Source organism: Hyla sarda, chromosome 1, assembly GCF_029499605.1.
Source record: "Hyla sarda isolate aHylSar1 chromosome 1, aHylSar1.hap1, whole genome shotgun sequence".
NCBI lineage: Eukaryota > Metazoa > Chordata > Amphibia > Anura > Hylidae > Hyla > Hyla sarda.
The window spans coordinates 38,434,502-38,722,859 of NC_079189.1; the positions used below are offsets into that span (position 1 = coordinate 38,434,502).

The window sequence follows — 288,358 nt, forward strand, 5'->3', positions numbered from 1 at the left end:
CAATAGACTTTCCCAGAGAACAATGGGCCGTGATTTATCCTGACAATGGCTGCTCCTAGTCCATCACTCAGAGGCGTCCAGGAGACGTTCACGGGGCGCTCAGATACAGCAGGGCTGGGACATTGTGGTCATTCTGACACCAGGCCTTCTTTGGTTATTGCTCCATAACATGATATGAAGTTTTTTTTTTTCTATGATATCCATAAATTAATTTTTTCTCTCATTCAGGCTCATTTAGGCTGCCTCTGTTCAATTCTGGCCAAAGTAAGATGTGATAAATCTATGGTTCAGTGTAAGGGCAGACTAGAGTCCTGTGTGGCAAATTTTGGCCCTGGGGTCCCGAAACAGCTAGAAAATATAAAGCAAAAAAAAAAAAAAAACATATATACAATTTTGCTGTGTACCAATATTATCAATAATACCAATATGGGAAAAAGAATTAAATAGCACAGTCGCATCATGACTAAATATTACTACTGCATAGTCACATAATATCATACTGTTACCAAATTATAATCCAACGCCATGACCGCTACAATTACCCCCACGTACTGACATACAGTGCAGTTACATCCAACGACTCACAGGGGAGTTTTCTCTCATTGGAGTTATTTACTTTTCTTTTTCCCTCTCTCTCTCTGTGCCCCCATAATAGTAGTTATGCCCCTCTGTGCCCCCATAATAGTAGTTATGCCCCTCTGTGCCCCCATAATAGTAGTTATGCCCCTCTGTGCCCCCATATAGTAGTTACATGCCTCCATGCCCCCATATAGCAGTTAGGCCTCCTTTTGTCACCCTATATAGTATTAGCTCCCCTCTGTGCCCTATATAGTAGTTCGGCCCTTCTGTGCCCCCATATAGTAATTAGGCCACTTTGTGAGCGACACAGTATTTAAGCCCTCTCTGTCCCCCTCGCGTAGCCATTGCCAGTTAGCTCAGGGAGTTGATCAGTCCCGATAATCTGAAAGGACTGGCAGAAGGTCCCTACCACCCCCTTCCTGTCTGATCATCACTCCAATAGCAGCCTGCACTAATGGAGCACCGATAACACTGATCAATGCTATGGGTCAGCATTGCTCTTTGTTTGCAATCGTAAGATTACATATAATAGTCCCCTATGCAAACTAAAAAATTGTGAATAAAATGTAAAAAATAAAAAAGTTTATAAATGTGAATTAGCCCCTTCCCTAATAAATGTTTGAATCACCCCCCTTTTCCAATTTTTTTAATAAAATAATGTAAACAAAAATAAACATATATGGTATTGCCGCATGCGTAAATGTCCGAACTATTGAAATATAATGTTAACTACACTGCATGGTCCACATATGGAAAAATAAGAGTTATAGGGGTCAGAGCAGGACAATTTTAACCCCTTAAGGACCAAGCATTTTTCTGTTTTTGCACTTTCGTTTTTTCCTTCTTACCTTTTAAAAATCATAACCCTTTCAATTTTGCCCCTATAAAACCTTATGAGGGCTTTTTTTTTTTGCGCTGCCAATTCTACTTTCTAATGACATCAGTCATTTTACCCAAAAATCTACGGCGAAATGGGAAAAAAAATCTGTTTGACAAAATTGAAGAAAAAACGGCATTTTGTAAATTTTGGGGGCTTTTGTTTCTACGCAGTATATTTTTTGGTACAAATGACAATTTATCTTTATTCTGTAGGTCCAGACAATTAAATTAATGCCCTACTTATATAGGTTTGATTTTGTCGCACTTCTGGAAAAAAATCATAACTACATGCAGGAAAATGTATACAATTAAAATTGTCATCTTCTGACCCCTATAACTTTCTTTTTATTTTTTCGCGTAGAGGGCGGTATGAGGGCTCATATTTTGTGCCGTGATCTGTAGTTTTTATCGGTACCATTTTTGTTTTGATTGGACTTTTTGATCGCTTTTTATTCATTTTTTTATGGTGTAAAAAGTGACCAAAAATACACTATTTTGGACTTTGGAATTTTTGGGCGCATACGCCAGTGACCGTGTGGTTTAATTAACAATATACTTTTATAGTTCTGACTTTTGTGCATGCAAAGATACCACATATGTTTATTTTTATTATGTTTATATATTTTTTATATGGAATTTGGGAAAAGGGGGGTGATTTAAACTTTTAATAAGGAAGGGGTTAATGTGTGCGTTTTTAACCCCTTCACAACGAGTGACGTACATGTACGGCGCCGCGAAGTGTCACTTGGCGCGTGGCGACGTACATGTACGTCACAGGGTACCGAGAGCGCCGCGTCACCGGTAGCGGTGATCGGGCCAGGATGACTGCTGTTATCTAACAGCAGGCATCCCGGCACATCGCCGAGGGGGTCCCGAGACCCCCCCATGACCGCGATGGGCGCAAATCGCAGGTCAATTCAGACCTGCGATCTGCTCGATTCCGTGTCATACGGGTCTCTGGTGACCCGGTGACCCAAAAATAAGAGGGATCGGGGGTGTCCGAGACACCCTCGATCCCCCTGAAGGGATAGGAGTTTGGTGGCAGGGTTGCCACCCCTCCTATCCCTGCTATTGGTCGGCCGAGCGACCGACCGATAGCAGACCGGGGGAGGGGGGGGTTAAAGTTCGGTTCCCCCGCTTTGCCCACCTATCGGTGTCCGGGCAAAACGGGGGAACTGTCCGGGGAAGGTCGGCGCCGAAGGTCCCTTACCTGGATCCCGGATCCCCGAGCGCGATCCTCCCCCACATGCGACGGCGGCAGCAATACTTCCGGGTCCTGTTAGGTGAGTTGTTGCCACAGTTTACAGTGGTCTCTAAACCGTGGCCCTCCAGATGTTGCAAAACTACAAATCCCAGCATGCCCAGACAGCTGTTTGCTGTGTGGGCATGCTGGGACTTGTAGTTTTGCAATATTTAGAGGGGTTCAGGTTGTAGATCACTAAGTGGTCTCAAACTGTAGCCCTCCAGATGTTGCAAAACTACAACTCTCAGCAGTTTGCTGTCTGGGCATGCTGCGAGTTGTAGTTTTGCAACATCTGGAGGGCCACAGTTTTGGGACCACTGGACAGTGATTTACAACCTGAACCCCTCTAAATCTTGCAAAACTACAACTCCCAGCATTCAGGAACAGCATAAGGCTGTCTTGGCATGCTGGGAGTTGTACTTGCGTGCCTCCAGCCGTTGCATAACTACATCTTCCAGCATGCCCTTCCGCAATCAGTACATGCTGGGTGTTGTAGTTTTGCAACAGCTCGAGGCACACTGGTTGGAAAATACTGAGTTAGTTCATAGAACCTAACGCAAGGTTTTCCAACCAGTGTGCCTCCAGCTGTTGCAAAACTACAACTCCCAGCATGCATGGTCTGTCAGTGCATACTGGGAGTTGTAGTTTTGACCCCCCTCCCATGTGAATGTACAGGCTACATTCACACTGGCGGCAGATTACAGTGAGTTCCCCGCTTCAAATTTGAGCTGCGACAAATTTTCCGCCGCAACTCAAACTCCTAGCGGGAGACTCAGTGTAATCTGCCTCCAGTGTGAATGTAACCTAAAAACACTACACTACACTAACACAAAATAAAGAGTAAAGCACTACATATACACGCATACACTGCCCCCCCTACCACCCCCCTTCCCCAATAAAAATGAAAAACGTATTGTACAGCAGTGTTTCTAAGATGGAGCCTCCAGCTGTTGCAAAACAAAAACTCCCAGCATTTCTGGACAGCAATTGACTGTCCAAGCATGCTGGGAGTTTTACAACAGCTGGAGGCACCCTCTTTGGGAATCACTGGCATAGAATACCCCTATGTCCACCCCTATGCAAGTCCCTAATTCAGGCCTCAAATGCGCATGGCGCTCTCACTTTGGAGCCCTGTCGTATTTCAAGGCAATAGAATAGGGTCACATATGGGGTATCGCCGTACTCGGGAGAAATTGCCTAACAAATTTTGGGGGGCTTTTTCTCCTTTTACCCCTTATGAAAAGGAACAGTTGGGGTCTACACCAGCATGTTAGTGTAAAAAAGTAAACATTTTTACACTAACATGCTGGTGTTGCCCTATACTTTTCATTTTCACAAGAGGTAAAAGGGAAAAACGCCCCGCAAAATTTGTAACGCAATTTCTCCCGAGTACGGAGATACCCCTTATGTGGGCGCAAAGTGCTCTGGGGGCGCACAACAAGGCCCAGAAGGGAGAGTGCGCCATGTACATTTAAGGTGATTTGCACTGGGGTGGCTGATTGTTACAGCGGTTCTGACAAACACACAAAAAAAAAACACACCCACATTTTGGAAACTACACCCTTCATGGAATGTAATAAGGGGTGCAGTGAGAATTTACAACCCACAGGTGTCTGACGGATCTTTGGAAGAGTGGTCCGTGAAAATGAAAAATTTTGCACAGCCCACTGTTCCAAAGATCTGTCAGACACCAGTGGGGGGTAAATGCTCACTGTACCTCTCATTACATTCTGTGAGGGGGCTAGTATCCAAAATGGTATGCCATGTGTTTTTTTTTTTTTTTTTGCTGTCCTGGCACCATAGGGGCTTCCTAAATGCGACAAGCCCCCGAGCAAAATTTGCTCTCAAAAAGCCAAATATGACGCCTTCTCTTCTGAGCATTGTAGTTCGCCCGCAGTGCACTTCAGGTCCACTTATGGGGTACCTCCATACTCAGAAGAGATGGGTTTACAAATTTTGGGGGGTATTTTCTGCTATTAACCCTTGCCAAAATGTGAAATTTGGGGGGAAACCCACATTTTAGTGAAATAAATGTTTTTTTTCACATATGCAAAAGTCGTGAAACACCTGTGGGGTATTAAGGCTCACTTTATTCCTTGTTATGTTCCTCAAGGGGTCTGGTTTCCAAAATGGTATGCCATGTGTTTTTTTTTTTTGCTGTCCTGGCACCATAGGGGCTTCCTAAATGCGACATGCCCCCCGAGCAAAATTTGCTCTCAAAAAGCCAAATATGACTTCTTCTCTCCTGAGCATTGTAGTTCGTTCGCAGTGCACTACAGGTCCACTTATGGGGTACCTCCATACTCAGAAGAGATGGGGTTACAAATTTTGGCGGGGTCTTTTCTGCTATTAACCCTTTAAAAATGTGAAATTTGGGGGAAAACCAACATTTTAGTGAAAATTATTATTATTTTTTTTACATGTGCAAAAGTCGTGAAACACCTGTGGGGTATTAAGGCTCACTTTATTCCTTGTTATGTTCCTCAAGGGGTCTAGTTTCCAAAATGGTATGCCATGTGTTTTTTGTTTGCTGTTCTGGCACTATAGGGGCTTCCTAAATGCGACATGCCCCCCAAAAACCATTTCAGAAAAACGTACTCTCCAAAATCCCCTTGTCGCTCCTTCGCTTCTGAGCCCTCTACTGCGCCCGCCGAACACTTTACATAGACATATGAGGTATGTCCTTACTTGAGAGAAATTGGGTTACACATACAAGTATACATTTTCTCCTTTTACCCCTTGTAAAAATTCAAAAATTGGGTCTACAAGAACATGCGAGTGTAAAAAATGAAGATTTAGAATTTTCTCCTTCACTTTGCTGCTTTTCCTGTGAAACACCTAAAGGGTTAAAACATTTACTGAATGTCATTTTGAATACTTTGGGGGGGGGGGGGGGGGTGCAGTTTTTATAATGGGGTCATTTATGGGTATTTCTAATATGAAGACCCTTCAAATCCACTTCAAACCTGAACTGGTCCCTGAAAAATTGTGAGTTTGAAAATTTTGTGAAAAATTGGAAAATTGCTGCTGAACTTTGAAGCCCTCTGGTGTCTTCCAAAAGTAAAAACTCGTCAATTTTATGATGCAATCATAAAGTAGACATATTGTATATGTGAATCCAAAAAAAAATTATTTGGAATATCCATTTTCCTTACAAGCAGAGAGCTTCAAAGTTAGAAAAATGCAAAATTTTAAATTTTTTCATTAAATTTTGGGATTTTTCACCAAGAAAGGATGCAAGTTACCACAAAAATTTACCACTATGTTAAATTACATTATGTCACAAAAAACACTCTCGGAATCAGAATGATAAGTAAAAGCAGGAGCCGAAGTGGATTGGAACCCCCCCCCCCCCCCCGCAATTGCGCTGCAGGGGGCGATCCACCCCACTGGACCACCAGGGATGGGATAAAGGCACCTTTAGGTGCCGCTGTCAGCTTTGACAGTGGTGATCTATAGGGTTAATAGCCGCCTGCAGCAACCGCTATTAACGCCAGCCCCCAGCTACAGGAATCAGCTGGGGGCCGGTATGACGCGGGCTCGAGTCAGGAGCCCGCGCCATACCCACGTTAACAGCACATGGACGAGTATAGATGTCCATGGTCGTTAACAATTTAAGCATACTCATTTTCATAGAAAAAGTTTTATTTTTTAAAAGTATTTTTTCCGCAAAGTGTACTGCGTAGAAATGGAAGCACCCAAAAGTTTAAAACATTTTGTTTGTTTTTTTTCTTTCAATTTTGCCTGGCAAATAATTTTCGGTGTTACACCGTAGACTTTGTGGTAAAATGAGTGATGTCATTACAATGTACAATCGGTGGCGCAAAAAACATGTCCTCATATCGGTCTGTAGGTGAAAAATTTAAAGTGTTATGGCTTTTGGAAGGGGAGGAGGAAAATACAAAAGTGCAAAAAAAAATTAATAAAATAAAACCTGATGTCCTTAAGGGGTTAATGTTATGTCTGTTAATTTTTTTCTGTGTATCAACAGATCAATATGTATCTATATGTATGTATTTCTATCTGAATTTGTATGTGTAGGGCTATGTCTATGTATGTGCCTGTACGTCGAAACCTCTTTGAGAAGACCACCCAAAACTGCGATGAAAAGTGGTCTTCTTTTTAAAAATGTTTATAGATTTTATTAGATATTTCAAAAAAAAAAAAAAAGCTAGCATTGCCTAAGAAAGATGAACAATAATAAGCAGTAGATACAAAGTAAGAAAATATTACAAACAAATGGATATACAGTGACCCCTCCGACCTACGATGGCCCCGACATACGATAATTTCATCATGTGATGGCCTCTGAGAGGTCGAAGGTTGAAGGCAGCATCAACATATGATACTTTTGCATGTCGGGCCATCGCATAAACGGCTATCCGGCAGCGCTGACTGCTTCTGCTGTGCCGGATAGCCGTTTACGGTGCCCCGTGTGCTCCAGTGATGGTCTCCTACCTGTCCTTGGGGATTCGGAGCATCCTCTTCGGGATCCCCTCCATCGCCGGTGCTCTCCATCGTCGTCATCACGTCGCCGCGCACGCCGCCGTCATCCAATAGGAGCGGCGTGCGTAGTGACGTGATGACGGTGACGTGAGAGCGACATACCCAGGCAGCAGGGACGTTACGGAGAGGCGGGGACACCATGGGGACGCGGCAACAGCGGTGGACCAGGGCAGCGCTGACAGGTCTGGAGCGGTGGGGACAGGTGAGTACAACTTCCTATACTTTACATTGCACGGATCCCTCAACATACGATGGTTTCAACAAACGATGGTTCATTTGGAACGGATTACCATCGTATGTTGAGGGACCACTGTATAAGGGACACCCGAGTATCCACGGGTTATCTAAATAGGATGCAACGTGTAAGAAGAAGGGGAGGCGGTTTATTGATGTAGAATTATTTGGAGCACTATTGTTTTAAATATTTAAGGAGAAATAAAATTTGTTGCTAGCTATAGAAAATCTGGATTTACACTGAGATATCTTATTCAACTGTTTGATGAGAGCAGTGGTCTCTAAAAGGTGGCCCTCCAGACGTTGCAAAACAACAACTCCCAGCATGCCCGGACAGCCAACGGCTGTCCGGGCATGCTGGGAGTTGTAGTTTTGCAACATCTGGGGAGCCGCCATTTTTGTAAGAATTACAATTTTTAGCTATTTGAATAATTGTGATAAGCAATTGAGGGTATTTGACCGATTCAATGTTTAACATGATGAAAGGTGAAAAATATTCCGAAAATTATATAGTTTGGTAAAAAAAAAAAAAAGAATTCCTACTTTTTTTTTTTTACAAAACGCTAGAATTAGACACTCCTACCAGATATGGATGACCATACCAAAAGCATCTCACACTTGTTTGATGGTTGGGTAAAGTTAGAAAGCACTGCAGGCACCAAATACTACTGATATAGCATTTTTTAAGATATCTCCATATGATTAGCGCAATTGGTGGTCTTCTATGAAGGGGTGGTATTTTAGTATGTAGGGTGGACTGAAAATCTGTAACACAAAATCTGCTCTGAATAAGGAGCTGGGTGATCTTTTGGAGTGGTAGCTGTAATGTCCATTTATTTATTTTTGTATTTTTCTGTTTAGGTGCATATTCATACACAAGTTTGTTCTGAGCAGTTTGCTATTCTCCCTGGATAGGGAATAGTTAATGCTCTGAACAAATGAGAACTCGGGTGGGGTTATTTAACCAGCGTTCTCCTGCATTCTGGGGCTGGTTATTTTGTGCAATAATGCTACTATGATGTCTGTTTGTGCAATATACTTCTAAGTCTGCTGGAGCATGCACTTTGTATTTATCTTTTGATATTTTATCTGAGTTTTAGCCATGGTTAAATAGTCTTGTTTATTGAAGATTTTAGTCTGTGTTATTTGTCGGTTTTTAGGATGTATGTTTGTTCTGCTTAGTCAGTGTTCACACTGTTAGAATCCTGTCCTGTTCCTCCACATAGTGAAGTTTGGGTTTGAATTTATCCTGTCTTGTATCTTGAAAAATATCCTGTTTTGAATCTTGAGAAATATCTTGTCTAGTATCCTGACCAGTGTTCCTCTATGTTGTTTGATTTTCTTGTTTCACGTTTTTATGAAGTTCCAGTTTGTTTGTTCTGTGTCCCAGTGTGAACAGTGTCCTATGTTCCTGATCAGTTTAGTGTCTAGCTCTCCGTTCTTCCATTCATCCCCTGCATTTCTTGGATTCTGCTGTATACCTGTTTCATACCTAGTCTTGTTCATTTTATCATGTCTGCCATTCATTTGATATCTCGTTTGTGAACTGTTTGATTATACATTATATTCTGCCCTGTTAGTATTTGTATCCTGTCTGGTATATCTGGTTGTCTGGTAGTCTTCTGTTTCTGTTTCTGGCCTGTTACCGACTATGTATATTATATGTTTTTATGCCACTGCACTGTAGTGCAAGGAGGGACCAGCTCCAAGTTGTCGATTCATCACTTAAGGTGTATGGGCAAGTAGGCAGGGAGAGTGTTTTTAGGGTCAGTTTAGGGTTCACTTTCCCTGTCCCCCCAGTCGGTCATGATAGTTACACTGTATATAGTTCTAGATGTAATTGTATATGTATATAGAGGAGTACCTAGTGCCCCGTTTATGCCCTGCACAGTAAAAGGGGGTAAGTTTATAGATCCCCCATTAACTAGGTATATCCCCTTAACAGTGGGCAGGTAGATCCCTCTTTAGGTAGGTATTTCCAACAGTAGTTAAATAGTTCCCTTATAAGGGAAATATAGACCCCCATAGGCAGGTATACCCTCAGGTAGGTTGCCTTCCAATACATACTTTGATAGATAGATTGTTTCCTCCCACAGTAGGCAAATACATTGATAAGTGGGTAGCTATGTAGGTAAGTAGGTAGCCAGCTAAATAAGTAAGTTGATGGGAAGCTATGTAGGTAGGTAGCCAGGTAGGTAGGTAAGTAGGTAGCTCTGTAGGTAGGTAGCTAAGTAGGTAGCTAGAAAGGTGGGTAGCTAGTTAGGTAGGTAGCTAGTTAGCTTAATAGGTAAGTAGGTAGCAAAGTAGGTAGCTAATTAAGTAGGCATGTTAGCAGCTAGTAAGCTGTGTAGGTAGCTTAGTAGGTATATAAATAGAAGGAGAGCAGCACCCTAGGCAAACAAGGATCGGTGCACGCAGAGTCCAGACCCGGGTCAGGGATCCATATGTAAGCAAAAATTGGAAATATCCGCAGCACACTGAGTAGTAAAATCCAAAAAAGTTTTTATTCCATCACAGTGAGGGTGTCCAGAACAACGTTTCAACCAGCTCCCTGGTCTTGAGTTTGAAAAAGACCGAGCTTGAAAAACCAGCTCCGAGCTTGAAAAAGACCAGGGAGCTGGTTGAAACGTTGTTCTGGACACCCTCACTGGGATGGGATAAAAACTCTTTTGGATTTTACTACTCAGTGTGCTGCGGATATTTCCAATTTTAGCTTAGTAGGTAGGCATGTAGAAAAGAAGATAGCTAGGTATGTAGGTAGCTAGCTGGCTAGGTACATAGGTTAGAAGGCAGGTAGCCAGGTTTGTAGGTAAGTAGGTAGGAAGCCAGATAGGTAAGTAGGTAACTAGGTAGGTAGGAATGTAGCTATGTAGGTAGCCAGGTAGCCAAGTAGGTAGCTGAGAAGCTAACTAGGTAGGTAGTTAAGATGCTAAGATAAAATAAGGTACAAAAACAACCAAATTTATACTCACCTCATGTCCCATACAACAATCTCCCCCCTTCCCAGGTTTGCCAAAGTGTAGGTCCACCACTGTATGCAAATAGTTGTATGTGAGTTAACAGAAAGTAAATATGCAGTATTATCTATTAGGAAACCTGTTTCATCTTTGCTCCTATATTCAGCTGGATGAGAGCTCAGGACTGAAGAGCTGACACAAGAACCGTGATCTCCTCTATTATCAGCTTCTCACCTACTGAAGGGTAAGAACCAGAAGCTTTTTAGGACTGATGCTTAATGGGAAGATACAAGCCTACAGGTAATGGACCAGCTTACAAAGAAATAACTGATCTGTCAAAAGTCCCATAGACCTTACACTGCCGTCGTATAGAAGAACTGTATAAAGTGATGGGCAATGTGTCATGTAACGTGTCCTAATAAATGGTAATGAGCCCTGAGGTGTGAACAGTCTGTCCTTCTCATACACAGGAGTGTGATCTACCAGAGGTGTTATATGAAGGGGAACTTGGTGGGGAAAAAAAAAGAAAGTTTGATTATCTCACTTTTATGGTTTTCAATAAAGGTAAGATAAATAATACTCTCTACTTTTTCCACTGTTGTACAATACCTAATCCCCAGAGTAAACCATTCTACCTATCAATCACAGCTAAACTACCTGTGTCTGTCATTCACTAGCACTGAACCTTCAGAAACATATACAGAGGGGTTTGGATAGGCATGGACAGGAATAGAGTTGTTGGCATAATGCTGTGACTTCCTGCTGGGAGAGGGGAAGAGAGAGCTGCATTATGCATAGTATGGACACAGAGCTGATCAAATGATGATTGATGAAATCATACAATATAAAATATGTGGGAAATTGGACTAGTAACTCATTGAGCTACAACAATTGTTGCCTAGGCTCAATGCATCACACTGCCGGTCAGCCTATCACCGGCCGAGGCGGGAAATTTGCTGACTGGCAGCGTGACTAGGCACTGATCAGGGCTGGTCCAGGAAGAAGACAATGGCAGAGGAACGGAGCAAGATATCGGACACCAGGGGACCGGCGGCAGTTGAGTCCGGTTTATTGTTTCATTTTCTTGCAGCCTGAGAAGACCCATGTAGGAAAATGAATCCCCTATCCAAAGGATAGGGGATAAGTGTCTGATGACATGGTTGTTGCCATTGGCACTCTTCCCTTGCGATGTCCTGTATGGAGCTCCAGCTCTCTTCACGAACAGAGTGGGGGTCCGCACACGCCCTCCATTTATCTTAATGGGAGAGCCGGAGTGCTGTACTCATGTATCTCTGGCTCTCCCATAGAGATGAATGGAGGGCACATGCTTACCCCTGCTCCGGCCGTGAGAAGAGCTGGAGTACGGTACAGGAGATGACATCGGACCCCCCATGATCAGACACTTATACATTTTCCTACTTCTTTAAAGTACAATATTCCATAGCTATAGTTAATACAAAGTATCATTGTATCTTTCTGTTACATTTATGGAGTGTATAAGAAATGTATATTATTTAATGTCATACTTTGTATGGAGAAGAAAGGCTTGAGGCTTAGAACACCCACCTTCTCTGTAGAAGCTCGGCTCCATACATCAGCCTTATTAAGTGCTCGGCTGGAAGCGGAAGACACACGAATTGGAAGAAAAAAGCAAAAAAGCCCTATAATTATACTGGGATCGGCAGCGGAAAATTCATTGTTGGTATAAGGGAGAAAAGCCGCGTGCTCTGTAATCTGGGGCCCCGCCAGCACTCAGTTTCCTGTTTTTATTTTTTTTTTATTATAATCAATGAATTATAACCTGATACAATTGCGCACACAAAATCCTGGCAATGGTACAAAGGGACAATTAATGGCAAATAATTGTTCACGGAAAATAGCTCCGGGATGAAAGGAGGTTTTCAGTACACTGAGCAGGAATGTATTATTTTATTTTACTTGTATAATTATTGGACAGACTTCCTGCCTAGGTTACTGCAAAAGTAGCTGAAGAGAACTGCACTGATCGCAATGCAACAAGAAGACATTTGCACATTACTGTGTAGCTGTGTACATTAACCCCTACCCTAGACCAGTGTATCATATCTATCAATTTGTCTTATATCTATCTATCATATATCTATCTCATATCTGTATATCTATCTACCAAAGAAAATGCAGCAGCACTCCGGTTCAGATGAAATTGGTGTTAGGCTTTATTCATCAAGTGAAAAAAACACAACGTTTCGACCGTCTCACACGGTCTTTGACAAAGAACATGTGAGACGGTCGAAATGTTGTGTTTTTTTCACTTGATGAATAAAGCCTAACACCAATTTCATCTGAACCGGAGTGCTGCTGCATTTTCTTTGATAATTTTGGGAGCCCTACCTGGGCCAGACCAGCCTGCACCCGGATACTCTACAAGGGAGTGCGTTTCTCCTTCAAGAATCTATCTATCTCATATCTATCTCATATCTATCTATCTACAAGAAACAAATAGATGCAGCACACCACAGCTTGAAAATCACGGTGTAAGGTTTATTCCATCTAGATATCTATCTATCTATCTATCTATCTATCTATCTGTCTGTCTGTCTCTGTCTATCTATCTGTCTGTCTATCTATCTATCTCATATCTATCTATCTCATATCTATCTAATATCTATCTATCTATCTATCTATCTATCTATCTATCTATCTGTCTGTCTTGTTCTCCTGTATATCTATACTTCTATTGTATTTTAAGTCCTTTCCTGTTGTATACCGTATTTTTCGCCCTATAGGACGCACCGGCATATAAGACGCACCCAATTTTAAAGGTGCAAAATCTAGAAAAAAAAGATTCTGAAGCCAACAGTGATCTTCAACCTGCGGACCACCAGATGTTGCAAAACTACAACTCCCTCCGGGAATGCTGGGATTTGTAGTTTTGCTACATCTGGAGGTCCGCAGGTTGAAGACCACTGGTATAGGAGGTAATACTCACGTGTCCCCGCCGCTCTGGACCCGTCACCGCTGCCCTGGATGTCGCTCCATTGCTGCCGCCACGTCCCCGTGCTGTCCCCGCCGCTCCGGACGTCTTCTTCCCCGGGATCCACGCTCTCCGTCGCCGTCATCACGTCGCTACGCACGCCGCTCCTATTGGATGACGTCAAAGGAGAGCGCCGGCCATGCAATGGATCTCGGCATGGAGCAGACCCTGAGGAGGCAGGTAAGGTCCCTCCCGGTGTCCTGTAAGCTGTTCAGGTCACCGCGATTTCACCGCGGCGGTCCCGAACAGCCCGACTGAGTAGCCGGGTTAGTGTCACTTTCGCTTCAGACGCGGCAGTCAGCTTTGATCGCTGCGTCTGAAGGGTTAATACAGGGCATCACTGCGATCGGTGATGTCCTGTATTAGCCGCGGGTCCCGGCCGTTGATGGCCGCAGAGACCGCCACGATAGGTGTGTATTCGCCATATAAGAAGCACCAATTCCCCCCCCCCCTTTGGGGAAGAAAAAGTGCGTCTTATACGGCGAAAAATACGGTAAATCAAGCTCTGTAGGTAAATTACCAAAGCCATGTTCTGACTGCCGGTCACCACGATAACCTCTTGTGCCCAACTATACCCAGCTTTGTGCTTTCTGCTTCTACTACAATCTTCTAATACATCCCATAGATCAGATGGAATCCATCACAGAGGCTTTGTATGGTCCCAGAACCTTGTCTTATTTCTATTAATACCAAGTACTATTGAAGAACGACCTTTCAGCTATATCCCACTGCTATATCCCTGCCCACTCTGATGCCTGTGCTCTGGTATATCACACTATATTGGATTTTCTATTAGCACCATGTTAGCTTTATGTCCGTCCACTACATTTTTCCTTGGATGTGTAATTTACCAGAATCACTGACATGAAGGTGTTTCATAACTGTGGGATTGGTGATATGTGAAGCCGCATTCATCCATACATACTATATGTGTTATCTATATGTGGGATTCTCCGGCATGTCCTGACAGACCAGTGTTTATTCACATTGTGACCCAGGTTTTGTAGAAATGCACGGCCCCGGCTCTCTTCTCCCCTCTGTGTGTGTCTCCACCTAATAAAGGAAATGTATCACCTATATAAAAAAAAAAAAATTATAAGAATTATATATAAAAAACAAAACTTCAACATATTTGTATTATTATAATTTTTTTGTTCTTGCATATTGTCCATCATTTTTGCCATTTACATGATGATGGGGGCATCCCCCTTGCCATAGCTCTAAACTGCAGCTATAGAGCAGCCCAGAAGCATAGCCAGCAGGGGGCAGAGGGGGCAGTGACCAGGGAAGTTCTGCTATGAGGCGAGATGAATAACTTACCTCAGGGGGCCCCACTTAGCATCAATTAGGGGGCAATGCCAGAGCTGACATAAAAACAAAACAGCTCAGAATTTGCAGGCTTGGCATCACATTCCAGACCCCCCCCCCCCCCCAGAAATGGAGTGTGAACTCTGCCCTGTCACAGGCATTACTCATCATTGGCTACTGCACCAGATCAGAGGAGGAAGCAGGAGCCCCGCCGCATTTTTTTACTTTTTTTTTTTAAACTTTAGCACAAATGGGAGACTAATTGCCTACTGTGGGGGGATGCATACCTGTATGGTAATATATGGTCACAGCGTGGTGCATATAGATTTTTTAATCTCCCCCATTATAGAGGAGTGATTGAAATCAGTCACATATTATGTAAATTTCTCTGGAGGTTATATCAGTACTCGAGCATTATAAAAGGAGCGGCTGATATCAGTCACATATGATGTAATGACTCTGGTAATATGTATGGTGATAATATTCCTTCTTGTGTACTAGTATTATTAATTATATTGGTCTCAGTATACTGGATTTGGTCAGTTACAGTATGATGGTAATATGTTTGGTGATCATTTTCTTCCTTGTATACTGGTATTGGTAATATTGGTGTCAGTATACAGGTACAGCCACCTTTTGCTTTGATTACTGCTTTGCACACTCTTTCTCTTGATGAGCTTCAAGAGGTAGTCACCTGAAATGGTCTTCCAACAGTCTTGAAGGAGTTCCCAGAGATGCTTAGCACTTGTTGGCCCTTTTGCCTTCATTGGGTTCAGGTCTGGTGACTGTGGAGGCCAGGTCATCTGGCGCAGCACCCCATCACTCTCCTTCTTGGTCAAATAGCCCTTACACAGCCTGGAGGTGTGTTTGGGGTCATTGTCCTGTTGAAAAATAAATGATGGTCCAACTAAACGCAAACTGGATGGAATAGCATGCCGCTGCAAGATGCTGGTTCAGTATGCCTTCAATTTTGAATAAATCCGCAACAGTGTCACCAGAAAAGCACCCCCACACCATCACACCTCCTCCTCCATGCTTCACAGTGGGAACCAGGCATGTAGAGTCCATCCGTTCACCTTTTCTGCGTCGCACAAAGACACGGTGGTTGGAACCAAAGATCTCAAATTTGGACTCATCAGACCAAAGCACAGATTTGTTGTTGGAGAGTTGATCCAGAGGAAGGCAAAAAACCCTCATACTAGAGGTAAAAACTCCTTCCCGACTCAAAATATGGCATCAGAATAAATCCCTGGATCAACGTTCTGTCCCTATAAATCTAGAATCCATAACCTGTAATGTTATTATTCTCCCAAAAAAATGCATCCAGACCCCTTTTAAAATCTTTTACCAAGTTCTCCACGACCACCTCCTCTGATAGAGAATTCCACAGTCTCACTGCTCTTACAGTAAAGAATCCCCATCTGTGCTGGTGTAGAAACCTTCTTTCCTCTAGACGTAGAGGATGCCCCCTTGTTATAGATACAGTCCTGGGTATAACTAAATCATGGGAGAGATCTCTGTACATCCCCCTGATATATTTATATATAGTTATTAGGTGTCCCCTAAGCCTTCTTTTTCCTAAACTAAATAACCCTAATTCTGATAATCTTTCTGGGTACTGTAGTCCTCCCATTCCCTGTATTACCCTGGTTGCCCATCTTTGAACCCTCTCCAGCTCCACTATATCTTTCTTGTACACTAGTGCCCAGTACTGTACACAGTATTATATGTGTGGTCTGACTAGTGATTTGTACAGCGGTAGAATTATTTCCTTGTCATGGGCATCTATGCCCCTATTGATGCACCCCATTATTTTATTTGCCTTGGCAGCAGCTGCCCGACACTGGTCACTACAGCTAAATTTACTATTAACTAAGACTCCTAAGTCCTTTTCCACGTCAGTTGTCCCAAGTGTGCTCCCATTTAATACATAACCCCAGCCCAGATTTTTCCTCTCCATGTGCATTACCTTACATTTATCAGTGTTGAACCTCATGTACCACTTCCCAGCCCAAACCTCCAACCTATCCAGATCCATTTGTAACAGTGCACTGTCCTCTATAGTGTTTACCGCTTTACAGAGTTTAATATCATCTCCAAAGGTTGCTACTTTACTGTTCAACCCCTCTACAAGGTCATTAATAAATATATTAAATAGAACAGGACCCAAGACTGACCCCTGTGGTACCCCACTAGTAACAGTCACCCAATCAGAATAAGTACCATTAATAACCACCCTATGTTTCCTATCACTGAGCCAGTTACTTACCCACTTACACACATTTTCCCCCAGTCTAATCCTTCTCATTTTATGCACCAACCTTTTATGTGGCACCGTATCAAATGCTTTGTAAAAATCCAGATATATGACATCCAGCGATTCCCCCTGGTCCAGTCTGGAGCTCACCTCCTCATAAAAGCTGATCAGGTTAGTTTGACAGGACCGACCTCTCATAAAGCCTTGCTGATATGGAGTCATACATATATTTTTATCAAGATACTTCAAAATAGCAACCCTTTACATACAACGGAGGATAAACTAACAGGCCTATAATTTCCGGGGTCACCTTTTGACCCCTTTTTAAATATTGGCACCACATTTGCCATGCACCAGTCCTGGGGAACAGTCCCTATTACTATAGAGTCCCTGAATATTAAAAATAGGGGTCTATCTATTACATTACTTAATTCCTTTAGAACATGGGGGTGAAAGCCATCTGAGTTTCCAAACAGTAGGTGTAGGCAACAAAAGTCCCCCTCATTAGGTTTAGGAAACAGAGTTCCCCCACATTAGGCATAGGCAGCAGAAGTCCCCCCCCCAATAGGTGTAGGCAGCAGATTTCCCCCACAATAGGTGTAGGTAGCAGAAGCCCCCCACATTAGCTCTAGGTAGTAGTGTTCCCCCACATTACGTGTAGGCAGCAGAAGTCCCCCACATTAGGTGTAGGCAGCAGAGTTCCCCCACATTAGGTGTAGGCAGCAGAGTTCCCCCACAGTAGGTGAAGGCAGCAGAAGTCCCCCACAGTAGGTGTAGGCAGCAGAAGTTCCCCATATTAGGTGTAGGCAGCAGAGTTCCCCCACAGTAGGTGTAGGCACTAGACGTGCCCCACATTAGGTGTAGGTAGCAGAGTTCCCCCACAGTAGGTGTAGGCAGCAGAGTTTCCCCACAGTAGGTGTAGGCAGCAGAGTTCCCCCACAGTAGGTGTAGGCAGCAGAAGTGCCCCACATTAGGTGTAGGCAGCAGAAGTCCCCCACATTAGGTGTCGGCAGCAGAGTTCCCCCACAGTAGGTGTAGGCAGCAGAAGTCCCCCACATTAGGTGTAGGCAGCAGAAGTCCCCCACATTAGGTGTAGGCAGCAGAGTTCCCCCACAGTAGGTGTAGGCAGCAGACGTGCCCCACATTAGGTGTAGGTAGCAGAGTTCTCCCACAGTAGGTGTAGGCAGCAGAGTTTCCCCACAGTAGGTGTAGGCAGCAGTTTCCCAACAGTAGGTGTAGGCAGCAGAGTTTCCCCACAGTAGGTGTAGGCAGCAGAGTTTCCCCACAGTTGGTGTAGGCAGCAGAGTTCCCCCACAGTAGGTGTAGGCAGCAGAGTTCCTCCATAGTAGGTGTAGGCAGTAGAATTCTGACACAGTGGGTGTAGGCAGCAGAGTTCCCCCACAGTAGGTGTAGGCAGTAGAATTACGACACAGTGGGTGTAGGCAGCAGAGTTCTCCCACAGTAGGTGTAGGCAGCAGAGTTTCCCCACAGTTGGTGTAGGCAGCAGAGTTCCCCCACAGTAGGTGTAGGCAGCAGAGTTCCTCCATAGTAGGTGTAGGCAGTAGAATTCTGACACAATGGGTGTAGGCGGCAGAGTTCCCCCACAGTAGGTGTAGGCAGTAGAATTACGACACAGTGGGTGTAGGCAGCAGAGTTCTCCCACAATAGGTGTAGGCAGCAGAGTTTCCCCACAGTTGGTGTAGGCAGCAGAGTTCCCCCACAGTAGGTGTAGGCAGCAGAGTTCCCCCACAGTAGGTGTAGGCAGTAGAATTCTGACACAGTGGGTGTAGGCAGCAGAGTTCCTCCACAGTAGGTGTAGGCAGTAGAATTCCGACACAGTGGGTGTAGGCAGCAGAGTTCCCCCACAGTAGGTGTAGGCAGCAGAACTACCCCCTTCAGCCCCAACACCCCCCCACACCCCCTAATTCCCTTCCCTCCCCAACGGACCAGCCGGTAAGTCCACCCCTGCCCCGCTGCATACAAGGTCCTGATACCAGTGTCAGGTCCTTGTATGCTGAAGTGAGGCAGGCAGCGGTCGGCCCGTGCTATCTTCCGCATTATGCAGCGAAGCACGAGCCATCTGCTGCCGGCTCACAGGGCGGGCGGACTACCCGGAATATTTCCGGTATCCTGGTAGGCCAGTCTGGCCCTGCATATGGTTCTTAGATTTGCTCCTAAAAATGGCGCTAATGTGTTTTGAGCATGTAACTGCTTCTACTCACAGCACGATTTAAAGAGGTTACCCACTCAAAATGCATTCACATAGGTTTTGTTAGGAGGGGGAACAATCCTTCATAAGGGCTAATTACATGGGGAGCAGCAGATGGGCTAGATTCACCTCTGCCAGTTACCCCAGACCCATTTACATAGTGAGAGAGATAGGAAAAGCAGAGGAAACGTCTCAATCTGCCACTGAGCACAAGAAAGACGATTCAGCTGGATGTGTACTTGAGAATGATCTGCTGTGTAATTTCATCCCATCAGAGTCCCTTTAATCTGGAGTGTGCGGTGGAGCTCACCTTCTAGTGTCTTCTCGCCTTCTAGCATCTTCTCGCCCTGTCACAGTGGTGGGGAAATAATTTTCTGTATCTAATGGAGCTGAGAAATTGCCGTCTGTAAGACACATTGTTTTTAGATCCTACCCGGCAGAAATCCTATTAGAGAGTTGAAGAGATTGATTTTTTTTTTACCAGTTTTTTTTTTTTTCTTTATCCCAAGTCCCTAATCTGTCACAAGCTGCCTGTGTATGATATCTGGACAACCTTCTATAGTCAGGATTCTGCTGAGGTTGCACAACTCATAGCAGCCATCCAGGGGGTTTGGCATCTGTCCTACTGTTATGCATTGACTTGTAGATGTCATGTTTATGTTTAACCTCAATGACCCTCAAATCCCATAATGCAGTGCACTAACATGAAATAAGTACTTTTTAGGCTACCAAGGGACCCACTGTAGCTCTATTGTCTTCCAGCCCCACATACACAGGGCCTATTCCAGATGCACATGGGTCTTTGCATGGCCCTGCCTAGACCATGCTTAGCTTAGACCGCGAGGGCCCTAAAGCTTGTGGGTGAAGGCATCTCTCTACATTTTTCTGGTACGGATGCAAGCCCTGTGTTTAGCGCTTTGAGGCAGAATACAGAACCCCATTATGCATTGCACCAAAGTAAGATGCGTTCATTTAACTCAACATAAAAGCAAACTGTGCCGAAGATTTCAAGTGCTGGTTGAACCTTGAATGCAATTTTTTTAAAGAGTTTTCTTTTCTTTTTACATGTTTAAAAGTTGCATTCACAAGTAAAATCCACATCTAGCGTACATATGTAAACATGTGAGCTTTAGAAGCATATTTTTTGTACACATTTTGTCATGATTTTTTGGTGTGGATCTTCAAAGTCCAATTGACTTCAATAGGAAAAACACTTTATGCTGTTTTTAAAAAGGTATTACAACTTATAGTACTTATCCCCTATCCAAGTTTGGGATATAAGTGTCTGATCATGAAGGTCTGAAAGCTCCCCCCCTCCCACATCTTGACAACAGGCACCTGAATCTTACCTTGGAATGGACCGTGCACAATGCCGCCACCCCAGTCATTGTCTATGGAGCTGTCGGAGATGGCCCATTGCAGCACATACAAGACTCGCCGCTACAGTCTGAGGCATGCTCCTGTGGATAGGGCATAAGTAATATAAATTGTTACCATGACTATTGTTGCTTAAAGGGGTACTCCGCCCCGAAACATCTTATCCCATATCCAAAGGGCTGGGGCACCCCAGACATCCAGATGACTGGCAATGCTCAGCTGGGGCACCCCAGACATCCAGATGACTGGCGATTCAGGGCGGCGGCTCGTGATGTCACGTTCATGCCCCATTCATGACGTCATGGCCATGCCCCCTCAATGCAAGTCTATAGACTTGCATTGAGGGGCGCGGCTGTGATGTCATGAGCGGGGCGCATCCGTGACATTTTGGGCCTCCCACACTGCACCTGATGCTCTAAACAAACGCCGGCTGCAGCAGGGAGATCGTGGGGGTTCCCAGCGGTGGGACACCCGCAACCAGACATCTTATCCGTTATCCTTTGGATAGGGGGATAAGATGTCTAGGGGCGGAGTACGCCTTTAACATGGGCTCATTTGGGCAGTGTCAGAAAATACCAGGAATGCTTTAATGTACAGATTTGGTATAAATGTATATTCTTATTCATATTGATATATATTTCATATAGTAAACTTTCACATACAGGCCTCTAAATGAACACCAGCACCACATTGCTTTGATAATACATGCTGTAAAAGTACAAATAGTAGTAAAAAGTTCCATTACAAATTGTAGAAAAAGCTATTTAACATTGTCTATCCCATCAATACATGATCAGATAACATATGGCAACGCTGTAGAACAATCTTACAAAACAAATGAGAGAGAAATAAAAAAAACAATAACTTAAAATGAAATTTTTTAAAATGTTTAAGACAACATGTAGAAGAGGGAACATAATCCAAGTGCTTTAACGTTCAATTGGAAGAACATAAGATGACAGGTACAGCCTGAAGAACAAACTTGAAGTCTCTGTCATTTATTTAAGAAAATTCGTTTTTTTCTTTTTTAATCTTTTTTTATAAAAATGTTTTCCTTTAGAAATGAATGTAGCTATGCCTGGTCAAGATCAGTTAAAGGGGTACTCCCATGCCCAAGCCTTCTGAACATCCGATTCAGAAGGCTTGGAGCGGAAGCAGTTGTGACATCACGTCCCCGCCCCCTTGTGATATTATGCCACGCCTCCTCCATTGATGTCTATGGGAGGGGGCATGACGGTCGTCACGCCCCCTCCCATAGACATCAATGGAGGGGGCGTGGCGTGATGTCACGAGGGGGCGGGGGCGTGACATCACGACTGCCGCCGCTGCTCCAAGCCTTCTGAATCGGCTGTTCAGAAGGTTCAGGCACAGGAGTACCCCTTTAAATTACCAATTTAGATCAATAATGGTCAATAATGGTTGTCCGGCATAGGCTGTAAAATATAAATTCCATGAGGTCTTCAGGTCACATCTTAGAATTGTTGACGTCAGAAGAAGAGAAGACCAGCCCTGTGGCCTAGACATGTAAATTCCATATTAGTAGTGCACTGTAGGTGGACATTTCATACCTTGCTTGCTCTTTAACACACAGTTAGACATTGGCAACTTAATGTTGTATTCTGGATCTTGAGCAGTCTTGGAGAAGGTGACGATGGAGACCATGTCATCGCCAATGTCTACCTGTGACCTCCAACGTCTACAGATAAGAAGTTTTTTGAGTGCTCTCTGAAAGTCCCGGTTCAGAAAAGCATATAACATAGGATTAATGGTTGAATTACAATATCCCAACCAAGTAATATATTTGAAAGTATTGACAAGAACCTTGCTGGTGGAACTTGTCCCCTTTGCTGCTATCAAAACATTCAGGACAAAGTATGGTAGCCAGCACATGACGAACACCGAGATGATGATACTCATGGTCCTGGTGGCTTTATGTTCCAGTTGCAAGTTGTTTTGGCGCTTGCTGTTTGGATGGTAATGGAGATCCAGAGTCTGGGAGACAATCCGAGTGGCCTTAAGGCGTGAAGCTCTGTAGATGAAGAAGTACATACTGCACATGATCATAAATGGGATGTAGAAGGCCAGAGAAGATGCAACGATTGCAAAGGTCCAGTTGGTCACGAAGATGCATTCCTTCCCATTGTCAAAGTCTATGCCTGGTATTTCATTCCAGCCTTGCATGACTGGTAGGAAGGAGATTAAGGAGGAGTAGACCCATATTGTCACAGTCATAAGGATACATCTACAGGGAAATAAGAGATGAACTCAATACATTTGACGGAAAAACACTTAATAAAATATCCTAGAACAATCAAGTCAGCTGAAGAAATGTCTTAAAAAATCCTTGTACATGACGAACCCCTTTATAGGCTTTAGAAGGGTCACCAACAAAACACCAAACTGAGTAGGACTTCTATAGGTGTTATGGTCAATATTGCTTATATATAAGCCATTGGTAGCCTTAAAGGGTACTCAGCCAAGGGGTCCGGCCGCTGGGACCCCCACGATCTCCAGTGCAGCACCTCAGTAATCAGCTGCATGGAGCCAACTCAGCTCCGTTCTGGATTACGGGTGACCACATCTGTCACGCCCCCTCCATTCATGTCTGTCACACCCCCCTCCCACAGACATGAATGGAGGAGGAAATATCATGACAAAATGTTTAGAGCGCCGAATGACCAAACCCCCCACGATCAGGCATCTTATTCCCTATCCTTTGGATAAGGGATAAGATGACTAGGGGCAGAGTACCCCTTTAAAGGGATAGTCCACTTTGGATAACTACTATAAACTGAATACAGGATGCCCTGTCGGAGTGTTCAGTTTTAATCTGTTGAGGAACCTTGTAGCATTACACAATTATAAATTGAAATAGTTTGACTATGTAACAAGCAGGTATGATGCGTCCTCCAGAGATAAAGGCCCAGATTTAGCATTGTACCTGAGACAAAAGAGAAGGGGTTAAAACTATTCTTATTTGCATAATATACTGGAAAATCTGCAATTCTATATGATTTGGTGCACTTATGTCAGTCACGATTTTATTGCATTTGTTTGTAGACTTGCTGCAGAAACTTTCTAAATCAACTCTGAGCAGTGTGACCCTATCTATAGAGTCACCTACTTATAGTGACAATTAAGCTTCATTTATGGCTGGTCACAGCAGCAGTGTCACCTGAGTCATCCAGGTAGAGGGATCTCACCTTACACAGGGGATGCCGACATGTATGTGACAGAAATAACCGGATATTCTGTGCATGGTAATAACTGCATCAATACAAGCGGAACATGGAAACTCAAATGTATGGATGAGAAATTCACCTTTTATGTCTGGGTGAAAAATTCCATTAAAATAATAATCCCAGGAGCAAACACTTTACATATAGTGGATCCCATTCTAAAAGTAATCATATTCTTAAAGGGTACCTCTCATCAAATAAACTTTTGATATATTTTAGATTAATGAATGTTGAATAACTTTCCAATAGCATGTTAATGAAAAATATGCTTCTTTCTATTGTATTTTTCCCGATCAGTCCTGTCAGCAAGCATTTCTGACTCATGCTGGAGTCCTAAACACTCAGAGCTTCCAGCCTGCTTTGTTCACAGCCAAACAGGCTGTGAACAAAGCAGGCTGGCAGCTCTGAGTGTTCTCCTTTGTGAACAAAGCAGACTGGCAGCTCGTAGTGTTTAGGACTCCTGCATGAGTCTGAAATGCTTGCTGCCAGGACTGGTAGGGAGACCCCTAGTGGTCATTTCTTCAAAGTGGAAAATTAAATAGAAAGAAGCATATTTTTTTAATAACATGCAATTGTAAAGTTATTCGGCATACATTAATCTATAATATATGAAAAGTTTTTTTGATGAGAGGTACCCTTTAATAATAATGGAACTCAAGTGATGCCTGCTTTAACATGACTTGTAATGGAAGGTTCTTCTGAAATGCCATCTACATATTCTGAATTATAGGATATGCACATTAAAGGGGTTATCCAGGAATAAAAAAAACTGAGCTAAATTCTTTCAAAACCTGCTCCCTGTCTGTCTCCAGGTTGAGTGTGGTTCTGCAGCTCAGGTCCATTGAAGTGAATAAAGCCAAGTTGTAATACCACACACAACCTGGAGACAGACAGGGAGCGTATTTTTTTTTTTTTTTGCTATGTTTTTCAATTCCTGGATAACCCCTTTAAGATATCTACAGAGCTGTTCACACATATAGTGCAACTAATCTGACCTGTTTCTCTTTAGTTTAAAAACTCTAAATATAGCTTTGATCCCCTCTTTGCAGTCATAACAGCTTCCACTCTTTTACATTATTTTGGGATGCATCTGTGGGAATTTTTGTCCGTTCATCCTGAAGAGCATTTTTGAGGTCAGATGATGTCGGAGGAGAGGGCCTGGCTCACACTCTACATTCTAGTTAATCCCAAAGGTGTTGGATGGGGTTAAGGTCAGAGCTCTGCCTATGCCAACCCCTTAAAAACAACCCCATAGCATTATCCCTCTTCCACAAAACTCTACAGTCAGACAGGTAACATTCTCCAGGCATTCACTAAATGCAGACTGGTTTATCAGATGCCAGATAAAGTTTGATCCACCTCTCTACGGAACACGTTTCTACTACAATGGAGTCCAATGGAGGCATGGCATTGTGCTCAGTGATTTTGAGGCTTGCATGCAGCTGCTCAGCCATTGAAACTCATGGTTTGATGCCCTGGTGGACACAGTTTTTGAGTGTAGACGCCGTGGTCATTGCTAGTTTGCAGCACTTCTCCAACAGGGAAACTATTCGAATGCTATTGGGTACAAAGCACTGTTGTCATCCAGCATTGGAGAGGGCTGTTCCCATATGTGTTGGAAGATTTGTGCACTGGTGTAATAACATAGTGAGCAATGAGCAACCATGGCTGCAGATAAAGATAGAGTGCAATCATTAACCCCTTAAGGATGAAGCCCATTTTGACCTTAAATGGGCACTGTCACCAACTTTATTTTTTGATATGTTGTAGTACTTATGTACTACAACATATCTCTAATTACTTTTATTTTATTTATTTTTTTCCATTAAAATGCTTTAATTTACATTTAAAAACCGACCACTACGGGTCACCCTCCTAGTGGCCGGCTGAAGCCTGGCATGACGTCACGCCTGAAAAAGGACTGATTTTGGCCTGACAATCAGTCCTTTTTCATTTAGGCTGCTCTCGCTCCCTGCCTGTCAATGAGACAGGCGGGAGCGAGCGCATTAGCTCCCCGGCCACTGGCTGGGAGGCCACTCCTCCCGCACATGTCGTTGCGCCGCTGTCCCTGCACGCCAGCTGCCGGACTCTGCAGTAACTGTAAGTGTAATGAGGGAAAGGGGTTTGCGGGAGGGGGGTTTGTGATGGAGGGAACGGGGTATGCGGGGGGGGGGTTGTGATGGAGGGAATGGGGTATGGCGGGGGGGGGGGGGGTTTGACGGAGGGAACGGGCTAGCGCCGTAGCGCCGCAGCGCCACAGCGCCACAGCGCCGCATGGAACTGACTTATAGCTTATCTACACAGGGTGCCTCCAGCTGTTTCACTACTACAACTCCCAGCATGCCCTGACAGCCAATAGATGTCAGGGCAAGCTGGGAGTTGTAGTGTTGAAACAGCTGGAGGCACCCTGTGTAGATAAACTAAGGGCGGAAGTCCCCCCCCAGCAGGCATCAGTGACGTGGTGCCTGCTGGGGAAGTCTGCCTGGTAGTGAGCACACTACCAGGCAGACAAAAAGTTATTTTTAAAATAGTAAAAAGAAAAATTAAAAGCAGGGAGGGGGTTAGGGATAGATTGGCAATAGGCAGGGACAGAAAAAAAAATAGGATGGTGGGAGCTACCCTTTAAAGAGTACCTGTTGTGATCCTACCAGTTCACTGCCCCCATCATGATAAACCACCCCCTGCCTTTATTTTTATTATTTGTTAGTTTTCTACCTTGATATTGCTCTGTATTCTCCGCTCAGTCTCAGTCAGATTCACAGACTGGAAAGGGACGTTCCCCAGCAGGCGTGACATCATCTGAAGCCATACAGGGGAGAACTTCCTCCCTCACTCTACTACACACAGCCCAGAGCAGTTCAGTATGTGAGATGAGCTATGATTGACTAAGACTGCACACACCCCCCTCAGCACTCCAGACTGCATTTCCTGAATTTGGACTTCTGCCGGGCCAGAAGGCCATGTTCTCTCTTTGGGGGAGATTTATCAAAACCTGTGTGTAGGAAAAGTCCCATAGCAACCAATCAGATTGCTTCTTTCATTTTCAAAAGAGCCTCTAAAATATGAAAGAGGCAATCTGATTGGTTGCTATGGGCCACTGGTCAATTTTTCTTCTACACAGGTTTTGATAAATCTCTCCTCTATAAATAAATATATATATATATATATATATATATATATATATATATATCTGCAGAATAGTATCAGGAAAAAGAAAGCTATCATGGTAGTATGTTTTTTTTTCTTTAACCCCCTTAAAGACGCAGGACGTAAATGTATGTCCTGGTGAGGTGGTACTTAGTGCACCAGGACGTACATTTACGTTCTAAGCATAACCGCGAGCATCGGAGCGATGCCCGGATCATGCACGGCAGGTCTTACATGCTTTTTTATAACATTTTGTTCCCAACATTTTTTATAAAAAATGGTTTAAAAGTTCTATATAATCAAATATGGTATCAATAAAAAGTACAGATCACGGCGCAAAAAATGAGCCCTCATACCGCCGCTTATATGGAAAAATGAAAAAGTTATAGGTCTTCAAAATAGGGTGATTTTAAATGTACTCATTTTGTTAAAAAGTTTGCGATTTTTTTTTAAGCTCAACAGTAATATAAAAGTATGTTATCATGGTATCATTTTAATCATATTGACCCAAAGAATAAAGAACACATGTCATTTTTTACCATAAATTGTACGGCGGGAAAACAAAACCTTCCAAAATTGGCAAAATTGGCAAAATTGCGGTTTTCTTTTTAATTTCACCACACAAATAGTATTTTTTTGGTTGCGTCATACATTTTATGGTAAAGTGAGTGATGGCATTACAACGGACAACTAGTCGCGCAAAAAACAAGCCCTCATACTAGTCTGTGGATGAAAATATAAAAGAGTTATGATTTTTTGAAGGCGAGGAGGAAAAAATGAAAACGTAAAAATTATATACCCCCCCCCCCCCCCCATCTCTGGCCCGGCGCTCCAGCATTGCTGTCACAGAAGCCTGGGTCTTCCGTGATTGAGACGTCACGCCATGCCCCCTCCATTCATATCTATTGGAGGGGCTGTCACGCCTCTTCCCATAGACATGTAGGGGGGTGACAGCTGTGATCGCCAGTCATTCGCCATGGAGTGGAGTTCGCTCCGTGCACTGGATGACTGGGGTGCTGCGGCAGAGATCGCATGGGTCCCTAGGGGCCAGACCCCCGCCATCGGACATGTTATCCCCTATCCTTTGGATACGGGAGAACATGTCTAGCGGAGGAGTACCCCTCTAATATGAAATGGAATAGTATACAAAAAGTTAGAAAAATAGCGGACCCTGGAACATCTCCAGAGGATCAGAAGTTGGGACTTCTCAAGAAGGTCTGTGGGTCAGGCCCGGAGACAATGTTCTGATACCGCAATTCTGTTGACTGCCAAAAGACTTCAGGATCTTTTTTTTTTTGCTTTAGATTATCCTACTTTTTGTTGCCCCTTAGCAGTTTTTTTTTAATTATGTTTTTTTGCACTGATTTTAGTCTTTTATTTATTTTATTTTTTTGGAGTCTTGTTTGCTCAAAGGAATTGGAAGAACTTTTGGCTTTTCAATGAAAGTAGGAAGCCAAAATGAAATTTTATGAACAGCAGTGGCCTCATTTTTAGATACTTAAAAAATAAAAAATAAATAATGATCTGGCTGGAAGCTTTTTCTTTTAAATTAATCATTGGCCGCGAGTTCCATCTTTATCATCCACTTGGCAAGTTTTTCGAGTGTTAACCTGTTGTTTGCTGTATTAGAGGATGATGAGTGTCTATTACAGTGGTTTCCAAACTATGGACCTCCAGCTTTTGCAAAACTGCAAATCCCAGCATGCCCGGACAGCCAACGGCTGTCCGGGCATGCTGGGAGTTGTAGTTTTGCAACAGCTAGAAGTCCACAGTTTGGAGACCAAGGGCCTATTATATGTAACATGATGCTGGAGTTTTGGCAAGACATATGACATGTATGCCATCCTTTGCATGTACACTGTAATAAGAACCTGTAATAAAGCTCACAAACCATTGCATGTTATTTTAAGTGGTATGGTCCATGTATTGCAGATATACCAACCATTTACGCCCCCTAGAGTGTCCTAATTCTGCCAGTTTTTGTCATCATTACCATGATCTTATGGGTACATAATGGTCTATCCCTGCCCACTTTCTCACGTTTATCCTGTCATTTACTGTCTAATACTTACTACTATAAAGGTGGACAGGTTACTGCCTCCCTCAAGTGAAACACACTCCTCTCCTGCTGCTCTCTTCCATCTTTCCATCTTATTATCTACAGTATGTCCCGATCCCGTCACATGGAGTCCTGCCTGACCTATTCCAAACCACATAAATGTAAAGGTCACTGCCTCCATCATCAACATCATCACCTTCTTCTTCTGCTGTTATTATCCCTATAATCTGGTTGGCTATAGTTTGTCCGGTTTCCACCTCCTTCATGATACTGTCTCCATCACATGCCATCCGGCTGTCTTTACTGAAATCTTTACATGAGAGTACAGGTCACTGTCTCCCTCAAGATCATCACACTCCTGTCCTGCTGCTGTATTGTCTACGTGATACCCTATTTCTGTTCACATAATGATACAGCCCATGTGATATACAGTCCTGTTATCTTTATTACACGTGGGTGTACAGGTCACTGCCATTCCACAAGATCAGCACACTCCTCTCCTGCTGCTGTATTGTCTACATGATACCCTATTTCTGTTCACATAATGATACAGCCCCTGTGATATACAGTCCTGTTATCTTTATTACATGAGAGTACAGGTCACTGTCTCCCTCAAGATCATCACACTCCTGTCCTGCTGCTGTATTGTCTACGTGATACCCTTTTTCTGTTCACATAATGATACAGCCCCTGTGATATACAGTCCTGTTATGTTTATTACACGTGGGTGTACAGGTCACTGCCATCCACAAGATCAGCACACTCCTCTCCTGCTGCTGTATTGTCTACATGATACCCTATTTCTGTTCACATAATGATACAGCCCCTGTGATATACAGTCCTGTTATCTTTATTACATGTGGGTGTACAGGTCACTGCCATCCACAAGATCAGCACACTCCTCTCCTGCTGCAGTGATCTTTACTATCATCTCTTGGCTACAGTGTACGGCAGTGCCAACTCATTCATGACACTGCCCATGTAGAATACAGTTATTTACTCACTCCAATAATAACAATGTTCAGGTCACTGCCTCCAGCAAAATCAGCACACTCCTATGATGTGATCACCAATCACTAAACTTGATAAGGAATCCTGGGTTTTCTTTGCATATTCACTTACCCTTCACATGCAGATCTTTCATAACCTTTCTAATATAGTCAGAGGTCACTGCCTCCTACAAAATTAGCTCACCCCCCTTCTGCTGCCAGCACACTCCTCATAGTTTTGGTTCATGCTGTATTTGTGTATATTCCATATCATTACACCATCTAATGCAGTCCTGCATTCACTGGTATCATGGTAGATAGGTCATTGCCTCCGGCAAGTTGTACACACTCTTCTTCTGCTGCTGCTCTTATAATAATCGTGTTCTGTTGTCAGGGTTGGATCTTCAATCTTTAATGATGTTTTCTATGTTTTATTTGTGTTAACAAAAAGCTGCCACTAAGTTTCTCCCTACTTGTCCAGGGCATATTTTCCCCCATCTCTTGCACAGACTTTGGATTCCTGCTGGCCTGGTGCAGCCTTAGCCAATCATAGCTCATCTCACACTGAACTGATCTGGTCTATATGTAGCAGAGTGAGGGGGGAAATTCTCCCCTGTATGGCTTCAGATGATGTCACGCCTGCTGGGGAACACCCCTTCCCAGTCTGTGAGACTGAGCAGAAAACACAGAGCAATATCAAGGTAGAAAACTAAACAATAAAAATAAAGGCAGGGGGTGGTTTATCATGATGGGGCAGTGAACTGGGAGGATTATAAAATGTAACAAGATCATGACAGGTACTCTTTAAGAGTGCCCAGTAGCTTACTATAAAACTGCTCGTGTCTAATTCATGTAAGTGAATGTAACTAGTACCCACCTGCGACGTGACATCCTCTTTGAATAGTGATATGGAGTGACCACAGAACAGTATCTGTCCAGACTGATAAAGCACAGGGTGACGATGGACGCCGTGCAGAACATGACATCAAATGAGATCCACACCTTGCAGAACTGTCTCCCAAAGAGCCACATCCCCGTGACTTCATAGATGATGCTAAAAAAGAAAACATGAGCTCCTTTATCCAATGAAATTATAGATGCACATTGTACTTTTCAAAGTAAATCAAAGAAGGCTACACTTGTCCTATGAGATACATATTGTTATGTTTTTACTTTTATGTTTTATAGGATCTCAAGGGTCGATATACAATGCATTCGGAAAGTCTTCAGACCCTTTCACGGTTTTCCCATTTCGTTATGATGCGGCCTTCTGCTACAATAAAAAAATATAACTTTTTCCCCATCAATCTTCACTTAACACCCCTAACGAGAAAGATAATAGAATTTTAGAAATGTTTGCAAAGTAATTAAAAATGAAAAGCCAAAATTTTTCATGGACATATTCTTTGGTCTGATGAAACCAAGATTTAACTTCCTGGCCTCAATTTCTTTCCAGAGGGAAAGTTGCTGAGTTGCCCATAGCAACCAATTTTTTTAAAAAAGGCCTCTGAAAATGAATGAAGTGATCTGATTGGTTGCTATGGGCAACTCATCAACTATTCCTCTGGACAGGATTTGATAAATCTCCCCCTATGTCTAGAGGAAACCAGGTCTTGCATGCCATCACCTGCCCAATACCATCCCTACAGTGAAGCATAGTTGGGGCAGCATCGGGGGCAGCTATGGAGGTGTTTTTCAGTGGCTGGAACATGGAGACTCGTCAGGGTTGAGGGAAAGCTGAATGTAGCAGAGCACAGAGATATTCCTAATGAAAACATGATTGGGAGTGCTCTGGAGTTTACCATCTAACAAGACAATGACCCTTAAGCACAGATCCTATACAACACAGGAGCGGCTAAGGGACAACTCTGTGAATGTCCCTGAGGGGCCCAACCAGAGCCCTGACTTGAACACAATAGAACATCTATGGAGAGACCTGAAAACATAACACAATGTGAAAGAAGTTAAAGGGTCTAAAACATTTCTAAATATATTGTATACCCTGGGAGTATGTATTGGCTCCCAATGCTGTACATTACAGTAGATATCATCTGCTTTGAGTAATCCCTTTATGTTAGAATAGTTCCCCAAACTGTAATCTGTGAAGACATTTTTCAAGGAGTAGTGCAGTGAAAAATAACTAGAGATCGCGGGGGGGGGGGGTCCAACCATAGAAACCCCCCGCGATCTCCTGAACGGGGCCCTGGCAGTCTGCTGGAAGCGGCCATTCCGACCCTCGCAGGAAGCTGCGGCTGTCACTCCCCCTCCATGTATCTCTATGGGATAAATCGAGGGAGCAGGTCGCCGCTCTATGCGGGGGTCAGCAGCAGACTGCCGGGGCCCCGTTCAGGAGATCGTGGGGGTCCCAGCCGTCGGACCCCCAGTGATCTATAACTTATCCCCATCCTTTGGATAGGGGATAAGTCATCTTTCACAACAGAACTCCTTTACATTATTCTACTGCATCACTACTGGAGAAATTAAGTATTACACGGTGTAACAAGGTCCTTCTGTGTAATGTCTGAACATAGCAGGTTCCCCATGGTGACATCTTGATCTGTCTGTCTCATTCTGTCAGTAATGCTTTAACGTCATACCTGGCAGTTCTAGGTAAAGCATGAAAGTTCTTCTTATGACCCTCAAATGGATGTAAACATAATTAAATGGAGGGATCATATAGGTAGAATAACAAGTTTGCTATGATTCGACTCTCATGTTCTGGAAGGCGACAGTGGTCTCCATTCTCCAACATGCGGCTCTCCAATAGTTGTGAAACCAAGAAGCTTTCCCATGACAAACATTTATGTTTTTTTTTTTTTTTTTTTTGATTCATGGCCACTTTCTGTTACCGTCTGGGCAAGATGCAGAAACAGATGAGCATACACACACTTAAAGGGGAACTCCGGTGGAAACAAGTGAAAAACAAATGTTTTCAAATTAACAGGTGCCAGAAAGTTATACAGATTTGTAAATCACTTCTATTAAAAAAATCTTAACCCTTCCAATACTTTTCAGCTGCTGTATACTACAGAGAAAATTGTGCAGTTCTTTCCAGTCTCACCACAGTGCTCTCTGCTGACACCTCTGTCCATATCAGGAACTGTCTAGATTGGAATAATATCCCCATGGAAAACCTCTCCTGCTCTGGACAGTTCCTGACATGAATATTAAGTGATATTTGGATTAGGATCCTAAACTCTTTCGGCACATAAATATATAGCAAAATTATAAGCAGAAAAACATGCTCAGGAAGAGCCTAAGATATAACTTTTAATGTATTCATTAAAATCAGGGGGCAAAACGTGCCAATAATAGTGATGCAGCTAAAGAAATGTACAATCTAATGATTAGGAACAGATATCAGTATTGTATGAGCACACACTGGGACTGGTCAATGTCCGTCAGCCCAGTGGTGCTAATAATAAGCAAAATACCACCAATGCCTTTCTACCATCAAGTCAGTGACGGCGTCATCAGGGAGGTATATTTAATTGATAACCAGACCAATGAAATATATACAAAGTATTTACAATGTCAATTTACATGAATATATCACAGGTGTGAATTGGCGGCCAGGGGTTCCTGCAAATAAGAGAGATTTCCCTATAGCATCTATTATATGATGCATTCCATATTTGGTAATTCAGATGATCCTGAAAAGAAAAAGACTCTCCCTAAAATCAATGGCACACCAAACACAGTTCACTTAGGCAGCCATTGGTTTCCACCTAAAGGGAATAGGTATATAGACGTGTGCGCTGCCTTCAGAATCCACCTGTAACAAAAGACACAAAGGATGCCCAATCAGTACTTGGATCTGTCCAAGTACTGTAAATACTTTGTTTAGATTTTATTGGTCTGGTTATCATTTAAAGGAAATCTGTCACCAATGTCACCTGCACTAACCTGTCGGTACCGAGAGGTAGTGCAGGTGACACTGATGACATTGGTACTCACCTTGTCCAGGTCCGTGGCGGGGATCTCCAAAAATCTTCTCTGGTATCTTCGCTCCGGGCACCAGCTTGGGGCATGGGTGGAGCTTAATGACATAACCACTGCTGTTGTCAGTACCCGGGACCCAGCAGAGAGGAGCAGCAGTGATGTCACTAAGCTCCGCCTACGCCCCAAGCTGCCGCTGCTTTCTGCAAGGTCCCGGGCAGCAGTGGTTACGTCATTAAGCTCCGCCCGTGCCCCAAACCGGTGCCCGGAACAAAGATACCAGAGAAGATTACAGGAGATCCCCGCCATAGACCGGGATAAGGTGAGTACCGTTGCCATCAGTGCCACCTGCACTACCTGTCGGTACGACAGGTTAGTGCAGGTGACACTGGTGACGGATTTCCTTTAAATATACCTCTCTGATGACGCCATCACTGACTTGATGGTAGAAAGGCATTGGTGGTATTTTGCTTATTATTAGCACCACTGGGCTGACGGACATTGACCAGTCCCAGTGTGTGCTCATACAATACTGATATCTGTTCCTGACCATTAGTTTGTACATTTCTTTAACTGTATCACATTATTGGCACGCTTTGCCCCCTGATTTTAATGAATACATTAAAAAAGTTATATTTTAGGCACTTCCTGAGCATGTTTTTCTGCTTATAATTTTGCAATTCCTGACACGGACAGAGGTCATTGTTATATTTGAGAGCATTGGGGGAGATTTACCAAAACCTGTGCAAAGGAAAAGGTGATGGGTTTCCCATAGCAACCAATCAGATCGCTTCTTTCATTTTGCAGAGGCCTTGTTAAAAATGAAAGCAGCGATCTGATTGGTTGCTATGGGAAACTCAGCATCTTTTCCTCTGGGCAGGTTTTGAAAAATGTCCCCCATTATGTATGCTGCATCTGTATATTCAGGGACTCATGAACTTCATTCCTTTTGTAACTCTGGACAAAAACAAGTAAATTTAGTTTAACACTCGTGGCGGGTTAGGATAACATTCTTCTCATTTTATGGGGCCCACAAAAACTTATAGGGTGAATACAGTGATGACAATTCCCCAATCTAAAAGGAAAAAGGTAAGGTAGAAAGAAGGGAAAAGAGAGATACTTGGATGGTTTCAAAAGAATACAATTTATTAAAGTTATATAAAAAAGGGAAAACGTGCTGGGCCCTAACACTTATACTTTCCAATATTCACAATAAACACAATATAAAATACTAAGCATATACTAAGTGAATAGTCAGCAAAGTCAATATAAAATATTCAGCAGAGTCAAATAGACTAAAGCACTAATCCAAATCAGAAAAAGACAGTCTGTAATTCATAGGTGTTATCGGTACTGCGACCGTATCATAATTCTCCACAGTTCAAGCGACGATGACACAATTATCCACTGTATAGAACTAGCAGTGCTGCGACCGCGGAGTCAGAGTATCAGTTCACCACAGTTTTAGGTCCGGTTGTAAAAGCACATACGGCGCAAAAATGAGCCGACCGGACCGAACGTTTCACTCCGGTCGGCTCATTGAAATGAATGACATACGGGAGCGCATACGGTCACATACGGGAGCGCGAGCTTTTAGCTCCCCCCTGCCGTATGCGCTCCCGTATGGGACAAAACGTAGTGTGAACCCAGCCTATCTCTCTTTTCCCTTCTTTCTACCTTACCTTCTTCCTTTTAGATTGGGGAATTGTCATCACTGTATTCACCCTATAAGTTTTTGTGGGCCCCATAAAATGAGAAGAATGTTGTCCTAACCCGCCACGAGTGTTCAACTAAATTTACTTGTTTTTGTCCAGAGTTACAAAAGGAATGAAGTTCATGAGTCCCTGAATATACAGATGCAGCATACATAATGGGGCAGATTTATTAAAACCTGCCCAGAGGAAAAGATGCTGAGTTTCCCACAGCAACCAATCAGATCGCTGCTTTCATTTTTAACAAGGCCTCTGCAAAATGAAAGAAGCGATCTGATTGGTTGCTATGGGAAACCCATCACCGTTTCCTTTGCACAGGCTTTGATAAATCTCCCCCAATGCTCTCAAATATAACAATGACTTCAGCCATGCTCCACCAGCAACCCTACATCTGTAACCAGGACTGGAAAAGACTTCAGAATTTGACAAGTCCTATAATCTTGTAAACTCAGATCTTCTCCCTTTTCAGGAGTCATTTACACTGGATTATTATATTCTCCCCAGCCTCATAAATCTTAGATTTGGGCCTGACACATTAACCTTCTCTATGAGTCTCATATAAGGAGCCATCACATATGCACAATGATAAGAAGTCTTCCCGCTGTGAGATTCTCTATCTTCACATAAATGCTACACGAAATCATTACAGAAACCAGCGACTGCACAATAAGTCAAAGTACTGTCAGATACAATGAAATAGTCAGTGCTCTCGAAGAGGAGAAGATGATTTGTTAGACTCCTCTCCATTGCTTCCCATCACGGGGTGCAAGTTATACTTGTCAGGTCGTGACGCCAGGGCATTGTTAGCCTCTACACTGTCCGAGGTGGAGACAGCTTCTCCTGGGCCAGGCACAGGGGAATAAACACACCGACGCCAGGTTATGGATAACTGTCTTTTACTGAGGCCCAATTTCTGACACCGCCAGTGTATGACTTACCAACTCCTGTGCGGGAAACACTTGCAGAATGGTGGGGCTGACTTGACGAGAGATTTTCTCTAGGCTTCCCTTGGAATCATCTCACACTTCTTCCAACTCCTTTCCACACTGCAGCTCGCATGGAGCTTTGCACACAGCAGTGACTCAGCACTGAACTAGAACTGGACTCGGCAGCTCCTTGCCCCTACACTATATACAGGGCAATTTGGGGGTTCCCATTGGATAACAAGGTCACCTGATTACTCTGCATCTCCTTTCTTAAGGGTACAGTACACAGATAGTAACATACAGTCAATACAGAAAGTGCATAAACACAGTAAACAATAGAACAGTGGGCCCATCACAGGAGCAGCAGGCATGCCCAAGGAGATCCGCAGCCCACCGGATAGTCTTTGGTGCTGGGACAACACATGAGTAACACAGGGAAAAATGGGCCAGACTCCCAGACTCCCAGAAGAGAAGGCGAATCTTTTGTGTGTAGTTTTTCCTCCTTAAAATATACAGACCTCACCCTATTCCTGTAGTTCTCTTCACTCCTGGGTGTCAGAACATTTGGGGGGCATTTATCATTGTAGGTGGAAGTGAAGCATTTTTCTACACCTTTTTTTGTGTGCTGGTAATGTGTAGGAGCACAAGGTTTATTAAATGGTCACAGAGCATTTGATATATTTTGTGCAGGTCACAATTTCTGAAATTTCACTTTTCACATACACCAAAAAGCCAAGCTAAGTTCGGGCTGGGGTATTTTTGCAACTTTTTGGTGGGTTTTGCGCCATAATTTGCGACTTTGTAAATAAGTCGCAGTTGATAAATTCATAACCACTGCATAAGACTATCCTACACAGCTGGTCTGTACAGTTTTTTATTTTTATTTTTTAAAGTGTAAACTAAAAAGTTGCAAAAAATTGCCTGAGATGCAGTGCTGCGCTAAGTGTGGGACAAATATACACACAAAAACAGCTCTAAAGACAATGATAAATGCCCCCATTGTCTATGGCAGCACTTCTGGGTAAAGACAATTACAGAATCAGGGAGAGGTGAGTATCTGCACATGTGATTTGGGGTCTTTATTATTGGGGGTCTGGTCTGAGGGGGGTATGAAATATGGTCTAGTTTTGTTTTTCTTTACAGGGTCAAAGGTCTGTATTTAAAAGGTCTTGTCTAGGGTCTGTCATTAAGAAGTCTATACTTACTTATAGGCTTGATGGTGTTTTTAAGTAGTGCTTCTATTTATATATAGGATGAGGTCTCTAATGTGTATTAGTTTAGGGGGTCTGATATGTTGTCAGTTTTAAAAATAGTATTCACAGATGACTCTTCACATAGAACTACCCAATGATCATGAGGTACCTACCTTTGAGGCAGGAAATGTGCTATAGGCTCATGGTGGGAAGGGGACCTGGCAGGTCACCGCTTCTACTGCTCGTCATGGCACCCTGCTACTATTAGTAGCTCATTGCAAACGCATTTATACAGTACCCACTGAGTTTAGTACCAGCTGTATATGCCCATATGTGGTAAGAACAACCTAGTGCTGGCTGTATGCAGCTAGAACTGAATTGTCTATATTCAGAATACACATATCTACATAACCAACATAAACAACTAGAGTGACCAGACCCAGCAACACCTAGTCCTAGCAACTCCAGATTGTAAAGTAGTGGTCACAGACTCCACACTTTATTGATGGATAAATAAACAATAACAAGATACAGGCTCCACCCCCTACTTCAACACTAGGACCAGATGGAAATAGTACCTTCAAAGTAGCGTATGGGGAGTGTAGCTGTGCGGTGACTAAAGGGTACTTGTTAACCCTTGCTATTTGTGACGCCAGGGTGAGGGCTCCTCAGTAATGCTTGTCCTACCGCCACCCTTCCCAAGAGCGATAGGGAGGTAGATAATAATAGATTGTCCACAACCGGAGAGTTTTCTGAAACAGGTATAACTTTTAGTGAAGATTTTCTGCAAGCTTCATAAACTGAACAGTCTCTATGCATACAACTGCTTTCTCTGGAGATTGACAAAGGTTGGGACTTTAGCAATTTAGAGTCTTTAGGTATTAGGCGCTGTTCCACTGGATTTAGGGGATTTAGTTAAGGTCCAGTAGTCACGCTATCATTAGCGGGGATAATTTAGAACTCACGGTTTTAGTTCTGCTGAGGCCGGTGGGTTTTGAGGTTTTGAAAGTAGCGCAGATCCGTCCTGCTAGTCCGGCATCCACGAGAGCAGCAACCCAAGAGAGCGATTATTGGCTACAGCTCCCTTATATGGGCAGGGGCTAGACTAGTGCTAATTGGTCCGTACTGATGTCAATCACCATTACAAAGATTTGTGGGTAACATGTGACCTCCTAAGGTCCTCCATGTTACCCATAGAGGTTAGTAACATGGTCACATGACCGAAGGTCCTGTGATGCTAAACAAGGTGAGTACTATACATTATATTAGATATACACTATTTATTAAATATATACATGTATTAGCATTAAAGAATTAGACTTAAGGAGAGGCAACAAGGGGCTGTCCCACCTGAGGGACCCTACCTGAGCATAGTTACTCTGACTTTAGGGACCTCTATACTAGGTACGGTATGAAATACGCTATCGGGCCACCGCATATTTATGTGTTAATTTTGAAAAGATTAACAAGTGGGCCTATCAAAAGGGGAAAATACCTACTGGGGAAACTAACTACTGGGGGCAAATACCAACTTGGGCACCTACTGTATGTACCCGAGAAACTTCCTAATCAGGAGACCTTTCTACTACCTTTTGGGAAGATCTACCTACCCCTTCCTCCAAACCACTTATTGCACAGAACACCTAGGGGGTAATATACAATTTTGGAGCACTACATGAGCCCTTTCCTCTGCTGTTAATGTCACTCCCTATACATCCATGAGCATTTCCCTCTCTACTACTAATGCCTCTCCCTATACACCCATTGAGCACTTCCCTATACTTCTAATACCTCTCCCAATACACCTATAAGCATTTCCCTCTTTTTACTGCTAATACCTCTCCCCTATACACCCATGAGCACTTCCCTCTACTTCTAATACCTCTCCCTATACATCCATGAGCATCCTTCTCTACTGCTAATACCTCTCCCTATACACTCATTAGCACTTCCCTCTTCCTACTGCTAATACCTCTCCCTATACACCCATGAGCACTTCCCTCTCTACTACTAATACCTCTATCTATACAGCCAATCATTCTGCTAGCATTTCCTGATGCTCTATTACATTGTCTGCCTACCTTTAAAGGGGTACTCCGCCCCTAGACATCTTAGCCCCTATCCAAGGATAGGGGATAAGATGTCTGACCGCGGGGATCCCGATCCCGCTGCTGGGGACCCCTGCGATCTCTCCAGCAGCCCCCGAGTCATCAGCTGGATGGAGCTAAGTTTGCTCCAAGGCTGAAGACTCATTATACAGGGGCTGGAATATCATGATGTCACGCCCCGCACCTCATGACACCACGCCCCATCCCCTTAATGTAAGTCTATGGGAGAGGGCGTGATGGCGGTCCCCTCATGCCCCCTCCCATAGACCCGTAGACTTGTGTAGTCTCCTTCTCCATGTAACTAATTGTTTTCTCCCTCCATTAGATTAGTGTCACGCCCCCTCCCATAGGCTGCATTGAGAGGGTGGAGTGTGATGTCACACTACTCCAGCCTCGTGATTGGCAGTCATCAGACTGGTGCCGACCGGAGTCAAACGGTGACTCCGGTCGGCTCAGTTTTGACCCGTATCCGGTTTTGGACCGGACCTAAAACCGTAGTATACTACGGTTTAAGGTCCGGTCAGGAAACTGCATACGGGTCAAAACTGAGCCGACCGGAGTCACTGTTTGACTCTGGTCGGTTCATTAAAGTAAATGGAGTCATGGGCTGATCCGGCTGGGGTACGGGAGCGCCTGGTTTTCCCCTTCCCCAGCCGTATCCGTCACCCGTATGTACAAAACGAGGTGTAAATGCAGCCTTAGCGCCGGAGTACATGCTACATGTTTTTTTTGCACGAATATACTATATAATATATTAAATGTTAGAAACTTTGAATGCACTAATTTTTGTAATAGAGTTTGCTTGCTGTGGGGGAATGTTCTGTTCATTCCCACATGAATGGATCACACCTGTGATACTGTAACAGATTCCTCCCCCATAAAAGCAATCCAAAAAAGAGACTCTGTGTCAGTACGATTAAGATCGCTGAGACGATCGAAATGCGTCACTGCTGTCCCGGTCCATGTGTGTTGCTGTTCTGAAATAAATATACCTGCATTTAAGCTACTGCACTGGATAAACTTCTTTCTTTAATATCTATCTGTCTGTCCTTCCATCTATCTATCTATCTCATATATATCTATCTATCTCATATCTATCTATCTATCTATCTATCTACTATCTATCTCATATATATCTATCTATCTCATATTTATCTATCTCATATCTATCTATCTATCTCTCTATCTAATATATATCTATTTCATATCCATCTATCTATCTATCTATTTATCTCATATATATCTCATATCTATCTATCTCATATCTATCTATCTATCTATCTATCTATCTCATATCTATCTATCTATTATCTATCTCATATCTATCTATCTCATATCTATCTATCTATCTAATATATATCTATTTCATATCCATCTATCTATTTATCTATCTCATATATATCTCATATCTATCTATCTATCTATCTATCTCATATCTATCTATCTCATATCTATCTCATATCTATCTATCTATTTATCTATCTCATATATATCTCATATCTATCTATCTCATATCTATCTATCTCATATCTATCTATCTATCTATCTCATATCTATCTATCTATCTATCTATCTATCTCATATCTATCTATCTCATATCTATCTATCTAATATCTATCTCATATCTATCTATCTCATATCTATCTATCTAATATATATCTATTTCATATCCATCTATCTATCTATTTATCTATCTCATATATATCTCATATCTATCTCATATCTATCTATCTATTTATCTATCTCATATATATCTCATATCTATCTATCTATCTATCTATCTATCTCATATCTATCTATCTCATATCTATCTATCTCATATATATCTCATATCTATCTATCTATCTATCTATCTATCTATCTATCTCATATCTATCTATCTATCTATCTATCTCATATCTATCTCATATCTATCTATCTATTTATCTATCTCATATATATCTCATATCTATCTATCTCATATATATCTATCTCATATCTATCTATCTATCTCATATCTATCTATCTATCTATCTCATATCTATCTATCTCATATCTATCTATCTAATATCTATCTCATATCTATCTATCTCATATCTATCTATCTAATATATATCTATTTCATATCCATCTATCTATCTATTTATCTATCTCATATATATCTCATATCTATCTCATATCTATCTATCTATTTATCTATCTCATATATATCTCATATCTATCTATCTATCTATCTATCTATCTCATATCTATCTATCTCATATCTATCTATCTCATATATATCTCATATCTATCTATCTATCTATCTATCTATCTATCTCATATCTATCTATCTATCTATCTATCTATCTCATATCTATCTCATATCTATCTATCTATTTATCTATCTCATATATATCTCATATCTATCTATCTCATATATATCTATCTCATATCTATCTATCTATCTCATATCTATCTATCTCATATCTATCCATCTATCTCATATCTATCTATCTATCTCCTATCTATCTATTATCTATCTATCTATCGCTCATCTATCTACTTATATTTTCTCTTTCTTTCAACTATCCATCCGTGTATCTTCCATCCATGTAGTCTATATTGTAGTTACTCCATTACGTGAGCGCACCATTAATGTGGCATGATATGAATATTTTAATCTACACAAAGGGCCTCTTCCTCAGCTCGGCAGATGGCATCTTATTGGGTTGTATTTCTGCAGATATAATTGGATGTATAATATCTAACACAACCCCCAGGATTTCTGTAGATGAGTCTCCGGTACCTCGCAGGTCCTGTATGGTAGTGAGCGGCGCTGTCCATGGTGCTGCGCACATAGCTGCATTTCCCACAACAAACTTCACTATGCAAATGATCTTTTCTCTGGAAGGCGGAATACTGGCTCTCTAGTGCCATCTACTGGAAGCAGTTACCCTGTAGTTAGTCCAGGTATATGTCATCTTCTTTCCCTGTGAGCAATGATGAAATTTAGGTGGCAATTCTATGCATCATTGGTGGTGAAGTGGTTTGGATCGCAGGAAGCTTATCCATTGTCACAGCAGCCCAAGGCTTTTGTCAGACACTACCAATAGAGCACAGATCTAATGAATCTGCATTGATCTGCATGAGCAATTGAATAATTGCTCATACAAGTCCTCTAGTCTAAAAAAAATTATAATTAAAAATGTTTTGAACAATATGTATAAATTCCTCATATCATATAAACTCTAAATCATCCTCCTTTTCTTATTTCCCCCCCCCCCCCCCCAAAAAAAAAAAAAATTTTTTTTTTTTTTACTAAAAAATGATTATTGATTCTGTGCAGAGAATGGCATAGACAAAAATAAATAAATAAATAAAATGCCAATTTTTGGGTGACACCATATACCCCTAAAAATGGAATAAGGAGCCATCAGAGTCCATATAAACCTCTAAATGATATCAATAAAAACTACAGATCATGGCACAAAAAATGAGCCCTGACAGAAATTTGCTATTTGCATTTTCTTTTCAATTTCACAATTTTTGGTAAAATGAGAGACGTCATTACAAAGTACAATTGATTCCGCAAAAAGCAAATCATCATATGGAGGATGGGAAAATAAAAGAGAGAGGAGGAAAAAATGAAAATGATAACATTTTTATTTCCTGGGTTGTTAAGGGATTAAGGGGAACTCCAGTGGGGAAAAAAAAATCAAATCAGTTGGTGCCAGAAAGTTAAACAGATTTGTAAATTAATTCAATTAAAAAATACTAATCCTTCTAGTACTTATCAACTGCTGTATGTTCCACAGGAAGTTGTGTTGATTTCCAGTCTGACCACAGTGCTCTCTGCTGACACCTCTGTCCATGTCAGGAACTGTCCAGAGCAGGAGATGTTTGCTATGGGGATGTGCTCCTACTCTGAACAGTTCCTGACATGGACAGAGATGTCAGCAGAGAGCACTGTGGTCAGACAGAAATAACATCTCAACTTCCTCCGTAGTATACCCTCTTAAGGACGCAGCGTTTTTCCATTTTTGAATTTTCGTTTTTTCCTCATCACCTTCTAAAAATCATAACACTTAAAATTTTGCACATAAAATTTGATATGCTGGCTTATTTTTTGTACCACCAATTCTACTTTGCAGTGACATTAGTCATTTTACCAAAAAATCCACGCCGAAACGGGAAAAAAAATTATTGTGCGACAAAATTGAAGAAAAAATGCAATTTTGTAACTTTTGGGGGCTTCTGTTTCTATGCAGTACATATTTTGGTAAAAATTACACCTTATCATTATTCTGTAGGTCCATACGGTTAAAATGATACCCTACTTATATAGGTTTGATTTTGTCGCACTTCTGGAAAAAATCATAACTACATGCAGGAAAATGTATACGTTTAAAATTGTCATCTTCTGACCCCTATAACTTTTTTATTTTTCCACGTACGGGACAGTATGAGGACTAATTTTTTTGCGCCGTGATCTGAAGTTTTTATCGGTACCATTTTGTTATGATCAGACTTTTTGATCGCTTTTTATTAATTTTTTCATGGTATAAAATGTGACCAAAAATACGCTATTTTGGACTTTGGAATTTTTTTGCGCGCACGCCATTGACCGTGCAGTTTAATTAATGATATATTTTTATAATTCGGACATTTCTGCAGGCGGCGATACCACATATGTTTATTTTTATTTACACTTTAAAAAGGTGTTCAAATATTCAACATTTATGACATACCATAAATAACTAAGAGGATTCAGTTGCTTGTCTATTATGGGGTCTTCTGACCACTTTCTACTGATCCTCCCAGATCACCATCCCCCACAGAAATAAATGGGGAGTTGACCCACCTGTATGCAGCCCTCTATATTAAAATGTTTCCAGAAATAACCAATGAATAGCCTCCCTAATTTATTAAAAGCGGCCAATTTGGAGACTGTGGAGAAAAGTGCTGTTGTGTGTGTGTGTCCCATTGTATAACACTGAACTGTTGAGAATCCAGTTGTATTGTTGTTTTCATACCACCAGGGGGAGCACTGGTGCAACCGAGTGATAACGAATTGATGCCAAGGAAGAAATGGGCTCTAAAAAGCATCTAAAGTGAGTGGAAAAGCTCTTCACTGTGTGGGTTGAATCATGTTGTAATATAAATGGGCTTGGATTTTGCTTTACTGCATTACTGCAACATATATGACCAGCCATTGCTGTAAGAATTGAAAAAAACATGGATGGATGGGTACTGTGAATACTAAACACAATGGAAACATCATAACAACATATACTGCTATGGTGGCACAGTAGAACAGTAATATACTAATATACAGCAATATACCCATAGACTATAATGTGTGGTTGTATAATTTTTCGCTATTTGTGAGTAAGTTATGTAGAATCGTTCAAAAAGTCATTATATGTCAGATTTCTTATGTAACCTATATATTAGCCCAGTATTATTATAATCTTTTCTGCTATAATTTATTTTGACAGCATGCTGAAAAGCAATGTGCATTAGCTCAAGCATAGGTCGTACTGGCATCTAGTGGCCAGTGTAAAAACTACAATCATGATAATTTTTTTGGGGGTGAAAATCCTGCACTGGCATGCACCAAGCTAGATTCGACAGCATAAAGAGTTATTTTTTTAGACTTTTTATTTAAAATTTGTAAAACCCAAAGTATACGGGCACGGTAACAACTGAACAAATAACCTTATCAACCATGAATACCTATAATTAACACTGTAATAAAACCAACGACCTACAAACCAGTGGACAATAGGGCGCTGAGGGACCAGGAGAAGGATAGAACAATCAGTTTATTCCCAACATGCAACGCGTTTTGCGCATAAGCGCTTCATCAGGCATATAATTAACACTGGACAGTGGACACAATTGATGAATCACATATAAATCTTTATTAGAATATTAAATAAAAAGCATTTAAAATGGACAGCACGAGTCAGACTAACCTGACAACTATGAGGTATATAGGAAAAACAAGATAAAGTGCATAGACCCGATCAGACTCTATGGGGTCACCACTATACTAAATATATATATATATACAGGGTAGGCCATTTATATGGATACACCTTAATAAAATGGGAATGGTTGGTGACATTAACTTCCTGTTTGTGGCACATTAGTATATGTGAGGGGGGAAACTTTTCAAGATGGGTGGTGACCATGGTGGCCATTTTGAAGTCGGACATTTTGAATCCAACTTTTGTTTTTTCAATAGGAATAGGGTCATGTGACACAGCAAACTTATTGGGAATTGCACAAGAAAAACAATGATGTGCTTGGTTTTAACGTAACTTTATTCTTTCATGAGTTATTTAAAGTTTCTGACCACTTATAAAATGTGTTTTTCTTGTGAAATTCCCAATAAGTTTGATGTGTCACCTGACCCTGTTCCTATTGAAAAAACTAAAGTTGGATTCAAAATGGCCGACTTCAAAATGGCCGCCATGGTCACCACCCATCTTGAAAAGTTTCCCCATGTGCCACAAACAGGAAGTTAATATCACCAACCATTCCCATTTTATTAAGGTATATCCATATAAATGGCCCACCCTGTATATATATATATATATATATACATATATATATATATATATATATATATATTGTCAGGATCCGGACTGGTATGCAGCGAGGACACTGGTGGTGTCAAAAACATACATGTGGTTATTTTAAGGTTGAGCCTGCTATCTCCTTGTGTGAGAAAGAAAAGAACAACTCAACTTCAGCAGCTGATAACTACTGGAAGGGTTAAGATTTTGGAATAGAATGAATTTACAAATCTGTTTAACTTTCCGGAGCCAGTTGATATATAAAAGAAACGTTTTTCCCTGGAATACCCCTTTAAAGAGGTACTCTGCCCCTAGACATCTTATCCCCTATCCAAAGGATAGGGGATAAGATGTCAGATCGCGGGGGTCCCGCCACTGGGGACCCCCGGGATCTCGGCTGCAGCACCTGTTGCGGCTTCCGGAAACGCTGGAGGCTTCGGCTCCCGACCACAGTGACGTGAGATCGTGACGTCATAACTCCGCCCCTGTGTGACGTCACACCCCGCCCCTCAATGCAAGTCTATGGGAGGGGGCGTGACAGCCGTCATGCCCCCTCCCATAGAATTGCATTGAGGGGCGGGGCGTGGTGTCACACGGGGGCGGAGTCGTGATGTCCCGATCTCCCGTCACCGTGGTCGTGAGGCGTTAGGATGAGAGCCTCCAGCGCTGCCGGAAGCCGCAACAAGTGGGTGCTGCAGCTGAGATCCCGAGGGTCCGGAGCGGTGGGACCCCCACAATCTGACATCTTATCCCCTATCCTTTCGATAGGGGATAAGATGTCTAGGGGTGCGGAGTACCCCTTTAATCATTTGTGTTTAATGAACAATTACCTGGTGGGCAGCAGGTCATGGCACGCGTGACTGCGAATAGTATTTTAATGCGTGTCCTAGTTTTACCAGGTATTCTATGAGTAACGCGTCAGATATTATTATGTCCTGGATGTATTTTTAATGTGAAGAAATAATAGGGATCTGCTTCTAACTGCGCGCCTGTAGCTTAGTATGTAGGTCACATGTCCACATCTCCATCACACACATTACAGATAATAACTCATACAAACGCCTCATTTATCACTAATTTGTGTTTTTTCTTCTTTCCAATACCAAATCTATAGTATGTTGTTTTTTTCTCATATTTTAAAATGCAAATTTAAAATAGCAATTGTCACATTGGACAAGACCGAACGAGGAGGTTTTCACTCATTTAAAGGGGTATTCCAGGCAAAACCTTTTTTTATATATATCAACTGGCTCCGGAAAGTTAAACAGATTTGTAAATTACTTCTATTAAAAAATCTTAATCCTTCCAAAAGTTATTAGCTTCTGAAGTTTTCTGTCTAACTGCTCAATGATGATGTCACGTCCCGGGAGCTGTGCATGATGGGAGAATATCCCCATAGGAACTGCACAGCTCCCGGGGCGTGAGTCATCAGAGAGCAGTTAGACAGAAAACAACAACTCAACTTCAGAAGCTAATAACTATTGGAAGGATTAAGATTTTTTAATAGAAGTAATTTACAAATCTGTTTAACTTTCCGGAGCCAGTTGATATATAAAAAAAAGTTTTGGCCTGGAATACCCCTCTAACCTCTCATTTAGACATAATGGATGAGAGGGAAAAAATACACAAAAAACAGGGCAGAGGATTTAATAAATACCTTGTATTGTGAAAGCCACACCCACATGTTGAATAAATACAGAAAAATAACTAGTTTCTAGGGGAAAAAAAGGAAATTTTGGCGCACGTTCAGCACACAATGTTAATAAATAAGAATAAAATGCATTTCCCTCATACTTCTTTTTTTTGTCACATTTTATAGGGAAATCTAATAGTAAATGAGGACCATTGTGTTATGGTAAATCATTGGTAATCAGATGCCTTGAAAAGTAGCATTTGAGAATAGATAAAAAAAACAAGTCTGATTTTATAGGAAACAGCGCCACTCATAGGCTGTGTATGGTATCACAGCACCACTCTTATCTGTAGGCTGTGTATGGTATTGCAGCACCACTCTTATCTGTAGGCTGTGTATGGTATTACAGCACCACTCTTATCTGTAGGCTGTGTATGGTATTACAGCACCACTCTTATCTGTAGGCTGTGTATGGTATTACAGCACCACTCTTATCTGTAGGCTGTGTATGGTATTGCAGCATCACTCTTATCTGTAGGCTGTGTATGGTATTACAGCACCACTCTTATCTGTAGGCTGTGTATGGTATTGCAGCACCACTCTTATCTGTAGGCTGTGTATGGTATTGCAGCACCACTCTTATCTGTAGGCTGTGTATGGTATTGCAGCATCACTCTTATCTGTAGGCTGTGTATGGTATTACAGCACCACTCTTATCTGTAGGCTGTGTATGGTATTACAGCGCCACTCTTATCTGTAGGCTGTGTATGGTATTACAGCGCCACTCTTATCTGTAGGCTGTGTATGGTATTACAGCGCCACTCTTATCTGTAGGCTGTGTATGGTATTACAGCGCCACTCTTATCTGTAGGCTGTGTATGGTATTACAGCGCCACTCTTATCTGGAGGCTGTGTATGGTATTACAGCACCACTCTTATCTGTAGGCTGTGTATGGTATTACAGCGCCCCTCGCAGGCTGTGTATGGTATTACAGCACCACTCTTATCTGTAGGCTGTGTATGATATTACAGCACCACTCTTATCTTTAGGCTGTGTATGGTATTACAGCACCACTCTTATCTGTAGGCTGTGTATGGTATTACAGCGCCCCTCGCAGGATGTGTATGGTATTACAGTGCCACTCTTATCTGTAGGCTGTGTATGGTATTACAGCGCCCCTCGCAGGCTGTGTATGGTATTACAGTGCCACTCTTATCTGTAGGCTGTGTATGGTATTACAGTGCCACTCTTATCTGTAGGCTGTGTATGGTATTACAGCACCACTCTTATCTTTAGGCTGTGTATGGTATTACAGCACCACTCTTATCTGTAGGCTGTGTATGGTATTACAGCATCACTCTTATCTTTAGGCTGTGTATGGTATTACAGCACCACTCTTATCTGTAGGCTGTGTATGGTATTACAGCGCCACTCGCAGGCTGTGTATGGTATTACAGCACCACTCTTATCTGTAGGCTGTGTATGGTATTACAGCACCACTCTTATCTGTAGGCTGTGTATGATATTACAGCGCCACTCGCAGGCTGTGTATGATATTACAGCACCACTCTTATCTGTAGGCTGTGTATGGTATTACAGCACCACTCTTATCTGTAGGCTGTGTATGGTATTACAGCACCACTCTTATCTGTAGGCTGTGTATGGTATTACAGCACCACTCTTATCTGTAGGCTGTGTATGGTATTACAGCACCACTCTTATCTGTAGGCTGTGTATGGTATTACAGCATCACTCTTATCTTTAGGCTGTGTATGGTATTACAACACCACTCTTATCTGTAGGCTGTGTATGGTATTACAGCACCACTCTTATCTGTAGGCTGTGTATGGTATTACAGCACCACTCGCAGGCTGTGTATGGTATTACAGCATCACTCTTATCTTTAGGCTGTGTATGGTATTACAGCACCACTCTTATCTGTAGGCTGTGTATGGTATTACAGCGCCACTCGCAGGCTGTGTATGGTATTACAGCGCTTATCTATGCACTTGACAGGAGTAATGCTGTTTCTGGAAAAAAAAAATACAAAAATGAATGTTTTCTATCTCATCTCATACAAACTCTTTTAAGATATATTAACCCCACATAATATTTTATATTTATAGGGCAAAGTGATTTTTTAGTTTGTTAATGGCACCTTTTTTTTGAGAGGGTTATGGATAAAAACAGCAATACCTCAATTCTTTTTTATGGCATTCACTGTGTAGTTTATATGACATGTTAAAGGGGATGTCCACCAGGAGCGGTGATGAAATTCTGGGTCCTGACATCACTCCAGGGACCAAAGCAGGACACAGGAGGCACTACGGGAGAGCTGGGAGTAAGCACGGGATTGTTTCTTTATATAATGTACAATTGACAAAGTTCTAAAAACCATCCCTCCTGACGGATATTCCCTTCAACTATTCTTCAGGTAGTGTTGAGTGCGAATATTCAAAATGCTATTTTTTACTGCAAGTATTGGCACTTCACGATTATTTAAGATATAGCGCTATATATTCATAATGACGAATATTCGTTTTTTCCCTTCACAGTATACATGACAACAATGATGTGTACTGTGTTAAAAAAAAAGTGATCATCCCTCCCTGCTTCCAGCTTGTGGTCCAAAGAAGGCTCCGATATTATTTGCTGTGTGAATCGGTGTGGAGCGCGAATATTTACTATATGCTAATATGCAAATATTCGCGAGTATCGGCACTTCCAGAGGACATTGATCTCTCCCTTCTTTTAGCTTTAGATAGGGTAGGTTAGTTTAGCAGGGTAGTGTAGGGTATAGTGTTAGTTAGCTGAGAGATATAATCGCGCATGCGCACTATATGAATTTCATTCCGATTTTCGCATGGAAAAAAAAAAGTGAACCAACATAGCGAATATGCGAATTTCGCGAACATAAGACGAATATTCGGCCATATATTCACTAAATATTGCGAATTAGAATATGGCCCCTGCCGCTCATCACTAGTTGTTACAATTAAAGTGATACGAAATTTACTGTACATAACTTTTTATGGTTTACTACTTTTGTGTAGGAAAGCCATATATAGATATATACATATTTATATTTTTATTTTTTGGCTGCCTATAAAACAGTTAATTTTTTGGATGGACAAGTTGTAGGTGTTACTCCTACTATTTTGGGTGTACTTAGGACTTTTGATTACTAGTGATGAGCGGCAGGGGCCATATTCGAATTCGCAATATTTAGTCAATATATGGACGAATATTCGCCCTATGTTCGCGAAATTCGCATATTCTCTCTGTTCATTCTCTTTTTTTCTATGCGAAAATTCATAATGAAATTTGCATAGTGCGCATGCGCAATTATATCTTTCACCTAAAAGAAGGGGGGGATAAGTGTCCAGTCTGGAAGTGCTGATATCCACATAAATTCACATAAATTCGCATTAAAAAAATTGCATAAAAAAAAGAATATTCGCCATTACGAATATATATGACTATATTCTAAATATTCGCGAAATCGCGAAGTGCCGATATTCGCGGTAAAAATTAGCATTTTGAATATTCATGCTCAACACTATTGATTACCAATTACAAGCTCAGGCTTGTGCAGTTCTATGCGGATTATAGCATAAACTACACGTATTTGTACCCATTGTTTCTTAAATTTCATTTCTGGTTCTTCAGTTCGATCTTAGTTCTCCTTTGTATAGTCTTCTTTTTTGTATTTATTGCTGTTTTACTTAGTTTATCTTGTTGCAAGTTTCATGTGTGTGGTGTCTGGTGTTAAATTTATTACAGTTTGCGGAAAAGGTCTAGGAAAAGATAAAGGGATAGCTATCTTAGGTTAATCCTTTGTAATTGTTCCTCCGCCATCATCTTCTGACTACTATCATCATCCTTTGTTTGTATAATCATCCATTCCATCATCTCTGGTTCCAGTCATCTATTGGTGAGTTGCTCTTTTTGTTCTTGTTACCTATTGCATTGTTATGTGCTTTGTATGTTTGTTTGTTTGCAACTATCATACTATTCAGCTCTACTGTAAGTCCTCAGGGTATCTGAGTACTAGGAGTCAATGTCAAAACTGCAGCTGCTATAGATAAGTTCAAGTTCTGTTTTCAAGTGACTCTCCAGCATTATTACACATATGAATGGAAGTCTGGCTTTATGGAGGATTTATGAAAACATAGCAACTCTCTACTAGTAAACCTTTTACCAACTCTTATTCTATTAAAAGGGTTTTTCCACCAACAACCAAACAATGCCATTCCATTTAACTCTGTGGGCCTAACAAAGTTAACCAAACACTGCTCTCCTGCCTAAGAAGCCTCTCTTCTGTGATACAGTTGTTGTATACGAGGCCTAAAGACCACAGAATGGAATCGCAAGATTTAAGATTTACAGAGAATCCGAGATTTGTGGTTCGGAGAACCAACAGAGAAGAGAGAGAATTATCCCTCATGTTTATTAATACATTTCTCCGGCACCATTAATATTAATATTTATGACATAATAAGAGCCCTATAATCTGTCAGGAGAACACATAATGCATATTGTGACATGGTTTAACACAAAGTATCATTTAGAAGTGATCTATTATGCTTGTGACAGATGAAGAGCTGAATAATTGAAGAGAAATGCTTGTATTTTACATATGAAAGGGAAATCTTGTGGAGATAAAGAATTATGTAAATCAATAAGATATATATATATATATATATATATATATATATATATATATATCCAGGAGAGGGAAAGGACTGTGCAGATAACCTCCTACTACATGCAGACTCTATATGGACCCCTCTGTATATATCAGAAAAGACCTGTCCTGGTAAGAAAATCACTGATGTTATTAGTGCCACTAAAATACAGTACAGGATATAGTAATGCGATCCCAGAATTGTACCAATACAATAGAACCACTTATCTTTCATTGTATTGATATCATGAGGGACATTGCAGTAGCCAGAAGTCACAGGACAAACAAAGCCTTTCTGCATCCTGATTAGTGCATATGTGAGAGCCAACAGCTTCTAGGTAAATCACGGGCATCATGGCCACCAGACTAAAGTTCTTAGTTTTTACTGAGGGTATATTGACTGAGCCACCGTGTTGTTTGTCCACTTGGAATGGTCAGGGTGTGGTAGCCCTTCTAAGTGTCCCTCCTGGTGTCTAGGGGACTTATGTGTGGCCAGTAGGTTCCTCACCTTCCAGCAAAGCCTGGGTCCCTGCTTCAGCAGAGATTCAAACCAGTTTTGGCTATCTAGCTGACACTTGGGAAAGCCCAGGTTGATACTGGGAGCAAGTTGGTTTCCCCTAAGCTTTGACCAAGAGAAGCTATTAATCTAGGATCCTTGCAGGCACTGTCTGGTCCACAGGGAAAGACAATGGTTAGTGTGGGTCTCTCTCCTTTCGGAGAAGGGCTTGAGATAGACTGCTTAGTGATTATTCCATCTTGGACAGTCTAGACATCAAGGAAGAGGAGGATTAACCTTTTTCTTCTTTTCCCTCTTCACTTGTGTGTCTAGTCTTTCAATAAAGTTTTGACTTGTGATTTTCCCTCCCTACCTTCTTCTTTCCCAACTCTTATCCCTTAAAACTGTCTGTAATGCTTAGATGATTAATTCTGGATTATAGTATGTGCGGGAATGTTAGTGTAGCATGTGGTATCATGTATAGCGAGGGAAGATCTGTACCATATGTTGTACTGTCGTGCTATGTATGGTGAATATATTAATTTATTGTGTGCTACTTCTTAGCCTGTGCTGCCTAAAAGTACGCTGCTCAAATATAATAAAGGGAACACTAAGATATGTCACGATTCGGCTTACTGGTTGTGGATCCACTGTGTCAGCGAGGGATTGGCGTGGACCGTGCTGGTGGACCGGTTCTAAGAGGCTACTGGTTTTCACCAGAGCCCGCCGCAAAGCGGGATGGTCTTGCTGCGGCAGTAGCAACCAGGTCGTATCCACTAGCAACGGCTCAACCTCGCTGACTGCTGAGAAGGCGTGGGACAGAAGGACTAGGCAGAGGCAAGGTCAGACGTAGCAGAAGGTCGGGGGCAGGCGGCAAGGTTCGTAGTCAGGATGGATAGCAGAAGTTCAGGTACACAGGCTTTGAACACACTAAACGCTTTCACTGGCACAAGGCAACAAGATCCGGCAAGGGAGTGCAAGGGAGGAGATCAGATATAGCCAGGGAGCAGGTGGAAGCCAATTAAGCTAATTGGGCCAGGCACCAATCATTGGTGCACTGGCCCTTTAAGTCTCAGAGAGCTGGCGCGCGCGCGCCCTAGAGAGCGGAGCCGCGCGCGCCAGCACATGACAGCAGGGGACCGGGACGGGTAAGTGACCTGGGATGCGATTCGCGAGCGGGCGCGTCCCGCTGTGCGAATCGCATCCCCGACGGCCATGACAGTGCAGCGCTCCCGGTCAGCGGGACTGACCGGGGCGCTGCAGGGAGAATGACGCCGTGAGCGCTCCGGGGAGGAGCGGGGACCCGGAGCGCTAGGCGTAACAGTACCCCCCCCCTTAGGTCTCCCCTTTTTTTTGTCCGGAAACTGCCTCCCCTGGGATGAGGACACCGGGAAAGAATGGAGGGTTTCCTCAACGGCAGGCAGTACAGCAGGAGTTGGAATGGGGAGGGAGGGCAGAGGGTGAAGATTGGCACGGGGCAGGGTGACACAAGGACGGGAGCCATGAGGAGGCACAGAGGCTTGCCTGACGGGACTGGGAGGGGGGGAGAGGCACTTCCTATGGCAGGCAGAGTCCCAGTTCTTGATCTCCCCGGTGGTCCAATCAAGGGTGGGAGAATGAAGCCGGAGCCATGGCAGACCGAGGAGGACCTCAGAGGTACAGTTGGGGAGAACGAAGAGCTCAATCCTTTCGTGGTGGGGTCCAATACACATCAGGAGGGGTTCTGTGCGGTAACGCACGGTGCAATCCAGTCTGACTCCATTGACCGCGGAAATGTAGAGCGGCTTGACGAGACGGGTCACCGGGATGCTGAATTTATTCACAAACGACTCCAAAATAAAATTACCAGAGGCACCAGAGTCCAAGCAGGCCACGGCTGAGAGGGAGGAGTTGGCTGAAGGAGAAATCCGCACGGGCACCGTGAGACGTGGAGAAGCAGACTTGGAACCAAGAGACGCCACACCCACGTGAGCTGGGTGCGTGCGTGCGTTTCCCAGACGTGGAGGACGGATAGGGCAATCCACCAAGAAATGCTCGGTACTGGCACAGTAAAGACAGAGATTTTCTTCCCTACGGCGATTCCTCTCTTCCTGGGTCAGGCGAGACCTATCCACTTGCATGGCCTCCTCGGCGGGAGGCCCAGGCGTAGATTGCAACGGATACTGTGGGAGAGGTGCCCAGAGATCTAAGTCTTTTTCCTGGCGGAGCTCTTGGTGTCGCTCAGAAAAACGCATGTCGATGCGGGTAGCCAAATGGATGAGTTCTTGCAGGTTGGCAGGAATCTCTCGTGCGGCCAGCACATCCTTGATGCGACTGGATAGGCCTTTTTTAAAGGTCGCGCAGAGAGCCTCGTTATTCCATGATAACTCGGAAGCAAGAGTACGAAATTGGATGGCGTACTCGCCCACTGAAGAATTACCCTGGACCAGGTTCAACAGGGCAGTCTCGGCAGAAGAAGCTCGGGCTGGCTCCTCGAAGACACTCCGGACTTCAGCGAAGAAGGACTGGACTGTGGCTGTGGCAGGATCATTGCGGTCCCAGAGCGGTGTGGCCCAAGACAAGGCCTTTCCTGAAAGAAGGCTTACTACGAACGCCACCTTAGACCGTTCTGTAGGAAACAAGTCCGACAACATCTCCATATGCAGGGAACACTGAGACAAAAATCCACGGCAGAGTTTAGAGTCCCCATCAAATTTGTCCGGCATGGACAAGCGGAGGCTAGGAGCGGCCACTCGCTGCGGAGGAGGTGCAGGAGCTGGCGGAGGAGATGGTTGCTGCTGTAGCAGAGGCAGAAGTTGCTGTAACGTGGCGGTCAACTGCGACAGCTGCTGTCCTTGTTGGGCAATTTGCTGCGATTGCTGAGCGACCACCGTGGTAAGGTCAGCGAGACTTGGCAGCGGCACCTCAGCGGGATCCATGGCCGGATCTACTGTCACTATTCGGCTTACTGGTTGTGGATCCGCTGTGTCAGCGAGGGATTGGCGTGGACCGTGCTGGTGGACCGGTTCTAAGAGGCTACTGGTTTTCACCAGAGCCCGCCGCAAAGCGGGATGGTCTTGCTGCGGCAGTAGCAACCAGGTCGTATCCACTAGCAACGGCTCAACCTCGCTGACTGCTGAGAAGGCGTGGGACAGAAGGACTAGGCAGAGGCAAGGTCAGACGTAGCAGAAGGTCGGGGGCAGGCGGCAAGGTTCGTAGTCAGGATGGATAGCAGAAGTTCAGGTACACAGGCTTTGGACACACTAAACGCTTTCACTGGCACAAGGCAACAAGATCCGGCAAGGGAGTGCAAGGGAGGAGATCAGATATAGCCAGGGAGCAGGTGGAAGCCAATTAAGCTAATTGGGCCAGGCACCAATCATTGGTGCACTGGCCCTTTAAGTCTCAGAGAGCTGGCGCGCGCGCGCCCTAGAGAGCGGAGCCGCGCGCGCCAGCACATGACAGCAGGGGACCGGGACGGGTAAGTGACCTGGGATGCGATTCACGAGCGGGCGCGTCCCGCTGTGCGAATCGCATCCCCGACGGCCATGACAGTGCAGCGCTCCCGGTCAGCGGGACTGACCGGGGCGCTGCAGGGAGAATGACGCCGTGAGCGCTCCGGGGAGGAGCGGGGACCCGGAGCGCTAGGCGTAACAATAGCATATCCTAAATCTGAATGAATGAACTAGTCATATGAAATACTTTCGTCTTCACATAGTTGAATGTGCTGACAACAAAATCACACAAAAATGATCAATGGAAATCAAATTTATCCACCCATGGAGGTCTGGATATGGAGTCACACTCAAAATCAAAGTGGAAAACCACACTACAGGCTGATCCAACTTTATGAAATGTCCTTAAAACAAGTCAAAATGAGGCTCAGTAGTGTGTGTGGCCTCCACGTGCCCAAATGACCTCCCTACAACGCCTGTGCATGCTCCTGATGAGGTGGCGGATGGTCTCCTGAGGGATGTCCTCCCAGACCTGGACTAAAGCATCCGCCAACTCCTGGACAGTCTGTGGTGGATGGAGAGAGACATGATGTCCCAGATGATCGGATTCAGGTCTGGGGAACGGGTGGGCCAGTTCATAGCATCGAAGCCTTCCTCTTGCAGGAACTGCTGACACACTCCAGCCACATGAGGTCTAGCATTTTCTTGCATTAATAGGAACCCAGGGCCAACCACACCAGCATTTGGTTTCACAAGGGGTCTGAGGATCTCATCTCGGTACCTAATGGAAGTTAGGCTACCTCCGGCAAGCAAATGGAGGGCTGTGAGGCACCCCAAAGAAATGCCACCCCACACCATTACTGACCCACCGGTCATGTTGGAGGATGTTAGAGGCAGCTGAACGTTCTTCATGGCGTCTCCAGACTCTGTCACATGTTCTCAGTTTGAACCTGCTTTCATCTGTGAAGAGCACAGGGCGCCAGTGGCGAATTTACCAATCTTGGTGTTCTCTGGTAAATGCCAAACGTCCTGCACGGTGTTGGGCTGTAAGCACAACCCCCACCTGTGGACGTTGGGCCATCATACCACCCTCATGGAGTCTGCTTCTGACCATTTGAGTGGACACATGCACATTTGTGGCCTGCTGGAGGTCATTTTGCAGGGCTCTAGCAGTGCTCTTCCTGTTCCTCCTTGCACAAAGGTGGAGGTAGCGGTCCTGCTGCTGGGTTGTTGCCCTCCAACGGCCTCCTCCATGTCTCCTGATGTACTGGCCTGTCTCCTGGTAGCGCCTCCATGCTCTGGACATTACGCTGACAGACACAGCAAATCTTCTTGCCACAGCTCGCATTGATGTGCCATCCTGGATGAGCTGCACTACCTGAGCCACTTGTTTGGGTTGCAGTCTCATGCTACCACTAGAGTGAAAGCACTGCCAAAACATCAGCCAGGAAGCATAGGAACTGAGAAGTGGTCTGTGGTCACCACCTGCAGAACCACTCCTTTATTGGGGGTGTCTTGCTAATTGCCTATAATCCCCACTTGTTGTCTGTTCCATTTGCACAACAGCATGTGAAATTGATTGTCAATCAGTGTTCTTCCTGAGTGGACAGTGGGATTTCACAGAAGTGTCATTGACTTTGAGTTACATTGTGTTGTTTAAGTGTTCCCTTTATTTTGAGCAGTATATATTATTTATATGTTTAATGACTGATTGTGAATACAATTATTTTTAATAAAATAAATAAAAAATAATGATTGTAATAACTTTTCTATGAACGTACTGAGTTTTCTGGAATGAAATTTAAATAATGGTCTTATACTTAGAACACACAGCAAGATAATAAATCTGAACAATAAGTGAATGCTCACATGGGTATTAACTTTGTGTTTTTTGACAAGGAAATTATCATGTTTTACGTGAGAAAAATCATCCAGTTTCATCTTTTTTCTTTAAAAGCTCCCTTTGACTTCAATGTGAGATTCAACTTTTTTCCTGCAGTTTCTCTCTGAAGCTCTCATTGAGATCAATAGGAGCTTTGGAGAAGGCCCACCACACTGACCATAGCTGATAAAAACCAACAACACAACTCTGGACACAGGTGAGGTTTATTCCCATGTGCACGTCTTTATGATTAGAATCATACCATGATGCCCCCAGAGATGTACAACTTAAAGAGGTACTCCGTCCGTAGACATCTTATCCCCTATGCAAAGAATAGAGGATAAGATGTCTGATCGCGGGATCTCCCTGCTGCACCTGGCATTCGTTTAGTGTCCGGTGCAGCACTGGAGGCTCGTGATATCATGGCCGCGCCCCCTCCCTTAGACTTGCATTGAGGGGTCATGGCCGTGATGTTACGAATGGGGCGTGACTGTGACATCACAAGCCTCCACCCATCATCACCAGTCATCCGGCACGGAGTGAAGTTCACTCTGTGCACCGGATGTATGGGGTGACGCACCCAAGATCGCAGGGGGTCCTCAGCGGTGGGACCCCCATGATCAGACACCTTATCCCCTTTCCTCCTGCCCAGTTCTTGCCTCCCTGTAGGAATGGACATGAGATTAAAGAGTGATAAGGCTTCTCTCTCCAGCTGCGTGGTTGGCCTCTTTGGTATGCACGCTCTTGATTGTTAACTGTGCACAGTTTATGGAGCTGGTTTATTCAAGGATTTCATAACGTCTCATTTAATTTCCTATTCCGAATGCAGACGCTCCTCGGCATATGCCGCTCTTCATGGGGTGCCAAGACACTATCCTCATCTTTCCTTGATTAATATTTTATGTCTTATAGATCGACTTGCTCAAAGAATTTTCATTGCAAGGATACTTGTTATTTTTTGAAGAAAAAGCAGCACATCCCCATATGATGAAAGCCTTGTTCCCCCCCTCGTAGAGTCGAGCCCATCCGTTGAGTGAGAGCAGTTTGGGCCAAGCAATTTGATGAGGGTCAGGAGGCATCTCAGTGAAGATCAGAGGACCAGGAGGAGCCATTGTGAGGGTGTAAATTACTCCCTTTGATTCTCGTGTATTTTCTTTTGAAGATGTTGACCTTGCAATGTGTTCGAGCTCAGGCTGAATGTTCCAGGTCCTTAAAGTACATCTGGAATGCGACCGGCTTTAATAGGTGGCATATAGCAGGTTGCTATGTAACGGCAAGGATAATGTGTTAGGTGTTTATAATTCTACATTTACTTTATTCATGTCTTGGTAAAGGAAAAGTAAAAGAAATGATTGGGATATTGAAGCAATCATGTCTCCCTTTGCTTCATAGTTGTACTAAAACATTTAAAATGTAAAGAGATTGTTTCAAATGGGACTTTTAAAGCAGATCTGATGGACAGAATGGGAGTTTATGAAGTGACCACCCATGTATGACCTCTGTATATGATAGTCCTAACAATTCATCTTACTTGTAAGCTTTGCGTTTTGTGTCTCCGAGGCATTGATATTACAGCAGAATCTCATAATTGCCTGCCGACATATTTGTGCTTGGGTCGGCATTGGTCCCATTCAGTTCAATGACCTGATATAGCGACCTAGGGGAGGATTCATCAAGACCTGTGTAGAGGAAAAGTTGACCAGTTGCCCAGATGGCTTCTTTCATTTTTGAAAAGGCCTCTGAGTAATGAAAGAAGCGATCTGATTGGTTGCTATGGGCAACTAACTGGTCAACTTTTCCTCAGCACAGGTCACTTTAGGTCACTTTCTGAGTACATATGAGTTTTGGCTCGGACTAAAAAGTACAACAAACTGCACTTTTCAGTCTATGTCAAAGCTCAGATGCCCCTAACGTAGTCACTAGGTGACTACATTCAGGTCCTTGAATTGAACAGGACCATAGCACAGATACATTGGCAGGCGATTTTGAGGTTCTGTTAACATGAGAGTGCATAAGAGGCACATATTGGGGTATGAACACAGCTTTATATGCAGGAAACTCTTCAGGTATTGTATGGCTGTCTTGGTGGGAGACATGAAATGCAGAAATGTTGGATGACTCCTTTAAAACTAAGCTGTCATATCTCATGTACATCATAAGCTCAGGAGCTAAGCCCGCTCCATGCACAACAGTATTGTATCATAGTTGGCACATCATCATAATTGGCTGTAAATCACTGTCCATGTAGAGGACAGGAGCTTCTTCAGGGTCTTGTACAGTACACGCAATGTCCTAAAAAAATATGATGAGCCGCCCTTACCTGGTGTCCAAAGGAGTAGCTATCCCTGGAAGAGGTAAAGAGAAGTACAGAACATGTAGTACCTCCCTGTACTGTAGGGGGCGCTACCAGACAGCCAGTAAGTGCATGCACTTCAGTAATTCAGGGATGTTTACCAGCGAGATGCCCATTCTGATTGGTCAGTTCTTCCAGCCATAGACACGTTTCACATATCTAGACTGCTTCCAGTTACCAGGTTTCTATAGAGTTATTATCTCAACATACAATGGATTCACTATACAATAGTCATCCTGGAACCATATATTATTGTATCTCGAGGGACCACTGTATACTGCAAAGTAAATGCTGTAAAAAGTGAAGTACAGGGGGGATCTTCACTGGCCATATATGAATGACACTCAAAAAGTTTTTGCAAATTTATATTTTCCTTGAAAACGGAGAAAGTGGGAGGAGTAGTAATTGGTTGTGTCTGAGGATGTCATGTGACCTGCATTGCAAAGAAAGACAACTATATAGAAAACCGAGGTCATTTGTTTGTAATATAATTTGTTTCAAAATAAGCAGAGTTCCCCCCTAGAAGACACAGGACATACCTCTATGCCCTGGCTGCCTGGTACTTGGCACAGCAGTGAGCTTCATGATCAGTACTGATCATGGCATCTGAAGCATTAGGGAGGCTTACGTCCACTGATCGGACCACTTGTAGTGCAATTACAGGGGGCCAATAAGTCAAGATGGTGGCCGGAGCTCTGCCTACCAGCTCTATAGCTCCTGCAGAATGTGATTGTATGGTCTTGCAATGCATGGCACTGAACAGTAATAGCAATCGATAGATTGCTATAAATAGTCCCCCTATGGAGACTTTAAAAAAGTTAAGAAAAATGTTTTAATAAATGAGAATAATGCTAGAGTCACAATTTCGCTATGCTCCAGGTCGGAGCACAACGGGCACCAAGAGGTCCCAACGGATCCCATTGACTTTGCATGGGGTCCGTGAGTTATCAGGAGAAAAATACTGGACATGTGTAAGTGTGAAAAAAGACCAAAGTCAAAAATTGCTTATATTTGGTCACATCACATCCCAGAAATACAAGGAATAAAGATTCACATACCGTATATACTCGAGTATAAGCCGACCCGAGTATAAGCCGAGACCCCTAATTTCAACCCAAAATCCCAGTTATTGACTCGAGTATAAGCCTAGGGTGGGAAATACATCATCCCCCCCTGTCATCATCCAGACCCGTCATTAACATCTTCATCATCATCACCGCCTGTCATCATCCAGACCCTCATCATCATCACCTGTCATCATCCCCTTGTCATCATCCCACATATCCCCCCTTCATCATCCCCTTGTCATCATCCCACACATCCCCTTGTCATCATCCCACACATCCCCTTGTCATCATCCCACACATCCCCCTTCATCATCCCCTTGTCATCATCCCCACCCTCCTTCATCATCCCCTTGTCATCATCCCACACACCCCCCTTCATCATCCCACACCCCCCCTTCATCATCCCACCCCCCCCTTCATCAACTTCTTGTCATCATCCCACACCCCCCCCTTCATCATCCTCTTATCATCCGCCCTCAGTGGTCCTCAACCTGCGGACCTCCAGAGGTTTCAAAACTACAACTCCCAGCAATGGCCGATGGCTGCCCGGGCTTGCTGGGAGTTGTAGTTTTGAAACCTCCGGAGGTCCGCAGGTTGAAGACCACTGCGCCCTTCGACATCATCCAGCCCCCTCTCACCCCCTTTAGTTCTGAGTACTCACCTCCGCTCGGCGCTGGTCCGGTCCTGCAGGGCTGTCCGGAGAGGAGGTGGTCCGGTGGGATAGTGGTTCCGGGCTGCTATCTTCACCGGGGGCGCCTCTTCTCCACGCTTCCGGCCCGGAATAGAGGCGTTGCCTTGACAATGACGCAGAAGTACGTTGGCAATGAACGCACCTCTGCGTCGTTGTCAAGGCAACGTGACTATTCTGAGGCCGGGCCCGAAGCGCTTAGAAGAGGCCTCCCCAGTGAAGATAGCAGCCCGGAACCACTATCCCACCGGACCACCTCCTCTCCGGACAGTCCTGCAGCACCGGACCAGCGCCGAGCGGAGGTGAGTACTGTACAGAACTAAAGGGGGGTGAGAGGGGGCTGGATGATGTCGAAGGGCGCAGTGGTCTTCAACCTGCGGACCTCCGGAGGTTTCAAAACTACAACTCTACTACTGGATGATGTCGAAGGCCACAGTGGTCTTCAACCTGCGGACCTCCGGAGGTTTCAAAACTACAACTCCCAGCAAGCCCGGACAGCCGATGGCTGCCCGGGCTTGCTGGGAGTTGTAGTTTTGAAACCTCTGGAGGTCCGCAGGTTGAAGACCACTGCGGGTGGAGAGTTCACTCGAGTATAAGCCGAGGGGGGTGTTTTCAGCACGAAAAATCGTGCTGAAAAACTCGGCTTATACTCGAGTATATACGGTATACATGAATGTGGTACCATAAAACTACGGCTATAAAGACTACGGATCAGGGCGCAAAAAATAAGCCGTCATGCAGCCCCATGTATGGAAAAAGGAAGTTATAGGGATCAGAAAAGGACCATTTAAAGCATACTTATTTTATTAAAAAGTTAGATTTTTTTTTAACGCAGTAAAATAATAGACAAGCATGTAAACATGGGTATCGCCAAAAATAATATATCTTTTTTTGGTTTTGCCATACATTTTATGGTAAAATGAAAGGTGTCATTACAAAGTAAAATTGGCTGCGCAAAAAAAACAAACTCTTGTATGGGTCTGTGAAAGGAAAAATAAAAAAGTTGTGTCTATTAGAAGGCGAGGAGGAAAAAGCGAAAATGCAAAAATAATGAATATTGGCTGTGACCTCAAGGCCAAATGGCTGTGTCCCTAAAGGGATACTCCGCTGGAAACATTTTATCCTTTAGATAGGGGATAAAATGTTAGATCGCGGGTGGTGGTGGGACCCCTGTGATCTCTGCAGCTGCACCACTGTCATTTGGTGCACGGAGCAAACTCCGCTCCGTGCCCGATGACTAGCGATGCAAGCCGCCACACCCCCCCATTCATATCTATGGGAGGAGGCGTGACAGCTATGTACTAGCCGTTATGCCCCCTCCCATAGACATGAATGGAGGGGGCGTGGCATGAGAGGGGGCATGGGAGTCTCCAGTGGCGAGACCCCCGCGATCTAACATCTTATCCCCTATCCTTTGGATAGGGGATAAGATGTTTCCAAAGGCGTACCCCTTTAAGGGGTTAAAGAAAAAGTGTGGAAACTTCCTATTTCTCCTGTATAAACACATGGACTGACCAAGTCTAAATGGGGAGGGTGGGGGGTGGAGACACTCTATAAATGCCATATACCATAGGGCATATGGACAGGTTGTGGCTTGACCAGTTAACCCCTTAAGCCAGGGCTTCACTTTATTCACATATGTTTACAGACAGAAAGAGACTAGAATTAGCCGTTCAAACTACAAGACTCATTGTGACCTGTCAGCGAGATCTGATAAGAAAATGACAGAATTACCTAAACCTAGTTATTCTAGATGCCGCTCCTGGGAGATGAATTCTACCGAGCCGGCTGTAAGTTAATAGAATGCAGAATAATAACTATGATCACTGTGGGGAAGCAAAGAAGTACCAGCGGGGTATAAAGTACTACACGGGGACAGCTGACAGAACATGCTGCCCCATCCGTCTCTCAGCACGGCTCTTTTAGTCACAGCATCGGAAGAGAGGGTCAAGCGGCAGTACGCCCCCAGCCCCCGAGGCTGCTAACACTGCCGAGGAGCCAGACAGCTGACCGTCAGCCAACTTTCCAGCCCCAGCACTGCGGGGCCCTCCGCCCCCCACCACCGAATTGGCAGTCCCCCCAACCTCCGCAACCGATGTACTCAGCGGCCCCACCGCAGGCCCACTCCCTTTAGCTCCTCCAGCCCCAGACAACCCCGTCGACCCGCTGCCTGCACCCCACATTGCTGCTGGGGACCCCCCAGATCCCCGGCATGTACTAAAGCCTGCAGGCCCGTAAGCAGCAATTGCAAACCTGCCAGCCCCCCCCCAAATCAAAGGAGAAAATGGAACACTCACCGGACCCCACTGGCATAGGATCAGCGGCCGTGACTCCCGTTCCAATGGGCATCCTGCCAGCATCGGTGGATCCCCTCAGGTCACTCGCAGAACTGGCAGTCCACCCAACCTCCGCAACCGATGTACTCAGCGGCCCCACCGCAGGCCCACTCCCTATAGCTCCACCAGCCCCAGACAACCCCGATGAACCGCTGCCTGCACCCCACATCGCTGCCAGGGACCCCCCAGACCCCCACCATGTACTGAAGCCTGCAGGCCCATAAGCAGCAATTGCAAACCTGCCAGCCCCCCCCCCCCCCCCAAAATCATAGGAGAAGGTGGAACACTCACCGGACCCCACTGGCATAGGACCAGCGGCCGTGACTCCCGTTCCAATGGGCATCCTGCCAGCACCGGTAGATCCCCTCAGGTCACTCGCAGAAGCAGAGGCCATCAAGTCCACAGAAGTCACCACAGAAGCCGCAGGAACCCCAGCCGGAGTTGTACTTAGAGTTCTGGATACCTGAGAGGGAGGGCGCAGAAGTCACCACAAAAGCCGCAGGAACCCCAGCCGGAGTTGTACTTAGAGTTCTGGATACCTGAGAGGGAGGGCGCACCTGCTCACCCCTCCACCCTTCCGGCACCGATGGAACACCTGCAGTAGCTGAAGCTGGAGAATCCACCCCTTGATCCAGCAGAATTTCATCCTTGCTGATGTCACTAGGAGCAGGGTCAGCATGCCCCTCCCCGCCCAGGGAACGATCATCCTCAGGTAGAAAGGCAGCCTGCCCTTCACCATCTCCACTAGACCCAGCAGGGTCCGTCACAGGGGGGAGCCTGTGTAGACACCAGGCCAGCAGGAGCCTGCCTCCCCTCCTGAGGAGCGGGTACAGCCACAGCACAGCGTGCAGCTCTCCGATGGCCCTGCCGTCCTACAGCAGCAGGGGACTGAGAGCGGGCCGCAGCATGCTCCTCCAGGGGCAAGAGAGCCGTTGCATCCCCAGACTGGCCACCCCATTCCACCGCACCCGATCGGCCTCCACTGGAACGGGAGGTAGAGGGACCTGAACGGAGACTTACCCTGCGGTGCCGGGCATGTGGAGAAGCAACAGGTGAAAGCCACGCTGGAGGGCGGGAGCGCCGACCGCTGGACCGGAACCCGGACCCCCCAGCCGGCTGCAGCACCTCCCGGGACAGCACCATGAACTGGTCCTCCAGCCACTGAGGACCCCTCCGCATCGTCTCCTCTAGCAACTGCCGCAGCACCTCATCCACAGGAGAAGCCATCACCAGGTGGGAGCGCTGTGATCCTCTTCCAATCTTCTTCACCTCGCTGTGCATACTGGCTCCGCCTCTTCCTCCCTGGCCTAAAATACCCCCTTCCTACTCCTCCTACTTCCCCTTCCTCCTTCTCTTCAGCCTGACTTTTAACCCCCCATTAACCCTTCCCCACCTGGCCATCATCCCCCTCCGCTATGATTTTCTCCCCTCCAGGGCTTACTATTTCCATGCTCAAATTTTAATTTCTTCTTTGGGTTGTTATGATTAGTGATGAGCGGCATTGTCCATATTCGAATTTGCGATATTTCGTGAATATATAGACGAATATTTGTCCTACGTTCGCGAATTTGGTGTATTCGTTATATTCACATATTCCAGGAAGAAAACAGTGAGGGGGTGGGCAACTTTACTATTGGTTGCTAGGGATGTTGTTGATAACTTTTGACAAGTGTATTTGCATCATTCATGTGAAAAGAAGGAATATGCGAATATTCACATATGCGGGAAAAACAAATATTCGCAATTTCGAATATATAGTGAATATATTCGCAATATTCGTGAATTTGCGATATTTGCGATAAAAATTCGAAATGCGAATATTCGCGCCCAACACTAGTTATGATAACTTGCATATGTAAGGTAGTGTTGAAGGGTGTGATCAAATAAAGCTAATTTTAACACAGAGTGATACTATATGTGGGCTGGTGAGGTTTGTGTGCCAGAGCCACTTTTTAGTATAGTCATTCAGGGCTCCTGGCAGGGGATTTAAAAATTAAAGTAAAGACACTACATACATCATAGAGGCGCGAAGAATGCCACCCGCTCCCCTGGTTAATAGCTTATGATCGCATCGGGTCTCAGAAGTGAGACCCGATGTGATCAATCCTTCAGCCCCTGTACTACTACCCCCAACATGGAACATACTCTGTTCTATGATGGGGGTAGTAGTACAAGTACTACAGTAGTCTCCTCAGCCGAGTTTTGTATTATTTGAAAAACGTAATAAAAATTATTTAAAAAGGAAGTGTATACAGCGATATAGGCATTGTATATAGTGTTATAGGTAGTGTATATAGTCATATAGGCAGAGTATATAGTGTTATAGGGGGACATTTATGAAAGCATTTACCCGTTTTTTCTTTCATATAATTGTCGCAAAAAAGTCGCAACTGCGCCTACGCAATTTCCTGTGCGCCGATCATCCCTAAGAGCGAGAAAAGCAAGAAAATAGATTTTTGCTTATGTAAGTAAGTTTTAGGAATTAACTTGCACTAGTAAGAGATTAATCAAATACGACTGTCGCTAAAAAGTCACTATAGTGGAAAACTTTGCGGAAATTTACTCCTGCACATTCCCATTACTAAAATGCCTTACATCCTCTAAAATGAATTGTCCTCTTTTATTAATGGTATTCTTTTTTTTTTTTTTTTTTTTTTTTTTTTTTGTAAAGTGTGTTATAACTACATGATTATTTTTTATTGCTTACTTTTGGGCATTGTCTGTAATTTTTTATTTATTTTTTGTCTTTTGTCTTTTCACACTGATTGCCATAATCAACCTCTTCTACTCCAGCTAATTCCAATGTTGGCTTGTCAAAACATCATTTAAACTTCAAATTTAAATCTAAAAAGAATAATGGAAAAAAAAAAACACCTATGAGAACATTTTTTATTTACCGTATTTTTCGCCGTATAAGACGCACTTTTTCTTCCCCAAAACTGGGGGGAAAAAGTCGGTGCGTCTTATACGGCGAATACACCCCCATCGCGGCGGTCCCTGCGGCTATCAACGGCCGGGACCCGCGGCTAATACAGGACATCACCGATCGCCGTGATGCCCTGTATTAACCCTTCAGACGCGGCGATCAAAGCTGACCGCCGCGTCTGAAGGGAAAGTGACACTAACCTGACTGTTCAGTCGGGCTGTTCGGGACCGCCGCGATTTCACCGCGGTGGTCCCGAACAGCCCGACTGAATAGCCGGGTTAGTGCTTACAGGACACCGGGAGGGACCTTACCTGCCTCCTCGGTGTCTTCTCCGTTCAGGGATCTCCTGTATGGCCGGCGCTCTCCTTCCTCGTCATCACGTCGTCGCGTACGTGCGTCGGCGTGCGTAACGACGTGATGGCGGCGACGGAGAGCGAGGATACCCGGCCGGCAGCAGAGACGTTCCGGAGCAACGGGGACAGCGATGGAGCGACATCCAGGGCAGCGGTGACGGGTCCGGAGCGGCGGGGACACGTGAGTATTAAATCCTATGCAGTGGTCTTCAATCTGCGGACCTCCAGATGTTGCAAAACTACAACTCCCAGCATGCCCGGACAGCCAACGGCTGTCCGGGCATGCTGGGAGTTGTAGTTTTGCAACATCTGGAGGTCCGCAGGTTGAAGACCACTATTGGGTTCAAAATCTTAATTTTTTTAGATTTTGCCCCTAAAAATTGGGTGCGTCTTATACGCCGGCGCATCCTATAGGGCGAAAAATACGGTACTTAAAACGCAAAAAAGAGCTTTGCCAATTTTCACGGAAAGCAAACAACACATATGTAATTATGAATTGTTTCATTGAAATGCCATTGATAAACAAAACAAACATCTAGACACTCTGCTTATTTATTTATACTTTAACAGGAATTGTACTATGCTTCTGTTGTTATTAACAATGTAATGGGACTTAGGCCATTAATAGATAATTATAATAAATAATTAAATAATAATTAATAGATAAACAAGTGAGGACAGCAAAGAACCCCCTCTGCAGCTAACGAGGGGACAGCAGAGCTATCTCCGGCGCTTACCTCACAGCTTTTGCTTACATGGGGGGGATTTTCCCGCTTTTGCTTATGTGCGACAAATTTATTAAGGTCGTGCGACAGAATAATAAATGTGTCGCAAGTAAGCAAAACAGTAGTTGAAAAAAAATTACTTAAAAATAGACTACTAAAGTAAAGTTTCATAAATGTCCCCCATAGGGAGTATATATAGTCATAATGTATAGGCAGTGTATATAGTGATATAGGGAGTGTATAAAGTCATAAAGGCAGTGTATATAGTGTTATAGGGTATATATTGTTATAAGGTGTGTATATAATGTTATAGGAAGTGTGTATATATATATAGGGAGTGTGTGTATATATATATAGTGGTATAGGGAGGATATATATAGTGTTATAGGAAGTGTATATATAGTGATATAGAAGGGCCTATATAGTGATATTAGGGGTGTATATATAGGGAGTGTGTGTGTGTGTGTGTGTATATATATATATATGTATATATATAGTGGTATAGGGAATATATATTTAGTGTTATAGGAAGTGTATATATAGTGATATAGAAGGGCCTATATAGTGATATTAGGGGTGTATATATAGGGAGTGTGTGTGTGTGTGTATATATATATATATATATATATATATGTATATATATAGTGGTATAGGGAGGATATATATAGTGTTATAGGAAGTGTATATATAGTGATATAGAAGGGCCTATATAGTGATATTAGGGGTGTATATATAGGGAGTGTGTGTGTGTGTATATATATATATATATATAGTGGTATAGGGAGGATATATATAGTGTTATAGGAAGTGTATATATAGTGATATAGAAGGGCCTATATAGTGATATTAGGGGTGTATATATAGGGAGTGTGTGTGTGTATGTATATATATATATATATATATATATGTATATATATAGTGGTATAGGGAGGATATATATAGTGTTATAGGAAGTGTATATATAGTGATATAGAAGGGCCTATATAGTGATATTAGGGGTGTATATATAGGGAGTGTGTGTGTGTATATATATATATATATATATATATATATGTATATATATAGTGGTATAGGGAGGATATATATAGTGTTATAGGAAGTGTATATATAGTGATATAGAAGGGCCTATATAGTGATATTAGGGGTGTATATATAGGGAGTGTGTGTGTGTGTATATATATATATATATATATATATATATATATATAGTGGTATAGGGAGGATATATATAGTGTTATAGGAAGTGTATATATAGTGATATAGAAGGGCCTATATAGTGATATTAGGGGTGTATATATAGGGAGTGTGTGTGTGTGTATATATATATATATATATATATATATGTATATATATAGTGGTATAGGGAGGATATATATAGTGTTATAGGAAGTGTATATATAGTGATATAGAAGGGCCTATATAGTGATATTAGGGGTGTATATATAGGGAGTGTGTGTGTATGTATATATATATATATATATATATATATATATATATATGTATATATATAGTGGTATAGGGAGGATATATATAGTGTTATAGGAAGTGTATATATAGTGATATAGAAGGGCCTATATAGTGATATTAGGGGTGTATATATAGGGAGTGTGTGTGTGTATGTATATATATATATATATATATATATATATATATGTATATATATAGTGGTATAGGGAGGATATATATAGTGTTATAGGAAGTGTATATATAGTGATATAGAAGGCCCTATATAGTGATATTAGGGGTGTATATATAGGGAGTGTGTGTGTATATATATATATATATATATATATATATAGTGGTATAGGGAGGATATATATAGTGTTATAGGAAGTGTATATATAGTGATATAGAAGGACATATATAGTGATATTAGGGGTGTATATATAGGGAGTGTGTGTGTGTATGTATATATATATATATATATATATATATATATATATATATATGTATATATATAGTGGTATAGGGAGGATATATATAGTGTTATAGGAAGTGTATATATAGTGATATAGAAGGGCCTATATAGTGATATTAGGGGTGTATATATAGGGAGTGTGTGTGTGTGTATATATATATATATGTATATATATAGTGGTATAGGGAGGATATATATAGTGTTATAGGAAGTGTATATATAGTGATATAGAAGGGCCTATATAGTGATATTAGGGGTGTATATATAGGGAGTGTGTGTGTGTGTATATATATATATATATATATATAGTGGTATAGGGAGGATATATATAGTGTTATAGGAAGTGTACATATAGTGATATAGAAGGGCCTATATAGTGATATTAGGGGTGTATATATAGGGAGTGTGTGTGTATGTATATATATAGTGGTATAGGGAGGATATATATAGTGTTATAGGAAGTGTATATATAGTGATATAGAAGGACATATATAGTGATATTAGGGGTGTATATAGTCAGAGACAGCTCTTCTATAAGGCCTCGCACTGGCCCTGAACCCTGTCCCAAATGCAAGATTGTGCTTCAGATCAGCCTGAGGCGGTGGCCCAATGGAAGAGCCGCCTCTGAGCCCCTCTGCTACTTTCAGGCTAGGTTTCCACACAGGTTTTCTCTGGCGTTTTTTGGAAAATTAGCCACAGCAGTTTTTGAGCCAAAGCCAGAGGTGTATTTAAAAGGAACGGAAAATATAAAGGAAGGACTTCTCCTTTCTGATGGATCTACTTCTGACTTTGGCTAGGTTTCCACACAGGTTTTCTCCAGCCAAAGCCAGAGGTGTATTTAAAAGGAACGGAAAATATAAAGGAAGGACTTCTCCTTTCTGATCTACTTCTGACTTTGGCTAGGTTTCCACTCAGGTTTTTTGGGGGGTGTTTTTTGGAAAACTGCCACTGCAGTTTTTGAGCCAAAGAGAAGTGGATTCTATGTTTCTGCCCTGCTAGAGTGCAGGGGAGAGAGGAGCAGCACCCTCAGCCTCATCACCCTGTCCATGGCTGCCGTCTGTCTGTTTCAGGTGTGTCCAGTGTTCAGCATTGTAGCTTGTGTTCCAGCGCCTGTGCCCTTACCACTATGCTCAGCTGTACATATCAATCCTGTACTGTGATGTCACTGTGCATATTAACCCTCTATTGTGATGTCACTGTGCATATCAATCCTGTACTGTGATGTCACTGTATGTATAAACCCTGTATTGTGATGTCACTGTGCATATCAATCCTGTACTGTGATGTCACTGTATGTATAAACCCTGTATTGTGATGTCACTGTGCATATCAATCCTGTACTGTGATGTCACTGTATGTATAAACCCTGTATTGTGATGTCACTGTGCATATCAATCCTGTATTGTGATGTCACTGTGCATATTAACCCTGTATTGTGATGTCACTGTATGTATAAACCCTGTATTGTGATGTCACTGTATGTATAAACCCTGTATTGTGAGTCACAGTACACGGTTAAAACACAGAGTTACATCACAGTACAGGGTTAATATGGACAGTGACATCACAATACAGGGTTAATATGCACAGTGACATCACAATACAGGGTTAATATGCACAGTGGTATAATGAAGAGGTGTGCCTGGCACTAACATCACTTAATATCTAGCCTTCACAATACTGGAGACAGTCTGGACTGACCTTTGGCAAACTGGTAGCGGTGGCGCTCAGCCTTGAGGAGTAGCATCATCAGGTATGGCGATGTGAGGCGGGGGGGGGGGGGGGGGGATACTCACAACACCACCATACACGCCTGCGCCTGTGATGCTTGTACATGGTCAATAAAGCACTTTCCTGGATGGTGAGTGCCGTCTTTCATGTCTTCTTTGTACGCCATTAATATGCAGAGTGATTTCACTATCCATGATTAAAGGGGTTATCTGGTGAGAGGGTTTACTTTTTCAGAACTATGCCCATACCTAATATATAAAATAATACACCTGTTCTCACCTTCAGCGCTCCCGCGGTGTCTCCACTGTCCTACTCTGGTCCCCAGTTGTGGTTCTCTACCTGAGTTGTCGCCTGGAATGATGTTGGGGCCAAGTGCGTCACACTCAGCCGATCACTGGCCATGGTGGAATATTACTCCAGAATCGCAGCTGGGGACTGGAGCAGGACATGGGAGACATTGCGGGAGCTGTTGGAGGTGACAACAGGTTTATTATTTTATATACTAGGTATGGGCATACTTATGAAAAGAAAACCCTCCTGTAGAATAACCTCTTTAATATATACAGTGATTTCACAGTACAGGGATAATACAGACAGTGATGTCACAGTACATGGGGCAATACACATGGGGAATTTGTAAAGAGGTGGGGATGGTGCTATAGAGAGGAACCTAAAATGTTTGTCTGGCAGATTCTGCAAAGACAAGTCATCATGCTGACTGATCTGAACAAGGAGAAGTGAACGATTCCGTTCAGAGAAAACATCACCTGTTGGTGTTATTGGTCTCAGTATACAGAATTTGGTCAGTTACAGCATGATGGTAATATGTATGGTGATAATATTCCTCCCTGTATACTGGTATTATTGGTAATATTGGTCAGTGTACATGATTGATTCAGTAACAGTATGTAACATAGTAACATAGTTCATAAGGTTGAAAAAAGACCAGAGTCCATCAAGTTCAACCCATAACCCTAATGAGTCCCTACTGAGTTGATCCAGAGGAAGGCAAAAAACCCTCATACTAGAGGTAAAAATTCCTTCCCGACTCCAAATATGGCATCAGAATAAATCCCTGGATCAACGTTCTGTACCTATAAATCTAGTATACATAACCGGTGATGTTATTATTCTCCAAAAATGCATCAGGCCCCTTTTGAATTCTTTTACAGAGTTTCCCATGACCACCTCCTCAGGCAGAGAATTCCACAGTCTCACTGCTCTTACAGTAAAGAATCACGGTCTGTGCTGGTGTAGAAACCTTCTTTCCTCTAGACGTAGAGGATGCCCCCTTGTTATAGATACAGTCCTGGGTATAAATAGATCATGGAGAGATCTCTGTACTGTCCTGATATATTATATATATTATTAGGTCACCCCCCTTGTTATAGATACAGTCCTGGGTATAAATAGATCATGGAGAGATCTCTGTACTGTCCCCTGATATATTTATACATAGTTATTAGGTCGCCTCTAAGTCTTCTTTTTTATAAACTAAATAACCCTAATCCTGATAATCTTTCTGGGTACTGTAGTCCTCCCATTCCCCGTATTACTCTGGTTTCCCGTCTTTGAACCCTCTCCAGCTCCACTGTATCTTTCTTGCACACTGGTGCCCAGTACTGTACACAGTATTCTATGTGTGGTCTGACTAGTGATTTGTACAGCGGTAGAATTATCTCCTTGTCGTGGGCATCTATGCCCCTATTGATGCACCCCATGATTTTATTTGCCTTGGCAGCAGCTGCCCGACACTGGTCACTACAGCTAAGTTTACTATTAACTAAGACTACCAAGTCCATTTCCATGTCAGTCGTCCCAAGTGTTCTCCCATTTAATACATAACCCCAGCCCTGATTTTTCCTCCCCATGTGCCTTACCTTACATTTATCAGTGTTGAACCTCATCTGCCACTTCCCAGCCCAAACCTCCAACCTATCCAGATCCATTTGTAACAGTGCACTGTCCTCTATAGTGTTTACTGCTTTACAGAGTTTAGTATCATCTGCAAAGATTGTTACTTTACTATTCAACCCCTCTACAAGGTCATTAATGAATATATTAAATAGGACAGGACCCAACACTGACCCCTGTGGTACCCCACTAGTAACAGTCACCCAATCAGAATAAGAACCATTAATAACCACCCTCTGTTTCCTATCACTGAGCCAGTTACTTACCCACTTACACACATTCTCCCCTAGCCCAATCCTTCTCATTTTATACACCAATTTTTTTTAAAAGGGACCGTTTCAAATGCTTTGGAAAAATCCAGATATACAACAGTCAGCGATTTAATAAAAGAGGATCAGGTTAGTTTGGGCCGATCCCTCATAAAGCCATGCTGATACGGGGTCATACATTTATTTTTATCAAGATACTCCAAAATAGCATCTCTTAGAAAACCCTCAAACAATTTACATACAACAGAGGTTAAAGGGGTACTCCGCCCCTAGACATCTTATCCCCTATCCAAAGGATAGGGGATAAGATGTCAGATCGCCGCAGTCCCGCTGCTGGATTGCCGCTTTCATCGGCGCTATCATCGCCAGGCGCTATCATTACTGCACTGACGGGCGATACAGGGGACGGAGCAGCGTGACGTCATGGCTCCACCCCTCATGACATCACTGCCCGTCCCCTTAATGCAAGTCTATGGCAGGGGGCGTGACGACCGCCACGCACCCTCACATAGACTTGTATTGAGGGGGGCAGGCCGCGACGTCACGAGGGACGGAGCCGTGACGTAATGATGCTCCGGCCCCTGTATTGCCCGTCATTACATGCAGAGCAAACTCGCTCTGTGCAGTAATGATAGCGCGGTGCCGCAGCGGTGATCCCGGGGCTCCCCAGCAGCGGGAGACATCTTATCCCCTATCCTTTGGATAGGGGATAAGATGTCTAGGGGTGGAGTACCCCTTTAAACTAACAGGCGCCAGTCCTGGGGAACAGTCCCTGAATATTACAAATAGGGGTCTGTCTATTACATTACTTAATTCCTTTAGAACACTGGGGTGAATGCCATCTGGACCTGGTGATTTGTCTAGTTAGATTTTTTGTAGGCTGCACTGTACTTCTTCCTGACAGTTGCCCTGTACTGGGGATTAGACAGGTGACCTGTACTGGGGAGTTTATCTTATCTCGCTGTATTTCACCTGGGATTTCATTTTCCTCAGTGAATACAGTGGAGAAGAATTTGTAAGTATATTTGATTTTTCCTGATCCCCTTTATAATTTCTTCCTCATCATTTTTTAAAGGGCCACTTTTATTTTTGACTTTTTTGCTATATATATAGTTAAAGAACATTTTGGGTTAGTTTTACTCTCTTGGGCAATGAGTCTTTCGGTCTCTATTTTTGCGTCTTTCATCTGTTTTTTACATATTTTACTTTTTTCTCTATAGCTTTTTAATGCTTCTTCACTGCCGTCCTGTTTAACCCCTTAAGGACGCAGGGTTTTTCCGTTTTTGCATTTTCATTTTTTCCTCATCACCTTCTAAAAATCATATCGCTTTCAATTTTGCACTTAAAATTCCATATGATGGCTTATTTTTTGCGCCACCAATTCTACTTTGCAGTGACATTAGTCATTTTACCCAAAAATCCACAGTGAAATGGAAAAAAAATTAATTGTGCAACAAAATTGAAGAAAAAATGTCATTTTGTAAATTTTGGGGGCTTCCGTTTCTACGCAGTGCATTTTTCGGTAAAAAATAACACCTTATCTTTATTCTTTAGGTCCATACGGTTAAAGTGATACATTACTTATATAGGTGGGATATTGTCGTACTTCGAAAAAAAATCATAACTACATGCAGGAAAATTTATATGTTAAAAATTCTCATCTTCTAACCCCTAAAACTTTTTTATTTTTCTGCGTATGGGCCGGTATGAGGGCTAATTTTTTTGTGCCGTGATCTGAAGTTTTTATCGGTACCATTTTTGCCATGATCGGACTTTTTGATCGCTTTTTATTCATTTTTTCATGATATAAAAAGTGACCAAAAATACACAATTTTGGACTTTGGAATTTTTTTGCGCGTACGCCATTGACCGTGCGATTTAATTAACGATATATTTTTATAGTTCGGACATTTTCGCACGCGGCGATACTACATATATTTATTTTTATTTACACAGTTTTTTTAATGGGAAAAGGTGGGTGATTCAAACTTTTATTAGGGAAGGGGTTAAATGACCTTTGTTAATTTTTTTTTTTCACTTTTTTTTTTTTTGCAGTGTTATAGCTCCCATAGGGACCTATAACACTGCACACACTGATCTCCTATGCTGATCCCTGCAGAGCCATAGCTTTGCACGGATCAGTCAGATAGGGGCTCAATTGCTCAAGCCTGTAGCTCAGGCTTGGAGCAATCAATCGACGATCGGACGCCGCAAAGTCAGGTAAGGAGACCTCCGCCTGCGTCCCAGCTGATCGGAACATCGCGATTTTATCGTGATGTCCCGATCAGCCCGACTGAGCTTCCGGGAAGCGTTTACTTTCGTTTTCAGACGCGGTGGTCAACATTGATCGCCATGTCTGAAGGGTTAACAGCGCGCGGCACAACGATCGATGCCGCGCGCTGTAGCCCAGGGTCCCGGCTATGATTAGCAGCCGCGACCGACCAGGTGTGATGCGGGGTCACGGTGTTTTAAACACCGGGACCAGGTGAATGGTGTACAGGTACGCCCTACGTCCTTAAGGAGTTAAGTCGTTTAAATGCTTTATTTTTGTGATTTATTGCCCCTTAACATTTTTGTTCATCCATATTGGTTTTCTTTTACTTCTGACCCTTTTATTCCCATAAGGTATTTCCATCTTACAGTGAGAGACTCAGAGTTTAAGATATTTTTAAAAGTCTCTCATTTAGTGTCAGACTGTCAGTATTCCTGTTTTTGAGGACATTATCCTATTTGATATTGTTAAGGGCTTCTCTGAGTTGGTCGAACTTTGCCTTCCTAAAGTTCATTGATCGTATTAATATGATGGTATTATGAATAGTGATAATATTCCTCCTTGTATACTGGTATTATTGGTTATATCGGTCTCAGTATACAGGATTTGTCAGTAACAGTATGGTGGTATTATGTATGGTGATAATATTCCTCCTCGTATACTGGTATTATTGGTTATATTGGTCTCAGTATACAGGATTTGGTCAGTAACAGTAGGATGGTAATATGTATGGTGATAATATTCCTCCTTATATGCTGGTATTATCAGTGATTGTGGTCTCGATGTACAGGCCAGAATTTGCAATGCGACCAAGGGACATTAGTGTCCCCCCCTGATCTTAAATCTGCCCCACTGCCACTTAATATTGGTGCTGCAGCAACAGCGCAACCATCTCCCAGCTGATCAGATCACTATATGAAGTCTGCAGAAAATGATGAAGGCCTCATGTTTGAGTTTCGCCTAAGGCTTCACAAAGTCTACAGCAGCCTCTATACATATATATATAGTAAGATAAGAATAGTGATTTAAGGAGGATATTTAGTTATATAGGGAGTGTATATACAGTGATATAGGGAGCATGATTTTTTTTTCGGTGGGGGGGGGGGGGGGGGGTCGGGTGCTGATGCAGAACCTCGCCAGGGGTGCCTGGGGCACTAGGTAGGCCTCTGGATCCCATTATAGTGCTCCTTACAATTCATAGTAGGGATGTTCTAATATCGGTATCGGTGCTGTTACTGGACATTTGCATGGATACTTGTACACGTGCAAATGTCCCTGATACCTATTTCAATACCTGCCAGGGGAACGGAGGAAGAAGGCACGCCGAGCTGCATGGTGAGCAGTGGTGTTGCTGAGTTAGTGTGAAGGGCGGTGGCAGGGAGAGGGCACAGCTTCCATACTCAGTAGAGGGAGTAGAGGGAGTCCATCACTTCTGGGGTTTCAGGAGACTGGGAAAGCTCGGTGATAGTACACAGTGCAGGGCTCACATTACTTTCCTAGCTTTATGTACTGCTTGTCACCCAGCTTTCCTAGCTTCCTGAAGAGTATATTTGTCTGGTGAAGCAGCTATATTGGAGACATTAAGTACCAGATGTCACACTAGTATTCTGCTATTCATGAGTCTTATAAAGCTTGGGAAGTACTGAAAGTCCTGCACTAAGACTCCTTTAAAGGGGTACTCCACTGGCCAACGTTTGAAACATTTAGTGGTTGGCTATGCCCCCTGTGAGGTCACGCCCCCTCAATGCAAGTCTATGGGAGGGGGCGTGGTGGCCGTCACACCCTCCCCATAGACTTGCATGTGTGGCCAACCCCCGCAGCACATGCACAGCATTCGGAACTAAATGTTCCAAACCCTGGCCAGTGGAATACCCCTTTAAAGGAGTCTTAGTGCCGGACTTACAGTACTTCCCCGGCTTTATAAGACTCCTGAAAAAGCAGAACACTGGTGTATATAATGGTGTGACTGGTGTATAGTACTAGTGTGACATCTGTTACTTCACTCCATGTCTCCTCTCCAATATGGCTGCTTCACCAGACAGATATTCCCTTCAGGAGTGTGGGAAAGCTGGCTGACAGGCAGTACATAAAGCTGGGGAAGTAGTGGGTGCCCTATACTGTGTACTGCCTGTCACACAGCTTTCCCAGTCTCCTGAAGAGAGCCCCCATATACCCAGTGCCCCACATAAATCCATACATAGACAAACATTGCACAGATACAAACACATGCACATTACATATACATTCATAATGCTAACAGATATACACACAAGATTAGGCTCAACGGACGACATTTATCATTGTCTTTAGACTGTTTTTTGTGTCTAGAAAATGCGCAAAAAAGGCGCAAGCAGGGTTTATTTGTGCCTTTTGGTGAACACATTTCTGCAGATTTTGGCAATACTCATGATATGGATGGGTTTTATCAACTGCACCTTTTTGTGAAAAGGCGCAAAGCCACTGAAAAGTCTCTAAGACTTAGCTTAGCTTTTTGGTGCATGTGAAGAGAGAAATTTCAGAAGATGTGACCTGCACAAAATTGCTCTGCGACCATTTAATATATTTGGCGTTCCTACACATTACCAGCACACAAAAAAAAAGTATATACACACCTACTTTTTAGGTAGGATTGAGCAGCTCCGGGGGGGGGGGGGGGTCCATATCTTGTGTGACTTCCAGTTTCAGTTTCACTTCAGACTGTGCACCTTGCAGCCCTCCCCTCCTCCTATTCCCCGACTGCCGAGCTGTATACAGCAGGAGGCCTGGGTGGGGGAGGGGCGTAGGAGAAAGGTGAGGGGCTCAGGTACATCTTCCTGCCTGTATGTGTAAGTGTAAGAGTTGATCCCCAGAACTTCTAAGCAGGTAGGCTCTGCAGAGTCTAGGCATGGCAGGGGGGAGAGGATGGGCCTCGTGATTTTAGCTCAGTAAAAAGAACAAGCCCTGCTGCTTTGCAAGGAGCTTATTCTCTTTACTGACATGCTCCGTGGAGTGTGGGAGGAGGGGGGTGAAAGAGTCGGCAGCAGCGGGCCCCTATTCTGGTCCGGGCCCCTAACGGCAGCACTGCCTGTACTGCCCTGATGGCGGCCCTGCCGAGTCTCTGCTGAGCTACAGTGAGGTCAAGTCTGGAGAGAGTGTCTGGTGTCCTAAAGAGGCCTAAAGTCTATCACGCAGCCACAAGTGCACTACCCCCCCCCCCCCCCCCCCCCCGGGTCCAAGTCAAAACCTGGTAAGCTACAAACGAGGTAAAGTCTGTCATAGTCAATCTCAGTCAATCAGCCTCAAGTCAGCGTGGCCCTGTATCAAATTGTCCAAGTCCACCATAAGTCCCAGCAAGTCCTGTGGTCTCTAAAGTCACTGGTCACCTCCTTGGGCCTAGCCAAGCTGTATAGACTGTTATATCTGTCTGACTCAGTAAAGTTGCCGTTGTTCCGTAACTTGGCGTTGGAATCATTTTTTGCCCCCGTGCCTAGCCCAGGATCCAGCGTTATACCTTCAGGTGGTGTAGAGGATAAACCACGCGAACACAAGGGGTTAATGCCATCTTCCCCTAGGGTATTTCCATCTGCCCTCATCACACCCTCACCAAAGTAGCCTGCGGAGAAGCTCCCAATCCATCCCCAACATCAAGCCGGGCGAGCTGACCGTACAACACCATCTCCTCAATAACAGCTCAGACCAAGGACATTGCATATTGTCTAAAATGACTCTGTCTTCTGCATAGAATGCAGTTTTTTATGCTGATAACTGATCAAGCAGACAGTCTGCATTGCATAAAGAACACACAGAGCCATGGAAAACAAGTGAAAAGCCAGTGTAATACATACATTTTTGTGCGGCTATAGTTATAGGCAGTGTGGGAAGTAAGGGGAGGAAGTACAACATAGAACAGTGCTGACGGAGAGGGTCACACCCACTGGAAAACAGAGTAGGTAAGAAGAGAAGGGGCATTGTACTGAGAGTAACACCTGGGAGAATTGCAACATAATAGGGCAAATCTATGGATTTAGGGACACAGGGAACAATAAGCATGTAAGGACAGAACATTTAAAAAAAAATTTGTTGAAAACCCAGGTTCACTTTCAGCTGCTCTCCAGTTTGCAGACTCCAACAAGTAATAGAATATACATTATTTCAGTTTCCTGTAGACTAAGATATAATGATGAGCGGAGCATCATTGTTTCAAGGTTTTTGTGCTGTTTTTGTGCCCTTCTCAATGGGCTTGCCTTCACTTATCAACCCTTTAAATTGTTACTATGGTTTCAAACAACTTCCTTCCATTTGATATCCTAGATGAATGGTCTCAAACTGTGGCCCTCCAGATGTTACAAAACTTCAACTCCTAGCATGCCCAGACAGCCGTTGGCTGTCTTGGCATTCTGGGAGTTGAAGTTTTGCAACATCGGGAGGGCCACAGTTTGAGAACACTGCCCTAGATGATTCCTAACAGCTCAATTCTGTCCTGTATTTACAAAATGACCTGCAGCTCAGTGTGAGATCAAATTACTAGCTGCCAATTCAAGTCTATAGGAAAGGGAGGGGTGAAGAGAGATGAGAGGGGGAGTGGAAAGATAGCATAGAATGTCTATATATAGAGAGACTACATAGTGGGTAAAATATCTAATTCCACGGTTTGATTCACAGAACAGACTGTTCACTAGTGCTCTATAATGCTTTCCATGCTGCTGCAGGCTTCTTAGGGCGTGTATGCAATATAGGATAAGCAGGACCTCCTATTTGTGTGTTTACATTGCATTTGCCCACAAGTTTAGAGAAGGATGCCTCCCATCCTCCCCTATTATATCTAAATTCCCTTATAGGGCATAAACCAGAGCATACTTCTCCTTCCCCTTTAATTACTTCTATTAAAAAATCTTAATCCTTCCAGTACTTATCAGCTGCTGTATGCTCCAGAGGAAGTTCTTTTCTTTTTGAATTTCTTTTCTGTGTGACCACAGTGCTATCTCCTGACACCTCTGTCCATGTCAGGAACTGCCCGGAGCAGGAGAAAATCCCCATAGCAAACCTACCCTGCTCTGGACATTTCCTGAAATGGACAGAGGTAACAGCAGAGAGCACTGTGGACAGACAGAAAGGAAAATCAAAAAGAAAAGAACTTCCTGTGTAGCATACAGCAGCTGATAAGTACTAGAAGGATTAAGATTTTTTTTTATAGAAGTTATTTAAAAATCTGTTTAACTTTCTGGCATCAGTTGATTTAAAAAAAAATTTTTGCACCGGGAATCTCAAAGCATTCGTGAATCCTGATCTCCTCGAAGCAAAAGCTTGAAAGTAAAGAAGTCAATACTATGATACAGAATAGAAGAAAATTCTTACCTAAAAGGCATAACTAGACAAGCCACCAGGAGGTCCGCCATAGCCAGGGACATGATGAACATGTAGGTCACGGTCCTTAATTTTTTTTCCACTGCAGGGCAAATGAAAACCACTGTATTCCCCAAGAAGGTGACCAGATCGATAACAGTCAATAACATCCCGACCACCACCTGCTGAGGAGCAATCTCAGATGTCTTATTGCCGTCTCTTCTCATCACCGAGGTGCCAAAAGAGAAGTTGGTGGTCAATGACACATTTTTGTCCATCGGCATTTTCAGCTTTTATGTCCTAGAATACAAAAGAGGCAGAAAATTGATCTTTCAGGAATGAATTTGTTCTGTGCTGTGATATCCGATGCTCTTTTATAGCAGCTCAGTAAAGACTCGAGAGACTGGTTTATGTCCAATCGGAAGATAGAAAAGATGAAGTTATTACCAAGCAGCATATGTGTCCTAGTTACATAACCCGAAGAACAGAAGCTTCTGAAAGTGACAGCACCTCACACATTGACTAGCACCCGTCTATGGTAACACCATCATAAACAGATGGCCACCGGTCTGTATGTGAACTCTGGCCAAATCAACTGTGTCCTCAGGACAATGATACAGCTGGGACCCGTGGCAGAGCAGAGAGCCATACGTTCCCTTCCATGCCCAGTCTTGGAGCAACAAGCAGCCTTGAGCCTGTTGCCTACAAGGTGCCAGGATCCCAGCTAAGGCGGCACAATGACAACATAATGACATTAATGCACAATGGCACCACCTGTGCCAGGCTGCGGACCTTACAAGCCAAAACACATCTCTGTTCTAGGTAAGTAAAGTATTTATAAAAGTAATTTTTTTCTGGTGAACAAAGCTAGCACAATTGTCAAAGGAAAAAAAGAAGTAGGAATTTTTACTGTTTTGGCGAATACAGGCTGATGAAGAGGGGGTCCCTGCCCCTCGAAACGCGTTGCTGTATTGCATGCTGAAGGAATAAACCTTCTTTTTATTTTCCAAAATACATCCGTGTCCAAGCGGTTTTATTTTACCAAGTTCTCGGAAACTTCCACATACCTGTGACGGACTACATCTGTGACGGAGGTGAGCGCCCACAGAAGCACTTCTCTTTTTTCTCGGGACCACGGGACCGATATTCTTCCTGTTACGCCGAGCGCTCCGGGTCCCCGCTCCTCCCCGGAGCGCTCGCAGCATCCTCGCAATTGCAGCGCCCCGGTCAGACCTGCTGACCGGGTGCGCTGCAATATCTCTCTCAGCCGGGATGCGATTCGCGATGCGGGAGGCGCCCGCTCGCGATGCGCATCCCGGCTCCCGTACCTGACTCGTTCCCCGTCTGTCTTGTCCCGGCGCGCGCGGCCCCGCTCCTTAGGGCGCGCGCGCGCCGGGTCTCTGCAATTTAAAGGGCCACTGCGCCACTGATTGGCGCAGCAGGCTTAATCAGTGTGTTCACCTGTGCACTCCCTACTTATACCTCACTTCCCCTGCACTCCCTCGCCGGATCTTGTTGCCATTGTGCCAGTGAAAGCGTTTCCTTGTGTGTTCCTAGCCTGTGTTCCAGACCTCCTGCCGTTGCCCCTGACTACGACCCTTGCTGCCTGCCCTGACCTTCTGCTACGTCCGACCTTGCTCTTGTCTACTCCCTTGTACCGCGCCTATCTTCAGCAGTCAGAGAGGTTGAGCCGTTGCTGGTGGATACGACCTGGTTGCTACCGCCGCTGCAAGACCATCCCGCTTTGCGGCGGGCTCTGGTGAATATCAGTAGCAACTAAGAACCGGTCCACCAACACGGTCCACGCCAATCCCTCTCTGGCACAGAGGATCCACCTCCAGCCAGCCGAATCGTGACAGTAGATCCGGCCATGGATCCCGCTGAAGTCCCGCTGCCAGTTGTCACCGACCTCACCACGGTGGTCGCCCAGCAGTCGCAACAGATAGCGCAACAAGGCCACCAGCTGTCTCAACTGACCGTGATGCTACAGCAGTTATTACCACAGCTCCAGCAACAATCTCCTCCGCCAGCTCCTGCACCTCCTCCACAGCGAGTGGCCGCTTCCGGCCTAAGATTATCCTTGCCGGATAAATTTGATGGGGACTCTAAGTTTTGCCGTGGCTTTCTTTCGCAATGTTCCCTGCACTTGGAGATGATGTCGGACCAGTTTCCTACTGAAAGGTCTAAGGTGGCTTTCGTAGTCAGCCTTCTGTCTGGGAAAGCTCTGTCATGGGCCACACCGCTCTGGGACCGCAATGACCCTGTCACTGCCTCTGTACACTCCTTCTTCACGGAGATTCGAAGTGTCTTTGAGGAACCTGCCCGAGCCTCTTCTGCTGAGACTGCCCTGCTGAACCTGGTCCAGGGTAATTCTTCTGTTGGCGAGTACGCCATCCAATTCCGTACTCTTGCCTCCGAATTATCCTGGAATAATGAGGCCCTCTGCGCGACCTTTAAAAAAGGCCTATCCAGCAACATTAAAGATGTGCTGGCCGCACGAGAAATTCCTGCTAACCTGCATGAACTTATTCATCTTGCCACCCGCATTGACATGCGTTTTTCCGAAAGGCGTCAGGAGCTCCGCCAGGATATGGACTTTGTTCGCACGAGGCGGTTTCTCTCCCCGGCTCCTCTCTCCTCTGGTCCTCTGCAATCCGTTCCTGTGCCTCCCGCCGTGGAGGCTATGCAAGTTGACCGGTCTCGCTTGACACCTCAAGAGAGGACACGACGCCGCATGGAGAATCTGTGCCTGTACTGTGGCGGTACCGAACACTTCTTGAAGGATTGTCCTATCCGTCCTCCCCGCCTTGAAAGACGTACGCAGACTCCACACAAAGGTGAGACAGTTCTTGATGTCAACTCTGCTTCTCCACGCCTTACTGTGCCTGTGCGGATATCTTCCTCTACCTTCTCCTTCTCTGCTATGGCCTTCTTGGATTCCGGATCTGCAGGATATTTTGGCCTCTCTCATCAACAGGTTCAACATCCCGGTGACCAGTCTCGCCAGACCCCTCTACATCAATTCTGTTAACAATGAAAATTGGACTGTACCGTGCGTTACCGCACGGAACCTCTCCTAATGTGCATCGGACCTCATCACGAAAAAATTTAATTTTTGGTCCTCTCCAACTGCACTTCTGAAATTCTTCTTGGATTACCGTGGCTTCAACGCCATTCCCCAACCCTTGATTGGTCCACAGGAGAAATCAAGAACTGGGGTACTTCTTGTCACAAGGACTGTCTTAAACCGGTTCCCTGTACACCCTGCCGTGACCCTGTGGTTCCCCCTGTATCCGGTCTTCCTAAGGCTTATATGGACTATGCTGACATTTTTTGCAAAAAGCAAGCTGAGACTTTACCTCCTCACAGGCCTTATGACTGTCCTATTGACCTCCTCCCGGGTACTACTCCACCCCGGGGCAGAATCTATCCTCTGTCTGCTCCAGAGACTCTTGCCATGTCAGAGTACATCCAGGAAAATTTTAAAAAGGGGTTTATCCGCAAGTCCTCCTCTCCTGCCAGAGCTGGATTTTTTTTTGTGTCCAAAAAAGATGGCTCCCTACGTCCTTGCATTGATTACCGCGGACTTAATAAAATCACGGTAAAAAACCGCTACCCCTTACCTCTTATCTCGGAACTCTTTGATCGCCTACAAGGTGCCCACATCTTTACCAAACTGGACTTAAGAGGGGCTTATAATCTCATCCGCATCAGGGAGGGGGATGAATGGAAGACCGCATTTAACACCAGAGATGGACACTTTGAGTATCTGGTCATGCCCTTTGGCCTGTGCAACGCCCCTGCCGTCTTCCAAGACTTTGTTAATGACATTTTTCGTGATCTCCTATATTCCTGTGTTGTGGTTTATCTGGACGATATTCTGATTTTTTCTGCCAACTTAGAAGAACACCGCCAGCATGTCCGCATGGTTCTTCAGAGACTTCGGGACAATCAACTTTATGCCAAAATGGAGAAATGTCTCTTTGAATGTCAATCTCTTCCTTTCCTAGGATACTTGGTCTCTGGCCAGGGACTACAAATGGACCCAGATAAACTCTCTGCCGTCTTAGATTGGCCACGCCCCTCCGGACTCCGTGCTATCCAACGTTTTTTGGGGTTCGCCAATTATTACAGACAATTTATTCCACACTTTTCCACTATTGTGGCTCCTATCGTGGCTTTAACCAAGAAAAATGCCAATCCCAAGTCCTGGTCTCCCCAAGCGGAAGACGCATTTAAACATCTCAAGTCTGCCTTTTCTTCTGCTCCCGTGCTCTCCAGACCTGACCCATCTAAACCCTTCCTATTGGAGGTAGATGCCTCCTCAGTGGGAGCTGGAGCTGTCCTTCTACAAAAAAATTCTTCCGGGCATGCTGTTACTTGCGTTTTTTTTTCTAGGACCTTCTCTCCGGCTGAGAGAAACTACTCCATCGGGGATCGAGAACTACTGGCCATTAAATTGGCGCTTGAGGAATGGAGGCACCTGCTGGAGGGATCAAAATTTCCAGTTATCATATACACTGATCACAAGAATCTCTTCTATCTCCAGTCTGCCCAACGACTGAACCCTCGCCAGGCCAGGTGGTCATTGTTCTTTGCCCGTTTTAACTTTGAAATTCATTTTCGCCCTGCTGACAAGAACATTAGGGCCGATGCCCTCTCTCGTTCTTCTGATGCCTCTGAAGTAGAGGTCTCTCCGCAACACATCATTCCTCCTGACTGTCTGATCTCCACTTCTCCAGCCTCCATCAGGCAAACTCCTCCAGGGAAGACCTTCGTTTCTCCACGCCAGCGTCTCGGGATTCTCAAATGGGGACACTCCTCCCACCTCGCAGGCCATGCGGGCATCAAAAAATCCTTGCAACTCATCTCTCGTTTTTATTGGTGGCCGACTCTGGAGACGGATGTTGTTGATTTTGTACGGGCCTGTACTGTCTGTGCCCGGGATAAGACTCCTCGCCAGAAGCCTGCTGGCCTCCTTCATCCTCTGCCTGTCCCCGAACAGCCTTGGTCACAGATTGGTATGGACTTTATTACAGACTTGCCCTCATCCCGTGGCAACACAGTTGTTTGGGTGGTCGTTGATCGATTTTCCAAGATGGCACATTTTATTCCTCTTCCTGGTCTTCCTTCAGCGCCTCAGTTGGCAAAGCAATTTTTTGTACACATTTTTCGCCTTCACGGTTTGCCCACGCATATCGTCTCGGATAGAGGCGTCCAATTCGTGTCTAAATTCTGGAGGGCCCTCTGTAAACAGCTCAAGATCAAATTAAACTTCTCTTCTTCTTATCATCCCCAATCCCATGGGCAAGTAGAAAGAATTAATCAGGTCCTGGGTGACTATTTACGGCATTTTGTTTCCTCCCGCCAGGATGACTGGGCAGATCTTCTACCATGGGCCGAATTCTCTTACAACTTCAGAGTCTGCGAATCTTCTGCTAAGTCCCCATTTTTCATGGTGTACGGCCGTCACCCTCTTCCCCCCCTCCCTACTCCCTTGCCCTCTGGTTTGCCCGCTGTGGATGAAGTGACTCGTGATCTTTCCACCATATGGAAAGAGACCCAAAATTCTCTTTTACAGGCTTCATCCCGGATGAAAAGATTTGCCGATAAGAAAAGAAGAACTCCCCCCATTTTTGCTCCCGGAGACAAGGTATGGCTCTCCGCTAAATATGTCCGCTTTCGTGTCCCCAGTTACAAACTGGGACCACGCTATCTTGGTCCTTTCAAAGTCTTGTGCCAGATTAACCCTGTCTCTTACAAACTCCTTCTTCCTCCTTCTCTTCGTATTCCCAATGCCTTCCATGTCTCTCTCCTTAAACCACTCACCATTAACCGCTTCTCTCCCAAACTTGTTTCTCCCACTTCTGTTTCCGGTTCTTCTGACGTCTTCTCCGTGAAGGAGATTCTGGCCTCCAAGACGGTCAGAGGAAAAAAAATTTTTTGGGTGGATTGGGAAGGCTGTGGCCCAGAAGAGAGATCCTGGGAACCTGAGGACAACATCCTAGACAAAAGTCTTGTCCTCAGGTTCTCAGGCTCCAAGAAGAGGGGGAGACCCAAGGGGGGGGGGGGTTCTGTTACGCCGAGCGCTCCGGGTCCCCGCTCCTCCCCGGAGCGCTCGCAGCATCCTCGCAATTGCAGCGCCCCGGTCAGACCTGCTGACCGGGTGCGCTGCAATATCTCTCTCAGCCGGGATGCGATTCGCGATGCGGGAGGCGCCCGCTCGCGATGCGCATCCCGGCTCCCGTACCTGACTCGTTCCCCGTCTGTCTTGTCCCGGCGCGCGCGGCCCCGCTCCTTAGGGCGCGCGCGCGCCGGGTCTCTGCAATTCAAAGGGCCACTGCGCCACTGATTGGCGCAGCAGGCTTAATCAGTGTGTTCACCTGTGCACTCCCTACTTATACCTCACTTCCCCTGCACTCCCTCGCCGGATCTTGTTGCCATTGTGCCAGTGAAAGCGTTTCCTTGTGTGTTCCTAGCCTGTGTTCCAGACCTCCTGCCGTTGCCCCTGACTACGACCCTTGCTGCCTGCCCTGACCTTCTGCTACGTCCGACCTTGCTCTTGTCTACTCCCTTGTACCGCGCCTATCTTCAGCAGTCAGAGAGGTTGAGCCATTGCTGGTGGATACGACCTGGTTGCTACCGCCGCTGCAAGACCATCCCGCTTTGCGGCGGGCTCTGGTGAATACCAGTAGCAACTTAGAACCGGTCCACCAACACGGTCCACGCCAATCCCTCTCTGGCACAGAGGATCCACCTCCAGCCAGCCGAATCGTGACACTTCCACTATGTTGCCAATAGCAGGGACACTTACTGTCCTCGTGAATGTATTATGTAATGTGGTGAGCAGCAATGCATACACTGTATGCATAGCCGCTTACTGTTACGTTATGCGTTCCGGCCGCACACGCTGGCCGTGAGCGCATGGTCCCATTACCTGCGGCTTGGACTTGTATGGCGGGATGCGCCCGCATAAGAGCCCCAGTCCGTCACCCACCTGGTGCTTCTCCTGCCCCAGCCTCTGCCTCACTGCTCCGAAGCTTTAAGATTTAAAGGGACAGTGCGCTCATTAGTGTGATTCACCTGTGGCTCATTTATATATTCCTCCACCCTCCTCACTCCCCTGCCGGATCTTTTTTGCCTTGAGCCTGGGAGAAAGCATTCCTGATTCTGCCTTGCCGTGTATCTGATCCTTTGCTTTGTGACCCGACCTTGCTTCTCTGCCACCTGCCTATTGACCTCCTGATACGTCCTGACTACATAACCGTGCCACCTGCCCTAACCTTCTGCTATCAAGACTACAAGCTGCTTTACCCCTCCTGTGCCTCGCATCTCCACAGCTGCCTGTGTGGTCGAGCCATGCCAGGGGTAGCGACCTGGGTGCCACCTGCCGCAGCAAGTCCATCCCGCTTTGTGGCGGGCTCTGGTGAAAATCATTGGCACCTTAGACTCCGCCCCCTGGTACGGTTGAAGTCAGCTGCCACACAGGTCCAGCGGATCCACATCCACTGGGGTTCCTGTCTTCTGAAAGGTGAGTGTCACACTTACTTTGCATTCGCTAGGGCAAATTGAACAGTGCAATGTAATAGGGCCCTAAGCATACTGTCCCATAAGACAAAGAATATAGTAGTTCTATTCTTGTCAATAGGAGCAGTATTATAGTAGTATATTCTTGTACATAGGATGCAGTATTATAATAGTTAAATTCTTGTACATAGGATGCAGCATTATAGTAGTTATATTCTTGTACATAGGAGGCAGTATTATAGTAGTTATAGAAACAGAGTCCAAGCAGTCGGCAAGGTCTTATGAACCAGAAGTACCATTGCGGGCAGGAAGGGAATGGGGAAATTAGATTCTCAGCCCTTTTCTTGTATAGAACGCCAGATTCTACATGTTTTCTAAGGAGAGACTGAATAATTAGATTAGATTTTTAAGGTGGGGTTACTCTGCAGCCTCTTGTAGGTTTGTGCATCGCTGAGTTGACGCAATGCCTCACCTAAGTAATACTCGGTGGGCATCACGACAACATTGCCACCTTTGTCGGATTTCTTAATCACGACATCTTTTCTACTCTTAAGGTGGTTCAAGGCCGATCTTTCCCCACCACTGAGGTTGCAGAGAAACTTTACATAAATTAGTGACTTAACCTCCTGTAACACCTTATTATGAAAGAGATCAAGGTTACTGCCTGGAGTAATTTGGGGAAAAAAGAAGATTTAACGCCCCCCCTTGAATTAATCAAATAATACATAATCAGTAGTATCCTGGTGTACGCTATCTCCTGACTCCTGTAGATCTATCAGATTATCTAAACATTCCAACTCTGCATGAGTGGCATTTTTAAGAATGCTAAATCCCAAAGGGCCTATTACTGCCAGAATTTCTCCCTCTAGCTGGTTTTGAGGACATTCTTTATTCGAAAATATCTTTTTTAGATTTAATTTCCTAATTGACGTGAACAAGTCCACTTCAAAATCCACAATATCAAATTCTTCTGTTTCACAGAAGTTAAGTCCCCTAAACAGGAGTGAAATGGTATCAGGATCTAATGCTTCATTTGAGAGGTTGATGGCGGCACAAGTGTCCAAGTTACTTTTTCCTTTCTCTGTGGATTCCTTTTTGGCCTTGCAGGTTCCACATTGTTTCTTTCTTCTCGATCCCCTTCTGGATTTCCTCCTAAAGAGACAGTAGAGGAGCTTTCACCAGAATTTTTGTTGTTGCTTATAGCCGCCATATCTAAATTAGAGGGAAAAGTCCCACTTTCTTTTTTCTTTTGATGTCCCTCATTGCCGCTTGAGTCGGACTCAATCATCCAATAATCTGATATTTTCCATCTATTATTATTGCCCCGAGCACGTCTGGGTCGCTAACGTCTTGCTCCCCCTGGAGGGAATGCCCTGTCTGCATCGTAATCCAGTTTATGCCGGATACACATATCTTTCTATTGATCCTCGTGCTCTGAGCTCTGTCTTTGCTCTCATTAATTCTTCAGCTATTTTTGTGTACTCTTGCAAAGAGTACTCTACATGTATCCTTTTCCATTCCTGCACAAAATCGGGATGGTCAGCGAATTGCGAAAGGTTCCTTAAAATTTATCAGTTCTCTTGGGACTCTTTCGCACTCGTTATACGATCTTAAGGAACTGACAGTCCAAAAATAGTGAGTTTCTTTCTCAGCCAATGACAACACTTTAAATTCAAGGTTCTTAACGCTCATAACTTGGAGCATGTCATTGGTGTTACATTGATTTAAAAAGTTGCTGACGTCCCTTCGTCCGGCACTTCAGGTAGGCTGCTGGAAGAATCATCCGATTCCATTATAATCCGTAAGTATATGGTGTGAACGCGAAACGGGGTGTGCTCTGACCAGTTAAAGAATTCACAATAGAAACAAACAGAGTCCAAGCAGTCGGCATGCCTCCCCTAATGTCCCACTCAAGATCAGATTCTGCACAGCAGTAAACATGCACGCATATGCGGTGTGGATGAATGGCAGTCCTGATAAGCTGGTAGATACTATAAAACATTGTGAATTAGAAATCTGACAAAGGTGGCAATGCTGTCGTGATGCCTACCGAGTATTACTTAGGTGAGGCATTGCGACGTCTCAGCGATCCACAAACCTACCAGAGGCTGCAGAGTAATCCCACCTTAAAAATCAAATATAATCTTCAGTCTCTCCTTAGAAAAAATGTAGAATCTGGCGTTCTATCCAAGAAAAGGGCTGAGAAACTCATTCCCCTATTCCCTTCCTGCCCGCGATGGTACATCTTTCCAAAGGTTCATAAGACCCTTGCAGCCCCCCCTCCCCCGGAGAACCATAGTCTCCTGGAGGGGCTCAGTCACAGAACCTCTTTCCAAATATTTGGAATGGTTACTGTGACTCCTTTTGCAAGAAGTGCCATTGCTGGTTAAGGATACTAATCAATTTATAACATGTTTACAGGATTCACCATGGTTTGAGGATATGGTTTTGGCTTCTATAGATATAGAAAGCCTTTATACTAGTATACCACAAGAATTAGGGGTTGAGTGTGTACGTGAAATATTGTCCCACTCTAACAAAACCAATAGGACCATACAATTTATATGCGAGGCTCTCTCCTTTGTGCTTAGTATGAAATTCATTTCAGTTTGATGATACCTGGTATACCCAAATCGGGGGTGTGGGTATGGGCACTTTTGCAAACTTATATTTTGCATCTTTTGAGAGCAGGTTCATTTTCACTGAAAGGAATTTTTTCCTCAGGCCTGTCAAGTGCTATCTTAGGTTTGTGGACGATGTGTTCATAGCCTGGGATGGCACTCTGACGGACTTAGAGGACTTTGTTAAATATTTAAACAGAAGCAATGACATGACCTTGAGGTTCACACACAAGACAGATGCAAAACAAATGGAATTTCTCGATGTTTTAGTGGAGGTCAAGGAAGGCAGTCTGTCCACTTCAAGCTTTAGAAAACCCACTGCCTCAAACTCCCCTTTTCAGTTCTCCAGCTATCATCCGGAACATAAAAAGACTTCTCTGCCATATGGGCAGTTTTTACGCCTACAGCGCATAAATAGTTCGGATGAGTCGTTTTTGTTTCAGGCTGGAGAGTTGAAGAAGAGACTCGAGGCACGTGGGTATCCAGACGACATCTTAGACAAGGCTCTGGATAGAGCTTTTACTCAGGACAGGAGAAATCTCCTGTACAAGAAGAGGAGGAAGAATAATGATTCTACTACAGGCCCTCCTCGCTTTTCCTTTTCATAAAAAGTTGGTCCTCTGGAAAAGACGATTAGATCTGTTATAAATAAGAATTGGTTCTTGATTTTTTTAAAAATGACGTAGAACTGGGTAAACTGGTGCATGATAAGCCCCTTATTGCCTTTCGGTGCTGTAAAAATCTCAGAGATGTCGTTACAGTAGCAATTTTTCCTCTAGGTCTAAGAATTTTGACTGGCTGTCTAAAACTGGTCCGATAGGAAACCACAAATGTGGTGCGCGCAGTTGGTGCCAGAATCTAAGACCAGGGACAATTGCTTATATTGAAGGTGAAGAAATTCATGTACGTAGCCTTATTACCTGTAGGACCCAATGGGTGGTTTACACTATGACGGCCGCTCCTGTGGCCATTTTTATATCGGCAGCACTATACGCTCTCTCAATACTAGATTTAGAGAGCATGTCTAGTCTGTTCGTTATAAAAAAAAGTTCTCCTTGCTTTATTGAGCATATGAATATTGTCCACGGAGGGAACTGCAGTACTTTACTTTTTCAAGGCATTGAACAAGTTGCCAGCAAAGAAAATATTGATAAAAGAAAACTATTACTTCAAACTGATGCCAAATGGATTATTAAATTGAAAGCTGCTAGCAACTTGTGACTTAATGAAAGAGTGGATTATAGCGTGTTCCTCTAAGTTGATTACATTATGTCAGTTGAGGTTTTATTTATTGTGTCTGTTATGTAAACGTTTTGTACTTTTAGCCATGCCTTTTGACTGTACAACTGTTTTGTACACGTCACCGGGAGGAGCCTCTTTATACGGTGAGGGTGGAACGGAACAGGTAGGGTCGGATAAAGCTTGCTGACGCACGCGCAACAGCTGTTACCTGGCTCATTGCTGACTAGCTGCGTCCCTGTACGATCCGTCCGTGTATACCCTGTCTTCATGCACCGTGGAAATAAAGTTTCCGTGACACGGCATCCCAGTGAATGACGCCCTTTATTCTTTCTCCATTTTGCATTATAGTAGTTATATTCTTGTGCATAGGATGCAGTATTATAGTAGTTATATTCTTGTACATAGGAGGCAATTTTTATTGTGAAAACAAACATAAAAATACAAAAAAGAATATATTCTTACAATACAAAACAAAAATAACAAGCATTGTACACACAATGACTACTCAACTAGAGTGTATATATAGAGTCATAATAAACTTAAAAAGTCCACATTTGCTGGGAAAAAAAACAAAAAAAAACAAAAAAAAATAAAACAACAACAACATCACATCATCTGTGTTAAACCAAAGAGACATTCCTCCATAATTTCCCATTATTTTGGTTCCTCCGTATCTCTAATGACTTTACCCACTGGAGCTTGGACTTGATCTGTCTTACTGCTGTGATGTGGTGGAATGGCTCATTGTGTATGGACACTCTAGTTCTCATGTGCCAATGGTAATATTTAGTGATAGTAATTATTATGTACATAGTCCCCCTGTCTACAGTCCTGTTACTGGATGGTACAGCATAGATGATGTCAGGATACGTCAGGTTCTGCAGTAATGGGATGTTCAGCTTACTGGACACTTCTTCCCATATCCTCCTCCCGGCCCTGCAGTCAGATATGAAATGCTCCATCGTCTCCTCCTGCTGACTAGTGTTGCTCGCGAATATTCGCAATTCGAATATTATTCGCGAATATCGCATATTCGCGAATTCGCGAATTTCGCGAATATAGCGCTATATATTCGTAATTACGAATATTCGTTTTTTTTTTGTTTTTTTCTTCACAGTACACATCACAGTGATCACCCATCTCTGCTTCCAGCTTGTGTGGTGTAAAGAAGGCTGTAATACTACTGTGTGAGACTGGCGTGCGAAAATTCGCATATGCTATTTTTCGCATATGCGAATTTTCGCGTATGTTAATTTTGTATGTGCTAATTTTCACATGTGTTAATGTTCGCATACGCGAATTTTCGTAAATGCGAAAATAAAACGAGAATATAACGAATATGCGAATATCCGCGAATATATGACGAATATTTGTCCATATATTCGCGAATATTCGCGAATTCGAATATGGCCTATGCCGCTCAACACTACTGCTGACAACCCAGAGGACAGTTCCTATCTGAGACACTTAGATATTTTAGATTACCCCTGACAAAGAGCCTCCCATGGAGTGACAGCCAAGCAATGTCAAATAACTTTGCGGGAAGTCGTTTCCCATTGAGGAACCTAAGACTTTCTTGTAAAGTGCTGGTCACACAATCCCTCAAGGCAAGCGGAGAACAGAAGAAAGCCCTACAGATCCTCACATATAGGTCCTTCCTTGGCTTACTCTCTATATAAGACTTCTCAATGCGCCATCTCTTCAGACATCTAAGCCCGTATTCCAGGTACGGGGGGAGGTAGTCACGCGTCCATCTCCCCCTCTTGAGACTGCCGCCTCGCACCCAAGACTCTGCAAAAGGCAATATCCAGTCCCTGATACTATTTGCCCACAGGGAGCTGTTGTTTGAGTCCAGGCAACCAAAATTTACTTTTAGAAACATGGAGTCAAAGAACACCCTTGGATTCAGCATATCCAACCCACCCTCTCTCCTCTGTAGGTAGGTGACCCCTCTTTTTATCAGGTTCAACCTGTTCCCCCAGAACATTTGGAAGAACAGGCTAAAGAGCCGAGCGGAGAAACATTCTGGCAAAGGAAACACAACAGAGACATACAAGAAGACGGGGACCAGGTAAGTCTTCAACATTTTAACCCTTTCTCTATAGGTCAGCCTCCAGTTCTTCCATCGCTGAACCTTTGCATTTCCGGCTTCCAACTTCTCTTCCCAATTTAGTTTGGCGTTATCGTCCCTCCCGAATTTGACCCCTAGGATTTTAATATAGGAGGAGGCTCTCACAAATTGGGTCAGATCAAAGTCTGGATCAGAATCAGATATCCAGAGAGCTTGACTCTTCTCAAGGTTGACCAGAGACCCTGAGGCCTCCGAGTAACTTTTGATGGCCGCAGACAACATCTCCACCTCACGAGGCTCAGATATCGCTATGGTCACATCATCCGCATAGGCAACAACACTCAGGGGCAGGCAGTGGGGGACCGGCACCCCCTGAAAACCACACTCCTGCAGTGACCTCAGAAACGGGTCTAAGGCGAATACATACAGCAGCGGACTCAGTGGGCAACCTTGTCTCACCCCCGCCTTAACCCTGAAGGTGTCACCCTGCCAACCATTGATCAGAGGAAAGCTCTCAGCCTCACAATACAAAGTCTTCAGCCAATCAATGAATTGTCCCGGAATACCGTACTTTGACAAAGTGGCCCATAGATACTCGTGATCTACTCTGTCAAAGGCTTTAGCCTGGTCAAGACTCACAACATATCTCCCACACCTCAGGGCTTTACATCTCTCAAACATCTCCCTTAAGGAGATCACTGCCCCAGAGATGTTCCGCCCTTTTACTGTGCCATACTGACAGCCTGCCAACAGTGTCGGGGACAGACAAACTAACCTAGAAAACAGGATTTTTGCCAGAATCTTCCTGTCGACATTCAAGAGGGCAATTGGCCTCCAGTTCTTGATGTCACTCGGCTCTTTACCTTTAGACAGCAGAATCAGCGAGGACACTCTCATGGATGGAGGCATCAGGTGACTTTCTAGACAATTTGTGTAAACATCCACGAGGATTGGAGCCAAGAGGTCTCTGAATGTCTTATAGAATTCTGCTGTTATCCCATCTGGACCTGGTGCCTTCTTCAGATGTAACTTATCAATGGCCTCTTTGACCTCTGCCACCGTCAATTCTGCTGTCAAAGGAGAAAAGTCCAAATCATTAGTATCAGGGAGCGGAGTTGTCTCCAAGAATTGGGTCATCTTGTCTCTATCCAAAACCTTCCTCTGAAACAAGTCAGCATAGTACGATCTCACCACCCCCAGGATACCCTCCCGAGATTCCTGCAAAACACCCTGGGAGTCAGTGAGACCGGTGACAGATTTATTTGCCACCCGCTCCCGGCAATTCTCAAAGGGATCAGGAGACCCTAAGGACCCATAATCCCTTTCAAGAACCAGGGAGGTATACCTGCTGTACTGATACTGCCTTATCTCAGATTTCAGCCGGTCTATCCTTTGTTGGTCCCCACCCGCCGAATACAGTGACTCCAATTCTTTCCGCAGCTTGAGATACTGGCCATACTTACTCTTCCCCTTTATAACTGACAGTCTCTTTAAGAGGGTTCTGATCTCATCCTTGACATCCTCCCACCAGGCGGCCATATCATCATAGAAGTCCACCCGCTCTAGCTGACCCTGTATAAGAGAGTGAACCTGTCTCTGCACAGAAGGATCCTCTAATAGGCTGGAATTCAGTCTCCACAACCCTCTACCTGTCTCAGGACACTGTGTGACACCCAAACAGAAATATAAGGCCAGATGGTCAGAATAAGGGACGACTTTCTCATCCTTCTCACCAATGGTCTCTGTAGGACTAACCAGAGCTAAATCTATACGACTACTTCTTCCACCACAAAAATAGGTAAACTTTGCCTTCCGACCACCCTGCACAAACACATCTGACAACCCAGCCTGTAGAATGATGCTGTTTAAGACCTTGGAGTCTCGGGTTAGAGGTCTATTAGATGTTCTGTCACTAGATGTTCTGGAGGCATTAAAATCTCCAGCCAAGATGACAGGGACAGATGTAAAGAGATATGGCTTCACTTCATTATAAAGGTTAACCCTTTCAGTCACTGTCTGTGAACCATAGATATTAATAAGTCGGAGCCTTCTACCCCGTATAGTAACTTCCAGCATTAGGCACCTTCCCATCAATACCTCTGTCAGCCTATGTATAGTTACATCATTGGTGGTAAACAGGATAGAGACCCCGGCACTTGGTTCCACAGCCAGTGACCAAAAGGATGGACCAGACCGCCATTCACGCTCTGCTTCACGTAACAGTCCTTGAGTATTTAAACGTGTCTCCTGTAAGAAGAAGATGTCAGCATCAATAGACTTTAGATGGTCATATACGACGTGTCTGGTCCTCCTCACTCTGACACTGTTCACATTACTGGAGAACACTTTAAGGGTAAAGTCGGCCATCATAACAAAGGAAAGCAGAAGAAGCAGAGATGTCACCCCCATCATCACAGATCTGAGTCTGAGCCCTCCTGCTGACCACCTGTTTCCATGTCCGATTCGGACAGACGTTTATCTCGTGGGGGTCTCTTTTTTGTGGGGGGATCACCCTCTTGGTCTTCATTAAATTCCTCTATCACTCTCTTTAGCTCCCTCTCCATCTCTTCCTCAACGTCTGACTCTGATAGGACACTGTACCTATTTGTGATGGACATGACACCTGACTCGGGGTCTACTTTCTTTTTGGAGGGTTTTTGGACAGTGGTCCATCCCTCCTCAGGCTTACGACTGGTTTTATCTTTTTTCCGTCTCTTCTGCGGATTTATTGATGCTGGGGCAGAAGAAGACATGGCCACAACCCTCTCAGTGACCTCCCTGTTCCCCTCAGTGGCTCCTGGCTGGGACTGGTCGGGCACTGTGTCACCAATATTGTCACCCATATTGTCACCGCTAGTGTCACCAATATTGTCACCCATATCGTCACCCCTAGTGTCACCCATGTTATGCTGAGGCTCGGGCTGTGTCACTGCTGACCCTGACACCAACGTCTCCCCCTCCAGGTCCTCTGCCCCCTCCAGCAGGTCCTCATCAGGGAAGTCCTTACAGATGTTATGCCAGGCGTCAGGACAGTCCCTGTGGGAGTGACCGGTCTGACCACAGAGGTTGCAGCGGATATTCTGGCAGGTGGCGCTGACATGGCCGATCTCCCCACATAAATTACACTTCACCAGGGTGCAGACACTCGCGATATGACCGGTCTTCCCACACTTGAAGCATTTTCTGGGCTGACCTGCATAGAAGCAAACCCCTTTCTCCCGACCAATGAAAAATGAATTGGGCAGATGTTGGGTAATGTTATTAATCTGCCGTAACTTTACCAGGACCTTCCACCCGCCCGTCCATATGCCGTCCTCATCCCTGGTCTTAGTCAGGTCTGACATTAGGTCACAGTGTCTTTTTAACCACACAACAATATCCTGGGGGGGGACAGACTCGTTCCAGAATATAATGGTGACATTCGCTGTGTCCGGTCTGGAGATGGGGACAAAGCTGAACTTATTCCAGCCATCAGCATCTCTCACCCGGGTGACATGGGCCCAGAAGCGATCCAGGTCAGACATGAGTTTGAAGCTGACGTCATAGCCCTGCCTGTCAGGAAGGTTTATCACTGCCAGGATGTTAGATGGCAGGAAGCCCATTTGGTGGCACAGAAGTTCACGGACCACAAACCTACTGTCAGGCAGCTCCTCCTTGGCCCCTCTATGTCTGAACCTGACCACGTTCCTCCTCTTGAAAGCCTGACCCGTGTAGTTTACATTGGACACGAATGGTGATCCACGACTCCAGGCATTACCAGAGGAGGCGCCACTACTTCTACCCTCCTGCTGTACTTGGGGGCGCTGTGGTGGCTGCTGACCAGCCGTACTAGGGGGTTCTGATACTTGTGTGACTAAAGGGGGGAAGTGTTGTGCATCAGACTGTACAGCCCCCTCCCCACCATCAACCTCTATACTCTGGGGGTCACAAGCCTCTGAAGGCTGAACTAATGGTGGACCTGACCCCAGAGATGACCCCAGATCCCACACAGACTGTGAAGCACCCCCCTCTGCAGACACATTATCAGTAATATCGCATACAGTCATATCAGTGCAGTCACTGGCAGTATGATCCTGCACTACAGAGCCCAGCAAGCCCTGCAGAGCCATGTCCTGTGAACTCTCTGCTGCACTGCTGCCTTCAGGTAAGAGTCCACAGTCCTGTTGCTCTCTACTGCCCCCAGGGGCTTGTGGTGACTGCACTACTGTTACAGAGTTACCTTCAGGTATGTGTCCATAGTCCTGCTTCACCGTGCTGACTGCTGGGACTTGTGGTACCTCTGGAGGAGTCTCTGCAGGTCTCTGATGTTGCTGGACACTTTCTCCCGCTTGCCTGTACAAATTTCCTTTCTCAAAAGGGAAGCTGGCTGGTCTGAGGAGTGGTTTTGTACAGGACTGCTGGATGTCCTCTTGTCTTGCACAGGACTGCTGGGTGTCCCCTGGTGAAGCTGAAGACTTGGGTGCAGCAGTAGATGTAGATGACTTTGGCGCTGGTCTTTCCTTATATCCCTCAAATCGCTGCTGATTTCTGAAGGTCTCAGCGACTGGTCCCATCCGCTCCAATACGTCCTCCATGTCCTGCACAGTGTCAGCGAGCTGCACAGCGAGGGAGCTCAGCTTCTTGTCATGGACGGCATGGTTATTGGGGTTTGCTGCCTTTAGCTTGTATATACAGTCTATCTGTTTCTGCAGCTGTAACTTTGTCTTTTTTAAAGTCTCAAGTCTCTTTACCAGAGCTGGGATCTGCTCGGCCAAACACAGTTCAGGCGCCCGCTGAGTATTGGGGGGCCGTGCTGGTGGGGTACTCACAGGACTCTGCTTCTGAGGTGGGATCTGTCTCGGTGCTGTGGTCACTGCTGCAGGGTCACAATCGCCAGACTGGGGACTGGGCCCCTGTTTTTTTCCAGTGACCGCACTTGTGGCCCCCTGAAGCCTTCCTGGTGTACTCCCTCTGGTCTCATCTGGCGTGCTTGTAACTTTTGCGCTGCTCCCGCTCCCGTATCGTGTGCGGTCAGACCGTATCAGGACAGGCTGCTGCAGATTCTCCTGCATGGTCTGCTTCTCCAGGGATGTTCTCCTCTGTCTGACTGCAGGAGGGGTGGATTGTACCTGCAGCCATTACCTTACTTGATGAAGTGTCTTTCTTCACTTCCACAACTTTCTTCTCATCTGTGCTTCTTGCTGCACTGAGACTGCTGACATTCTGGACATTTCCATCTTCCAAATCAACTTTTGGATGTTCATTCAGGGTTTGAGGTGTCTGGGGATTAATTCCCAGAATAGGCCTTGAAGCCTGGGCCTTGCTTGGGGAGCTTCCCCGCCCAGGGTGGCCCCTCCCTGGGCTTTCTCCAGACATCAGGAGAGCTACACAGACACAACCTCTCAGCTAGGAGGCAGTATTATAGTAGTTATATTCTTGTACATAGGAGCAGTATTATAGTAGTTATATTCTTGTACATAGGATGCAGTATTATAGTAGTTATATTCTTGTACATAAGAGGCAGTATTATAGTAGTTATTTTCTTGTACATAGAAGACAGAATGATAGTAGTTATATTCTTGTACATAGGATGTAGTATTATAGTAGTTATATTCTCATACATAGGGGCAGTATTATAGTAGTTATATTCTTGTACATAGAAGACAAAATTATAGTAGTTATATTCTTGTGCATAGGATGCAGTATTATAGTAGTTAAATTCTTGTACATAGGAGGCAGTATTATAGTGATCATATTCTTGTACATAGGATGTAGTATTATAGTAGTTATATTCTTCTACATAGGAGGCAGTATTATAGTGATTATATTCTTGTACATAGGAAGCAGTATTATAGAAGCTATATTCCTATACATAGAAGCAGTATTATAGTAGTTATATTCTTGTATATAGGAGCAGTATTATGGTAGCTATATTCCTATACATAGGAGGCAGTATTATAGTAGTTATATTACTGGTTATAGGGGGCAGTATTATAGAAGTTTTATTATTGTGCATAGGATGCATTAATATAGTAGCTATATTCTTGTATATAGGAGGCAGTATTATAGTAGTTTTATTATTGTATTTAGTGGGCAGTATTATAGTAGCTATATTCCTGTACATAGGAGGCAGTATTATAGTAGTTTTATTATTGTATTTAGTGGGCAGTATTATAGTAGTTTTATTACTGTATTTAGTGGGCAGTATTGTAGTAGGTATGTTATTGTATATAGGGGGCAGTATTATAGCAGTTATACTCTTGCACATAGGGCTATAATGCCTGTGGTGGGATCTGCTTCCCTTCCATGTTATAATACTGTCATATCACCTCTATCCAGCTGGTACCAAGGGAAGCTCACTGAATACAGATTTATACAGCTACCATTGAGATAAATATATGACACGGATATCATGAGAATAGACTGGAACTGGCTCCCTGTGGTTGACTATAGGATATTGATATAATACCCTGTAATTGCCACTTGTCTCTTTTGTTTTTCCACTTTGATATTTATATTTATTCATGTTTTAGTACAGGTGGTGTTTGCTCTCAGCTTGATAAAAGTCAATGTAATATCATTCAAGTCTGAAGATTTCCAGGGCTGAGACTATTCAAACCTCCCCTCCTCCGCCATTGTTTTCACACTGCGCTATTTTAGTGTGTACATCTCTTGTATGATGGGATGCTCTATTAACTATTCTAACATAGAAGCCCAGCTGAGCCGGTATAGATGATGTATACACATCTATTACACACAGTCTCCGCTGGAAGTCTTTAACTCTAAACACTGTTATGTCTTGCTGCTTTACTGGATTGTTTGCGTAAGTCAAAATAACATGTGAACTCCGGGAGAGAGGATCCACAACGATGGCTTCTGATGGGAACCATGACTGCGAGTATATCGCCGCAAGTTATGTCTCTATCACTCGCACTGGTTACAAACACAAGTTGTTGAGCAAGAAATATAATATTAACGTTGAAATAACATTTAAGATGGATTATAATAATAGCTAGAAAAAATAAATAAAGCATATATTAAAAATAATTACAGGCCCTACTGTATGTTCTGTGACCGCCTGGTCCTGCAACAACCTTATTACCACCCACGTAAGTAAATTTTTTATTTATAAATTACTTCAATTAAAAAATCTTAATCCTTTCAGTACTTATGAGCTGCTGAAGTTGAGTTGTTCTTTTCTGTCTGACAACAGTGCTCTCTGCTGACACCTCTGTCTGTCTCAGGAACTGAACAGAGTAGGAGAGGTTTGCTATGGAGATTTGCTTGTACTCTAGACAGTTCCCAAGACAAGAGTCATCAGAGAGCACTTAGAAAAGAACAACTCAATTTCAGCAGCTCATAAGTACTGAAAGAATTAAGATTTTTTTTAATCAAAGTAATTTCTGGAGCCAGTTGAGATAAAGTTTTTTTCCTGGATAACCCCTTTAAGGCTATATAAAGGTATATTGGGGATATATGAGGGTATATGAAGGTATACTGGTTACATGTAGATGTGTGGGGTTATATGAAGGTTTATTTTTAATTTTTTATCATGTGTGAGGTTATATAAAGGTTTACTGTTTGTATATGGTAAGTGAGGTTATAGTTTTATACTGATTATTTGTGAGGTTATATAAAGGAAAACTGGTTATATGTTGCTGTGTACGGTTATATAGAGCTATTCTGGTGAAGTACAGTATGAGGGTATGTAGAAGTATGCTAACTATATGGTACTGTGTAAGGTAATGTGGAGTTATAGTTCTGATGTACTGTGTGAGGTTTTATAGAGGTAAAATAGCGATATGGTGCTATGTACTGTACTGGTGATGTACAGTATAGGGTTGGCTGACTGTATTGGGGTCTGTGAGAGTATATAGAAGAAAAATGACTATAGGCCGGCTTTGCCCAGTTTTTCCTACCTAATCCACGTGGGGGGAGGAAAAGCAAATTAGGAGGAAGCTTTTGTCCTCATATCCCGTCCTCATATCCCGTCCTCATATCCCGACCTCATGTCCTGACCTCATGTCCCGTCCGCATGTCCCGTCCACATGTCCCGTCCTCATGTCCTGTCCTCATGTCCCGTCCTCATGTCCCGACCTCATATCCCTACCTCATATCCCGTCCTCATGTCCCGTCCTCATGTCCTGTCTTCATGTCCTGTCCTCATGTCCCGTCCTCATGTCCCGTCCTCATGTCCCGACCTCATGTCCCGTCCTCATGTCCCGTCCTCATGTCCCGTCCTCATGTCCCGTCCTCATGTCCCGTCCTCATGTCCCGTCTTCATGTCCCGTCCTCATGTCCCGTCCTCATATCCCGACCTCATGTCCCGTCCTCATGTCCCGTCCTCATGTACCGACCTCATGTCCCGACCTCATATCCCGACCTCATATCCCATCCTCCTATCCCATCCTCCTATCCCGTCCTCCTATCTTGTCCTCATATCCTGTCCTCAGGTGGGGTCCAGTTGTGATGATTTTAGGCCAAAAATAGAAGGAGGAGGGGTTTTGTGGAAGTGAGCATGACTTGCAAGCTGGACCAATGCACAATAAGGGTAGAAAATAAAATGTGGCTTAAATGGTGGGTGTGGCCTTTTGAGATGGGGTGTGGAATGCGGGAGGGGTGTGGCCGGACTGATGCACTCACCACTAGATGCAGAGCAGAGCTTGGAGTAAGGTACTGGAAGTCCTATATACTTGCATGGGACTTAAAGGGGTACTCTGCCCCTAGACATCTTATACCCTATCCAAAGGATAGAGGATAAAATGTCTGATCACAGGGTCCCGCCGCTGGGGACCCCCGGGATCTTGGCTGCTGCACCTCTCTGTCATTACTGCACAGAGCAAACTCGCTCTGTGCGTAATGACGGGCGACACAGGGGCCAGAGCATTGTGACGTCACGGCCCGCCCCCTTAATGCAAGTCTATGGGAGGGGATGTGGCGGCCGCCACGCGCCCTTCCATAGACTTGTATTGAGGTGGGCGGGGCGTGACATCACAAGGGGGCGGAGCCATGACATCACAATGCTCCGGCCCCTGTATTGCCCATCATTACGCACAGAGCGAGTTTGCTCTGTGCAGTAATGACAGGAGGTGCAACAGCCGAGGCCCCGGGGGTCTCCAGCAGCGGGACCCCGCGATCAGACATTTTATCCACTATCCTTTGGATAGGGGCGGAGTTCACCTTTAAGACAAAAACCCCATCCTTCACGTAAGGGGGAAGATTGGGGTTAATTTAACTATCATATATTTTTTATTTGACATAAAAGTTTGTACTAAGTTTCATCAAAATATCTCCAGCCATTTGGAAGTTATGCTAGAACATACATTTTCCATAGACTTGCATGGGACCTTAAACAAAAACCCCAACCCTCGCAAATGGGGGTGGGCAAGGGTTAATTTATCTATCCTATGTTTGCAGTTGACATATAAGTAACATGTGACCAAGTATTATCAAAATATCTTCAGCCATTTGGACATGATGCTGGAACATACACATACACATTGGGGGAGATTTATCAAAGGATTTAGACAGTTTTTTCCCGTCTAAATATGTGCGACTTTTCTGTGACTTTTGCTTTAGAGGATTTTTAGAACATGATGCATTCTAGGCTATTTTAGATGGAAGAATGCATTGGTGCTGAATTTATCAAAAGCGACTTTTCAGCGACAAGTTGTATCGGCTGAAAGTACGCCGAAATGTCAGACCGTGCTGGAGCAGGTTTAAATATAATCTAAAGCATAGATCCCGAAGTCCCTGTGCAGAATTTATCAAGAGCCGTGCGACTTTTGATAAATTAGGCGCAGAATAGACCGGGCTAACCCTCAACAAAGGAGGAAGCTTTTGACTTCATATCCTGTCCTCATATATTGTTGTCATATCCAAATCCCTCATATTCCAACCTCATATGCTGTCCTCATATGCTGTCCTTATATCCTGTCCTCATATCCCGTCCTCATATCCCGTCCTCATGTCCTGACCTCATATGCCGACCTCATATCCCATCCACACATCCTGTCCTCACGTCCCGTCCTCATATCCTGTCCTCATATCCCGTCCTCACATCCCGTCCTCATATCCTGTCCTCATATCCCGTCCTCATATCCCGTCCTCACATCCCGTCCTCATATCCTGTCCTCATATCCCGTCCTCATATCCCGTCCTCATATCCTGTCCTCATATCCCGTCCTCATATCCTGTCCTCATATCCCGTCCTCACGTCCCGGCCTCATATCCTGTCCTCATATCCCGTCCTCACGTCCCGTCCTCATATCCCGTCCTCATATCCCAACCTCATATCCCAACCTCATATCCCGACCTCATATCCCAACCTCATATCCCAACCTCATATCCTGTCCTCATATCCCAACCTCATATCCCGACCTCATATCCCATCCACACATCCTGTCCTCACGTCCCGTCCTCATATCCCCTCCTCATATCCCGTCCTCAGGTAGGACTGATTTGTGATGAAAATATTGTAAGCTGAAAATAAAAGGGGACATGGCTTTCACATTTTTTTTTCACTGGAGTTCCCCTTTAAGGCCTTAAAGGGGTTATCCACCATGAGGTGATTTTAGTCAGTACCTGGCATACAGTAATGACATGCTTAGGAAGGATCTGCGCTTGTCTTGGGGCTAAATGGCTATGTTGTGAGATTACCATAATACTGTGGCTAGCTTTTTGTGAACTGGTATTTCCTGTTTGACTTTTCTTTTTTTGACTACAAATCCCACAATTGCATTTTCCTCCCTCCCACACATCAGCCACTTCACCCATTGAAACAAAAGACCTGTGATTTTCAATCAGGGTGCCTACAGCTGTTGCATTAGTTGCAGATTGATCTCTCTCCCACCAAGCCATCGCTCCACCCATTGAAGCAGATAGGCTCCCTGTCATCAGCTGACTAGTGAGTCAGGTCTTGGCCGCATTGCAACCTGGGAAAAATCTGAGACAACAGTCATTTTGTATGCTGATAAAAATAAATATTGGGGTAAAAAAATCACAGTAGAATTGTGAGAAAACCGTCACACACAGGTACAGACACTATATTATGAACTACACTAACTGTACAGCCCTTAACTGTCAAATAAAAATAAATCCTGGAATACCCCTTTAAGTTCCATCACATCATGCATACAATCAGCAAATATCCCTTCCTGCTTTAAAGGATAGGGGATAATGTGTCCGATCTCTGTGGAGCACCCGACGTTCATTTAGAATGCTGGGTGCGGGAGGTGGGGGTCGTGACGTCAAAGCCATGCCCCACACCATGCCCTCTGAATGCAAGCCTATGTGAGGGGGCTGGGTAGCAGAGTAACTCCTTTAAAGGGGTACTCTGGTGAAATCTTTTTTTCTTTTAAATCAACTGGTGGCAGAAAGTTAAACATATTTGTAAATTACTTCTATTAAAAAATCTTGATCCTTCCAGTACTTATTAGCTGCTGAATGCTACAGAGGAAATACCTTTCTGGTGGCTCAGTGGTTAGCACTGCTGCCTTGCAGTGCTGGAGACTTGGGTTCAAATCCCACTAAGGGCAACAATAAATAAAGCGTTATTATTATTATTATTATTATAATAATGTCAGCAGAGAGAACTGTGCTCGTGATGTCATCAGAGAGCATTCCAAAAAGAAAAGAATTTCCTCTGTAGTATTCAGCAGCTAATAAGTACAGGAAGGATTAAGATTTTTTAATAGAAGTAATTTACAAATATGTTTAACTTTCTGCCACCAGTTGATTTAAAAGAAAAAAGGTTTTCACTGGAGTACCCCTTTAAATCCCCTATCTTGGAACCATATGAGAAAGAAAAACTTGGCTTGTCCATTGAATCTTAGAGCTCACGCTACTCGGGCAATATCTGCCTCACGCAAAGCTGCAACATGGTCATTGTCTACAATCTTTGTCAAGGACTACAGGAGCGTCCTCTTAATGTGTGGGCGCCGCTCTGCCCGCCGTAAGGAAGTTACAAGCAGCATCCAAACCACTTGCTCAGCATAATTCTGATCATTCCCATATTTGGCAGGAGAATGCACCAGACCAGGATACAAAAACTTTGGGTTTCATACAAATAACCACCGAAAAATGTTGGCAAGTAAACTCCTCTTCCTAAGGCATGTTTAATTTTCAATGCAGATTACAGATTGATAACAAAATGAATTTGATATCATAAGGAAATAATAAGAATTGATGAAATGTAATTCTTAAAAGGGTTTTTATTACCTACTGTTTGCAAAACTGCCTAAATAAGTTAAGGGGTTCATCAACCTACTTTTTAGAAGGATTCCTTGACAAAAAATGGATCCCAAAGTGGCATTCTGCTGGGTCCCCCAATGATCACCTGTAATCTGTAACCTGGCAGGAGGATATGTTCACACGACAGACATTCTGTGCAGAATTTAAAGGGGTATTCCAGGCCAAAACTTTTTTTTTATATATCAACTGGCTCCGGAAAGTTAAACAGATTTGTAAATTACTTCTATTAAAAAATCTTAATCCTTCCAATAGTTATTAGCTTCTGAAGTTGAGTTGTTGTTTTCTGTCTAACTGCCCTCTGATGACTCATGTCCCGGGAGCTGTGCAGTTCCTATGGGGATATTCTCCCATCATGCACAGCTCCCGGGACGTGACATCATCATTGAGCAGTTAGACAGAAAACTTCAGAAGCTAATAACTATTGGAAGGATTAAGATTTTTTTATAGAAGTAATTTACAAATCTGTTTAACTTTCTGGAGCCAGTTGATATATATAAAAAAAAGGTTTTGCCTGGAATACCCCTTTAAGGTGTATTGCATCTTGTATTGGATTCAATGTGGATTCTGCTTGGTCGTGCAGAATTGGAATTTCCACATGGAAATGACAACATCATTTTGGCACCCTGGTTGGGAAACACTGCCTAAGGCACACTTAGCCGAACTTACCGAAGGTGGTGGGTTCGGCCGACTTATAGGGTGTATGGCTACTTTAATGTATGTGGAGTACATTCCAGGACACTATCTGCACATGTTCCTATACACAAGTCTCTTAGTGTTGTAATTGTGCACCCGAGGTATATCTCTACAGGACATATTAGAGAAATTGCGCATTAATGTTTCCCATAATAAAGCCATAGTCATAAAGTAGTAGTTTACTTGAAGCAATACATCACCACTAAGATAGTTCAGGCAGATCACAGGGGAACAAAGATTTATTATCTTTGTGACTTACCCTTAGTCACATGTGAAGATCTGTCACTTTATTTGTATATTGTGTTTGATAGCTTCCATTTATAGAAAGCAATTATGGGAATTAATGAGATATATCATAGATAGGTCAACGATACTACATAGCAATATAACAAATGTCACAATAACATCCAAACATAATAGAAAGAGACAGCGCTGCCCAATAACAAAGATCTTATCTATCATGCCAGGTCTTGAGCCCCAATGCAAATTATGTAACAGGCGCTTACCTACCATGTGCCGTATATAGTACTGGTGTCGATTTATGTGTTTGAGAGGCCCTTGTGTAGCTCTTCCTCTGATCCAGGAGTCTCTCATGTATCTACCGATCATGCCGACCTTAGAGTACTATTCTCTCAAATATGTTGAAGTTTAAAAGGAAGAGAAGGTGATCGCGGTTGTTGGCTGCTGCACTCTTGCCGGTATCGGACCCCAGTAATGGTGACCGATAGAGAATAGCGAAAGGTGAATACGGTAAAGAAACCAGTTAGCGGAGGCGCTGCACAACTGTAGTCATGAAGAGAAGACTCGAGCACCACAGGACAATGAAACTTTTATTGGTGTAATTGGGGACAACGCATTTTGGCATAGCCTAATGCCTTCCTCAGGTCCACTTATAGTTACCAGAGGGTTCATTGTGCTCAGTTCTGGGTTGCTGGTTGTGGAAGTCCTGTGTGTATCTGTGTTGCTGTGGTCTGACAGACAACCACAACCAAGAACTGAGCACAATCAACCTCTGGGAACTATAAGTGGGCCTGAGGAAGGCATTAGGGTATGCCGAAACACGTTGTCCCCAATTATACCATTAAAAATTTTATTGTCCTGTGCTGCTCTAGTCTTCTCTTCATGACTAAAGTTGTGCAGCACCTCCGCCTTTTGTGCAGCACCTCGCCTTTCGCTATTCTCTAATATGAGAGAATCTGCATGAAATTTCTGTATTCCATTGATTTCAATGGGAGTTTGTCATGTTTTTAGCTTTAAAATATATACAGATGCTGTATTTATATATTTGGGCTGGTAGTGGCCAACTACTACGCTGCCAGGGTAACAGGGATGGGTACATTCTGTATGAAAACCAGTTGATCCCATGGAGATTAAGAACATTAGCTGCCTAGCGAGCAAATCCTTTATGTGTACAGGTAATCAATAACTCCCACATCTTTATTGATCGACAGGGAAATACTCTATACAGTGAAGGAAAATAATATTTGATCCCCTGGGGATTTTGAATGATCAGTCTATAATGTTAATGGGCGGCTTATTTTGAACTGTGAGAGGCAGAATAACAACAACAAAAAAAAGTTAGGAATTGATTTGCATTTTACTCAGCTAAATTAATATTGGATCCCCGATCGATCAGCAAGATTTCTGGCTCCAGTGGTCTTTTATACAGGTAAGAAGCTGAGATTAGGAGCACTCTCTTGAAGGGAACACTCCTAATCTCATCTTGTTACCTGTATAAAAGACACCTGTCCACAGAAGAAATCCATCAATCAGCTTCCAAACTCTCCACCATGGCACCTTAGACCAAAGAGCTGTCCATGGATGTCAGGGACAAGATGGTAGACCTACACAAGGCTGGAATAGGCTACAAGACCATCGACAGGCAGCTTGGGGAGAAGTTTACAGTTGGTGCCTTATTCACAAATGGAAGAAACACAAAATATCTGTCAATCTCCCTCGGTCGGGGGCTCCATGTAACATCTCTCCTTGTAGAGTTTCAATGGTCATGAGAACGAAGAGGAATCAGCATCAGAGCTACGCAGGAGGATCTTGTCAATGATGTCAAAGCAGCTGGGACTATAGTCACCAAGAAAACAATTGCTGCCACCCTACACCATAAAATCCTGCAGCACCCACAATGTCCCCCTTCTCAAGAATGTACAGGACCATCTGAAGTATTCCAGTTAACATCTGAATGATGTAGGTGTTCATTGGGAGACTTGCTTCAGAGTGCTCCGGCCCCCACCCTCCAAGATGAACTGGTCTCGGAAGTTACGGCCTGGTCGGCCAATCATCAGTTGAGACAAGGTGAGTATATGACACATGGACTATACCAGTGAAGACGGGATTTGTGTCGACCCTTCTGGATACATATTTGGTCCAGATTCGTGGATGCCATGATATTTGATAACATTGCCCCTAGCTGTCCAAAACATTATGGAACCTTTTGTGCTTTGCTAACTTTCGCCTTGATAAACTGTATTTCTGGAAGCACTGCAGGTTTTAAAGGTTTTTGCCCATATCATGCACATCAACACTAGCCCTACAGCGCCATCGGTTTTATTCCAGCACAGCTGCATCCATGCATTTTGTTACCTAAACTGGGTCATGTGATCACCAGTCTGAACCGCAGAAAATCACAGCGTTTAATGCGTCAGAGGAAGTCGTCAGTTCTGGGTCAGCTAACTTCATGTGAGCTACGGGATAACATCAACACCTATCTGATTCCTTCTAACAGTTCCCAGACCCCTCCCTTCCCAACTCTTTTTCTATGGGATCAGGATTTATAGTAGATATACTCCTCCCTTAAGGCTGTGTTTACATGTTGCATTTCTTGCTACATTTTCATTTTTTTTTCTTCCAATTCATTTACAGTGAATCCCAACAAATTACATAAAAAATGTGTCATGTACTACGATTTTGGAAAATCTCAGCAGAAACAGTCAAAATGCAGTAAAAATTTGTCAAAATGCTGTAAAAATTCAAAGTGTGATTACAGCCTGAAGACTTCAAATGTTCATAAAATTCCTCAATTGGGTTTATGGATCAGATCACTTTCCCCTTGTGGCAATATTTCTCTTTGAGTTAGAAAACGCATAAAAACTGCATGCAGTATGAACTGAGCTCAGCTGTTCAGGCTTCTGGTTTTTGGAGTTTAAAGGAGATATCCAGTGCTGAAAAAGTTATCCCCTATCCTAAGGATAGGGGATCAGTTTCAGATTGCAAGGGGTCCGACCCCGCGATCTCCTGTACGGGGCCCCGGCAGCCCGCTGGAAGGGGGTGTGTTGCACAAACCGCATGAAGGGGCGTCTGACACGCCCCCTCAATACAACTCTATGGCAGAGCCGGAGCAATGCCTTCGGCAATCTCCGTCTCTGTCATAGCGATGTATTGAGGGGGGCGTGTCAGCCGCTGCTTCATGCGGTGGTCGACACCCGCTATCTGGCCAGCGAGCTGGGGCCCCGTAAAGGAGATTGCAGGGGGCCCCAGCGGTCGGACTCCCCGCAATCTGAAACTTATCCCCTATCCTTAGGATAGGGGATAAGTTTTACAGCACTGGACTACCCCTTTAAAGAGGTACTCTGCCCATAGACATGTTATTCTCTATCCAAAGGATAGGGGATAACGTGTCTGATCGTGGGGGGGGGTCCAGCCGCTGGGCCCCCCCCCGCGATCTCCAGGCCAGCACTGTGACATTCCGATTGTCATGCCACACCACGCCTCCTCAATTCATGTCTATGGAAGGGGGAATGATGGCTAGTACACAGCCCGGCCCGGAGATCACTGGGGGTCACAGCAGCTGGACCCCTCACGATCAGACATGTTATCCTTTTGGATAGGGGATAACATGTCTAGGGGCGGAGTATCCTTTAACCCCTTAACGACGCAGGACGTAAATTTACATCCTGCGCCGGCTCCCGCGATATGAAGCGGGATTGCGTTGCGATCCCGCATTATATCGCGTCGGTCCCGGCGCTCATCAACGGCCTGGACCCGCTGCTAATACCACACATCGCCGATCGCGGCGATGTGTGGTATTAACCCTTTAGAAGCGGCAGTAAAAGCTGACCGCCGCTTCTAAAGTGAAAGTGAAAGTGACCCGGCTGCTCAGTCGGGCTGTTTGGGACCGCCGCGGTGAAATTGCGGCGTCCCGAACAGCTTGCAGGACACCGGGAGGGCCCTTACCTGCCTCCTCGGTGTCCGATCGGCGAATGACTGCTCCGTGCCTGAGATCCAGGCAGGAGCAGTCAAGCGCCGATAACACTAATCACAGGCGTGTTAATACACGCCAGTGATCAGCATGAAAGATCAGTGTGTGCAGTGTTATAGGTCCCTATGGGACCTATAACACTGCAAAAAAAAAGTGTTAATAAAGGTCATTTAACTCCTTCCCTAATAAAAGTTTGAATCACCCCCCTTTTCCCATAAAAAAAATAAAACAGTGTAAAAAAATATAGAAATAAACATATGTGGTAGCGCCACGTGCGTAAATGTCCAAACTATAAAATATATCATTAATTAAACCGCACGGTCAATGGCGTATGCGCAAAAAAATTCCAAAGTCAAAAAAAGCGCATTTTTGGTCACTTTTTATACCATTGAAAAATGAATAAAAAGTGATCAAAAAGTCCGATCAAAACAAAAATCATACCGATAAAAATTTCAGATTACGGCGCAAAAAATGAGTCCTCATACCGCCCCGTACGTGGAAAAATAAAAAAGTTATAGGGGTCAGAATATGAAATTTTTAAACGTATACATTTTCCTGCATGTAGTTATGATTTTTTCCGAAGTACGACAATATCCAACCTATATAAGTAGGGTATCATTTTAACCGTATGGACCTACAGAATAAAGATAAGGTGTAATTTTTACCGAAATATGCACTGCATAGAAACGGAAGCCCCCAAAAGTTACAAAATGGTGTTTTTTCTTCGATTTTGTCGCACAATGATTTTTTTTTTCGTTTCGCCGTGCATTTTTGGGTAAAATGACTAATGTCACTGCAAAGTAGAATTGGCAACGCAAAAATAAGCCATGATATGGATTTATAGGTGGAAAATTGAAAGGGTTATGATTTTTAAAAGGTAAGGAGGAAAAAACGAAAGTGCAAAAACTGAAAAACCCTGAGTCCTTAAGGGGTTAACAAGGTGAATAGGTTGGTTTCAGAGGGGGAACTGCAGTGATAAGACTCCAACCCCTCTGTCTGCAAAGCCAGAGGATTCCTGGAACTGTAGGCAGCTCAATTTTGCATGAAACATAAACAAACATGTCTGAAAACTTATGCCTACCACATCATCTAAAACAGGTAAGCACAAGACATGCACAAACATTATTCTCTAATGATAGCTTAGGCTGCACTATGCAAGCAAAAAAAATAAAACATTTGTTTTTTCCCCCTATTGAGAAAACATGTTGAGTTCCTGTAAAGACAAATGTTATGAATGTGTTATACCAGGAATTCTTTGCTTTACCTGCTCTGTCAGTTTTCTACGATTTCTTGGCACATCATACCATCACGTGCCTCCTCTCCGTCACAATGTGTATTGTAGCGTTATGTAAGCCGATTATCTACATTGCCGCTGGCGTTCCGTCTTAGGATAATTAGGGTTTTCAGATGCAGGAATCGTGGGTAGAACATGAATTGCGCGGAGCGGGTGCCATCATGTCATTCTGCAAAAGAAGATAGCAGATGTATCAGGGACAATTGTAGTAACAGCAGCAGATGTTACGTTTCCCTATAAATGGCTTTTCGGAATCTACTCCATGTCCGGTTTACTCCCATTGTATCTCCTAGACGAAAAGAATAGCTATAGTGTTCAGTATAATTGCTGTACGCTTCGGAAAAAAAAAGGGGGGGGGGAAAAAAAAAAAACAAGGGTAACGGCAGTAATTCTTAACCAGTGTGCCTCCAGCTGTTGCAAAACTACAACTCCCAGCATGCCCGGACAGCCTTTGGCTGTCCGGGCATGCTGGAAGTTGTAGTTTTGCAACAGCTGGAGGCACACTGGTTGGGAAACACTGGGTTAGCAGATTCTTGACGTGTGGTATACATAAAGACATGGAATATACCCTGTGTGACTGCTCACTCACCCATAAGGCTGGCCCTGTGTTAAAGGGGTATTCCGGTGGGGGAAATTATTATTATTTTTTTTTTCAAATGAACTGGTGCCAGAAAGTTATAGAAATTAGTAAATTAGTAAACTACACAACTTCCAGAAAGTAGTTCGAAAGAACTAAACAACTTCCAGAGGAAGTTGTGTAGTTCTTTCTAGTCTGACCACAGTGCACTCTGCTGCCACCTCTGTCCCTGCCAGGAACTGTCCAGAGGAGGATAGGTTTCCTATGGGGATTCAATCCTGCTCTGGACAGTTCTTGACACAGACAGAGGTGGCAGCAGAGAGCACTCCTGTCAGACAGAAAAGAACTACACAACTTCCTCTGGAGCATACAGCAGCTGATAAGTACTGGAAGGATAAAGATTTTTTAAATAGAAGTAATTTACAAATCTGTTTAACTTTCTGGTGCCAGTTGATTTGAAACCATTCGTTTTCCACCGGAGTACCCCTTTTTTTTAAAGTGAGTGGCGCCCGCTGTCTACAAAATTTATGCCGTAAATTTTCCAGCGAGACATTGCACAGAAAAATCTGTCTTGCTGTTATCTGGAAGCTTACATTGGAAATTCTGTCAAATTATATGACTAGCATATACGGTAAAAATGTATGGACAAAACCACTATGGAACCCTGGTGGATCCCATCATATCCTAGGAGGGTGATGTGCCTCCCGTCATCAAACTGATGCCACTGTCATAAAGCTTAGTGCGAGTCCGTAGTAAATTGCAAACACTGCGAGTTTACTACGGACCTCACGGGCGCTCCCCCGATGTTCCCTGACTGGCTGGGCGGCACACACCTCTCGCACAACCTCTTGGCCCAGCTAAAGGAGCAGAGTAGCGTCGGGGGAGCGTAGTCAGTGCAATGAGCGTAGTGTTAGACAGTGGAGTAGGGGGGGGGGGGGGGGCGTAATCAGACAGTAGCGTTAGACAGCGGAGGGAGACTCATGGTAAGCAGTGGATCATATGTAATACAATATGATCCATCCAATCAACATTTACTGCCTGTGTTTACTGCCTCCATCGTCTAAAACTACCGCTGCCTAAGACTATGCTTATTATGCCGACTATGCTACCACTACTCTAAAAGTCTAAAACTACACTCATTACTTGGGATGAGCGTATCGAATCTGACGAATCCGAATTCGTTACGAATTTCTGAAAAAATTTGATTCGCAACGAATACAAATATGGCTGCGGTTCAATAGCGCAAATCGCTACATTAAACTCCATTTAGTGCGGACCAGGCATCTAAAATGGCGGATCCATTTGTGAGGACATGGGGCAAGAAATCATGGGAAGGCGGGAACAAGGGTCTGAATCACATGCAGCCTATCAGCAGTCAGCTACCCCTGTGATGTCACAGCCCTATATAATCGGCAGCCATCTTGCGGCCAGTCACGTCAGTCAGAGAGGGACAGAGAGAGAGGGAGAGACAGCAGTGTGTCTTTTTTACAGCAGTGATTCACCTTAAACCAAAATCCAGCCTAGAAGCACTGATAGGAAAGGGAGAGAGACTGAGAGTGCAATTTTGGGTGTAGTACGCAGCGACTGTGTGCTGCAGCACTGGTGTGTACAACAACTGAAAAGCTAATAGTAGCCAGCCAGTTAGGGTGAGCAGAGCACTAAAAGTGTATTGTCCTCTATTAAGTGTAACCTGTGCGTACATCTAAGTGGTGTACCATTTTGTTCCTGTTAAAGTCTTAAGGGCCTAGTTACTGTGAAAGGCCAGCAAAAAGTACACACCTGCTGGTGTTGTAGACAAATACTGTTTTAAGCATACTGGAGCGCATTGTCCTCCTCTCATAAGTGCATACCACATATGTACATCTAAGTGGTGTACCATATTGTTCCTGTCTAAAAAATCTCCTCAATCTCCTCATGCTGCCGCCAACTCCATGCAGTGTCATTCAGCCACTATATGGTCTCCTCATACTGATGCCACCTTTAGGCTCTGTCATTGTGCTGCTCTGCGACAGTAATTCTAATAGCGACGCATGTGATCTGCATGTCATACTGAATAACACTATTGTTTCACTAACCCAGAACACTCCCTATGCATGTTACATCAAGGCAAAGTGTTCTACACCCATATTGAGGCTCTCTGTAGGCCAGAAATAGCCATTTTTAATACAGATTCGGGACAAATAAATTCGGACCGAACCAAATTTTTTCGGAAAACTCTGCGAATTAGCCAAATTGAATTGTTCAAAAATGTGCTCATCTCTACTCATTACGCTAGCTATGCCCCCCCCCCCCCTTATGCTAAGCTGCTCCCTGGGCTGGGCCAAGAGGGTTTGCAGAGGACTCCTACTATACAATAGAAGTCTACCTGCTTAATTGATTTATACCTCACTGGTATCCCCGCCAAATTGTAACAGAATTCATTGTTTGTCTGCTAGTGAAAAAACAAAAAACTTACTTGGACTTATTAAAACTAAAAAAGGGATATATATATATATATATATATATATATATATATAGATAGAGGATTCCCTTATGTCCTAACCAGCAGCACAAGAGGGGTATATCTGCCCCTGTGAACTGGTAGGACAGATGGAATGTTAATGGAGTCAAGCAAGTAAAATAGTAATTAATCACTAATTAGCCCCCCCCCACCTCCTACCTATAAGAGGGGACACTACCCCAACAGTGTGTTTTTTTCTGTTTTGTCAGACTGATGGACAGACGGAGCAGCCTCCATAGGCGGCTTTATACATATTCTAACCTTTGTTTCTTTCTTTTACAACTTTCCTCGTACTGCCATGATACCCAGGGTATTGATGAAGATCCAGCAGCACCATGCCTCAGTAATAGCCATGATTTTCTTCTGGCCCAAGAGGTCTTGGTTTACTCAGCTCATGTAGATGAGCCGAGGGCACTATTGGAAACTTCCCCCAATGCAGAACCTGGTGTCCCGGGGCACTCGGCTCTGCCTGGATCCAATCTAACTCAATCTGACAGACTGAAGATTGAGGAGTCCCTTCTAGAGTCTAGAGGGCTATCAGCGGTGGTGTTAAGAACGATCTCACACTCTAGAGCTCCTTCCACAGTCAAGGCCTATGAATTCAAGCAAAAGATTCTTCTGTGGTGTTCTTCATGAAGTTCCTCAGGACCCTCCGCTGTCTGCTATTCTACAGTTTATGCAGGATGGGCTGGATAAGGCCTCAACCCTTTTACAGTTAAGGTGCAGATTTCAGATCTGAGGAAGGGAGGGCTCCTCCCAAAACGCGTCATTGCATGTTTTATTATTTTATTTCTTTTACCAAATAAAATTTGGTTCCGCTGTGGACCTTAAACTAAGCCTTGGTCCTACTCCATTTGTCTGAAAGAGCCGCAGCGCCATCTACCAAGGGTATTCTTCTTTCTTCTCTGCAACTCATCCAGGAGAGTACCACTACTACTCCTACTACCCAGAAGGCTCGGCAGCCACTCCTCCTTTGCAGTACCCCATTATCACTGGGGTGATATGCTTGTTTTATCCACTTCAAGGTGAGCGGCCATCTATACGATTCCTGTTTAATTCAGGATAACTATTGCTCCTGTCTCCAAGGGTAATACACCAGGCACCGGTATCGGTCTCTCCATTTTTTTTCTTCCCTACAGACCCTGATTAAGAAGTTCCTTAAGGGGACCACAGTGGGATCTCTAAGCAGCACTTAAGGGGTCGAGTGGTCCCCCCTCTGAGCCCCTAGAAGAGGTGGAGTTCAGGTTTTTACCTTGGAAAATGACTATATTATTGGCAGTGACATTGGAGAACTACAATGCCAAGCGCATAGGAGAACTACAAGCCTTTTCAGCATTTGAGCCATATATTCTATTCCTTCAAGAGAGAGTTTGTTTACACTTTTTACCCACTTTTCTACCTAAGTTGTCTACAGTTCATAATAGTAAGTAAGTTGTTACTTACCTGTTTTATGTCTTTCTCCATCCTATCCAGGAGTAGGATCCCTCCATGAACCTGGACATGCCCAGAGGTTACGAATTATATTGAGCGATCTAGGGAGTTCAGAAGATAAGAGAATCTTCTAATATTTTTCCTTGGCAGGAATAAGGTATGAAGGCCTCCAAGCCTTCCCTGAGTAGGTGGATTAAGGAGGCTATAAAGGAGTCATTTACTTCCAGGATGAGCCTCCTCCTGCCTTTGTCACTGCTCATTCCGGAGTAGTGTCTACTAGCTGGGCCAGACAGCCCCTTATTCCCTTGGAACAGATTTGTTCCGCCTCCTGCGCTCACACTCCACTTTTGTGAGCCATTAAAGGATTGACCTCAGGGGTTCGGAAGACACTGCCCTTGTGCGGTCTGTTCTGAATTCCATTGAGCCTGAAGTCCCTACCCAATAGGACAACTTCTTGCTAAGTCCCCACTTGTGCTGCTTGTTAGGACGTAAGGGAAGTGTTCATTTCTTAAAGTTAATTTGTTTTCCCTTAGTCCTAACAGCAGCACACAAATATCTTTCCCTTGTTATATAACACACTGTTGTTGGGGTAGTGTCCCCTCTTATAGGTAGGAGGTGGGAGCTAAATAGTGATTAATTACTATTTTACTTGCTTGACTCTATTAACATTCCGTCTTTTTTACCAGTTCACAGGGGCAGATAAACCCCACTTCTGCTGCTGTTAAGACTAAGGGAAAACAAATTAACGTTAATAAATTAACGCTTCCTTTGATTCGCCTAACATATTCCTGTCTTGCGATTTCTTGATTTATGTTTTCAAGGATTCAAAGACATCCCATGAGAATGTGAAAAAAACACTGCAAAAATCCCAACAACACACATTTACACATACATTCTTTTTAAAGCAAGAATTAAAGAAAAGAAAATTACATGGAGGCCAATGGCGGAGGGGGAGGAACATTATAAACTGGTAAAAGAATGCCAAACCTAAAGTATGCTGAATTTTTTGAAATTTGAAAATGACCCAAAAAAGCACGCCAAAATTAAAAAGCATTGTAGGTATAGCATTTCATATCTCCCTTTTGAGATATAAGAAAAAAACGCATACTGGGGGAGATGTTCAAAAACTCCTGTAATTTCTGTTCTAGTGATATTAATCACACTTTTTTATTTTTTCTCCTCACATTTTCAAACGTCTCTTGTGCTGCTTTGAAAATTTGTAAGAGTTAATTTTCGTGCTGATTTTTCTGATTTATTCTGACTTTGGCGCCAAAGTGTAAATCCAGGAAAATTTGGGCAAAAGCATCTCATGTAATATTCAATGATCACTAGTCCCCAGACAAGTGATAACTGTATGAATAAAACATGTCCAGGGTAAATTGCGAGTGCAGGTGCAGTGTATATATTTTTTATTTATTTTTATAAACATTTTCCAATAATAAATATTTATTTTACAGTGAAGCATGGTGGGGGCAGCATCATGTCTGGGGGAAACCAGGCACTGCCCATCACCTGCCTAATACCATCCCTACAGTGATCATGGTGGGGGCAGCATCATGTCTGGAGGAAACCAAGCACTGCACATCACCTGCCCAATATCATCCCTACAGTGATCATGGTGGGGGCAGCATCATGTCTGGGGGAAACCAAGCACTGCCCATCACCTGCCTAATACCATCCCTACAGTGATCATGGTAGGGGCAGCATCATGTCTGGGGGAAACCAGGCACTGCCCATCACCTGCCTAATACCATCCCTACAGTGATCATGGTGGGGGCAGCATCATGTCTGGAGGAAACCAAGCACTGCACATCACCTGTCCAATACCATCCCTACAGTGATCATGGTGGGGGCAGCATCATGTCTGGAGGAAACCAAGCACTGCACATCACCTGTCCAATACCATCCCTACAGTGATCATGGTGGGGGCAGCATCATGTCTGGAGGAAACCAGGCACTGCCCATCACCTGCCCAATACCATCCCTACAGTGATCATGGTGGGGGCAGCATCATATCTGGAGGAAACCAAGCACTGCACATCACCTGTCCAATACCATCCCTACAGTGATCATGGTGGGGGCAGCATCATGTCTGGAGGAAACCAGGCACTCCTCATCACCAGCCCAATACCATCCCTACAGTGATCATGGTGGGGGCAGCATCATGTCTGGAGGAAACCAGGCACTCCTCATCACCAGCCCAATACCATCCCTATAGTGAAGTATGTTGGGGGCAGCATCATGTCTGGAGGAAACTAGGCACTGCCCATCACCTGCCCAATACCATCCCTACAGTGATCATGGTGGGGGCAGCATCATGTCTGGAGGAAACCAAGCACTGCCCATCACCTGTACAATACCATTCCTACAGTGAAGCATGGTGGGGGTAGCATCATGTCTGGAGGAAACCAGGCACTGTCCATCACCTGTACAATACCATTTCTACAGTGAAGCATGGTGGGGGCAGCATCATGTCTGGAGGAAACGAGGCACTGCTCCTCACCTGCCCAATACCATCCCTACAGTGAAACATGGTGGGGGCAGCATCATGTCTAAAGGAAACCAGGCACTGCCCATCACCTGCCCAATACCATCCCTACAGTGAAGCATGGTGGGGGCAGCATCATGTCTTGGGGAAACTAGGCACTGCCCATCACCAGCCCAATACCATCCCTACAGTGATCATGGTGGGGGCAGCATCATGTCTGGAGGAAACCAAGCACTGCCCATCACCTGCCCAATACCATCCCTACAGTGAAATATGGTGGGGCAGCATCATGTCTGGAGGAAACCAGGCACTGCCCATCACCTGCCCAATACCATCCCTACAGTGAAACATGGTGGGGGCAGCATCATGTCTAAAGGAAACCAGGCACTGCCCATCACCTGCCCAATACCATCCCTACAGTGAAGCATGGTGGGAGAAGCATAATGTCTGGGGGAAACTAGGCACTGCCCATCACCTGCCCAATACCATCCCTACAGTGAAACATGGTGGGGGCAGCATCATGTCTAAAGGAAACCAGGCACTGCCCATCACCTGCCCAATACCATCCCTACAGTTAAGCATGGTGGGAGAAGCATAATGTCTGGGGGAAACCAAGCACTGCCCATCACCTGCCCAATACCATCCCTACAGTGATCATGGTGGGGGCAGCATCATGTCTGGAGGAAACCAGGCACTGTCCATCACCTGTACAATACCATTCCTACAGTGATCATGGTGGGGGCAGCATCATGTCTGGAGGAAACCAAGCACTGCCCATGACCTGCCCAATACCATCCCTACAGTGATCATGGTGGGGGCAGCATCATGTCTGGGGGAAACCAGGCACTGCCCCTCACCATCCCTACTGTGAAGCATGGTGGGGGAAGCATCATGTCTGGGGGAAACTAGGTACTGACCATCACCTGCCCAATACCATCCCTACAGTAAAGCATGGTGAAGGCGGCTTCATGTCTGGGGGAAACTAGGCACTGCCCATCACCTGCCCAATACCATCCCTACAGTGATCATGGTGGGGGCAGCATCATGTCTGGAGGAAACCAGGCACTGCCCATCACCTGCCCAATGCCATCCCTACAGTAAAGCATGGTGGGGGCAGCATCATGTCTAAAGGAAACCAGACACTGCCCATTACCTTCCCAATATCATCCCTACAGTAAAGCATGGTGGTGGCGCCTTCATACTGTGGGGGTGTTCTTCAGCGCCTGGGACAGGGAAACTGCTCAGGGTGAGGGAAAGAGGCTAAGAGATATTCTTATTGAAAACCTAATCCAGAGTTCTTCAGATCTCAGACTCACAGCACGCAACCAAGACAACACAGGAGCCACTTACAGACAACTAGTTTTTCCCAAACAGATAAAATAATTGTAGAGATGGCATTATAAAAAGAAATACTGTCTATAACCCCATGCGAAATCAGAATATTTGAGACATTGAAGTCCTTGAAATATACAGCGTCAATGTAATTATATACAATCTTTCCATGATACGATTAGATGAAATGTAAAACATTCGCTGCAGCTGTAGGGAATTCACAATGGACAGGTGGTGATAAGGTTCTTATATTATCTGTCTGTTCTATTTAATTGTATAGGTAATTTCTAGGAGAATGTCTTTTGTATTACAACGTGTCAAGCTGTGGAGAGATCCTTTGAGTCTGGTTATGTAAATGCTTTCTACCTCTGGGCTATTATAGCAGCTCTATTATAATGTCAAATAAATCATGAAACACATTATTAACTATTAAAAGAAAGCATAATCCTATCAACCAAGACAATTCACGTCAGTACTGTCAAACTCTTTATATAGACAATATTAGAGAATCGTTTGGCATGAGCCAATTTCAGAATATCCCCAAAAATTTGAATTTGGAACCATGTCCTGTTGTCAGATGAGACCAAGATAAACTTATTTGGTTCAGATGGTGTAAAGTGTGTGAAAAAGCAACCAGATGATAAGTACAGTGGTCCCTCAACATACGATGGTAATTCGTTCCAAACGAGCCATCGTTTGTCGAATCCATCGTATGTCGAGGGATTCGTGCAATGTAAAGTATAGGAAGCTGTACTCACCTGTCCCCGCCTCTCGAGATGGTGTCCCCGGGCCTCCGCTGGGCTCTACGCTGTCTTCACCGGTCCTCTGCTGTCTTCTCCGGTCCTCTGCTGTCTTCTCCGATCCTCTGCTTTCTTCCGCAAGGCCTGACTGGGCCTGAGTAGCAACGTCATTACGCCGCTGCGTACGCCATTCCTATTGGATGACGTGCGCAGCAGCGTATGGACGTCATCGGAGAGGGCCAAGAAGACACCAGAAGACCAGCGCTGGACCCGGAGGGCACCCCGGAGCATCGTGGAGGCGTAAGTAATACTTACCGCACCACACGGGGAACATTAAGCTGCTATCCGGCAGCAGCTTAAGCGTTTGGCGCTGCCGGATAGCACTTAATGCGATGGCCCCGAAATAAAAAAGCATCGTATGTCGATTTCATCATATGTCGGGGCCATCGTAGGTCGGGGGTCACTGTACATAGACAAGTGTATCTGGCCTTCAGTCAAGCATGGTGGTGGGAGGTCATGGTCTGGGGCTGCATGAGGGCTGCTGGCACTGGGGGCTACAGTTCATTGAGGGAACCATGAATGCCAACATCTTTAGAAGAGGCTTCCTTCTGAGATGGTAGCCATGCAGACGGATTTGATGCAGTGTCTGGCATATGGTTTAAGCACTGACAGGCTGACGCCCCACTCCTTCAACCTCTGCAGCAATGCTGGCAGCACTTGTACATCTAGTTCCCAAAGACAACCTCTGGATATGACGCTGAGCATGTGCACTCAGGTTATTTGGTTGGCCTGTTCCGAGTAGAATCTGTAAAGTTCAGACCACTTGGATTATTCATAACAATGAATAATATGTTTGATTTCATGTTTAACCCTATCAATCATACTTTACACTTAATGGTGTCCATACATAGGGTCCCATAGTAAAAGGATGTCTACCACATGGTATAGATCCTTTTGCTGTTTCCAATGGAGGTCCACACTATATTATCCAGCAGACCCATTACATTTATCCTAAACAGCAGCTATAATGTCACACTTTTGGCCTTGTGTCGAGTACATGGGGTATATGAATCTGTCTAACGGAGTGTTTTTTTTTTAACCAGGGTGCCTCCAGCTGTAGCAAACCTACAACTCCCAGCCTTTGGCTGTCCAAGCATGCTGGTAGTTGTAGCTTTGAAACAGCTGGAGGCACCCTGGTTGGAAAAAACTCTGGTCTAATATATGCGCCAGGGCCTATCCTGGTGCTAACATTAAGCAGAGTCTGATGAACAAACTTGTAGATATGACTGGTGCCTGTCATTCTGGATTCCTGTAGAGATGATTTCTGGCTCACATTTTTGTAACTGTAATTCATATATATATATATAAAACTCAACGTGTGTGTGTGTGTATGTATGTATGTTCCAGCATCACGTCTAAACGGCTTAAGATATTAACATGAAACTTGACACACATGTTACTTATATGTCAACAACAAACATAGGATAGGTGATTTAACCCTTACCCACCCCGATTTGCCAGGGGCGGGGTTTATGTTTAAAGTCCCATACAAGTCAATGGGAAATATATGTTACTGCATAACTTCCAAACGGCTGGAGATATTTCGATAATACTTGGTCACATGTTACTTATATGTCCACTTAAAATATAGGATTGTTAATTTAACCCTTAACCACCCCCATTTGTGAGGGTCAGGGCTTTTGTTTATAGTCCCATGCAAATCAATGGGAAATGTATGTTCCCACATAACTTCCGTACGGCTGGAGATATTTCAATACCTGGTACACATATTACGGGTCGGGATATGAGGACGGGATGGGAGGTCGGGATAGGAGGACGGGATAGGAGGACGGGATAGGAGGACGGTATAGGAGGACGGGATAGGAGGTCAGGATAGGAGGTCGTGATAGGAGGTCACGATAGGAGGATGGGATAGGAGGACGGGATAGAAGGACGGGATTGGAGGTCGGGATATGAGGGTGGGATAGATGGACTGGATCGGAGGACGGGATAGGAGATTGGGATAGGAGGTCAGGATAGGAGGTCAAGATAGGAGGCTGGGATAGATGGATTGGATAGGAGGACGGAATAGGAGGTCGGGATTGGAGGTCGGGAGAGGAGGTCTGGATAGGAGGTCTAGATAGGAGGTCTGGATAGGAGGTCATGATAGGAGGTCGAGATAGGAGGTCGAGATAAGGATAGGAGGACGGGATAGGAGGTCGAGATAGGAGGTCGAGATAGGATGACGGGATAGGAGGACGGGATAGGAGGTCAGAATAGGAGGTCAGAATAGGAGGTCGGTATAGGAGGTCGGGATAGGAGGTCGGGATAGGAGCTCGAGATAGGAGGACGGGATAGGAGGACGGGATAGGAGGTCGGGATAGGAGGTCGGGATAGGAGGACGGGATAGGAGGTCAAGATATGAGGTCGAGATAGGAGGTCAAAATAGGAGGACGGGAAAGGAGGACGGGATAGGAGATCAGGATAGGAGGTCGAGATAGGAGGATGGGATAGGAGGTCGGGATAGGAGGAAGAGATAGGAGGAAGAGATAGGAGAACGGGATAGGACGGGATAGGAGGACGAGATGGGAGGTCGAGATAGGAGGACGGGATAGGAGGACGGGATAGGAGGTCGGGATAGGAGGACGGGATAGGAGGTCGGGATAGAAGGTCGCGATAGGAGGATGGGATAGGAGGACGGGATAGGAGGACGGGATAGGAGGACGGGATATGACAACAATATATGAGGACGGGATATGAAGTCAAAAGTTTCCTCCTTTGTTTATTTTCCTTCCCAACAAGGATTAGGAAGGAAAAACCGGGCAACGCCGGGTACTCAGCTAGTATATATATATATATATATATATATAAAACTCAATGTGTGTGTATATGTGTGTATGTTCCAGCATCACGTCCACATGGCTAAAGATATTAACATGAAACTTGGCACACATGTTACTTATATGTCAACAACAAACATAGGATAATATAATTTAACCCTTACTCACCCCCATTTGCCAGGGGCGGGGTTCATGTTTAAAAACCATGGGAATTACAAATCAATGGGAAATACATGTTACAGCATAACTTCCAAACGGCTGGAGATATTTTGATAATACTTGGTCACATGTTACTTATATGTCCACTTAAAATATAGGATAGTTAATTTAACCCTTAACTACCCTCATTTGTGAGGGTCTGGGTTTTTGTTTAAAGTCCCATGCTAATCAATAGGAAATGTATGTTCCCACATAACTTTCGTACGGCTGGAGATATTTCAATACCTGGTACACATATTACGGGCAGGGATAGGAGGTCGGGATAGGAGGTCGGGATAGGAGATCGGGATAGGAGGACGGGATAGGAATAGGGGATACGAGTAGGGCGATAGGAGATCGAGATAGGAGGTCGGGATAGGAGGACGGGATAGGAGGTCAGGATAGGAGGTCATGATAGGAGGTCGAGATAGGAGGTCGAGATAGGAGGACGAGATAGGAGGACGGGATAGGAGGTTGAGCTAGGAGGACGATATAGGAGGTCAGGATAGGAGGTCATGATAGGAGGTCGAGATAGGAGGTCGAGATAGGAGGACGAGATAGGAGGACGGGATAGGAGGTCGGGATAGGAGGTCGAGATAGGAGGACGGGATAGGAGGTCGGGATAGGAGGTCGGGATGGGAGGTCGTGATAGGAGGTTGTGATAGGAGGACGGGATAGATGGACTGGATAGGAGGACAGGAGGTCGGGATAGGAGGACAGGATAGGAGGATGGGATAGGAGGTCAAAATAGGAGGACGGGATAGGAGGTCGGGATAGGAGGTCGAGATAGAAGGACGGGATAGGAGGTAAGGATAGGAGGTCGGCATATGAGGTCGGGATAGATGGACGGGATAGGAGGTAAGGGTAGGAGGTCAAAATAGGAGGTCGGAATAGGAGGTCGAGATAGGAGGACGGGTAAGGAGGTTGGGATAGGAGGTCGGGATATGAGGATGGAATATGAAGACGGGATGTGAGGATGGGATATGAGGTCAAGATATGATGACGAGATAGGAGGTCGGGATATGAGGACGGGATATGGGGTTGGGATATGACAACAACATATGAGGATGGGATATGAAGTCAAAAGCTTCCCCCTTTGTTTATCTTCCTCCCCAACAAGGATCAGGAAGGAAAAACCGGGCAACACCGGGTAGGTTTTTGTTTAACCCCTTAAGGACCACGGGTTTTTCCATTTTTGGACTTTCGTTTTTTCCTCCTCACCTTTTAAAAATCATAACCCTTTCATTTTTGCACCTAAAAATCCATATGATGGCTTGTTTTTTGCGCCACCAATTCTACTTTACAGTGACATCAGTCATTTTACCCAAAAATCTACGGCGAAACGGGAAAAAAAAATCATTGTCTGACAAAATTGAAGAAAAAACACCATTTTGTAACTTTTGGGGGCTTCCGTTTCTACGCAGTACATTGTTTGGTAAAAATGACACCTTAGCTTTATTCTGTAGGTCCATACGATTAAAATGATACCCTATTTATATAGGTTTGATTTTGTCATACTTCTGTAAAAAAATCAAAACTACATGCAGAAAAATTTATATGTTTAAAATTGTCATCTTCTGACCCCTATAACTTTTTTATTTTACCGCATATGTGGTGGTATGAGGGCTCATTTTTTGTGCCGTGATCTGAAGTTTTTAGAGGTATCATTGTTGTATTGATTGGACTTTTTGATCGCTTTTTTTTATTTTTTCATGATATAAAAAGCGACCAAAAATACGCTATTTTGGACTTTGAAATTTTTTGCGCATACGCCATTGACCGTGTGGTTCAATTAATGATATATTTTTATAGTTCGGACATTTATGCACGCGGTGATACCACATATGTTTATATTTATTTTTATTTACCTGGTTTTTTTTTTATGTGATTTGAAATTTTATTAAGGAAAGGGTTAAATCACATTTATTAACTTTTTTTTTTACCTTTTTTTTTGCAGTGTTATAGCTCCCATAGGGACCTATAACACTGCACACATTGATTGCCAGCACTGTTCACTGGAAAGCCATAGCTTTGCAATGATCAGCGTTATCGGCGGTCGATTGCTCAAGCCTGCATCTCAGGCTTGGAGCAATCAATCGTCGAGGGGACACACCGGAGGCAGGTAAGAGGACCTCCGCTCGTGTCCCAGCTGATCGGGACACCACATTTTCACTGCGGTAGTCCCGATCAGCCCCGCTGAGCAGCCGGGCAGCTTTCACTTTAGTTTTAGATGCGGCGTTCAACTTTGAAAGCCGCATCTAAAGGGTTAATAGCGCGCGGCACCGCGATTGTTGCTGTGCGCTATTAGCCCCGGGTCCCTGCATCAGATACATTCCGGGAACGACCCGATATGATGCGGGGTCACCGCGTGACCCCGCATTATATGGCGGGAGCCGGTCAAGGACGTAAATATACGTCCTTGGTCGTTAAGGGGTTAAAGTCCCATGCAAATCAATGGGAAATGTATGTTCCCACATAACTTCCGTACGGCTGGAGACATTTCAATACCTGGTACACATATTACGGGTCGGGATAGGAGATCGAGACAGGAGGAAGGGATAGGAGGTCGAGATAGGAGGACGGGATAAGAGGTCGAGATAGGAGGTCGGAATAGGAGGTCGGGATAGGAGGACGGGATAGGAGGTTGAGATGGGAGGTTGAGATGGGAGGTCGAGATAGAAGGACAGGATAGGAGGACGAGATAGGAGGACTTGATGGGAGGTCGAGATAGGAGGACAGTATAGGAGGTCGGGATAGGAGGTCGGGATAGAAGGTCGAGATAGGAGGTGGTCAGGATAGGAGGACGGGATAGGAGGACGGGATAGGAGGTTGGGATAGGAGGTTGGGATAGGAGGTCGGGATAGGAGGCCGGGATAGGAGGTTGGGATAGGAGGACGGGATATGGGGTTGGGATATGACAACAATATATGAGGACGGGATATGAAGTCAAAAGTTTCCTCCTTTGTTTATTTTCCTCCCCAACAAGGATTAGGAAGGAAAAACCGGGCAACACCGGGTACTCAGCTAGTGTGTATATATATATATATATGTATAAAACTCAATGTGTGTGTATGTTCCAGCATCACGTCCAAACGGCTAAAGATATTAACATGAAACTTGGCACACATGTTACTTATATGTCAACAACAAACATAGGATAGGTGATTTAACCCTTACTCACCCCCATTTGCCAGGGGCGGGGTTTTTGTTTAAAGTCCCATACAAGTCAATGGGAAATATATGTTACTGCATAACTTCCAAACGGCTGGAGATATTTCGATAATACTTGGTCACATGTTACTTATATGTCCATTTAAAATATAGGATAGTTAATTTAACCCTTACCTACCCTCATTTGTGAGGGTCAGGGTTTTGGTTTAAAGTCCCATGCAAATCTATGTGAAATGTATGTTCCCACATAACCACCGTATGGCTGGAGATATTTCAATACCTGGTACACATATTACTTATATGTCAAATAAAAATATATAATAGTTAAATTAACCCTTACCTACACCCTTATATAAAAGGTGGGTTTTAGTTTCAAGTCCCATGCAAATATATGGGACTTCCGTTACCTTACTCCACAAGTCCACTCTGCATCTCCTGGTGAATGTGTCAATCCGGCTTGCAAGCCACACCCCATCTCACAAAGACACGCCCACTGTTTAAGACCCACCCCTTTTATTATCTACCCTTTTTTGCATTGGTCTGGCTTGCAAATCACCCCCAGTCCCACCAAGCCACATCCCCTTCTATTTTCAGCTAACAATATCTACATCACAAATCAGTCCCACCTGAGGACAGGATATGAGGATGGGACATAAGGTCGAGATATGAGGTCGAGATATGAGGATGGGATGTGAGGTTGGGAAATGACAACAATATATGAGGACAGGATATGAAGTCAAAAGCTTCCTATTTTCTGGATTTTCCTCCCCAACAAGGATTAGGAAGGAAAAACTGGGCATCGCTGGTACTAATATATATATATATATAATGGTACTATATATATATATATATATATATATAATGGCGATATGCATTCTGTATAATTACCCATTTTACTAAAGTACAAGTATTTATAATGCAGAGCCGACTGCTGTTTTGCATTCTGTGTGTAACTGCGTAAATTCTTTTAACATTGACACAAATATACAATGTGGAGATGCTTTTTAGAATGACAACCTTTATTAAATTGATACATACATTCAATGCATATGTAGCTTTTCTCTTGTATTTTATATAACTGCTACTACTACAAAGGCAAGAGTATACAATGCAGGACTGATTGGTAGCTGCCATTCTATATTACATGTATACAATGCCAAGACAGCTGTGTGTTTTCTTTCTATATAACTGGATATATCACATAGTCCCAAGGATATAATGGCAGATGATTACTGGCTGGAAATCTACAATCCTACTATTAATACTTGAATACAAGTATCCAGTGCAAATATAGGTTCCTTTCTTATATAATGGCCTTTATTACACCGATACAAAGAATGCAGACATAAACCTACAATGAACAGACAAGCGGGCTTACACTGCTTGTGCATGATTGGTTATCAAGTAATATAAGTATACAATGCAGCGACGAATGCTGGGTTATGTATTATATTGCTCTATATACTATGTGATGGCTTATATCCCTTCATTATACAAGTGCAAAGAAGGAATACTTGTTGTCTTTAGCCTGTGTAACTATCTTTATCACTCTAATACAAGTATACAATGCAGAGATGAGTGCTGTACTGTATTCTATATTGTTATGGTAATACTGTTCTGTATTCTATATTGTTATGGTAATACTGTGCTGTATTCTATATTGTTATGGTAATACTGTACTGTATTCTATATTGTTATTGTAATACTGTACTGTATTCTATATTGTTATAGTAATACTGTACTGTATTCTATATTGTTATGGTAATACTGTACTGTATTCTATATTGTTATGGTAATACGGTTCTGTATTCTATATTGTTATGGTAATACTGTACTGTATTCTATAGTGTTCTGGTAATACTGTACTGTATTCTATATTGTTATGGTAATACTGTACTGTATTCTATATTGTTATTGTAACACTGTACTGTATTCTATATTGTTATTGTAATACTGTACTATTTTCTACATAGTTATGGTAATACTGTACTGTATTCTATATTGTTATGGTAATACTGTACAGTATTCTATATTGTTATTGTAATAATGTACTGTATTCTATATTGTTATGGTAATACTGTACTGTATACTATATTGTTCTGGTAATACTGTACAGTATTCTATACTGTTATTGTAATAATGTACTGTATTCTATATTGTTATTGTAATACTGTACTGTATTCTATATTGTTATGGTAATACTGTACTGTATTCTATATTGTTATGGTAATACGGTTCTGTATTCTATATTGTTATGGTAATACTGTACTGTATTCTATAGTGTTCTGGTAATACTGTACTGTATTCTATATTGTTATGGTAATACTGTACTGTATTCTATATTGTTATGGTAATACTGTACTGTATTCTATATTGTTATGGTAATACTGTACTGTATTCTATATTGTTCTGGTAACAATGTACTGTATTCTATATTGTTCTGGTAATACTGTACTGTATTCTATATTGTTCTGGTAATACTGTACTATATTCTATATTGTTCTGGTAACACTGTACTGTATTCTATATTGTTATGGTAATACTGTACTGTATTCTATATTGTTATGCTAATATTGTACTGTATTCTATGTTGTTATGGTAATACTGTACTGTATTCTATATTGTTCTGGTAATACTGTACTGTATTCTATATTGTTCTGGTAACACTCTACTGTATTCTATATTGTTATGGTAATACTGTACCATATTCTATAGTGTTCTGGTAATACTATACTGTATTCTATATTGTTCTGGTAACACTGTACTGTATTCTATATTGTTATGGTAATACTGTACCATATTCTATAGTGTTCTGGTAATACTATACTGTATTCTATATTGTTCTGGTAACACTGTACTGTATTCTATATTGTTATGGTAATACTGTTCTCCATTCTATATCGTTATGGTAATACTGTACTGTATACTATATTGTTCTGGTAATACTGTACTGTATTCTATATTGTTATGGTAATACTATACTGTATTCTATATTGTTCTGGTAACACTGTACTGTATTCTATATTGTTATGGTAATACTGTTCTCTATTCTATATCGTTATGGTAATACTGTACTATATTCTATATTGTTCTGGTAACACTGTACTGTATTCTATATTGTTATGGTAATACTGTTCTCTATTCTATATCGTTATGGTAATACTGTACTATATTCTATATTGTTCTGGTAATACTGTACTGTATTATATATTGTTATGGTAATACTGTACTGTATTCTATATTGTTATGGTAATACTGTACTGTATTCTATATTGTTCTGGTAATACTGTACTATATTCTATATTGTTATGGTAATACTGGACTGTATTCTATATTGTTCTGGTAACACTGTACTGTATTCTATATTGTTATGGTAATACTGTACTGTATTCTATATCGTTATGGTAATACTGTACTGTATTCTATAGTGTTCTGGTAGTACTGTACTGTATTCTAAATTGTTATGGTAATACTGTACCATATTTTATATTGTTCTGGTAGTACTGTACTGTATTCTATACTGTTATGGTAATACTGTACCGTATTCTATATTGTTATGGTAATACTGTACTATATTCTATATTGTTACGGTAATACTGGACTGTATTCTATATTGTTCTGGTAATACTGTACTATATTCTATATTGTTATGGTAATACTGTACCGTATTCTATATTGTTATGGTAATACTGTACTGTATTCTATATTGTTATGGTAACACTGTACTGTATTCTATATTGTTCTAGTAATACTGTACTGTATTCTATATTTTTATGGTAACACTGTACCGTATTCTATATTGTTCTAGTAATACTGTACTGTATTCTATATTTTTATGGTAACACTGTACTGTATTCTATATTGTTCTGGTAATACTGTACTGTATTCTATACTGTTATTGTAATAATGTACTGTATTCTATATTGTTATGGTAATACTGTACTGTATTCTATATTGTTATTGTAACACTGTACTGTATTCTATATTGTTATGGTAATACTGTACCATATTCTATATTGTTATTGTAATACTGTACTATTTTCTACATAGTTATGGTAATACTGTACTGTAATCTAGATTGTTATGGTAATACTGTACTGTATTCTATATTGTTATGGTAATACTGTACTGTATTCTATATTGTTATGGTAATACTGTACAGTATTCTATACTGTTATTGTAATACTGTACTGTATACTATATTGTTCTGGTAATACTGTACTGTATTCTATATTGTTCTGGTAATACTGTACTGTATTCTATATTGTTATGGTAATACTGTACTGTATTCTATATTGTTATGGTAATACTGTACTGTATTCTATAGTGTTATGGTAATACTGTACTGTATTCTATAGTGCTCTGGTAATACTGTACAGTATTCTATATTGTTCTAGTAATACTGTACTGTATTCTATATTGTTCTGGTAATACGGTGCTGTATTCTATATTGTTCTGGTAATACTGTACTGTATTCTATATTGTTATGGTAATACTGTGCTGTATTCTATATTGTTATGGTAATACTGTACTGTATTCTATAGTGTTCTGGTAATACTGTACTGTATTCTATATTGTTCTAGTAATACTGTACTGTATTCTATATTGTTATGGTAATACTGTACTGTATTATATATTGTTATGGTAATACTGTACTGTATTCTATATTGTTATGGTAATACTGTACTGTATTTTATATTGTTCTGGTAATACTGTACTGTATTCTATATTGTTATGGTAATACTGTACCGTATTCTATATTGTTCTGGTAATACTGTACTGTATTCTATATTGTTATGGTAATACTGTACTGTATTCTATAGTGTTCTGGTAATACTGTACTGTATTCTATATTGTTATGGTAATACTGTACTGTATTCTATAGTGTTCTGGTAATACTGTGCTGTATTCTATATTGTTCTGGTAATACTGTACTGTATTCTATATTGTTATGGTAATACTGTACCGTATTCTATATTGTTCTGGTAATACTGTACTGTATTCTATATTGTTATGGTAATACTGTACTGTATTCTATAGTGTTCTGGTAATACTGTACTGTATTCTATATTGTTATGGTAATACGGTTCTGTATTCTATATTGTTATGGTAATACTGTACCGTATTCTATATTGTTCTGGTAATACTGTACTGTATTCTATATTGTTATGGTAATACTGTACTGTATTCTATAGTGTTCTGGTAATACTGTGCTGTATTCTATATTGTTATGGTAATACTGTACTGTATTCTATAGTGTTCTGGTAATACTGTACCTTATTCTATATTGTTCTGGTAATACTGTACTGTATTCTATATTGTTATGGTAATACTGTACTGTATTCTATAGTGTTCTGGTAATACTGTACTGTATTCTATATTGTTATGGTAATACTGTACCTTATTCTATATTGTTATGGTAATACTGTACTGTATTCTATATTGTTATGGTAATACTGTACTGTATTCTATATTGTTATGGTAATACTGTACTGTATTCTATATTGTTATGGTAATACTGTACTGTATGGCTCCTCATGTCTATATCAATTTATAATCATAAAGCAAAAAAGAAATACGCTATGCATTTTATTCTAGATAGTTGTCTTTATTACACTACTACAAGTATACCCTGTTGAGATGGATGCAGTACTGTATAGTACATTATTCTGTATACTACAGTGGTCCCTCGACATACGATGGCCCCGACATACGATGGTTTCAACATACAATGTGCTCTGAAAGCACATCGCATGCTGAATACCGCATCGACTTACGATGCATCTGAAAGTCGGGCCATCCTGGAAAATGGTTCTCCAGCGGTGCTGACTGCCGCCAGGCTGCTTGATCTGCCCTGTTACACTGCTCTGGCACCTGTCATCCAATGCCCGCTGCTCTGCGCCGCCCTCGTCACTACGCCCATCACCATGCTGCCCCTGCGTCCAATAAGCCTTCAGCTTCTGCTGCAGCTTCCAATCACAGCTGCCCTGCTCATCCCTCGCACACTATGGGGGAGATTCATCAAAACCAGTGTAGAGGAAGAGTGGTGCAGTTGCCCATAGCAACCAATCAGAGTGCTTCTTTCATTTTTAACAAGGCCTTTGAAAAATGAAAGAAGCGATCTGATTGGTTGCTATGGGCAACTGGGCAACCTTTACTCTGCACAGGTATTGATAAATATCCCATTATGAGTCCAAATGTACCTTTAGTGTGCACGCACAGCAAGGCATTACAGTACAGTACAGTAATGTGCACAAAAACAGTACACACACACACACACATTCACAACATTGCCCCTATTCAGTATTGCCCCTTATTCAACACAGTACTGTATATAGGGGCAGAGGGTGAGGTCAGCACTGTATACAGTACTGGGCTGCATTGTATACAGCAGTAGTCTCCGACCTGCGGACCTCCAGATGTTGCAAAACTACAATTCCCAGCATGCCCGGACAGCCAACGGCTGTGCGGGCATGCTCGGAGTTGTAGTTTTGCAACATCTGGAGGTCCGCAGGTTGGAGACCACTGGCATACAGCACTGTACTAGTGTTGAGCGGCATAGGCCATATTCGAATTTGCGATATTTTGTGAATATATGGACGAATATTCATCATATATTCGCAAAATTCGCATATTCGCAACCTTTTTTTTTACTATGCGCCATAAAATTTTCATGCACATTCACCATAAAATTCGCATGCACATGTGCAATATCGCTTGATAAAAGAGCTTAAAGAAGGGTGGGATCAATATGCCCGAATATTCGCATGTGGGAATATTCGCATATGCGAATTTTCGGCCGCCCGCCAGTCTGACACAGTAACTAGTATTGGAGCCTTGTTTACACCACACAAGCTGGAAGCAGGGAGGGATGATCACTGTGATATGTACTGTGAAAAAAAAAAAATGTTAATATTCATAATTGCAAATATTTAGTGCTATATTCACGAATTCACGAATATACGATGTTCACGATAAATATTCGCATTGCGAATATTCGCACCCAACGCTACACGGTACTGATTAAACTGTTTTAAGTTGCTCCTTCTGAATAATAAAAGTAAGGACATGGTTTATCTGTTCTCTTTTTTTGTGGTTATTTTTACCCTTATTCTTCATATGTTCTTACTTTGGGTTGAAATTTTGAGGACTCAGTAATGAATTACCAGTTTTCCATAGAGTTATGGAATCAACATACAATGGTTTCAACATACAATGGTCGCTCAGGAACCAATGAATATTGTTTGTTGAGGGATCACTGTATATTATTGCAGATATTTAGGTGCAAAGCAGATCATACGTGCTGTTTTTATTCTATGTAACTACATTTATAACACTACTACAAGTATATAAGGTAGAGGCAGATGCTGTATTGTATGCTATATTGTGTTATGTGATGTATGGCACCTGATGTCCATTCTAGATTAATCCAGAATCATAATGCAAAGTAGAGATACTTGATGTATTTGATTCCATGTGTCTGACTTTATTTACACCACTACAAGTATACAGTGTAGAGATGAATGCTGTACTGTATTCTTTATTGTATTATGTGATGTATGGCACCTGATGTCCATTCTATAGGATTTCATAATCATAATGTAAAGGAGAAATACTTCATGTATTTCATTACCATAGCTGCCTTTAATACACTACTACAAGTATACATTGTAGAGATGGACGCTGGGCTGCATAGTACATTATTCTATATAATATCTGACATCTACTCTATATCCCTTCATTATACAAGTATACAATGTATAGATAGATGCCAGGCTGTAAAGTACACGGCTCAAAAAATAAATAGAACACTTGGATAAGACATCCTAGATCTGAATGAATGAACTAATACTTTCGTCTTTACACACACAGACAGACAATGCAAAGACTAAGTGAACTTCTCTCCTTTTTATCTGCTCTCAGGTGTGATTTTTATATTGCCCACACCTTTTACTTGCCCCAGGTGAGTTTAAAGGAGCATCACATGCTTGAAACAATCTTATTTTTCCACAATTTTGAAAGGGTGCCAATAATTTTGTCCAGACCATTTTTGGAGTTTGGTGACATTATGTCCAAGTTGTTTTTTTCCCTCCCTTTTTTGGTTTAGTTCCAATACACACAAAGGGAATACACATGTGTATAGCAAAACATGTGTTACTGCAATCCTTTTCTGTGAGAAATACTTCATTTTCCAGAAACATTTCAGGGGTGCCAACATTTACGACCATGACTGTAGTTGACAACAAAATCACACAAAAATTATCAATGGGAATCAAATGTATCAACCCATGGAGGTCTGGATATGGAGTCACACTCAAAATCAAAGTGGAAAACCACAGTACAGGCTGATCCAACTTTATGTAATGTCCTTAAAACAAGTCACAATGCGGCTCAGTAGTGTGTGTGGCCTCCACGTGCCCGTATGACCTCCTTACAATGCCTGGGCATGCTCCTGATGAGGTGGTGGATGGTCTCCTGAGGGATGTCCTCCCAGACCTGGACTAAAGCATCCGCCAACTCCTGGACAGTCTGTGGTGCAACGTGGCGTTGGTGGATGGAGCAAGATATGATGTCCCAGATGTGCTCAATCAGATTCAGGTCTGGGGAATGGGCGGGCCAGTCCATAGCATCAATGCCTTCCTCTTGCAGGAACTCCGGACACACTCCAGCCACATGAGGGATAGCATTGTCTTTTATAAGGAGGAACCCAGGGCCAACCGCACCAGCATATGGTCTCACAAGGGGTCTGAGGATCTCATCTCGGTACCTAATGGCATCAGGCTACCTCTGGCAAGCACATGGAGGGCTGTACGGCCCCCAAAAGAAAGGCCACACCATTACTGACCCACCACCATCATGCTGGAGGATGTTTCTGGCAGCAGAACGTTCTCTACGGCATCTCCAGACTCTGTCACATCTGCCACATGTGCTCAGTGTGAACCTGCTTTCATCTGTGAAGAGCACAGGGCACCAGTGGCGAATTTGCCAATCTTGGTGTTCTCTGGAAAATGCCAAATGTCCTGCACGGTGTTGGGCTGTAAGCACAACCCTCACCTGTGGACGTCGGGCCCTCATACCACCCTTATGGAGTCTGTTTCTGACTGTTTGAGTGGACACATGCACATTTGTGGCCTGCTGGAGGTCATTTTGCAGGGCTCTGGCAGTGCTTCTCCTGCTCCTACTTGCACAAAGGCAGAGGTAGCGGTGCTGCTGCTGGGTTGTTGCCCTCCTACGGCCTCCTCCACGTTTCCTGATGTACTGGCCTGTCTCCTGGTAGCGCCTCCATGCTCTGGACACTACACTGACAGACACAGCAAACCTTCTTGCCACAACTCGCATTGATGTGCCATCCTGGATGAGCTGCACTACCTGAGCCACTTGTGTGGGTTGTAGACTCCATCTCATGCTACCACTAGAGTGAAAGCACCGCCAGCATTAAAAAGTGACCAAAACATCAGCCAGGAAGCATAGGAACTGAGAAGTGGTCTGTGGTCACCACCTGCAGAACCACTCCTTTATTGGGGGTGTCTTGCTAATTGCCTATAATTTCCACCTGTTGTCTGTTCCATTTGCGCAAATATTACGAATATGCAAATTTAGCGAATATATGACGAATATTCGTCCATATATTAGCAAAATATCGCAAATTCGAATATGGCCTATGCCGCTCAACACTATATAGCACCTGATGTCCATTCTAGATGAATTCAGAATCATAATGCAAAGTAGAGATACTTGATGTCTTTGATTCAATGTATGTGGCACCAGAAAGTTAAACAGATTTGTAAATGACTTCTATTAAAAAATCTTAATCCTTTCAGTACTTATGAGCTGCTGAAGTTGAGTTGTTCTTTTCTGTCTAAGTGCTTTCTGATAACACCAGTCTCGGGAACTGTCCAGTGTAGAAGGAAATCCCCATAGCAAACCTCTTCTACTCTGTGCAGTTCCCGAGACAAGCAGAGATGTCAGCAGAGAGCACTGTTGCCAGACAGAAAAGAACAACTCAACTTTAACAGCTGATAATTATTGGAAGGATTAAGATTTTTTTAATAGAAATAATTTACAAATCTGTTTGACTTTCTGGAGCCAGTTGATATGAAAAAAAAAAAAAAATGATTTTCCTGGAATACCCCTTTAGCTTCCAATTGCAGGTAACAATTCTATCACATACAATACACACAAAGTTGTCAGGTAACATTCTATATACCAATTTTTACTACACAGATTTATTGTAGAGATAGTGGCTAGAGCAGTGTTTTCCAACCAGGGCACCTCCAACTGTTGCAAAACTACAACTCCCAGCATGCCCGGACAGCCGAAGGCTGTCCGGGCATGCTGGGAGTTGTAGTTTTGCAACAGCTGGAGGCGCCCTGGTTGGGAAACACTGGGCTGGAGTTAGTCCAGATGAACAATGTATCACTATCAGTATTCCAATGACATTACCTGTCAGGACAACAAGATCTGGACACCCATGTTACATGGAGGCGAATTTCAGGAAAGCTGGGTGCCCATATGTGCTGCTTACCCAACTAAAGTCAATGAGCGTAATGGAAAAAGCATATGTCTATGGTCAGACAGCTCCATTCAGGAATTACCTAGCAACTAATAGTATCTCACTACCATACATGCACTTCATGTATCAAACCAGTAAGAAACTAATCATTTGGGCTGAACAGAAGAAGAGTGTTACATAGGACTGCAGATAAACCTACTAAGTCCCCTTAAAGGGGTACTCCACTGGAAAAAAAAAATCATCTGGTGCCAGAATATTAAACAGATTTGTAAATTACTTCTATTTTAAAATCTTAATCCTTCCAGTATTTATCAGCTGTTATATGCTCCACATGAAGTTCTTTTCTTTTTGAATTTCCTTTCTGTCTGACCGCAGTGCTCTCTGCTGACACCTCTGTTCATTTTATGAACTGTCCAGAGCAGGAGAGGTTTGCTATTGGGATTTGCTTCTACTCTGGACAGTTCCTGACATGGACAGAGGTGTCAGCAGAGAGCACTGTGGTCAGGCAGAAAGGAAATTCAAAAAGAAAAGAACTTCCTGTGGAGCATATAACAGCAGCTGATAAGTACTGGAAGGATTCATATTTTTAAATAGAAGTAATTTACAAATCGGTTTAAATTTCTGACACCAGTTGATTTCGAAAAAAATGTTTTCCAGTGGAGTGCCCCTTTAACTTAGATTAACTTACACTTAGTACAAATATTAGTAGATAGTAAATTAATATACAGAGAAGCATTAGAAAATTGTAAAATATTATACAGAGAAATATTAGTAAATAGTAAAATAATATATATAGAAATGTTAGTAAATAGTAAAATAATATATATAGAAATGTTAGTAAATAGTAAAATAAAAATAGAGAAATGTTAGTAAATAATAAAATATATAGAGAAATGTTAGTAAATAGTAAAATAAAAATAGAGAAATGTTAGTAAATAATAAAATATATAGAGAAATGTTAGTAAATAGTAAAATAATATATATAGAAATGTTAGTAAATAGTAAAATAAAAATAGAGAAATGTTAGTAAATAATGAAATAATATAAAGAGAAATGTTAGTAAATAATAAAATATATAGAGAAATGTTAGTAAATAGTAAAAGAATATACAGAGAAATGTTAGTAAATAGTAAAAATATATAGAGAAACGTTAGTAAATAGTAAAATAATATATAGAGAAATATTAGTAAATAGTAAAATAATATATAGAAATGTTAGTAAATAGTAAAATAATATACAGAGATATGTTACTAAATAGTAAAATAATATACAGAGAAACGTTAGTAAATTTTACAAGGATAACCTGGAAAGGGGTTGTGGCCACGGGATAAAGTGATCTGGTCCCGACAAAAGGGGGCGTGGCCCTGACAGTTTTGAAAAATCCCAACATATTTACTAAGGTTTCCACAGAAAATGTGGTGGATTTCAGCTGAGGAAAACCAGACAGATCAGAACATGTGTATAAAAAAAGCAAAACGTAGGGAAAAGTACAAAATGTAGGGAAACCTTAGTAAATACCTTGGGAAAATACCTGTCTGAATTCAAAACCCACAAAGAAACCTACATAACACTCTTAGTATATAACCCCCCCTATATATATATATATATATATATATATATATATATATATATATGTCAGTAAATAGTAAAATAATATACCGAAAATTTTTTGTATATAGTCAAATATTATACAGAGAAATTTTATTAAATAGTAAAATAATATATAGAGAAATGTTATTAAATAGTAAAATAATATATAGAGAAATGTTATTAAATAGTAAGATAATATATAGAGAAATGTTAGTAAATAGTAAAATGATATATAGAGAAATGTTATTAAATAGTAAAATAATATATAGAGAAATGTTAGTAAATAGTAAAATTATATATATAGAAATGTTAGTAAATAGTAAAATAATATACAGCCTTCGGCTGTCCGGGCATGCTGGGAGTTGTAGTTTTGCAACAGCTGGAGGCACACTGGTTGGGAAACACTGCTATAAAGGATACTTAACACTACTAGAAATGTCCAAGCTGGTTTTATCCAATAAGTATAGCAGTAATCATTGTGCATTGTTATGTATAATCTAACACACATGTAGCAGAGCTGATGCAGCCATATGAAATTGTGTTAACTGTCCTTTTACATAGGACTGCATGTAAACATGATGGGTTCCTATAACTGGCACTGCTGTCCTGCTGCACAAAGAGAGGCACTTGAAGGACATATACAGCTAACATCTAGTACTTACCTAAAGTAAGCAGGGTGAAGCAGTGGCAGCAGAGCATCACTACCTGCAGCAATACTCTCATCAGGTCACCCATTCATAATGCCAGGAACACAGAGATTAACTCCTTACAGGCTGCCATGGTGACTGTTCCACACATGTGGCAGTGCCAGTTGTAGCTCTTCATCTTTCAGTCCATTTATAAAAAAAAAAATAAAAAAAATGTGCAGAGGAAAAATCAGAAGCAGCAGCAGAGTCAGCAGCAAGGATCTGACAGTGACAAAGCCTTGGATCATGCAGGAAGAGTGAGGATGGGGTCAGAGGAGATGACAACCTACAGGCTGGGGTAGCAGCTGGTGAGTATTACACAGATAGGAAATCTGCAAACTATCCAGCACAATGCTGCCCTAACAGCATGAGAGCAGAGCTGCAAAATATCATCCATAAAGAGGAGCAATACCACACATAGCCACCAGAGGCAGAATCTGCACATTGCATAATATTACCGCCATTCTACAGTCCTCCTGGCCAAAAGCTTTGCGATTAACCCCTTAAGGATTTTTCCGTTTTTGCACTTTCGTTTTTTCCTCCTTACCTTTTAAAAATCATAACCCTTTCAATTTTCCACCTAAAAATCCATATTATGGCTTATTTTTTGCGTCGCCAATTCTACTTTGCAGTGACATTAGTCATTTTACCCAAAAATGCACGTCGAAATGGAAAAAAAAAAATTGTGCGACAAAATCGAAAAAAAACGCCATTTTGTAACTTTTGGGGGCTTCCGTTTCTACGCAGTGCATATTTCGGTAAAAATTATGCCTTATCTTTATTCTGTAGGTCCATACGGTTAAAATGATCCCCTACTTATATAGGTTTGATTTTGTCGCACTTCTGGAAAAAATCATAACTACATGCAGGAAAATTTATACGTTTAAAAATGTCATCTTCTGACCCCTATAACTTTTTTATTTTTCCACGTACGGGGCGGTATGAGGACTCATTTTTTGCGCCGTGATCTGAAGTTTTTATCGGTATGATTTTTGTTTTGATCTGACTTTTTGATCACTTTTTATTCATTTTTTTATGTTATAAAAAGTGACCAAAATACGCTTTTTTGGACTTTGGAATTTTTTTGCGCGTACGCCATTGACCGTACGGCTTAATTAATGATATATTTTTATAGTTCGGACATTTACGCACGCGGCGATACCACATATGTTTATTTATTTATTTTTTTACACTGTTTTATTTTTTTTATGGGAAAAGGGGGGTGATTCAAACTTTTATTAGGGAAGGGGTTAAATGACCTTTATTAACACTTTTCTTTTACTTTTTTTTTGCAGTGTTATAGGTCCCATAGGGACCTATAACACTGCACACACTGATCTCCTATGCTGATCACTGGCGTGTATTAACACGCCTGTGATCAGCATTATCGGCGCTTGACTGCTCCTGCCTGGATCTCAGGCACGGAGCAGTCATTCGTCGACCGGACACCGAGGAGGCAGGTAAGGGCCCTCCCGGTGTCCGATCAGCTGTTCGGGACGCCGCGATTTCACCGCCGGGATACTTTCAGTTTCACTTTAGAAGCGGCGGTCAGCTTTGACCGCCGCTTCTAAAGGGTTAATACCGCGCATCGCCGCGATCGGCGATGTGTGGTATTAGCCGCGAGTCCCGGCCGTTGATTAGCGCCGGGACCGACGCGATATGATGCGGGATCGCGGCGCGATCCTGCTTCATATCGCGGGAGCCGGCGCAGGACGTAAATATACGTCCTGCGTCGTTAAAGGGGTACTCCTGTGGAAAACTTATTATTATTATTTTTTTTAAATCAACTGGTGTCAGAAAGTTAATCAGATTTGTAAATTACTTCTATTAAAAAATCTTAATCCTTCCAGTACTTATCAGCTGCTGCAAACTATCCAGCATAATGCTGCCCTAACATCATGAGAGCAGAGCTGCAAAATATCATCCACAAAGAGTAGCAATACCACACATAGCCACCAGAGGCAGAATCTGCACATTGCATAATATTACCGCCATTCTACAGTCCTCCTGGCCAAAAGCTTTGCGATTAAAGGGGTACTCCCCTGGAAAACTTTTTTTTTTTTTTTTTTTTAAATCAGCTGGTGCCAGAAAGTTAATCAGATTTGTAAATGACTTTAATTACAAAATCTTAATCCTTCCAGTACTTATCAGCTGCTGCAAACTATCCAGCATAATGCTGCCCTAACATCATGAGATCAGAGCTACAAAATATCATCCACAAAGAGGAGCAATACCACACATAGCCACCAGAGGCAGAATCTGCACATTGCATAATATTACCACCATTCTACAGTCCTCCTGGCCAAAAACTTTATTTTTTTTTAAATCAACTGGTGCCAGAAAGTTAATCAGATTTGTAAATTACTTCTATTAAAAAATCGTAATCCTTCCAGTACTTAGCAGCTGCTTATTCTCTCTGTGCCTTCAGAGGAAGTTCTTTTCTTTTTTTAATTTCCTTTCTGTCTGACACTAGTGCTCTCTGCTGACACCTCTGTCCGTTTTAGGAACTGTCCAGAGCAGGAGAGGTTTTGCTTTTATACTCTGTGCAGTTCCTAAAATGGACAGAGGTGCCAGCAGAGAGCACTGTGGTCAGACAGAAAGAATTCAAAAAGAAAATAACTTCCTGTGGAGCAAACATCAGCTGATAAATACTGGAGGGGGTAAGATTTTTTAATAGAAGTAATTTACAAATCTGTTTAACTTTCTGGCACCAGTTGATTTAAAAAAAAAAAAAAAAATTCCAGTGGAGTACTCCTTTAACACACATTTTGACTTTTGCCAAGTTTGCTGCTTCAGTGCTTTTAGATCTTTAAGTCAAAGGTTCCTATAGTTACATACAAGTATAATCATTTAATGACCCCTGATAAGCTCGTTTTATGGTGGTCATTATTAAAGGGGTACTCCGCCCATAGACATCTTATCCCCTATCCAAAGGATCGCGGGGGTCCTGTCACTGCAGCACCCCCTGTCATCTGGTGCAGTGAGCTTCTCTCTGTGCCTGATGACTGGTGATGCATGGGCTGGGAGGATTGTGACATCACAGTCCCGCCCCCTTGTGACATCACACCCTGCCCCCTCAATGCAATTCTATGGGAGGGGATGTGACAGGGGGTGCTGCAGGAGAGATCACGGGGGTTCCCAGCAGCGATCAGACATCTTATCCCCTATCCTTTGTATCCATTGGATAGGGGATAAGATGTCTATGGGCGGAGTACCCCTTTAAAGCGGCATGGGTCTGCATTGCCGGGATGACAGGAGCTGGACAGCCAGACTCGCACTGTAACTATCAGGAGTGGAGAAACCTAAGTTCCTGGTAATAAACCTCGTACATGATCAAATTGTGACCTCAACCAAGTGACCTCGACCTTAAAAAAAAAAAAAAAAGTTATGGGTCATATGGCTCATTTTTGGACCGCATCAATTTTTGTTCCCGGGCTGAAATCCGTGGTCTGCTGGGGTCTCAGTTTGGCAACGAAAACTGAAACAGTTAAAAAATGAGCCACTATCTGACTCCATCCGGCTTAATAAAATGAATGGGGTGCCACACGGTTCCCAAAATCGTGGTGTGAATGCACCCTAAAAGATCTAAAAACACTAAAGCAACAAACTATGTAAAAACCAAAATGCTTGTTAGTCCCAAAGCTTTTGGCTGTGACTGTTCATTATTTAAAAAAAGCAAAAAGGCAGTGGTGTCGTTTATAGGAATGAAAGGAATGTAGGAAACATTTAATTGCTAAAATATTGCATTTTTTTATGGAACAGTCTACCTCAGGAACTGGTCACAGCAGGAACAATTAATAGCTTTTAAACAGTGTTAGATACATTCCTGGAACAAGATATCATTAATGCTTATGCAGAATTATAAAACAACATCCCTTCCCCTTATCCCCTTACACCAGTGGTCCCCAAACTGAGGCCCTCCAGATGTTGCAAAACTACAACTCCCAGCATGCCTGGACAGCCAACGGCTGTCCAGGCATGCTGGGAATTGTAGTTTTGCAGCATCTGGAGGGCCACAGTTTGGGGACCACTGCCTTACACCCTTCCCTTCAATTCCCTGGTTGGACTTGATGGGCGTGTGCCTTTTTGCAACCATACTATGTAGTGAACAGTTACTATATGTAGAACATATGAGCGTAAGGAGTACATATATATCAAGTACTACATGCTTTGTTATTTTACGGTATATTAGCCTCTCTAGGCAGCACTTTATTTATCACCCAGTGCACATATATGGATGAATGGGACAGTCTGTGCTATGAGCGAGTATATTACTAGGCAGCTCCCTCTCATGGATAGTAGTGTGTGACCTCTCTTTTGTAGCATTATTACTTTAGTGCATCCTTCTAAGTAGTGGTCTTTTAACCTGTCCTTATATCATTACCTGTCACCTTCTTCTGTAATGTCGGTCATGCAAAGAAAGAGACCTGTAGAGAACCAGAGAGAAGACCTGCAGAAGAACCTTTTTTTCAGGGAGATTTCAGGAGTAGCATGCTATATATATATATATATATATATATATATCCAAAGAATAAAGAGTAAGTTGGCCAGCCCTATTAATTCCAAACTATTGTAAAAACCTGGCTTGCAGGTGCAGGCTGTTGGGCTAAATATACAGCAACAGGAGAATACAGCAACACACTGCTAGCATAAAGATATAGATGAAACATGAGTATATATATAAAACATGAGTATATAGATAGAACAGGAAAAGCTATACAGCTGTAATGCAATAAATGAAGATATGAAATTATGAGGTACTTAGCTTGCAAATTTGGCACCAAATAGCGTGGACCGTCCCACCATGGTAAGGTGACCTCATTCTGGGACGGACCCTACACTGTGAATATGCCTCTGTGTGAACAGTACAGCAGGCATGCAAGGTCTGAAACATCCAAGGCACCTTGTATACACCTAATAGAGGTGGGTGGGGTGCAGGAGCCAACATGGAGGTAGCCACTCCCCCGTATGTGTAATACAACCAAAGAATAAGTTGGCCAGCACTAGTATTCCAAACTATTGTAAAAACCTGGCTTGCAGGTGCAGGCTGCTGGGCTAAATATACAGCAACAGGAGAATACAGCAGCACACTGCTAGCACAAAGATATAGATGAAACATACATATCACTGATAAGAATGGCCTCCATTAAAGGGGTACTCCCACCCTAGACATCTTATCCCTTATCCAAAGGATAGGGGATAAGATGTCTGACCGCGGGAGTCCCGCTGCTGGGGACCCCCGCAATGTTGCATGCGGCAACGCCCCCTCCCGTAGACTTGCATTGAGGGGACGTGGTGTGACGTCACACGGGGGTGGAGTCCTGACATCACGGACTTCTGGATTTCCGAGATCCTCCAGCACTTCCGGACAAGAAACAGGTGGGTGCCGCATGCAACATTGCGGGGGTTGCCAGCAGCGGGACCCCCGCGGTCAGACATCTTATCCCCTATCCTTTGGATAAGGGATAAGATGTCTAGGGCGGGAGCACCCCTTTAAAGGGGTATTCCAGGAAAAAAAACTATTATTATTTTTTTTTTTTATATTAACTGGCTCCAGAAAGTTAAACAGATTTTTAAATTACTTCTGTTAAAAAAAATCTTAATCCTTCCAATAATTATCAGCTGCTGAAGTTGAGTTGTTCTTTTCTGTCTGGCAACAGTGCTCTCTGCTAAAATCTCTTTATGGGGTTTGTTATGGGGATTTGCTTCTACTCTGGACAGTTCCCGAGACAGGTGTCATCAGAGAGCACTTAGACAGAAAAGAACAACTCAACTTCAGCAGCTCTTAAGTACTGAAAGGATTAATATTTTTTAATAGAAGTCATTTACAAATCTGTTTAACTTTCTGGAGCCAGTTGATATACAAAAAAAGAAAGTTTTTTTTCTGGATAACTCCTAAAGGGGTACTCCGGTGGACAACTTTATTTTTTTTATTTTTTTATTTTTTTTATCAACTGGTGCCAGTTAAACAGATTTGTAAATTACTTCTATTAAAAAATCTTAATCCTTCCAGTACTTATTAGCTGCTGAATACTACAGAGGAAATTCTTTTCTTTTTGGAACACAGAGCTCTCTGCTGACATCACGAGCACAGTGCTCTCTGCTGACATCTCTGTCCATTTTAGGAACTGTCCAAGTTTTTTTCCTGGATAACCCTTTTAACAGCACCAAGAACAACTCCAGAAACCGAGCTGGAAGGCTGCCCCTGCTAACTATTGCCAGCAAAGTGCTGTCCATGAACATGACAAGCAGTGTGGCCACAATAAATAAGACAACCTGCAGCGTCTTTTATAAACAGAGTAAGCACAATAAACAATGCTACCAGCAGGGTGTCCACTACTGCCATAGGATTCAATGATAAAATTCTGTCTGGTAGAAACCACCATTAGAGGGTTACTGTTGACAACAGATAAATAATATTAGATAGATAGACAGAGCTCTAAAGTTGATAGACGTATGTGAGAGAGATGTAGATAGAAGATAAAGTGAAGCTGCTGTGATTTAAAGCAGTGGTTCCCAACAAGGGTTCCTCCAGCTGTTGCAAAACAACAACTCCTGGCATGCCCGGACAGCCAAAGGCTGTCCGGGCATGCTGGGAGTTGTCGTTTTACAACAGCTGGAGGCACACTGGTTGGGAATCACTGATATACAGTGGGGATCAAAAGTTTGGGCACCCCAGGTAACAATTTTTATTAATGTTGCATAAAGAAGCCAAGGAAAGATGGAAAAATCTCCAAAAGGCATCAAATTACAGATAAGACATTCTTATAATACGTCAACAAAAGTTAGATTTTATTTCCATCATTTACACTTTCAAAATAACAGAAAACACCTTTTGCGTCTGCAAAAGTTTGGGCACCCTGCAGAATTTATAGCATGCACTGCCTCCTTTGCAAAGCTGAGACCTGCCAGTGTCATGGATTGTTCTCAATCATCATCTGGGAAGACCAGGTGATGTCAATCTCAAAGGTTTTAAATGCCCAGACTCATCTGACCTTGCCCCAACAATCAGCACCATGGGTTCTTCTAAGCAGTTGTCTAGAAATCTGAAACTGAAAATAGTTGACGCTCACAAAGCTGGAGGCGGCTATAAGAAGATAGTAAAACGTTCTCAGATGTCAATATCCTCTGTTCGGAATGTAATTAAGAAATGGCAGTCATCAGGAACAGTGGAAGTTAAAGCAAGATCTGGAAGACCAAGAAAAATATCAGACAGAACAGCTCGCAGGATTGTGAGAAAAACTATTCAAAACCCACGTTTGACTGCACAATCCCTTCAGAAAGATCTGGCAGACACTGGAGTTGTGGTACACTATTCCACTATAAAGAGATGCTTGTACAAATATGGTCTTCATGGAAGAGTCATCAAAAGAAAATCTCTTCTATGTCCTCACCACAAAAATTAGCGTTTGAACTTTGCAAATGAACATATAGACAAGCCTGATGCATTTTGGAAACAAGTTCTGTGGTCCGATGAGGTTAAAATTGAACTTTTTGGCCGGAATGAGCAAAGGTGCGTTTGGAGAAGAAAGGGAACAGAATTTAATGAAAAGAACCTCTGTCCAACTGTTAAGCATGGGGTGGATCAATCATGCTTTGGGGTTGTATTGCAGCCAGTGGCACAGGGAACATCTCACAAGTAGAAGGAAAAATGGATTCAATAAAATTTCAGCAAATTTTGGATGCTAACTTGATGCCATCTGTGAAAAAGCTGAAGTTAAAGAAAGGATGGCTTCTACAAATGGATAATGATCCTAAACACACCTCAAAATCTACGGGGGATTACATCAAGAGGCGTAAACTGAAGGATTTGCCATGGCTTTCACAATCTCCTGACCTCAACATAATTGAAAATCTATGGATAGACCTTAAAAGAGCAGTGCGTGACTGTCACGATGCCGGCTGGCAGGAGGTGGATCCTCTGTGCCAGAGAGGGATTGGCGTGGACCGTGCTAGTGGACCGGTTCTAAGTTACTACTGGTGTTCACCAGAGCCCGCCGCAAAGCGGGATGGTCTTGCTGCGGCGGTAGTAACCAGGTCGTATCCACTAGCAACGGCTCAACCTCTCTGACTGCTGAAGATAGGCGCGGTACAAGGGAGTAGACAAAAGCAAGGTCGGACGTAGCAGAAGGTCGGGGCAGGCAGCAAGGATCGTAGTCAGGGGCAACGGCTGGAGGTCTGGAACACAGGCTAGGAACACACAAGGGAACGCTTTCACTAGGCACAAGGGCAACAATATCCGGCGAGGGAGTGCAGGGGAAGTGAGGTATACATAGGGAGTGCACAGGTGAAGACACTAATTGGAACCACTGCGCCAATCAGTGGCGCAGTGGCCCTTTAAATCGCAGAGACCCGGCGCGCGCGCGCCCTAGGGAGCGGGGCCGCGCGCGCCGGGACAGGACCGAGGGAGAGCGAGTCAGGTACGGAAGCCGGGGTGCGCAACGCGAGCGGGCGCAACCCGCATCGCGAATCGCATCCCGGCTGGAGGCGGTATCGCAGCGCACCCGGTCAGTGGATCTGACCGGGGCGCTGCCGTAGCGAGGATGTTGCGAGCGCTCCGGGGAGGAGCGGGGACCCGGAGCGCTCGGCGTAACAGTACCCCCCCCCTTGGGTCTCCCCCTCTTCTTAGAGCCTGAGAACCTGAGGACCAGACTTTTATCTAGGATATTGTCCTCAGGTTCCCAGGATCTCTCTTCAGGACCACAGCCCTCCCAGTCCACTAAAAAAAAAGTTTTTCCTCTGACCTTTTTGGAGGCCAGTATCTCCTTTACGGTGAAGATGTCTGAAGAACCGGAGACAGGAGTAGGAGAAATAAGTTTGGGAGAGAAACGGTTGATGATGAGTGGTTTAAGAAGAGAGACATGAAAGGCATTAGGAATACGAAGAGAAGGAGGAAGAAGAAGTTTGTAAGAGACAGGATTAATTTGGCACAAGATTTTGAAAGGACCAAGATAGCGTGGTCCCAATTTGTAGCTGGGAACACGGAAGCGGACATATTTAGCGGAGAGCCATACCTTGTCTCCGGGAGAAAAAATGGGGGGAGCTCTTCTTTTCTTATCAGCAAACTTCTTCATGCGTGATGAAGCCTGTAAGAGAGAATTTTGGGTCTCTTTCCATATGGTGGAAAGATCACGAGTTATTTCATCCACAGCGGGCAAACCAGAGGGCAAGGGAGTAGGGAGGGCGGGAAGAGGGTGACGGCCGTACACCACGAAAAATGGGGATTTGGAAGAAGATTCAGAGACTCTGAAGTTGTACGAGAATTCGGCCCATGGAAGAAGATCTGCCCAGTCATCCTGGCGGGAGGAAACAAAATGCCGTAAATAATCACCCAGGACCTGGTTAATTCTTTCTACTTGCCCATTGGATTGAGGATGATAAGCAGAAGAAAAGTTTAATTTAATCTTGAGTTGTTTACAGAGAGCCCTCCAGAATTTTGACACGAATTGGACGCCTCTATCCGAGACGATCTGCGTGGGCAACCCGTGAAGACGAAAAATGTGTACAAAAAATTGTTTTGCCAACTGAGGCGCTGAAGGAAGACCAGGAAGAGGAATAAAATGTGCCATCTTGGAAAATCGATCAACGACCACCCAAACAACAGTGTTGCCACGGGATGGGGGTAAGTCTGTAATAAAGTCCATACCAATCAGAGACCAAGGCTGTTCGGGGACAGGCAGAGGATGAAGAAGACCAGCAGGCTTCTGGCGAGGAGTCTTATCCCGGGCACAGACAGTGCAGGCCCGCACAAAATCAACAACATCCGTTTCCAGAGTCGGCCACCAATAGAAACGAGAGATGAGTTGCAAGGATTTCTTGATGCCCGCATGGCCTGCGAGATGGGAGGAGTGACCCCATTTGAGGATTCCGAGGCGTTGGCGTGGAGAGACGAAGGTCTTCCCTGGAGGAGTTTGCCTGATGGAGGCTGGAGAAGTGGAGATCAGGCAGTCAGGAGGAATGATGTGTTGCGGAGAGAGCTCTACTTCCGAGGCATCCGAGGAACGAGAGAGAGCATAGGCCCTAATGTTCTTATCGGCAGGGCGAAAGTGAATTTTAAAATTAAACCGGGCAAAGAACAGAGACCACCTGGCCTGGCGAGGGTTCAGCCGTTGGGCAGACTGGAGATAGGAGAGATTCTTGTGATCGGTGTAAATAATAACTGGAAATCTTGATCCCTCCAGCAGATGCCTCCATTCCTCAAGTGCTAATTTAATGGCCAGTAGCTCTCGATCCCCGATGGAGTAGTTCCTCTCCGCCGGAGAGAAGGTCCTAGAAAAAAAACCACAAGTAACAGCATGCCCAGAAGAATTTTTTTGTAGAAGAACCGCTCCAGCTCCTACTGAGGAGGCATCAACCTCCAATAGGAAGGGTTTAGATGGGTCAGGTCTGGAGAGCACGGGAGCAGAAGAAAAGGCAGACTTGAGCCGTTTAAAGGCGTCTTCCGCTTGAGGAGGCCATGACTTAGGATTGGCATTCTTCTTGGTTAAAGCCACGATAGGAGCCACAATGGTGGAAAAATGTGGAATAAATTGTCTGTAATAATTGGCGAACCCCAAAAAACGTTGGATAGCACGGAGTCCGGAGGGGCGTGGCCAATCTAAGACGGCAGAGAGTTTGTCTGGGTCCATTTGTAGTCCCTGGCCAGAGACCAAGTATCCTAGGAAAGGAAGAGATTGACATTCAAACAGACATTTCTCCATTTTGGCATAAAGTTGATTGTCTCGAAGTCTCTGAAGAACCATGCGGACATGCTGGCGGTGTTCTTCTAGGTTGGCAGAAAAAATCAGAATATCGTCCAGATACACAACAACACAGGAATATAAGAGATCACGAAAAATTTCATTAACAAAGTCTTGGAAGACGGCAGGGGCGTTGCATAGGCCAAAGGGCATGACCAGATACTCAAAGTGTCCATCTCTAGTGTTAAATGCCGTTTTCCATTCGTCCCCCTCCCTGATGCGGATGAGATTATAAGCACCTCTTAAGTCCAGTTTGGTAAAGATGTGGGCACCTTGGAGGCGATCAAAGAGTTCAGAGATAAGAGGTAGAGGGTAGCGGTTCTTTACCGTGATTTTATTAAGTCCGCGGTAGTCAATGCAAGGACGTAGGGAGCCATCTTTTTTGGACACAAAGAAAAATCCAGCTCCGGCAGGAGAGGAGGATTTGCGGATAAAGCCCTTTTTTAAATTTTCCTGGATGTACTCGGACATAGCAAGAGTCTCTGGGGCGGACAGAGGATAAATTCTGCCCCGGGGTGGAGTAGTGCCCGGGAGGAGGTCAATAGGACAGTCATAAGGCCTGTGAGGAGGTAGAGTCTCAGCTTGTTTCTTGCAAAATACGTCAGCATAGTCCATATAGGCCTTAGGGAGACCGGTTACAGGGGGAACCACAGGGTCACGGCAGGGAGTACTGGGAACCGGTTTAAGGCAGTCCTTGAAACAAGAGGTACCCCAGCTCTTGATCTCCCCTGTGGACCAATCCAGGGTTGGGGAATGGCGTTGAAGCCACGGTAGTCCAAGGAGAATTTCGGAAGTGCAATTGGGGAGGACCAAAAACTCAATTTTTTCATGATGAGGTCCGATGCACATTAGGAGGGGCTCCGTGCGGTAACGTATGGTACAGTCCAATCTTTCATTGTTAACACAATTGATGTAGAGGGGTCTGGCGAGACTGGTTACCGGGATGTTGAACCTGTTGATGAGAGAGGCCAAAATAAAGTTTCCTGCAGATCCGGAATCCAAGAAGGCCATAGTAGAGAAGGAGAAGGTAGATGCAGATATCCGCACAGGCACAGTAAGACGTGGAGAAGCAGAGTTGACATCAAGGACTGTCTCACCTTTGTGCGGAGTCAGCGTGCGTCTTTCCAGGCGGGGAGGACGGATAGGACAATCCTTCAGGAAGTGTTCGGTACCGGCACAGTACAGGCAGAGATTCTCCATGTGGCGTCGTGTCCTCTCTTGAGGTGTCAGGCGAGACCGGTCAACTTGCATAGCCTCCACGGCGGGAGGCACAGGAACGGATTGCAGAGGACCAGAGGAGAGAGGAGCCGGGGAGAAAAAACGCCTCGTGCGAACAAAGTCCATATCCTGGCGGAGCTCCTGACGCCTTTCGGAAAAACGCATGTCAATGCGAGTGGCAAGATGAATGAGTTCATGTAGATTAGCAGGAATTTCTCGTGCGGCCAGAACATCTTTAATGTTGCTGGATAGGCCTTTTTTAAAGGTCGCGCAGAGGGCCTCATTATTCCAGGATAGTTCAGAAGCAAGAGTACGGAATTGTATGGCGTACTCGCCAACGGAAGAATTACCCTGGACCAGGTTCAGCAGGGCAGTCTCAGCAGAAGAGGCTCGGGCAGGTTCCTCAAAGACACTACGAATTTCCGAGAAGAAGGAGAGTACAGAGGCAGTGACGGGGTCATTGCGGTCCCAGAGCGGTGTGGCCCATGACAGAGCTTTTCCAGACAGAAGGCTGACTACGAAAGCCACCTTAGACCTTTCAGTAGGAAACTGGTCCGACATCATCTCCAAGTGCAGGGAACATTGTGAAAGAAAGCCACGGCAAAACTTAGAGTCCCCATCAAATTTATCCGGCAAGGATAGTCGTAGGCCTGAAGCGGCCACTCGCTGTGGAGGAGGTGCAGGAGCTGGCGGAGGAGATGATTGCTGAAGCTGTGGTAGTAGCTGCTGTAGCATCACGGTCAGTTGAGACAGCTGGTGGCCTTGTTGCGCTATCTGTTGTGACTTCTGGGCGACCACCGTGGTGAGGTCGGCGACAACTGGCAGAGGTACTTCAGCGGGATCCATGGCCGGATCTACTGTCACGATGCCGGCTGGCAGGAGGTGGATCCTCTGTGCCAGAGAGGGATTGGCGTGGACCGTGCTAGTGGACCGGTTCTAAGTTACTACTGGTGTTCACCAGAGCCCGCCGCAAAGCGGGATAGTCTTGCTGCGGCGGTAGTAACCAGGTCGTATCCACTAGCAACGGCTCAACCTCTCTGACTGCTGAAGATAGGCGCGGTACAAGGGAGTAGACAAAAGCAAGGTCGGACGTAGCAGAAGGTCGGGGCAGGCAGCAAGGATCGTAGTCAGGGGCAACGGCTGGAGGTCTGGAACACAGGCTAGGAACACACAAGGGAACGCTTTCACTAGGCACAAGGGCAACAAGATCCGGCGAGGGAGTGCAGGGGAAGTGAGGTATACATAGGGAGTGCACAGGTGAAGACACTAATTGGAACCACTGCGCCAATCAGTGGCGCAGTGGCCCTTTAAATCGCAGAGACCCGGCGCGCGCGCGCCCTAGGGAGCGGGGCCGCGCGCGCCGGGACAGGACCGAGGGAGAGCGAGTCAGGTACGGAAGCCGGGGTGCGCATCGCGAGCGGGCGCAACCCGCATCGCGAATCGCATCCCGGCTGGAGGCGGTATCGCAGCGCACCCGGTCAGTGGATCTGACCGGGGCGCTGCCGTAGCGAGGATGTTGCGAGCGCTCCGGGGAGGAGCGGGGACCCGGAGCGCTCGGCGTAACAGTGACAGACAGCCAAGAAATCTCAAAGAACTGGAAGACTTTTGTAAGGAAGAATGGGTAAAGATACCTCAAACAAGAATTGAAAGACTCTTTGCTGGCTACAAAAAGCGTTTACAAGCTGTGATACTTGCCAAAGGGGCCAGTACAAGATATTAACTCTGCAGGGTGCCCAAACTTTTGCAGACGGCATTTTTTTGTTTTCTGTTATTTTGAAAGTGTAAATGATGGAAATAAAATCTAACTTTTGTTGACATATTATAAGAATGTCTAATCTGTAATTTGATGCCTTTTGGAGACTTTTCCATTTTTCCTTGGCTTCTTTATGCACATTAATACAAATTTTTATCTGAGGTGCCCAAACTTTTGATCCCCACTGTATAGAGACTGTAAAATCTGCTGTCCATGATGCTGATTACAGAATATAAACTAGTTAAAGGGGTTCTTTGGTGAGAGGGAAAAAAAAAAGTTTTCAAATCAACTGGTACCAGATTATACAGATTTGTAAGTTACTTCTATTTAAAAATTGTAATCCTTCCAGTACTTATCAGCTGCTGTATGCTCCAGAGGAAGTTGTGTAGTTCTTTCCAGTCTGACCACGGTGCTTTCTACTGCCATCTCTGTCCATGTCAGGAACTGTCCAGAGTAGGATAAGTTTGTTATGGGGATTTGCTCCTGCTCTGGACAGTTCCTGACATGGACAGAGGTGGCAGCAGAGAGCACTGTGGTCAGACTGAAAAGTACTAGACAACTTCCTCTATAGTATACAGCAGCTGGTAAGTACTGGACGGATTTAGATTTTTAAATAGAAGTAATTTACAAATCTGTATAGCTTTCTGGCACCAGTTGATTTGAAAACATTAGTTTTTCACCAGAGTGCCCCTTTAAGCTCCTGTCCTTGCCATGGTGCTGATGATGGTATACAGAGTTATGAAGCTGCTGACCATTGTGTTGATGGCATATAATAGACCAGTGAAGCTGCTGTCATTGGAACTGGTGACAGGATATGGACTAGGAAATCTGCTGTCCATGGTGCTATTGAAAAGTAATAGATTGGATGAGCTGCTGTTCATGGTGCTGAAGACAGAAAATAGACTGGATGAGCTGCTGTCCATGGTGCTGAAGACAGATAATAGACTGGATGAGGTGCTGCCCGTGGTGCTGAAGACAGATAATAGACTGGATGAGGTGCTGTCCATGGTGCTGAAGACAGATAATAGACTGGATGTGCTGCTGTCCATGGGGCTGAAGACAGATAGTAGACTGGATGAGCTGCTGCCCATGGTGCTAAAGACAGATAATAGCCTGGATGAGCTGCTGCCCATGGTCCTCTGGACAAATAGTAGACTAGTAAAGCTACTGTGTGTGGTGCTGATGCAATGAGAGGTTGTAGACTGGTAAAGCTGATGCTCGTGACAGGAAAAAGCCCCATGAAGCACTGGTAATTGTGCCAGTCTTCGGGTATTTAGCCCTATAAACAGCAAACTGCAATGCAAAAAAAACATGGCCACTTTCTTTCTTCCACTTTCCTCTTCAGAGTGCCATACTATTCCATGGGTTATACCTGGTATTTTAGCTGAGCTTCATTGAGGAGAATAGGGGTGAACTACAATACCTCATACAACCAATGGTTCTTGTTGCTTCTGGAAGAAATGTTTTTCCAATTTCTCACCATTTTTTGCTGTTTTGGAGATATTCAGATCGATTTCTAGAACTAACCGTTCACATGATGCCTTCTCCAAGATAACCAATGTTATTCAATTCACGTTTGGTTGGCTTTAATGTTATGGCTGCTCAGTGTCTTTTGATCAATCTGTCTATATATATATATGTATATATATATATATATATATATATATATATATATATATATATAGCATTACAGTGTGACTGCCAACATTCAAACATTCAGAGATTAATCTTCATTCATTATAAAAATCCCTTCTTATCAGGCTTTTATGCCTCTCTGAGAGTCTTTTGATGGTTGCTCCTTTTTACATGAATGTGAATTGAGCTCAATATTAATATTCCCCGACATGACTGAGCGGAGGCTTTGCTGAGCTCTTCACTTTATTTCTTTAACTTAAAGATATGGAGGATGTGATATTGTTACTGTCCTGGGATAAGTGTTTCCAACATACTGATGACAGGATACAGACTAGTAAGGCTGCTGTCCTTGGTGCTGATGACAGGATATAGACTAGTGAAGGTGTTGTCCTTGGTGCTGATGACAGGATATAGACTAGTGAAGGTACTGTCCATGGTGCTGATGACAGGATATAGACTAGTGAAGGTGTTGTCCATGGTGCTGATGGCAGGATATAGACTAGTGAAGGTGTTGTCCATGGTGCTGATGGCAGGATATAGACTAGTGAAGGTGTTGTCCATGGTGCTGATGGCAGGATATAGACTAGTGAAGGTGTTGTCCATGGTGCTGATGGCAGGATATAGACTAGTGAAGGTACTGTCCATGGTGCTGATGACAGCATATAGACTAGTGAAGGTGCTGTCCATGGTGCTGATGACAGGATACAGACTAGTAAGGCTGCTGTCCTTGGTGCTGATGACAGGATATAGACTAGTGAAGGTGTTGTCCATGGTGCTGATGGCAGGATATAGACTAGTGAAGGTGCTGTCCATGGTGCTGATGGCAGGATATAGACTAGTGAAGGTACTGTCCATGGTGCTGATGACAGGATATAAACTAGTGAAGGTGTTGTCCATGGTACTGATGGCAGGATATAGACTAGTGAAGGTGATGTCCATGGTGCTGATGGCAGGATATAGACTAGTGAAGGTGCTTCCATGGAACTAATGGCAGGATATAGGGAACTAATGGCAGGATATAGACTAGTGAAGGTGCTGTGAGGGTGCTGTCCATGGTGCTGATGACAGCATATAGACTAGTGAAGGTGCTTCCATGGAACTAATGGCAGGATATAGGGAACTAATGGCAGGATATAGACTAGTGAAGGTGCTGTGAAGGTGCTGTCCATGGTGCTGATGACAGCATATAGACTAGTGAAGGTGCTTCCATGGAACTAATGGCAGGATATAGGGAACTAATGGCAGGATATAGACTAGTGAAGGTGCTGTGAAGGTGCTGTCCATGGTGCTGATGACAGCATATAGACTAGTGAAGGTGCTTCCATGGAACTAATGGCAGGATATAGGGAACTAATGGCAGGATATAGACTAGTGAAGGTGCTGTGAAGGTGCTGTCCATGGTGCTGATGACAGCATATAGACTAGTGAAGGTGCTTCCATGGAACTAATGGCAGGATATAGACTAGTGAAGGTGCTGTGAAGGTGCTGTCCATGGTGCTGATGACAGCATATAGACTAGTGAAGGTGCTTCCATGGAACTAATGGCAGGATATAGGGAACTAATGGCAGGATATAGACTAGTGAAGGTGCTGTGAAGGTGCTGTCCATGGTGCTGATGACAGCATATAGACTAGTGAAGGTGCTTCCATGGAACTAATGGCAGGATATAGGGAACTAATGGCAGGATATAGACTAGTGAAGGTGCTGTGAAGGTGCTGTCCATGGTGCTGATGACAGCATATAGACTAGTGAAGGTGCTTCCATGGAACTAATGGCAGGATATAGGGAACTAATGGCAGGATATAGACTAGTGAAGGTGCTGTCCATTGTGCTGATGGCAGGATATAGACTAGTGAAGGTGTTGTCCATGTTGCCGATGACAGGATATAGACTAGTGAAGGTGCTGTCCATGGTGCCGATGACAGGATATAGACTAGTGAAGGTGCTGTCAATGGAGCTGATGACAGGATATAGACTAGTGAATGTGCTGTCCATGGTGCGGATTAAAGTATACAGAGTAGTGAAGATTCTGTCCATGGGGCTAATGACAAATAATAGGCTGGTGAACTTCTGTCCATGGTGCAGAAGACAGATATTAGACTGGAGGAGCTGCTCTCTATGATGCTGATGACAGGATATAAATAAAACTAGAAAGCAATGGCGAATTAATGGAGTACTGTAGCCTTAGAAAACCTATGCCCCCGCGATCTCCTGTACGGGGCCTCGGCTCTGCTGCAGCTCTCCCCATGCAGGAGGCAAGTCTGCTGCAGCATGATGCAGCGGCCAACACGCTCTCTCCATGTATCTCTATGGGAGAGGCGGAGATGCAGCGTTCGTGCCTCCCCGACACTCCCATAGAGCTGAATGGAGGGGGCGTGTCTGTTGACCTCTTAGTGAGGTAGACGACACAAGCATTAGCCGCGCAGAGCAACGACACTTCCGGGTCCCCATACGTGAAATTGCGGGGGGGGGGGGGGGGGGTGTGTCCTGCGGGTGATGACAGGACCTAGACTAGTAAAGTTGCTGTCCATGATGCTAATGACAAGTAATAGGCTGGTGACCTTCTGTCCATGGTGCTAAGGATAGATAATAGAAGAGGAGCTGCTGTCTATGATGCTGAATACAGGTCACAGACTGGTAATACTGATACACATGGTGCTGAATACAGGTCATAGACTGGTAAAGCTGATGTCCATGGTGCTGAATACAGGTCATAGACTGGTAAAGCTGATGTCCATGGTGCTGAATACAGGTCATAGACTGGTAAAGCTGATGTCCATGGTGCTCAATACAGGTCATAGACTGGTAAAGCTGATGTCCATGGTGCTGAATACAGGTCATAGACTGGTAAAACTGATACACATGGTGCTGAATACAGGTCATAGACTGGTAAAACTGATACACATAGTGCTGAATACAGGTCATAGAGTGGTGAAACCGATGTCCATGGTGCTGAATACAAGTCATAGACTGGTAAAGCTGATGACGAAGCTCTTGACGAAAATAGACTGGTGAAGCTACTGTACTGATGCAATAAAAGTTTATAAACTAGTAAAGCTGATGCCTCCGACCAGTCTTTGGGTGTTTAGCCCTATACACATCAAGTTGCAATGCAGAAAAACATGACCACTTTCTTCCAAACACAGTGGCATACCTTTCCAGGGGTTGTACCTGTTGTTTCAGCTGAGGTTTACTGAAGAGAATAGGGGTGAACTGCAATACCTCATACAACCCGTGGTTGTTGCTGGTTCTGGAAGAAAGCAGCCATGTTTTTTCTCACACAAGTTTTTTAACCAATTTATGTCACAGAAGAACTTGTGGCCTAAGGAGAAGTTTTGATCTGTTTCTCAGGTGTTTTGCTACCATTGTTCTTTGAATAGGACCAGATGGGCTAGCCTTCATTCCCCATGAGCATCAGTGACCCTTGAAAACTCATGACCCTGTTTTAGGTTCATAAGTAGTCCTTATTTAGAACTACTTTGGTGGGTGCTAACCACTGCATTATGGAAACACCCCAGAAGACCTACTGTTTTGGAGATATTCTGACCCGGCCATTTAGCCATTAAAATTTGCCTATTACTATCGCTTATATCCATACACTTGCCCATTTTTCTGCTTCTAACAAATCGATTTCAAGAACTGACTGTTCACTAGATGCCTTCTCTCCAAGATAACTAATGTTATTCCATTCACTTTTGACTGGGTTTAACCCCTTAAGGACCAAGGACGTACCTGTACGTCCTTGGTCCTGCTCCCGTGATATAACGCGGGGTTACACGGTAACCCCGCATCATATCACGGCGGGCCCGGCGTCATAGTGAAGCCGGGACCCTCCGCTAATAGCGGTTTCATGCCGGTTAACTCAGTGGGCTGTTCGGGATAGCCGCGGCAAAATCGCGGCATCCCGAACAGCTTACAGGACAGCAGGAGGGCCCCTACCTGCCTCCTCGCTGTCCGGTCGCCGAATGACTGCTCAGTGCCTGAGATCCAGGCATGAGCAGTCATGCGGCAGAATCATGGATCACTGGTTTCCTATGAGAAACCAGTGATCAATGATGAAGATCAGTGTGTGCAGTGTTATAGGTCCCTATGGGAGCTATAGCACTGCAAAAAAAAAGTGAAAAAAAAAGTGAATGAATATCATTTAACCCCTCCCCTATTAAAACATATATGGTATCACCGCGTGCGGAAATGTCCGAATTATAAAAATATATCATTAATTAAACCGCTCGGTCAATGGCGTGCGCGCAAAAAAATTCCAAAATTCCAAAATAGTGCATTTTTGGTCACTTTTTATATCATTTAAAAATGAATAAAAAGCGATCAATAAGTCTTATCAATGCAGAAATGGTACCGTTAAAAACTTCAGATCACGGCGCAAAAAATGAGCCCTCATACTGCCCCATACACGGAAAAATAAAAAAGTTATAGGGGTCAGAAGATGACAATTTTAAACGTATTAATTTTCCTGCATGTAGTTATGATTTTTTCCAGAAGTACAACAAAATCAAACCTATATAAGTAGGGTATCATTTTAATTGTAAGGACCTACAGAATAAAGATATTTTTTTACCGGAAAATGTACTACGTAGAAATGGAAGCCCCCAAAAATTACAAAATGGCGTTTTTCTTTCAATTTTGTTGCACAATGATTTTTTTTCCCTTTCACCGTAGATTTTTGGGCAAAATGACTAATGTAATTACAAAGTAGAATTGGTGGCGCAAAAAATAAGCAATCATATGGATTTTTAGGTGCAAAATTGAAAGAGTTATGATTTTTTAAAGGCAAGGAACAAAAAACGAAAATGCAAAAACGAAAAAAAACCCGGTCCTTAAGGGGTTAATGTTATGGCGATCAGTGTGGTTTTATCTGTCTATCTACATATATGTCTTTACAGCGTGACTGCCAACCATTCACAGATCAATCTTCATTCATTGAAATTCCTTCTTATCAGGCTTTTCTGCCTCTCTGGAAAGTCTTTTTATGGTTGCTCCTTTTTACATGAACACGAATTGAGCTCAATATTAATATTCCCAGACACGACTGAGTGGAGGCTCTGCCGGGCTCTTCACTTTATTTCTTTACCTTGAAGATATGGAGGATGTGATATTGTTAGTATCTTGGGATAGAGTCTTCCAATATTCTGAACATTATACAGGTCATTTAAGTTGTTAATTGAACCTCTTATCTGCTTTACTGGGAGACTGCACTGTAATTTACATCTCACAGCTAAATATTCTATCCCTTTTAATCTATAGAAGTGGAGTGTATTATATTTATGACAGAGGGACCAATTTTCTGCATGGAAAATAAGTCTGTTTATTCCATTTTTGCTGAGTATGAGCTTTTAAGTTCCAGATTCTCAATCATGAAAATTATATAATCTATGGTGAGCTTAAAGGGGTACTCCGCCCCTAGACATTTTATCCCCTATCCAAAGGACCCCCGCAATCTGAACTGTGGGACCCCAGACATCCGGTGCATGGAGCAAACTTCACGATGACTGGCAATGTGGGGCAGAGGCTCGTGATGTCACAGGCATGCCCAGCTCGTGCCGTCATGGCCACGCCTCCTCAATGCAAGTCTATGGGAGGGGTTGTGACAGACACCACGTTCCCTCCCATAGACTTGCATTGAGGGGGCATGGCCGTGACGCCACGAGCCTCCGGCACTTCACCCAACGCTCTAATCTGTCTGATCAGACATCTTATCCCCCAACCTTTGGATAAGGGATAAGATGTCTAGGGGAAGAGTACCCCTTTTAGTCAAACTCTATTTTTTAGAGAGATACCAATGCAGACATAGAAATCTCCAGCTGTTACAATGGCAAACAGCGCTGGAATTAGAAGTAGGAAACTCTACTATCTTTTGCTTTGTTTTATAAGGCATCTGATGTCATTACACTACGTTGCGCACCATTGTTTTTCAGTATTCATTTTATGGAGGACACTTTGGTTTTGCTTGGATGAGATTGTTTGTGTCTTTCTGGGGAAGAGTGAATTTGCATATTTCATTTCCATACCTAATTTTAGCTTCAATATTTAAAGTAGATACAGGAAATATATTTACAGCTTAGGCATAATGTTGTTTATGAAACTAATACCTGCCCCATCAACCAAACTTACAGGAAAGGCCGAGGGCATGCCAGCAGTCTAAAACTAACTTATACACAGGGAAAACAACACTTCAACCCCAGAGTATTCTGATTTACCTCCAGTATGGACCTTGGGCTGCAAGAACCCTTGTAACTGCAAGAACAAAACAATTCCGCCCAGTAAGGTGCCATTAAAAACGGGATATTTATTCAGACACGAAGATACAACGGCACTGCATAATGTGAAAAGGAACCAAGGTGTTTCAATCGCGACACACAGTCTAAATTATGGCTGATCCTGTGTCTGTTAGTAGTAGTAGAAACAGTAGTAGTAGTAGTAGTAGTAGTAGTAGTAGTAGTAGAAACAGTAGTAGTAGTAGTAAAAGTACAGTTAAAACTCCCAATAGTGGACACTCATAGGGAATAAAAAAGTGTCCACTATTATGAGATGTCCCCTATTGGGAAAAAAGGCTTAAACATCTTTCTAAATACTGTTCTGTACTCACTCCAGAGTGTAATTACATACAAAACACGATAAGAAGCTAAATATAAATAAATAATTTTGCACTGTAATAAGGCTTAAAAAAAATCTCAACAATATTATTAATTAGGAAAAGTAATGCCAATTCATTCATACCAAATTATTCCCCCCGCAATGGCAAATCATTCCCCCATTCCCTCATCCCTCTGTTCTTCTTACCTGGCCAGCAGTCAGTGATGAGTGATGCTCCATACTGCCGCTACCCTCAGTGAGTGAGGCGCAGAGGAGCGTCACTCGTCACTTCAGGCAGCCGTCGCTGCTCACTGCCGTCACTGTCCTCACTAAGTGAAGCGCAGAGGAACATCACTCATCACTGCCTGCTGGCCAGGTAAAAAGTAAGAAGAGTAGGGGGCTGAGGGAATGGGGGAATGATTTGGTATGGGGGGGATGATTTGGCACAAGGGGTGTGCTGGGGCTGCTACAGGGGGGTTCAGCAGGGGGCTGGGCCTTCTGGGAGCCTGGGCCACTTACTGGGGTATTGGCTGTACCTCCCTGACGGCAGCCTTGTGTACAAGGTAGGGCGGCACAGAAGCCTGGTTGTCCCCTATTGGGAGTGTTTTGTCTCCTATTGGGATGGTTTTGTCACCTATTGGGTGTGTTGTGTCCCCTATTGGGAGTGTTTTGTCCCCAATTGGGAGTGTTTTGTCCCCTAATGTCCCCTATTTGATGTGTCCACGACCGCTATTGGGAATGTCCCCTATTCGGAGGGTGTAAATACATTAAGTCCTATGGGACTCTGCCGGGGAATTAAAAACTGTCCACTATTGGGAGGTGTCAACTAAGAGAGATTTCACTGTAATAGTAGTAGTAGTAGTAAAAGTAGTAGAAGTAGTTGTTTTAAAAGTAGTAGTAGTAAAAGTAGTAGAAGTAGTAGTAGTAGTAGTAGAAGTAGTAGCAGAAGTAGTAGTAGGCCCCGTTCACACTACGGAATTCTCGCGGCTGAATTCCGCGAACGAAGATTCCGCCTGGAAGCCGCCGCCGGAGTTGCTTAGTTGCTAGGGCCGCGGGGCACTGAGCAGTCACCATTGACGGCTATGCAGTGCTCACGGAATTCGCGCAAAGAATGAACATGTTCTTTCTTTGCGCGGAACAATTTCAGCGGCGGAGTTGATTTGATAAGGGTTAAAATACATATAACACAAAGCAAGAAAATTAATGTGATACAGGATTAAGTAAAGACTGATACAGAGGGAGAGAGGGCCCTGCCTGCATGGGTTTACAATCTACTACTTGGGCTTACAATCTAACTATATTTGTACCCAACATTAGATATTGCAGGATCCTTGGAAAGACTTAAAATTCACTAATACCTGCATGGGACCTTTATAATCCATATGATTGTTACGCCGAGCGCTCCGGGTCCCCGCTCCTCCCCGGAGCGCTCGCTTCACTCTCCCCGCGGCAGCGCTCCGGTCACGTCCTCTGACCCGGGGCGCTGCGATTCCGCTGCCAGCCGGGATGCGATTCGCGATGCGGGTAGCGCCCGCTCGCGATGCGCACCCCGGCTCCCCTACCTGACTCGCTCTCCGTCTGTTCTGTCCCGGCGCGCGCGGCCCCGCTCCCTAGGGCGCGCGCGCGCCGGGTCTCTGCGATTTAAAGGGCCACTGCGCCGCTGATTGGCGCAGTGGTTCCAATTAGTGTGTTCACCTGTGCACTTCCCTATATCACCTCACTTCCCCTGCACTCCCTTGCCGGATCTTGTTGCCTTAGTGCCAGTGAAAGCGTTCCTTGTGTGTTCCTTGCCTGTGTTTCCAGACCTTCTGCCGTTGCCCCTGACTACGATCCTTGCTGCCTGCCCCGACCTTCTGCTACGTCCGACCTTGCTTTTGCCTACTCCCTTGTACCGCGCCTATCTTCAGCAGCCAGAGAGGTGAGCCGTTGCTAGTGGATACGACCTGGTCACTACCGCCGCAGCAAGACCATCCCGCTTTGCGGCGGGCTCTGGTGAAAACCAGTAGTGGCTTAGAACCGGTCCACTAGCACGGTCCACGCCAATCCCTCTCTGGCACAGAGGATCCACTACCTGCCAGCCGGCATCGTGACAGTAGATCCGGCCATGGATCCCGCTGAAGTTCCTCTGCCAGTTGTCGCTGACCTCACCACGGTGGTCGCCCAGCAGTCACAACAGATAGCGCAACAAGGCCAACAGCTGTCTCAACTGACCGTTATGCTACAACAGTTACTACCACAGCTTCAGCAGTCATCTCCTCCGCCAGCTCCTGCACCTCCTCCGCAGCGAGTGGCCGCTCCTGGGATACGCTTATCCTTGCCGGATAAATTTGATGGGGACTCTAAGTTTTGCCGTGGCTTTCTTTCCCAATGTTCCCTGCAACTGGAGATGATGTCGGACCTGTTTCCCACTGAAAGGTCTAAGGTGGCTTTCGTAGTCAGCCTTCTGTCCGGAAAAGCCCTGTCATGGGCCACACCGCTCTGGGACCGCAATGACCCCGTCACTGCCTCTGTACACTCCTTCTTCTCGGAAATCCGAAGTGTCTTTGAGGAACCTGCCCGAGCCTCTTCTGCTGAGACTGCCCTGTTGAACCTGGTCCAGGGTAATTCTTCCGTTGGCGAGTATGCCGTACAATTCCGTACTCTTGCTTCTGAATTGTCCTGGAATAATGAGGCCCTCTGCGCGACCTTCAAAAAAGGCCTATCCAGCAACATTAAAGATGTTCTGGCCGCACGAGAAATTCCTGCTAATCTACATGAACTTATTCACCTAGCCACTCGCATTGACATGCGTTTTTCCGAAAGGCGTCAGGAACTCCGCCAAGATATGGACTCTGTTCGCACGAGGCGTTTCTTCTCCTCGGCTCCTCTCTCCTCTGGTCCCCTGCAATCTGTTCCTGTGCCTCCCGCCGTGGAGGCTATGCAGGTCGACCGGTCTCGCCTGACACCTCAAGAGAGGACACGACGCCGTATGGAGAACCTCTGCCTGTACTGTGCTAGTACCGAACACTTCCTGAGAGATTGTCCTATCCGTCCTCCCCGCCTGGAAAGACGTACGCTGACTCCGCACAAAAGTGAGACAGTCCTTGATGTCTACTCTGCTTCTCCACGTCTTACTGTGCCTGTGCGGATGTCTGCCTCTGCCTTCTCCTTCTCTACAGTGGCCTTCTTGGACTCTGGATCTGCAGGAAATTTTATTTTGGCCTCTCTCGTCAACAGGTTCAACATCCCGGTGACCAGTCTCGCCAGACCCCTCTACATCAATTGTGTAAATAATGAAAGATTGGACTGTACCATACGTTTCCGCACGGAGCCCCTTCTTATGAGCATCGGATCTCATCATGAGAGGATTGAACTTTTGGTCCTCCCCAATTGCACCTCGGAAATTCTCCTTGGACTTCCCTGGCTTCAACTTCATTCCCCTACCCTGGATTGGTCCACTGGGGAGATCAAGAGTTGGGGGTCCTCTTGTTCCAAGAACTGTCTAAAACCGGTTCCCAGTAACCCTTGCCGTAACTCTGTGGTTCCTCCAGTAACCGGTCTCCCTAAGGCCTATATGGACTTCGCGGATGTTTTCTGCAAAAAACAAGCTGAGACTCTACCTCCTCACAGGCCTTACGATTGCCCTATCGACTTCCTCCCGGGCACTACTCCACCCCGGGGCAGAATTTATCCTCTCTCTGCCCCAGAGACTCTTGCCATGTCCGAATACGTCCAGGAGAATCTAAAAAAGGGCTTTATCCGTAAATCCTCCTCTCCTGCCGGAGCCGGATTTTTCTTTGTGTCCAAAAAAGATGGCTCCCTACGTCCTTGCATTGACTACCGCGGTCTTAATAAAATCACGGTTAAGAACCGCTACCCCTTACCCCTCATCTCTGAACTCTTTGATCGCCTCCAAGGTGCCCACATCTTCACTAAATTGGACTTAAGAGGCGCCTATAACCTCATCCGCATCAGAGAGGGGGACGAGTGGAAAACGGCATTTAACACCAGAGATGGACACTTTGAGTATCTGGTCATGCCCTTTGGACTGTGCAACGCCCCTGCCGTCTTCCAAGACTTTGTCAATGAAATTTTTCGTGATCTGTTATACTCCTGTGTTGTTGTATATCTGGACGATATCCTAATTTTTTCTGCCAATCTAGAAGAACACCGCCAGCATGTCCGTATGGTTCTTCAGAGACTTCGTGACAACCAACTCTATGCCAAAATTGAGAAATGTCTGTTTGAATGCCAATCTCTTCCTTTTCTAGGATATTTGGTCTCTGGCCAGGGACTACAGATGGATCCAGACAAACTCTCTGCCGTCTTAGATTGGCCACGCCCCTCCGGACTCCGTGCTATCCAACGCTTTTTGGGGTTCGCCAATTATTACAGGCAATTTATTCCACATTTTTCTACCATTGTGGCTCCTATCGTGGCTTTAACCAAAAAAAATGCTGATCCCAAGTCCTGGCCTCCTCAAGCAGAAGACGCCTTTAAACGACTCAAGTCTGCCTTTTCTTCGGCTCCCGTCCTCTCCAGACCTGACCCTTCCAAACCCTTCCTATTGGAGGTTGATGCCTCCTCAGTGGGAGCTGGGGCTGTTCTTCTACAAAAAAATTCTTCCGGGCATGCTGTCACTTGTGGTTTTTTCTCTAGGACCTTCTCTCCAGCGGAGAGGAACTACTCCATCGGGGATCGAGAGCTTCTAGCCATTAAATTAGCACTTGAGGAATGGAGGCATCTGCTGGAGGGATCAAGTTCTCCTGTTATTATCTACACCGACCACAAGAACCTCTCCTACCTCCAGTCTGCCCAACGGCTGAATCCTCGCCAGGCCCGGTGGTCTCTGTTCTTTGCCCGATTTAATTTTGAGATTCACTTTCGTCCTGCCGATAAGAACATTAGGGCCGATGCTCTCTCTCGTTCCTCGGATGCCTCAGAAGTTGAACTCTCTCCGCAACACATCATTCCACCTGACTGCCTGATCTCCACTTCTCCTGCCTCCATCAGGCAGACTCCTCCAGGAAAGACCTTTGTTTCTCCTCGCCAACGCCTCGGAATCCTCAAATGGGGTCACTCCTCCCATCTCGCAGGTCATGCGGGTATCAAGAAATCTGTGCAACTCATCTCCCGCTTCTATTGGTGGCCGACTCTGGAGACGGATGTTGTGGACTTTGTGCGAGCCTGCACTATCTGTGCCCGGGATAAGACTCCTCGCCAGAAGCCCGCTGGTTTTCTTCATCCTCTGCCTGTCCCCGAACAGCCTTGGTCTCTGATTGGTATGGATTTTATTACTGATTTACCCCCTTCCCGTGGCAACACTGTTATTTGGGTGGTCGTTGATCGATTCTCCAAAATGGCACATTTCATCCCTCTTCCTGGTCTTCCTTCTGCGCCTCAGTTGGCTAAACAATTTTTTGTACACATTTTTCGTCTTCACGGGTTGCCTACGCAGATTGTCTCGGATAGAGGCGTCCAATTCGTGTCTAAATTCTGGAGGGCTCTCTGTAAACAACTCAAGATTAAATTAAATTTTTCTTCTGCATATCATCCCCAGTCCAATGGACAAGTAGAAAGGATTAACCAGATCTTGGGTGATTATTTGCGACATTTTGTTTCCTCCCGCCAGGATGACTGGGCAGATCTCCTCCCATGGGCCGAATTCTCGTATAACTTCAGGGTCTCTGAGTCTTCCTCCAAATCCCCATTTTTCGTGGTGTACGGCCGTCACCCTCTTCCCCCCCTCCCTACTCCCTTGCCCTCTGGTCTGCCCGCTGTGGATGAAATTTCTCGTGACCTTTCCATCATATGGAGAGAGACCCAAAATTCTCTCTTACAGGCTTCATCACGCATGAAGAAGTTCGCGGATAAGAAAAGAAGAGCTCCCCCCGTTTTTTCCCCTGGAGACAAGGTATGGCTCTCCGCTAAATATGTCCGCTTCCGTGTCCCTAGCTACAAGTTGGGACCACGCTATCTTGGTCCTTTCAAAATTTTGTGTCAAATTAATCCTGTCTCTTATAAACTTCTTCTTCCTCCCTCTCTTCGTATCCCTAATGCCTTTCACGTCTCTCTTCTCAAACCACTCATCCTCAACCGTTTTTCTCCCAAATCTGTTCCTCCCACTCCTGTTTCCGGCTCCTCGGACATCTTCTCGGTCAAAGAAATTTTAGCTGCCAAAAAGGTCAGAGGGAAAAATTTTTTTTTAGTGGACTGGGAGGGTTGTGGTCCTGAAGAGAGATCCTGGGAACCTGAGGACAACATCCTAGACAAAAGTCTGCTCCTCAGGTTCTCAGGCTCTAAGAAGAGGGGGAGACCCAAGGGGGGGGGTACTGTTACGCCGAGCGCTCCGGGTCCCCGCTCCTCCCCGGAGCGCTCGCTTCACTCTCCCCGCGGCAGCGCTCCGGTCACGTCCTCTGACCCGGGGCGCTGCGATTCCGCTGCCAGCCGGGATGCGATTCGCGATGCGGGTAGCGCCCGCTCGCGATGCGCACCCCGGCTCCCCTACCTGACTCGCTCTCCGTCTGTTCTGTCCCGGCGCGCGCGGCCCCGCTCCCTAGGGCGCGCGCGCGCCGGGTCTCTGCGATTTAAAGGGCCACTGCGCCGCTGATTGGCGCAGTGGTTCCAATTAGTGTGTTCACCTGTGCACTTCCCTATATCACCTCACTTCCCCTGCACTCCCTTGCCGGATCTTGTTGCCTTAGTGCCAGTGAAAGCGTTCCTTGTGTGTTCCTTGCCTGTGTTTCCAGACCTTCTGCCGTTGCCCCTGACTACGATCCTTGCTGCCTGCCCCGACCTTCTGCTACGTCCGACCTTGCTTTTGCCTACTCCCTTGTACCGCGCCTATCTTCAGCAGCCAGAGAGGTGAGCCGTTGCTAGTGGATACGACCTGGTCACTACCGCCGCAGCAAGACCATCCCGCTTTGCGGCGGGCTCTGGTGAAAACCAGTAGTGGCTTAGAACCGGTCCACTAGCACGGTCCACGCCAATCCCTCTCTGGCACAGAGGATCCACTACCTGCCAGCCGGCATCGTGACAATGATTAGCACATCTTATACCCTATTGCTTGGCTTCGAGAAAAGTTGGATATATAGGCATCCATGGGAATTATTGGGTCTAGTATTGTATTGCATTGTATGGTTTTAGTGGATTTAACGTTGACATTAATTCTGAGATACCTTAAGTAGGTAGAGCTGAGTTGGCAGAGAGCATGGGGAAGACTACGGGGATGTATAGGATGTCTAGCTTCCTATATTCACACTGTGATGGTATAATAATACTTTTGTGTTGTGTACGTCTCCACACATTCTATTACAGTCAGTGGTGTCAGCTTCTAAGCCAGGCTCTTTTCCCGTGGGGCACAGAGCCCTCTCTACCCCTTGCTAATATGATGGCTCTTCTCACCATTGGGACCTGTGCACTTACTACCTGTGATGTGCTGAGATTGTATCTACACAAATCCCCGGGACTTGAGTGTCTGCCACTGACTGCTGCACACCGGCTGAATTCTAATGCTCTTTCCTATTGTTCAGACGCTTTACTTTGTAATTCTCAGGAAATGTGCTGTAAATCCTAGTTTAAGAGGCTTATCCTATATTTCTTCCTACTTACAAAAACAATTGCTGCCAACTTGTTTCCCCAACTCTTTTCATTTCCTTTGACTTCACAATATCTTATGACTTCATCAATAAGAGATTTTCCACAATTTTGTTCTTATTTTTATGAACTGTAACTTTATTCTCAAAGGGGTTACCTGGTTTTAATGTAAAATAAGTTAATGTAAAATAAATTTAAGAAAACCTATGTGCAAATGTCCTGTTAAAGGGATACTCGGGGTACTGGTGTTTGAAAGTTCGGCAGATTTGTAAATTACTTTGTAAATTACTTCCATTAAAAATCTTAACCCTTCCAGTACTTATCATCTTCTGCGTACTACAGAGGAAGTTGTGTAGTTCTTTTCAGTCTGACCACAGTGCTCTCTGCTGACACCTCTGTCCATGTCAGGAACTGTCCAGAGCAGGAGAGGTTTGCTATGGGGATTTGCTCCAACTCTGGATAGTTCCTGACGCAGACAGAGGTGTCAGCAGAGAGCACTGTGGTCAGACAGAAAAGAATTCCATAAAGAAATACAACTTCCAGTGGAGCATACAGCAGCAGATAAGTACTGGAAGGATTACGATTTTTAAATAGAAGTAATTTACAAATCTGTATAACTTTCTGGCACCAGTTGATTAAAAAAAAAATAGTTTTCCACCGGAGTACCCCTTTAAGTACCCCTTTTGAATTGGATACTTGTTTACATCCAGAAATTAAAAACTAAAGGTTTGCAACAATTGTATCCAATGTACACAGTCCTCTATTTGGTAAACAACCTGTATTGCTTTCTGCAAAAAAAATTAAGAATAATAGATACAGCTCACCGAGTCTCCAATGCAAGTATCCAGCGGTCGGTGCTCCAGGTGGAGGGGCAGGCACTTGGCCGTATGCAGTGAGGGCGTAAACTGAAGAGCAGTGGGAAGTCCCAAAACGATCAGTCCAGCACTCCGGAGTAAAGTATAAAAACCACTTCTTTATTATAATCCACAGAGATAAAATCACAAAGCCAGTGCAGATGAAAACAGCCGACGCGTTTCGTATGACCTTTATCAAGGCATAGAGAAGATGAACCTTAGGTACGAATAAATAAACACTACTCAATATAGCACAGACCCCTAAATTTAACAAGAGAAAAGTACACCTGCGAACCAGCCACTGACACACAACCAAAAAAAGCCTTAACCCTTCATGTGCCTGCAAGTTAGCATAGAAAATTATGTATGGATATCTATGCAAAACCAAAACCAAAATATAAATATACAAAAATATGCAGAAAAATTGTAGATATTGAAAACAAAAATATGTATAAAAATATATATGAAAAAAACACATACATACATGTTGTTGTTCCATATATGCAGGAAAAAGATGAAAAAAAGAACATGTCAAACTCTGGAAAAACGCACATCACAGTTCACATTAAAACAACTACCAAAATCTTCAAACATTGATAGAGAAAACTATTAGTATAAAGCAGCGATGTTCAATAAAAATACATGATATCTGAACGATAAAATAGTTCATGCCATCGGGTACCCTGGTATCCATCTTGAGGATCCAGAAAACCTCGTGAGCATGAAGTTTTTTAATCCGGTTTCCTCCTCTAATGGGCCGTGAGACATGTTCTATAGCGGTCACTTGAAGTGAAGAAACAGACCCTTCATGGTATTCCCTAAAATGTTTTTGATGCACCTGAAGACTAGTGTTGAGCGGCATAGGCCATATTCGAATTCGCGAATATTCGCAAATATATGGACGAATATTCGTCATATTCGCGAATATTCGCATAGTCGTAATATTCTCATTTTATATTCGCATATGCGAATATTCGCGCGTGCGAAAATTTATATATGCGAAAATTTGTATATACAAAATTTAGCATAAGCTAAAAGTCGCATATGCGAAAATTAGCATATGCACATTTTCGCATATGCGAAAATTCGCACACCGGTCTCACAGTAGTATTAGAGTCTTCTTACACCACATAAGCTGGAAGCACAGAGGGGTGATCACTGTGATGTGTACTGTGAAAAAAAAATACAAAAAAAATACGAATATTCGTAATTACGAATATATAGTGCTATATTCGCGAATTCGCGAATATGCGATATTCGCGAATAAAATTCGAATTGCGAATATTCGCGAGCAACACTACTGAAGACGTCTTTGTGTTCACACCGGTGCGAGCACCTGTGATATGTCCAGATATCCTCTTGGTCTACACGTAGAACCAACACATTGTTTAGCACACACAGTCCATGTGATGCAATAAAAAATAATGTGGGGTTGTGCACGAGATATAAGAAAGGATTTTAAATGACTCCTGAGTGACTGTAGAAGTTATTACGGAGGTTTTCTGCATGTGTTTACGTATTGTTCATCTGATGCGTCCACAAGGGACATTCCCCTGGTGTTGTAAACAGTTTTTATTTTTCTGGTTACTGTTTCCTGAAGAAATGAAAAGACTAGGTAATAGGATGTTTCCCACCGTGTTGTGGTGGACTCAAGAAGGCTATCTTCCCACAGGATCGGTAGATATCTATTTACAATGTTTTTAATATTATTGAATTGTTTACTATACAGTGATCCCTCAACTTACAATGGCCTCAACATACAATAGTTTCAACATACAATGGTCTTTTCTGGAGCATTGTAACTTGAAACCAGACTCAACATACAATGCTATGGAGTCTGCGAAACATGTCAATGGCTGGAAGAACCGACCAATCAGAATGGGCATTCACTGGTAAAACCCCTGCAGTGCATACACTTACTGGCTGTCTGGTAGCGCCCCCTACAGTACAGGGAGGTATGACATGTTCTGTACTCTTTACCTGTATTACTGAAGTGCATGCACTGACTGGTGTCTGGTAGCGCCCCCTACAGTACAGGGAGGTATTACATGTTCTGTACTCTTTACCTGTATTACTAAAGTGTATGCACTTACTGGCTGTCTGGTAGCGCCCCCTACAGTACAGGGAAGTATTACATGTTCTGTACTCTTTACCTGTATTACTGAAACGTATGCACTGACTGATGTCTGGTAGCTCCCCCTACAGTACAGGGAGGTATTACATGTTCTGTACTCTTTACCTGTATTACTGAAGTGCATGCACTGACTGGTGTCTGGTAGCGCCCCCTACAGTACAGGGAGGTATTACATGTTCTGTACTCTTTACCTGTATTACTGAAGTGTATGCACTGACTGATGTCTGGTAGCGCCCCCTAAAGTACAGGGAGGTATTACACGTTCTGTACACTTTACCTGTACCAGGGTTAGCTGCTCGTTTGGACATCAAGTAAGGGCAGCTTCATGTTACATTTTTAGGACATTGTGTGTACTGTACAGGACCCTGAAGAAGCTCCTGTCCTCTACATAGACAAGTGTTTCCCAACGAGGGGGCCTCCAGCTGTTGCAAAACTACAACTCCCAGCATGCCCGGACAGCCACAGGCTGAAATAGACAGCGATTTACAGCTCCCAGCAGATCTTTATTACTTTTACATGTACGTTCTTGCTTTATCTGTATTAGTTATCTACTTATTTGTCTTTAATCCTCACTTTTTCCTATTTTTTAGATGACATTTTGGGGCTTCAGAGCCAATTACCAGGTTTCCATAGAGTTATGGTCTAAACATACAATGGTTTCAACATACAATGGTCGTGCTGGAACCGATTAATATTGTAACTTGAGGGACCACTGTATTGTGTGGAGATGGTGGGTGGGCACATAGAATTATTGAATTGTTGTGTGTCTGCACATTGGTCTCGTTCCTTGAGGAAATCCGATCGGGGACTATCTTTTATTCTGTTCTTTCCTTTTTGGATGATGCCATGAGGATAGCCCCTCTTCCTCAACCTTTTTTCAATAATGGGACATTCCCTTTCGAAAGTGTTGTCTGAGGAACATAGCCGACGAGCTCTGGTAAATTCTCCCAACGGTAAATTATTAATGGTGAGAACTTTTAGCATGAAGTAAATAATTACCTGAAACTATCTTTTTATATAAACTGGTATCAACTGAGCCATCGGCTATGTTACCAGTCATAGTAACATCCGAAAAGGATATGGAAATGGGATCAAACACAATAGTAAAACCCAGATTGTCCTCATTGTTATTAACATAACTCAAAAATGCTGACTATAAATCATAATTCCACTCTCCCCACCACACCGCCAGGACGTCATCAATGTAATGTCCATACCAGGCGATGTGGCAGAGAAAAGGATTATCTGGGGTGAAGATGCGTCTTTCCTCCCACCATGACATGTAGAGTTTGGCCAATGATTGCGAGAATTTGGCCCCCGTCGGATAACCCCTCATATGGAGGAAGAAAGACGCATCAAACTGAAAAAAATTATTTGTGAGTAAAAATTGAGTCACATCTAAAATGTAATGTTTCAGATCACTAGAGAAATTACTATATCTATCCATGTGATACTGTAAAGCAAAGAGGGCTCTATCATGTGGGATACAGCTAAACAGAAAAATTACGTCAAATATTACTCAGGACATGTCCGAGTCCCATTGAAATTTATCCATGGCATTTATTAGCGCTTTGGTATCTCGGACATATCCTGGAGTTCTGGTGACTAAAAGCTGTAGCAGATTATCAAGCCAGGAAGATAATCTTTCCGAATCATATCCGATACCTGCCACAATTGGCCTGAGTGGAGGGGGAAACAGACCTTTGTGCTATTTTGGAAGACAATGAAATATGGGGCAATAAGAATCTTTTACATTTCCTCAAGGAACGAGACCAATATGCAGACACACAACAATTCTATAATTCTATGTGCCCACCCACCATCTCCACACAATATAGAAAACAATTCAATAATATTAAAAACATTGTAAATAGATATCTACCGATCCTGTGGGAAGATAGCCTTCTTGAGTCCACCACAACACGGTGGGAAACATTCTATTACCTAGTCTTTTCATTTCCTCAGGAAACAGTAACCAGAAAAATAAAAACTGTTTATGACACCAGGGGAATGTCCCTTGTGGACGTATCAGATGAACAATATGTAAACACATGCAGAAAACCTCCATAATAACTTCTACAGTCACTCAGGAGTCATTTAAAATCCTTTCTTATATCTCGTGCACAACCCCACATTGTTGTTTATTGCATCACATGTACTGTATGTGCTAAACAATGTGTTGGTTCTACGTGTAGACCAAGAGGATATCTGGACCTATCACAGGTGCTCGCACCGGTGTGAACACAAAGACGTCTTCAGGTGCGTCAAAAACATTTTAGGGAATACCATGAAGGGTCTGTTTCTTCACTTCAAGTGACCGCTATAGAACATGTTTCACGGCCCATTAGAGGAGGAAACTGGATTAAAAAAACTTCATGCTCACAAGGTTTTCTGGATCCTCAAGATGGGTACCAGGGTACCCCGTGGCATGAACTATCATTCATATATCATGTATTTTTATTGAACATCGCTGATTATACTAATAGTTTTCTCTATCAATGTTTGAAGATTTTGGTACTTTTTTAATATGAACTGTGATGTGCGTTTTTCCAGAGTTTGACATGTGTTTTCCTTGAAACACATATACTAATATATACAATGTAGAAATATCAGCTGGCACTGCTTCCTTCCCGGATACACCCCTCACCTTAATCTTCCTCTGCCCAACGTAGTCGTAAAGGCACAGTCACCTGCTGGCGCTTGAGAAACTGGTGGTGCACAGACTGTACAAAGTTCAAGTAACCATATGTCGCCAAACAGTGAAATAGAAAAAGACGGCAGCTCACCATGAAATTCAACGCAAGCTTCTTTATTGACCAGCGTGTGCAGGTTACAAAACTTGAAGTGCAGGTGCTCTACCCCAAAACCGCACGAACAACGTCCGTTTCGCACTAACTGTGCTTCCTCCGGTTCGTTGTCGTACTATCCCTCCTCCCCTTATATAGTTCCCCCCAATCAAGATTCCAACAGAGTAGGAGTGTCATACAATTGCGACCATCTCAACTACATCACATCCGTTATGACATCATATCAGTGCGCGGTCAGCTGACGCCGTTGCCGTAGATACGGGCAGGACGCGGCCATCTGTGCCGGAAGTTGCGATGTAGAAAACTTCGTCAGCTGGTCCGCTACAACTTCCTACGTATCCACAGCAACCCGGCATCACGTGACTCTCTCCGCACTGTTGGGGAAGAAACAAAAGGGGAAGGTAAGTACAACTATGTGAATTAGTGATTAAAACAAAATATTAAACAATGATTAAAAACAGTATAAGTTACCTTACAGAAAAATGCTCATGTCTATTTTATCATTTAAACCACCTGCGCCCATAGCTCCTGTTCTTAAAATCCACCTACTTTCTCGTTGTAAGAGGAGCTTATTTCTGTCTCCACCATTGACGGCATTATCCACTATTTCCAACCCGGAAAATTTCAGGACCGACTGGTCCCCTTTGTGTACTTCCCGCACATGCTGGATAAGTCTGGGACAGCCCACTCCGGTGGAGACAGATCTAAGATGCTCTCTGATACGGGTATTCAGGTTCCGTATTGTTTTCCCGATGTAAAAAAGTCCGCAATCGCAGACAATTGCATATACTACAAACCTAGTTTTACACGTGATAAAATCGCGTATTGACCATGATACTCCCCCGAGATTGATGCTCTTATTCTCTGCATTAAAAGGACATAGTTGGCATTGCCTGCATTTAAAGTTACCCTGAGGTCTCGATTTTTTTAGCCAGTTATCAGATTTCTCTCTAAACTGATTCGGGCCCAGCAGGAAGCCCTACTGGTACTATCTCCCGAAGATTCATAAGTCACTGAGCCGACCCCCCGTGACGTCCTATAGTCTCGGGGATCGGCTCGGTGACGGAGGGCCTTAGTAAATACCTGGATTGGTTGTTACGCCCTCTTTTATCGGAGATACCGACGTACCTTGGGGACACTGGGGAATTTCTGACAGCACAGGATGATGTCCACTGTCTGCCAGGAGCCAGCTTGGCATCAGTGGATGTAGAAAGTCTCTATACCCGGATCCCCCAAGATGTGGGGGTCCGGGTAATTAGAGAATTCCTGGCAGAAATTAAGCTGGAGGCAGACTTGGTGGACTTTATCTGTGATTCCCTCAGATTTGTATTAGAGCATAACGCCTTTAGGTTCGGAGAGCAATGGTACAGGCAGGTCAGTGGAACAGCGATGGGGACCCCCGTCGCATGTTCCCTGGCCAACCTGTACCTTGCTATCTTCGAAAAGCGCTTCATCTTTTCGGAAAGGAACCCATTCACTCGGTACATATCGTCCATATTGAGATATATGGACGACGTGTTTATCGTATGGATGGGGGGTGAAGAAGAGTTCATTCAATTTGTCAATTATCTTAATAATAACGATGACATGAACATGAGATTCACTTACGTCTTCGGAGGTAAATCATTAGACTTTCTTGACGTGAGGGTAGAAATTTCTGAGGATGGTTTTGTAACGAGTGGGTTTCGTAAACCCACGGCAGTAAATGCGTTACTTCATTATGAAAGCTTCCATCCCCCTCACGTCAAGAAGTCTATTCCATTCAGCCAGTTCCTCCGGCTTAGAAGACTCAACAACAGAGATGAAGCCTTTGAGAAGCAGTCAGAGGAACTGGCAAGGAGATTTATTAATAGGGGGTACCCCGGAGACATTGTCCAACTGGCCCTGAATAAAGCCTGTAAGCTAGGATATGCAGCAGCCAGATATTCCAGGAAAAAGAAAAGGGAGGGGACGTCTGACAGATTTGTATTCTCCTTTAAGCACAGTCCTATGGACCAGGCCGTGCAAACGGCTGTTGGGCGGCACTGGCATCTCATTGAGGAGGACTGTGACTTGGGGGATGCCGCTGTCAACCGCCCCCTCTTTTCGTACAGAAAAACTAAGACCATAGGTAACGTGCTGGGCCCGAATCAGTTTAGAGAGAAATCTGATAACTGGCTAAAAAAATCGAGACCTCAGGGTAACTTTAAATGCAGGCAATGCCAACTATGTCCTTTTAATGCAGAGAATAAGAGCATCAATCTCGGGGGAGTATCATGGTCAATACGCGATTTTATCACATGTAAAACTAGGTTTGTAGTATATGCAATTGTCTGCGATTGCGGACTTTTTTACATCGGGAAAACAATACGGAACCTGAATACCCGTATCAGAGAGCATCTTAGATCTGTCTCCACCGGAGTGGGCTGTCCCAGACTTATCCAGCATGTGCGGGAAGTACACAAAGGGGACCAGTCGGTCCTGAAATTTTCCGGGTTGGAAATAGTGGATAATGCCGTCAATGGTGGAGACAGAAATAAGCTCCTCTTACAACGAGAAAGTAGGTGGATTTTAAGAACAGGAGCTATGGGCGCAGGTGGTTTAAATGATAAAATAGACATGAGCATTTTTCTGTAAGGTAACTTATACTGTTTTTAATCATTGTTTAATACTTTGTTTTAATCACTAATTCACATAGTTGTACTTACCTTCCCCTTTTGTTTCTTCCCCAACAGTGCGGAGAGAGTCACGTGATGCCGGGTTGCTGTGGATACGTAGGAAGTTGTAGCGGACCAGCTGACGAAGTTTTCTACATCGCAACTTCCGGCACAGATGGCCGCGTCCTGCCCGTATCTACGGCAACGGCGTCAGCTGACCGCGCACTGATATGATGTCATATCGGATGTGATGTAGTTGAGATGTTCGCAATTGTATGACACTCCTACTCTGTTGGAATCTTGATTGGGGGGAACTATATAAGGGGAGGAGGGATAGTACGACAACGAACCGGAGGAAGCACAGTTAGTGCGAAACGGACGTTGTTCGTGCGGTTTTGGGGTAGAGCACCTGCACTTCAAGTTTTGTAACCTGCACACGCTGGTCAATAAAGAAGCTTGCGTTGAATTTCATGGTGAGCTGCCGTCTTTTTCTATTTCACTGTTTGGCGACATATACTAATATGATCTGTTTCTGAACGTTTATAGAATATATAGGAAATGATGGACTGCCATCCAAAGGATAGGGGATACAATGTCTGATCGCGGGGGTCCCGGCGCTGGGAACCCACTGCGATCTCGGCTGTGGCACTTCGCTCCTTGTTGGATGACTGGCGATGAGGGGCGAAGGCTCGTGACGTCATGGCCGCACCCCACTCATGACATCATGGCCATGCCCTCTCAATGCAAGTCTATGGGAGGGGGTGTGATGGCCGTCACACCCCCTCCCATAGACTTGCTTTGAGGGGGCGTGGCCTGACATCATGAGTGGGGTGCTGCCGTGACGTCATGAGCCTCCGGCGCTGCACCTGACGCTCTAAACGAACGCCAGATGCAGCAGGTAGATTGCGGAGGTCCCCAGCAGTGGGAACCCCACGATCAAACATCTAATATCCTATCCTTTGGAGTACCCCTTTAAGGGTCAATGTCAATACTCATGGTCTAGGGCAGTGAAGGGGTAAAAGAGGGTATCACAGTATTAACATGTTTCACCTATCCACAAGTATCTGCTTGGTGGGGCTCTGTCCTTCATTACATTTCATCAACTAAGGGCCTCGATTTAATGGATGGGGACGGCCTTATGCCTTTTGAAATTGTATTCATTAAATTCGACTTACATAGGAGAGACTTCTACAAATATTAGATATGCCTTTCATACCTTCCTGTTATTTACTAACCCGACTAAACTCTCTGCTTTGACGTCATCATCACCCACAGCCCCAAGGGGGCGTTCTCACTGCTTCAGAACACTTTCTGATTCTTATTTACCATCTCTGATACCCCTATTCCATATCTGAGCATCAATGGTGCCAAACCCTGTTGGCCACATCCTCCAAATGTATCGGCCACTAGAAAATGCCAGCAAAATATTCTACAGCAGTTACATAGTTAAACAGGGGAAAATCAAAACCTGCGTAGAGGAAGAGTGGAACAGTTGCCCATAGCAACCAATTAGATTTTGTCTTTCGTTATTATAGAGGCCTGTGAAAAATTAGAGAAGAAATCTGATTGGTTGCTATGGGCAACTGCTCCACTCTTCCTCTTCACAGGTTTTGATAAATCTCCTCCATAGTTCTTAAAGGGGTACTCCGGTGGGAAACTTTTTTTTTTCAAATCAACTGGCTCCAGAAAGTTAAACATATTTGTAAATTAAATACATCTATATAATAAATGATATAAAACCAGTCCTCAAGGATAGTGAAATAAAGAGATAAAAGGAGATAAAAAGGAGATAAAATGAACGAGAAAAAAAAGGTGATGTGGAACCAAATAAATATAAAATCAATAAGTTAAATGTCATAAAATAGATACTGAATAAATAATGATAGTAAATGAATAATATAATGATAATAAAGGACCTGAATCAAGGATAATGCAGTAAAATAATACAATATAACATTTATGTAAATATTTTATTGTATTATTTTACGGCATTATCCTTGACTCAGGTCCTTTATTATCATTATATTATTCATTTACTTTCATTTACTATCATTATTAATTCAGAATCTATTTTATGACATTTTGACTTATTGATTTTACATTTATTTGGTCCCACATCCCCTTTTTTCTCGTTCATTTTATCTCCTTTTTATCTCCTTTTAACTTTTTATTTCACTATCCTTGAGGACTGGTTTTATATCATTTATTATATATAACTATTCACTTTACTAGGTCTTTTGGGGATTTAGACCATTCCAGTTAACCTCGGAATAGTATACCCCAGTGAGCTACACATATCCTTTTCCTTCTCCAGATTTATAAATTACTTCAATTAAATAAAAAATTTAATCCTTCCAGTACTTTACAGCTGCTGTATGCTCCAGAGGAAATTGAGTTGTTCTTTTCTGTCTGACCACAGTGCTCTCTGCTGACACCTCTGTCCATGTCAGGAACTGTCCAGAGCAAGAGAGGTCTGCTGTGGGGATTTGCTCCTACTCTGGACAGTTCCTGACATGGACAGAGGTGTCAGCAGAGAGCACTGTGGTCAGACTGGAAAGAACTACACAGCTTCCTCTGTAGTATACAGCAGCTGATAAGTATTGGAAGGATTAAGTTTTTTATTTAATAGAAGTAATTTACAAATATTTACAAATATTTATAACTTTAAAGGAGTACTCCCATGCTCAGGGTTTGGAACAAACTGTTCTGAAAGCTGGAGCCGGGAGCTTGTGACATCATAGCCCCGCCCCCTCATGACACAAACCCCCGCCCCCTCAATGCAAGTCTTTGGGAGGGGGCGTGACAACGTCACGCCCCCTCCCATAGACTTGCATTGAGGGGGCGGAGCGGGGCATTGCGTCATGAGGGGGTGGGGCTAAGACGTCACAAGCTCCCAGGGCTGGCTCCAGCATTTGGAACAGTTTGTTCCAAACGCCGAGCATCAGAGTACCCCTTTAAGGTTGAAAAAAGACCAGAGTCCATCAAGTTCAACCTATATCCCTTTTGTGTCTCTACTGTGTTAAAGGGGTACTCCGGTGAAAACCTTTTTTCTTTTAAATCAACTGGTGGCAGAAAGTTAAACATATTTGTAAATTACTTCTATTAAAAAATCTTAATCCTTCCTGTACTTATTAGCAGCTGAATACTACAGAGAAAATTCTTTTCTTTTTGGAATACTCTCTGATGACATCATGAGCACAGTTCTCTCTGCTGACGTTATTATAATGATAATAATGCTTTATTTATTGTTGTCCTTAGTGGGATTTGAACCCAAGTCCCCAGCACTGCAAGGCAGCAGTGCTAACCACTGAGCCACAGTGCTTCCCTTAGCATACATCTGCTATGCATGGTTGCTAAAATGGACAGAGATGTCAGCAGAGAGCACTGTGCTCGTGATGTCATCAGTGTTGCAAAAAGAAGGAATTTCCTCTGTAGCATTTAGCAGCTAATAAGTACTGGAAGGATTAAGATTTTTTAATAGAAGTAATTTACAAATATGTTTAACTTTCTGCCACCAGTTGATTTAAAAGAAAAAAGGTTTTCACCGGAGTACCCCTTTAAGCCAAAAGAAGGCAAAAAACCCTTATGAGGCTCATTAGTTGTCCCTTACTAAGGAGACGGAAATTCCTTCCCGACTCCAAATATTAAATCAAAATAAATCACGGGATCAACGTCCCTATAATCACTGGATCTGTCCCTATAAATCTAATATACATAACCAGCGAGGCTATTACTCACCAAAAAAAATGCATCCAGACCCCTTTTAAATTCTTTTACAGAGTTCACCATCACCACCTCCTCCGGGAGAGAATTCCACAGTCTCACTGCTCTTACAGTAAAGAACCCCCATCTGTGCTGGTGGAGAAACCTTCTTTCCTCCAGCTGTAGAGGAGCCATAGTTATTACTCTCCATTCTTATTATCAAAAATGTCCCAGTCCTCAGATAAATGCTGGAGATGTGATGAACATTGTGCACTCTCCCATATTTTGGGGAAATGTCCTCTTGTCTTTCAGCTTGGGAAAATAGTTCAAAATATCTTTTCTCTGATATGTTATTATATATCTACAACAATCTCTACTATCTATTAATATATATATATATATATATATATATATATATATATATATATACCTTCTCAGCAGATCATAGTACTGTTATCTTACATTCCCTCATTAGCACTCGGATTAATCTAGCACTTAATTAAAATGAATCTTTTAAAGTAAATAATTAGAAGTATTATCCACAATTCTTTGCAAAAAGTTAAATATAAGTTTTGTGGTGAGCCACGGGGGTGCGATGTGAGGTGTATGGGGCAGATGTTGTAGCCCAGGGGCAGATGGTATTAACCACTAAATGTTCGTGATGCCAGGGCGTGGTTTTACAGGTAACCACCCGTACGTTTGCACCACTAGTCCTAGTTAGGCAGGGCAAATAATAGTCCAAGGCAAGTTTAGGGCTAACAGTAGCTTTACTGAGGTAGATAGATGGTAATAGTCTTTACAGTTAGGCCAGGATCCCAGAGAGGTGACCAGTAACACAGGGGACCTTGCAGCTTGCTGGGACTTGCAGTGACTTTGACAGACTTTAGGACAGCCACGCTGACTATAATAGACTTGACTTGACTGAAGATAGTGACAGCGGACAGAGATGACTTGACTTACTGACTTGTGGCTGGCTGTAGGTTAGGCTTGAGGCCTCCAGATGTGCTGGACACTGGCTCTGAGACGTCTGGACTGGACTTGACACCAGGATCTGAGAGACTGATTTTAGTGCCTCCCCCTCTCATAAAGGGGGCTGAGCAAGGAGCCCATAGGTAAAGCTGCAGGTCACCTGGTTTGCTGGTGCTCTCTGGGTAACAAACATGTGAATTGAACATGTGACCAGATTATCATGTGACTAACACAAAGGTCCCCAAAGGTCCTTTATACATTATACATATAACACTATGGGAGAGATGCTGCAGGAGGGCCCCTAGGACACAGAGGGACTCAACCTGACAGGGCCTAAGTACTGTACGGGACCATATCCCGTACTGGGACGTCACAACTTCCTCTCTGAATTCCTATCCCAGCTTCTCTAAAAAATCGACATGTTGGTTGGATTCTATGAATAATTTCATAAACAGTATCTGAGATAAAGATTTATGTTTCTTGCTTTTAGGGGTTATCCAAGATAAGATGACTTTATTAACCCCTTAAGGACCCGAGGTTTTTCCGTTTTTGCATTTTCATTTTTTCCTCCTTACCTTTAAGAAATCATAACTCTTTCAATTTTGCACCTAAAAATCCATATGATGGTTTATTTTTGCGCCACCAATTCTACTTTGTAATGACGTCATTCATTTTACCCAAAAATCTACGGCGAAATGGAAAAAATCATTGTGAGACAAAATTGAAAAATTTTGGGGGCTTCCATTTCTACACAGTAATTTTTTCACTAAAAATGACACCTTCTCTTTATTCTGTAGGTCCATACGGTTAGAATGATACCCTACTTATATAGGTTTGATTTTGTCGTATTTCTGGAAAAAATCATAACTACATGCAGGAAAATGTATACGTTTAAAATTGTCATCTTCTGACCCCTATAACTTTTTTTATTTTTCTGCGTATTTGAAGTTTTTAACGGTACCATTTTTGCAGTGATAAGACTTTTTGATCGCTTTTTATTCATTTTTCATTATATAAAAAGTGACCAAAAATGCAGTATTTTGGACGTTGGAATTTTTTTGCGTGTACACCATTGACCGTGCGGTTTAATTAACAATATATTTTTATAATTCGGACATTTCCGCACGCAGCGATACCACATATGTTTATTTTTATATCCTCCGGCTGTAAGCTTTTCGGGATGCCGCAATTTCACCGCTGCGATCCCAAACAGCCCCCTGAGCTAACCGGCATTGTTTTACTTTCACTTCAGACGCAGCGTTCAACTTTGAACGCCGCATCTAAAGGGTTAATAGTGCGCAGCACCTCGATCAGCGCTGTGCGCTATTAGCCACGGGTCCCGGCCGTTGTTAGCGGCCGTGGCCCCACATTATAGAACAGGAGCGGACTTATGACGTACCGGTACGTCATGGGTCCTTAAGAGGTTAATTAAATGTCACACAGTAATGGATATGCTTACCAAGGATCCGTGCTTGTGTTGGTGGTAAATGGCCGTGTCCTGTGTCCCCCATCACGCTGCTGCCTTGTTTTTGGGAACTGGCTACTTCCGGTTGGTAAAGTATATTAGTATAGTAACTAGATTAACTTTGCTACCCCTATCTTACATAAAAAATGTTTAAAAAAAATGGAATATCCCTTTAATATGTCTTAATATCATCGCCTTTAATAATTTGCTAAATAGCTTCTCTCCTTGATACCTGAGTCTGCTGTGCTGTGCTGGGTCTCTTCATCCAATGACTGCAGGCTGCTCTGTAACCCCTTCCTCTCTGTTTTTATGCTGCAGTCTGATAGGACCGGAGTGAGCACAGAAAAGTGCTTGTCCCACCCTCACTTCCTTGACTGTGCTTCACCTGGGACAAAGATGATGCTGCAGCTGGGCAGGATTATGTTCTGAATGGTATGGGGACCCCTAGTGGTCTTTTTTTTTTTTTTTAAAGCCATGATTTCTATAAAGAAGAGATGAAACCATTTTTATATAGTATATAAGAAATGTTAAAGGGTACCTCTCATCAAATAAACTTTTGATATATTTTAGATTAATGAATGTTGAATAACTTTCCAATAGCATATTAATGAAAAATATGCTTCTTTCTATTGTATTTTTCCCGATCACTCCTGTCAGCAAGCATTTCTGACTCATGCTGGAGTCCTAAACACTCAGAGCTGCCAGCCTGCTTTGTTCACAGACAAACAGGCTGTGAACAAAGCAGGCTGGCAGCTCTGAGTGTTCTCATTTGTGAACAAAGCAGACTGGCAGCTCGTAGTGTTTAGGACTCCAGCATGAGTCTGAAATGCTTGCTGCCAGGACTGGTAGGGAGACCCCTAGTGGTCATTTCTTCAAAGTGGAAAATTAAATAGAAAGAAGCATATTTTTTAATAACATGCAATTGTGAAGTTATTCTGCATACATTAATCTATAATAGATCAAAAGTTTTTTTGATGAGAGGTACCCTTTAATGTTTTTTCAACATAGAAACTGTTTTTTTATTATTTTTGACAATTTTTGACAGTGCCCCTTTAACTGCGGAAACACCTTTCATTTTAGAATTCCTGGTGATCTGGGGCAGTGCATGTTTTATGTCACTTTACCCTACAGTAGTGTTTCCCAACCCCTGTGCCTCCAGCTGTTACAAAACTACAACTCCCAGCATGCCCGGACAGCCTTTGGCTGTCCGGGCATGCTGGGAGTTGTAGTTTTGCAACAGCTGTAGGCGCACAGATTGGGAAACATTGTCTTACGCAATTGCTCGCCCCCTAAAACCAACCTTGGTCCTAACATACTGTATTGTAACAATTTATTTAAGTAATTGTAAAGGTTTTCCTATGGACAGGCTGTAAAGTGATGTTGGGAATTCATCCCAGCGTGTTTCCTGGTATTGTTTAACATCAGCAGAGTTGCGCTGGGAGACAATTAAAAAGCGCTGTAAAATATGATGTGACGGTGCACAGCGTGGCGGTGTAATGAATGTGCTGGATAGTGCACAGGTCGGGTACTAAGCTGCACCTCCAGGGAACTATTACTTGTATGGAGGGCAGTCAGGACAGTGTTCGCTGCAGAATGTTCTTACAGATATTTTCTGCATTGGATTAATTGAGGGGAATGATGTGTGTAAATGTATAATGAATATTTATACACATCTAAAATATGACGGTAATATATATTCTGAGCATGGATACAGTGTATGGAGGGTGAAATTTAGATGAACTGCTACTGCCATCTGTAACACCCCAAGACAGGGAGCATAATGATGGGGGGATAGTGGGTGCAGCGAGCCCCTCTCCTCTCAGGTGTCTCTCTGCAGTCTCTCTCTTGACTCTTCTCTCAGGGGTCTCTCAGCAGTTTTTCTCTTGACTCTTCTCTCAGGGTTCCCTCTCTACAGTCTCTCTTGACTCTCTCATGGTTCCCTCTGCAGTCTCTCTCTCTTTCTCTCTCTCCCTCTCTCTCTCTCTTGACTCTTCAATCAGGGTTCCCTCTCTACAGTCTCTCTCTTGACTCTCTCAGGGTTCCCTCTGCAGTGTCTCTCTCTCTCTCCCTCTCTCTCTCTCTCTTGACTCTTCTCTCAGAGGACTCTTTGCAGTCTCTATATTGACTCTCCTCTCAGGGTTCCCTCTGCAGTCTCTCTCTCTCTCTCTCTCTCTCTTGACTCTTCTCTCAGAGGACTCTTTGCAGTCTCTCTCTTGCCTCACAGGTTTCCCTCTGCAGTTTCTCTCTCTCTCCCTCTCTCTTTCTTTCTCTCTCTCCCTCTCCCTCTTGACTCTTCTCTCAGAGGACTCTCTGCTGTCTCTCTCTTGACTCTCTCACAGGGTTCCCTCTGCAGTTTCTCTCTCTCTCCCTCTCTCTTTCTTTCTCTCTCTCCCTCTCCCTCTTGACTCTTCTCTCAGAGGACTCTTTGCAGTCTCTTTCTTGACTCTCTCTCAGGATTCCCTCTGTAGTCTCTTTCTCTCTCCCCCCCCCCCCTCTCCCTCTCGACTCTTCTCTCAGAGGACTCTTTGCCATTCACAAGAAAGGTAGTAGGGAGGAATCAAGCAACTATAGGCCAGTAAGTCTGACATCAATAGTGGGGAAATTAATGGAAACCCTACTAAAGGATAGGATTGTGGAACATCTAAAATCCCATGGATTGCAAGATGAAAAACAACATGGGTTTACTTCAGTGAGATCATGTCAAACAAATCTTATTGATTTTTTTGACTGGGTGACTAAAATAATAGATGGCGGAGGGGCAGTAGACATTGCATATCTAGATTTTAGTAAGGCTTTTGACACTGTCCCACATAGAAGACTTATCAATAAACTACAGTCATTGAGCTTGGACTCCATATTGTTGAGTGGATGAGGCAGTGGCTGAGTGACAGACAACAGAGGGTTGTAGTCAATGGAGAATATTCAGAGCAAGGTCTTGTTACCAGTGGGGACCTCAGGGATCTGTACTGGGACCCATTTTGTTTAATATCTTCATTCGCGATATTACAGAAGGTCTCGATGGTTTTGGTCTTTTTGCTGATGACAAAAAGATATGTAACAGGGTTGATGTTCCTGGAGGGATCCGCCAAATGGAAAAGATTTAGGCAAACTAGAGGAATTGTCCGAACTCTGAAATGTAATGTGGATAAGAGCAAGATAATGCACCTGGGGCGTAAAAACCCTCGGGCCATATATAGAATATTTGACACAGTCCTGACCTCAGTATCTGAGGAGAGGGATTTAGGAGTAATTATTTCAGAAGACATAAAGGTAGGAAGACAATGTAATAGAGCAGCAGACGGTGTCTCCAGGTCATTGTGTGTCCTCCCTGGAGAAGATGTCATCAGGAGTGAGGGAGTCAGTCAGGAGGCAGCCGCTGCCAAATAGGTTGGTGCTGGGGGAACTGCCATATGTGGGAACTGTACATACAGCGCCTGCCCTGGTGGTATACCTGTCAGCGTGAGGAGCTCTTGCTGCACCTCCTGTCACTCTCCCTCCTGCTGTTCTTCCTGTCACTACTGTCACCCTGCCATTTGCTGCCCCTCCTGTCAACCTCTGATCTCTTGCTGCACCTCTTGTAATTGCTATCACCCTTACTCCTGCTCCTGTCAACCTGGTGGAATATCATTCACCCTCAGGACCTCTTGTGTCGCCTCCTGTCACTCTCCCTCCTGCTGTACCACCTGTCACCCTCCCTCCTTCTGCAACTCCTGTCACTGCTGTCACCCTCCCTTCCGATGCACCTCCTGTCAACCTCCTTCCTGATGTACCTCCTGTCAACCTTTGTCTTGTTGCACCTCCTGTCACAGCTGTCACCCTCCCTCCTGCTGCACCTCCTGTCACTACTATCACCCTTCCTCCTGTTGCACCTCATGTCACTGCTGTCCCCTCCCTCCTGCTGCACTTCCTGTCACTGCTGTCACCCTCGCCCCTGCAGCAACTCCTGTCACTACTGTCACTCTCACTTTTTCTGCCCCACCTGTCACCCACCCTTCATCTGCCCCTACTGTCAACCTTCCTCTTGCTGCACCTCCTGTCACTGCTGTCACCCTCCCTTCTGCTGCACCTCCTGTCACCCTCCCTCATGCTGCCCCTCCTGTCAACCTCCCTCCTGATGCACCTCCTTTAAACCTCTCTCTTGCAGCGCCTACTGTCATTCCTGTCACCCTCCCTTCTGCTGCACTTCCTGTCACTACTGTCACCCTTCCTCCTGTTGGGCCTCATGTCACTGCTGTCGCCTACCTCTAGCTGCCCTTCCTGTCACTGCTGTCACCCTCCCTCATGCTGCACCTCCTGTCACTACTGTCACCATCCCTATTTCTGCCCCACCTGTCACCCTCCCTTCATCTGCATCTCCTGTCAACCTCCCTCTTGCTGCACCTCCTGTCACTGCTGTCATCCTCCCTCCTGTCACTACTGTCACCTCCCTCCTGCTGCACTTACTGTCACTGCTTTCACCTCCCTCTTACTGCACCTCCTGTCACTATTGTCACCCTCCCTTTTTCTGCCTCACCTGTCACCCTCCCTTCATTTGCAGGTCCTGTCAACCTGCCTCTTGCTGCACCTCCTGTCTCTGCTATCACCCTCCCTCCTGCTGCACCTCCTGTCACTGCTGTCACCCTACCTCCTGCTGCACCTCCTGTCACTGCTGTCACCCTCCCTCCTGCTGCACCTCCTGTCACTGCTGTCACCCTACCTCCTGCTGCACCTCCTGTCACTGCTGTCACCCACCCTCCTGCTGCACCTCCTATCACTTCTGTCACCCTCCCCCCTGCTGCACCTCCTATCACTGCTGTCACCCTCCCTCCTGCTGCACCTCCTATCACTGCTGTCACCCTCCCTCCTGCTGCACCTCCTGTCACTTCTGTCACCCTCCCTCCTGCTGCACCTCCTGTCACTGTTGTCACCCTCCCCCTGCTGCACCTCCTATCACTGCTGTCACCCTCCTGCTGCACCTCCTATCACTGCTGTCACTCTCCCTCCTGCTGCACCTCCTGTCACTGCTGCTACCCTCCCTGGGATGAATAGATTACTAGGGTTTCAGGAATAAACAGATTGATGAGATTTCTGGGATGAACAGATTGTTAGGATCTCTATGACGATAGATTACTGTGATCTTTGGGATGAACAGATTATATCGATTTATGGCATAAATTACTGAGAATAAAAAGATCTCATCTCTTTGATAAATAGATTACTGAGATCTCTACAATTAATAGATTTTTTTTAATCTCTGAGAATGATAGATTTTTAGGGGGAGTCATTGAGGTGCAAATATTAATGGGACCTCTATTATTGCCTTGTATGTTTTATGTATAATAATTATACTATTAATAAAATGTTAGTACACTTAATGATGTATCAGGAGTTTGCTTGTAAATAAGAGCATGAAGGAAGCCCTCAGTGTTTTCCCCATGGACACTGCTCAAAAAAGATAAATAAAGGGAACACCTAAACAACACAATGTAACTCCAAGTCAATCACACTTCTGTGAAATCACACTGTCCACTCAGGAAGAACACTGATTGACAATCAATTTCACATGTTGTTGTACAAATGGAACAGACAACAGGTGGAAATTATAGGCATTTAGCAAGAAACCCCCAATAAAGGAGTTGTTCTGTAGGTGGTGACCACAGACCACTTCTCAGTTCCTATGCTTCCTGGCAGATGCTTTGGTCACTTTTGAATTCTGGCGGTGCTTTCACTCTATTGGTAGCATGAGACGGAATCTACAATCCACACAAGTGGCTCAGGTAGTGCAGCTCATCCAGAATGGCACATCAATGGTGGTATGAGGTCCCGACGTCCACAGGTGGGGGTTGTGCTTACAGACCAGCACCATGCAGGATGTTTGGTGTTTGCCAGGGAACACCAACATTGGCAAATGGTCACTGGTGCCCTGTGCTCTTCACAGATGAAAGAGGGTTCACACTAAGCACATGTGACAGATGTGACAAAGTCTGGAGACGCCATGGAGAACGTTCTGCTGCCTGCAACATCATCCAGCATGACCGGTTTTGCAGTGGGTCAGTAATGGTGTGGGGTGGCATTTCTTTGGGGGGGCCGCACAGCCCTCCACGTTCTTGCCAGAGGTAGCCTAACTGATAGAGACTTTAAATACATAAAGGGAATCAACACGGTAAAGGAGGAGAGCATATTTGAAAGAAGAAAAACTACCACAAGAGGACATAGTTTTAAATTAGAGGGGCAAAAGTTTAAAAGTAATATCAGGAAGTATTATTTTACTGAGAGAGTAGTGGATGCATTGAATAGTCTTCCTACAGAAGTGGTCGCTGCAAATACAGTGAAGGAGTTTAAACATGCATGGGATAGGCATAAGGCTATCCTTCATATAAGATAGGGCCAGGAACTATTCATAGTATTCAGATTATTGGGCAGACTAGATGGGCCAAATGGTTCTTATCTGCCGACACATTCTATGTTTCTATGATTCTATAACTGCCATTAGGTACTGAGATGAGATCCTCAGACCCCTTGTGAGATCATATGCTGGTGCGGTTGGCCCTGGGTTCCTCCTTATACAAGACAATGCTAGACCTCATGTGGCTGGAGTGTGTCAGCAGTTCCTGCAAGAGGAAGGTATTGATTCTAGGGACTGGCCCGCCCATTCCCCAGACCTGAATCTGATTGAGCACATCTGGGACATCATGTCTCGCACCATCCACCAACGCCACGTTGCACCACAGACTGTCCAGGAGTTGGCGGATGCTTTAGTCCAGGTATGGGAGGACATCCCTCAGGAGACCATCCGCCACCTCATCAGGATCATGCCCAGGCATTGTAGGAAGGTCATACTGGCACGTGGAGGCCACACACACTACTGAGCCTCATTGTGACTTGTTTTAAAGGAGATCTATAGTGCTCTGAACTTTATCTCCTATCTGAAGGATAGGGGATAAGTTGTAGATCGCGTTGGGTCCGAGCGCTGGGGTCCCCCGCGATCTCCTTACGGGGCCACGGCAATGTACAGGAAAGGGGGCGTTCCATCTCCGCATGACACGGCAGCCGGCATGCCTCTCCATGTATGTCTATGGTATTCATGGAGGGGCATACCGGCTGCCGCGTCATGCGGGGATGGAACACCCCCTTTCCTGTACATTGCCGTGGCCCATACAGGAGATCACAGGGGGCCCCAGCGCTCAGACCTCCCGCAATCTAAAACTTATCCCCTATCCTTCGTATAGGGGATAAAGTTCTAGCACCACAGATCTCCTTTAAGGACATTATGTAAAGTTGGATCAGCCTGTAGAGTGGTTTTCAACTTTGATTTTGAGTGTGACTCCATATCCAGACCTCCATGGGTTGATAAATTTGATTTCCATTGATAATTTTTGTGTGATTTTGTTGTCAGCGCATTCAACTATGTAAAGACGAAAGTATTTCATATGATTAGTTCATTCATTCAGATCTAGGATGTGTTATCTTAGTGTTCCCTTTATTTTTTTGAACAGTGTATATTTATAAGGTTAGGCATCAGGCTTTTTGTTCTTCTATATGGAGGCGGCACATTACTTGTCACATATTCATAATTGGAAGCCAAATGAGAGATGGTGTAGCTGCATTATTAATATAATAGCTTCACTATTAGAGAATCTGAGCACAGTGATTAGGACTCCTAACAGAATACATATTGTCATGTCTACAGGGCATCCTAACATTCAATATATTAATATATAATAGTGCACAGATCTATATCTATCTCTTTATCTATCTAATATCTATCTCACATCTATCTCGCTACCTAATATCTATTATCTATCAATTTATCTCATATGCATCTGTCTATCTTCTATCTATTTATCCATCTCATATTTATTAATTCATTTATTTTTGTATGTTTCTGTCTACCAATCTATCATATCTATCTATCTAATATCTATTTTTCTATCCCATATCTATTTGGCTAATATATATCTATTATCTATCTGTCTTCTATCTATCTTTTTATCGATCTCATAATATTTAAGTAATTTATTTATGTTTCTATTTACCAATCTATCATATCTCTCTATCAATCTCATATTTATTAATTAATTTATTTATTTATGTTTCTATCTACCAATCTATCATATCTATCTATCTACTTACCTACATATGTCTGGCTATATATACACTGCTCAAATAAATTAAGGGAACACTAAGATAACACATCCTAGATCTGAATGAATGAACTAAATGTATGAAATACTTTCGTCTTTACATAGTTGAATGTGCTGACAAGAAAATCACACAAAAATGATCAATGGAAATCAAATGTATCAGCCCATGGAGGTCTGGATATGGAGTCACACTCAAAATCAAAGTGTAAAACCGCACTACAGGCTGATCCAACTTTATGTAATGTCCTTAAAAAAAGTCAAAATGAGGCTCAGTAGTGTGTGTGGCCCCGACGTGCCCGTATGACCTCTCTACAATGCCTGGGCATGCTCCTGATGAGGTGGTGGATGGTCTCCTGAGGGATGTCCTCTCAGACCTGGACTAAAGTATCCGACAACTCCTGGACAGTCTGTGGTAGATGGACGAGACATGATGTCCCAGATGTGCTCAATCGGATTCAGGTATGGGGAACGGCGGGCCAGTCCATGGCATCAATGCCTTCCTCTTGCAGGAACTGCTGACACACTCCAGCCACATGTGCTCTAGCATTGTCTTGAATTAAGTGGAACCTAGGGCCAACCACACCAGCATAAGGTCTCATAAAGGGGTCTGAGGATCTCGTCTCGGTATCTAATAACAGTCAGGCTACCTCCAGCAAGCAGATGTAGGGCTGTGCAGTCCTCCAAAGAAATGCCACCCCACACCATTACTGACCCACTGCCAAACCGGTCATGCTGGAGGATGTTGCAGGCAGCAGAATGTTCTCCATGGCGTCTCCAGACTCTGTCATGTCTGTCACATGTGCTCAGTGTGAACCTGCTTTCATCTGTGAAGAGCACAGGGCGCCAGTGGGGAATTTGCCAATCTTGGTGTTCTATGGCAAATGCCAAACATCCTGCATGGTGTTGGGCTGTAAGCACAACCCCCACCTGTGGACGTCGGGCCCTAATACCACCCTCATGGAGTCTGTTTCTGACTGTTTGAGTGGACACATGAACATTTGTGGCCTGCTGGAGGTCATTTTGCAGGGCTCTGGCAGTGCTTCTTCTGCTCCTCCTTGCACAAAGGTGGATGTAGTGGTCCTGCTGCTTGGTTGTTGCCCTCCTACGAACTCCTTCACATCTCCTGATGTACTGGCCTGTCTCCTGGTAGCGCCTCCATGCTCTGGACATTACGCTGACAGACACACCAAACCTTCTTGCCACAGCTCGCATTGATGTGCCATCCTGGATTAGCTGCACTACCTGAGCCACTTGTGTGGGTTGTAGACATATTATTTATTACATATTATCAGACCACTTGAGTGAAAGCACTGCCAGCATTCAAAAGGAACCAAAACATCAGGCAGGAAGAATAGAAACTCAGAAGTGGTCTGTGGTCACCACCTGCAGAACCACTCCTTTATTGGGGGGTGTCTTGCTAATTGCCTATAATTTCCACCTGTTGTCTGTTCCATTTGCACAACAGCATGTGAAATTGATTGTCAATCAGTGTTCTTCCTGAGTGGACAGTGGGATTTCACAGAAGTGTCATTGACTTGGAGTTACATTGTGTTGTTTAAGTGTTCCCTTTATCTTTTTGAGCAGTGTATTTACCTATGAGTGTACTTGTATGTGTGTATATATGCTTTGTGATATATCCTGTAGACTGCAGAACACAGTGATCCGCAGATTAGTGCAGCGTCCATATCCTAATAAATCTCCACATGACTTTGTAATGTTCCTGAAAATAATGCATTAAGTGTTTCCACAGCTCAGCACTAAATTGGGCTATTTGTTTTCCTCTTTTCTTCAGGGATTAGCAGATCTTTTATTACTTCTTTTCAACATTTAATAGACCTGAACAGAACAAAAAATGAAAATAAAATAACATATTTTCAGTAATTTACGAAAAATGAGTAATACCTGAGTACCTTTATATACAGAAACATTCTTAATAAGCATTGCCTCTAAAACAAAAATAAAAAAGTATTGAAAACTTTTTGAATTGTTAAAAAATGTCAGTCCCCCCCAGAGGGAATAATAATCTGTAAAAACATCTGGAATGCTGAAAGGGCATCTTTTATTTGGCTATCTGCCCCCAGTGTGGGAGATAAGTTCTGTAAAACCAATAAAATAGCAACAAAATAGCAGTCAGAGAGAGAGGGGGTACAACGTATTAACCATTAGACAGGGCTTCTCCTGTATTCTGTAACAAAACAAACACAGCCTTTAGTGTCCGACACAAATAAATACAAAATCAAACCAACACAAAATCTTCCCTCTCTTTTATAGGTGGCTTACTACCAGCCACCCAACAACACAGTCACCATTATGTGTTACACAAAGTAAATGTCCCTTTTTGAGGCTGCCCAACAGCAACCAAGTGCAGACTTGGTTACACCTTTTCTTAGCCTAGTATTAATCAGCCTCAGCACCTCTGCTGACTTAGGGCCAACCTGAAAATCTGGACTGGCCCAAGATGGGGGATGAAAAGCCCCACTACCAAACCTTCTTTTTATCCCATAAAAATTAAGGCCCAAAAACAAGACTTACCAAATTCCTTACTAAGTGTCATGACAGTCTCTCCTTTTCCCTTTACCCTAGGAAAATCTTATCAGATACCTCTGTGATGTATACAGGCTCCAAATCATAGGAAATGTTTATTTACTAAATTAAAGGAGCATTCCAGGAAAAAACCATCAGAACAAAAGACACTCTTAGAAACCCTTAACTGAGTCAGTTGGAAGAGTTGCTAAGCCCCCCCCCCCCCCCCAAACCTATAATGCTGTTGTGTACCTTTAAGACATATGAAGGATTGCATTAAAGGGGTACTCTGCCCCTAGACATCTTATCCCCTATCCAAAGGACCCCGACGATATCAGCTGCCGCACCCCAGACATCCGGTGAACGGCGCGAACTTCGCTCCAAGCTGGATGACTGGCGATGCGGGGTGAAGGCTCGTGATGTCACGCCACGCCTCTGACATTATGACCACACACCCTCAATGCAAGTCAATGGGAGGGGGCATGACGTCACAAGCGGGGCGTGGTCGTGACATCACGAGCCTCCGGCGGTGAACCCAATGCTCTAAACGAATGCTGGGTGCAGCACGGAGATCGCAGGGGTCCCCAGTGGCCTGACCCCCGTGATCAGACATCTTATCCCCTATCCTTTTGGTTGTGGCTTATCTTCCTGAGAACAGAAGGTGATGTATAATTAAGCCAATGTTTAGCATTCACAACAATTGTATCCATTTTACGATAAATCTAACAATCCAATGTGGTGTAGTCATGTCTACTACATCCAGATTTGCAATGCTCCATTCCTGCTGGGATGTAAGAGTTAATATGTTTGTATGGCATCTCAGCAGTAGTCTAGCTTGGTGTTTATACATATGTGTTTTCAGTATGTATTCTATATACTGCAGTCTGTGACGGCTTCAGGAGATATCCCCTCTGACAGATTGCAATATGTCATATGACAAACTAGTTACAAATACACATATTTCTCAAGAAGAAACTGACATTTTCTCACATTTTTCATATTTACCTTCTCTGTAAGAAGAAAAAAAATATATATATTCAATTTCCAGTCAACAAAGCCATATACTGCAGGCCATTCATTTCATGTGTATGTAGAAAAAGACGGAAATACAGCGTATATTTAAAGCTTAAATCTAAAATAGTATTACATTAGCAGTACAGTAGTATTACATTAGCTATTTAATATAATTTGGTGCGTCTTATACGGCAAATACACATTAAAACCCTGTCCTATCGCGGCGGTCCCCGCGGCCATCAATGGCCAGGACCCGCGGTTAATACAGGACATCACCGATCGCGGTGATGCACTGTATTAACCCTTCAGATGCGGCGATCAAAGCTGACTGCCGCGTCTGAAGCGAAAGTGCTAACCCGGCTGCTCAGTCCGGCTGTTCGGGACCGACGCGGTGAAATCGTGGCGTCCCGAACAGCTTACAGGACACCGGGAGGGACCTTACCTGCCTCCTTGGTGTCTGCTCTGTGCCGGGATCCCCTGCATGGCCAGCGCTCTCCTTCGTCATCATCACGTCGTTGCGCACGCAGTCCCGTCATCCAATAGAAGCGGCGTGCGTGATGTCGGCGACGGAGAGCGAGGATCCCGGGCAGCAGAGACGTTCCGGAGCGACGGGGACACCCCGGAGATGCGGCGACAGCGATGGAGGGCGACATCCAGGGCACAACCCATTAGTTAATACCGCTATTGTTAATAATGCAGTTCCCTGGAAAGAGGAGTTCTGCACAATTTCCTACCCATAGAAAAAGGAAAAGGATGGGGTCCCCTCTATCCAATGGCCCCATAGCAGATGCATGGTCTGCCACTATGGTGCATACGCCCTTAACCATCAGATATATAGGGCTTAAAGGAAATATGCAGTAAATTAAATGTATCCCCTATCCACAGGATAGGGGATAGGTGTCTAATTGCGGGGGGGGGGGGGGGGGGGGGGGTCCTAACGCTGGGAACCTCCCTGTCTCTGCTGTCCCGTGCAGGAGTCATGACAGCCGCACCAAGATGCCTTGTCCGACACCCCTCCTCTGTATCTCTAAGGGAGAGGCGGGTATGCAGCGTTCGTGCCTCCCCGCCTCTCCCATAGAGCTGTATGGAGGGGGCGTGTCAGCGCACAGCACGGCAATGCCGGGGCCCCATCCGGTAGATCATGGAGGGCCCCAGTGGTCAGACCCCCCATGATCAGACACTTATCCCCAATCCTGTGGATAGGGGATAAGTGTATTTCGCTGCAGTTGTCCTTTAAAAGCTTTAATATTTAAGAGACTGATACTATTTTGTCACACGTGTCCAACCACACAAGTGTCTCTGACTATTCTTCCAGCACAACTACACAATTCAACTTTATGGCCCAGATTTATGCAAAGATGATGGCACGGATATGGTGGTACAGTTGCTGTTTCTGGTTAGAAGAGGGTCGAGATCATAAATACGATCCTTGTGGCATGGTGGCTTTGTCCGGTTTATAGTCTTCGTCTACCATTGGGAAATAAAGCTGCTAAATTTGGTCAGCCACAATTCTTTGATAAGCCCTACTGTCCAAATGTCCATTCACAGGTATCATTCTGACCCCACAAAGAACAGGATTTATCCCACAAGGCAATGTTTTTCTATGTCTCAGTGATACAAATTTTTTTGGCTACGGAAGTTTTACTAGACAGCAATGGCCCGGGTACAGGTCATCTTCAGTGGTATCCCATCATGCCAAGGAATGACGATTTGTGCATTCGAACATGCATTCCTGTGCTAAAGTGTCTAAATTTGTGTTTGGGGTCTTGTGAGTTCTCTTCTATAACTGTCTTTTTGTTTATTACACACGCCATTACAGCATACACCAAGGTATCACAAATGTGTAAAGGTTAAATCCTTGCTGTGAAAGATGAGTGAATCATTGGTCACATGACACACTCTCTTCCTGACTTCTATGCAGAAGCTTCTGATAGGGCTGAGGGAGGAGTCCCTAGTCCAGCCTTCTCTCCCCAAAGGGCTGTACCAAAAATCTGTTCAGTCTAGTCTGTCTAAGTCTGCCTAAGGCCAAGGAAGGGTGAATATTATATTTCCTAGCTCTGCTTCTGTTAGGCAGACTATTCAGTCACTATGCGCCCGGTTCCCCCCCCCCCCCCCCCCGGCACTCATATGTACAAAACGTGGTGTGAATGCACCCTAAACTCTATGGATGTCACATATCTCCGCCTGTCCATTCACCACATACTGTAGGCCACACATTTCTAGCCTGAATTCTATTATCAACCCTAATGCAACATAATAGAATACGGGCATCATCTCACTAATGCATGGTTAGTGAATTCCACCCAAAATGTAAAGCCCATTGTGTTTAAAGGAGTACTCTGCTGCTCAGCGTTTGGAACAAACTGTTCTGAATGATGGAGCCGGCACCGGGAGCTCGTGATGTCATAGCCCTGCCCCCTCATGATGTCGCGCCCCACCCCCTCAATGCAAGTCTATGGGAGGGGGAGTGACAGCTGTCACGCCCCCTCCCATAGACTTGCAATGAGGGGGCGGGGCTATGACATCACAAGCTCCCAGCGCCGGCTCCAGCGTTCAGAACAGTTTGTTCTAAACGCTGAGTACCCATTTAATGGGATTCTGCCGTCCCATTCACACAGCTGAAATTCCGCAAAATTTTAAAACCTGTCTTCAAATTTTGCGGAATTGCGGGCGAAATCCCCTTGAGCTCAATAGGGCATACATGTCGACAGAATTCTGTGTTTAGAGAACACAGAAATTCTGCCAGAATTCCGCAATTGAAGCTTTGCTGAACAAAATTTTTGTGGAATTGTAAAAAATTCCACCGTGTGAACATAGCCTTGTGAAAAGTTGCAAAGAGAATATGGAAAAACCGGCAACTCACCATGTATACTTCTTCGGACTTCTTTATTAAGATAGATACTCACATAAAATACCGAAGGGGGGGGTTACATGTGCAGGGGGGTACCACAGGCGACAAGCTCCGTTTCGTACTAAGGTTAATGTGGTGTCCCGATACCGTATTATATACGATACCTGTGTAAGAGGTCCCCATAGCCAGAGTCCCTAGGACGTCGGGGTCCATCTTTTGTAGATCCCCCCTTGTCACCTCTCACTTTGTCAATAAGTATATAGCAGTTCTATTTAATATTTATATAATTATAAGTATAAAAATGTATATATTTAGTTATCTACCTGTTCGGAGCGTAGCAGGACATGCGGGTCACGTGATTAGGTAGAAACTCTATGGTTTTGCTGCAGGACCTTTGGAGGTTCCTGTGACGTATTCATCCACTATGCCCTGTAACGGTGAGTGACAGTCGTTACGGACCAATCCAAAACGGCCGGCCCCTGCCCATATAAGGGACCCGCGCCATCTCGATCCCTCTCTTGGGTTGCTGACTCTGGAAGAGGTAGGACCTCCGCAGCTTACGAGACTAATTACTAGGCCAAAGCCTTGCAGCCTAGGCCCAGGGCCGGACTGGCCTACCGGGATACCGGGAAATTACCGGTAGGCCGCTCACCCTGGGGCCGGCAGTGGCCGGCCTGTGCTCAGTCCCTGACCTGACCCGTTCTTATAGATCGGAAGGTGGTCGGGCCGCCCATGCACACTTGCATACAAGGGCCTGATACTAGTATCAGGACCTTGTATGCAGCCAGGGCCCCTGTGCACCCCCCTGCAGATGCTGCAGCACAAAAGCAGGGGATCGCTGTATACACAGCAGTCTCCTGCTTCCATGGCCGGCCCAGGACGCACTGAACTATAAGCGCGTCTGTATAGTTCAATGCGGCGCTCGGGCTCGGCTGATTGACAGAGCGAAGAGCCATTGGCTCCTCCCCCAGTCAATCACTCTTGTGGGCTGCCCACATTGTGCAGGCGCTGACAAGAGGCCCGGGCTCCGGCACATGAATTACGTCATCATCATGTGCCGGATCACAGACTGGTGAAGAAGAAAGAAGAGAAGAGGCCATGGACTGCGCGGGAGCCAGGTAAATGTTTTTTTTTTCTTCTATTCCTTCCTAAGGGGGCTACTTATAACAACCTAAGGGGGCTGCTGCTGCTGGCTATCATTACCTAAAGGGGGCTGCTGCTGGCTATCACTACCTAAAGGGGGCTGCTGCTGCTGCTGGCTATCACTACCTAAAGGGGGCTGCTGCTGCTGGCTATCACTACCTAAAGGCGGCTGCTGGCTATCACTACCTAGAGGGGGCTGCTGCTGCTTCTGGCTATCACTACCTAAAGGGGGCTGCTGCTGGCTATCACTACCTAAAGGAGGCTGCTGCTGGCTATCACTGCCTAAAGGGGGCTGCTGCTGGCTATCACTGCCTAAAGGGGGCTGCTGCTGGCTATCACTGCCTAAAGGGGGCTGCTGCTGCTGGCTATTACTACCTAAAGGGGGCTGCTGCTGCTGCTGGCTATCACTACCTAAAGGGGGCTGCTTCTGCTGTTGCTGGCTATCACTACCTAAAGCCGGCTGCTTCTGCTGTTGCTGGCTATCACTACCTAAAGGGGGCTGCTGCTGCTGCTGGCTATCACTACCTAAAGGGGGCTGCTGCTGGCTATCACTACCTAAAGGGGGCTGCTGCTGCTAATTACTACCTAAAGGGGACTGCTGCTGCTGGCTATCATTACCTAAAGGGGGCTGCTGCTGGCTATCACTACCTAAAGGGGGCTGCTGCTGGCTATCACTACCTAAAGGGGGCTGCTTCTGCTGTTGCTGGCTATCACTACCTAAAGGGGGCTGCTGCTGCTGCTGGCTATCACTACCTAAAGGGGGCTGCTGCTGCTGCTGGCTATCACTACCTAAAGGGGGCTGCTGCTGCTGGCTATCACTACCTAAAGGGGGCTGCTGCTGGCTATCACTATCTAAAGGGGGCTGCTGCTGCTGGCTATCAATACTTAAAGGGGGCTGCTGCTGCTTCTGGCTATCACTACCTAAAGGGGGCTGCTGCTAACACCTAAAGGGGAGGATAGTGCTATATGTGGGGGACTTCAACTATATACAGGGGGATCCACATACAGGGAGTAACCCCCTACTTATAGGGGGCTGCTACTGCATACAGGGTGTAACTATCTACAGGGGGCAGCTATCTACAAGGGAGCCTACCTAAAGGTGGTACCTCCCTACTCCGGGCACCTGTGTAATGAGGGAAACTATGTGAAGGGACCTGTCTACTTTCTGGAGCGACCTAACTACCTTATGGGTGGGGTACGGACCTATCTACTCTTCCCCAACACACTTATCTAGCCACTCCAATATTACTGTATGGAACGTTATAGGTGCAGGAAAAGTGTGGAGCCTAAAATGTTTGTCTGGCAGGTTCTGTGGAGACGAATTGTGAAAGGAAGAAGTCATCATGATGGTCTGGGCCGGAAGGAGAAGAAAACGGAAAGTGAATGCCTCCAATCAGAGAAGACGTCACCTGATGTAACTGTAAGTAATCCTTATATGGTATGCAGAGCCTGTGTAGAGTTAATATCTACCACTATATGGTCACTGTATGGGGGGAATATTTCCTCCTTGTATACTGGTAAAATTGGTCTAAGTATACAGGATTTGGTTAGTAACAGTATAATGGTAATATGTATAGTGGTAAAATTCCTCCTTGTATACTGGTATTATTGGTAATATTGGTCTCAGTATGCAGGAATTGGTCAGTAACAGTATGATGGTAATATGTATGGTGATAATATTCCTCCTTGTATACTGGTATTATGTGTAATATTGGTCTCAGTATACAGGATTTGGTCAGTAACATTATGATGGTAATATGTATGGTGATAATATTCCTCTTTGTATACTGGTATTATTGGTAATATTGTTCTCAGTATACAGTATTTGGTTAGTAACAGTATGATAGTGATATGTATGGTGATAATATTTCCTCCGTCTTACTCCATTGAACTAAAGGGCTCTTTATTGCTTTGTTATTCTTTTTATTTATTTATTTTTTCATTTTTTTGGGCTGCTCGTAGTACATCTCCTATTGTTTTATTCTTTTTATAGAATCACCTATGAAAACAATAAAACAATAGGAGATGTACTACGAGCACCCCAAAAAAATGAAGAAAAAAAGAATAGCAAAGCAACATGGTTAGGGGACATGTCACCAAAAGGAAATTTAAAATGCAGAAATTGCAGCTACTGCAATTATAATATGGCAGAGAGGTATTTTAGAATAGGGCCTAAACATCATTCAGTCAACGAGTTAATCACATGCAGGTCCAAAAATATTGTTTACGCTATCCTTTGCCCGTGTGGCTTCTTCTACATTGGGAAGACGCACCGCCAGCTGTTCGTTCGGATTGGGGAACACTTTTATTCCATCCAAATGCACAGATAAGGGGCGACTCGTCTAATTTCCCATGTGAAGGAATCACACAGGAATAACCCTGGAGTCCTCTGCTTTGTTGGTCTTGAAAAAGTCAAACATAGAGAGGGACGGAATGCAGATAAAACACTTCTAAAAAGGGGAATTGCATTGGATACTCCGATCAAATGCAACGGGCCCTTTAGGGTTAAATGAGAAGGCTGATACAGCGATATACCTGTGAGTAGCTCCATCTCTTCTCGGAAGTTGTATGTCACATGTGCGGGTGGTCACTAATGAGCCGTACCTGTGTATATAGTGCACTCATCCAGACTGCGTGATATGGCCGGATGAAGTACTAACCTTAGTACGAAACGGAGCTTGTCGCCTGTGGTACCCCCCTGCACATGTCCCCCCCTTCGGTATTTTATGTGAGTATCTATCTTAATAAAGAAGTCGGAAGAAGTATACGTGGTGAGTTGCCGTTTTTTCCATATTCTCTTTGCAATTGTTCAGAAGATTCCACTGTTAAGTTAACCAGAGCACCACCACACACCCGCACCTAGCAGTTTATATCTACCTCCACCCATCTCCGAACATCCTCGTAGTGCCGAACTGCTTAAAGGGTATCTTTCATCAAAAAAACTTTTGATGTATTATAGATTAATGTATGCACAATAACTTTCCAATAGCATGTTATTAAAAAATATGCTTCGTTCTATTTAATTTTCCACTTTGAAAAATGACCACTAGGGGTCTCCCTACCAGTCCTTTTTTATAGATTTCAGACTCATGCAGGAGTCCTAAATCTCAAACTGCAGCCGGAACACAGTCAAACTCAGCACTGCTCACTGCCAGGGGGCAGTGCTGTGCTTGCCTGTGTCCCAGCAGCAGTTTCAGATTTAGGACTCAAGCATGAGTCTGAAATCTATTAAAAAAAAAAGGACTGGTAGGGAGACCCCTAGTGGTCATTTTTTCAAAGTGGAAAATTAAATAGAAAGAAGCATATTTTTTAATAACATGCAATTGGAAAGTTATTGTGCATACATTAATCTATAATATATCAAAAGTTTTTTTGATGAAAGGTACCCTTTAACGTATATTTCTACGAGCATAGCCTTGTACAGACCCAGGTCCACACAGCAAGCAACAACACAGAAAGGGCAGGTGTCTCTAATAAAGTGTTCATTATGTGTATATTATTTTAGTAACATATGATTCAGTATTTGGTTTTCTGGGATCACTTTTGGTCAACATTTCTATCCTGACATTTTCATTATGAGAATTTTTTCTTTTTTTTGTGTGTGAATTCAACAAGGTGAAGAAATAGCGGAAATTTGATGAAATGTAATAGAGACAGATGAACATGTATGAAAATGCAACATAAAGCTGCTGATGTAGAGATTCTAAATGTCAGGGTAAATGCTTTGTTTGTTTGCAGAGATTTCCAGCACAGACTTCCTTCGTAATGAATATCCCTGTATGTATAGTATATACAATGTTTCCAGACACATACAATTTAATTTATTTGATATAACATGTAGCCATGCCTGGATGTTGCTACCATTGTATTGGAGAGGCACAATCACAGAAGAACCTTTACTTAAAGGGGTATTCCAGGAAAAAAATTCTATATTTATATATCAACTGGCTCCAGAAAGTAAAAAATATTTGTAAATTACTTCTATTAAAAAATCTCAATCCTTCCAATAATTATCAGCTGCTGAAGTTGAGTTGTTTTCTGTCTGGCAACAGTGCTCTCTGCTGACATCTCTGCTTGTCTCGGGAACTGCACAGAGTAGAAGAGGTTTGTTATGGGGATTTGCTTCTACTCTGGACAGTTCCCGAGACACGTGTCATCAGAGAGCACTTAGACAGAAAAGGACAACTCGACTTCAGCAGCTCATAAGTACTGAAAGGATTAAGATTTTTTAATAGAAGTAATTTATAAATCTGTTTAACTTTCTGGGGCCAGTTGGTCCCATGGTGCTGCCCTATTAGGATTACAGTCCTGGGCACAGCAGCACAGGAAAGCTCCAGCCAGCAGCATGTGTAGGCCGTAAAGCTGCGAATCTTTCCCTTTCTTCTCATAGCAGAAAGTTGTATCAACTGGTGGCTACAATGTATTGCTCACATTTTGCTAGCAGATGGTATAAAGCATTATCTACAGATTATCTTCAAAAGCCCATGGAAAGGGGCCAACAGTGATGAGTTATCAGAAGTGAGGGCACAAAGAAGGATTAAACCCCGTAACACCCCTCTGTATTGAGTAGGAAAGAGCTATTAGCCAAGACTTGAGGATATGTGCGAAAAAGATCACTGCAAAAAAGAGCCACATATTATGGTTATGAAAGTATAGAGCATTTTTTTTAATTTTGTCACAGCAAGCAGAGGTGTAAAAATAATATTGTTATAAGACCTTAAGAAAGTTTCATACCAATTTATTATACTGCAATTTTAATCGCACATTTTTGTAGAAAAAGGACTGGTAGACAGAGCTGGGAAAGGAGTTGTGTTACGTTCAGGGTAGGGATCAGCGCAGACCTGAATTTCATCCCAACTACTGTCCCCACCGACTGAGATCATCCGCTCTTAAAGGTTTCCCTCCGAGTGGGCGATAATCCCTACACTCGCTATATGCACAGAGCATCAGGGAAGTCAGGCAGGTACGAATAGGTAAGAAATAAGGTGCAGCTCACAACAGAAGGACCGAGGCAGTTAAAGCTAAAGCCGGACGAATAGGTACAAATTTAACAAACAATGGGTTAACCAGGGACAAGACAGAAGACAGAAAGTCAAAACCAGGAGGACAGCACCATATAAAGTCTGATCAGTGCAAATCTAAATCTAATCCCAACCATTGTCCCCAACCTACTTGGACGATTTGCCCTAAATGGCCACCCCCAACTAGGCGATGGTCCCTACACCGGCTATGTACACAGAGCATCAAGGAAGTCAGAGAGGGCAGATTAGCAATAGACAGACAAAATATGTACAAATATCAGAAAACACGGGGTTAACCAGGGACAAGACAGAAATTCAAAACCAGAAGGACAGCATGGTACAAAGTCAGGACCAGGATCAGAGTCAGCATGGCAGCTGCTTATTCTTTATGACTCTAGCAAGTCCCTGACATTTATAAGTCATAAAAGTGCATATCGGCAGTGGCTGTGATATTCATCCCCTTTAGAACTCTAGTTATGGTCACATGTATATTTCCATATGAGAGAGCTGTGTGATGTACATTACTACACTGCAGCTTCCCCCTAGGAATATAGTGACAATGTGAAGTCTGTGCACAGTATGACTTATCTTCAAGCTCTGTATATACAATTACTAAGTGGAAGAGATCTGTCATACTGCATGGACTAGGACACATAATAGAACGATGCTTTAATGTCACACCAGACTCTAATCCTGCCAGAGCATTCAACAAAACCCTATAATACCCCCCCCACCCCCCCACTTTTGTGTTGCACTTTTTACATTTAACCTAAGTATGAAGATAGAAAGTTTCCAGCTTGTTCATGGATCTAATAGCCATCTTTATTCACACAAAGTTACATGGATCACAGGTACAGAACAGGATGTGACGCGTTTCGGCCAGGACCTGGCCGAAACGCGTCACATCCTGTCCTGTACCTGTGATCCATGTAACTTCGTGTGAATAAAGACGGCTATTCGATCGATGAACGAGCTGGAAACTTTACATCTTCATATTCTAGTTGGGGATAGCCCGTTCCCCTTCCGTGCTCGATTCTGTGGGCTTCGGGGAGAGCTAATCTACACATCTATTCATTTAACCAAAGTAGTAACACCCATTATTACTTCTCATTTGTCGCTATGACGTTATAGGTTTAAAAAAAAAATTACGTACACTTTTAAGATGTTATCCCAAGATTAAAGAGTACCTATGATGATCTAAACTCTCCTTAATTACCCCCCCCCCATCTGTCCCTGACTCTCACTGACACTATCCCTGTGTTTCTTTTCATTCAAAACCCCCTCTTTGTACCTGATTTATTGTCTTCTTGGCTGCTCATTCAGCAATTCCTGGTGTGAGGGAGGAAGGGGGCGTGGCCATGATCACAGCACGGCTGGCAGCTCTGAGTCTTCTCCTCTCTGTTTACAACTGCATGTGCAGAGAGAAGAAAGATCGGAGCTCAGATAATGAATGAGGGAATACAGTAAGGCAGAGTCAGGAGTATGCTCTGCTGTGCTATGAGCACAGTGCTGGCTCCTGCCTGTCTAACTGACAGGCAGGGAGCAGTGCTGAGCTTGTCTGTGTCCTGGCTGCAGTCTGAGATTTCGGACTCAAGCATGAGTCAGAAATCTATAAAAAAAAAAAGGCTTGCGGCCAGGACTGGTAGGGAGACCCCTAGTGGTCATTTTTTCAAAGTGGAAAATGAAATAGAAAGAAGCATATTTTTAAATAACATGCAATTGTAAAGTTATTCTGCATACATTAATCTATAATATATCAAAAAAAAAATTTTTTTTTTAATAAAAGGTACCCTTTAAATGTTATCCATTATCCACATATGATCTGTGAAGCTCTGGCTGCTGGGACCCATACTGATCTCGGGAACAAAGGTGAATGGAGCAGTAGCACATAGGCTCGGCCACTGCTCTCCTTACTGTCTATGGGGCTTCCAAACATAGCCAATTTCAGCACTTGGACATGTTTGGAAGTCCCATAGAGAATGTATAGAACAGTCAATTGACCCCTATTCTCATAATCGGTTGTGGTCCCAGAGGTTGGACCCCCACCGATCACCTTATTATTTCTGAATTGTGTTAATAACTTTATATAATATTATACCACCATCATATGCAACCTCATAACCACACTAGTGCAGTATTTCCCAACCAGGGTGCCTCCAGCTGTTGCAAAACTACAACTCCCAGCATGCCCGGACAGCCAGCATGCTGGCAGTTGTAATTTTGCGACAGCTGGAGGCACCCTGGTTAGGAAACCCTTTACTAGGGAATGTTGTCTTTCTATTAGTGCTGTGCAGTGCGTAGTCAGTAAGAATACCTGCCATACTGTGTTAGGATAATATACAGTAACCACCTTGCAATGCTATATACAGTAAATACCCCTATACAAATACTATTAAAGGGGTTATCCAGGAAAAAACTTTTTTTTATATATCAACTGGCTCCAGAAAGTTAAATAGATTTGTAAATTACTTCTATTAAAAAATCTTAATCCTTTCAGTACTTAAGAGCTTCTGAAGTTAAGGTTGTTCTTTTCTGTCTAAGTCCTCTCTGATGACACCTGTCTCGGGAAACGCCCAGTTTAGAAGCAAATCCCCCTAGCAAACCTCTTCTAATCTGGGCGTTTCCCGAGATACGTGTCATCAGAGAGCACTTAGACAGAAAAGAACAACCTTAACTTCAGAAGCTCATAAGTACTGAAAGTCACAGTTACAGTCACACAGTTGCAATTGGGTAGAGCACTTCATAAGTCCTGGGAAAAATTCTGGAAATATTCTAGAGGGTCTAGGGCAGTGGTCTTCAACCTTCGGACCTCCAGATGTTGCAAAACTACAACTCCCAGCATGCCCGGACAGCCGTTGGCTGTCCGGGCATGCTGGGAGTTGTAGTTTTGCAACATCTGGAGGTCCGCAGGTTGAAGACCACTGGTCTAGGGTAATAGACCCCCAAAAGAACCCAAGGCAGGGTTTAACAGGATGTCTGTGAGTGCAATACAGAAGTTTTGCAATGTATTATATAAGCTATCAAGTGATCACATGACCTAGTCTAGTGGGACAAACACATGTAAAGAAAAGTCAAATAAAAAAGTTTACAAATATTTAAGAAAAAGAGAAAAAAAAAAATCTTTCCTATCTCATCAAAGATATATTCGAGATAAGAATAAAAGAGCCACTTTTTCCAAAAACAGCACCACGCCTGCCCTCAGTTTGCATGCAGTGTTACAACTAGGCTCCATTCACGTCAATGGAATAGAGCCGCAATACTGCACGCAAACTGAGGACAAGAGTGGCGCTGTTTTTTTTTTTTTTTTTTAAAGAAATCAGCTATATCTTATTAATCCTGGATAACCCCTTAACTTTCTCTACTAAGGATGCCCTGCCCGCAATAAGTATTTTTGCCATTAGCTTTATTTACCTTTGTGGACAGTTCCTAAAATGGACAGAGATGTCAGCAGAGAGCACTGTGTTCATGATGTCGGCAGAGAGCTCTGTGTTTGAAATAGAAAATAATTTCCTCTGTAGTATTCAGCAGCTAATACATACTAGAAGGATTAAGACTTTTTAATAGAAGTCATTTACAAATCTGTTTAACTTTCTGGCACCAGTTGATTTAAAAAAAATATATAAAAAGTTTTCCACCGGAGTACCCCTTTAATATCTGACAGCAGGTAGCTTCCTAGGCCCAGGGTTTAAAACATTTTTTAAGATTTTTAAACAGCTTAGGCAGTTGCCTTAGGGTGCCGGGTTGGGGGGGGGGGGGGGGCGGAAAAATCCATATTTTCAGCAACTGACAAGGGATTTGGTTCAGAGGTGCCCTCTTAGAAAGTAAAATAACTGAGGATCGGTATTGTACAGGAGCAGGGAACTGGAATCCTTGCTCCTGGAGGTGGCTGAAACTGGAAGGTGGGAAAACCCCTTTAAGAATTTCTTTTTCATTATGTAAAAAAAACTAGCTTTTGCCCGCGGCTTCGCTCGCGTTAAATTTGGGATAACGTAGATTTTCTTTTTACGATCCTATAGTAATGAGGCCGCTCTGGGTAAAGTCTACGGGCATCCAAACAACCCGAAACATTACATCTGCTATTTCATGGAATTGAAAATTGACATCCTTACCGAGTCTGCACGCAGGGGAAACCGCCTTCTCGCGCTGCTAATATACTACCAACAGTCTTTATATCCCATCCTCATATCCCGTCCTCCTATCCCAATCTCCTGTCCCGACCTTCTATCCTGACCTCCTATCCCGTCCTCATATCCCATCCTCCTATCTTGACCTCCTATCCCGACCTCCTGTACCGACCTCCTGTACCGACCTCCTATCCCGAACTCCTATCCCAACCTCCTATACCGACCTCCTATGTCGTCCTCCTATCCCGTCCTCACATCCTGTCCTCCTATCCCGTCCTCCTATCTCGACCTCCTAACCCGACCTCCTATCCCGACCTCCTATCCCTTCCTCCTATCTCGACCTCCTATCTCGACCTCCAATCTTGACCTCCTATCCCAACCTCCTATACCGTCCTCCTATCCCGACCTTCTATCCCGACCTTCTATCCCGACCTCCTATCCCGACCTCCTATCCCGACCTCCTATCCCGTCCTCCTATCCTGACCTCCTATCCTGACCTCCTATCCCGACCTCCTATACCGTCCTCCTATCCTGACCTTCTATCCCGACTTCCTATCCTGTCCTCCTATCCTGACCTCCTATCCCGACCTCCTATCCCAACCTCCTATACCGTCCTCCTATCCCGACCTCCTATCTTTACCTCCTATCCCGACCTCCTATACCTTCCTCCTATCCCGACCTTCTATCCCGACCTCCTATCTTGACCTCCTATCTCGACCTCCTATCCCGACCTCCTATACCGCCCTCCTATCCCGACCTCCTATCTTTACCTCCTATCCCGACCTCCTATCCCAACCTCCTATACCTTCCTCCTATCCCGACCTTCTATCCCGACCTCCTATCTTGACCTCCTATCCCGACCTCCTATCCCAACCTCCTATCCCGACCTCCTATACCTTCCTCCTATCCCGACCTTCTATCCCGACCTCCTATCCTGACCTCCTATCCTGACCTCCTATCCCGTTCTCCTATCTCGACCTCCTATCCCGTCTTACTATCCCGTCCTCCTATCTCGATCTCCTATCCCGACCATCCCATCCTCCTATCTCGACCTCCTATCTCGACCTCCTATCCCGACCTCCTATCCCGACCTCCTATCCCGACCTCCTATCCCGTCTTCCTATCCCGACCTCCTATCCCGACCTCCTATCCCGACCTCCTATACCGTCCACCTATCCCGACCTTCTATCCCGACCTCCTATCCTGTCCTCCTATCTCGACCTCCTATCCTGACCTCTTATCCCGACCTCCTATCCCGTCCTCCTATCTCGACCTCCTATCCCGTCTTACTATCCCATCCTCCTATCCCGTCCTCCTATCTCGACCCCCTATCCCAACCTTATTTCCTGTCCTGCTATCCCATCTTCCTATCCTGTCCTCCTATCCTGACCTATCCTGACATCCTATCCCATCCTCCTATACAGTCCTCCTATACCGTCCTCCTATTTCGACCTCTTATCGCGACCTCCTATCCCGACCTCCTATCTCGACCTCCTATCCCGACCTCCTATCCCGACCTCCTATCCCGTCCTCCAATCCCGACCTCCTATCCTGACCTCCTATCTCGACCTCCTATCCTGTCCTCGTATCTCAACCTCCTATCCCATCCTCCTATCCCGTCCTTCTATCCTGTCCTCCTATCTCGACCTCCTATCCCGACCATCCCGTCCTCCTATCTCGATCTCCTATCTCAAACTCCTATCCCAACCTCCTATCCCATCCTCCTATCTCGACCTCCTATCCCGACCTCCTATCCCGTCCTCCTATCCCGTCCTCCTATCCCTTCCTCCTATCCCGTCCTCCTATCCCGTCCTCCTATCCTGACCTCCTATCCTGACCTCCTATCCCGTCCTCCTATACTGACCTCCTATCTCGACCTCCTATCTCGACCTCCTGTACCGACCTCCTATCCCGACTTCCTATCCCAACCTCCTATCCCGACCTCCTATGTTGTCCTCCTATCCCGTCCTCACATCCTGTCCTCCTATCCCGTCCTCCTATCTCGACCTCCTATCCCGACCTCCTATCCCTTCCTCCTATCTCAACCTCCTATCTCGACCTCCTATCTTTACCTCCTATCCCGACCTCCTATACCGTACTCCTATCCCGACCTTCTATCCTGACCTCTTATCTTGACCTCCTATCCCGACCTCCTATCTCGACCTCCTATTCCGACCTCCTATCCCGTCCTCCTATCCTGACCTCCTATCCCGACCTCCTATCCCGTCCTCCTATCTCGACCTCCTATCCCGTCTTACTATCCCGTCCTCCTATCCCGTCCTCCTATCTCGACCTCCTATCCCGACCATCCCATCCTCCTATCTCGACATCCAATCTTGACCTCCTATCCCGACCATCCCATCCTCCTATCTCGACCTCCTATCCCGACCTCCTATACCAACCTCCTATCCCGACCTCCTATCCCGACCTCCTATCCCGTCCTCCAATCCCGACCTCCTATCCTGACCTCCTATCTCAACCTCCTATCCCGTCCTCCTATCCCGTCCTCCTATCCCGTCCTCCTATCTCGACCTCCTATCCCCACCATCCCGTCCTCCTATCTCGATCTCCTATCTCGACCTCCTATCCTGACCTCCTATCCCATCCTCCTATCTCGACCTCCTATCCCGACCTCTTATCCCGTCCTCCTATCCCATCCTCCTATCCCGTCCTCCTATCCTGACCTCCTATCCCGACCTCCTATCCCGTCCTCCTATCCCATCCTCCTATACCGTCCTCCTATCTTGACCTCCTATCTCGACCTCCTGTCCCGACCACTTGTACCGACCTCCTATCCCGACCTCCTATCCCAACCTCCTATCCCGACCTCCTAAGTTGTCCTCCTATCCCGTCCTCACATCCTGTCCTCCTATCCCGTCCTCCTATCTCGACCTCCTATCCCGACCTCCTATCCCTTCCTCCTATCTCAACCTCCTATCTCGACCTCCTATCTTTACCTCCTATCCCGACCTCCTATACTGTACTCCTATCCCGACCTTCTATCCTGACCTCTTATCTTGACCTCCAATCCCGACCTCCTATCTCGACCTCCTATTCCGACCTCCTATCCCATCCTCCTATCCTGACCTCCTATCTCGACCTCCTATCCCGTCTTACTATCCCGTCCTCCTATCCCGTCCTCCTATCTCGACCTCCTATCCCGACCATCCCATCCTCCTATCTCGACATCCTATCTTGACCTCCTATCCCGACCTCCTATCCCATCCCCCTATCTCGACCTCCTATCCCGACCTCCTATCCCAACCTTCTATACCGTCCTCCTATCCCGACCTTCTATCCCGACCTCCTACCTCGTCCTCCTATCGCGTCCTCCTATCCCGACCTCCTATCCCGTCCTCCTATCACGACCTCCTATCCTGACCTCCTATCCCAACCTCCTATTCCGTCCTCCTATCCTGACCTCCTATCCCGTCCTCCTATCCCATCCTCCTATCCTATCCTCCTATCCTGACCTATCCTGACCTCCTATCCCGTCCTCCTATACCATTCTCCTATTTCAACCTCCTATCCCGACCTCCTATCTCGACCTCCTATCCCGACCTCCTATCCCGACCTCCTATCCCGACCTCCTATCCCGTCCTCCTATCCTGACCTCCTATCCCGACCTCCTAACCTGTCCTCCTATCTCGACCTCCTATCCCGTCTTACTATCCCGTCCTCCTATCCCGTCCTCCTATCTCGACCTCCTATCCCGACCTCCTGTACCGACCTCCCATCCCGACCTCCTATCCCAACCTCCTATCCCGACCTCCTATGTCGTTCTCCTATACCGTCCTCACATCCTGTCCTACTATCCCGTTCTCCTATCCCGTCCTCCTATCTCGACCTCCTATCCTGACCATCTAGTCCTCCTATCTCGCCCTCCTATCTTGACCTCCTATTTCGACCTCCTATCCCATCCTCCTATCTCGACCTCCTATCCCGACCTCCTATACTGTCCTCCTATCCCGACCTTCTATCCCCACCTCCTTTCTCGACCTCCTATCCAGACCTCCTATCCCGTCTTACTATCCCGTCCTCCTATCCCGTCCTCCTATCTCGACCTCCTATCCCGACCATCCCGTCCTCCTAACTCAACCTCCTATCTCGACCTCCTATCCCGACCTCCTATCCCATCCTCCTATCTCGACCTCCTATCCCGACCTCCTATCCTGTCCTCCTATCCCGTCCTCCTATCCTGACCTATCCTGATGTTCCATCCCGTCCTCCTATACGTCCTCCTATTTCGACCTCCTATCTCGACCTCCTATCCCGACCTCCTATCTCGACCTCCTATCCAGACCTCCTATCCCGACCTCTGATCCCGACCTCCTATCCCGTCCTCCTATCCCAACCTCCTATCCTGACCTTCTATCTCGACCTCCTATCCCGTCCTCCTATCTCGACCTCCTATCTTGTCTTACTATCCCGTCCTCCTATCTTGACCTCCTATCTCGACCTCCTATCCCGACCTCCTATCCCGACCTGCTATCTCGACCTCCTATCCCGACCTCCTATCACGTCCTCCTATCCCATCCTACTATTCCGTCCTCCTATCTCGACCTCCCATCCCGACCTCCTATCCCAACCTCCTATCCCGACCTCCTATGTCGTCCTCCTATACCGTCCTCACATCCTGTCCTACTATCCCGTCCTCCTATCCCGTCCTCTTATCTCGACCTCCTATCCTGACCATCCAGTCCTCCTATCTCGCCCTCCTATCTTGACCTCCTATCCTGACCTCCTATCCCATCCTCCTATCTCAACCTCCTATCCCGACCTCCTATCCCGACCTCCTATACTGTCCTCCTATCCCGACCTTCTATCCCCACCTCCTTTCTCGACCTCCTATCCAGACCTCCTATCCCGTCTTACTATCCCGTCCTCCTATCCCGACCTCCTATCCCGACCATCCCGTCCTCCTAACTCAACCTCCTATCCTGTCCTCCTATACTGACCTCCTATCCTCACCTCCTATCCCGTCCTCCTATACCGTCCTCCTATCTCGACCTCCTATCTCGACATCCTATCCCATCCTCCTATCTTGTCCTCCTATCCCATCCTCCTATCTCGACCTATCTCGACCTCCTATCCCAACTATCCCGTCCTCCTATCTAGACCTCCTATCTTGACCTCCTATCGTGACTTCCTATCCTGACCTCCTATCCCATCCTCCTATATCGACCTCCAATACCGTCCTCCTATCCCGTCCTCCTATCCCATCCTCCTATCCCATCCTCCTATCTCGACCTCCTATCCTGACCTCCTATCCCGTCCTCCTATACCGTCCTCCTATACCGTCCTCTTATCTCGACCTCCTATCCCGACCTCCTATCACAACCTCCTATCCTGACCTTCTATTCCGACCTCCTATCCCGTCCTCCTATCTCGACCTCCTATTTCGACCTGCTAGGCCGACCTCCTATGGCAAATTCCTATCCTGACCTTCTTTCCCGACCTCCTATCCCATCCTCCTGTCTCGACCTCCTATCTCAACCCGTAATATGTGCACCAGGTATTTAAATATCTCCAGCCATACGGAAATTATGTGGGAACATACATTTCCCATTGATTTGCATGGGACTTCAAACAAAAGCCCTGACCCTCACAAATGGGGGTAGTTAAGGGTTGAATTAATTATCCTATATTTTAAGTGGACATATAAGTAACATGTGACCAAGTATTATCGAAATATCTCTAGCCTTTTGGGAATTTCGAAAAATCCTTTCTTATTCATTGTCTACGTCTTAATAACAACACCTGTGCAAAAATTCAGGTTTCTAGGTCCAAGGGTTTAGGCTGCGCACTGATGAGTCAGTGAGTCAGGTCTTCTCCTTTTATATAGAAGATTAACTAATTCATAAAATGATCACGTTTTTTTCCCCGCACAGTGAACGCAGTAACAACTCTTATATTCTTCTTCCCCAGCTGTTAAAATTTCTTCTTTCTCAGCTCACCAAATACATTTTTTAGTGACTTGACAAAAGAGGAAAATGTAAAGATTTTCTGTCAGCTATAGGTGAAGAGAAATGAATAAGGTACATTATTAGAAATAGAACCCGGTGTTATAGCGGAATACATTATTTTGGATATCACAGCGTTTACACTGGAGCTCTGGGATGTGGCTTTCAAAAGCTGCACGCTCTGTTTATTCCACCTACAGTTACCGTCTATCACTGGTGTCAATCTGCTGTCCCAAAGGGCGCAGACACCGAATTTCTCTATGAATTTAAATATAGAAATCCACATGTATTGAAGCTTTTATTTTTTTTGCACATGTGTTGATATATTTTGTATTTTAAGAAGTAGGATAGAAAAGCATGAAAGAATAGTGAAGGGTTAATTTCTAACCATGTGCTAGCATGATTATTTAACAATGGTATGTGTATTCAGGCTCCTGTGTTTTGTAACATGATTGACCCTGATGACAAAGGACGAAGGACACGCCAGAAAGGTGTCGGTCGCTATGTGAACAGCTGTGTGATCCATACTTTTAAAAATGCTATTTTTGGAGCAATTAGCATTCCTTAAAGGGGTACTCCTGTGGAAGACTTTTATTTATTTATTTTTTTAAATCAACTGGTGCCAGAAAGTTTAACAGATTTGTAAATTACTTCTATTAAAAAATCTTAATCCTTCCAATACATTTTATGGGCTGTATACTACAGAGGAAATGCTTTTCTTTTTGGATTTCTCTGATGTCATGACCACAGTGCTCTCTGCTGACCTCTGCTGTCCATTTAAGAAACTGTCCAGAGCAGCATATGTTTGCTATGGGGATTTTCTCCTGCTCTGGACAGTTCCAAAAATGGACAGCAGAGGTCAGCAGAGAGCGCTGTGGTCATGACATCAGGGAAATCCAAAAAGAAAAGCATTTCTTTTGTAGTATATAGCCCCTAAAAAGTACTGGAAGGATTAAGATTTTTAAATAGAAGTAATTTACAAATCTGTTTAACTTTCTGGCACCAGTTGATTTAAAAAAAAAAAAAAGGTTTCCACAGGAGTACCCCTTTAAAGATGCAGGGCATAAATGTACGCCCTTCTAAGAAGCATGCTCAGAAGCTGAGTGCGCTTCATACTGAGTCAGTTGCGGCTGCTAATGCTGGACATCACCGCATCTAAAAGTCCCAAAATTAGTTTGCCAGTGTCTGAGAGTTGCTGATCAGGATCACCATGGAAAAAATCATGGGGTCCAGATCAGCTCAAAGGACGGGTGAAAGTCTCTTACCTTTCTCTGTTCGGTCCAATCAGTGCTCCAACACTGCAGGAAGCCTCGGCAGCCTGTAATAATGGAGCGCTGATAATACTGATCAATGCTGTTCTATGGCGCAGAATTGTTTAGTGTTTACAATCACAAGATTGCATGTAGTAGTCTCTTACGGGGGGACTAAAAAATTGGGAATAAAATGTTTTTAAATATTTTAATAAATGTGAATAAGCCACTAATAAAAGTTTGAATCACCCCCCTCCCATTTTTCAAATAAAATTATGTAAACAAAAATAAACATATGTGGTATTGCCGCATCTGTAAATGTCTGAGCTATTATAATATAATGTTATTAAACCGCACAGTCAATTACGTAAATGTAACAAAAATACCAAAGTTCAGATTGGCAGATTTTTTGTCACTTCATATACCAAAAAATGATAAAAAGTGATCAGAAAATCCAATCAAAACAAGAATGGTACCAATAAAAAACACAGATCGCACGCAAAAAATGAGCCTCATACATCCCCCTAAATGGAAAAAAAAAAGTGTTATGGGGTCAGAAGACGACAATTTTAAGTATACTTATTTCCTTGCAAAAAGTTATAATTTTTTAAAAGTAGTAAAATTAAACAAAACCTATATAAAAATTAGGAATCTTCTCAATTATTGGGACCTAAAGAATAAAGATAACATCATTTATACCAAAAAGTACATTGAGTAGAAGCAGAAGCCCCCAAATGTTGCAAAACAGCATTTGCTTTTTAAAAAAAAAAAAAATAATTTCCCCTACAAATATTTAGTTTTGTGTGTTATCATAGATTTGGTGGTGAAATGGGTGATGTCCTTACAAGTACAATTGGTGGTGCAATTAAAGGGGTACTCTGCTCTAAACATCTTATCCCCTATCCAAAGTATAGGGGATACGTTGTTAGAACGTTGGGGTCACACAGCTGGCAATCACCGGGCCGGCAGTGGTGACGTTTGGAACACGGAAGCTTGCAGCGTCCGCGTTCGTGACATCACACCACACCCCCCTCCATTCATGTCTATGGGAAGGGGCGTGACTGCTAGTACATAGCCATCCTGCCTCCTCCCATAGATGTGAATAGAAAGGGCGTTGAGGGTGGCATCGGCAGTCATCGGGCATGGAGCAGAGTTCGTTCTGTACATCGAATGACAGGGGTGCCGCAGCAGAGATTGAGGGGGTCCCCAGCAGCGGGACCTCCGCGATCTAACATCTTACTCTCTTTCCTTTGGATAGGGGATAAGATGTTGAGTTTCTTTGAGAAAATTTGTATAAGGCTGGGTGTATAATGGAAAAACGTGCACCATTTTCTGTGTTTTGGACGCACTCGTGGTTTTGGCTAAAAAAAAGAATAACTAAAATACTGACCAAAACACTGTGTGTGAACTCAGGCAAAGAAAGACTGCACAATAGGAGACGTCTGTGCAAACTGACACTACTATATTAAAGGGGTACTCCGCCCCTGGCATCTTATCCCCTATCCAAAGGATAGGGGATAAGATGTCAGATCACCGTGGTCCCGCTGCTGGGGACCCAGGGGATCGCCGCTGCGGCACTGCGCTATCATTACTGCACAGAGCGAGATCGCTCTGCACGTAATGACGGGCAATACAGGGGCCGGAGCAGCGTGACGTCATGGCTCCGCCCCTCATGACATCATGGCCCGTCCCCTTAATGCAAGTCTATGGCAGGGGGCGTGACGGCCGCCACGCCCCCTCCCATAGACTTGTATTGAAAGGGGCGGGCCGTGATGTCATGAGGGGCGGAGCCGTGACATAATGATGCTCCTGCCCCTGTATTGCGCGTCATTACGTGCAGAGCGAACTAGCTCTGCGCAGTAATGATAGCGGGGTGCTGCAGCGGTGATCCCCGGGGTCCCCAGCAGCGGGACCCTGGCGATCTGACATCTTATCCCCTATCCTTTGGATAGGGGATAAGATGTCTAGGGGCGGAGTACCCCTTTAATGTCTGTAGAGCAGTATGCAGGGAAAATGAGATTAAACTCTCCCTCTCCACTTATTTATCCATTCACTCAATGTTCCCCCTAATACAAAGTTATTATTCTCTCCTCAGAGTTGGAGATAAGTTATTTTTTGGTGCCTTCTCTGTGGAATTATGTTACAATGTATCATTTCTGACAGGAGATAGCTGAGGGACCTTCTGTTATAGATGGGAATATCCAGTCTTATTATGGACTATACAGATAGCGCAGACACTATACACTGAATGCAAGGGTGAATTTCCTTTTTTTTCCCCCTGGGACACATATGCAATAGGTGTAGGGACAAAAATATACAAATTTTTTAACCAATGTATATTACAAATGTACATATAGTGGTATTATCTACATTATATAAAAAGTTTTTGTTGACAACACGTACACTTTAATGTAACAAACAATAAAATTACATTTATAATAACACAAAATAATCATTTAATTACAATAAAACATGCCACTCCGTGCATTAAAACACATGGTTATGTTCTGGATGGTATGGGGACCCCTAGTTGTCTTTCTATAAGCCATGATTTCTATAAAAAATAGATCAAATATTTTATGATTTATATGAGAATGGTTTATATTTTGCCAAGATGTACAACATATAAAAATGTTTTAATTTTAAAAGTGTCCATTTAATTCCTAATCTGTTGATCCTAAGTACATAGCATGACGTTACAGTGTTATTTCTAGACTGGCGTTTGCTCCTGGAATGTCCAATTTGTGTCTTGTGCCCTTCTGATAGATACAATGTAAAGCCTTCTGATCTAATCTCTCGTATATTAGTGAGTGGGAGATACTGTCACAATTCATTTGATAAGCTCTCAGCCCCGGCGATTCTGCCGGCTAAAAACCCAGGAGGGTCAATTTAACTTGAGTTCATCATCAGTCTGGAAACATCTCTGAAGCAGCTGTCAATTTATCACTGCCAGAGAATATAGAACATATTTCTGAGCGAGTCTTGATGTTTCCCTTGGTTATCTTCCCAATAGGTAGCCGTTTCTTCTTTAGCCTATTTCGCTTCCTCCCAGGCTGGGTTTATTTATGGGCTTCATTACAACCATCCTCTGCTGCTTCTGCAGGGAACACACAGCGAATATACTGGGGGGACAAATCCACAAGAGCCCCATGTGTAAAGACCAGTGTTTTTATAACCATTGTGCCTTGAGCTGTTTCAAAACTACAACTCCCAGCATGCCTAGACAGCCTCAGGCATTATGGGAGTTGTAGTTTTGTAACTGCTGGAGAGACAAAGATTGGGGTACATTGTCACCCATCATAACTGCATAACTTACAAGTGACTCCAGCTGATAGGACAGTCAGGCAGAATACACATTGTTTTCAGTGGCTACAGCTCTGATGGGACAGTCAGGCAGAATACACATTGTTTTCAGTGACTACAGCTCTGATGGGACAGTCAGGCAGAATACACTTTGTTATCAGTGACTTATGGTGACATCTTCTCTGCTGTCTTTTCTTTTCATTTTATTTTTGGTCCAGATGTCAGGATTTCTTTCAGTTACATCCTCTCTGTGCAGAGACACCCAGACATCATAAGTTCCTCACTTTGTCAGCAGAGTCTCATCCTCTCTATGAAGACAATAATCATTATGACCCTGACAGACATTGTACCACCTGAATATAACCCTGCCAGACACTGTTCCCCTCAAAAATAATACTGCCGCACACTGTTTCTTCCAGGCCCCTCTGTCCTCCTCCTCCTGACTCCTAAGTCCCCTTAGATCCCATCTGTCCCCTTCTCTTCCACGCTCCTCTGCCCCCCATAAACCCTTCTGTCCTTCTCTGCCCAGGAGGCTCTTATTGCTTGTCTCAGGCACCTTGTTATAGAGGCACAGTACACCGTGGGCACGGCGGCCTGCAGAAAGAGTAGATTACGGCAACAGCAAGAGAGTAACCAGATGCTGTTCTCCTTTTGCCCGAAGCAGAGCAGCCTGGTCAGGAACACATCTGTGATGTCAGAAGCATCTAGCAGACATACCTGTACACAGATGCTTTCTAGCAGCAGCTACTGCAGCTCTTAAAGTGGCAGTGTCCCTGCCCTAGCTAAATGTACTTGGGCTGGAGGGATCGGCCTATACGAGGCTCTTTTTAGCATGACCAGAGAACTGGCTTTGCGGGGGCAGAGCAGCCAGAGCCATTATTCTATTAAAAATAAAAAATAAAAACTCTGGTGTTAGGGGCAGGTGGATGTCCCAGCCCACTGGGCAAATGTCCGGGCCGGCCTCAGTATTCAGACTCTATTCTGCGAGGCAGGGGGAAGACATCAGATTGGTTGAGCTAAGCAGGAGCAAGCATGAAAGAGATGGAAAAAGATCCAAAAGCCACAGGATAGATACTGTACACAATTACTGGCTTCACTGCATTTAATCCACATGAAGGAGAATTGTGATCTTCTCTGGTACCGATAATGTTATTATTTCAATTGCTCTTTAACATGTTACATGTCCTCATTGCCTTATGTAATGTGTTTTTCTTCAATTCATTCCCCCAGGTGCCTGTGGCACTTCTAGAGAAATAGGAATGAAATGCTGGAACTTAGCCAGACATCGATTGTGAAGAGTATATAATTATACCATGATGCCGAGCGTGTCCTTCAGCGCTACATCCTGAGAACATACTTGAAAATATAATTTGTTAGATATTTTGACTTAGATAAAAATACAATTATCTTGTAGGTGAAGTGTTAAAAGGAACACCAAGGAACTGCACAGGATGAGGTGAATGTGTTAGCACCAGAATGATGCTTTTGTCAGCCTTTTCTGATGTAATGGGGACCATATCACAAGAAGTATTCACACTGCCACACAGGTCACTCTGAAAGCAGGCAGTATATTCTTGTTATTGCAACATTGCTGTCTATATTGGGCTATTGGATGCCATGCATATTTGCAACACTCTCCAATATCCATTAATGGATTAGCCCGTACCTGACATTGTACAAGTTTTCTTTTTTATTTAAACACATGGTTTTGTTACATTAACCCTTTAGAGAGGGGTTTTTAGTGCTCTCATCTCTTCATGGAGCACATCTATTTCTCATTTTCTAAGGGGGCAGAACCAGAGCACTGTTTGGGCTGTTTGCCAGTAGTAAACACACAGAATTTCCTCCTTTACTTGTCTGGCCAATCACAGCAGGGAAGGGATGTAGGATGAATTACACAGTACACTCCCATAGATGGCACGTAAAGGGAGGAAGGGTGTTCAAGGTGCTATGTGAGCAGAATGGAAAAAACAGCAGCATAGCACGAGAGGGGTTACATTAAGCACTGAACTACTTCTACTGCTGAGAGGAGAGGGAAGTCTTTATTTATCTTTTAGGAACTGTGTAGATCCTCTGGAAGATAGAGAAAGCTTGCATACACACAGATCCAGGTTACTCTTTCTCCTACACATAGCACATGCTAAGCTCCACCCCATCTTCCTTTGTTTTTCAGTGCTGTCTATGTTAATAAAGATGGCTTTCCCCTAACAACAGTTGTGGTGTCCCGGTATCGGATTGCATCCGTTACCTTGTGGTGAGGTCCCCAAAGTCAGAGTCCCTAGGTACCGGTGGGGTCCTCATCTATAGTTATCAAAAGAATAGTTAGGATGACACTGTGGAATAAGGGCGGGTACCAGGGACAGGGTAAATCCAATAGAAGTAAAGAAGATCCCGGCACACTAACTTCTTGCTGAAGGTAAAGCTTTTATTCAAGCATGTATCACACAGGTGAACACAGGCTATAGTTAGACCCTTGTCAACCCTGTAATAGTTAAAATGATTCAAATCCAATGTGTAAATATGTAGACAAAGTGTACTTACCTTGGTATAGTGTCGCAGGACTTGCGGGTCACGTGATGCTTTCCAAAACTCTATGGTTTATGGTTCAAGGACCTTTGGAGGAAGTCAGGTGATCGCCCACCATGCATTGTAACGGTGAGTGACAGCTGACACGGACTAATCCAAAACGGCCCTGCCTCTGCCCATATAAGGGAGCAGCGATTCATTTAATCACGCACCTATCGTTTCTGGGAAGGGTGGTGATAGGCCAAAGATTTACCTCAGCGTATTAACCCTCACCCTGGCGTCACGAGTGACAGGGGTTAAGTTAACCCCTCATATACCGAAGCAACACCCCAACTACACTACACCCCCCAAGGCCCTACCACACAGTCAGTGAGCAGAAGATTGCAGATAAGTAAGATGCATAGTTGGAAATAATTCAGAGCAGTTTTTTCTGGAGTCAAGGAGACTTTTAGGTTTACATTGAGTTACAAATTAGATAGGAATCACATAGGCTACGTGTTAACCCATCCTATGTTATCATCTCATGACATTAAATGTCCAGTGGACTCCACTCTGTAGAATGTTAAAGTTATAAGTGGGTTAAAACTGCTCCTAATGTGATCACTCCTTATCAGAATGAGCCCCATTTAATACTACATTTCTGTGCCCAACTGCAGATTCCTGTTTCTTGTTTTGTCCCACACATATACTTCCTTCCCCCTCCCCTTCATTTTTGCCCTGCTAAGATTTTAGTGCCTAGGGACCAGGGAGTCTTTCACATTGCCTTATCACCCAATAGCAAAAATATACTAAAAAGAAAGCCATAACAGAAGCCAGTTAACCAGGCCTGAACACCATACGGCCTGGCAGCTCATGTCAAGGAAGGTCGTAGTCTAATGACTAGCCTAGGGCCGTCCTTTACATCGAGGCGTCTGGGATCACCCAGTCACAAGACTCATGACTGGAAAGGTCCTTTAGGCACCACGTGCAGCAATATGGTCATATCATGAGCCTAGTTTACCAGGGTCAGACTGGCTTTAACAGGGACAGGGTACATTATCCTAAAGAAGACATGTTTGTTGATTGTGGTCCACACAGCAGTGCTTCTATAGCGATCAGGCAGATAGGAGGTAGATAAGTATAGCGCTTTTTTTTTTCTATTTTTTCACAGCTCCAGCATCATATAAATTTTTTGAAAAGGCTGGAATGCCACTTAAAGCGACTGATAGGCAATTGGACCGTGATGGTAGGAGATGTCGGCGCTGGATGAAGGAACCAGGAGGAGTACAGCATAAAATCAAGGTAGGTTAATTGGATGCAACGTGTTTCGTTGATACCTGATGAAGCTGTGCATGCGCAGCGAAACGCGTTGCATCCATTAAACCTACCTTGATTTTATGCTGTACTCCTCCTGGTTCCTTCATCCAGCGCCGACATCTCCTACCATCACGGTCCAATTGCGTATCTATCGTTTCTAAGGAGGGCTGCGGATGAGGACACATATACTTTCAGGCGCTTCCCATTGTTGTGTGTGTGCACACAACCAACTCTGGTAAGCGGCGTGGGATAGATCTACTCCCCCTCCCTATGGGCCTGACCTGCTGACCCCGCACATGGAGCGCCTTCTGTTTTCCTTTTAGATTACTTAAAGCGACTGGAAGTGATGGAGTTCAGGGAGTTATTAACAAGTCTTCACATATTGTAAAATAAAATGTTTCTAATCTCCTTCCTCCTGACCTTTCACATATTGTAAATGTATCTAATGACCGTAATCGTTGGTTATTACTATGAAGTTATTTTTGGTGAGACAGTCTTTCTGTCCATATACAGCAGGGGATCTAACCACAAGTGCCGTCATTTCATTTATTTCACTTCTTCTGATTACCGATCCTGGGAACTAATATAGTACAGAAGAGCAATAAAATAGACTTCAGAGCACTTGTGGAAATCATATGAAGATAGATGAGAAGAAAATAGACTTTATTATCATTATGGGTCAAGATCTCATTTACTGATGATAATTTCCCTCCTCATGATAGACTTACAGTATTACCTCATTACCTCTGCTCCAGTACCGAGATACGTTTAGTGTCTCTATCTTCTCTACTGTGTCTGTTGGAATCTATTGTCATCTTAATCATTCTTATGACTATTTTTAGGCTGTTACATGGCTGTTACCTTTGACCACAATCCAGCTCTCTCCACCTTCTTGTTCTGTAAATTTATTTCCAGACACTTTCTGCAGCACCACATAGGTTCTCCTTTTACCTCCCCCTACACCGCAACATTGGAAGTTTAAACATAAAGGAGAACTCCGGAATATAAAAATTGTCCCCCATACTGCCGGCAGTAAAAAAAAGTAAAGTAAGTAGGTAAGGTAAGTAAAGATATACATACCTTCTTCCGCTCCCCTGGGGCCTCCGGTAACCGGCTCCGGTCTCCGCCGTGATCCTCTTCCTGGTTGCCGGTGGTCGGAGAATCATACTGCGCTCAGCCAATCACCAGCCGCAGTGAAGTCCGACTCGGCCGGCGATAGGCTGAGCGGCAGTGTGAGAACGCTTCAGGACACAAAATTCTTCACTACACCGGCACCTGCTGCCGGGGCCGAAAACGTCACACTGCCGGTCAGCCTATCGCCGGCCGAGTCGGGACATCGCTGCGGCCGGTGATTGGCTGGGTGGAGTATGACTCTCCGACCACCTGCAACCAGGAAGAGGATCGTGGCGGAGACTGGAGCCGGTTACCGGAGGCCCCGGGGGAGCGGAGGAAGGTATGTACATCTTAATTTTTTTACTGCCGGCATTATGGGGGACAATTTTTATATCCGGAGTTCTCCTTTAAGTATACAGTGGCCATAAGGGGTCATTGCTTAAAAAGGTACTCTGGTGGAATTTTTTTTTTTCAAATCAACTGGTACTAGAAAGTTAAAAAGATCTGTAAATTATTTCTATTAAAAAATAGTAATCGAGTACTTATCAGCTGCTGTATTCTACAGAGGAAGTTGAGTTGTTCTTTTCTGTCTGATCACACTGCTCTCTGCTGACACCTCTATCCATGTCAGGAACTGTCGGGAGTAGAAGCAAATCCCCATAGCAGACCTCTCCTTCTCTGGACAGTTTCTGACATGGACAGAGGTGTCAGCAGAGAGAACTGTATTCAGAAAAGAAATTAAAAAGAAAAGAACTACCTCTGGTGCATACAGCAGCTGATAAGTACTGGAAGGATTAATATTTTTTAATAAAAGTAATTTACAAATCTGTTTGACTTTCTGTCACCAGCTGATTTCCACCGAAGTACCCCTTTAAGGGCCAACGTCACTTAGTGCCCCCCCATATCGTAAATTGAATCTCAACACATTTTGGATAGCTTCTTACTGTGGAATTCCACTTTGAAAATACGCTTGGAAATTCTGTCGCTCTCAATAGGATTCCACTACATAATTTTTAGTGGCAGAGCTTCCACTGCTGAAATTCTGCCTCCAAAAGAATGATCTTTTCACTGCAGTACCCATACGGAATCCATTGCTGTCTATAGGGACGGCAATGTCTGCTCCGTCCTAGCGTTGACTGATTCATTCGGCATCAGATTATTTCTAGCCATAGATTTTTCAATATTAACCCTTAAAGGAAATCTGTCATCTGGAGGGGCAAGCTGTGCATAACTAGCTTGCCCCCTGACTGGTGAGCAGTTAAGGGGTTAAGAAATACACAGGCAAGGTTTTTAGCCATCTCCCCCGCCTGTAAAACTTGCCGATGGCTATAGTGGTATGTCCCATGGGTGGGGGGGGGGAAGGAGTGCATCAATCAGGGGTTTAATAGTTTCCCGGGCTTTCAGGGACCCTCCCCTGGGTATTTATAGCTGTGGTGCCTCCCTTCCCCCCTCAATCTGCCCAGGACCCGGAGTTTTGCTGCCGGTTGGTAAGTGTCTGCCCCCTTATGGCCCGGATGGAGCAGGAGGGTGAGGGCTGACATGCTCGCTTGTGGCTGAGCTGGCCTCCCCTCCTGTTGCACTGGCGTTGGGTTCGGGAGGCTGGCAGACCTCTCCTCAGTCCCGCTCTCCCTTCCCCTGTAGTCCCTGTGCGCCCTGTCCCGCCCGTTCCTTTTGCCCTCTTCCCTGCCCCGAGCCTTCTCCCCTGCCTGTACCTTGATCCCTCTCCCCAGGGGTGCTCCCTATGAGCATGCTCTGGTTCCCTTCTTGTCCACCCCTGTGCGGTCCCCTCCGTCTCCTTTCCCCCCACCTGTTGTCCCCTCCGTCTCTGGAGGTGGCGGCCCCTGGGTGGCTGCTGCTGGGTGGCGGCCCCTGGGTGGCTGCTGCTGGCTTAACCCCCTTTGCGCAAATGGACGTGTGTTAACATCCATTTGCGCGTCCCCAGCTGTAATGCGCGCTTACAAGGCGAGCGCGCATCATAGCCGTGGGTCCCGGTTGCTATTAGCAACCAGGACCCATGCTAATGCCAGACATCGCCGATCGGGCAGATGTCCGGCATTACCTCTCTAGATGCGGCGATCAAGGTTGTTCACCGCGTCTGAAAGTGAAATTGCAAGCATCCCGGCTGCTCATTCGGGCTGATCGGGACCATCACAATAAAATCGCGATGTCCCGATCAGCTGGGACGCAGCAGAAGGGTCACTCACCTGCCTCCTGTGCGTCCGCTAGTTGATTGATTGCTCCAAGCCTGAAATTCAGGCTTGAGCAATCGATCGTTGAAAGCAATGATCGTTGCCATGTTAATACATGGCAAGTGAGCAGTGTCCAGATCAGTGAGTGCAGTGTCATAGCCCCCTGTGGGAGCTATGACAGTGCAAAAAAAAAAAAAAAGTTCATAGGATTTCAACAGTTAAGTTCATTTAACCCTTTCAATAAATGTTTGGATCACCCCCCCCCCCTTTTCCCCATACATAAAAATAAAAATAAAAAAGTGTGTGTGTGTGTATATGTGTGTGTATATATATATATATATATATATATATATATATATATATATATATGTATGTATATACACATAAATTAAATACTGTATATTATAACAAACATACACATATGTGGTATCGCCACGTGCGTACATGTCCGAAGTATAAAAATATATCATCAATTGAAGCGCTCCGTCTATGGCGTATGCGCAAATAAATAAATAAATAATAAATAAATAAATAAAAGATAATTAATACATAAATAAATGAATAACATTTTTTTTTACTAAATACAATACATAAATAGATAAAAATATTAATAATTGAATAAATACACTTCACAGTCCCAAATAGCGTATTTTTGATCGCTTTTTGTACCGTAAATATGTATAAACAGTGATATCATCTGATCAAAATTACGCTGGTACCACGGACAACTTCAGATCACGGCGCAAACTGTATGAGCCCTCATATCGTCCCCACTCATTTACCCAGCTCCTCACCCCCACCAAACTAGCACCCCCCCTTATCTCCCCCTGCTGCCGTGGCTGCTGTTGCCCCCCTTTTTCCTCATGCTTTTCCAGTGCTCCCCATGTTCTTGCAGCCACTGCGCCCCCCGCCTCCCCATCACCTCTCTGCCCCAAGTTCCCAACCCCCCACCTGCTGCTGTCCTTCTTTCTCCTGCCTCTCCAGTGCCCCCCGTGGAGGGGTAGGGAGTGCTCCCCTGATTTCATGTTGCTTTTCCCCCTCTGGGGCCGGATGGGAGCATAGACTTATTCGTTGCCACTCTCGCTCTGGCCCTGGGAGGCGGTACAGGCGGTGTTTTTTGGACCTTCTGTTCACCTGCAGGGAGTAGGTGTTTCGGTTCTTCCTGCAGGGGTTTTCCCTCCTCCTCCTCTGCCTCATACAGTGCCTCGGAGTCCTCTACTGCTGGTTTCCCGGCGTGGTTTCCAGCGCCATTTTGGGCGGCGGCCGAGTGCCTGCGACCCGGCGGTCTCCAGCGTGCCTTGTCCCATGCCTGCGGCAATGGTGAAGTGGTCCCTCCAGCTGTTGTGCTTCCATCTTCTGGAATTGGTGAGTGTTCTGCTGCGGGGCTTGGCCCCTTCCCCAGTTTGTGTGATTATGGCTGCGTTCTGTGTAGTGTTCGTCCTTTTGTTCCCGTGTGTTTGTTGAGTTTGGGTCTCGGATATGGGTGTATGTCTGTGTTGGTCTCTGGTTGTGAGTTGGGCACGTCTCTTCTTGACGGGGTGCTTTGGTAGGGTTTCGTCCTGCATGGTGCGCGCTTGGGTGAGTGGTCTTTTGGCCTTAAACTCTGGGTGCCCGGGGTTTGGCGGCCTTAGCTCTCGAGGCTTGTTCCTTATCCTGGATCGGTGGCTGCCACCCAGTTACAGTTTTGTTTTGGTTTTCTCCCCCTTTGTTTGGTTTTTCTCTCCATCTTAGTTGTAGTCTTTCTCCGCTGCTCCATTTGTTCTAGTGTATTTGTCTGATGTTTTTTCCTGTTTTGCTCCCAATCTCTGGTTCCTGGAGAGGAAATTTGTTGGGCGGATTTCCTGGAGAGGAAATGTGTTGGGTGTGTCCGGGGGGCTGAGGTGGCCCCAGGTGTTGGCTGTCCGATATCTCTTGGGTGGGGGTCGGAGCCCAGTGTAGGGCTAACTGGTCTCCTCTGTGGCGGTAAGAAGACGGTGAAAGCGGGGTCAACCCGGGGTAGACCTCCACACAGGACAGTGTGGCAGCACCTCTCGGGTTGGTAAGAAGCCAATCGGTGTCTCTGTTACAGTTAAATTGTTATTTATATAAGTAATTTTATAAATAAAGCTGTGGCCGATTCCCACCCACGGAAAAGTTAAATTGTTGTTGTGTCAGCTATTATTTAATTATTTATTGTAGTAAGGGGGAGGGGTAGTTATAGCCTGCTAGGAGCTAATTGGGTCTCAACAGTCAGTGTCACCTACTCTAATCGGTCACTACTGACAGGTTGTGCAGGTGACACTGATGACAACAGTACTTACCTTGTCCTGCTCTGTGCTGTGGTTCTCTGGCAATCATTTTATGTACAGTGACCCACCGACCTACGATGTCCCCGACATACGATAATTTCAACATACGATGGCCTCTCAGAGGCCATTGCATGTTGAATGTAGCATCAACATACAATGTTTTGTATGTTGGGGTCATCGCATAAACGGCTATCCGTCAGCGAAGACTGCTTCAGCTGCCACCGGATAGCCGTTTAACCCCTTAAGGACGCAGGGTTTTTCAGTTTTTGCACTTTTGTTTTTTCCTCCTTACCTTTTAAAAATCATAACCCTTTCAATTTTCCACCTAAAAATCCATATTATGGCTTATTTTTTGCGTCACCAATTCTACTTTGCAGTGACTTTAGTCATTTTACCCAAAAATTCACGGCAAAACGGGAAAAAAATCATTGTGCGACAAAATTTTAAAAAACACCATTTTGTAACTTTTAGGGGCTTCTGTTTCTACGCAGTGCATATTTCTGTAAAAATTACACCTTACCATTATTCTGTAGGTCCATACGGTTAAAATGATATCCTACTTATTTTGTCGTACTTCGGAAAAAAATCCTAACTACATGCAGGAAAATGTATACGTTTAAAAATGTCATCTTTTGACCCCTATAACTTTTTTATTTTTCAATGTACAGGGCGGTATGAGGGCTAATTTTTTTGCGACGTGATTGGAAGTTTTTATCGGGACCATTTTTGTTTTCATCAGACTTTTTGATCCCTTTGTATTCATTTTTTAATGGTATAAAAAGTTACCAAAAATACGCTTTTTTGGACTTTGGAATTTTTTTACGTATACGCCATTGACCGTGCGGTTTAATTAATGATATATTTTTATAGTTTGGACATTTACGCACGTGGCGATACCACCTATGTTTATTTTTATTTACACTGTTTTATTTTTTTTATGGGAAAAGGGGGGTGATTCAAACTTTTATTAGGGAAGGGGTTAAATGACCTTTATTAACACTTTTTTTCACTTTTTTTTGCAGTGTTATAGCTCCCATAGGGACCTATAACACTGCACATACGGATCTCTTACACAGATCACTGGCGTGTATTAATACGCCTGTGATCAGTGTTATCGGCGCTTGACTGCTCCCGGTGTCCTGTAAGCTGATCGGGATGCCGCGATTTCACCGCGGCGGTCCTGAACAGCCCGACTGAGCAGCCGGGTTACTTTCACTTTAATTTCAGACGCGGCGGTCAGCTTTGATCGCCGCGCCTGAAGGGTTAATACAGGGCATCACCGCGATTGGTGATGTCCTGTATTAGCCGCGGGTCCCGGCCGTTGATAGCCGGGCATATCGCGCGGCATTTCGCGGGAGCCAGCGGAGGACGTACATATACGTCCTTCGTAGTTAAGGGATTAATGTGCCCCGTGTGCTCCGGTGATGATCACTCACCTGTCCCCGGTGCTCCGGACCGTTCTCTACAGGATCCCCTGCATCGCCATCGCTCTCCGTCGTCATCACGTTGCTGTGCACACCATCCCGTCATCCATTAGGAGTGGCGTGCGTAGCGACATGATGACGGCCATGAAGAGCGATGATCCCAGGCAGCAGAGATGGTCCGGAGCGGCGGGGACACCCCGGGGATGCGGCGACAAGCAATGGAGGGCGACATCCAGGGCAGCGGTGACGGTACGGAGCGGCGGGGACAGGTGAGTATAACTTCCTATACTTATCATTGCACGGATCCCTCAACATACGATGGTTTCAGCTAACAATGGTTCATTTGGAACAAATTAACAAATTACCATCGTATATTGAGGGACCACTGTATCTTCTGCCCCGGGCCTGACTTGGGCAAGCGATGGAGGGCGACATCCAGGGCAGCGGTGACGGTACGGAGCGGCGGGGACAGGTGAGTATAACTTCCTATACTTATCATTGCACGGATCCCTCAACATACGATGGTTTCAGCTAACAATGGTTCATTTGGAACAAATTAACAAATTACCATCGTATATTGAGGGACCACTGTATCTTCTGCCCTGGGCCCGACTTGGAGCATGGGTGGAGCTTAGTAAAGTCACCACTGCTGTTTGCTAGCATCGGAACCCGGCAGAGAACAGCAGCGGTGACGTCACTAAGCTCCGCCCATGCTCCAAGCCGGGCGTGGAGCAGAAGATACCGAAGAGGATTGCCGGAGAACCATGGCACGGAACGGGACAATGTACCGTTGTCATCAGTCACACCGGCACTACCTGTCTATACCGACAGGTTAGTGCAGGTGACACTAATGACAGATTTCCTTTAAACTGCTGCTGCTTCTTCAGTCCATCCTCCACGTATGATCAGCATTATTGGGCTGAACTGAATGGACATATGTCTTTTTTCAGCCTTACAAACTATGCACTGTAACTATTTAAAGTTTTGCATCGCAACTTCAACTGAACTGCAGGCTCAGACTTTCAAGGAAAAAGAGACAAGGGGTCACTAATTCACAGTACCTTACTTACAAAAAAAGAAATTTATATAGATAAAAAAAAAAAAAAAAAGGATTTTCTTTTTTAAAGGGGTACTCCGGTGAAAAACTTTTTTTTTTTAAATCAACTGGTGCCAGAAAGTTAAACAGATTTGTATATGACTTCTATTAAAAAATCTTAATCCTTCCTGTACTTATTAGCTGTTGAATACTACAGCGGAAATTCTTTTCTTTTTGAAACACAGAGCTGTCTGCTGACATCATGAGCACAGTGCTCTTTAAGAACTGCCAGTGTAAAAGGAAATCCCCATAGCAAACATATGCTGTTCTGGACAGTTCCTAAAATAGACAGAGATGTCAGCACTGTGTTCATGATGTCAGCAGACAGTTCTGTGTTTCAAAAAAAAATAATTTCCGCTGTAGTATTAAGCAGCTAATAAGTACGGGAAGGATTAAGATTTTTAAATAGAAGTAATTTACAAATCTTTTTAAATTTCTGGCACCAGTTGATTTAAAAAAAAATAAAAAAAAAGGTACCCCTTTAATACATGAATGCTAAATGCTAAATTCAGACATACATTTAAAACCACTTAAAAGACTCATAAATAACGTGATGACAGAGATACAACTCTATGATGTAAAAAGACAGAACTGGGTGTCCATAAAGAGCTCAATGCTCCATCAAAATAGATACTGTACAAGACAGTACTAGGAAGGGTGCATAACAACCACCTAATAAAGCCCAGATTTAAATAAAGTAAAGTGCTTGAAACCAAAAATAAGGAGTCAAGAAAAAGTAAAGTAAAAAATGAGTAACATGCAGTATGCAGCATGAAAACGACAGTAAGTACCAGGAGCAAAATAACAACATAGTGTTAAACACAGGGTAATTACCAAGTGGACAGAAGAGGACCAGACCCCCATCACCTGTGCCCGTGTACGTGTTCCAGTACTTAGGTCTATTACAGCAAGGGCAACAAAGGTAAATTGACAATGGTCACCAGGTTATGTAGGAAAAGACATCATCATCATCATGGATCTATCAGGGGTCCTCTGAATATTCATGAACTAGAAATGTTTATTCGTCTCATTAGATTCTATAAACTCCTGATAGAAAAGGAAACGTCTCTACAGTTGGAATGAATATACATGAGGCAGGGAAGAGACATTGCGGGTGCTTTTATAGAGTTATTTCTATCTCATACAGTGATGACATATTTCTAGGATATGCAATCACTTTGGGATTGGTGGGACCCCACTGATCCTGAGAATGAAGGGGTCACAGCGCAGATTTAGCACTGGGGCCCTTTCTTTTTCCAGACTATGGGAATCCCAGAGGTTGGATGATGGTGTATACTTGTGATATACCTTCATTTATGAGATAGGAATGCCCCTAGGCATTGACTTAGCATGGATGGAGGCTGGGCAGTTGCCCCTGGCACAAAATTCTTAGGAGTGCAATTTTTTTTTTTTACCCCTGCGAATGCAAAGTGAGTGGCAAGGCATACAATGTATGGATCGCCCCTCAATGGTAAACAGGAGTCCCTGCTCCTGTACGTACATTATAAAGCTACATCTATAGCTTAGCACACTACGTAATGTATGTACAGGAGAAGGGACCCCTATCTTATCAGGACTTCTGTACTGTACAGCAGGGCTTCTGCTGGGGACCACATCATTTCATTGTGTTGTAGCCTGTGGGAGAAGTCATCGCTCCAGGTGACAGAGCGGAGAAAGAAAATGGCCCGGCCTCTGTGTGGGAGTGAACTGAAGGGGAGTGGGATTTTTCTTATTTGTTTTATGTTGGCGGGGACCTATTGGGGAAAATTAGCTTGCTACTAGGGGCATCCGGTGAGGGAAAAACGACCTACCTATTCCTACTGGGGGTATTTACCTAATCAGGAGTTTACCTTCATACTGGATTAATCTACCTAAAGTGGGGGAGGGGTGATTACCTACCTACGTGGGACATCTACCTAAAGGGGGTTATCTGCCTACAGAGGGCTTCTACCTAATGAAAGGGAATTACCTACCTACTGGGGGCATCTACCTAATGTGACGCGGATTACCTACCTACTGTGGACATCTACCTCATGGGGATTATCTGCCTACTGAGGACTTCAACCCAATGGAAGCAAATTATCTACCTACTGGGGCATCTACCTAATGGAGGGAATTATCTAACTACTGGGGACACTTAGAGGGAGTGAGGAAATGTCTGATGAAGGAATCATTCTACTCCGAAATATATTTAATAACATTTTTTAGTTGGCCAATAAAAAGGTATTTCCCCTAAAATACATGATTCTTTTTTGACACAAAAGTATTACCACCACTTGGATTTTTCTGGCTAATGCGGTACCACGCTATCTTTTGCTGTAGGTCTACACAGCAAGGCAGCACCAAAATCTTTCGGCACTGGGACCATGCAGACCTGCGCTGTCATTACTGAAGGCAGTTTGATCAGAAATTCTGTAGTGTGAATGTAGTCTAATTGACATTATGAAAACTATTTATATTTTTCATATTTTTATAAGGATAATCACATAAAAAAATAAACTAGAATATACTACACACAAAAAAATCCTTCTAATAAAATGGCAGATTTAAATAACATGTATTTTTTTTTATGAACTATTCCATTTGCTCAGAAATTGCCTTTTAGGACACCAGGATTTAAGAGCCAACCCCCGAGGGAGCGGTAATGATGAATTAGTTCTTAAACTGTATATATATAAATATATATATATATATATATATATATATATATATATATTGTCACGATTCGGCAGGCTGGAGGTGGATCCTCTGTGTCAGAGAGGGATTGGCGTGGACCGTGTCGGTGGACCGGTTCTAAGTAGCTACTGGTTTTCACCAGAGCCCGCCGCAAAGCGGGATGGTCTTGCAGCGGCGGTAGCAACCAGGTCGTATCCACCGGCAACGGCTCAACCTCTCTGACTGCTGAAGATAGGCATGGTACAAGGTATAAGGCAAGAGCAAGGTCGGACATAGCAGAAGGTCAGGGCAGGCAGCAAGGATCGTAGTCAGGGGCAACGGCAGGAGGTCTGGAACACAGGCTAGGAACACTCAAGGAAAGGCTTTCTCTGGCACAAGGGCAACAAGATCCGGCAAGGGAGTGCAGGAGAAGTGAGGTATAAATAGGGAGTGCACAGGTGGAAACTAAGGAGCGGGGCCGCGCGCACAGGGACAACACAGACGGGGAACGGGTCAGGTACGGGAGCCGAGATGCACATCGCGAGCGGGCGCGTCCCGCATCGCGAATCGCATCCCGGCTGGGAGCAATATCGCAGCGCACCCGGTCAGCAGGTCTGACCGGAGCGCTGCGAATAAGAGAACGCTGCGAGCGCTTCGGGGAGGAGCGGGGACCCGGAGCGCTCGGCGTAACAGTACCCCCCCCTTGGGTCTCCCCCTCTTCTTTGAGCCTGAGAACCTGAGGATAAGACTTTTGTCCAGGATGTTGTCCTCAGATTCCCAAGATCTCTCCTCTGGGCACTTAACTACAAAGGGTCCAAGATAACGTGGTCCCAGATTAAAACTGGGGACACGGAAGCGGATATACTTGGTGGAGAGCCACACAAAAACAGGAGGAGTTCTTCTTTTTTTTTCGGCAAGCTTCTTCACCCGGGATGAGGCTAGTATGAGGGATTTTAGAGTCTTTTTCCAGACGGTGGCGAAGCCCCGGGAAACCTCATCAACAGCGGGCACACAAGAAGGCGTGGGAGTGGGGAGGGAGGGAAGAGGGTAAAGCTTGGCACGGGACAGAGTGTTAACAGGACGGGGGCTGTGAGGAGGAGACAAAGCATAGTCCAAATAGGCCTTGGGGAGACCCGGTAAAGGAGGAGACACAGAGGTTTGACTGACGGGACTGGGAGCAGACGTGAGGCATTTTCTGTGGCAAGAAGCACCCCAGCTCTTGATCTCCCCGGTGGTCCAGACAAGGGTAGAGGAGTGGCGTTGGAGCCATGGCAGACCGAGGAGGACTTCAGAGGAGCATTTGGGCAAAACAAAAAGTTCAATTTTTTCGAGATGCAGTTCCATGCTCAAGAGCAGGGGTTCTGTGCGGTAACGCACAGTGCAGTATAGAAGTAAATCTTTCTTTCTGCGGCGAGTCCTCTCTTGAGGGGTCAGGCGAGACCGATCCACTTGCATAGCCTCCTCGGCGGGAGGCACGGGGGTGGATTGCAAAGGATACTGTGAGAGAGGTGCTCCGAGCGGTGTGGCACATGGCAGGGCCTTCCCAGGCAGGAGACCACGGCAGAGTCTAGAGTCCCCATCAAATTTGTCCGGCAGGGACAAGCGGGGGTTAGGAGCGGCCGGTCGCTGCGGAGGAGTTGCAGGAGCCGGCGGAGGAGATGGTTGTTGCTGTTGCAGCTGCTGTGTCTGTGACTGAAGTTGCTGTATCTGCGGCAGTAGCTGCTGTATCTGTGACTGAAGTTGCTGTGTCACGGTGGTCAAGTATGACAGCTGGTGATTTCGTTGGGTGATCATTAGGGATTGCTGGGCAATCACGGTGGAAATGTCGGCAAGACTTGACAGCGGCACCTCAGCGGAGTCCATGGCCGGATCTACTGTCACGATTCGGCAGGCTGGAGGTGGATCCTCTGTGTCAGAGAGGGATTGGCGTGGACCGTGTCGGTGGACCGGTTCTAAGTAGCTACTGGTTTTCACCAGAGCCCGCCCCAAAGCGGGATGGTCTTGCAGCGGCGGTAGCAACCAGGTCGTATCCAACACCAACGGCTCAACCTCTCTGACTGCTGAGATAGGCATGGTACAAGGGATAAGGCAAGAGCAAGGTCGGACGTAGCAGAAGGTCAGGGCAGGCAGCAAGGATCGTAGTCAGGGGCAACGGCAGGAGGTCTGGAACACAGGCTAGGAACACTCAAGGAAACGCTTTCTCTGGCACAAGGGCAACAAGATCCGGCAAGGGAGTGCAGGGGAAGTGAGGTATAAATAGGGAGTGCACAGGTGGAAACTAATCAGGGAGATTGGGCCAGGCACCATCATTGGTGCACTGGCCCTTTAAATTGCAGAGACCCGGCGCGCGCGCGCCCTAAGGAGCGGGGCCGCGCGCACAGGGACAACACAGACGGGGAATGGGTCAGGTACGGGAGCCGAGATGCGCATCGCGAGCGGGCGCGTCCCGCATCGCGAATCGCATCCCGGCTGGGAGGAATATCGCAGCGCACCCGGTCAGCAGGTCTGACCGGAGCGCTGCGAATAAGAGAACGCTGTGAGCGCTTCGGGGAGGAGCGGGGACCCGGAGCGCTCGGCGTAACATATATACACAGTGGTCCCTCAAGTTACAATATTAATTAGTTCCAGGACGATTATTGTAAGTTGAAACCATTGCATGTTGAGACCAGAACTTTATGGAAACCTGCTAATTGGTTCTGAAGCCCCAAAATGTCATCCAAAAATAGGAAAAAGTGAGGATTAAAGAAAAATAAGTAGATAACTAATACAGATAAAGCAAATCCTTATATATAAAAGTAAGAAAGATCTGCTGGGAGCTGTAAATCACTGTCTATGTTAGTGTTTCCCAAGCAGGGAGCCTCCAGCTGTTGCAAAAGTACAACTCCCAGCTGGGAGTTGTAGTTTTGCAACAGCTGGGGGCACCCTGCTTGGGAAACACTGGTCTATGTAGAGGACAGGAGCTTCTTCAGGGTCCTGTACAGTACACAATGTCCTAAAAAAAGTAAAATGGAGCCTCCCTCACTTGGTGTCCAAAGGAGCAGCTAACCCTGAAACAGGTAAAGAGTACAGAACATACAATACCACCCTGTACTGTAGGGGGCGCTACCAGACACCAGTCAGTGCATACGCTTCAGTAATACAGTTAAAGAGTACAGAATATGTAATACCTCCCTGTACTGTAGGGGGCGCTACAGGACACCAGTCAGTGCATGCACTTCAGTAATACAGGTAAAGAGTACAGAATATGTAATACCTCCCTATAATGTAGGGGGCGCTACCAGACATCAGTCAGTGCATACACTTCAGAAATACAGGTAAAGAGTCCAGAACATGTAATACCTCGCTGTACTGTAGGGGGTGCTACCAGACACCAGTTAGTGCATACGCTTCAGTAATACAGTTAAAGAGTACAGAATATGTAATACCTCCCTGTACTGTAGGGGGCGCTACCAGACACCAGTCAGTGCATGCACTTCAGTAATACAGGTAAAGAGTACAGAATATGTAATACCTCCCTATAATGTAGGGGGCGCTACCAGACATCAGTCAGTGCATACACTTCAGAAATACAGGTAAAGAGTCCAGAACATGTAATACCTCCCTGTACTGTAGGGGGCGCTACCAGATACCAGTCAGTGCATATGCTTCAGTAATACAGGTAAAGAGTACAGAGCATGTAATACCTCCCTGTACTGTAGGGAGTGCTACCAGACACCAGTCAGTGCATACGCTTCAGTAATACAGGTAAAGAGTACAGAGCATGTAATACCTCCCTGTATTGTAGGGGGTGCTACCAGACACCAGTCAGTGCATACGCTTCAGTAATAAAGGTGTTTTACCAGTAAATTGCCCATTCTGATTGGTCGGTTCTTCCAGCCATTGACACGTTGCACAGATCTGGACTGTCTGTACCTTGTATGTTGAGTCTGGTTTCAAGTTACAATGGTCCAGAAAAGACCATTGTATGTTGAAACTATTGTATGTTGAGGCCATTGAAAGTTGAGGGATCACTGTATATATCTAACGTAGGACATGTCTAAACAGAAATTTCAACATCTTGAGATATATATATATATATATATATATATATATATATATATATATATATATTTAACGGGGAACATATGGAAATCCATCAAGAGCAGAAGTAAAATTGCACTAATTTCCTGATATTTGAAGATTTTCCACTTTCCGGCAGTGAGTTTTCCATCCATTTTTTGTAGTTCACCAGCAGGTAGTAAACATGTTCTGTGGATTATTCTACTGACTGTGCTGCTGCTGCAGGGACCTGGCAATGAATACAAATGAGACCATAGGAGCTGCTGAACTCTGCACAATGTATATTTAGATGCTTCATTTAATCATCTTGACCTTATACGAATATTATTGTCATTACTCAGATTTTACATCATAAACAACACTTACAATACACATATCTGCTGTAATGCAAACAGAATATGAAATGGTGCTCCCCACTGCATTAGGTGAACAATTAATATGGAAAACGTGCTTTTAAGCCTTAAAATAAGTTTGGTAGCAGAATCTCTTATTCATTCCCTGTCTGATCCTCTGTTTGTGCCATCGATCACCACAAGGCAACATGCTGTACACACCATTCTTCCCTAAATGTCCCAAAAAAAAAAAAAGGATATGAAAAAAGTATATGTATATGTGCATATGACAGGGAGATGGGGATGTAGGCTGTAGGGGCTGATCAGAAGTGACATCACTCAGGGGCTTGATTCAAAGACAAGATCCAGCCAAGCCTTCTGAGACAGCACAGGATGGTGCATCATGGCGGGAGGAGCCGGGAGCTGGCGACAACACCACACTGACAATGACAGGACTACACATCATCCTGTCAGGAGAGAATCACACAAAAGTACGCTGAAGCCAGTACAATATGTGATAACAATATATTAGTAAGTTAAAGTTATATGTCTTGGGATGACAGTCCTAAGTGAACAGAATTTCTGGAATTGGAAAACCGGGGAAGACCGGTGATGTCGGCTTTGCATTTATGTCTAAACCTTGGCAACAAAAGTGAGCTTCTAAGTAGAAGTGTTAAGATTGGGCCCAAGGTGTCAAAAGTTTGTGTAACCACCATTACTGTCTTAAGCCTCTTGGGCATAGAGTTTACAGGTTACAACTGGCGTCCTTTTCCCTCCTCCATGACCACATCACGGAGCTGGTAGATATTAGAGACCTTGCATTCCCTCACCTTCCGATTCAGAATGCTCCACTGATGCTCAATGAGGTTTAGATCGGGAGACATACTTGGCCAGTCCATCACCTTAACCCTTAGCATTTAAACATGACAGTGGTCATTAGAAAAAATGGGTACGTGTAGCTCACTCAGGTATTCTAACCTGAGGTTAACTGGATTGGTCTAAATCCCAAAAAGACCTAATAAAGTGGGAGAATATATAGAAATAATTATATAGGGCCAGTCCTCAAGGCTAGTGAATGTAAAGTAGCAAGAATAGATAGGGAGAATTGATGAGATGTAAATGAATATGTTATATGAAATAATAAGGTAATAAAAAAATTATAAAAAGTTGTTAATCAAAGAAATGAATAATGAAAAAAAAGGGGGGGGGGGGGGTGGGGATCAATAAAAATTAATGTATGTTAGCATGTGAATGGGAATGAGCAAAACCTGAATCAAGAATAACAGATTCAGGTTTTGCTCATTCCCATTCACATGCTAACATACATAAATTTTTATTGATCCCCCCTTTTTTCATCATTCATTTCTTTGATTAACAACTTTTTATAATTTTTTATTACCTTATTATTTCATATAACATATTCATTTACATCTCATCATTTCTCCCTATCTATTCTCGCTACTTTACATTCACTAGCCTTGAGGACTGGCCCTATATAATTATTTATATATATTCTCCCATGACAGTGGTCATGTTGGATGTGTTTGTGGTCATTATCATGTTGGAAAACTGCCCTGCGGCCCAGTCTCTGAAAGGAAGGGGATCATGCTCTGCTTCAGTATGTCACAGTGTGGTGTCCCAGCACCAAAGGCTGTCTTGTGGGCTGCAGACTTTCTGGGGCAGACCTGAGGTACAGGTGTTGGGCCCACTAAAGGACTGGTTGTTACAGTTATTATGTTCCAGCACTTTAACAAATGTTTATTATATTTTTCATAAGTACTGTGTTATATGTTGTTTATATATGTTATACCTTTAAGAATGAGGAGCAGTGCAAGCCCATGTGACCCTGCCTACCAATGGGAAACCCTAAAACCTGTAGTATATAGTGTAGTGGGGGAGGAGTTGCCCCAGTTCAGTGCTAGTGACTGGTGAGAGCAGAGCACAAGTGTGGTACAGAAAAGAGTTGTATGTGGAGAAGCTTTGAGCGAAGTCCAGAACAAATCTCATTTCAAATCTCAACCAGCTATTCGGCAAGGGATCCCCCGGACAGTGGAAATTCAAGCCCTTATGGATAAAGTCACAGGACCTTGTCAGAACCCTAGTGACCTGGAAAAATCTTCAGTCTCATATCAAGTCAGTATTAATCTATTGGGTGAAAAGTCCAAGCAAGGCAACAGGGCTCCAAGGGGTTACACTGCATCCTCTCCACTCTTCACCATACTGTTGGCGTGTAATACTGTAACATCTGCACCCTGCTCAGTAAAGGGCAGCTATCTGTAACCCGTCTCACGTCAGTGTGTTTCTTTACTCCCTGTGACTGGCCCAGAAGAAACTGTCTCCAACCTCGGACTGTCTATAGGCTAATGGTGCCCTGGCATCATGAAGTGATCAGGTATTCCTTGCACCCCCGTGGCACCATAACAGTACATATTGGCATTTATATTTCCTTCAATGAACTGTAGCTCCCCAGTGCCAGCAGAACTCCAGACCATGACACATCCCACCACCATGCTTGACTGTAAGGAATATATACTTGTCTTTGTACTCCTCACCTGGTTGCTGCCACACACGCTTTACACCATCTAAACAAAAAAAAATATATAAGTCTATCTTGGTCTTATCGGACCACAGGACATGCTTCCAACAATCTATGTCCTTAATCTGCTTGTCTTCAGCAAACTCTTTGTGGGCTCTCTTTTGGTTCATCTTTAGAAGAGGTTTCCTATTGGGACAACAGCCATGCAGACTAATTTGATGCAGTGAGCAATGTATGGTCTGAGGACTGAAAGGCTGACCCCCCACCCCTTAAATCTCTGCTAAGCATGTGCACTCAACTTCTTTGGTTGACCATAGTGAGTCTGAGTGTAATCTGTCCTGTGAAACCACTGTATGGTCTTGCCCACCATGCTGTAGCTCAGTTTTGGGTCTTGGCTATCTTCTTAAAGCCTAAGACATTGTTATGTAGAATGTAGAACAACAATTTTTTTTCAGATTCTCAGAGAGTTCTTTGCCATGAGGTGCCGTGTTGCGTTTCCTGTGACCAGAATTAAGAGAGTGTGAGAGCGATAGCATCAAATTTAATTCACATGCTCCCATTTCACCCCTTTGATCATGTAACACATGACAATGGGGAGGGAAAATGGCTGATGTGCACAATTTGGACATTTTCACTTAGGGTATACTCACTTTTGTTTCCAAAGTTTAGACGTTTATGGCTGTATGTTGAGTTATTTTGAGGGGAAATAACATTAAACACTGTTATAAAACAAAAATAGAGCAGCAGAAACACATCCACCATTTTGTATTTTGATCTAATTGCTTCTCAGCATAAATTCAAAAACTAACAGGTTGTTAGTATACATTTTGATCAAAAAGTACCAGCCCACTCGCCACGTCAAGGCCACCTATTCAGAGTGGGTCCCTAACCTAACACTGGTTTAGCGCCAGGCGGCGACCACTGCCTCAGAGACACCAAGCCCACCGGGGGAATGACCCAGTGGCCAGGCAGCCCCACTACTGCCCGACCAAGCCCCTGGCTCTGGGCCACACCACCCCACAGGCAAAGCATCCCAGAAACAATGGCCGCCACACTGTTATACAGGCTGTGCACTCACTACTCTACATTGTAGCAAAGTGTCATTTATTCAGTCACGTGAAAAGATTGAAGAAAATATTTACAAAATATGAGAGGTGGACTCACTTATGTAAGATACTGTATATATAATATGAGGGGTGGACTCACTTATGGGAGATACTGTATATAATGTGAGGGGTGGACTCACTTATGGGAGATACTGTATATATAATGTGAGTGGTGGACTCACTTATGGGAGATACTGTATATATAATGTGAGGGTTGGACTCACGTATGGGAGATACTGTATATATAATGTGAGGGGTGGACTCACTTATGGGAGATACTGTATATAATGTGAGGGGTGGACTCACTTATGGGAGATACTGTATATGTAATGTGAGTGGTGGACTCACTTATGGGAGATACTGTATATATAATGTGAGGGGTGGAGTCACTTATGGGAGATACTGTATATATAATGTGAGGGTTGGACTCACGTATGGGAGATACTGTATATATAATGTGAGGGGTGGACTCACTTATGGGAGATACTGTAGATATAATGTGAGGGGTGGACTCACTTATGGGAGATACTGTAGATATAATGTGAGGGGTGGACTCACTTATGGGAGATACTGTAGATATAATGTGAGGGTTGGACTCACTTATGGGAGATACTGTATATAATGTGAGGGGTGGACTCACTTATGGGAGATACTGTATATAATGTGAGGGGTGGACTCCCTTATGGGAGATACTGTATATAATGTGAGGGGTGGACTCACTTATGGGAGATACTGTATATATAATGTGAGGAGTGGACTCACTTATGGGAGATACTGTATATATAATGTGAGTGGTGGACTCACTTATGGGAGATACTGTGTATAATGTGAGGGGTGGACTCACTTATGGGAGATACTGTATATATAATGTGAGGGGTGGACTCACTTATGGGAGATACTGTAGATATAATGTGACGGGTGGACTCACTTATGGGAGATACTGTATATATAATGTGAGGGGTGGACTCACTTATGAGAGATACTGTATATAATGTGAGGGGTGGACTCACTTATGGGAGATACTGTATATAATGTGAGGGGTGGACTCACTTATGGGAGATACTGTATATATAATGTGAGGGGTGGAGTCACTTATGGGATATACTGTAAATATAATGGGAGGAGTGGACTCACTTATGGGAGATACTGTATATATTATGTGAGGGGTGGAGTCACTGATAGGAGATACTGTATATAATGTGAGGGATGGACTCACTTATGGGAGATACTGTGTATATATAATGTGAGGGGTGGACTCACTTATGGGAGATACTGTATATAATGTGAGGGGTGGACTCACTCATGGGAGATACTGTATATATAATGTGAGGGGTGGACTCACTTATGGGAGATACTGTATATAATGTGAGGGGTGGAGTCACTGATAGGAGATACTGTATATATAATGTGAGGATTGGATTCACTTATGGGAGATACTGTATATATAATGTGAGGATTGGACTCACTTATGGGAGATACTGTGTATATATAATGTGAGGGGTGGACTCACTTATGGGAGATACTGTATATATAATGTGAGGATTGGACCCACTTATGGGAGATACTGTATATATAATGTGAGGGGTGGACTCACTTATGGGAGATACTGTATATATAATGTGAGGGGTGGAGTCACTTATGGGAGATACTGTATATATAATGTGAGGGGTGGAGTCACTTATGGGAGATACTGTATATATATAATGTGAGGGGTGGAGTCACTGATGTGGAGTCACTGATGTGGAGTCACTGATAGGATATACTGTATATACAATGTGAGGATTGGATTCAATTATGGGAGATACTGTAGCTGATTTTTTATATAACAGCTTAGAATCAGGAATAAATACCGGTGACAATAAGACTCAGACAGTTTTCTTTCATCAAGAACAAATTCCTTTAAGAGGCCCCAAGGGAGACATTGATGGACATTATAAAAGAAGCTGATGAATGGCTCCATTGATTTCTGCCAAATACAGCTTTAATGTTGTTATAATTGAAATGTTTCCCTGATAAGTGCTTACATCCCAGCCGTCCTCCCCTGATGCCAGTTACCAGATGGTATGAAATGAATAAACTACAAATTAGAATGGGAAGATTGGATTCTCATAGAACATAAGTGACTCTAAAAGAATAATAAATAAAAAAAATGCTTCATAGAATCCTGCTGACCAGTTTTATATACTTCTGCCACAATTTAATTCAGTTCACTACAGAAGATGCGGAGACCACACTTTAACATTTGGAGGACTAGGCCAATATTGCCCATGAGAGCATGAAAAATTTTTTTTTTTTAACTTTGCATTCCAGTATTCATACCATTTTAAATTACATTTTTTTTTTTTTTTTTTGCAGAACAGGTTGTATGTAGGTGCCATGTTTAAGTAATATATGCTAGCATTTAAAGGGGAACTTTGGTATTTAAAGGAATACTCCGCCCCTAGACATCTTATCCCCTATCCAAAGGATAGGGGATATGATGTCTGATCACGGGGATCCTGCCGCTGGGGACTCCCATGATCTCCCTGCTGCACTTGTTTAGAGTGCCGGATGAAGCGTCGGAGTGCGGGAGGCTTGTGATGTCATGCCCCCTCCCATAGACTTGCATTGAGGGGGCATGGCCATGACATCACCAGCAGGGCGTGACTGTGACATCAAAAGTCTCTGCCCCACATTGCCAGTCATCCGGCACATCATCATGTTATGTCTGGGCAGGGAAAGAGTGCAGCCCTGAACTCACACGCAGCCTCTTTCCCTGCCTACTTACGTACCCGCCCTAAACTGCGGGTCTGTAACCACCGTGCCGGTCTGACTGTGGAGGGAGTTGGTTTTACTGTGTGATGTTTGTTCATTTTGATACGGAGAAAATAAAGCTGCAAATCTTACATCTGGTGCCGGATCATTTGTTCTTCAACCACCGTGCCGGTCCCTTCCTATGTAAGTGATGGCAGTCACAGTCAACACAATAAACTACAAAAAACAGACACAGGTCGGGAACAGTCAGGAGGCACACAAACTAACAGAAAACAACCTAAGCACACACACACACTAATACATAGTCGACAAGCCGAATCCAAGCCAAGTGGGAGCAAAGTACAATAATGGAGTTACAAAGGGAAGTCAAAAAGCTGAGCCAAGAGTCACAGAAAACCAGAATAAACAGTAGAGTAAGAGGTTGCTAGGTCAGTTCAAGAACTATCACAAGCAGGGAATGACTGGAAAAGGCCTCCTTATATATATGCCTGAGCTGCAACCAGGAGGACTCTAATTGGCTCAGCAAGCTGAACCACACCCAAATGCACAGAGGCGTCATCCCAGCAACCAAAATAAACAGGGCTAGAGAGCATTAACCCCACGGGTTCTGAAAGAACCAGTCATCACAGACAACCAATGGAATATGATGCCCTACAATAACCTCAATATATTTACAATTGTCTCTTTATTTCTGTATTGTTACGCCGAGCGCTCCGGGTCCCCGCTCCTCCCCGGAGCGCTCGCTTCTCTCTCGCTACCGCAGTGCTCCGGGCAGCTCCACTGACCCGGTGCGCTGCGATACCGTCTCCAGCCGGGATGCGATTCGCGATGCGGGTGGCGCCCGCTCGCGATGCGCATCCCGGCTCCCGTACCTGACTCGCTCTCCGTCTGTCCTGTCCCGGCGCGCGCGGCCCCGCTCCCTAGGGCGCGCGCGCGCCGGGTCTCTGCGATTTAAAGGGCCACTGCGCCGCTGATTGGCGCAGTGGTTCCAATTAGTGTGTTCACCTGTGCACTCCCTATTTATACCTCACTTCCCCTTCACTCCCTCGCCGGATCTTGTTGCCATTGTGCCAGTGAAAGCGTTTCCTTGTGTGTTCCTAGCCTGTGTTCCAGACCTCCTGCCGTTGCCCCCGACTACGATCCTTGCTGCCTGCCCCGACCTTCTGCTACGTCCGACCTTGCTTCTGTCTACTCCCTTGTACCGCGCCTATCTTCAGCAGTCAGAGAGGTTGAGCCGTTGCTAGTGGATACGACCTGGTCACTACCGCCGCAGCAAGACCATCCCGCTTTGCGGCGGGCTCTGGTGAAAACCAGTAGTGACTTAGAACCGATCCACTAGCACGGTCCACGCCAATCCCTCTCTGGCACAGAGGATCCACTACCTGCCAGCCGGCATCGTGACAGTAGATCCGGCCATGGATCCCGCTGAAGTTCCTCTGCCAGTTGTCGCCGACCTCACCACGGTGGTCGCCCAGCAGTCACAACAGATAGCGCAACAAGGCCAACAGCTGTCTCAACTGACCGTGATGCTACAGCAGCTACTACCACAGCTTCAACAATCATCTCCTCCGCCAGCTCCTGCACCTCCTCCGCAGCGAGTGGCCGCTTCTGGTCTACGACTATCCTTGCCGGATAAATTTGATGGGGACTCTAAATTCTGCCGTGGCTTTCTTTCCCAATGTTCGATGCACTTGGAGATGATGTCGGACCACTTTCCTACTGAAAGGTCTAAGGTGGCTTTCGTAGTCAGCCTTCTGTCTGGAAAAGCTCTGTCATGGGCCACACCGCTCTGGGACCGCAATGATCCCGTCACTGCCTCTATACACTCCTTCTTCTCGGAAATTCGAAGTGTCTTTGAGGAACCTGCCCGAGCCTCTTCTGCTGAGACTGCCCTGTTGAACCTGGTCCAGGGTAATTCTTCCGTTGGCGAGTACGCCGTACAATTCCGTACTCTTGCTTCAGAATTATCCTGGAATAATGAGGCCCTCTGCGCGACCTTTAAAAAAGGCCTATCCAGCAACATTAAAGATGTTCTGGCCGCACGAGAAATCCCTGCTAACCTACATGAACTAATTTATCTAGCCACTCGCATTGACATGCGTTTTTCCGAGAGGCGTCAGGAGCTCCGCCAGGATATGGACTTTGTTCGCACAAGGCGTTCTTTCTCCCCGGCTCCTCTCTCCTCTGGTCCCCTGCAATCCGTTCCTGTGCCTCCCGCCGTGGAGGCTATGCAGGTCGACCGGTCTCGCCTGACACCTCAAGAGAGGACACGACGCCGCATGGAGAATCTCTGCCTGTACTGTGCCAGTACCGAACACTTCCTGAAGGATTGTCCTATCCGTCCTCCCCGCCTGGAAAGACGTACACTGACTCCGCACAAAGGTGAGACAGTCCTTGATGTCTACTCTGCTTCTCCACGTCTTACTGTGCCTGTGCGGATATCTGCCTCTGCCTTCTCCTTCTCTACTATGGCCTTCTTGGATTCCGGATCTGCAGGAAATTTTATTTTGGCCTCTCTCGTCAACAGGTTCAACATCCCGGTGACCAGTCTCGCCAGACCCCTCTACATCAATTGTGTAAACAATGAAAGATTGGACTGTACCATACGTTTCCGCACGGAGCCCCTTCTAATGTGCATCGGACCTCATCACGAGAAGATTGAATTTTTGGTCCTCCCCAATTGCACTTCCGAAATTCTCCTTGGACTACCCTGGCTTCAACTCCATTCCCCAACCCTGGATTGGTCCACTGGGGAGATCAAGAGTTGGGGTCCCTCTTGTTTCAAGGACTGCCTAAAACCGGTTCCCAGTACCCCTTGCCGTGACTGTGGTTCCCCCTGTAACCGGTCTTCCTAAGGCCTATATGGACTTTGCGGATGTTTTTTGCAAAAAACAAGCTGAGACTCTACCTCCTCACAGGCCTTATGATTGTCCTATTGACCTCCTCCCGGGCACTACTCCACCCCGGGGCAGAATTTATCCTCTGTCCGCCCCAGAGACTCTTGCTATGTCTGAGTACATCCAGGAAAATTTAAAAAAGGGCTTTATCCGTAAATCCTCCTCTCCTGCCGGAGCCGGATTTTTCTTTGTGTCCAAAAAAGATGGCTCTCTACGTCCTTGCATTGACTACCGCGGTCTTAATAAAATCACGGTAAAGAACCGCTACCCCCTACCCCTCATCTCTGAACTCTTTGATCGCCTCCAAGGTGCCCACATCTTTACCAAACTGGACTTAAGAGGTGCTTATAATCTCATCCGCATCAGAGAGGGGGATGAATGGAAAACGGCATTTAACACTAGAGATGGACACTTTGAGTATCTGGTCATGCCCTTTGGCCTGTGCAACGCCCCTGCCGTCTTCCAAGACTTTGTTAATGAAATTTTTCGTGATCTCTTATACTCCTGTGTTGTTGTATATCTGGACGATATCCTGATTTTTTCTGCCAATCTAGAAGAACACCGCCAGCATGTCCGTATGGTTCTTCAAAGACTTCGTGACAATCAACTTTATGCCAAGATAGAGAAATGTCTGTTTGAATGCCAATCTCTTCCTTTCCTAGGATACTTGGTCTCTGGCCAGGGACTACAAATGGATCCAGACAAACTCTCTGCCGTCTTAGATTGGCCACGCCCCTCCGGACTCCGTGCTATCCAACGTTTTTTGGGGTTCGCCAATTATTACAGGCAATTTATTCCACATTTTTCTACCGTTGTGGCCCCTATCGTGGCTTTAACCAAAAAAAATGCCAATCCCAAGTCTTGGCCTCCTCAAGCGGAAGACGCCTTTAAACGGCTCAAGTCTGCCTTTTCTTCGGCTCCCGTGCTCTCCAGACCTGACCCATCTAAACCCTTCCTATTGGAGGTTGATGCCTCCTCTGTAGGAGCTGGAGCGGTCCTTCTACAAAAAAATTCTTCCGGGCATGCTGTTACTTGTGGTTTTTTTTCTAGGACCTTCTCTCCGGCGGAGAGGAACTACTCCATCGGGGATCGAGAGCTTCTAGCCATTAAATTAGCACTTGAGGAATGGAGGCATCTGCTGGAGGGATCAAAATTTCCAGTTATTATTTACACCGATCACAAGAACCTCTCCTATCTCCAGTCTGCCCAACGGCTGAATCCTCGCCAGGCCAGGTGGTCTCTGTTCTTTGCCCGATTTAATTTTGAAATTCACTTTCGGCCTGCCGATAAGAACATTAGGGCCGATGCTCTCTCTCGTTCCTCGGATGCCTCGGAAGTTGAACTCATCTCTCGCTTCTATTGGTGGCCGACTCTGGAGACGGATGTCGTGGACTTTGTGCGAGCCTGCACTGTCTGTGCCCGGGATAAGACTCCTCGCCAGAAGCCCGCTGGTTTTCTTCATCCTCTGCCTGTCCCCGAACAGCCTTGGTCTCTGATTGGTATGGATTTTATTACAGACCTACCCCCATCCCGTGGCAACACTGTTGTTTGGGTGGTCGTTGATCGATTCTCCAAAATGGCACATTTCATCCCTCTTCCTGGTCTTCCTTCAGCGCCTCAGTTGGCTAAACAATTTTTTGTACATATTTTTCGTCTTCACGGGTTGCCCACACAGATAGTCTCGGATAGAGGCGTCCAATTCGTGTCAAAATTCTGGAGGGCTCTCTGTAAACAACTCAAGATTAAATTAAACTTTTCTTCTGCATATCATCCTCAATCCAATGGACAAGTAGAGAGGATTAACCAGGTCTTGGGTGATTATTTACGACATTTTGTTTCCTCCCGCCAGGATGATTGGGCAGATCTTCTACCATGGGCCGAATTCTCGTATAACTTTAGAGTCTCTGAATCTTCCTCCAAATCCCCATTTTTCGTGGTGTACGGCTGTCACCCTCTTCCCCCCCTCCCTACTCCCTTGCCCTCTGGTTTGCCCGCTGTAGATGAAGTGACTCGTGATCTTTCCACCATATGGAAAGAGACCCAAAATTCTCTTTTACAGGCTTCATCTCGCTTGAAAAAGTTTGCCGATAAGAAAAGAAGAGCTCCCCCCATTTTTGCTCCCGGAGACTAGGTATGGCTCTCCGCTAAATATGTCCGCTTTCGTGTTCCCAGTTACAAACTGGGTCCACGCTATCTTGGTCCTTTCAAAGTCTTGTGCCAAATTAATCCTGTCTCTTACAAACTTCTTCTTCCTCCTTCTCTCCGTATTCCTAATGCCTTTCATGTCTCTCTTCTTAAACCTCTCATCATCAACCGTTTCTCTCCCAAGTTAGTTTCTCCCACTCCTGTCTCCGGTTCTTCTGACGTCTTCTCAGTGAAAGAGATACTGGCCTCCAAGACGGTCAGAGGAAAAAGGTTCTTTTTGGTGGATTGGGAGGGCTGTGGACCTGAAGAGAGATCCTGGGAACCTGAGGACAACATCCTAGACAAAAGTCTGCTCCTCAGGTTCTCAGGCTCTAAGAAGAGGGGGAGACCCAAGGGGGGGGGTACTGTTACGCCGAGCGCTCCGGGTCCCCGCTCCTCCCCGGAGCGCTCGCTTCTCTCTCGCTACCGCAGCGCTCCGGGCAGCTCCACTGACCCGGTGCGCTGCGATACCGTCTCCAGCCGGGATGCGATTCGCGATGCGGGTGGCGCCCGCTCGCGATGCGCATCCCGGCTCCCGTACCTGACTCGCTCTCCGTCTGTCCTGTCCCGGCGCGCGCGGCCCCGCTCCCTAGGGCGCGCGCGCGCCGGGTCTCTGCGATTTAAAGGGCCACTGCGCCGCTGATTGGCGCAGTGGTTCCAATTAGTGTGTTCACCTGTGCACTCCCTATTTATACCTCACTTCCCCTTCACTCCCTCGCCGGATCTTGTTGCCATTGTGCCAGTGAAAGCGTTTCCTTGTGTGTTCCTAGCCTGTGTTCCAGACCTCCTGCCGTTGCCCCCGACTACGATCCTTGCTGCCTGCCCCGACCTTCTGCTACGTCCGACCTTGCTTCTGTCTACTCCCTTGTACCGCGCCTATCTTCAGCAGTCAGAGAGGTTGAGCCGTTGCTAGTGGATACGACCTGGTCACTACCGCCGCAGCAAGACCATCCCGCTTTGCGGCGGGCTCTGGTGAAAACCAGTAGTGACTTAGAACCGATCCACTAGCACGGTCCACGCCAATCCCTCTCTGGCACAGAGGATCCACTACCTGCCAGCCGGCATCGTGACATGTATTTTCCCTTTTATACAGGCACAGTGGGATAACATTTAACTAAATACCAAAATAAATGGTATAAAAAAATAATCCGCACCCTCAATACCCCCTATAACTGATATACACTTGACCTTCACACCTTCTGAATTTGTACGCTGACATTTCACCCATTCACCAACACTCAAAGGTCACTTTTGTTTATCAGGTCTGTAAATCTGTGTTTGTGCTGTTCCTACATAAAGCAAAATTATCACTGAACCTGACAGCAACTGACTGATGGCAATGATGGCTGATAAAATGCCAGAGTGCCCACGTCTTATTAGCTGGACAAGTAATAGTTACTTTGTGTATAGAATTTACCTGTAAACCCAGGGCAATGGAGGATTTTATCACATATCAATGTTGTTATTTTTGGAAGAAGAAGAAGAAACTCTTAAAAGTGCTGCAGAATATGTTATTTTTGGAAGAAGACGAAACTCTTAAAAGTGCTGCAGAATAAAGAAAGAAAGAAAGAAAGAAGGAAGGAAGGAAAGAAGGAAGGAAAGAATGAAAGAAGAAGGAAAGAAAGAAGAAGGAAGGAAGGAAGGAAAGAAGAAGGAAGGAAAGAAGAAGAAGGAAGGAAGGAAGGAAGGAAAGAAGATGGAAGGAAAGAAGAAGAAGGAAGGAAGGAAGGAAGGAAGGAAAGAAGATGGAAGGAAGGAAAGAAGAAGGAAGGAAGGAAAGAAGAAGGAAGGAAGGAAAGAAGAAGGAAGGTAGGAAAGAAGAAGGAAGGAAGGAAAGAAGAAGGAAGGAAGGAAAGAAGAAGGAAGGAAGGAAGGAAGGAAGGAAGGAAGGAAAGAAGATGGAAGGAAGGAAAGAAGAAGGAAGGAAGGAAAGAAGAAGGAAGGAAGGAAGGAAAGAAGAAGGAAGGTAGGAAAGAAGAAGGAAGGAAGGAAAGAAGGAAGAAAGGAAAGAAGAAGGAAGGAAAGAAGGAAAGGAGGAAGGAAGGAAAGGAGGAAGGAAGGAAAGGAGGAAAGAAGGAAAGAAAGAAAGGTGGAAATAATGTAAAAGAAAGTAAAGGGGTAGTAAAGAACAAAAAAAAGGAAAGAAGGAAAAAGGAGAAGGAAATAACTAAAACCTTTAAGTGAAAGAAGTACTGTAAAGAAACAAAAAGAAAGCTAGAAAGATTAACAGGATGAAATAGAAGGAAAGAGAAATATTGTAGAAAACAAAGAAAAAGGAGAAAGCATGAGCTCATATGGTTGGCTCTTTCAACCATTCACATTATGAATTACTACATTTTAAAAACAACATCAGGATCATAGGAATTATCTGTAAATTGAACTTTATTGCTGCCTTCCTGATGACTATAGAACCTGGTAAACTAAGTACATATAAGGGCAGATGTACTAAGCCAGTTCATTAGAATTCTTATTTGTAATGCACCAAAAAACTAGTGCAAATCCCATATGCCATTCCATTTTAAATACTTTTTGTGTCTTGTTAGCCAAAATTGTCTAGAAAAAAAAGGCCATAGCCTTATCGGGTCTGACTGAATGGCAGGTGTTATAAAGAACAGAAACTTTACTATCCCACCACTCACTTTGGATTTACTTACTGGTTTAATGGTGGATCCCTGATATCGTGCTTTGGGACACACATCCTGGCTGCATCTTCTCTGTACAGATAACAGAACCATTAGATTTTCTTAAGTATTATACTTCGAAGACTTGAGTGACCTTTCAGATGAGGCAGATATAGGACTGTCACCGTGACAGAGGGGGTCTATTATGTCTAGTGCCTTTGCTGCTAGTAAAGGACTTATTGAGATATGTGGACCTATACCATCAGCACATATCTCTGCCAATGACTAAGTACTGGGGCATTAATGTAAACACTGCAGGACCTATCGTTTGCTTGTATCAGGAAGAATATAATCATCTATCTGGCATCTATACAACAAACCATGCCGCTCAGCACCACGTAGGAATGACAAGATACCATTCACAGACTTGACAGCCTAACAATCCAGGGACATCTGAGGCTTTCTTACTTCATGATGGATGTCTAAACACAGTTATTCCAGATATACAGATTGAGACATTAATGGGTTTTGGAAGAAAGCAGCCATTTTTGTTTAACCCTGTACATACCCTTTATTTGATTTTTAGAAAGATTTATAGTGCCCATATAGACCTCTGTGCTGAAGTGCCATCTTTCCAAAAGGTCCATAGCAGAGGCCCCCCTCGATGCAGGGCCAAAATGAAAGAATTCTGGCATCTCCCATCGTAAGGATCATGGGGCTTTTACCATGAACACTACAGTCACAAACCTTGCCAGTTGCCAAGGTCCTTCACATGGTCCTCCTGTGGATGAAGTTAATTTCACCTTGATCCACATCCAGAGGATGCTTTTAAAAAAAAAAAAATAAAAGCTGAAATGTACTCACTTTTATAATGACTCTTTTCTGACTTGTGCTACCACTAGTAACTTCATCCCCCATGGGTGCTTCACCCATGGGACATGAAGTTACTAGTGGTAGCACAAGGGAACTAAGAATCATTTTAAAAGTGAGTAAATGTCAGATTTTTTTTTGTATTATTGAAGGGTTTTGCCATAAGTCTTTAGGAGTATGGAGCTCCAAATACCCTCCTTATCTTTTAATAGTTACATACAGTCAATTCTTCCAACCTCTTGTTGCTGTTTTTTTTTCCACAGAATGGCATCTTATGTCTTCCAAAACACACACATAATAAATTATATATATATATATATATATATATATATATATATACACACACATACACACACACACCATGATGAAATAGCAATTGCTTACACAGTATGGCAATAACCTTAGTTCATGTTTATTTTTTGCTGAATAAAAATAAAAAGCGATGTTCCTGGAATTGCTTCATATACATTGCAGACCAATCATGGCTGAGATCAAATCAATGTCTTGTATGATGTTATTATCTAAGATGAGGCTTAAGAAATCAATACCTTGGAGATTCACGGAACTTGATGAGCAATTAAAGGAGAAGGCGCTGTAATCAGAGGCCACGGAGATCTGGGAGAAGAGCTGATATATCAACATCTTATTTTCCATTCTATTTTTGTTGTTGTTTACATATTTTATACAACCTAAAAAAAAAGTCAGATTTGTCAAACTAGATTTTCAACTATTTTGGTTTATATTGCACCAAACTTTGGCCCAGTGTGGGGCATATTCATGTAAAAAAGTGGTTTTATATTACCCCCACAATCAACTACTTATACTCTATCCTGTGGATAGGGGATAAGTAAATTTTGGCTGCAGTACCCCTCTAAATTGTCTAGTTTCAGTTTACGCAGTCTAACATATCTGGGTAATAGTCATGATTCGGCTTACAGGTTGTGGATCCTCTGTGTCAGCGAGGGATTGGCGTGGACCGTGCTGGTGGACCGGTTCTAAGAGGCTACTGGTGTTCACCAGAGCCCGCCGCAAAGCGGGATGGTCTTGCTGCGGCAGTAGCAACCAGGTCGTATCCACTAGCAACAGCTCAACCTCGCTGACTGCTGAGAAGGCGTGGGACAGAAGGACTAGGCCGAGGCGAGGTCAGACGTAGCAGAAGGTCGGGGCAGGCGGCAAGGTTCGTAGTCAAGATGGATAGCAGGAGTTCAGGTAACACAGGCTTTGGACAACACTAAACGCTTTCACTGGCACAAGGCAACAAGATCCGGCAAGGGAGTGCAGGGGAAGTGATGTGATATAGCCAGGGAGCAGGTGGAAGCCAATTAAGCTAATTGGGCTAGGCACCAATCATTGGTGCACTGGCCCTTTAAGTCTCAGAGAGCTGGCGCGCGCGCGCCCTAGAGAGCGGAGCCGCGAGCGCCAGCACATGACAGCAGGGGACCGGGACGGGTAAGTGACTTGGGATGCGATTTGCGAGCGGGCGCGTCCCGCTGTGCGAATCGCATCCCCGACGGCCATGTCAGTGCAGCGCTCCCGGTCAGCGGGACTGACCGGGGCGCTGCAGGGAGAGAGACGCCGTGAGCGCTCCGGGGAGGAGCAGGGACCCGGAGCGCTCGGCGTAACAGTACCCCCCCCCCTTAGGTCTCCCCCTTTTTTACCTGCTTTTTCAACTGCTTTACCTGGGACGAGGACACCGGGAGTGAATGGAGGGTTTCCTCAAAGGCAGACAGTACAGCAGGAGTGGGAATGGGGAGGGAGGGCAGAGGGTGAAGCTTGGCACGGGGCAGTGTGTCACCAGGACGGGGGCCATGAAGAGGCACTGAGGCTTGCCTGACGGGACTGGGAGGGGGGGAGAGGCATTTCTTATGGCAAACAGAGTCCCAGTTCTTGATCTCCCCGGTGGTCCAGTCAAGGGTGGGAGAATGAAGCCGGAGCCATGGCAGACCGAGGAGGACCTCAGAGGTACAGTTGGGAAGGACGAAGAATTCAATAATTTCGTGATGGGGTCCAATACACATTAAGAGGGGTTTTGTGCGGTAACGCACGGTGCAATCCAATCTGACTCCGTTGACCGCGGAAATGTAGAGCGGTTTGACGAGACGGGTCACCGGGATGCAGAATTTATTCACCAAAGACTCCAAAATAAAATTCCCAGAGGCACCAGAGTCCAAGCAGGCCACGACTGAGAGGGAGGAGTTGGCAGAAGGAGAGATCCGCACGGGCACCGTGAGACGTGGAGAAGCAGATTTTGAACCAAGAGACGCCACACCCACGTGAGCTGGGTGCGTGTGTGCGTTTCCTAGACGTGGAGGACGAATAGGGCAATCCACCAAGAAATGCTCGGTACTGGCACAGTACAGACAAAGATTTTCTTCCCTACGGCGATTCCTCTCTTCCTGGGTCAGGCGAGACCGATCCACTTGCATGGCCTCCTCGGCGGGAGGCCCAGGCGTAGATTGCAAAGGATACTGTGGGAGAGGTGCCCAGAGATCTAAGTCTTTTTCCTGGCGGAGCTCCTGATGTCTCTCAGAAAAACGCATGTCAATGCGTGTGGCCAAATGGATAAGTTCTTGCAGGTTGGCAGGAATCTCTCGTGCGGCCAGCACATCCTTGATGCTACTGGATAGGCCTTTTTTAAAGGTCGCGCAGAGAGCCTCGTTATTCCATGATAATTCGGAAGCAAGAGTACGAAATTGGATGGCGTACTCGCCCACTGAAGAATTACCCTGGACCAGGTTCAGCAGGGCAGTCTCGGCAGAAGAAGCTCGGGCTGGTTCCTCGAAGACACTACGGACTTCAGCGAAGAAGGACTGGATTGTGGCTGTGGCAGGATCATTGCGGTCCCAGAGCGGTGTGGCCCAAGACAAGGCCTTTCCTGAAAGAAGGCTCACTACGAACGCCACCTTAGACCGTTCTGTAGGAAACAAGTCCGACAACATCTCCATATGCAGGGAACATTGAGACAAAAATCCACGGCAGAGTCTAGAGTCCCCATCAAATTTGTCCGGCAGGGACAAGCGGAGGCTAGGAGCGGCCACTCGCTGCGAAGGAGGTGCAGGAGCTGGCGGAGGAGATGGTTGCTGCTGTAGCAGAGGCAGAAGTTGCTGTAACATGGCGGTCAACTGCGACAGCTGCTGTCCTTGTTGGGCAATCTGCTGCGATTGCTGAGCGACCACCGTGGGAAGGTCAGCGAGACTTGGCAGCAGCACCTCAGCGGGATCCATGGCCGGATCTACAGTCACGATTCGGCTTACAGGTTGTGGATCCTCTGTGTCAGCGAGGGATTGGCGTGGACCGTGCTGGTGGACCGGTTCTAAGAGGCTACTGGTGTTCACCAGAGCCCGCCGCAAAGCGGGATGGTCTTGCTGCGGCAGTAGCAACCAGGTCGTATCCACTAGCAATGGCTCAACCTCGCTGACTGCTGAGAAGGCGTGGGACAGAAGGACTAGGCAGAGGCGAGGTCAGACGTAGCAGAAGGTCGGGGCAGGCGGCAAGGTTCGTAGTCAAGATGGATAGCAGGAGTTCAGGTAACACAGGCTTTGGACAACACTAAACGCTTTCACTGGCACAAGGCAACAAGATCCGGCAAGGGAGTGCAGGGGAAGTGATGTGATATAGCCAGGGAGCAGGTGGAAGCCAATTAAGCTAATTGGGCCAGGCACCAATCATTGGTGCACTGGCCCTTTAAGTCTCAGAGAGCTGGCGCGCGCGCACCCTAGAGAGCGGAGCCGCGCGCGCCAGCACATGACAGCAGGGGACCGGGACGGGTAAGTGACTTGGGATGCGATTCGCGAGCGGGCGCGTCCCGCTGTGCGAATCGCATCCCCGACGGCCATGTCAGTGCAGCGCTCCCGGTCAGCGGGACTGACCGGGGCGCTGCAGGGAGAGAGACGCCGTGAGCGCTCCGGGGAGGAGCAGGGACCCGGAGCGCTCTGCGTAACAGTAATTGTCTTACATGACATGTGCCATGATTATTATTCATTTTAGACACTTTCTTTTCAGGTAAATAGGGAGTTGCCTTAGCAAAATTGATAAAGGGCATGGTCTAAATGTACCAAAAATGTGCCAACATTCTGGTTTGAATTAGACCAACTGAAAGTTTACAAAAATAAAAAAGTATAAAGGGGCACTGTCCGAATCTAAAACTTTTTACATCTTGTACATCTTGGCAAAACATTAATCTTTCTAATATACCTCATGTTTATAGAAATTATGGCTTATAAAAAAAAAAAAAAAAGACCACTAGGGGTCCCCATACATCCAAAACATATTCATGTCCGGCTGCAGCATCATCTTTGTCCCAGCTGAAGCACAGGAAGGGAGAAAGTCCAGTAGGTATGGGCGGGACTAGGATGTATATGTGCTCACTCTTGTCCCATCAGACTACAGCATGAAAACAGGTAGGAGAGGGTTACAGAGCAGCCTGCAGTGATTGAATGAAGAGTCCTAGCACAGCAGACTCAGGGAGGAAGTGAATGCATGGTGCGTGAGGGCGGGCTCTGTATTTGCCTTGAACACACCCCTTCATGAGCAGCAGAAGAGAGATTTGTGAGCCAAATACAAAATCTAGACACATATTAAACACATGTAAAGCATCTGCATGACCTAGTCTGTAACATATAGAAGCATTATTTTTCTGTAATATGACGGGTCCGCTTTAAATCCAGCTCGGTAAAATTTGTAGTTTTATTCCGTAAACGGACAGGATACAATCAAGACAATCAGTAACCCTACAGTGTGAATGATGGCAGCACGCTTCACCCTCTAGACTAGACAGTCTTTAGAAAGGCCAACTTTATTAATCGGCCTAATATACATAAATAAATCTGGTGCACTCGAAGACCGTGGATCTAGGTTTGCACTAAGAATACAGCAACATTTCAGACCCACATTGGGGCTTTCTTCATGCCTAGTATATATCACCGAATAATAGCCTTTTTAGTCTTTTGATCCATTGGGTGGTAAAATGCTAATATTTATAATGCCAACCCCTGAGAATGCTCTCTCAGGGGTTGGCATTATATTACCCAAATGGCCCATTATGACACTGGAATTCTCTTGTTGGTGTCCTTGTTCTGTGTCAGGCACTGCCCCCTCAGATCCTGCGATGTAGCAGCGTAGCCGGAGTGTACCTATAAACTGCGGAGCAAGAAAAAACATAAAATGAACAAAATTGTTACAATTGAAAGGATTTTGAATTAAAGACGTAAAAGAATGAAAATAACGTATTATCTGAAGTCTGCGGGGAAAAGTGAAGACTAATCCTCGGGCTCTATTAGACTTATCGTCTTTAACTTTAAATCAACTTCTTGCTTTTCTAGAGAGACTCAATTATCAGAAGGAATTACGGCGGAGTGTCCTGCGGTGACAGATATTATGGAGAGTAATTACTATGGAGCTAATGAATACTTACAATTAATCCCATCATCATGATAGCTAAGCACAACCCATCACCCATCAGACTATTGTCCTAACATCCAATCCTTGCCATATGTAAAGGTTTCCCCCTAGAAAAAATAATGATATGCATCCTGAATGATAACAGCATATACATCAGCATCTGCCTATGTGTCAGCCTGTACAGATATTCTACCAATCTATTTATGAGCCTGAAAGATCAGGTTAAATGCTGTTTTATGTTGCAACCAACTGCAAAAGTACCCACACTTTCTGTTCAAGATTTTAGGGAATTGAAGTAGTTTCTAGACCACCATGGTGGCTCCTGCTGACTCCCTGCATGCTCAGACAGCTGCATTCAACAGCTGGAAGCACCATCGTTGGAAACACTGGTCTAGGCTTTCCTTCACTTGGTGCAGTGGCTATTTATGCCACCACAGCCCATAGACCCATGATTAAAGAAATACTCTGGCATAGTAAGTGTTAGATTACAGGGGGTCCGACCGTTGGGGCCCACCGCAATCTCCCGTACGGAGCCCCAGCTCTCTTTTTAAAAAGAGAGTGTCAACCACCACACGAAGCTGAGGCCGACACATCCTCTTTATGCATCTCTATGGGAGAGCTGGAGATTCCTGAGTGCATCGCTCCGGCAGCCAGGAGCTGGGTGGGAGATTGTGGTGGGTCCCAATGGTCAGACACCAAAACCTAACAACACCTCGAGATTTTTCTAAACCTGTGCAGAGAAAGAGTGGTGCAGTTGCCCATAGCAACCAATCAGATCGCTTCCTTCATTTTTCACAGGACTCTAAAAATGAAAGAAGAAATTTTATTGGTCGCTATGGGCAACTGCACCACTCAAACACAGGTTTTGATAAATCTCCTCATATGTGTAGTAAAGCAGTAGTAAGGCTGTGTCTAGGGATCATGATGAAAAAAAGCTTCTTTAAAACAGTGCACGAGCCGGACTACATACACACACTGCTGAACAGGAAGCTAGGCGCTTTGCTGTGAGTGGCATCATGTTCCCTGAAGAAGAATAGCATTTCCATCCAATATGCATTGTAGTGTTTTTTGACAATCCTATTTCCTCCAATAGAGGGAGATGGACAGTTATATTGTGTTTCTTCGATTTGTGAATAATGGCACCACTTATTGTAAACTTCTCCCCAAGCTGCCTGTCGATGGTCTTGTAGCCTATTCCAGCCATGTGAAGGTCTACAATCTTGTCCCTGGCATCCATGGACAGCTCTTTGGTCTTGGCCATGGTGAAGAGTTTGCAATCTAATTGATTGTTTTTGTGGACAGGTGTCTTTTATACAGGTAACGAACTGAGATTAGGAGCACTCTCTTTAAGAGAGTGCTCCTAATCTCAGCTCATTACCTGTATAAAATACACCTGGGAGCCAGAAATCTTGCTGACTAATAGGTGGACTTATTAAAATGCAAATCAATTCCCAATTTATATGCGTTTTTCTGGATTTTTTGTTGTTGTTATTCTGTGATCAAATTGTTTTTTCCTTTACTGTAAATAATGTTGTCGTCATTTTATGCTTTTATAGGATTTTATGGCATTAATAACTATTTTTCAATTCTACTGCACTCATTCAGGCATCTTCATTTATGATAGTTGTTTTAGTACCGTACATTGCCACAGGACTATAACCTAACATTGCTCAAAGAATAAAAACACACATACACAAAGTAAATCTGACACCCCTTTCTGTGACATGTTGGGTTGTTTCCAGGTAGAAACATCTAAGAACCATCTAAGCACTATAATGGGGAATTCCTTTAGAATTATACCTCCAACAGAAGGCTTAAAGGGGTATTCCAGGAAAAACTTTTTTTTTTATATATCAACTGGCTTCAGAAAGTTAAACAGATTTGTAAATTACTTCGATTAAAAAAATCTTAATCCTTCCAGTACTAATCAGCTGCTGAAGTTGAGTTGTTCTTTTTTTGTCTAACTGCTCTCTGATGATATCTGTCTCAGGAGCTGTTCAGAGTAGGAGCAAATCCCCATAGCAAATTATTTGCTCCGGACAGTTCCTGAGACAGACAGAGGTGTCAGCAGAGAGCACTGCTGTCAGACAGAAAACAACAACTCAACTTCAGCAGCTGATAACTATTGGAAGGATTAAGATTTTTTAATTGAGGTAATTTACAAACCTGTTTAACTTTCTGGAGCCAGTTGATATAAAAAATAAAATAAAAGAAAGTTTTTTCCTGGAATACCCCTTTAAATGTTAGATGTAGTTCATGACCGCTCTACATGGTGTTCACATGATGCAAAATCTACTGCCATTATATCAACAAAAGTAGAAAAGTGCCAGGCTCAGTGAATGTACTGTGAGTGGCGATGCTCCGGAGACCCGCTAGCCTGCAGCATGATGACCTTGGCGTACTTATAGTGTAATGCTTGGCCAACATCCGCTACATCTGCATGTGAACAGAACCTAATTTCAGCCAACATAGCCATACATAATGAGAAGTGTTAAATCCTCAGAAAGAGCAATAGAGAAGGCTGCTGGGAAAATCATTGCATTTGCTAATATAAAGCCCTAGATCCGAGGTGGAGGGCAATGTTGCATTGAAGATTATGGAAATTCTATCATGACAGTAATAAAATGGTACAGCAAGTAGCTATTGCTAGGAATGACATTTCCAGTTGACAATGCTTATCATTGTAATAAAGGAGCAGCAGTATGCAGCACACTGGAGGACATTGATTTCCACCCGAGCTGGTGCATCCCCTTTAAGCTTCAGATTCTCATACTGTTTTACGTTCACCTATTTTAGAATAAACAGACTGTATTGATTTGTTTTGATGGCGTCTATATTATGGGAAGTGGAGGCACTAGAAGTCCAGCCGAATGACACAATCAGCTAGGTGCTTATTATCACTGACTGGGACCATCAAAGCCAAAGGATGATATATGTGCTGTATATAAAGAGATAAAAACAGAATAACTGTGGGGTGCTGAGAGCCTCTACTATACAACAGCTAGAAAGCAGAGTATGGGAGTAAGTCAGGGAGCAATGCGGTAGAATATGTCTATACCCTACGGGTCCTGGGAAGTGATAGCATAGGCAGTGCCTAGCTGAAAAGACAGGGCTTACCTTGCTTGGCCTCTATTGCGTCACATAAACCCTTCAGTGTGGTGACAAAGGGAATACAGTGCTCTCTCTGATAGTACCCTCAATGGTGCTTAGCACAAAGGTACTTCCTTTTCCTTACTTTTACAGCCAATCACAAGACAGCACAGCACTTATTCCTCTCTGCTATGCCACAACATAGTGCTAGTGAAAGTGCACTGGATTGTACTAGTGAGTAAATGATGTACAAAATGATGCTATCTGAACAGAAATAATAGAAATGGCTGCGGGATCACAGCAAAGTCAGGAAGAGGCTTGTGTCACAAAAGCAGCTCTGGTCTAAGCAGTAAACAACAGTTACTTCTGCTGCTGATGATGACAATGATGATGGCAAGTAGTAGGCAGAGAGGGGATTATATTCTAAAGGAAGCCTCTGTGTAGATAGTAGGAGCACAAGTATATACACAGTGGTCCCTCAACATACGATGGTAATCAGTTCCAAATGAACTATCCTTTGTTGAAACCATCGTATGTTGAGGGATCCGTGCAATGGAAAGAATAGGAAGTTATACTCACCTGCCCCCAACGTTCCGAACGGTCACCACTCGTCACCGCTGCCCTGGATGTCGCCCTCTATCGCTGTCACCACGTCCCCGGGGGGTGTCCCCGACGCTTCATACGTCTCTGCTTCCCTGGGATCCTCACTCTCCTTCGCCACCAATCACGTCACTACACTACAGCGTGTGCGGCGACGTAATGACAACGAAGGAGAGCGCTGGCGATGCAGGGGATCCCGAAGAGGATGCTCCGGAACCCAGAGGACAGGTAAGAGACCATCACCAGAGCACACGGGGCCTGAACCAGTCTGCGCTGCCGGATAGCCGTTTATGAGATGGCCCAGACATACAAAAGCATCGTATGTTGATGCTGCCTTCAACATGCGATGGTATCAGGGGCCATCGCATGTTGAAATGATCGTATGTCGGGGCCATCGTAGGTCGGGGGGTCACTGTACACTGGAGGCAGCTGCAACGTTATGGAAGGTAAATGATGAGAGGGAAAATTGGATTTATCTTTTAAGCAGTGTGAACCCTCTGAAGATCTGTGTGTAAAATATGGAGGCAGACATGCTCAGATTGCATGTAAACATTTCTCTTTCCTGCACTAGCCATACCCCACTGTGAACTAGCCATACCCCACAGCATGCTGTTCTGTGTAACCTTTTGATCATTCTGCTGCTGTAGATGGAATTCACCTTCCAACAGACAGTAGACAGCAGGTAGCAGAGAGAGGAGATACCTAGTGGTCAAGACTTAAAAGCTGTTTTTCTGGGGTAAGTAGTCATTTTTGGTCACTTAAGTGAGTCACAAATATGTTAGAAATGTCAACCCTTTAGCAATTTTTTTTTTTTTAATGGTAAACCTTTTTACAGTATACATTGAACGCAATCAAAACTAAATATGAGGAAGTGCCTTTTTGTGTACAGTAGAGTAACTTGAGTTGACTTGTATAACTGTCTCTGTGTACTACACCACCATTACAGCATACACTGAGATATCACAAAAGTGTAAGGGTTGAACATTTGCATTACCTTTGTATCAGATGAGTGAATCATTGGTAAGTGACCTCTGACTCTCCGATCAATCCCCCAAACTAATCTCCAGCAGAATTCTTGCCTTTAAGATGCAGGGATCAACTTTAATCACATCGGCTCGATGGCTGCTGCTCGGCATTATAGCAGCCATTACTTACCGTCTACGCAGAAAGCGCAGCTCCTGCACAGATTCAAAGAAAGTTAAAGAGGTACTCCAAAGGATAGGGGATAAGATGCCTGACCGTGGGGGTCCCACTGCTGGGGACCCCCTTGATCTTTCACGCAGTACCCAGTTACCATCAGCCCCCGGAGCATGTTCACTGTCATGCCCCCTCCCATAGGCTTGCATTGAGGGGGCGGAGTGTGATGTCACATAGGGGTGGAGCCGGACATCACAATACTCTAGCCCCGTGATTGGCAGTCATCAGACCCAGAGCTAACATACTCCGGGGGCTGATGGTAACCCGGTGCTGTGTGAAAGATAGGGGATAAGATGTCTTAGCGCCGGAGTACCCCTTTAATACAAAATGACATAAATGTAGGCAATTTCCTGGTAGTAGTACCTGTACTATATACATATCGCTCCGGGTGTCAGTCTGACACCCGATGCGATCGTCCATAATATAGCAGAGAAGCGGAGCGGCTCTATACAGCGCTCACATCTCTGCTCTGTACTCTGAGTGATGTTCTATTCATATTTTCCGCCCAGAGCTGCGATGTATACAGTCGCTCTGCATCTCTGCTATAGACAGGAGGATCGCAGCGGGTGTCAGTAGTGACATCCTCTGTGATGTGTCCTTAAGCAGGCACTACTACTCCCAACATGGAGCACACTCTGCTCCATGCTGGGAGCTGTAGTACCTGTATTAATAGACAGATCGCAGCGAGTGTAACTTCTGACACTCACAGCGATCTGTCTATTAATGCAGGTACTACAGCTCCCAGCATGGAGCAGAGTGTGCTCCATGTTGGGAGTAGTAGTACTTATAGTTAAGGAAAGATCACTGTGGGTATCACTCCTGACACCCGCTGTGATCCTCCGATGTAATGTATGGATGCGGCCGGTGCTCTCCTCTGGTCCCCTGCACGCTGTATATATACACATTCCGATTTCTCACAGAGAGCTGTGATTGGCTGGAACCATCTGACCAGTCATAGCTCTGCGGGAAATATCATTATGTGTATATATACGTGACTGCAGGGGACCATAGAAGAGCGGCCACCGCATCTATGCATTATACAAGAGGATCGCAACGGGCAATCTGTCTATTAGTACAGGTACTACTACTCCCATCATGGAACAGTGTGTTCCATGCTGGGAGTAGTAGTACTACCTAAAAAATGTAAAAAAAAAAAGGGAAAAACACGCACACACTACATTTTTATTATTGTCGGCTACATTTTTAGTGCTTTACCCGCTCACATAAATTGATCCCTGTTTAAAAATTAATAAACATTTCTTAATAAAAAGATACATTTCGTTAGGTACAGTTTTTTCCATCACTACTGTATCTTTTTTATTATAATTTTTTTTATGGTACCCTACGAAATTTTAATAAAAAAGGTATCTCCATAATTTTTTTGGGATCGCTAAAGTCCAAAAAAGAATAAAAACCAACATGGCGTTTTTCTTGGCGTTTTTGCTCTCCCATAAACTTCTATGGGAGGAAAACGCCACGATTTCAGGGCAAAAAACGCCAAACTAAGTTTTGTCGGGCGGTTTCTAAATCCAGCCTCTGAGCCCGAAATTGCTGAAAAACGCCAAAAGGGTTAAAAAAAACCGCCAAACTGAAAAACGCCAAGTGAATATGTCATTTTGCAGTTTACTATTGACTTGCAGCTAACATCTGGACGCAGCGTTTTTTCACAGAAAAAACGCCGTGCAGGAAAATTGGCGTTTTTAATGGCGTTTTTGCAAGAAAAAACTCCAGTGGAGTTCCAGCCTAAGGCCTCTATGTAGGCAGAAACATGTCACTTTGCCTGTCCGCACATGTGCTTGCATATGTTATTGGAATAAACTGAAGGTTTACTGCACGAATCCTCCAGCTGGACATCCACTCTCAAATTTTAATTGTACAAGCATTTTTGAAAATGTATTGCTTTACCCTTGGTTATGACCGTCTTCGGGCATCCACTGAGGCATCCACTAAGACAGTCAGGAATGATGCAAGAAAGGAGGTCATTTTACTGTACAATATTTGGATGAATCCTTTCCAGAAATCTATACACTAAAGTCTGCTACAAGCAAATCTCAAGTACTGTTCCAGTTGCAAGAAATTGTGTGGTGTCCCAGCCTCCAAGGCTATCCTGTTGGTTAAAGATTGCCTTGGACATTCCTGCTGTCTATATGTTGGGCCCACTGCTCCATTATCGGACCTGTTATAATGTGACCTATCGTTGTGTTGTGTCATGCATTCATTTATGCTCTGCACCTTTAAGAGATTGTAGCAGAGCGACCAGGTGGCCCCAAAAGTAGACCCCCAAACCTAGCCCTTATGTAGTGTGTGGGGGGGGGGGGGAGGAGAGTTCAGTTGGAGAGTAAGGCTAGGTTCACACTGTGGAGTGCGGTCAGCGCCGACTGAATGAATCGGCGCTAGGACTGCGCGGACACTGAAGTCTCCAATAGTCTGCAATGTGTCCTGCGAGTATTTCCGCCTGAAGAATGAGCAGCGTCATTCTTCAGGCGGAAATTTCCAAGCGGATTTTCCGCTCACAAATTCCGCTTCACAAATTCGGAAGTGTGAATTTGTGAACGGAAACCCATTCACTACACTTTACATTTTAGCAAGCAGAATTTCTGCCTGCAATTTCAAAGCGGAATTGCAGGCAGAAATTCCGTAGTGTGAACCTAGCCTAAGTTTCTAGGGAGAGGTCAGAGTAAGCTGCAGTGAGGAGAAGGAGAGTGTGTTCAGATAGTAAGCTGAGGTACCGAGAAGCCTTAGGCTAGGTTCAGACTACGGAATCTCCGGGCAGAAAATTTCCGCCCAGAGATTCTGAGTTCCGCCTTCGCCGACTGAATAAGTCGGCGCTAGGACAGCGCGGACACTGCAGTCTCCCATAGACTACAATGTGTTCCGCGAGGAATTCCGCCTGAAGAAAGAGCACTGCCTTTCTTCAGGCGGAAATTTCTAAGCGGATTTACTAAGCGGATTTTCCGCTTCACAAATTCCAAAGTGTGAATTTGTGAACGGAAAACCAATGACTACACTAGACATTTTAGCAAGCGGAATTTCTGACGGAAATTTTACGACTGAATTTCTGTCGGAAATTCCGTAGTCTGAACCTAGCCTTAGGAGAAGAAGTCTACTACATTCCACAACTACGCCAATCTCAGGAAAAGCCTCTGGCACTCAGGTCAATTGTCAAAGCCTAGTAGTAAGCAAAGTTCTTGGGAAAAATCTCTACTTCAGTCAGTCAGTCGAGTTAAAGGGGTACTCCGGTGGAAAGCGTTTTTTTTTTTATCAACTGGTGCCATAAAGTTAAACAGATTTTTTTTATTACTTCTATTAAAAAAAATCTTTATCCTTCCAGTATTTATTAGCTGCTATATACTACAGAGAAAGTTTTTTTCTTTTTGGATTTCTTTTTTTTTTTTTCTGTCCATGGTGCTCTCTGCTGACTCCTCTGTCCATGTCAGGAACTGTCCAGAGCAGGAGCAAATCCCAATAGCAAACCTATGCTACTCTGGACAGTTCCTGACATAGACAGAGGTGTCAGCAGAGAGCACTGTGGTCAGACATAAAAGAAATCCAAAAAGAAAAGAGCTTTCTCTGTAATATACAGCCACTAATAACTACTGGAAGGATAAAGATTTTTTAATAAAAGTAATGTACAAATCTGTTTAACTTTCTGACACCAGTTGATTAAAAAATGTTTTCCACAGGAGTAACCCTTTAAGTCTTTCAAGTCGGCGTGTGCTGCTAATAATCTTAAAGCTGCAACTACAACTCCCAGCAAAGCTACAGGCTCCCCGAGTTCCACTCTGCTCATCTCTCTGCCCCATAGACTGTATTGTTTGGGATCTACTACCTAAAGCAAAGATAGTTATTTGTTACCTTACATTGGTGTATTCATTACCCCGCGCCTGGCCCAGGAGAAGCTAAACCTCGCACTATGTAGGTTAACGGTGCCCTGGCGTCACAAAATAACAATTACACCTAACCCCTCTGTGGCTTCACAAAACTTTGTCATTAAGAACAGAATCTTTACACCCTGCATACAATCAGAAGTACAAGTGCGCCACAAATATATATAGTATGGATTTAAATCCCTTATATCTGGACATTTTAGCAGCAGTACTGTATATACTGTATCTATATGGGTAGGATTGTGTGTTTCCTAGATAACCTGCATTAAGTCTTGTGTCACTCCACTCCCTCGGGAGATGAGTTTCTAATCACAAGAGCATTTCTCTTATTATGTCTTATCACCAGCTTTGCTGTATTCTCCTGGAGTTCTATATCTGTAAGAAACAATTTAGGTCAACTTGATGGATGTCTGGGAATGATAAGAACAAAAGTATTGAGTAAATTGTATATACCAATTGTAGATACTGTCTTCCTTCTTTTAAGTAGAGAAATCAAGTATCGAGCCACAAACTAGAAAGAGTTTATAGATTTTTCCTGCAGGCATCTTTCTATCTAACATCTATCTATCTATCTATCTATCTATCTATCTTATATCTATCTATTATTTATCTATCTATCTATCTAGTATCTATCTAATATCGCTTCCTCACTAAAAAAAACCACATTGTTATAAGCCATGTGGACATTAGTCAAAAGCTTCCCAATGATCCATGTAGCAGGTGTAGCCAAACCACAAATGCAGGCCTTCGCTAGGTGCCATCCGACTCGTGGCTCGCAGCTTACCTCCATCCCACCCTACAACTCAAATGTAGCAATCCTCTGCTCTGCCGCTTATACAGAGCACGGGCTGCTGGTAGCATACATGCTGCGCTCAGGCACGTCTGCTTGAAAGCACCGGTCAGTGGCATCAGTCAACGGCAATGTCCCTTTGCCTGCTGACTGAAGAGTAGGAGAAGCTAGGATACTTTGGTGGGGGATGCATTTACCTAAGGGGACTGCCGCTTTTTACAGGGGGCTAATGCCATAGGGGGCTGCTACTGCATACAGGGGGCTACTACTACCTACAGAGGGCGACAGGGCTACTTCTACCTACAGAGGGCTACTTCTACCTACAGGGGGGCTACTACTACCTACAGAGGGCTACTTCTACCTACAGGGGGGCTACTACTACCTACAGAGGGCTACTTCTACCTAAAGGGGGGCTGCTACTACCTACAGTGGTGCTTCTACAACATGCAAGGGGCTGATGCAAGCTACAGGGGGGCTGTTTTTACCTACAGGGTGTTTATACTACCTACAGGGGGACTGCTGCTACCTACAGGGGGTTGCTACTAGTATGGTATGCATGTTTATTCTTACTTTGTGATCATTAACTAATAATAACATTGATATTAATTGTTTATTTGTATGTAGTTGCATACTACATATAAATAAATACTGGATTGGTTGGGTGTTTGGGCTGAGAAGTGGAGGATGAGGTTTAAAAATGATAAATGCAAGGATAATGCACCTGGGGTGGGGTTATATATTAAATGGGAGAACAGTTGGTTAATAGTAAATTTAGCTATAGTGACCAGTGTCGGGCAGCTGCTCCCAAGGCAAATAAAATCATGGGGTGCATCAATAGGGGCATAGATGCCCACGACAAGGAAATAATTCTACCGCTGTACAAATCACTAGTCAGACCACACATAGAATACTGTGTACAGTACTGGGCACCAGTGTACAAGAAAGATATAGTGGAGCTGGAGAGGGTTCAAAGACGGGCAACCAGAGTAATACGGGGAATGGGAGGACTACAGTACCCAGAAAGATTATCAGAATTAGGGTTATTTAGTTTAGAAAAATGAAGGCTTAGGGGAGACCTAATAACTGTGTATAAATATATCAGGGGGCAGTACAGAGATCTCTCCACGATCTATTTATACCCAGGACTGTATCTATAACAAGGGGACATCCTCTACGTCTAGAGGAAAGAAGGTTTCTACACCAGCACAGACGGGGTTCTTTACTGTAAGAGCAGTGAGACTGTGGAATTCTCTGCCTGAGGAGGTTGTCATAGTGTACTCTGTAAAAGAGATCAAAAGGGGCCTGGATGCATTTTTGGAGATTAAGAACATTACAGGTTATGTATACTAGATTTATAGGGACAGAACGTTGATCCAGGGATTTATTCTGATGCCATATTGGAGTCGGGAAGGAATTTTTACCTCTAGTATGAGGGTTTTTTGCCTTCCTCTGGATCAACTCAGTAGGGACTCATTAGGGTTATAGGTTGAACTTGATGGACTCTGGTCTTTTTTCAACCTTATGAACTATGTTACTATGTTACTACCTACATGTATTTCTTAATTCTTAACTACATGCCTGTCCTGCAGATCTCAAACATCTGAAGTCCATTATGTTGAATACGTTTGATCACCTCATGTTTTTCTCCGGGCTAACGATTCTCCTTTAAATGCCACCAAACTTAACGTCTTGATAATAACTAGAACATTCTAAATAGTATTAAATAGCCATCATTATTGCATTGAATGTCCTTTATCTATATCTGTACATTTCTTCTTCAGAAATGTGAATGTGATAATTGGCCATTATGTATCTCCGACAATAACCCAGTCCAAGACAGAGCGCATAGGAAGAACATACGGAATGGTTACTTGCTGGTAATTGAATATTAAGCCATTACCATTATGCTGTCAATTCAGGCAGAATAATCGCTGTCCTGCAACGTCGTCCTTATTGCGCCAACAGGGGATTTCAATTTGCCTTCCATTTTAGCAGATAATACGGATTTCATTAGAAAGTGTTGGACACTTCTTGATGAGATGATGTTATATTGTCAGCACGGCACGGATGATCTTAAGTGACTTATTTTTACACTTGCCCGCTCTGCTGCTTGCGTCCTTTTTCTCACTTACTGATGGGAATTGCAATAATTAGAAACATTTTTTATCATAGGAATCTGCAGAAACAGAAGGCTTTGCCAAGGGATGGAGATCAGACGCACATTGCAGTATTCTGGATGAGGATGCCCTCATGTCCTAGTAATGGTGACCGTTTTCTTAAAGAGTCAGTTCTAGGAATTGTTCTATGATCATAGTGATGTTTTTTCCTACAGTGTTTCTATTTCATAAACCCCATGAGGATGCAGCAAATTTTTTTTTTTTGTTGCTTTAATTTTTTTTCTCCACTGATTTTTTTGTAGTTTTGATCGGTGCCATTTTAATTTTGATCACTTTTTATTAATTTTTTTTCTGGTATTTTTTTTTTCTGGTATACAAAGTGACAAAATATCAGCAATTCTGGATTTTTTTTTACATTTACGCCCTTGACCATATGATATGATTAATGTTATTTTTTAATAGTTCAGACTTTTCTGCAATTGGTGCTGTCATACATTTATGTCTACTTTTGTTTTCATTATTTTATCTGAAAAATGGAAAAAGGGGTGATTCAAACTTTTATTAGGATAGAGGCTTATTCACATTCATAACAATGTTTGTTTTTTATATGTACACTATTTTTAGCCCCCATAGGAGACAATTACATGAAATCTTTTGATTGCATACACTGAACAATGCTGTGCCATAGCACAGCACTGATCAGTATTATCAGAGCTCAATTAGTGCAGGCTGCTGAGGCTGCCTGTGGTGTTGATGTGGCAATCAGACAGGTAGGGACTCTCCACCCATCATCTGAGCTGATGGGGACCCCACAATTTTGTCGCAGTGGTCCCGCTTAGCAACCCAGAGCTACTGGCACTTTAAGATGCCGCCATGAAAATAGATTGCAGTGTCTAAAGGGATTAATGTGCGGCATTAGCAATGGGTAGAGATAAGCGGCGAACCTGGATTTGACGCGAACTTTAGGATTTTTTCTGCTTTGCAAACACACAAGCTTTTACCGGTTTGGCTCGCGCGAGCTGGGGAATAGCGTGAAAAACCAGAAAGCATGTTTTTTTTGGGTGGACACAGATAAAAGGGCACTGACATCACCCTGGGAACTTCTGTAGAGAGCAGAAAGAAAGAGGAAAACAGAGAGATACAGATAGAGATAGAAAGAGAGAGATACAGATTAGAAAGAGAGATCTTGTGTGTGTGTGTGAACAGGATTCAATTCCCATACAAGAAGAATCCAATAGGGGCTCCTATATACCAAAACAGCATATAAGAAGGGGACATCCTAATTACAGCCTCTGAAGGGCTAATTTTTTGCTACCACAAATCCACAGCCATTTTTCAAGGCTCATACCTGCATATACCTGAATTGAAAAGTGTTCCTGAACAAGTTCCATTGAGGTGCATTGATCTGTGCCACCCACAAAGTATATTCAAGTGTCAACTATATACATATAGGGCCTGTTAACACCATAGTGAATATAATAGATTTTCGCAAACACCTTCGGTACTCATTGTGCTGTCATCCCTGCCACCCAAAATGCGTGTTAAAGTTACACGTATCTAGCCTGTAGTGTTATACGGTTCTGGTGCATTATATATTGTTCCACAAACAACTTCAGTACTCATTGTGCTGTCTCCTTTGCCTCCCAAAAAGCATGCTTTAGTTATACGTATCTAGCCTGTAGTGTTATACAGTCCTGGTGCATTTAATATTGTTCCGCAAACACCTTCAGTACTCATTGTGCTGTCTTCTCTGCCACTTAAAAAGTCTGTTTAAGTTACACATATCGAGCCTGTAGTGTTATACGGTTCTGGTGCATTTAAAGGGATACTCCGCCCTTAGACATGTTCTCCCCTGGGCTGCCGTATCGGAGATCACGGGGTTCCCAGCATCCGGACTCCCATGATCAGACATGTGGTCCCCTATCACCATTATTTTGCAAAGAAAGCTGTCCCCGCTTGCACAATTATGTGGCGGAGACGGTGGGCCACTTCATGAACTTGTCTGTGTACAGAACAGTGCATGCCACGGTTGATACGTGGAGTAGTAGCTACGGCCAGGGGACAATACATGTGTTTTACGGCCCTCTGGGTCAACATCCTGCAGAACAAGGCTCAACTGCAACAAGGCCAGAAAATTGTAGTGACGCTGTCACTTTTGTGCCAATCCTCTTCCTCCTCCAAGGACATCTTGCACCCCACAGGGAAGAAAACGTAGCTTATTCTCCTCCCTCACTCTCCTTTCATCGCTGCAGAGTCAAGCATTGCCATGCTGTGTTACACCTGCTGAGCCTGGGCGAGAAAAGCCACACAGCGGAGGAGCTGCTGCCCTGTCTGCAACAAAAAGGTTTCACACTGGTTCCCAAGTCGTGAGCTAACATTGGGAAATGTCGTCACCAATAACGGCACAAATATCCTCTAGGTGGCATGACACACTCTCCCTGTTTGGCACACGTGCTAAACCTTGTAGTGAAATATTTCTTGACAACTTGTCCAGGTTTTGAGCCAGTGGTGTCTACGTGCAGGAAAATTTGCTTTTGGTTTAGCCATTCGTATACTTTCAAACATGACTTGCTTCACCTACAGCGCTGAAACGCTCTTTCCCAACACTGCCTTATTTGCGACGTTCCAAAACGGTGGAACTTCACCTTACACATGTTGAACCTCCTCTACCAGCAGCACAAAGCGGCTACAGACTTTCTCATGCAACAGCAAGATCATTTCTGGAGCCAATGTGATTTACAGCTTAGGGATTGGCAGCTAATCAGGGACACATGTCGCTTGCTCGTGTCTTTTGAGGAGTCTACAAGATATGTCAGCAAGGAAAACAGTACGGATGTTCTTCTTCAAGAGGAGGTGTTGAATGAAGATGTAGTGGGATCTGAGGAGGAGAATTTGGAGATGGACTCTTTGGAAGAGAGAGGGGACGAGGACCTTAGACAAGGAGACACTGATGAGTATGAGGAGGAGTATGACCAACCATGCCAGTATGGGAAAGAGGTGGAACAAGCTGGGCCCTCAGAAAAGCTGGCAAGGATGGCTAGGTGTGTGCTTTCCTGCTTGCACAATAACAAGCACATTGTGGGCTTAAAGTGAAGAGAAGACTAATCAATAGCCATACTTTTAGACCCTCAGTATGAATCCAATATGGGGGAATTTTCCTTGCCTTCTGAGAAGGAGGCTAAATTAAATTTGTATGAGGAGAAGCTCTGCAGCCACCTTGCCATGGCTTTCCAGCAACAAACACCTGCTAAACGGGGGTCTGGTCTCCGCTCTCTGCAAAGTCAATGCTCCACTACCTCTGCCAGCATTACCCCAGAAAGAGGCAGGAGCATCAGCAGCAGCAGTGGCGGCATCTTGATGTTTGAGCACATGATGGCATCTGCATTCTGTTTCTGCATCCTGTATACTCCACTAGCATGAGTCATGAAAGGGATGTAATTCACCATCTGAACATCCTGGTTGAGGCCTACCTCAGCGGTGCACTTTCTCTGACAGACACCATGAGCCCAGACCCCATGGACTTCTGGCTCATCAGATTAGACCATTAGCCAGAACTTGCCCTGTTTGCCATGAGTGTTCTGTCTTGTCCAAACTCTCGTGTAGCCTCGGAGAGAGTGTTCAGCGCAGCAGACAGCGTAGTCACTCCGAAGGGAACAAGATTGTCAGGCATCAGCGTGGAAAAATGTACTTTTACTAAAATGAATCAGTCCTGGATCAGTGAGGAATTTAAACCTCCTGTGCCAGATGCCACTGATTAGGCAGTACTACCACCACCCCTGCTTAATGCTAGTGACATCTGTCCGCCATCTCCTGCTGTACACTATAAATATCTGTCACCATCTCATGCTGTATGCTAGTGACATCTGCCCACCATCTCATGCTGTACACTATAAACATCTGTCCACCATCTCATGCTGTATGCTAGTGACATCTGCCCACCATCTCATGCTGTACACTATAAACATCTGTCCACCATCTCATGCTGCACGCTAGTGACATCTGTCCACCATCTCATGCTGTACGCTAGTGACATCTGTCCACCATCTCATGCTGCACGCTAGTGACATCTGTCCACCATCTCATGCTGTACTCTAGTGACATCAGTCAGCCCCCATCTGCTATACACAGTATACTTATAGTAACACCAATCCAAGATCACCCAACTTTCAGCCAGGCCTACACAAACACATCCCATCATCCCCAGAAAAGGGAAAATTTTTCGGTTTTTCATACAAAAGCTATTTCTTTTCCACTCTTCACTCTTTTAGAACGCCAATTTTGTTGCTACTCCCAGAAAAGGGATAATTTTTGGAATGCTGGCAAAAAGCCACTGCGTCTTCCCATGCCTCTGTGTGCATATTAACACAGGCAGGCATCTACCAACTACCAAGAATACAGTATGCCACTTTATTTTGGTGTGAAAAGGCCTAAGAATGGGCGAGCTGTAATAGTTACCATGGGTTACCACATGTTGCCATTTGTTGCCTCAAAAACACTTTAAAACTCTTTGAATACACTCCTAAAAGTGTTAGACAGGGGTTTAGTGCTGTTAGACAGTGTTATAAACGTGTTTAGGGGCCTTTTTCATTGTCTGTTCAAGTCAAACTGAGCCGGACCGAACTTGCGATTTCCAAAAAGTTTGCTCACCCACCTCTAGCCATGAGTATGAATTGCATTTCATGGACTGGGAGTGGGTGTAGGGCATACATAAACGCCCTTCATCCCCTTTAAAGGGGTACTCCGCCCCCTAGACATCTTATCCCCTTTCCAAAGGATAAGATGTCTGATCGCGGGGTTCCCGCTGCTGGGGACCTCCGGGATTTCGGCTGCAGTATTCCTCTGTCATTACTGCACAGAGCAAACTTTCTCCGTGCGTAATGATGGGCAATACAGGGGCCGGAGCATCGTGATGTCACAGGTCCTCCCCCTCATGACGTCACGGCCCGCCCCCTCAATACAAGTCTATGGGAGGGGTGTGGCGGCTGACATGCCCCCTCCCATAGACTTGCATTAAAAGGGCGAGCTATGCTGTCACAAGGGGGCGGAGCCGTGATATCACGATTCTCCGGCCCCTGTATAGCCCGTCATTGTGAATTTGCTCTGTGCAGTAATGACAGAGGGGTGCTGCAGCCGAGATCCCAGGACCCCTGCAATCAGACATCTTATCCCCCATCCTTTGGATAGGGGATAAGATGTCTAGGGGCTGAGTACCCCTTTAAGGATTGCTATTAATCAAGGGCTAATATCAGTCATGATTGTGTCCTGGTGCGGGAGAGATTCAGGACACCTCTGCACTATGCCCACCAATGTGTTAAGAAGGCCCTAATTTAACAGGTTCTAGGATCTATCATATTAAAAAGGTTATTTTAAATTGGGAGACATGAATAAAGCTGCTATCTCCTCTTATATTCATAAGGCTTGTGCTGAGATATTAAAATGAAACAACTGCCAGCGCTGGGCAGCTAGGCCTGGCATGGCCACACATCATAGACACTAGGAAAGAACATGATGTTGCTAAGTATCAATTTGTCCTCTTTCACGTTTCCAGGCTGCCCCCACACAGGTTTTCCTTCATGTGATGCCAGGATACCAGTTCATATTGAAATTAGTAATTATGTAACTTGTATTTTCATATATATTTTATATGACAAAAGTATTCGCCCCCTTCCAGATGTCCAATGTTATTGCGTATGTATTACTCTGAATGGTTTCTGGTGGTTTAAAATATGTAATTTTAGATAAAGGCCTGAACAATCACATGGCATCTATATTACCAGAAGAGAAAAAGTAAATTACAAGCCCTGTTAAAAAAATAAAACTACTGTAATATATCCCCTATGAAGAACATAACTACTATAATACTGCCCTATATGAACAAGAATATAAACTACTATAATCCTGTTCCCTATGTACAAAAATGTAACTACTATAATACTGTGTCCTATGTACAAGAATATAACTATTATAATACTGTGTCCTATATACAAGAATATAACTACTATAATACTGTGTCCTATGTACAAGAATATAACTATTATAATACTGTCTCCTATATACAAGAATATAACTACTATAATACTGTGTCCTATATACAAGAATATAACTACTATAATACTGCTCCTATATACAAGAATATAACTACTATAATACTGCCTCCTAGCTGAGAGGTTGTGTCTGTGTAGCTCTCCTGATGTCTGGAGAAAGCCCAGGGAGGGGCCACCCTGGGTGGGGAAGCTCCCCAAGCAAGGCCCAGGCTTCAAGGCCTATTCTGGGAATTAATCCCCAGACACCTCAAACCCTGGATGAACATCCAAAAGTTGATTTGGAAGATGGAAATGTCCAGAATGTCAGCAGTCTCAGTGCAGCAAGAAGCACAGATGAGAAGAAAGTTGTGGAAGTGAAGAAAGAAACTTCATCAAGTAAGGTAATGGCTGCAGGTACAATCCACCCCTCCTGCAGTCAGACAGAGGAGAACATCCCTGGAGAAGCAGACCATGCAGGAGAATCTGCAGCAGCCTGTCCTAATACGGTCTGACCGCACACGATACGGGAGCGGGAGCAGCGCAAAAGTCACCAACACGCCAGATGAGACCAGAGGGAATACACCAGGAAGGCTTCAGGGGGCCACAAGTGCGGTCACTGGAAAAAAACAGGGGCCCAGTCCCCAGTCTGGAGATTGTGACCCTGCAGCAGTGACCACAGCAACACCAAGTCAAATACCTCCTCAGAAGCAGAGTCCTGTGAGTACCCCACCAGCACGGCCCCCCAATACTCAGCGGGTGCCCGAACTGTGTTTGGCCGAGCAGATCCCAGCTCTGGTCAAGAGACTTGAGACTTTAAAAAAGACAAAGTTACAGCTGCAGAAACAAATAGACTGTGTGTACAAGCTAAAGGCAGCAAACCCCAATAACCATGCCGTCCATGACAAGAAGCTGAGCTCCCTCGCTGTGCAGCTCGCTGACACTGTGCAGGACATGGAGGACTTATTGGACCAGATGGGACCAGTCGCTGAAACCTTCAGGAATCAGCAAAGATTTGAGGGACATAAGGAAAGACCAGCGCCAAAGTCCTCTCCATCTACTGCTGCACCCAAGTCTTCAGCCTCACCAGATGACACCCAGCAGTCCTGTACAAGACAAGAGGACATCCAGCAGTCCTATACAAGACCACTCCTCAGACCAGCCAGCTTCCCTTTTGAGAAAGGAAATTTGTACAGGCAAGCGGGAGAAAGTGTCCAGCAACAGCAGAGACCTGCAGAGACTCCTCCAAAGGTACCACAAGTCCCAGCAGTCAGCACGGTGAAGCAGGACTATGGACACATACCTGAAGGTAACTCTGTAACAGTAGTGCAGTCACCACAAGCCCCTGGGGGCAGTAGAGAGCAGCAGGACTGTGGACTCTTACCTGAAGGCAGCAGTGCAGCAGAGAGTTCACAGGACATGGCTCTGCAGGGCTTGCTGGGCTCTGTAGTGCAGAATCATACTGCCAGTGACTGCACTGATATGACTGTATGTGATTTATCTGATAATGTGTCTGCAGAGGGGAGCACTTTACAGTCTGTGTGGGATCTGGGGTCAGGTCCACCATTAGTTTAGCCTTCAGAGGCTTGTGACCCCCAGAGTATAGAGGTTGATGGTGGGGAGGGGGCTGTACAGTGTGATGCACAACACTTTCCCCCTTTAGTCACACAAGTGTGAGACCCCCATAGTACAGCTGGTCAGCAGCCACCACAGCGCCCCCAAGTACAGCAGGAGGGTAGAAGTAGTGGCGCCTCCTCTGGTAATGCCTGGAGTCGTGGGTCACCATTTATGTCCAATGTGAACTACACAGGTCAGGCTTTCAAGAGGAGGAACGTGGTCAGGTTCAGACATAGAGGGGCCAAGGAGGAGCTGCCTGACAGGAGGTTTGTGGTCCGTGAACTTCTCTGCCACCAAATGGGCTTCCTGCCATCTAACATCCTGGCAGTGATAAACCTTCCTGACAGGCAGGGCTATGACATCAGCTTCCAACTCATGTCTGACCTGGACCGCTTCTGGGCCCATGTCACCCGGGTGAGAGATGCTGATGGCTGGAATAAGTTCAGCTTTGTCCCCATCTCCAGACCAGACACAGCAAACGTCACCATTATATTCTGGAACGAGTCTGTCCCCCCCAGGATATTGTCATATGGTTAAAGAGACACTGTGACCTAATGTCAGACCTGACTAAGACCAGGGACGAGGACGGCATATGGACGGGAGGGTGGAAGGTCCTGGTGAAGTTACGGCAGATTAATAACATTACCCAACATCTGCCCAATTCTTTCTTCATTGGCCGGGAGAAAGGGGTTTGTTTCTATGCAGGTCAGCCCAGAAAATGCTTCAAGTGTGGGAAGACCGGTCATATCGCGAGTGTGTGCACCCTGGTGAAGTGTAATTTATGTGGGGAGATCGGCCATGTCAGCGCCACCTGCAAGAATATCCGCTGCAACCTCTGTGGTAAGACCGGTCACTCCCACAGGGACTGTCCTTACGCCTGGCATAATATCTGTAAGGACTTCCCTGATGAGGACCTGCTGGAGGGGGCAGAGGACCTGGAGGGGGAGACATTGGTGTCAGGGTCAGCAGTGACACAGCCCGAGCCTCAGCATAACATGGGTGACACTAGCGGTGACAATATGGGTGACAATATTGGTGACACTAGCGGTGAAAATGTGGGTGACAATATTGGTGACACAGTGCCCGATCAGTCCCAGCCAAGAGCCACTGAGGGGAACAGGGAGGTCACTGAGCAGGTTGTGGCCATGTCTTCTTCTGCCCCAGCATCAATAAATCCGCAGAAGAGACGGAAAAAAGATAAAACCAGTCGTAAGCCTGAGGAGGGATGGACCACTGTCCAAAAACCCTCCAAAAAGAAAGTAGACCCCGAGTCAGGTGTCATGTCCATCACAAATAGGTACAGTGTCCTATCAGAGTCAGACGCTGAGGAAGAGATGGAGAGGGAGCTAAAGAGAGTGATAGAGGAATTTAATGAAGACCAAGAGGGTGATCCCCCCCCCCACAAAAAGGAGACCCCCAGAGATAAACATCTGTCCGAATCGGACATGGAAACAGGTGGTCAGCAGGAGGGCTCAGACTCTGATCTATGATGATGGGGGTGATATCTCTGCTTTCCTTTGTTATGATGGCCGACTTTACCCTAAAAGTGTTCTCCAGTAATGTGAACAGTGTCAGAGTGAGGAGGACCAGACACGCGGTTTATGACCATCTGAAGTCTATTGATGCCGATGTCTTCTTCTTACAGGAGACACGTTTAAATACTCTAGGACTGTTACGTGAAGCAGAGCGGGAATGGCGGTCTGGTCCGTCTTTTTGGTCACTGTCTGTGGAACCAAGTGCCGGGGTCTCTATCCTGTTTACCACCAATGATGTAACTATACATAGGCTGACAGAGGTATTGATGGGAAGGTGCCTAATGCTAGAAGTTACTATTCGGGGTAGAAGGCTCCGACTCATTAATATCTATGGTTCACAGACAGTGACTGAAAGGGTTAACCTTTATAATGAAGTGAAGCCATATCTCTTTACATCTGTCCCTGTCATCTTGGCTGGAGATTTTAATGCCTCCAGAACATCTAGTGACAGAACATCTAATAGACCTCTAACCCGGGACTCCAAGGTCTTAAACCAAATCATTCTACAGGCCGGGTTGTCAGATGTGTTTGTGCAGGGTGGTCAGAAGGCAAAGTTTACTTATTTTTGTGGTGGAAGAAGTAGTCGTATAGATTTAGCTCTGGTTAGTCCTACAGAGACCATTGGTGAGAAAGATGAGAAAGTCGTCCCTTATTCTGACCATCTGGCCTTATATTTTTGTTTGGGTGTCACACAGTGTCCTGAGACAGGTAGAGGGTTGTGGAGACTGAATTCCAGCCTATTAGAGGATCCTTCTGTGCAGAGACAGGTTCACTCTCTTATACAGGGTCAACTAGAGAGGGTGGACTTTTATGATGATATGGCCACCTGGTGGGAGGATGTCAAGGATGAGATCAGAACCCTCTTAAAGAGACTGTCAGTTATAAAGGGGAAGAGTAAGTATGGCCAGTATCTCAAGCTGCGCAAAGAATTGGAGTCACTATATTCGGCGGGTGGGGACCAACAAAGCATAGACCGGCTGAAATCTGAGATAAGGCAGTATCAGTACAGCAGGTATACCTCCCTGGTTCTTGAATGGGATTATGGGTCCTTAGGGTCTCCTGATCCCTTTGAGAATTGCCGGGAGCGGGTGGCAAATAAATCTGTCACCGGTCTCACTGACTCCCAGGGTGTTTTGCAGGAATCTCGGGAGGGTATCCTGGGGGTGGTGAGATCGTACTATGCTGACTTGTTTCAGAGGAAGGTTTTGGATAGAGACAAGATGACACAATTCTTGGAGGCAACTCCGCTCCCTGATACTAATGATTTGGACTTTTCTCCTTTGACAGCAGAATTGACGGTGGCGGAGGTCAAAGAGGCCATTGATAAGTTACATGTGAAGAAGGCACCAGGTCCAGATGGGATAACAGCAGAATTCTATAAGACATTCAGAGACCTCTTGGCCCCAATTCTCGTGGATGTTTACACAAATTGTTTAGAAAGTCACCTGATGCCTCCATCCATGAGAGTGTCCTCGCTGATTCTGCTGTCTAAAGGTAAAGAGCCGAGTGACATCAAGAACTGGAGGCCGATTGCCCTCTTGAATGTCGACAGGAAGATTCTGGCAAAAATCCTGTTTTCCAGGTTAGTTTGTCTGTCCCCGGCACTGTTGGCAGGCTGTCAGTATGGCACAGTAAAAGGGCGGAACATCTCTGGGGCAGTGATCTCCATAAGGGAGATGTTTGAGAGATGTAAAGCCCTGAGGTGTGGGAGATATGTTGTCAGTCTTGACCAGGCTAAAGCCTTTCACAGAGTAGATCATGAGTTTCTATGGGCCAATTTGTCAAAGTACGGTATTCCGGGACAATTCATTGATTGGCTGAAGACTTTGTATTGTGAGGCTGAGAGCTTTCCTCTGATCAATGGTTGGCAGGGTGACACCTTCAGGGTTGAGGCGGGGGTGAGACAAGGTTGCCCACTGAGTCCGCTGCTGTATGTATTCGCCTTAGACCCGTTTCTGAGGTCACTGCAGGAGTGTGGTTTTCAGGGGGTGCCAGTCCCCCACTGCCTGCCTCTGAGTGTTGTTGACTATGCAGATGATGTGACCGTAGTGATATCTGAGCCTCGTGAGGTGGAGATGTTGTCTGCGGCCATCAGAAGTTACTTAGAGGCCTCAGGGTCTCTGGTCAACCTTGAGAAGAGTCAAGCTCTCTGGGTATCAGATACTGATCCAGATTTTGATCTGCCCCAATTTGTGAGAGCCTCCTCCTATATTAAAATCTTAGGGGTCAAATTTGGGAGGGACGATAACGTCAAACTAAATTGGGAAGAGAAGTTGGAAGCCGGAAATGCAAAGGTTCAGCGATGGAAGAACTGGAGGCTGACCTATAGAGAAAGGGTTAAAATGCTGAAGACTTACCTGGTCCCCGTCTTCTTGTATGTCTCTGTTGTTTTTCCTTTGCCAGAATGTTTCTCCGCTCGGCTCTTTAGCTTGTTCTTCCAAATGTTCTGGGGGAACAGGTTTAACCTGATAAAAAGAGGGGTCACCTACCTACAGAGGAGAGAGGGTGGGTTGGATATGCTGAATCCAAGGGTGTTCTTTGACTCCATGTTTCTAAAAGTAAATTTTGGTTGCCTGGACTCAAACAACAGCTCCCTGTGGGTGAATAGTATCAGGGACTGGATATTGCCTTTTGCAGAGTCTTGGGTGCGAGGCGGCAGTCTCAAGAGGGGGAGATGGACGCGTGACTACCTCCCCCCGTACCTGGAATACGGGCTCAGATGTCTGAAGAGGTGGCGCATTGAGAAGTCTTATATAGAGAGTAAGCCAAAGAAGGACCTATATGTGAGGATCTGTAGGGCTTTCTTCTGTTCTCCGCTTGCCTTGAGGGATTGTATGACCAGCACTTTACAAGAAAGTCTTAGGTTCCTCAATGGGAAACGACTCCCCGTTATTTGACATAGCTTGGCTGTCACTCCATGGGAGGCTCTTTGTCAGGGGTAATCTAAAATATCTAAGTGTCTCAGATAGGAACTGTCCTCAGGGTTGTCAGCAGGAGGAGACTATGGAGCATTTCATATCTGACTGCAGGGCCGGGAGGAGGATATGGGAAGAAGTGTCCGGTAAGCTGAACATCCCATTACTGCAGTCCCTGACATATCCTGACATCATATATGCTGTACCATCCGTTAACAGGACTGTAGACAGAGAGACTATGTACATAATAATTACTGTCATTAAATATTACCATTGGCACATGAGAACCCGAGTGTCCATACACAATGAGCCATTCCACCACATCACAGCAGTAAGCCAAATAATGTCCGAGCTCCAGTGGGTAAAATCATTAGAAATGAGGAGAAACCAAAATAATGGGAAATTATGGAGGAATGTCTCTTTGGTTTAACACAGATGATGTGATGTTGTTGGTTTTTTTTTTCTTTCCCAGCAAATGTGGACTTTTTAAGTTTATTATGACTCTATATATACACTCTAGTTGAGTAGTCATTGTGTGTACAATGCTTGTTATTTTTGTTTTGTATTGTAAGAATATATTCTTTTTTGTATTTTTATGTTTGTTTTCACAATAAAAATTGCCTCCTATGTACAAGACTATAACTACTATAGTACTGCATCCTATGTACAAGAATATAACTACTGTAATACTGCCTCTATGTACAAGAATATAACTACTATAATACTACATCCTATGTACAAGAATATAACTAGTGGAAAGAAATGGAGTTGTCCAGAGCAGGATGTCAAGCAATACGATATTTATTCAGCGGTAACTGTGGGTGATGACAAGGTGACGCGTTTCATCCGCACTCAGCAGCCTTAGTCATACAAAACAATAGTGCAAGTGGCTTGCTTATATGGGGGTGGAAAAATGGGGTCCGCCCCGATGGGAGTATTCACAGGGCTTAACCCATTATACACCTCCATCCAGCAAGTATAGTACATATAGTAAAAACGCACATATAGTGTGAACAATAGTCAACATATTAAAACACTTGGGTTACAAGCAATAATGTAGAAAAAGACATACGTTAGTACTAAAAATACAAGAACAAATTACAAAATGTCAGATAACATATATACATGTGCGATCCCAAAATGGAAGAGGAAAAAAGGGAGAATTTCCAATAGAAAAATCTATATAAATATTACCCTATATAATATCATATGAATCTGGATGAATTCAAGTAACCTATATGGTTGTATATACTACCATAGGACATGAAAGAAATTTTTTTTATAAAAAAATTTTGTTTATTTTTTATATTCCAATTATATAGTAGGATTGCAAATGGATATACGGACTAATATGGAACAATTGAATTGTCTCAAAAATATCCCCACATGTGATATAAATATTGTTTAATGCTCAGTTATACATATGCTATTAATTATCATATGTGCGGGAAATGATTGTGGGAAAAATAATTTATTTATATAAAAATAAAATTCCCCCCAAAACTCCAAGGAAAACCAAAAATATATAATTTTATACGGGAACAACAGCAGATCAATAATGGAGAATGACATCTTGTCTTAAATTTAAGCCAAGGGGACACCTAGTTTGAAGTTTAATGATCCAGAAGACTTCTCTATCCAATAATTTTTGCTTGATATTGCCTCCTCTAATATTATTGGTGACCCTCTCAATCCCCTGAAGGCTGAGACCAGAAAAATCACCCTCATGCTTTTCGGCAAAATGCTTACTAACCATGGAAAGATGTCGGGTCTGGAAATGGGGAATGTCCGACAGGTGTTTTCTGGTCCTAGCCTTCAGGGGATTGGAGGTGCACCCCACATACTGTAATTGGCAGATGTTACATGTCATTAGATAAACCACATGACTCGTGTTGCAATTAATGTATTCTGACATACCAAATGTTTCTCCAGTTACTGTGGACATAAAGGTTTTGGAATTCTTCATGATTTTACAACAAATACACTTTAGATGTCCACATTTGAAATTGCCCTTGGTATTGAGCCAGGTGGGTTTCTTAATCTCACCAGAACTGAACAAGCTCGGGGAAACACATTGGCCAATAGTTTTAGCCCTCCGTGACACAAATTTATACCCATGTTCAAAAATTTTTATATATTGGCTATCGTTAGCTACCATTGGTAAATATTTCTCAATTATTTTACATATTGGTTTGAAATCATGGCTATAATTTGTGGAAAAAACAAGGGGTTTTGCTTCACTATTATTTTTAGGAACTTGGGATGATGGCTCTTTGATGCCATATACCAAGTCAGACCTATTTTTTCTCCTAGCAATGTCCTTGGCTCGGTTCAATGACCAAGTCTGATAACCTCTTTGACTCAGCCTCACTGATATGTCCTCCGCCTCCTTTTCAAACAGTTTCAAACAATTTCATTTACTGAAATTTTCAGCAAAGGTAACGTGAGCGTTGATGAAGCAGTGGATTTGAAAATTCTCATGTCAGATTTGGAAACATCATTGGTTTCGGAGACTAAACTATGGTGGGACTCGTCTATGCTAAAGAAATATGTGGAGCGTGAAATGGTCCCGAGAGGACTTAGATTGAGAAAGTTCCCAACCACGATCTTCTCCGAACAGTTTAAGGCAGAATGGGAAGAACTGTTAAATGACTCATCCCTCAGGTTTGTCAAGCTTATTATCAAACATGAGGAGACTGCCTTAACCGAGATTACATCTAAAATATCGGAACTACAGAATTCTATCTCCAAGTATGAACATCATCCCACTTATGTGGACCTCAACCAAAAAATCAGTGGGAACATTGTTAAAATGGAGACTCTGATATCTCAAACCAAGGAGAATAAGTTCCTTCGAGATCTGCAAGACTATAAGTCCAACCGTGTCTATGAGTGGCCACAGAACAGATCAACAAAATCAACTCCGAAGTCAATCCTGAAAAACCACAGGAATTATAAAAAAATATAACAGAAACAACAAACCAGCAAGGGTCAGCTTCAGTGAAACGGATGTGGATTCCATGTCCGGAACGGAGCCGAATGAGATGTCTGTTCCGCATACTCCAGAAGCAGCGTCTTCCCCTCTTCCTCAGTCCCGTAAAGCAAAGTCTGCAAAAAACGACGCCGGGGCCGCAAGCATCGCGGCCGTAAAGAGAACCCGAAGACATCAAGTCAAACCGACCTAACATGCATTCCGGTCTTCAACCTCTCTGCGTGGATCCTGTCTGAGCCGCAATTAAAGGTACTTTCTAAAGGATTATCTTTTTCTCCATCATGCTCTTTCGATTTCTACAAAACCATGTTGGATGTTAATTGTTTTGTCCGCTCCATTACGGTGCGAAAACATTTTGCCAAGATTCAGGATCAGAGATCCACTCAGGAACTTGTGCTGGACTTGGGGAGGGAGGGGGAGGCGGGAGGTGGTGGGAATCCGGGCACGGGTGACTATGTTTTTTCTGATTACTTTTTTGATT

At 44.3% G+C, this 288,358-nt stretch overlaps 1 protein-coding gene and 1 long non-coding RNA gene across 4 annotated transcripts; one reads left to right on the forward strand and one right to left on the reverse strand.

The window, feature by feature from the left end:
• Window positions 1–19,469: 19,469 nt before the first annotated feature.
• Window positions 19,470–142,752, reverse strand: LOC130337968 (octopamine receptor-like). 3 transcript variants are annotated; one of them, XM_056553978.1, is made up of 7 exons: window positions 142,358–142,752; window positions 114,286–114,484; window positions 82,439–82,726; window positions 30,874–31,050; window positions 22,384–22,804; window positions 20,535–20,645; window positions 19,470–19,574 (listed from the first exon to the last, which is right to left on the reverse strand). In XM_056553978.1, the coding sequence occupies exons 3-6, from the start codon at window positions 82,708–82,710 to the stop codon at window positions 20,577–20,579; spliced, it is 939 nt and encodes a 312-aa protein (XP_056409953.1). In that variant the 5' UTR covers window positions 82,711–82,726; window positions 114,286–114,484; window positions 142,358–142,752; the 3' UTR covers window positions 19,470–19,574; window positions 20,535–20,576. The 3 variants fall into 3 exon arrangements, with proteins under 3 accessions (XP_056409953.1, XP_056409943.1, XP_056409944.1); XM_056553968.1 differs by lacking the exons at window positions 19,470–19,574; window positions 20,535–20,645 and having other exon boundaries at window positions 21,856–22,804; XM_056553969.1 differs by lacking the exons at window positions 19,470–19,574; window positions 20,535–20,645; window positions 142,358–142,752 and adding an exon at window positions 135,467–135,632 and having other exon boundaries at window positions 21,856–22,804.
• Window positions 34,130–59,901, forward strand: LOC130338344 (uncharacterized). Its single transcript, XR_008879080.1, has 4 exons — window positions 34,130–34,257; window positions 44,875–44,946; window positions 51,837–51,987; window positions 59,465–59,901. It is a non-coding gene; the product is annotated as an uncharacterized LOC130338344 (long non-coding RNA).
• Window positions 142,753–288,358: the final 145,606 nt, after the last annotated feature.

Excerpts from the sequence above, each read along its gene's own strand:
- LOC130337968 (XM_056553968.1), bottom strand. The coding sequence starts at position 82,710 with ATGCCGATGGACAAAAATGTGTCATTGACCACCAACTTCTCTTTTGGC. Across the intron at positions 31,051-82,438 it reads TGTCTAGTTATGCCTTTTAG|CATCATCTATGAAGTCACGG; the intron begins GTAAGAATTTTC and ends TTTCTTTTTTAG. Across the intron at positions 22,805-30,873 it reads AAGAGGATGTCACGTCGCAG|ATGTATCCTTATGACTGTGA; the intron begins GTGGGTACTAGT and ends ATTTCCCTGTAG.